The sequence below is a fragment of the Prionailurus bengalensis genome, chromosome X (assembly GCF_016509475.1).
Source record: "Prionailurus bengalensis isolate Pbe53 chromosome X, Fcat_Pben_1.1_paternal_pri, whole genome shotgun sequence".
In the NCBI taxonomy this organism is placed as follows: Eukaryota; Metazoa; Chordata; class Mammalia; order Carnivora; family Felidae; genus Prionailurus; species Prionailurus bengalensis.
The window spans coordinates 54,819,756-55,108,113 of record NC_057361.1 but is presented as its reverse complement, the minus strand read 5'-3'; the positions used below and the strand labels follow the sequence as shown (position 1 = coordinate 55,108,113).

Below are 288,358 nucleotides of genomic sequence, written 5' to 3'. Positions count from 1 at the left end.
TCCTCTTTCAGTTTTGGTAGTTCTTATGTTTCTATGAATTTGTCCATTAACTCCAGATTACCCAGTTTCTTAGCATATAATTTTTCATAATATTTTTTTATATTTTTTTGTATTTCTGTGCCATTGATTGTGATCTCTCCTATTTCGTTTGTGATTTTATTAATTTGGGTCCTTTCTCATTTCTTTTTGATAAGTCTAGCTAGGGGATTATCAATTGATTAATTCTTTAAAAAAAACAGATCTTCATTTTGTTGAAGATTTTGTTTTCTTTTTTTCTGTATCATTTATTTATGCTCTAAACTTTATTATTTCCCTTCTGCTAGCTTTAGGCTTTACTTGCTGTTCGTTTTCTATCTCCTGTAGGTGTAAAGTTAAGTTGTGTATTTGAGACTGTATTGTTTCTTCATGTATGCCTTTATTGCAAAATAGTTCCCTCTTAGAACTGCCTTTGCTGAATCCCAAGGGTTTTGAACTGTCGTGTTTTCATTTTCATTTGCTTCCGTGTACTTTTTAACGTCTTATTTAATTTCCTGGTTTATCCATTCATTCTTTAGTAAGATGTTCTTTAACCTCCATGTATTTGGGGTCTTCCTATATTTTTTCTTGTGGTGGACTTCATGTTTCATAGCGTTGTAGTCTAAAAATATTCATGGTATGATCTCAATTTTTTGTACTTGTGGAAGACTGATTTGTGACTCAGTATATGATCTCTTTGGAGAATTTTCCATATGCACTTGAAAAGAATGTATATTCAACTGATTTAGGAGGAAATGTTCTGAATATATCTGTTAAGTCTATCTGGCCCATTGTGTCATTTAAAGCCATTGTTTCCTTGTTGATTTTCTGCTTAGTTGATCTGTTAGTGGGGTGTTTAAATCTCCTACTCTTATTGTAAGAGATTATCAATGTTATTATTATTACCAATGTTATTGTTAATTGATTTATATATTTGCGTTCTTCCAAGTTGGCAGCATAAATATTTAGAATTGTCAGATCTTCTTGATGGATCGACCCTTAATTATGATATAATGCTCTTCTTCATCTGTTGTTACAATATTTGGTTTAAAACCTAGTTAGTCAGACATAAGTGTGGCTACTCTGGCTTTCCTTTTGCATCAATTAACATGACATATTGTCCTCCATCCATCACTTTCAATCTGCAGGTGCCTTTAGTTATAAAATAAGTCTCTTGTAGACACCATATAGATTTGTCTTGTTTTTCCATCCATTCTCATACCCTATATCTTTTGATTAGAGCATTTAATCCATATACTTCAGAGTAATTATTGATATATATGAATTTAGTGCCTTCGTGTTACCTGTAAAGTTGTTGTTTCTTGTGAGGTTCTCTGTTCCTTTCTAGACTTTGTTGCTTTTAGTCTACTTTCCCCCAAAGAGTCCCCTTTAATATTTCTTGCACAGCTGGTGTATTGATCACGGACTCTTTCAGTTTTTGTTTGTCTGGAAAACTCTTTACCTCTCCTTCTATTCTGAATGACAGACTTGCTAGATAAAGTATTTTTTGTTGCATATTTTTCACACTCAGCATGTTGAATATATCATGCCACTTTCTTCTAGCCTGACAACTTTCTGTGAACAGATCTGTTGCAAACTTGATTTGTCTTCCCTTGTAGGTTAAGGACTTTTTTTGCCTTCATACCTTCAGGATTCTTTCCTTCTCTGAATTTTGTGAATTTCACTAATATTTGTCTTGGTGATTGCCAACTTTTGTTGAATTTAATGAGATTTATCTGTGCTTCTGGGTTTTGATATATATTTCCTTCCCCAGGTTAGGGAAGTTTTCAGGTATAGTTTGCTCAAATAAACCTTCTGTCCCTTTTTCCTCCCTCTTCATCTTCTGGGTCTACTATGATACAAATGTTATTATACCTTAAGGGTTGCTGAGTTTCCTAAGTCTATATTTGTGATCCAATACATTTCTTTTCAGCTTCATTATTTTCCATAATTTTATCTTTTATATCACTAATTCTCTTTGTCCATCCTCATTTTCACAGCATCCATTCAGGTTTTCATCTGGGTTATAGTATTTTTAAATTTATTCTGACTAGTTTTTATTTCTTTTATCTCTGCAATAAGGAATTCTCTGCTGTCTTGTATGCTTTTGTACAGCTCATGTAGTATTCTTACAATTATTGTTTTAAATTCTAGTTCAGACATATTGCTTATATCTGTATTGATTAAATCCCTGGTTGTGACTTCTTCCTGTTTTTATTTTGGGATGAATTCTTCCATCTTATCATATTGTAAAACTCAAAAAAAAGGTAGATCCTAGGTGTGTTTTGGTCTTCTGGTTAAAATATGCTAGACCCCCAAAAAATAAAAATAAAAAAATAAATTAAAATTAAAAATAATAAAATTAAAAAAAATTATTTTTCTGTATCACAAGAAAGAAAAACAACAACAACAACAACAACAAGAAAGCTAAATCATATTTTCCCAAGAGCTGAAGCTTTGTAGCACTCTATGATCAGTAGACTTGATTCATGTAAGCAGTTTATATTGGTCATCTGGAAGTGGGCCTGCTGCACTGATTCTCAGGGGGACTTGCCCCAGTGGATATGCACCTACAGGCTGCAGGTTGCCGGGGTTTGGTCTGTGCACCTCTGCCCACCACTTGGTGACACTGTTTTGCTCACTAAAGTCAGTCAGTGCTAATGGGCAGGGTGCTAATGGTGTGGCCCTGCTCTCCTTCCCTGGAGCAAGAAGCCCATGCCCATACACAAAAATTAATCCAAGCTGGATTAAAGACCTAAATGTAAGACAAGAAACCATTATGATACTAGAGGACAACATAGGTAGTAATCACTTTGACATCAGCTATAGCCTGTTTTTTCTAGATATGTCTCCTGAGGCAAGGGGAAAAAAAACAAAAACATACCATTGGGACTTCCTCAAAATGAAAAGTTTCTGCGTAGCAAAGGAAACAATCAACAAAACTAAAAGGTAACCAATGGAAAGGTAGAAAATATTTGCAAATGACAGATCTGATAAAGGGTTAGTATCCAAATTTTATAAAGAACTTATAAAATGCAACATGCAAAAAATGAATAATCCAATTGAAAATGGTAGAAGACATGAATAGACATTTTCCCAAAGAAGACATGTAGAAGGTCAACAGACACATAAAAAGATGCTCACCATCACTGATGACCAGGGAAATGCAAATCAAAACTGCAATGAGATATCACCTACCCCTGTCAGAATGCCTAAAATTAACAACACAGGAAACAACAGATGTTGTTGAGAATGTGGAGCAAAAGGAACCCTCTTACACTGTTGGTGGGAATGCAAATTGGTGAAGCCCCTCTGGAAAACAGTATGGAAGTTCCTCAAAAGGTGAAAAATAGAACTACCCTACAATTCAGCAATTGCACTACTAAGTATTTACCCAAAGAATACAAAAATACGAATTCAAAGGGATACATGTACCCTGATGTTTATAGCAGCATTATCTGCAATAGCTGAACTATGGAAACAGCCCAGGTATCTATTTACTGATTAATGGATATATAGCTATATCTATCTATCTATCTATCTATAAATTACTCAGCTACAAAAAAGAATTAAATCTTCCCATTTACAATGACATGGAAGGAGCTAGAGAGTATTATGCTAAGCAAAATAAGCCAGTCAGAGAAAGATAAATACCATATGATTTCACTACATGTGGAAATTAAGAACCAAAACAAATGAACAAAAGGAAAAGAGAGAGAGAGAGTCAAACAAGAAACAGAACTCTTAACTATAGAGAACAAAATGATCATTATGAGAGGGGATATGGGTTGGGGGATGGGTGAAATAGGGGATGGGGATTAAGGAGTGCACTTGTGATGAGCATCGAGTCACTGTATTGTGATGAGCATCGAATCACTGTATTGTAAACCTGAAACTAATATTACACACCATGTTAAGTAACTGAAATTTAAATAAAAGCTTTAAAAATTTAAAAATGAGATAAAAAATAAAAAGTAGAAAATATCAATGAAATCAAGAGCTGATTCTTAGGAAAGATAAACAAAATTCTTAAACATTTAGACAGACTCATGAAGTAAAAAGGAGAAAGGATCCAAATAAATAAAATCATAAATTAAAAAGAAGTAAACATAATACCACAAAAAATGGGAACAATCATAATAGAGTACTAAATATTTTATATGCAACAAATTGAACAGCATAGAGGAAATGGATAAATTCCTAGAAACATACAATCTTCCAAAACTGAAGCAGGAATAAGTGGAAAATCTTAACAGACTGATTACAGGTAACAATATTGAAATGGTAATCAAAAAAACTATTAAAAAATAAATGTCCAGAACCAGATGGATTCACAGGTGAATTCTACCAAAAATTTTGAAGAAGAGTTAATACCTATTCTACTCAAACTTTTCCAAAAAAAGATAAAAGAAAGGAAGACTTCCAAATACATTATCTTAGACCAGAATTTACCCTGATTCTGACTTCTAAAGAATAAAGTCATATGATGCAATTCTTACGGATGACATGTGAGGAGAAGTCGGCTGTGGAGTTCCTAGGAAATATTTTGCTTCTAAAAAAGATCAAGGGGAAGGATTATCCTGTCTTTAAGTCTATGGACATCATTATACAAACACTTGATGTGTGGCACAGCTGTAGCCATCTTTTGACCATAAAATGGTCAGCTGACACGCTGAGGACAATAGAGTAGACAGATGGAAAGGACCTGAATCCTTGATATTATTGAACCACTGAATCAACGAACATCATAACTGACTATCTTCAGAGTATTTGTTAAAGACAATAAATTTTCATACATTATACCATAATTTAATCTATTTTTCTTAAGTTTCCATAACTTGCACTTCAAAGCCTCCTAAGTGATACAAATAGTTTAGGAAAAGAAAGTGATGAGGTAAGTTAGGATATAGTGATTTGGGGAAAATATCTGTGGCACATGTAGGTTTGTGATACCCAACAGGCAGTTGACTATATAGGTTTGAGCCCATAAGAAGATATGAGATTATTCTTGATACTTGGGAAGGAGACCTGATCTTCATTTGTAGTTAGAGCCTTGGCTATTTGTTGACCACTCCCTCCTTTCTCATGCCTAATATATTGGCAGAGTCATAAGAGGGGAACTCTCTTTCAGGGTCCCAAGGAAAGAATAGCAAGGATCTGTAAAAGAAGGGACTCATTAGAGTCAGTAATGATGTTTCCAAGTTCAAAAGTCGTTACTTGTTCAGGCTAAACTCAGAATATGCTGGTAGTACCGCCCCCACCTCTCCCTGCCCACAGACCACATTCTGAGATTGACTTATAGCAGTAACTCTGGAAAACAAATACAGGCATCTTGTGGGAGTCCCCTTGGGTTTGCTATCAGCTGGTCATTGTTCTTTTACTGCCATTAAAGCTTATGGCCTCCAGCAAAGGTTATATACATGTTCACAGCCACCAGAGGACAGCAGATTCTGGACAAGCCTTCCAAGGCAGCAATGCAAGCCAGTGTTCCTGGAGTCAATTACTGCCTGGACTAGAGGCTCACCTCTTACTGCCTTTAATTTTATGCTGGGACCCTAGTGGCCTAGGAAGGGATCTCAAAGGCACTGTTTTGTGTGTGTGTGTGTGTCTTTTTAAAAATATTTATTTATTTATTTTTGGAAAGAGAGTGAGCACATAAGCAGGGTAGAGGGGCAGAGAGAGAGAGAGAGAGAGGGAGAGAGAAAATCCAAAGCAGGATACATGCTGTCAGCACAGAACCTGATGCAGTGTTCAAACTCACAAACCCTGAGATCATGGCCTGAGCCAAAGTAAAAATCAAGAGTTGGATGCTTAACTTATTGAGCCACCCAGGCCCCCTAGGGAAACTGGGTTTTAAACAGAGTTCTAACACCTTGCCTTTGTCTTTGTGACTCAGTTTCAGGCCTTGTGGGGAAGCAAGAACTCCCCATAGCCACAGAAAGTGTCATGGTTTAATGCCAAAAGCAACTGGAAGTTTAGGCCAAGGGATATATTTGGAAGGTGGGATTCTTCCTCTGCTTTCTCTGGAAGGGGCAGGCAGACCTTGGCCTTTATGTTCAGATCACAGAAGCACAGACTGAGAGCTGAAAGAGCCCTTAGGTATCAGGCAAGAATTCTTAGCCTAAGGGTATAAGTCATCTGAAATTATATGCAAAATTATGTCATTTGCATTAGAGATTTCATCAGATTCTTTGAAGTCTGTGATCCCACAGAAAGTTAAGAAGCATTACCAAACCTTTAAGTTACAGATGAGTTCCTGAGAAGAAGGTGGGGTGACTTGGCCAAAGCCACAGAGTAAGTCAGGAGCAAAGCTGGAACTAGATTTCAGGGCTTCTACACAAAAGCAGACACTCCTTGTACTATGCAATAATTAAAACTTTCTTTTCAAACTTTGGTTTCCTGGGCACATCAAGGAAGAGGGACAGAAGATGATGAGAGTGGTAAACTAGAGCTGGGCAGCTAGTGAAGCCCATACTATATTTGTAGGTAGTATGATGAGCTGGAGAGGAGAATGTGAGGAGAATATTATCAGGGAATCTAAGAACCTGCTGGGGAAGTTTCCATAGTACCCATGTCTGGCTGAGGACTCCTCTTCCTCTTCTTCTGGCTCCAGGATTGTATCTGCTTACTTCTCTTTTCATTCACTGACTCAATTTCCTTTGGCTTTACCCCCATGTAACCAGTTGGAATTTAACTGTGGATTTAAACACAGTCTCCTTAACTTCTTCCTTGTTTGCCTTCTTCAAAAGTGATCATCAAGGAACTTGAGTTATTGGTGCTACTCACTTCTAGGACATTGGAGAGCCACAATAAGTAAGTAGGTAAGTTTATAGAATTTTCTGAGTAACTGGCTGCATATTGTTACTAAGCTAAATGACCCACAGAACATCAAAGGAGGAAGGGTATTTAAAATCTTCCTTAACTCCAACTCTTTGATTACACAAATAGGATTCTGTGGCTCAGAGAGAAAAAGTATGTACTGTCATCATAAAAACTTAGGGAGCTAGAACTGTATAGCATGTGTATATGAATCCTATCTCTTTAGCAAGCTACATTTCTCCTGATTGTCTTTTTGGCATCTCTGGTGTGCTGATAGAATTTTCATTTTGAAGGTCTGGTCAGCAAGCAAAACTGTTAGCCTGGTGTTTCTTAGGCCCCACCAGAGTCTTCTTCCCAATCTTGTGCTTAGAGTACAGGACACCTCCCACCCTGGCCACCAGGTCAACCTTCTGGGTATTAACTCCTTATTTAGGTGTCTTTGGATGCAGTATGGCAAAATAGAAAAATTCCTACACACTGGGTTTCAATACCAGATGCAACACTTACCAGCTTGGTGACCTTAGACAAATCACCTCTCTTCTCAAAGTTCAGACATTTTGTCTGTGAAATGGGGACAGTACCTCAACTCTTAATTCCCTTTATTCCCCAGCTTTACATTTTAATATCTTTTATCACTTTTTTACATACTTTATAATTCCTTTGCTTATTGTTTTCCCAACTTCCCTTTGGAATGTCAGCTCCATCAAAAGCAGGGGTGATCTTTGGCTGCTTCATTAACTTCTTTATGCCACCACCTAAAACAGTGTTTGACCAATAGTGTGTTTTCAATGAAAATCTGTCAAATGAGTAAATGAGAATTATACAAGAGAATAAGTGGGAGTTCTCAGTTTACAGAAAATTCTTATCTTTAGAATTCTCTTGATCTTTTTATGGGCTGAGCTTGAAAATGTGTGGGGTAGCTGAGTACCTGTTCCTCTCACTGACTTGCCTTCAAAACCGCTGACTTTCCCCCGTCCCGACCCCATGCCAAAGAGAGGTAGTGGTATTTCCAGTTGCAAGGTTGGTAGCCATGTCCAAAGTGCAGGCTGTGAGCTGGTGCAGGAGGTCAGGAGGCTAGACAGGTATCTGCCTCCCCTGTATAATGAGATCCCTGCATGGGTGGAGGTGGTGTAGCTGTGTTCTTTTCCTTGTTAAAAAAAATTAATCACCAAGAAGAATTATGGCAGATTTGTTGGCAATTGAGCCCCCTTTGGTGGAATGAATTTAGAGGTAATCGGTATGAAGCTCTTAGAAAATAAGAGGTTGGAAACCAATTTGACAACAAATTTCATATTTAAAAAAAGAAATTAAGACATTAACTATTAAGTACACAATGGTGACAGCTTTGTCATTGTAATGAAAATCAATTAATGCACAATTTCAGCAGGCTGGCCTCTTCAGTTCACTCTCCACCTCTCTTCTCATCTGTCTCACCCACTTCATGTTGTATGTGTCTTGTCTGTCTGTCTGTCTTCCAGCTCACCACATGTGTTTCCTCTCAACCTGCCCTTTCTGGGTGACCTGATCATAACATTTGTCTAATTCTTTTTTTTTCCTCTGGTTTTCAGTCCCCATCCTCAGAAACAGTTTGTAGATTTTATTTTGGTAATGAGGAATGGAAAAGCGGGTTCAACAGTAGATATGTCAGTACATAAGCTTCTTAACTCCCAGAGAAAAGGCTGTGGAGTATGCCACAGAATTTCCTCAGGGAGAAGTTGGTATCCAAATCTCTATCAGATACTAGACACCACCACAGAGGCTATGGATGGGCCTGTTCAGAGAGAATTCCCAGCATAACAGAGCCCAGAAAACTAGACATACATGGCCAGGAGAAGGCTAAAAGGCCACTTAGACTACTTCCATGCCTGCTAGCTGACACATACTTCTCTGCAACATCTTGGAAAAGCACTTGTCTAGGCCTTTCCTGAAAATCTCCCAGATAAGGAGCTCATTCCATATGATGACAATTATATCCCTTCAGTTAGAAAGTTCTTCCTCCTGTTGAGCTAAAATCTATCTCCTAGTGGTTTGTACCTATAGGGGTATGAGCTCTGCTCTCTGAAGTTTCCTGACCCCATCTGCTCCCTCTGACCATGACAGCTCCTTAGAGGTATGAATGCAGAGACCACTTCCCTTAAGTATTATCTTCTCCAGTATGAACAACCACAGTCCTGTTTCAGCTCTCTCTCCTGACCACTCACTTGCTTCTGGACTCATTTCACATATGACCTATTAATGTATGATACTCAGAGCTTGATACAGCCATTCAATAGGAGTCAGTCTAACCAGGGCAGAGTGAAAAGGGATTACTTCTCAAGATCCAGACACTATACTTGTATTAATGCAGCGTAAGTCCTGATTAAATTTTTTGGCTGTAGCATCCTAAAAGTGATGCCTGTTAGGCAAAGTCTCAAATCCCTTTCCTGTTAACTAGGTACACGGCAGTCTCTTCCATACTGTGTATAGCCAGTTGGTTTTCTGCATCAAGTGCATGACTTTCCACTTGTAACTGTCAATAATATAGTCAGGTTCAACCACTTGTTTCAGGGTGTTGACATCTTTTTGAAGCCACTGTGGCTTGAAATATACTGCCTCTTCCTTTCAGCTTTCAAATTTCAGCAGTAATCTCTCCCCTCTCTATGTAAGCCCATTTAGATATTTTGTTGGAACATCCAGTCCCTCATTAATTCCTTTAGGACGGTGATGCCGCTTTCTCCAGGTGTTCTAGGGGACAGTTCTCAAGGACTATAGTATGGGAATGGCCTTGATCAGTGAGTACCAGTACAGCATTAGCTGAAAAAGCAACTGTAATGATGACTTTTCCCCTGTATAACTGGGTCTCTGTCAGGGAGAACCCCATGCATTAGCTGGTTCATTCAGCAATGGAGAGAATAATATTTCCAGTTGGCTGCCAGGGAGTAGGTTCTGGAATTTCAGGCCAAGCAAGGGCAGACCAACACATCAACAGGACTCTTTTGATGGCTCAAAAGCTGTCAGGTCTAATGGGCTTCCAATCAGCTAAGTTTACAACCCCTTCTCTCTCCCAGAAGGCTTGGCCTAACTCTAGTCTTGGCGCTGAGCACACAGCTTAGTTTTATCCCCTCTTTAAAAATGGGCCTATTTATGACCTCTTGGACAAAAACTGACTACAGCAAGGGATGTGGTATCCTACACCACTCTCTTATTAGCCCCTTAAATAGTTTATTTCCTTTCATGTTAATATATTAATTAATTTTAACTTTTGTGAGACATTTGAAATGTAACATTGTATAGATTTAAGGTATACAGCATGTTAATTAAATACATTTATTTATTGTAATATAATTATATTTCCATAAGTTACATAATTATCATTTCTTTTTAGTGGTTGGAGTGGTTAAGTACTAGTTTCTACCATGTTTGATGATTATAATACAATATTATTGTCTGTATTAAATATACTATGCATTAGATCTCTGGGACTTATTTATTATTTTTTGTAAGTTTGTACACTTAAACAACATTTGTTATATCCTCCCACCCCACTCCCATCCTCTGATAACCACCATTTTACTCCCTATTTTCATGAGTTTGGATTTATTATTATTATTATTGTTTTATTATGTTTAAGTAGGCTCCATGACCAATGTAGGGCTTGAGCTAACAACCCCAAGACCCCAAGGGCAAGAGTCACATGTTCAACTGACTGAGCCAGCCAGGTGCCCCTGAGTTTGGGTTTTTTAGATTTTACATGTAAATGATATACAGGATGTGTCTTCTTCTGTCTGACTTATCTCACTTAGCATAATGTGTTCAAGGTCCATCCATGTTGTTGCAAATAACAGGATGTGCTTTTTCTCACGGCTGAATAACATTCTAGTGTGTGTGTGTGTGTGTGTGTGTGTGTGTGTGTGTGTATCATGTTTTCTTTATTGATTTATCCACTTATGGGCACTTAGGCTGTTTCCCTATCTTGGCTATAGTGAATAATGCTGTAAAAAATTTGAGAGTGCTAATATCTCTTCAATATACTGTTTTCATTTAATTTGGGTATATACTCAGAAGTGGGATTGCTGGATCATAGGGTAGAACATTTTTTTGGTAGAATAATTTTGTTTGAGAGAGAGAGAGAGATGGGGCCCAGGAAGGGAGAAAGAGAGAATTCCAAGAATGCTCTGCAAAGTGAGTTTAGAGCCCCACGTGGGGCTCAATCCCACCAACCGTGAGATCATGACTGGAGCCAAAATCAACAGACTGAGCCACCCAGACACCCCAAGGTAGAATAATTGTTAATGTTTTGAAGAATATCCATAATGTTTTCCATAGTGGATGCACCAATATACATTCTCACTAGCAGTATATGAGGGTTCATTTTTCTCTACATCCTCACCCACACCTGCTATCTCGTGTCTTCTTGATGAAAGCACTATAACAGGTGTGAAGTCATATAATATAGTGGTTTTGCTTTGAATTTTCTTGATGATTAGTGATATTAAGGACCTTTTAATATACTTGTTGGCACGTTGGGTGTCTTATTTTAAAAACCGTCTATTAGGGGCGCCTGGGTGACTCAGTCAGTTAAGCGTCCAACTCTGGCTCAGGTTATCATCTCGTGTTTCATGAGTTTGAGCCCTGTGTGACAGCTCAGAGTCTGGAGTCTACTTCAGATTCTGTCTCCCTCTGTCTCTGTCCCTCCCCCACTTGTGCTCAGTCTCTCTCTCTCTCTCAAAAATAAAAACAGTATAAATAGATAAATAAATAATAAAAATGTGTATTTGGTTCCTCTGTCCATTTTTTTATGAAATTTATTGACAAATTGGTTTCCATACAACACCCAGTGCTCATCCCAAAAGGTGCCCTCCTCAATACCCATCACCCACCCTCTCCTCCCTCCCACCCCCCATCAACCCTCAGTTTGTTCTCAGTTTTTAACAGTCTCTTATGCTTTGGCTCTCTCCCATTCTAACCTCTTTTTTTTTTCCTTCCCCTCCCCCATGGGTTCCTGTTCAGTTTCTCAGGATCCACATAAGAGTGAAACCATATGGTATCTGTCTTTCTCTGTATGGCTTATTTCACTTAGCATCACACTCTCCAGTTCCATCCACGTGGCTACAAAAGGCCATATTTCATTTTTTCTCATTGCCACGTAATATTCCATTGTGTATATAAACCACAATTTCTTCATCCATTCATCAGTTGATGGACATTTAGGCTCTTTCCATAATTTGGCTATTGTTGAGAGTGCTGCTATGAACATTGGGGTACAAGTGGCCCTATGCATCAGTACTCCTGTATCCCTTGGATAAATTCCTAGCAGTGCTATTGCTGGGTCATAGGGTAAGTCTATTTTTAATTTTCTGAGGAACCTCCACACTGCTTTCCAGAGAAGCTGCACCAATTTGCATTCCCACCAACAGTGCCAGAGGGTTCCCGTTTCTCCACATCCTCTCCAGCATCTATAGTCTCCTGATTTGTTCATTTTGGCCACTCTGACTGGCGTGAGGTGATACCTGAGTGTGGTTTTGATTTGTATTTCCCTGATAAGGAGCGACGCTGAACATCTTTTCATGTGCCTGTTGGCCATCCGGATGTCTTCTTTAGAGAAGTGTCTATTCATGTTTTCTGCCCATTTCTTCACTGGGTTATTTGTTTTTCGGGTGTGGAGTTTGGTGAGCTCTTTATAGATTTTGGATACTAGCCCTTTGTCCGATATGTCATTTGCGAATATCTTTTCCCATTCCGTTGGTTGCCTTTTAGTTTTCTTGGTTGTTTCCTTTGCTGTGCAGAAGCTTTTTATCTTCATAAGGTCCCAGTAATTCACTTTTGCTTTTAATTCCCTTGCCTTTGGGGATGTGTCCAGTAAGAGATTGCTACGGCTGAGGTCAGAGAGGTCTTTTCCTGCTTTCTCCTCTAAGGTTTTGATGGTTTCTTGTCTCACATTTAGGTCCTTTATCCATTTTGAGTTTATTTTTGTGAATGGTGTGAGAAAGTGGTCTAGTTTCAACCTTCTGCATGTTGCTGTCCAGTTCTCCCAGCACCATTTGTTAAAGAGGCTGTCTTTTTTCCATTGGATGTTCTTTCCTGCTTTGTCAAAGATGAGTTGGCCATACGTTTGTGGGTCTAGTTCTGGGGTTTCTATTCTATTCCATTGGTCTATGTGTCTGTTTTGGTGCCAATACCATGCTGTCTTGATGATGACAGCTTTGTAGTAGAGGCTAAAGTCTGGGATTGTGATGCCTCCTGCTTTGGTCTTCTTCAAAATTCCTTTGGCTATTCGGGGCCTTTTGTGGTTCCATATGAATTTTAGGATTGCTTGTTCTAGTTTCGAGAAGAATGCTGGTGCAATTTTGATTGGGATTGCATTGAATGTGTAGATAGCTTTGGGTAGTATTGACATTTTGACAATATTTATTTTTCCAATCCATGAGCAGGGAATGTCTTTCCATTTCTTTAAATCTTCTTCAATTTCCTTCATAAGCTTTCTATAATTTTCAGCATACAGATCCTTTACATCTTTGGTTAGATTTATTCCTAGGTATTTTATGCTTCTTGGTGCAATTGTGAATGGGATCAGTTTCTTTATTTGTCTTTCTGTTGCTTCATTGTTAGTGTATAAGAATGCAACTGATTTCTGTACATTGATTTTGTATCCTGCAACTTTGCTGAATTCATGTATCAGTTCTAGCAGACTTTTGGTGGAGTCTATCGGATTTTCCATGTATAATATCATGTCATCTGCAAAAAGCGAAAGCTTGACTTCATCTTTGCCAATTTTGATGCCTTTGATTTCCTTTTGTTGTCTGATTGCTGATGCTAGAACTTCCAGCACTATGTTAAACAGCAGCGGTGAGAGTGGGCATCCCTGTCGTGTTCCTGATCTCAGGGAAAAAGCTCTCAGTTTTTCCCCGTTGAGGATGATGTTAGCTGTGGGCTTTTCATAAATGGCTTTTATGATCTTTAAGTATGTTCCTTCTATCCCGACTTTCTCAAGGGTTTTTATTAAGAAAGGGTGCTGGATTTTGTCGAAGGCCTTTTCTGCATCGATTGACAGGATCATATGGTTCTTCTCTTTTTTTTTTTTTGTTAATGTGATGTATCACGTTGATTGATTTGCGAATGTTGAACCAGCCCTGCATCCCAGGAATGAATCCCACTTGATCATGGTGAATAATTCTTTTTATATGCCGTTGAATTTGATTTGCTAGTATCTTATTGAGAATTTTTGCATCCATATTCATCAGGGATAGGGGCCTGTAGTTCTCTTTTTTTACTGGGTTTAGGAATCAAAGTAATACTGGCTTCATAGAATGAGTCTGGAAGTTTTCCTTCCCTTTTTATTTTTTGGAATAGCTTGAGAAGGATAGGTATTATCTCTGCTTTAAACGTCTGGTAGAACTCCCCTGGGAAGCCATCTGGTCCTGGACTCTTATTTGTTGGGAGATTTTTGATAACCGATTCAATTTCTTCGCTGGTTATGGGTGTGTTCAAGCTTTCTATTTCCTCCTGATTGAGTTTTGGAAGAGTGTGGGTGTTCAGGAATTTGTCCATTTCTTCCAGGTTGTCCAATTTGTTGGCATATAAGTTTTCATAGTATTCCCTGATAATTGTTTGTATCTCTGAGGGATTGGTTGTAATAATTCCATTTTCATTCATGATTTTATCTATTTGGGTCATCTCCCTTTTCTTTTTGAGAAGCCTGGCTAGAGGTTTGTCAATTTTGTTTATTTTTTCAAAAAACCAACTCTTGGTTTCGTTGATCTGCTCTACAGTTTTTTTAGATTCTATATTGTTTATTTCTGCTCTGATCTTTATTATTTCTCTTCTTCTGCTAGGTTTAGGCTGCCTTTGCTGTTCTGCTTCTAGTTCCTTTAGGTGTGCTGTTAGAGTTTGTATTTGGGATTTTTCTTGTTTCTTGAGATAGGCCTGGATGGCAATGTATTTTCCTCTCAGGACTGCCTTCGCTGCGTCCCAAAGCGTTTGGATTGTTGTATTTTCATTTTCGTTTGTTTCCATATATTTTTTAATTTCTTCTCTAATTGTCTGGCTGAACCACTCATTCGTTAGTAGGGTGTTCTTTAACCTCCATGCTTTTGGAGGTTTTCCAGACTTTTTTCTGTGGTTGATTTCAAGCTTCATAGCATTGTGGTCTGAAAGTAAGCATGGTATAATTTCAATTCTTGTAAACTTATGAAGGGCTGTTTTGTGACCCAGTATATGATCTATCTTGGAGAATCTTCCATGTGCACTCGAGAAGAAAGTATATTCTGTTGCTTTGGGATGCAGAGTTCTAAATATATCTGTCAAGTCCATCTGATCCAATGTGTCATTCAGGGCCCTTGTTTCTTTATTGACCGTGTGTCTAGATGATCTATCCATTTCTGTAAGTGGGGTGTTAAAGTCCCCTGCAATGACCACATTCTTATCAATAAGGTTGCTTATGTTTATGAGTAATTGTTTTATATACTTGGGGGCTCCGGTGTTCGGCGCATAGACATTTATAATTGTTACCTCTTCCTGATGGATAGACCCTGTAACTATTATATAATGTCCTTCTTCATCTCTTGTTACAGCCTTTAATTTAAAGTCTAGTTTGTCTGATATAAGTATGGCTACTCCAGCTTTCTTTTAGCTTCCAGTCGCATGATAAATAGTTCTCCATCCCCTCACTCTCAATCTAAAGGTGTCCTCAGGTCTAAAATGAGTCTCTTGTAGACAGCAAATAGATGGGTCTTGTTTTTTTATCCATTCTGATACCCTATGTCTTTTGGTTGGCGCATTTAATCCATTTACATTCAGTGTTATTATAGAAAGATACGGGTTTAGAGTCATTGTGATGTCTGTATGTTTTATGCTTGTAGTGATGTCTCTGGGACTTTGTCTCACAGGGTCCCCCTTAGGATCTCTTGTAGGGCTGGTTTAGTGGTGACAAATTCCTTCAGTTTTTGTTTGTTTGGGAAGACCTTTATCTCTCCTTCTATTCTAAATGACAGACTTGCTGGATAAAGGATTCTTGGCTGCATATTTTTTCTGTCTAGCACCCTGAAAATATCGTGCCAATTCTTTCTGGCCTGCCAAGTTTCAAAAGAGAGATCAGTCACGAGTCTTATAGGTCTCCCTTTATATGTGAGGGCACGTTTACCCCTTGCTGCTTTCAGAATTTTCTCTTTATCCTTGTATTTTGCCAGTTTCACTATGATATGTCGTGCAGAAGATCGATTCAAGTTATGTCTGAAGGGAGTTCTCTGTGCCTCTTGGATTTCAATGCCTTTTTCCTTCCCCAGTTCAGGGAAGTTCTCAGCTATTATTTCTTCAAGTACCCCTTCAGCACCTTTCCCTCTCTCTTCCTCCTCTGGGATACCAATTATGCGTATATTATTTCTTTTTAGTGTATCACTTAGTTCTCTAATTTTCCCCTCATACTCCTGGATTTTTTTATCTCTCTTTTTCTCAGCTTCCTCTTTTTCCATAACTTTATCTTCTAGTTGACCTATTCTCTCCTCTGCCTCTTCAAGCCGAGCTGTGGTGGTTTCCATTTTGTTATGCATTTCGTTTAAAGCGTTTTTCAGCTCCTCGTGACTGTTCCTTAGTCCCTTGATCTCTGTAGCAAGAGATTCTCTGCTGTCCTGTATACTGTTTTCAATCCCAGAGATTAATTTTATGACTATTATTCTAAATTCACTTTCTGTTATATTATTTAAATCCTTTTTGATCAGCTCATTAGCTGTTGTTATTTCCTGGAGTTTCTTCTGAGGGGAATTCTTCCGCTTGGTCATTTTGGATAGTCCCTGGCATGGTGAGCACCTGCAGGGCACTTCCCCTGTGCTGTGGTATAACTGGAGTTGGTGGGCGGGGCCGCAGTCAGTCCTGATGTCTGCCCCCAGCCCACCGCTGGGGCCACAGTCAGACTGGTGTGTGCCTTCTCTTCCCCTCTCCTAGGGGCGGGATTCACTGTGGGGTGGCGTGGCCCGTCTGGGCTACTTGCACACTGCCAGGCTTGTGATGCTGGGGATCTGGGGTATTAGCTGGGGTGGGTAGGCAAGTTGCACGGGGGCAGGAGGGGCAGGCTTAGATTGCTTCTCCTTAGGTGATCCACTTCAGGAGGGGCCCTGTGGCAGCGGGAGGGAGTCAGATCTGCTGCCGGAGGTTTGGCTCCGCAGAAGCGCAGAGTTGGGTGTTTGCACGGAGCGAGCAAGTTCCCTGGCAGGAACTGGTTCTCTTTGGGATTTTGGCTGGGGGGATGGGCGGGGGAGATGGCGCTGGCGAGCGCCTTTGTTCCCCACCAAACTGAGCTCTGTCGTCAGGGGGCTCAGCAGCTCTCCCTCCCTTTGTCCTCCAGCCTTCCCGCTTTCCGAGCAGAGCTGTTAACTTATGACCTCCCAGACGCTAAGTCGCGCTTGTTGTGGGAACACAGTCCGTCAGGCTCCTCCGCTTTTGCCAGCCAGACTCGGGGGCTCTGCTTGGCCGGCAAGCCGCCCCTCCGCCGCAGCTCCCTTCCACCAGTCCGTGGAGCGCGCACCGCCTCGCCGCCCTTCCTACCCTCTTCCGTGGGCCTCTCGTCTGCGTTTGGCTCCGGCGACTCTGTTCTGCTAATCCTCTGTTGTTTTCTGGGTTATTTAGGCAGGTGTAGATGGAATCTAAGTGATCAGCAGGACGTGCGGTGAGCCCAGCGTCCTCCTAAGCCGCCATCTTGCCGAAAGTTGACCATGTTTTCTTAAAGTTAAAAAAAAAGTAAAATTAATTTTAATACTATATTTACAATGATGTGAATGGAGCTAGAAAGTAGCTAAGTGAATGGAGCTAAGTGAAATAAGTCAGTCAGTGAAAGACAAATACCATATGATTTCACTCAGCTGTTAAATTTAAGAAACAAAATAAATGAACATAGTTAGGGGGAAAAGAGAGGAAAACCGAGAAACAGACTCTTAACTATAGAGAACAAACTGATGGTTACCATAGGGGAGGTGGGTGGGGGGAATGGGGAAATAGGTGATGGGGATTAAGGAGTGCACTTGTTATGGTGATTACCAGGTCTTGTATGGAAGTGTTGAATCACTGAATTGTAACCTGAAACTAATATAACACTGTATGTTAACTAACCAGAATTTAAATAAAAACTTAAAAAAAAAGTTATACTGGAAGAGAAAGGAATGAGTTTTAGAGTCACAATGACATGCTACTTATCATCTGTGTGACCTTGATCAAATTACTTAGCATCTCTAAACCTCAGTTTTCTCATAAATAAAACTTAATGGCTTAAGGTTGTTGAAGGCCTTGCACATAATCTATTGCCATATTTAATCAAATCTAAGATGTCATTGGTTGAAATCACACGATTATTTTATGTAACACAGAGGGAAAAGACATATTGTCAATTAAACCACAACACACTACTAAGACACCGTCAATCTCAAGGTACCTTACAATCTCAAACATGTCAAAATTTGAAATATTTACCACATAGTTCTTGTCATTATTGATTTACAGATAACTGTTTGTTGTAGGTCTGCAAGTTCATTTTCTTCATTTGACTGTGAGCTACTCAATGACAAAACCTGGGGCTAAATCACTTCGTTAATCCTCAAACAAGGCCTGGCACAGAGTAGTCACTTAATCTGATTTATATACATTGATTTGACTTCTCTTACTTCCAACTTTCTCTGGGTCAGGTACTTGAGAGGCAGAAATATAGCAGATCAGGCCCCAGCCCTCTAGGAGCTACAAATTTGGTGACAACAATAGCAGCAACAGCAACAAAATAACCATAGCTACCATTCATTGAGCTCTTACTACATGAAAGCATTATATGATTATATTCACATATAGGCATATCTTTTTTTGTTGCATTTCATTTTATTGCACTTCACACATATTGCATTTTTACAAACTGAAGGTTTGGGGCAACCCTGTGGCAACCAAGTCAATCACGTCCATTTTTCCCAACAGGATTTACTCATTTTGTGTCTCTGCATCACATTTTGATAATTCTTTTAAAAAAGTTCCAGTTTTATTGAAGTATGATTGACAAATAAAAATTTTATGTATTTGAGTTGTACAACATGATGTTTTAATGCATGCAACAATGGCCACAATCAAGCTAATTAACATTTTACATACTTCACATAGTTACCACTGTTTTTGTGGTGATAAATTTTTTTAGCTACTTTCTAAATAAATTTCAAATATACATTATTAGTAATTATAGACATGATGTTTTACCTTAAGTCTCCACAAATTTTTCATTTTATAAATGAAAGTTTGTACCTTTGACCAATATCTTCCCCTTCTCTATAAACCCCCAAGCTCCTGATCAGTCTGCAGCCATCGACATGGAGGCAAGACCCTCCTCCATCATAAAGATGGTGACTCGCTGAAAGCTCAGATAATGGTTAGCATTTTAAGCAATAAATTATGTATGTATGTATGTACGTATGTATGTATGTATGTATGTTTTTAGAGCAAGAACCACAGAGGAAGAGAGAGAAACTTAAGCAGGCTCCATGCTCAGTGCATAGCCTGACATGGGGCTTGATCCCATGACCCTGTAATCATGACCTGAGCCAAAATCAAAAGTTGGACACTCAACAGACTGAATCACCCAGGCGCCCTAGTAGAGTATTTTTAAATTAAGGTATGTACCTTGCATTTATAGACATAATGCTATTGAACACTTAATAGACTACAATATAGTGTAAGCATAACTTTTATATGCACTGGGAAACCAAAAATTTTATTCAACTGCTTTATTTTGATATTCACTTTATTGTTGTCATCTAGAGCTGAACCCACAACATCTCCAAGGTATACCTGTGCCTGTATTCTTACTCCATCATTTACTTTTTACACCATCCCTTTAATTTAATTTAATTTTTATTTTTTTGCATACATTATTTTTATTTAAATTTTAATTAGTTAATATATGGTGCAATATTGGTTTCAGGAGTAGAATTCAGTGATTCATCACTTATATACGAAACCCAGTGTTCATCAAACAAGTGCCCTCCTTAATACCCATCACCCATATAGCCCATCTCCCACCACTTCCCTCCATCAACCTTCAATTTATTCTCTATCATTAAGAGCCTTTGTGGTGGAGCACCTGGGTGGCTCAGTCAGTTAAGTGTCCAACTCTTGATTTTGGCTCAGGTCATAATGAGATCGAGCCCGAGTTGTGCTGTGGGCTAACAGTGTGGAGCCTGCTTGGGATTTTCTCACTCCCTCTCTCTCTGCCCCTCCTCTGCTCATGTGCACGTGTGCTCTCCCTCTTTCTCCTTCTCTCTCTCTCTCTCAAAAATAAATAAATAAAAATTTTGTTTTTTTAATGTTTATTTTTGAGAGAGACAGAGACAGAGTGTGAGTGGGGAGGGGCAGAGAGAAAGGGAGACAGAATCTGGAGCAGCCTCCAGGCTCTGAGCAAGCTGTCAGCACAGAGCCTGATGCAGGGTTTGAACGCACAAAGTGCGAGATCATGACCTGAGCCAAAGTCGGACACTTAATCAACTGAGCCACCCAAGCACCCCTATAAATAAACATTTTAAAAAGTCTCTTGTGGTTTCCTTCTCTCTCTCCTCTTACACCTCATATGTTCATCTGTTCTGTTTCTTAAATTCCATATATGAGTGAAATCATATGGTATTTGTCTCTCTCTGATTGACTTATTTCCCTTAGTAGAATACATTCTAGGTCTATTCACCTCCTTGTAAATGGCAAGTTTTCATTCTTTTTGATGGATGAGTAATATTCCATTGTATATGTATATCACATCTTTATCTGTTATCAGTCAATGGACATTTGGGATCTCCCCATAGTTTCATTATTGTTGATAATGCTGCTATAAACACTGGGGTGCATGTACCCCTTTGAATTTGTATTTTTGTATCCTTTGGGTAAATACCTAATAGTGCGATTGCTGGATCATAGAGAAGTTCTATTTTTAGTTTTTTGAGGAAACTTCATACTGTTCTCCAGAATTGCTGTACCAGTTTGCATTCCCATTAACAATGCAAGAGGGTTGCCCTTTCTCCCAATAATAACCTATACCTGATGTTTCTTGTGTTGTTAATTTCAGCCATTCTGACAGGTATGAGGTTATCTCATTGTGGTTTTGATTTGTATTTCCATGATGATGAGTGATGTTGAGAATATTTTCATGTGCCTGTTAGGCATCTGGATTTTTTTTATTATTAAATATAATTTATTGTCAAATTGGTTTCCATACAACACCCAGTGCTCGTCCCATCAACCCTCAGTTTGTTCTCAGTATAAGAGTCTCTTATAGTTTGCCTCCCTCCCTCTCTGTAAATTTTTTTCCCCTTCCCCTCCCCATGGTCTTCTTAAAAAGTGTCTATTCATGTATTCTGTCCATTTCTTAATGGGTTATTACTTTTTTGGGTGTTGAATTTGGTAGGTTCTTTATAAATTTTGGTTACTAACCCTTTATCAGATATGTGGTTTGCAAATATCCTCTCTCATTCTGTTGGTTGCCTTTTAGTTTTGTTGATTGTTTCTTTCACTGTGCAGAAGCTTTTTATCTTGATGAAGTCCCAATAGTTCATGTTTGCTTTCATTTCCCTTCAGCAACAGGTCTAGTAAGAAGTTGCCGCCACCAAGGCCAAAGAGGTTGCTGCCTGTGTTCTGTAGGATTTTGATGGTTTCCTGTTTCACATTTAGTTCTTTCATCCATTTTGAAATTATTTTTGTGTATGGGGTAAGAAAGTGGTCTGGTTTCATTCTTTTGCATGTTGGCATCTGGTGTTCCCAACACCATTTGTTGAAGAGACTGTCTTTTTTCCATTGGATATTCTTTCCTGCTTTGTTGAAGATTAGTTGAGCATATAGTGCTGGGTCCATCCCTTTAATTTTAATTTGAGTCATTATATTTAAGGTGGGCTTATTTATTTTTATCCATTCTGACTACCTTTGTCTTTTATTTGGTGTATTTGGACCACCTTTAAAGTAATTATTGATATTAGTTTCAGGTGTGCAACTTAAGATTCAAAAAGTCTATACAGTACTCAATGCTCATCACAACAAGTGCACTCCTTAATCCCCATCACCTATTTCACCCATCTTCCCACCTACCTCCCCTTTGGTAACCATCAGTTTGTTCTCTGTAGTTAAGAGACTTTTTTTTTTTTTTGGTTTTGTTTGTCTCCTTTATGTTAACTATACTGGAATTAAAATTAAATTTATTTTTCCAAAAAAATGATACAATAAAAAATTAAAGTGATTATTGATATAGTTGAATTAGTATCTATAATGTTTGTAACTGTTTTCTATTTGTTTCACTTGTTCTTTATTTCCTTTTATTTATTTTGTTTTATTTCCCTCTTTTTCTGCCTTCTATGGTTGTATTTCAACATTTTACATTAAGCATTTTATATGATTAAAATTTATCTCCTCTCTTAAAACATTAATTACACTTTTTTAACATAGTGTTTTAGACTGTACAACTAAGTCCACTTTCAATTAATCTAAGTTTAATTAACTTAGAATTAATATAAGTCCACTTTCAAATAGCACTATATGACTTTCATGTGAAGCTGGTGTATTTTAGAGTATTCCCAATTCCTCCCTCCCATCCCTTATAACACTGTTGTCATTCATTTCATCTATCCATATGCTAAAATTACACAGTATGCAGTTACTAATATCACTCTAAACAGCTTTAGATTAATAATAATATTTTATTTTACTTTTATTTATTTTTTCTACAATACTCTTTATTTCTTTATGCGCATCCAAATTTCTGTTCTACATGGTTTTACTTCTTGAGTAACTTCTTCAAAATTTCCTGCAGGGAAGGTCTGCTGGCAATAAATTCCCTCAGTTATTGTGTGTCTAAAAAGAGTCTTTATTTCTCCTTTACTTTTGAAAGATAATTTTATGGGATATAAAATTCTATGTTCATGAATTTTTTTTCTTTTGACCCCCTAAATTGTTCACTTTCTTCTTGCTTGTATGGCTTCTGATGAGAAGTCTGTTGTAATTCTGACCCGTGTTCCTCTATAGATAAGTTATCTTCCATATCACACCATCATTACTCATGGCTTCCTTCAAGATTTTCTCTTGATAAGGGAATACTTACCCTGGTTGTATAAGGCATTTGTATCTCTGAGGTCTGTGGTTCAGTGTTTGTTAATCATTTTGGAAAGTTCTCACCCTTTAATATTTCAAATATTACTTTTCTGTCCCATTCTTTCTTTCTTCTTCTAGTATTCCAGGTAACCATATCTTCCACCTTTTGGAAATACCTCATAGTTTTTGGATATTCTGTTTTTCTTTTTCTCTTTGTGTTTCACTGTGGGAAGTTTCTATTGACATATTTTTTATCTCATTATATCTTTCCTTGGCTGTGTCCATTCTACTGATTCTTAATTTCTGTTGCAGTATTTTTATTTATAGCATTTATTTTTGCTTCTTTATTAAAATTTCCATCTCTATACGTCCAATACTATCTTTTTGAATGTTGTCTACTTTTTTCATTAGAATTTGTTACATATCATTCACAGTTATCTTAAATATCCTGCCTAATAATTAAAAATCTGTTATATCTGACCCTAGTCTGATGCTTTCTTTGTCTCTTTAGATCATGTTTTTTTCCCTGTCTTTTATTAATGTACCTTGTAATATTTTGATGAAAGCAGGAAATGATGTATCAGGTAACAGCAATGGAGATAAAGAGCTTTGGTGTGAGGTTTTATATTTATCTGGCCAGGAGTTGGGCTATATTTAATATTTTCTGTAGTAGTAGGTGCCAGTGGCTTCAAAGTCCTCGTTTTCTTGTGTTTCCATCCCGTTTTTAGGTTTCCCAAAGACCTACTCCTTAAATAGGCTCTGTGTCTAGCAACTTTTTTTTACTGTAATCCACTGTTATTATACTGAAGCCCTGTTGGTGTAGTTCTAAGGTACGGAGAAGGGAAAGTGTTCTATAGTCGTTTGATTACATTTCAATCTTTTATTGGTCCTGTGTTACTGGGCTATGCCCTTCACAAGTGTTTTCTGTTTTGTTTTGTTTTGTTTTGTTTAGCTTAAAAAAACCTTATGCAAAACAAAAAGACTTGAAGGGACTGGAGTTGAGTAAGTGCCCTTCCCTATAAGTAGGATAAGGCTCTAGTAAAATCTTTTCCCATGGAGAACAGTTTTTTGTTGTGAAAATGCTCTAGGTGCATCTTAAAATGTTTATTTTTGCCATACCCTTCCAGAGCTACAAAGGGGATTTTTATTGACTTTATGCCCTGAGAAAATGATGGAATTCTTGGAGATAAACTATAAAATTATGAGTTTCTTCACTAACATTGAAGTTCCAACTCATACTAATCCACATTCAAATTCCAGCAATTTGTCAAAGTTACCATTTAAGTGTTCTTACAAGTTTATGGCTCCAATGACTGCTGCTCTAGATCTGATCAGTGATTCTGTAGAATCACGTGTTTTTCCAGATTTTGGTATAGTGGTTTGTGTTGAAATATCAATTCTCTGATGGGTCCAAGAAAAATCACTGATATTCAGTTTGTTCAGCTTTTTCTATTGTTAGGGTGAGATCAATGTAACATCTGAAACAAGAAGTCTGGGAAAACATTTTAAGTGTGTATTTTGGCCCATACAACAGCCTTCTGTGGTAAATATTATTATTGTCATGCCAATGTTCTTTTTTTTAAAATTTTTCTAATGTTTATTTATTTTTGAGAATGAGAGAGACAGAGCACAAGTGGGGGAGGGCCAGAGAGAGAGAGGGAGACACAGAATCCAAAGCACGCTCCAGGCTCTGAGCTGTCATCACAGAGCCCGACGTGGGGCTAGAATTCAGGAACTGAAAGATCATGACCTGAGATAAAGTCAGATGCTCAACTGCCTCATTGCCATGCCAATTTTCTAGATGAGGATATTGAGCCTCAGAAATGTTAAAGAATTTGTTCAAGATCATTCGATAAGTAGTGGAATTTCGATTTGAACTCAGCGCTGACTCTGTTGGTTAGGACTTGGCAAACCCAGCTAATAAATGAGTGAGATAATGATGAGAATAATAAGGGGACGGAGAAAGTATTATGACACTATGTAGAATGGTGATGTCACTTCAGGATGGGGGAAGGAAATTTTATTAGATGAGATAGAAATTAGGTGGGTCTTGAGATATTTGAACCAAGGGGAGAACAGAACAGAAGCCTTGAACTATGGAGGCAGGGAAGTATGATATCAAGACATTAAGATTACCTTACCTGAATGTCCCATAATTTCTAGCCTAGCCATTGCATATACTTTTCCTCTGTGGTAAGAAATAAATAATGTCATTCAGAGCCTGACAGAAGTGAAAGCTTATTGGTCATCCCCCTTCACTGGGCTAATATGATATGTCAGGTGTCTGGGATTTGATTAGTTTTATTTTCTTCAGAGGCTTCATCTTGGAGAATTGTTAGGGAGAGTAGCAGACTCAATTCCAGAAAGGCCCTATCCTCCTAAGAGTCACCAGTGTCCTCTCCACATGGTAAGGCCAAGAAGAGAAAATGACTTCCAGTGAATCAAGTCTTGTGAGGATTAGGAACTGCAATAACTAGATGGCCACTTCTACTCACTCCCCTCAGGATAGCTTTTCATGCCAGAACATTATTTTTTTTCTTTATAACCATGTTCTTGGCATGCTCTCACCTGCAGAGATGCTGATGACAATCCCACTTCTTATAATACAGGATACAGAGTTGATTCTTTATTCATTCTTGGGATTGAAAGATTCCCTCTTCTTGTCCAAAAAGGAATCCATGAAAGACTTGTACACTGAAAACTGTAAGACACTGATAACAGAAATTGAAGAAAGAAGAAAGAAAGAAGAAAGAAAGAAAGAAAGAAAGAAAGAAAAAATAAATGGAAACATACTCCATGCTCATGACTTGGAAAAATTAATATTAAAGTGCCCATACTTCCCAAAGCTATCTATAGATTTAATGCAATTCCTATAAAAATTACAATGGCATTTTTCACAGAAATAGAAAAAAAGAATCCTAAATTCTGTATGGAGCCACAAAAGTCCCCAAATAGCCAAAGCAAACTTGATAAAGAGCAAAGTAAAAGGCACCATTCTCCATAATTTTATTTTTATTATTATTTTTTTAATTTTCAAATTTTCATTTAAATTCTAGTTAGTTAACATATAGTGTAATAGTGGTTTCAGGAGTAAAATTTAGTGATTCATCACTTACATATAACAGTGCTCATCACAAGTGCCCCCCTTAGTACCCATCACAAATTTAGCCCATCCCCCACCCACCTACCACCATCAACCCTCAGTTTCTTCTCTATCCTTAAGAGTTTTTTGGGGCACCTGGGTGGTTCAGCCAGTCGGGCATCAGCTCAGGTCATGATCTCATGGTTCATGGGTTTGAATCCTTCATCGGACTGTCTGTTGTCAGCACTGAGTCCACTTTGGATCCTCTATCTCCCTCTCTCTCTGCCCCTCCTCCCACTCATGCTCTCACTCTCTCTCTCCCTCAAAAATAAACGTTAAAAAAAATTTTTTTAGGGGCGCCTGGGTGGCTCAGTCGGTTAAGCCTCCAACTTCGGCTCAGGTCATGATCTTGCGGTCCGTGAGTTCGAGCCCCGCGTCGGGCTCTGTGCTGACAGCTCAGAGCCTGGAGCCTGCTTCCGATTCTGTGTCTCCCTCTCTCTCTGACCCTCCCCCATTCATGCTCTGTCTCAAAAATAAATAAACATTAAAAAAAATGTTTTTTTTAAAAAGACTCTCTTATCGTTTGATTCCCTCTCTTTCTTTCCTTCCCATATGTTCATCTGTTTTGTTTCTTAAATTCCACATTTGAGTAAAATCATATGGTATTTATCTTTCTCTGCCCAACTTATTTCATTTAGCATAATACACTCTAGCTCCATCCACTTCATTGCAAATGACAAGATTTCATTCTTTTTGATGGCTGAGTAATATTCCACTGTATATACATATGTACACCATATCTTCTTTATCCATTCATCATTCAATGTACATTTGGACTCTTTCCATAGTTTGGATATTATTGGTAATGTTGCTATAAACATTGGGGTGCGTGTACCTCTTCAAACCTGTATATTTGTATCCTTTTGGTAAATACTTGGTAGTGCAATTACTCACATTCCCTGATTTTAAACTATATTACAAAGCTATAATAATAAAAACAGTATACTATTGGCATAAAAACATACATATATCAATGGAGCAGAAGGGAAAGTTCAGTAATAAGTCCACACATATATGGCCAATTAATTTGTGACAAAGGAACCAAGAATATACAAGGTAGAAAGGATAGTCTTTTAGATAAATGATGTTGAGAAAACTGGGCAACTACATGAAAAAGAATGAAACTGCACCACTATCTTTCATAATTCATAAAAATTCAAAGACTTGAATGTAAGTTGTAAAACTATAAAGCTCCTTGAAGAAAACATAGGCAGTAAGTTCCTTGACATTAGTCGTGGTAATGTGTTTTTTTTTATTTTTATATTTTGGATCTGACTCCAAAAGCAAAGACAACAAAAGAGAACATAACAAGCAAGTGGGACTACCTCAAACTTAAAATATTCTGCACAACAAAGAAAATCATCAACAAAATGAAAAGGCAACCTACAGAATGGGAGAAAATATTTATAACTCATATATCTGATAAGGGGTTAATACCCAAAATATATAAAGAACTCATACAACTCAATAACAAAAAAATCCAGTTTGCATTCCCACCCAGCAATAGCACTGCTAGGAATTTACCCAAGGGACACAGGAGTGTTGACGCATAGGGGCAATTGTACCCCAATGTTTATAGCAGCACTCTCAACAATAGCCAAATTATGGAAAGAGCCTAAATGTCCATCAACTGATGAATGGATAAAGAAATTGTGGTTTATATACATAATGGAATACTACGTGGCAATGAGAAAGAATGAAATATGGCCTTTTGTAGCAACATGGCTGGAACTGGAGAGTGTTATGCTAAGTGAAATAAGTTATACAGAGAAAGACAGATACCATATGTTTTCATTCTTATGTGGATCCTGAGAAACTTAACAGAAACCCATGGGGGAGGGGACGGGAAAAAAAAAGAAAGGTTAGAGTGGGGGAGAGCCAAAACATAAGAGACTGTTAAAAACTGAGAACAAACTGAGGGTTGATGGGGGGTGGGAGGGAGGGGAGGGTGGGTGATGGGTATTGAGGAGGGCACCTTTTGGGATGAGCACTGGGTGTTGTATGGAAACCAATTTGACAATAAATTTCATATTAAAAAATAAAATAAACAAACAAACATTAAAAAAACCCAAAAAGTCAATCTAATTAAAAATGAGCAGACTATCTGGACAGACATTTTTCCAAAGAAGACATATGGATGTCAAGAGGTACATGATAAGATGCTCAACATCAGTAACCAGCAGGCAGATGCAAATCAAAACCACAATGAGCTATCACTTCATACCTATTAAAATGACAATTATAAAAAAGACAGAGAGTGAAGGAAAGAAGGAAGGTAGGAAGGAAAGAATGAGGAATGGAGGGAGGGAGGAAGGAAAGAAAAGATAAAGGAAAGAAAAAAAAGAAAAGAGAAGACAAAGAAAAAAAAGAAAAAGTGTTGAGGATATGGAGAAAGGAAACCCCTATGAACGTAAAAATTCCCTTGTGTCGGTGCTGATGTAAACTGGTGAAGCCACTATGTAAAACAGTATGAAGATTCCTTGAAAAATTAAAAATAGAACTACCATATGATCAGAAATTCGTCTTCTGGGTATTTATCCAAAGAAAAATGAAATATCTAACTCAAAAATATATGTTCAGCCCATGTTTGTTACAGCATTATTTACAATAGCCAAGATATGGAAACAACCTACATGTTCATCAACTGATGAATGGATAAAGAATACAATGGAATATCATTCAGTCATATAAAGAATGAAATTTTGTTCTTTGCAATAACATGGATGGACTTTGAGAGCATTAGGCTAAGTAAAATAAGTCAGACAAAGAAAGATAAACACGGTATGATCTCACTTATATATTCAATCTGAAAAATAAAAACAAACTCATAGATACAGAGAACAGGTTGGTAATTGACAGAGGTCATGGGGGGTTGTCATGAAATGCTTGAAGGTAGTCAAAAGTTACAAACTCCCAGTTGTGAAATAAGTAAGTCATAGGGATCTAACAGAAAGCATGATGAATATAATTAATATATTGTATATTTGAAAATTGCTAAGAGAGTAGATCTTAAAAGTCCTCATAATAAGAGAAAATTTTTGTAATCTATGTTTGGTGAGGAATGTTAACTAGATTTATTGTGATTATTTCATAATACATACAATTATTGAATCATTATGAGGTACACCTGAAACTAATATAATGTCACATATCAATTATACCTCATTAAAAAAAAAAGAATTTATGTTCTGGGAACTAGGCAGACACAGGAAGTGTTAGAAGGCCCTGTCTGGTTTATTCAAACTTGTTGGCACACCAGGGTGAGTGGATCCTGGAAGCAACCACTGAGGACCAAAGATGAAAGCCCCTGTTTACCAATCCCAGACGGCCTAATTGCTCTTTTCTCCTCCTAGGTATGTTTCTGCAGAAAAAGACTCTCTGAAGACACTCATTGTCTTGGTGGGGAGGCTAGGACTACCTAAAATGCACCAGAAATAACGTAAAAATAAAATCGGAAGATTCTACAGTAAACAAAGAAGGTTGCTACCTTTATTTGAGAAGTGCTGAATCCCAAAAGACCTCTGCCCAAAGTTATTTCCCCCAGAGATCTGCCTATATCTTATCTCTGGCCATCTCCTCTGTTTAAGGCCATGGCTTTAAACATTTTTTACCCATTGGTGCATAGTAAGGAAGACATTTTAATATATGAACCAGCAAATGCGTTCACTTATGTGTGGATTTGTGTGTATATTCACATATATTTTCATGTATATATGAATTGTAGTTCTTATATGTCAAAAATTGGTAAACATTGGCAATTTCATATTGTTCAAAAATAAAAACAAGTTTCACTAAACAATGAGGATCTTAGGTGTATGTAATCACTGTGATATTTTCTATTTTGTTCTATTTAATTTTCAAGACATATCAGTTGTTACCCACTAAATCGATTTCATAATTTACTAGTTTGTTGTGAATCATAGTTTGAAAAACACTGGTTTAATATGTTATCTCTTAAAGGCTTTTCTTAAAATACACAGGAATTTTCCTTGGGATAGATAATGCCACAAGTTAAGGCCAGAGGTTCCTCCAGAGGATGTGCAGATCAGAGACGAGAGAGAGGGAGAAAAGAGTGGGAAAGGCAGAGCTAGGGGTAGAATCTGAGGCTTTTGACCTAAAGCCTGGGGCTTCTTCCTGCCAAGAGGAATCATGGCAATACAGGGCTTATTCCCACAGGCATAGCTATCTCCATAGGCCAGAGCTGGCACTAAGTATTCACAAGCATTTGTGTCCTAGCACATGAGCCAATGGTCAAGATTTAATCATTCTCCTGTTGGATTCTGTACGTGAGGATCAGCCCTAGCCTGTTTGACATGCCTTGTCATCAGCAACCTATTCTGCTGCTGACAGCTCCTGTCAGCAGAGCCAGTGTCCGGTTACATGCTCATCCTCGCTAAGGCAAGGACAGGGAAGATGAAGGCAGCCCACATGCATAATTGTCCCTCAATCCAGCTCTCTGGTTTGGGCAAGGAAGAGGTGGCTCATGGACTAATGGGAGTAGCTATAGAAAACTGGCTGTCAGGAGTTTTCTTATTAAACCCTACTTGGATTCCAGCCCCTGCCTCCATTCTCCAAGAGTAGTTAGGACTCTTTGACCCGACCTGTAAGCTCAGACTGTTTTGAACTGAAACTTTAGTACCAGCCCCAAATAAGTGCTACTCGCCTTCCTTTTTCTACTGCTATCTTACTATCTTGGGATTCCTAATCTGGCATTTAATTTCCTGCCTGGGTCACCTATCTTGTGACTCCAACCTAGGAGTGGCATCATTCGGTGATTATGAGCCGGATTAGGCAGCATGTTTATGACTGGATCCAGGGGGTCTGAATTTGTCTCTGAGTATTTGGGCTCCTGGGCTGCTATAAAGTTCCTTCACCCAGCCACAAATGGTTCAGTGAAACACATAAGTATCTGTGCTGGAGGCTTAGTATTTGGATCTTCAAAGAAGAGCAACATATCAAGCAGGGCTCTTCTGATGGGTAGTTCTTAGATCAATACCCAAAACCCAACCATTTTTGTTTAATTATTCTACAGTTGCCTCCAGAAAGCTTCCCCCTGATGAAATACCTCAAATGCTAAAGGCTGTGGCCTTTAGAGAAGAACCATGAGATTCTGAGGAAATCTTCCATTTTTCTTCCAGCCAAAGCAAAGGACTTGAACCTGTTCCTTCTATGAGAATCTAGGTAGCTCTCTTCCAGGAAAGGCTAGACTGGTACCCAATGAATTTCATTTATAACCATCCTTCTGGTGGTGGTACTCAGTGCCACATTGTATGGTTGTACTATTTATGCCTTACACTTGTCCTGTTTATCAAACTCTGCTCATAATGCTACACGCACCCAGAAGGAACACCATTGTGTACTGGGTCTGCCCAAAGAAGATTTTTCTTTCTAATTCATACTGTATAGTCCAGGGCAACACTGATGAGACCCTAGATATCCTCTTGAAAGAAATATTTAAAACATTCCTCTGGGATGATCAGAGTTCCAAAAAGAGAGGCCTCTGTGAAATAGGCCTTCCCTTCCAACTCACTGTAACCATCTGGCATCCTCTACTTCAAGGCACAAAGTCTTACCTATATGTCGATCTGTCCTTAATTTAGTTCATCAGCCATAACTTCACTCCTGAGCTTCAGACAGGTATGATCCAACTGTCTACCTACCATCTCCACCTAGAGAATACACAGACATCTCAGAGTACTTTTCAAACCACCTACCTGTCAATATTCCTTAATTTCACTGGTCATTTTCTACTTACTCAGGTGTAATCTCCAATCTTCTCTCACACTGCACTGTTTCCTGCAACTCTGACATATACCTCCTTATTTCCTTCCCTGATTCTCCTTTATTCCAACATGCAGGTCAGAATCCATGATCCTTTTTTCTCAGCTTCCATAAAATTCTGGATGTGAGATAAAAAGGTTGTGTACATGAATGTCTCCTCTGCTAGTAAGTGATCCTTTTGACATAGAGACCATGACATGTTCATCCAGTACCTATCAGAAGGTCTCCCACATAGTAAGTACCCAAATAATTGATTAAAGTTTTTTCCCTATTATTTTTATTTCTTTTTTGATATGTATATATGAATGCACATGTGCTAATAAAGGTGGAGGAGTGGGGAATCAGTGTACTGAAGATCACAACAAGTGAGGAGAAAGAGTTTAAAGCTAAGGGTACAGAATGGAAGAGAGTGCTAAAGAAAGAATGAAAGGGCAGGAAGGAATCGAGATTTAAGGAGTACCTATTGTATGACAGGCTTCTTAGTCTCTGAAACATTGAGTTAACTTTCTCAAAATCACAGGATGAATAAGCCCCTGAGAGAAAATTAAAGGGAAGAGTAAAGGACATCAACAGGTTAGGGACAATTATGAAAATACAGAAAGGAAGGAGTCAGTGATTGGAATGGAAAGTGGTATAGATTTGGGGTTACAAATAAGCCCAACAAGTAGGTAGGAGCAAGCTGGAGTAGCCAGGTAACTTATTAAACATTCAAATTCCTGGTGACTATTTTCTAACAATCATGATTCAGTAGAATAGGGTGGAGCTTGGAACATAATGTTTAACAGGTGTCTCACATTATGTAATGGAGAGGATTCATAAACCACACTTTGAGAGACACTGAGTTAGGCAGCAGTGTCCACTGAAGATTGAGTTAAAATTTTTTAATGTTTATTTTTTAGAGAGAGAGACACAGAATGTGAGTGGAGGAGGGCCAGAAAGAGAGGGAGACAAAAAATATGAAGCAGGCTCCAGGCTCTGAGCTGTCAGCACAGAGCCTGACATGGGGCTTAAACCCAGGAGCCATGAGATCCTGGAGACCTGAACCAAAGTTGGATACCCAACCGGCCGAGCCATCCAGCCACCCCAAGTTTTTTAAACTTACCAAATAAATCTCAGAGATGAAAGGAGCAAGAATCACTTTTCCAATATCTCTGCCAAAGGGCCTTCCTGTCTCTGTTCCTACACCATAATGTGAGACCATCGCCACATTACAAGGCAGTCTACCCCATAAGTCTATTGCTAGACTGACAACCCAAAAATTCTGTGTATAAGTTTCCATCCCAAAAGCGGAACTGTCTCAAGAGAGCCCGACCATTCTGCAGATTTCATGTGGTAGAAAGAGTTCAGCAGATTTCACATGGTGGAAAAAGTTCAGAGGTCATGGATATATATGTCTGATCCAGTACTATATGGAAGATAGTCTTCTAGGACAAGGGTGTGGTTTTCTGCCCCCACCTCTAATACCCTGCGTACACCTGAAGGATCTGGTTTACAGGGTTTCCTGGGGATTTGGATGGGCAGAGGTGCTTGAAAAGGAATATGGGAAGTAGTTTCTCAGAAGGAACTCTTTTCTTTTTAAGTTGTTATTTAAATTCCAGTTACTTAACGTAGTGCAATATTAGTTTCAGGTGTAGATTTAGTGATTCATCACTTGCATACAACACTTGGTGTTTGTTTGTCACAAGTGCCCTACTTAATTCCCATCATCTATTTAACCAACCCCCTGCCCCATTCCCATCCACCTCCCCTTTGGTAACTATCAATTTAACTATCAGTTAAAAATAAGTAAGTTTCTTGGTTTGCCTCCCCCCTGCCACTGCTATGTTCATTTGTTTTGCTTCTTAAATTACACATAGGAGTCTCAGAAGGAACTCTTGAGCAGAGCTCCGTCCTGACTTTTGACCTTTCAATGTCTCCCAATTTCCCCAAAGAGATGCTTTCATCAGCTGTGACCACAGCATATTGAATTAAGGCAGTTCTAGTAAGATTAATTTTAGCAATATAATAATATGTGTTATATACAATGAAAGCAATTTAATAATAGCCAACATTTATTAAGAATTTATCTGTTAGCCAAGAGTATTCTACATGCTAAACATGTATGAGCTTATTTAATTTTCACATTTGTACAGTGAGTTAAGTACTATTGTAGCCTTCATTTACATATGAAGAAACAAGGATAGAGAAAGGCCCAAATTACCACAGTTAGGAAGCAGTAGAACCAAGGGTTAAATTCCTGATGTCTGTTTCTCTTTTGCAGAACGAGGTCTCGTCTGAGAATTTTTAAGAATTAGAATTAAGCCCTAGTTCTTCTGTTAAGTCACTGAGTAATCTTCCCTTTTCTTACTTTCAGGTTCCATATTCATAATACAATATGTAATGAGATATGGACCAGGGGTTTCAACTATATTGACTCCAAGTTTCTTCCACTTTATTCATTCAGTGAATCCAAATATGGTCACTCAATGCCAGGCCCCACATAATCAAGACACCATCTCTCCTTCACAGAGCTCCCACTTTGTCAAGGTCAGGAATACCACACTAACCTTCCCTGGGTCTCAAACAGTTGGAGAACAATCACTTGGCATCTGCAAACCATAAGAGCTACTGAATCAAGGCTTTTAAAAGGACCCAGGGTGGGGAGGGTGGACTGGAGACATAACCTGATGCCACAAAAGAGATATAGCTGGGAGTTTTGGTAGGAAACAGCATAAAAGAGGTCAGAGACACAACTGGATACAGGAGGGAAGAGATGAGAAAGGTGGATAGTAGGAAAGAAAGGAAGGAGGGAAAGGAAGAATAGGGGAGAGAGGGAGGGAAGTCTTCTTAGCTAGTATGTAGAAACTGAGTTGTCTATATATTCTCCACAGTCATTTTGTTTTTGATACTCATAGGCATCAGGTGACTTACCTGAGAACATAAGATGATTTAAAGGACCAAGGTGAGAGTTAACTCCAAATATACCACCTCTCTGTAAGTGACTTATAAAGAGTATGTGGACCCAAGAAGGCCCAGAGGAGCAATGAACATGGCCTGCAGAATGGAAGCCTCACTTCTCTTCTATTCCCTGGACTTTCAGCAACCAGTGTTATCCTATGTGCCACTACCATAGAGTTCCAGCTGTCTGTCAATCATTTACTGCTATCAGTCTAGGCCTGCTAACAAGCCTCAGGTTGTTCCCTTGGCCCCTCCCAGAGGTATAAAACAACAATACTGGAGTTCTGGGCTTTGGGTCAGGTGGTGGGAAGATATATTACAAGATATGGAATAATAATCATGGAGTAAAAATACCACCATTCCTCCATTCTGTGCTTGAGCACAAATCAGTAATTTATCATACCATTTTCTTCTGCATAAATTAGATACTGCTTCAGGACCATCTTCTGTCAATGGATAAGCATTGGAAGAAAAAGTTATATCTATTTGCAACCCTGCTTAGCCTTATCAGATCATAATAAATAGGCAACCAACTGTTTCATGCATGCAAAAGCCTTTAATTGAAAGCTGCAAGCAGTCTATAGGTGTTCATTCAGTGTATGCTCTTCTATCTATACCAAACACTATCATGGAAAGAACCAGAAAAGACAACCCTGAAAGAGTCCTTAAATATCATCTAGTGTAACTGAGGCATGTATACTGCTTGCACTGAGAAGTGTAGTGCTTGAGTTTCCTCCAGGCTAGAGGGAAAAAAAGGGAAATATTATGGGCTATATAATTTCTATATTTGAGAAAATAAAGTGAGTTGTTTTGGATAAACAAAGGTTCTCCTGGATTAAATAGGAAAAGAATTTATGCAGGAAAAGTTTTGCTGCATGCTTCATCTGTTTTTACATTATGGTACAAATCTTGATATTAATTATTTCCTTTTGACTTTGTGACAATCCTATAGTAATTATTAGTTCTATATTCAAGATGGTAAAAATAAATATTAGGTAAAAATTCTGCCTGAGGTCAATAGCTAGTAAGTGATAGAGTTAAGATTTGATGAGGATTTGGTCAATTTGATTCTAAGGAACCTTTCCAACATACTCTGTTGCCTCCAAAAATAACATAGAATGACACAATGGAATTTTATTCCATTTATTCAACAAATATGTTGTGTTCTATGTGCCAGGCCCTGTTCTGGCACTGAAAGAAGTAAGGTAGATGGGGTTCTTGTACTCATGGAATTTATGGTCTGGAGGCCAAGCAGTTAAGGAGGACACTGGCAGTACTCAAATTATTACTTAAAATATGTTATTGTAAATTATGGAAGTATTGATAAAGGAAAATACAGAGAGCTTGGAAAGCATATCAGTGGGGGCTTTGATGTAGTCTGATAGGTTTGAGTTGAATCTGTACTTGAAGAATGGTAGGGAGAGTGCTAAATCATCCCAAGCCAAGGGAAGAGTTTGTGCAAAAATCCTATGATGGTAAGACCTCATAAAAATCCATTATGTCAGGAGCACAGAACAGGATGAAGGGAACAATTGATGAAGACCCTGTAGTCCTCAATGAGGAGTTTAGATTTTATCTTATGAACAAAGGAAGCCAGCCATTGGAGAATTTAAACAAGGAAGTAAAATGATCTAATGTATATTTTGAAAATATATTTTTCCATTATGATATATGGAATATATGCAGAAAACTTCATAAAACTAACTTATACAATTCAATGAATATTTATGAAGTGAAATGCTTATAACCATCACACAAATCAATAAATTACACATTGACAAAACCACAAAAATATTTCCATGTAACCTTCCTTGTTTATAATCCTCTCCCTTCCCCCAGAGGTAATTTACTATCCTGACTTTTGTGATACCATGTCTTTTTTTTGTAAAATTAAACTTTCTATTTTATGGTAATTGTAGATTCAGAAGCAGTTATAAGAAATGATATAGCGATAAACCTGTACCAAATTTCCCTCAAAAATAGCAATTTATAAAACACAGTGTCACACCCAGATATTCATATTTATACAGTCAAGATACAGAATAGTTCTGTGACTACAAGGATCCCCTTTTATAACCACACTTACCACCTTGCCCTCTGATCTACCCATTCCTGTACCCTGGAAACCACTAATCTGTTCTCTATGTTCTCAATTTTTATATATTTTTTCCATTTAAAGAATGTTATATAAATGGAATCATACAGTATGTGACCTTTTTCAGTAGCTATTTTCACTCAGCATAATTCCCTGGAGACGTTCAAATTGTTGAGTGTATCAATAGCTTGTTCCTTTTTATTAGATTCCATGGTATGGATATAGCACAGTTTGCTTAACCATTCACTCGTTGAAACACATGTAAGTTGTTTCTAGTTTGGGGTTATTAAGAATATACACAGTAGTATACAGGTTTTTGTGTAAACATAGTTTTCTTTGTTTATTATTTAATGTTTATTTTTTAATTTTATATTTAATTTTTTTAAAAATTTACATCCAAATTAGCATAGTTTTAATTTCTTTGGGATAAATGCCCACAATTTCTAGGATGTATGGTAAGTACATGTTTATTTATTTATTTATTTATTTATTTATTTATTTATTTTCAATATATTAAATTTATTGTCAAGTTGGTTTCCATAAAACACCCAGTGCTCATCCCAAAAGGTGCCCTCCTCAATAGCCATCACCCATCCTCCCCTCCCTCCCACCCCCCATCAACCCTCAGTTTGTTCTCAGTTTTTAACAGTCTCTTATGCTTTGGCTCTCTCCCAATCTAACCTCCTCTTTTTTTCCTTCCCCTCCCCCATGGGTTTCTGTTAAGTTTCTCAGGATCTACATAAGAGTGAAAACATATGGTATCTGTCTTTCTCTGTATGGCTTATTTCACTTAGCATCACACTCTCCAGTTCCATCCACATTGCTACAAAAAGCCATATTTCATTCTTTCTCATTGCCACGTAGTACTCCATTGTGTATATAAACCACAATTTCTTTATACATTCATCAGTTGATGGACATTTAGGCTCTTTCCATAATTTGGCTATTGTTGAGAGTGCTGCCATAAACACTGGGATACAAGTTCCCCTATGCATCAGCACTCCTGTATACCTTGGGTAAATTCCTAGCAGTGCTATTGCTGTGTCTTAGGGTAGGTCTATTTTTTAATATTTTGAGGAACCTCCACACTGTTTTCCAGAGCGGCTGCACCAGTTTGCATTCCCACCAACAATGCAAAATGGTTCCCGTTTCTCCACATCCTCGCCAGCATCTATAGTCTCCTGAATTGTTCATTTTGGCCACTCTGACCGGCGTGAGTTGATATCTGAGTGTGGTTTTGATTTATATTTCCCTGATGAGGAGCTACGTTGAGCATCTTTTCATGTGCATGTTGGCCATCCAGATGTCTTCTTTAGAGAAGTGTCTATTCATGTTTTCTGCCCATTTCTTCACTGGGTTATTTGTTTTTTGGGTGTGGAGTTTGGTGAGCTCTTTATAGATTTTGGATACTGGCCTTTGTCCGATATGTCATTTGCAAATATCTTTTCCTATTCTGTTGGTTGCCTTTTAGTTTTGTTGGTTGTTTCCTTTGCTGTTCAGAAGCTTTTTATCTTCATAAGGTCCCAGTAGTTCATTTTTGCTTTTAATTCCCTTGCCTTTGGGGATGTGTAGAGTAAGAGATTGCTACAGCTGAGGTCAGAAAGGTCTTTTCCTGCTTTCTCCTCTAGGGTTTTGATGGTTTCCTGTCTCACATTTAGGTCCTTTATCCATTTTGAGTTTATTTTTGTGAATGGTGTGAGAAAGTGGTCTAGTTTCAACCTTCTGCATGTTGCTGTCCAGTTCTCCCAGCACTATTTGTTAAAGAGACTGTCTTTTTTCCATTGGATGTTCTTTCCTGCTTTGTCAAAGATGAATTGGCCATACGTTTGTGGGTCTAGTTCTGGGGTTTCCATTCTATTCCATTGGTCTCTGTGTCTGTTTTTGTGCCAAAACCATGCTGTCTTGATGGTTACAGCTTTGTAGTAGAGGCTAAAGTCTGGGATTGTGATGCCTCCTGCTTTGGTCCTCTTCTCCAAAATTAGTTTGGCTATTCGGGGTCTTTTGTGGTTCCACACAAATTTTAGGATTGCTTGTTCTAGTTTCGAGAAGAATGCTGGTGCAATTTTGATTGGGATTGTATTGAATGTGTAGATAGCTTTGGTTAGTATTGACATTTTGACAATAGTTATTCTTCCAATCCATGAGCATGGAATGTTTTTTCCATTTCTTTATATCTTCCTCAATTACCTTCATAAGCTTTCTATAGTTTTCAGCATACAGATCTTTTATATCTTTGGTTAGATTTATCCCTAGGTATTTTATGCTTCTTGGTGCAATTGTGAATGGGATCAGTTTCTTTATTTGTCTTTCTCTTGCTTCAATATTAGCAGATAAGAATGCGACTGATTTCTGTACATTGATTTTGTATCGTGCAACTTTGCTGAATTCATGTATCAGTTCTCGCAGACTTTTGGTGGAGTCTATCGCATTTTCCATGTATAATATCATGTCATCTGCAGAAAGTGAAAGCTTAACTTCATCTTTGCCAATTTTGATGCCTTTGATTTCCTTTTGTTGTCTGATTGCTGATGCTAGAACTTCCAACACCATGTGAAACAACAGTGGTGAGAGTGGACATCCCTGTCATGTTCCTGATCTCAGGGAAAAAGCTCTCAGTTTTTCCTCATTGAGGATGATGTTAGCTGTGGGCTTTTCATAATTGGCTTTTATGATCTTTAAGTATGTTCCTTCTATCCCGACTTTCTCAAGGGTTTTTATTAAGAAAGGGTGCTGGATTTTGTCAAAGGCCTTTTCTGCATCGATTGACAGGATCATATGGTTCTTATCTTTTCTTTTATTAATGTGATGTATCACATTGATTGATTTGTGATGTTGAACCAGCCCTGCATCCCAGGAATGAATCCCACTTGATCATGGTGAATAATTCTTTTTATATGCTGTTGAATTTGATTTGCTAGTATCTTGTTCAGAATTTTTGCATCCATATTCATCAGGGATATTGACCTATAGTTCTCTTTTTTTACTGGGTCTCTGCTTTAGGAATCAAAGTAATACTGGCTTCATAGAATGAGTCTGGAAGTTTTCCTTCCCTTTCTATTTTTTGGAATAGCTTGAGAAGGATAGGTATTATCTCTGCTTTAAACGTCTGGTAGAACTCCCCTGGGAAGCCATCTGGTCCTGGACTCTTATTTGTTGGGAGATTTTTGATGGCTGATTCAATTTCTTCGGTGGTTATGGGTCTGTTCAAGCTTTCTATTAACTCCTGTTTGAGTTTTGGAAGCGTGCAGGTGTTTGGAATTTGTCCATTTCTTCCAGGTTGTCCAGTTTGTTGGCATATAATTTTTCATTGTATTCCCTGATAATTGCTTGTATCCCTGAGGGACTGGTTGTAATAATTCCATTTTCATGCATGATTTTATCTATTTGGGTCATCTCCCTTTTCTTTTTGAGAAGCCTGGCTAGAGGTTTATCAATTTTGTTTATTTTTTCAAAAAAACAACTCTTGGTTTCATTGATCTGCTCTACCTTTTTTTAAGATTCTATATTGTTTATTTCTTCTCTGATCTTTATTATTTCTCTTCTTCTCGTTTTAGGTTGTCTTTTCTGTTCTGTTTCTATTTCCTTTGGGTGTGCTGTTAAATTTTGTTTTTGGGATTTTTCTTGTTTCTTGAGATAGGCCTGGATTGCAATGTATTTTCCTCTCAGGACTGCCTTTGCTGCGTCCCAAAGCGTTTGGATTGTTGTATTTTCATTTTCGTTTGTTTCCATATATCTTTTAATTTCTTCTCTAATTGCCTCCTTGACCCATTCACTCTTTAGTAGGGTATTCTTTTACCTCCATGCTTTTAGAGGTTTTCCAGACTTTTTCCTGTGGTTGATTTCAAGCTTCGTAGTATTGCGGTATGAAAGTATGTATGGTATGATTTTAATTCTTGTATACTTATGAAGGGCTGTTTTGTGACCCAGTATGTGACCTATCTTGGAGAATGTTCCATGTGCACTCGAGAAGAAAGTATATTCTGTTGCTTTGGGATGCAGAGTTCTCAATAGATCTGTCAAGTTCATCTTATCCATTGTATCACTCAGGGTCTTGTGTCTTTATTGACCGTGTGTCTAGATGATCTATCCATTTCTGTAAGTGGAGTGTTAAAGTCCCCTGCAATTACCACATTCTTATCAATAAGGTTGCTTATGTTTGTGAGTAATTGTTTTAAATATTTAGGTGCCCCAGTATTCGGCGTACAGACATTTATAGTTGTTAGCTCTTCCTGGTGGATAGGCCCTGTAATTATTATATAATGTCCTTCTTCATCTCTTGTTACAGCCTTTAATTTAAAGTCTAGTTTGTCTGATATAAGTCTGGCTACTCCAGCTTTCTTTTGGCTTCCAGTGGCATAATAAATAGTTCTCCATCCCCTCACTCTCAATCTAAAGGTGTCCTCAGTTCTAAAATGAGTCTCTTGTAGACAGCAAATAGATGGGTCTTGTTTTTTATCCATTCTGATACCCTATGTCTTTTGGTTGGTGCATTTAGTCCATTTACATTCATTGTTATTATGGAAAGATATGGGTTTAGAGTCATTGTGATGTCTGTATGTTTTATGCTTGTAGCGATGTCTCTGGTACTTTGTGTCACAGGATCCCCTTTAGGGTCTCTTGTAGGGCTGGTTTAGTGGTGACGAATTCCTTCAGTTTTTGTTTGTTTTGGAAGACCTTTATCTCTCCTTCTATTCTAAATGACAGACTTGCTGGATAAAGGATTCTTGGCTGCATATTTTTTCTGTCTAGCACCCTGAAAATATCGTGCCAATTCTTTCTGGCCTGCCAAGTTTCAAAAGAGAGATCAGTCACAAGTCTTATAGGTCTCCCTTTATATGTGAGGGCACGTTTACCCCTTGCTGCTTTCAGAATTTTCTCTTTATCCTTGTATTTTGCCAGTTTCACTATGATATGTCGTGCAGAAGATCGATTCAAGTTACGTCTGAAGGGAGTTCTCTGTGCCTTTTGGATTTCAATGCCTTTTTCCTTCCCCAGTGCAGGGAAGTTCTCAGCTATTATTTCTTCAAGTACCCCTTCAGCACCTTTCCCTCTCTCTTCCTCCTCTGGAATACCAATTATGCGTATATTATTTGTCTAGTGCATCACTTAATTCTCTAAATTCCCCTCATACTCCTGGAATTTTTTATCTCTCTTTTTCTCAGCTTCTTCTTTTTCCATAATTTTATCTTCTAGTTCACCTATTCTCTCCTCTGCCTCTTCATTCGAGCCATGGTTGTCTCCATTTTATTTTGCAGCTCATTGATGGCATTTTTTAGCTCCTCCTGGCTGTTCCTTAGTCCCTTGATGTCTGTAACAATAGATTTTCTGCTGTCCTCTATACTGTTTTCAAGCCCAGAGATTAATTTTATGACCATTCTTCTAAATTCACTTTCTGTTACATTGTTTAGATCATTTTTGATCAGTTCGTTAGCTGTTGTTATTTCCTGGATGCTTTTCTGAGGGTATTTTTTCCGTTTGGTCATTTTGGATAGTCCCTGGAGTGGTGAGGAACTGCAAGGGAATTCCCCTGTGCTGTCTTGAATAACTTGCATTGGTGGGCAGGGCCACAGTCAGACCTGATGTCTGCCCCCAGCCCACTGCTGGGGCCACAGTCAGACTGGTGTGTGCCTTCTCTTCCCCTCTCCTAGGGGTGGGATTCACTGTGGGGTGGTGTGGCCCTTCTGGCTACTTGCACACTGCCAAGCTTGTCGTGCTGTGGATCTGGCATATTAGCTGGGGTGGATCGGCAAGGTGCACAGGGGTGGGAGGGGCAAGCTCAGCTCGCTTTTCCTTTGGAGATCCGCTTTGGGAGGGGCCCTGTGGCACCGGGAGGGAGTCAGACCCGCCGCCCGAAGGATGGATCCGCAGAAGCACAGCGTTTGGTGTTTGCGTGGTGCAAGCAAGTTCCCTGGCAGGAACTGGTTCCCTTTGGGATTTTGGCTGGGGGATGGGCGAGGAAGATGGCACTGGCAAGCGCCTTTGTTCCCTGCCAAACTGAGCTCTGTTGTCAGGGGCTCAACAGGTCTCCCTCCCGTTGTCCTCCAGCCCTCCTGTTCTCCTAGCAGAGCTGTTAGCTTATAACCTTCTAGATGTCAAGTCCTTCTTGCTGTCCAAACACACTCTGTCCACCCCCTCTGCTTATACAAGCCAGACTTGGGGGCTCTGTTTGGCCGGTGGGCTGCCCCTCCGCCCCGGCTCCCTCCCGCCATTCCGTTTATTGCGCACCGCCTTGCTGCCCTTCTTACCCTCTTCTGTGGGCCTCTTGTCTGTGCTTGGCTCTGGAGACTCCGTTCTGCTAGTCTTCTGGCGGTTTTCTGGGTTATTTAGGCAGGTGTAGGTGGAATCTAAGTGACCAGCAAGACGCTGTGAGCCCAGCGTCCTCCTAAGCCACCATCTTCCCTGATCAGTATATGTTTAAGTTTTTAAGATATTGCCAAACTTTTTCTCAAAGTAGTTGTATCATTTTCATTATCACCAGAAATGCATGAATTATCCAGTTTGTTCATATCCTCATTAACATTTGATGCCATTTTTTAGTATAACCATTCTGATACATTTGCAGTGGTTTCATTGTGGTTTTAGTTTGCATTTTCCAAATGTCTAATTATATTGAACATCCTTTCATGTGCTTATTTGCCATCTGTATATGCTCTTCAGTGAAATGCCACCTCATGTATTTTCCCCATTTTCTAGTTGGATTGTTTACTGTCAAGCTTTGAGAGTTCTTTAGAGATATTATTCTCTGTAATATGTATATATATAATCATTTGGGTTGATTGTATTGTTCATTTTCTTTTCTCTTTGGTGGTTCTATAAAGCTCTGAGAGTAGGGTGTTGAAGTTATCTACTACAGTAGTAATTTTGTGCATTCTTTTAGCTCTTTCATTTTTTTGCAAATTATGCTCTGATGCACAGTTGTTTGATACATACACATTTAGGAGTATGTCTTTCTAGTGGACTGAACCTTTTATCATTATGTAATGAAATTTTTTGTCTCTAGTCATTTTTTTTACTCTGCAGTATATTTTGTACTAATATAAATATTCCTGCTCTCTAAACTAATGTTTGCATGACATATCCTACTCTCCTTTGTCTTTCACCTTAGCAATGTCATTGTATTAAAATGAATGTCTTATAGAAAGCATTTTGTTGAATCAGTCATTTTTTTCCTACTCTGTGAATCTCTGTCTTTTAAATATATTGGGGACATTTATATTTAAAAGGTAATTATTGATATGATAGTTTGCCATTTTTTTCCTGTTTGATTTTTCTGTTTCCTATTCTTCTATACTTTTATTAAATTCTTCTGGGTGATTTGAACATTTTTAAGGATTCTATTTTGATCTATTTGTAGTGTTTTTTTTAGTATGTTGCTTTGTATCATTTTTCTTAGGGTTTTGCTCTAGATATTACAGTATACCTAAATAAATTATCACAATTTTCTGGTGTTGCCATTTAACTATTTTGGTTTAAGTAAAGAAACCTTACTTTCTTTATGTCCCCTCACCCTCCTCACTTTTTTTTTTTTAATTTTTTTTTTCAACGTTTTTATTTATTTTTGGGACAGAGACAGAGCATGAACGGGGGAGGGGCAGAGAGAGAGGGAGACACAAAATCGGAAACAGGCTCCAGGCTCTGAGCCATCAGCCTAGAGCCCGACGCGGGGCTCGAACTCACGGACCGTGAGATCGTGACCTGGCTGAAGTCGGACGCTTAACCGACTGCGCCACCCAGGCGCCCCACCCTCCTCACTTTTAAAATATAATTTGTTAAGTATTTCTTCTACATACATTGGGCACGATCAGATTTTATAGTTTTTAGTTCACTTATCAAATATTGATTTAAGAAACTAATTACAGGTAAGATAGTCTATTATGCTCATCCATATTTCCCCCATTCTAATGTTCTTCTTTCTTTCTATGGTTTCAACATTTCTTCCATTAGCATTTACTCTCTATTAAGAGAACTTCTTTTAGGTCTTCTTTTAGGGTAGGTGTGCTGATGACAAATTCTCTCAATTTTCTTTATTTGAGAATATCTTTATTTTTCTTGCATTATAAAGTATAATTTAGGTGGATACAGAAATCTACATTGATAGTTCTTTTCTTTCAGTATGAAAAAAATACCAGTTTCTTTTATTCTTTATTTCATAGACTCCAGTGATAGAAATGTTGGATCTTTTATTATTGTTCCACAGGTTCCCAATGCTCTGTTAATTTTTATTTTGGTCTATTTTCTCTCTGTTATTTATGTGGTGTGAATTGTATTGTTTTGTTCTCACTTTTACTGATTCCATTCTCTGTAACTTTAATATTTTTATAGCTTATTTTTCTTTGTTGAGATTTTCTGTGTGTTTTTTTAATTTGATCCATGGGAAACTTTGATTGATTATTGAAATATTTTTGATGGCCACTTTAAAATCCTTGTTAGATAATTCCAACATCTGAGTCATCTCCATGTAGGTGTCATCTGCTTGTTTTTCTCATTCAATTGTGATTGTTCTTGGTTGATATGATATGTGACTTTTTATTGGATTCTGGATGTTTTGGGCATTATATGATGATATTCTGAGTCTTTTTAAAATATTTTCTTTCATTTCATCTGTTTTTTCAAGTGGACAACTCCTCTCCCCTTTGAGGTATAGTGCAAGGGCCAGGAGGGTGTGTATGTTCAGCATCTTCCTGGGCCCTGCTGACACTACCTCTGCAAAAGTAGTGCACTGACTCATACTGCTTCATTGCTTATGGGTGGAGGAGAGACTTACCTCTCTGATATCTTCCTGGTGAAAGCAGGGCACACATTTGTTGCTTCTAAATGAGGTGTAAGATCAACTCCTGATTCACTAACCTCATGGAGGGCTGATCAAAATTTCTCTATTGCTGCAGGATGGAGGTGGAAGCTCAGTTCCCAGTAGAACCTATTGACACAAAAGGAAATGCAGGAATGGGGCAGAAGTGCAACCTAACTGCTTTGCATTGCTTCTTTAAGAGTCATTATTGGGGCACCTGAGTGGCTCACTTGGTTGAGTGTCCAACTCTTGATTTTGTCTCAGGTCATGATCTCACGATTCATGAGTTCAAGGATTCTCTCTCTCTCCCTTTCTGTCCCTCCCCACTCACACACTCTCTCTCAAAATAAATAAACGTTTTTTTTTAAAGAGTCATTATTGCTAGGTGTGTGTGGAGGCTCAGTCTCAGCCCGAGTGAGTCTACTCTATTTTGGAAGAACCATAATTATGTCTTTTTAAATATAGTTTTACCACCTGCATATACATCCATTAAAATATCTCTATATTTGCCTTTTGACAAACTATATTAATGGAATCATATGGTGTATATTCATTCTTCTTTGGTTTCTTTTTTTTCCATTTTTAAAAATTATTTTTTATTTAAATTCAAGTTAGTTAACATATAATGTAGTATTGGTTTCAGGAGTAAAATTTAATGACTCATAACTTACAGGTAACACCATGTTCTCATCCTAACAAGTACCTTCCTTAATGCCTATCACTCATTTAGTCCATCTCCCACCCACCTCCCCTTAAGCAACCCTCAGTTTGTTCTCTGTTTTTAAGTCTCTTATGGGGGCACCTGGTTGGCTCAGTCAATTAAGCGTCCAACTTCAGCTCAGGTAATGATCTCATAGTTCATGAGTTCGAGCCCTACATTGGGTTCTCTGCTGTCAGTGCAGAGCCTTCTTTGGATCCTCTGTCCTCTTCTCTCTCTGCCCCTCCCCAACTCATGCTCTCTTTCTCAAAAATAAATAAACATTAAAATATTTTTTAAAAAGAGTTACTTATAGTTTTCCTCTTCTCTCTTTTATCTTATTTTATTTTTACTTCCCTTCCCCTATGTTCATCTGTTTTCTCAAATTCCACATGAGTGAAATAATATATTTGTCTTTCTCTGAATGACTTATTTTGCTTAGGGTAATATCCTCTAATTTCATCCATGCTGTTGCAAATGGCAATATTTCATTATTTTTGATCCCTGAGTAATATTTTTTGGTTTCTTTCATTCAATGTTATGCTTGTGAGATCAATACATGTTGTTGCATATAACAATAGTTTCTTTGTTTCCATTACCATATAATATTCCATCATACAAACACAGTACAATCTATCCATTCTACTCTACATTAATGTTTAGATTGATTCAAGATTGGTTATTGGTTATTATGAACAATATTATCATGACCATTCTGGTATATGTATCGTGTTGCACAGAAACATTAGTTTTCAAGTCATACCAGTTGTGGAATATCCGGGACATGGGAGTATGCATATATCTGTCCTTAGTAAATAAAAAAGCATGTTCACAAAGTGATTGTACCGATTCACACTACCACCAGCAATGTAAGAGAGCTCCCATCACTACCATTTGCTATTGTGAGGCTTCTAAATGTTTTCCAACCTGATGGGAATATTACATATACACTTCTTTAAAAAGATTTCCCCATATTGTTTTGATTACTACTATTACCAAGAATGAGATGGAAAAGGAAAAAAAGCCTTGGTTCTTTTCATTACCTCAGTAAAGAATTACAGGACAATGAAATTAAATTAAAGCAGAGCAAAGTGGGGCGCCGGGGTAGCTCAGTTGGTTGAGTGTCTGACTTTTGATTTTGGCTCAGGTCGTGTTCCCAGGGTGTTGAGATCAAGCCCTGCATGGGGCTCTGTGCTGAGCGTGGAACTTGCTTAAGTATCTCTCTCTCTCTCTCTCTCTCTCCTTTTCTCTAAAATTAAATAAAGGCAGAGGAAAGTTTTATTGAAATACATTCCAAGGGAAGATATGGCCAATCAAGAGAGACAAAGGTCCCAGAAATTACAGGGTGTGGGATTATATCAATTTTTCCTTTTGGGTGAGTCCTAGGGTTGCAACATTTCAGTGACAGGTCTGTGTTTTAAAATAATTAGCCAACTACCCATGTCCTTTCCCAAAATGTACTCAAAATACCTGCAAAGGGTAGGAAACCAACATTATTTCTAGTCTAGAGATACAAGTCAAGTAAGGAAAAGTGGCTGCTTTCTACATGACTGCAAGCACAGCAAACTTAACTCTTCCTCTGTCAGGATGTTGTCACCACAGACCAACTGCTAGATGGATGGAATGGGGTGATTCCTGGGTGGTCCTCGGTTGGGGCTCTCCATCAGGACACCTAAGGACACCTCATATTTCTCATGCCTAGTTTCCTGCCTAGCACTACTACTTTGTAGTATACCTTGAAATCTGGGATTGTGATACTTCTAGGTTTGTTCTTCTTTCTCAAGATTACTTTGGCTATTTGAGATCTTTTGTTGTTCTATACAAATTTTAATATTGTTTGTTCTGTCTCTGTGAAAAAGATGTTGTTGGTATTTTTGTAAACATTGCACTAATTCTGTAGGTTGCTTTGGGTGCTATGTACATTTTTATCAATATTGGTTCTTCCAATCAAGAGAATGGAGTATCTTTCCATTTGTTTATTTCTTCTTCAATTTCATCTTCATCTTTCATCAATGTCTCAGTTTTCAGAGTACAGTTTTTTCACCTCCTTGTTTATTTCTAGGTATTTTATTATTTTGGTACAATTGTAAATGACATTTTTTTCTTATTTTCTCTTTCTGCTACTTCATTATTAGTGTAAAGAAATGCAGCCAATTTTTGTATATTAATTTTGTATCCTGTGACTTTAATGAATTTATTTATCAAAGAACCCTCATGCACTGTTAGTGGGAATGCAAATTGGAGCAGCCACTGTGGAAAACAGGATGGAGTTTTCTCAAAAAATTAAAAATAGAATTACCATATGATCCAGTAATTCCATTGCTGGATATTTACCCAAAGAAAGCAAAAACACTAATGCAAAAAAAAAATTATGTACACCTTTATGTTTATTGCAGCATTATTTATAATAGCCAAAATACGGAAGCAATGAAATAATGAAATATTGAAATAATGAAAGCAACTAATGAAATATTAGCATTAAAAACAATGAGTTCTTTTTTGGCAACAACATGGATGGACCTAGAGGGTATAAGTTAGTCAGAGAAAGACAAATAACATATGATTTTACTCTTATTTTTAATTTAAAAAAAACAAAGCAAATGAAGAAACAAAGAAAAAAGAGACAGACAAAAAAAATCCAGACCCTTAAAATCCAGACTCTTATGACTAAGAATGTCCATGAATTTGTGACCTAAATAATGAGCTGAGGTTCTTTAGCATGCCACGGGGGCTTTATGGCATATTTTAATTTTTTTGTGTGAAACACTGTAGTACTTAATATCTGTCAGACATCCTGCAAGCTACTGGCTTCATGTAGTTTACAGTTTCAGCATTAGATTGGGCCATATTTGTTTTGATGGTTGCCACGATAAAAAGCAAGTACTGTGTGAAAATCCATATGGAACAGGAAATGAGGATAGTGATGTTTAATCTGATTCAGAGATATGAGAAATTGGCACTGCCTGAAATGTGACTAAGATAAATTAAAATAATATTCTACTGTATATTGATATGTTTATTAATATTTTCTTTCTATTTATATGTATTATTTTGTAAGCAGCTACTAAATCAAGGTATAAATATTTATTGAGTTGTCTGAACTTAAAAATTTAGTAAATGGAACTGTTAGATACTGATTTTGCCTCAGAGATGCTGTGACAACTCTAACAACTTTTTTTTCACCAAGCTAAGGGCATTGGTAACCAAGAACATTTGACAACTTTTGATATAACCTTATAAACCAAAATAAATAGATGGGAAGATGACCTAAATGCTTACTCTCTTGCCCTTCTCTGTGTTCTATGATATAGGCCCCAAGACAGCCTAGAGCTTAGTTCCACTTTTCCTTCCCTGTATTAAACTCTTTACTGCCTGGGAGTCCAGGAGGGAGCTTTAACAAGCATTATTTATTTTGAGAGAGAGAGAGAATGAGAGAGCGGAAGAGGGCAGAGAGAGAGAGAGAGAGAGAGAGAGACAGTCCTAAGCAGGCTCCACCCTTTCAGCACACAGCCTGATGTGGGGTTCAAACTCATGAACTGTGAGATCATGAGCTGAGCTGAAATCAAGAATCGGCCGGTTAACTGACTGAGCCACCCAGGTGCCTCTTGAGCAAGCATTTCTATACCTGGCCTATCTGTGGAAGAAATATTGCTTTTGATTGGATCTCCAAGAATCTATTATAGTTTCTCAACTGGGGGTGAATTTTTCATGGACCATAGTAAATTAGCTTTATCTACTCTATATTCATCATAGTTTCTCATTTGAAGGAAATGCTATTTATGTGTTCCTATTACCAATGGACAAAATGAACTCATTAACTTACATTTTCAGCTCATTTCATAAAAAAAAAAGGCCCATAAAAAAGATTACAATCAGAAGAGGAATTGCCATGTAGTTAATCGATCTTATTCTTCACTGGCATAAAGAACTTATATTCTAAATACTATGCTTAGGGGCGCCTGGGTGGCTCAATCAGTTCAATGTCTGACTTCTGATTTTGGCTCAGGTCATGATTTCATGGTTCATCAGTTCGAGCCCCACATTGAGCTCTGCGCTGACAACACCGAGCCTACTCAGGATTCTCTCCCTTTCTCTTTGCCTCTGCCTCTCTTGTGCATTCTCTCTTTTCTCTCTCTCTTTCAATAAACAAACTTAAAAAAATAAATGCTATGCTTAACACAGATAGGTAGGTAGGTAGATAGATACATAGGCAGGTACACAGAGATAGAGATAAAGATAGAGGTTTTATAAACACATATTCATAATTTTCCACATATGAAAATATTAAACTTTTAAATATTCTCATTATGAAGGGCAGAGAAAAAACTCAGAAGCTAGTTAATAGAATGTTAGGGTGGTAGGGCACCTAGTGTCCCTCTAACCACATTATGGATGAGAATACCAAAAAGTCAGATTCTATCAGAGTGGGAAACAGCATCAGGGCCCAACTCCTTGTTTGCTAAGGGAGAAAGTATATAACAAAAATTTTAGAATTACCTTTCCTTTGTCACATGGTCTTGCTTTACATTGCTATCTTTAAGATCTCTTTATCAAAGTCTTAGAAAACAAAATGTTAACATATTATCTATTTTAAAAAATTAGAAAGCTTCCACTTAAGGAGAATATGTTCAGGAGGGGGTTGCTATACTTCTGGGAGATTCTGAGACCAAGAGAGGAAAAAGACTGTTCAAGGACACACACTTCTGACTGAAAGGACAAGGCTCTGTCTAGTCAATCCTAGAGTCCTGTCCTTATTCCCAGCACTATGGGTCAGGAAAGCTATGATCTGAACTTGTTTTCTGAATTTCTGTGGGCTGGGGAACTCCTTCTGTTCAGGCAGTTTGACTCCTGCATCTGGTTTCAGGCTCAATGCCAAGCTTGCTGTGCTGGGAAACTTCCCAGATCTGTCTGAAGCTCTTGGCTTCCCTACCTAAGAGCTCAAGGGAAGGGATGGGTGAAACCCTTGGGGTGGCTCAGGTTTGCAGCCCATCTGGGAGGCCTATTGGAATGCTTGCTCCTAGCTGGTCCTGGAAGGAAATAAGAAAGGAAAGAGGAAGGAGGTAAGGAGGCAGAGAGACAGGGAGGTGGTTTATCCAACTGTCCCTCCCAGCAGTACTGGCCAGAACCATTAGGCCCAGCAGTTGTGACCTCAAAGATGTAGGGGTTTGAAGATTGTTTGTTGGCTGGGTTTTCTTCCTCCCTCCCCCCCCACCACTTCTCCTCCTTGGGTTATGGTGACCTGAAATGTGTCTCACAGTGATTTTTGAGGCGGCAGTGTCTGAGAATAGCTTACAGAGCAGCAGCAGTCTTTCCCCACCTTCTGGAAAGACAAACAGGAGGAAAACTGTAGCACATTCTGCCTGTCCCGCCCCTAAGTGATTTGGGGGGCTGGACACTGGAGGTTTGGGCAATCATGACCTTGTGTTCCGTGATGTTATTTGATGTTGGTTTTGGCTTCATTCAGAGAGTTAAAAAGCACATAAAATGAAGCTAATAAAACTGCAGGGCTAGGGAAAGGGCCAGGCACAGGTTGTGGGTTCCTAGAGCAGCTGTGGCCAAGCTTTCAGGCCTGGCTGGCTCATCATCCTTTCAAGGTGCATATTTGGGCCAAGCCATAGCTAGATAGCAAAAATTAGTCGACTTTGGTGGCCTGACTAGCTTTGTACAAGGAAAATAATGAGGGGCATGAGATGTGCATCTTTAGGCTCTATTTCTGGCATCCATGGGTACAGGACTAAGGTTGCTTTCCTTCCAAGAATCATTTACTCTATCCAGGCTGGAACAATCAGGGTGCTTCTGCCAGTCTGCCTACCAGAATGCTCTCAGCTAAGAATAAGGGTGCAAGCTGATTCTACCAGGGAGTAGTGGCATCAGGATGGGAAAAGGGAAGAGGGGGTGCTGGTCTAGGCCAAGAAGGTACCACATTCATGAAGATGCTGAGAGGCTGAGCAATCCATAGTGTGGCAATGAAAACAGGAGTCATCAATACCTACTCCCTGATTACCTGGGATGAGGAATGATAACTAAAAGAATACCTAGTATGAGCATGAGTGGAAGTCACTTATAGATGTCTCCTCATCTCTACCACACATGGCGGCCTACATATACAAGAAGGGGAGACCTGATTGAGATAGAGCCAGCGGGTTAGGCTTTCCTAAGAGGTGCTTATGGTGGGAAGGGCATTGGATTGGATTTGGAGACATAAAGTCAAAGTCCTAACTCTGTTACTTCTTAACTGTGATTTTGCATCAGTATATAACTTTCCTCTCAGCCTTAAGTTTCTTATCTATAAAGTGATTATAGGACCTTTGCACTGATTACATGAGATAACAAATGTAATGTATTTGGTAGTGTATCTAGCATATGCTTAGCACTCAACAAATCTGTCCCTGATGACCCCCTTCATTTACTAAAGTCTAGGATAAAAAGACAAGTGCAGAGGTTTGAAACCATGTATCCACCCTAACATAGCCATAAATGTTGGTACAGAGAATGGAAATCTGGAGGCCTGGAAGAGCCCCACAGGGGATTGTTCCCATAGCTATTCTAGTGAGTGGGAGTAAAAGCAGAGGAAAGGAAGGGAGGGAGAAAAGAACAGTGGAGAGATTTGAGCCAAGTGTTAGACCTAGACAATTCAGAGAGGGACAGTTCCCACCTAATAATAGAGATCAAGGACACTTTCTACTTCAGTGTAGGAAGTTGTAAATATGGGGAGCTGATAATAGGTAATCTCTCAGCTGCATTGGGCATTCTTTTAGCTGCCATCTTCTCTCCACTTCCACTTGAGAATAGTCTAACTCTGGTAATTTTCCATTACCCTCTCATCCATCCTATCCTCAACCTGGCAGGGGTCACCAGACCCTTGTTCCACTTGTCTAATGGAAGAGCCAGCTGGCCCATGGCCCAGACCACCCAGTAGCAAAGGGTAATTGGTACTATAATCTTGAGATTTACTGTGTCTGCCCTTTCATGGCCAGAAGGAGAGAGTCAGGACTTCATTAATTCACTTAACACTTAAATTGAGAAACCTCAATGGCAATATTGTGAAATTATGCTCAGTTGCAGAAGGGGAAACTGAGGGTCATAGAGATAAAGTGACTCATCAATAGTCATCTGGTGATAACTAAGGTATGTCTGATTATGATGAAAACTTATAGGGGAGTCTTAAAACAGAAGGCTCCATATAGAAATAAAAGGTGAGAAAATCTTCCCCATCATTTTTATCTTCAACACCTGAGTCCTTGAGCCCAACTCCCCTTTGACTAGAGTCCTGGTAGGCAAAGCCAGGGTCTCTTGTGCCAAGAAAGACAAATTCTCTCCTTGTGGTGACCCACATGTATTCACTCTGGAAGAGAATTCAAACCAAATTTGTGGCTATAAAAACACTAAAGTCTTCTTTCTCGTTTCCTCTATATTGAGTTCATAGTTGAGGTCCGTTCACTCTCCCCCTTTTATCTTCAAAGAAACATGGCTCCTTCTGGTATGTTTGGATGCCAGAGCCAAAGTTCTGGCTACAACTGTCCCCCAACCCCAGGCAGCTCTTCCACCTCTGATTTGTACACTATTCTCTCTTTTCTCTCTATTCTCCATGTCCAGTGTTTCTCCCAACTCATGTGTTTCCCAGACATCTGCCCCATTCTATTCACATTCTGTTCTAATCTCACTCCTGCTTTAACCAACATAGTCTTTTCCCTTAAGTTTCAGCCTTTCTGACTAGAGCTGTCTGTTTAGTTTCCCTCTTGGGATCCCCAGTTGTCTACCCTTAGCTCTATTGACACCAAAATGTTTGTGTTCCTCTGCTTGTTGGTTTCTTTTCCTTCTAGGCAGCATTTACTCCTTATAGGCTGGTATGATCACGGTGCTTCTGCCCGCCAGCCAGAGGGGTACTCTTGGCTAGAAATAAGGCTCAGTGGTGACATTATATTTGTAAGACACTTTTGTCTTTACACTGAATATACTGAAATACTAAACTTGCATTGAAAGGGGCTCATTATGTAAACCATCATGGGGGAAGAGGAAATCTACTTCTGCTGTCCTGGGACACTGAAAACAGACATAGCAGGGAGCTGGGTCCTCCTGTGACTGACTCTCAGATCATGGTGCAAGTGGGTGGGTGGCAATTATTGCAGTAAGAGGTGTGTGTTGGAATCATTATGCTTCAAAATGAAATATTTGTATGACATTTTCCTCTCATTTCCAATAAAATTAAGAGCTTTGGGGTCTAAATGCTATAACCTTCAAAAGATACAGTCTGAGTACTGCAGTGTTTGTCTATGCACCAGAATAAAGCTTATAAATTAGAATCTGTCAGTCAGAGTTCCTCATGGAAAGGTTATGCTGTACCTGAAAAATGTGTACTACCTAATTAATTCCAGTCTGGATTATGGCTGTGGAAGCAAGATAATGTGATGGGGGAGGAGACCAGGCTCAGGCCTTTATTTTAAGGCTAAACTCAAATTTCTTCATGACTCAGTTACAAGAATTATAGGTTCCCTAAACTTTGTAACATGGGCCTGGTGGGGAGAAAGCCTGGGGAAGACTATCCTGACTGTAGTGTTAAGGTCCAGTAAATGTAGTTAGTCTAGGCAGTGCAAAGCAGGGAATAACTGCAGGCTACTTTACCACTCAGTTGGTTGGTGATGTGAGATCTGGTTATGGGTAACGGGAGGAGTGGGAAGCACAGGAGTGGACCCTGTTCCTAGAGGAGGAAGGCTGAAATAGGAGGTGGCTATGAGCCCCAGGACTAGAGCTACATGAAAAAGGATAACCAGGCAGGAAACCAAGCTTATGCACTGGACAAACATAAGGTGAGGGAACAGAATACAGAAACTTAAAGGTACATAAATGCTTATGTCTCACTCCTAACTCACCAAGTGTCATCCAATTAGAAGCAAAGAAGACAGGGGAAAACAGTAGACACAATATAGTAACCAAATGTCAGGTTCCAGGTATGAGGAGTATAACTTCTTTCCAGACTGCATTGACTAAAATGTACAAAAATTTTAAGATTCTTTCCACCTTGAACAAGACAAGCTTAGCATCTATGGCAGGAAAAGGTCTGAGAAAGAGGTCAAATTTGGGTTGGAAAATTGAGCCAGGGGAAAGCTAAGACTTACAACTACCAGGATATTTTTCTTCTTTCCAACCTATTCTCACACCTACTCTCCACTTCTACACTGATTTCAAGATCTAGGGGTAGATGTTAATCATTCCCAGCCTGATATGGTTCCAAAGCATGGATTTTGGAACCAGAAACAAATATTAATTCTACATCTCCCTTGTAAGCCATTTTAGTCATGCCTCCTTTTTTTCCCTGAACCTCAATTTTCCGTTCAATTTCCTCATCTGTAAAATGGGAATACTAGCCCCTTTTTTCTTTGCAAAGCTGTTGTGAAGAGTCAAAAAAATAATGCATAATGAAATCAAGCATAATGTGTATACATGTTCTTGCTCTATAAATATTTTTTGAATTGGAATATTTGAGGCAAATTCTGAGATTTATTTGATGTAAAGATTGGCCTTAATATAATTCAAAACTGACTGCATTCTTTGACTGACTTCTTTTACTTAGCATTATTATCTCTAGCTCCATCAGTGTTGGTGTAAATGACAAAATTTCATTCTTATGGCTGAATAATATTCCATAGTGTATATGGACCCCATCTTTATTCATGCATCAGTCGATGGACACGGGCAGCTTCCATATTTTGGCTATTGTAAATAATACTTCTATATTATGAAAGTATGGAATGACTAAATTGTACACCTGAAAATAATATTACACTATATGTTTACTAACTGGAATTTAAGTAATGTTGTTATAACCATATGGGTGCATGTATCCCTTTAAATTAGTGTTTTTGTAGTTTTGGGGTAAATACCCAGTAGTGGGATTACTGTATTGTAATCCAGGGTAATTCTATTTTTCACCTTTTTTCCATAGTTCACTCACATGTGGAATTTGAGAGACAACAAACAAAAAGAAAATGAGCAAAGGGGAAAAAAGGAGAGAGAGAGAGAAAAAACAAAACCAACAAAAAGACTCTTAGCCATAAAGAGCAAACTGATGCTTACCAGAAGGGAGGTGGGGGGATGGGTAAACTAGGCAATGGGGATTAAGGAGTGCACTTGTCATGATGAGTACTTGGTGTTGTAAGTGTTGAATCACTAATTTCTACACCTGAAACTAGTATCATATTGTATGTTAACTATACTGGAATTTAAAATAGAAAATATAAAGTAAAATAATTTTTAAAAACTAACTGCATCTTTTGGATTGTTTTGCACTGGCACTGAGCAGCAATTGGTCAGAGCTTAAAAGACAAGACCTAGGAGAGCTCAGAGCTGAAGAGTAGGGGAAGGGAAAGAGAGAGAGTCTGAGATTGGAGAGAGTGAAAGAGACTGAAAATGGAGAAAAGAATGGGGAAGTAGAAACAAGAAATAACAAAAGCATCAAGAGAAGAGGGAAGGGAAAGCAGTAGAGAGAGAAAGAAAAGATGGATAGAAAGATTAAAAAAAGAAACAGGAGTGAAAGAGGCCAAAAGATCAAGAGACAGGACAGAGATAAGGAGAGACAAAAAAAGAGAGAAAAAGAATGAGAGAGAAAGATAAAGAAAATGAACAAGGGCTTGGAATAAACCGAATTAAGTTACCATTTGGGTACAGTTGCCACGTGACTCAGAAATTTCACTCTTGGGTATTCACCTAAGATAAATGAAAACAGATGTCCAGGCAAAATCTAGTGCATGGATATTGATAGCAATTCTATTCATAATAGGTAAAATGTATAAACAACCCAATTTTTCATTAAATGATGAATGGATAAACAAAATGCAGTGTGTTCATGCAATGGAATATTATTTAGCAATAAAAATGACTAGTGGGGGCACCTGAGTGGCTCAGTCGGTTAAGCATCCGACTTCAGCTCAGGTCATGATTTTCCTATCTGTGAGTTCCAGCCCCACGTCAGGCTCTGTACTGACAGCTGAGAGACTGGAGCCTGCTTCAGATTCTGTGTCTCCCTCTCCTTCTGCCCCTCCCCCACTCACACTCTGTTTATCCCTCTAAAAAATAAACATTAAAAAAAATAATGACTTGCTGACACAGGCTACAACGTGGATGAACCTTGAAGACATTTGGCTAAGTGAAAGAGCCAGTCACATGGGAAAAATACTTTATAATTCCATTTATATGGAATGTCCAGAATAGGCAAATCTGTGGAAACAAGTAGATTAACGGTTGCTTAGGGCTGGAAGAAGTGGATATGGAGAGATCGGGAGGGTGATAGCTAAGAGGTGCGGGCTTTCCTTTTGGAGTAATTAAAGTGTTTTATAATTGGCTATTAATGGATGTGCAACTCAGTAAATATACTAAAAGCTACTGATTTATACTCTTTAAATGGGTGAAATGTGTGGTATGTGAATTATATCTTAATAAAATTATTTAAAATGGAGAACCAAACTCAGGCAACAGGCTGGATTTTGCCCAAGGGCTATAATTTTTCTGGCTCCTGGCCTAGCACATGGAACATTTTCAAAAATGTTAAATATGTGCTTGAAAAAAATATGCACTCTCCAATGTTGGGTCTAAAGTTCCACACATGAAGAAGAAAAAAAAAAAAACTTGCTTAAGTTTTCTGTTCAAATCTAGACCCTTACTATTATTTTGGTCTCAATAAATTCCTGAGTGAAATATGTTAAAATTTCCTTCTATAATGTTAAGTCTGTTAACTCTTTCCTTAAACAACATGGGTTCGAACAGCACAGCTCCATTTATATGTGGATTATCGGTGTGTAACTATATTTTCCTTTCCTTATGATTTTCTTAGCATTTTCTTTTCTCTAGCTTACTTTACTATAAGAATGCAGTATATAATACATATAATATAAAATATATGTGTTAATCAACTGTTTATTTTTATCAGTAAGTCTTCTGGCCAATAATAGGCTATTAATAGCTAATTTTGGGGGAGTCAAAAGTTATATGTGGATTTTCAATAGTATGGAGGGTAGGTACCCCTAACCTCTGCATTGTTCAGGAGTCAGCTGTAGTTTCATATTTTGCATTATATATTTTGATACTTTGTTATGAGAGGCATACAAATTTGAAATAATGTTATCTTCCCAGTAAACTGGATATTTTATCATCACAAATGTATTATCTATTTACAGTAATGCTTCTATCATAAGTTTATTTTGTCCGTTATTAATATAAACAAACAAGCTTTCTTTAGTTGGTATTTTCCTAGTATATATTTTTCCATTGTTTGACCTTCTGGTTATTTTAAAAATATTATGTAGATACTTAGTTAATGAGAAAAATTCAACATTCATTCATGACAAAAACTTCTAACAAATTATATAAAAGTATATGGAAGGTATAGAAGGAATGAAGCTGAACATAGTAAAAGGACTGTATGATAAGTCCACAGCTAACATCATAATGCTGAAAGGTTAAAAGTCTTTCCTATAAGATCAGAAACAAGACAAGGGTACTCACTGCCACCACTCTTATTCAACATAGTACTAGAAGTCCTAGCCAGAGCAATCAGGCAAGAAAAAGAAATAAAAGCATCTGAATTAGAAACAAAGAAGTAAAATTATACCTATTTGCAGGTGATACAATTTTATATAAAGAAATTCTTAAAGATTCCACCAAAAAACTGTTACATCTAATCAATGAATTTATTAAAGTTGCAGGGTATAAAATTAACATACAAAAATGTGTGTGTCTAAATGCTAACAATGAATTATGTGGAAAATAAATAAAGAAAATTATCCCATTTATAATAGTATCAAAACAATAAAATACTTAGCAATAAATATAACCAAGGAGGTGAAATATTTGTACATTAAAAACTATAAGACATTAGTGAAAGAAATTTAAGAAGACACAAATAAATTGAAAGCCATCTCATGTTCATTGGGTTGGAAGAATTAATATTGTTTACATGTCCATACCCAAAGCCTTCTATAGATTCAATTCAGTGCAATCCCTATCAAGATTTCAAGATTTTTTTAAACATAAGTAGAAAAACAATCCTCAAACTTAAATGAAGTCACAAAAGACCAAAAAATAGCCAAAGAAATCCTGAGAAGGAAGAACAATGAAGGAGGCATCACACTTCTTGATTTCAAGCTATATTATAAAGCTACCCTAATCAAAACTGGAACTATTGTATTGGCATAAAAACAGACACATAGACCAATGGACAGGAATTGAGAGTGCAGAAATAAACCTGCATATATAGTCAACTGACATGTGATGAAGACTGTCTCTTCAATAAATGGTTCTGTAATAATTGGATAGTCACATGTAAAAGAATGAAATTAGATCACTGTGTTAAACCATTCACAAAAATTAACTAGAAATGGATTAAAAACTTAAACATAAGATTAAAAACCATAAAAATACTAGAGGAAAACATAAAAGAAAAACTCCTTGATGTTGGCTTTGGTCAATGATATTTTAGATATGACACCGCAAGCAACAAAATAAAAAATAAAGAAGTGGGCCTACATCAAACTAAAACACTTTCTGCACAGCAGAAGAAATGAGGAACAAAATGAAAAGGCAACCTGTGGAATGAAAAAAATATTTTCAAACCATATATCTGATATCTGATACCCAAATGCGTATTCATACAACTCCATATCAACAAATAAACAAACAAAAAACAACAACCCCACCCCTAAATAATCCATTACAAAATGGTAAAATGACCTGAATAAACATTTTTTTTTCCAAAGAAAATACACAGAGGTCCAACAGGTACATGAAAAGGTGTTGAACTACATTAATCCTTAGGGAAATGCAAGTCAAAACCACAATGAGGTATCATCTCATACCTTTTAGAATATCTGTCATCAAAGACAAGAGAAAACAAATGCTGACAAGGATGCAGAGATAAGGGAACCCTTATGTATTGTTGGTGGGGTTGTACGTTGGTGCAGTCATTACAGAAAGCAGTATGGGGGTTCTTCAAAAAATTCAAAATAGAACTGGGCTGCGTGGGTGGCTCAGTCGGTTGAGCATCTGACTTCAGCTCAGGATATGATTTTGCAGTTTGTGAGTTCGAGCCCCACATCGGTCTCACTGCTGTCAGTGCAGAGCCCAATTCAGATCCCCTGTCCCCTCTCTCTGCCCCTCCCCAACATGCTCTCTCTCTCTCTCCCAAAAATAAATAAACATTAAAAAAAATCAAAATGGAACTACAACATGATCCAGCAATTGCACTTCTGGAACTACATCTGAAGAAACAAAAACTCCATGTTGGAGAGATATTATCACCCCCACATTCATAGCAACATTATTTATAATAGTCAAGACATGGAAACAAGTGTCCACTGATAGATTAATGGATAAAATGATGTTATAGACTATGTGTGTGTTAGAATATTACTCAAACATAAAAAAAAGAAAGAGATCCTGCCATTTGTGACAAATGAATGGACCTCGGGGGCATTATGCTAAGTGAAAAATGTCAGACAAAGACAAATATTGTATGACCTCACTTATATGTGGAAACTCAAAACAAAACAAAACCCAAATAATAGAAAATGAGATCAGATTTGTATTTACCAGAAGTGGTGGGCAAGAGATGGGGGAATAGGATGGAGGCATTCAAATAGTACAAAATTCCAATTATAAGATAAATAAGTACTGGAAATGTAATGTAAAACATAATTCTAGTTAACATTGTGGTATGGTATATTTGAAAGTAGTTAAGAGAGTAGACCTTAAGAGTTATCATCACAAAGAAGAAACCATTTTTTCCTTTCTTTTTGTGATCTATATGAGATGATGAGTGCTAACTAAACTTACTGCAGTAATCATTTCACATTATTTGAAAGTTGAGTCATTATGCTGCACATTGTAAACTTACAATGCTGTATGTTGATTGCATCTCAATAAAACTGGGGAAAATAAAACAACTGGGTAAAAAAGTTAATGAGTACCTTCATCTTCTTCCTCAACAGCTGAAGGACTTTTGTAACTCCAATGACACTTTCTCAATATAAAAGCTGTTGTCAAATTCTTTAATACTTTCTTATATTCTTACATATTAAATATTACTTTTTTAGTCAACATAGTCAATGCATTTTTACATTTATTCGCATGTTTATCAATATCTTTGCTTATTACTACCTCTTGCATCTCAGACCTTCCATCCAAGATCCATTACAATCTATCTGAATTATATTACTTAGAATTTCTTTCATTGAGAATATGGTTAAAAATATCTTTATTTTGTTGATAGTGTTGCTATAAACATTGGGGTGCATATGTCCCTTTGAAACAGCACACCTGTATCCCTTGGATAAATACCTAGTAGTGCAATTGCTGGGTCATAGGGTAGTTCTATTTTTAATTTTTTTGAGGAACCTCCATACCGTTTTCCAGAGTGGCTGTTAGAAGGAAGACAAATATCATATGACTTCACTTATATGAGGACTTTAAGAGACAAAACAGATGAACATAAGGGAAGGGAAACAAAAATAATATAAAAACAGGGAGGGGGACAAAACAGAAGAGACTTTTAAATATGGAGAACAGAGGGTTCCTGGAGGGATTGTGGGAGGGGGGATGGGCTAAATGGGTAAGGGACATTAAGGAATCTACTCCTGAAATCATTGTTGCACTATATGCTAACTAATTTGGATGTAAATTAAAAAAAATAAAATTAAAAAAAATATATATATATATTTTAACTTGAAATATAGTTCTGCCAAGTAGGAAATTCTCTTAATACATCAGTTTTTTTGCTGTCTTCTATTGCCATTATTATTATCGACAAGTTAATCTTTTTTATTATTTTTTTTAAATGTTTATTTAAAAATTTAAGAGAGAGAGAGAGACAGAGAGACAGAGCATGAGGAAAGGCAGAGAAGGAGAGAGACACAAAATGTGAAGCAGGCTCCAGGCTCTGAGCTGTCAGCACGGAGTCTAACACAGGGGTTCAAACTCACGAATCATGACATCATGACCTGAGCTGAATTCAGAAGCTTAACTGAGCCACCCAGGTTCCCTCAACAAGTTAATCTTAAGTGTAACTGGATATTTTCATAGATGATCTGTTTTGTTCCTGTTTTCCCCTCCTCACTGACTGCTTTTATTGTATATTCTTTTCTTTAGTGTTCTGTAAAATCACTATGATGTGTCTAGTGTGGGTTTGACTACCTTTGGACTTGTCAGGATTCTAGGTCTTAAAAACGTTTTTCAACAATGTTGAAAAAATTCTCAGCTATTGTGGTTTTGAGTAATGCCTCTTTCCTGCTCCATGACTGTGCTCTGGAAGTTAGGTATATATTAGATCTGTTCTAACTTCATATCTCTTAATCTCTCATAATTTCCATTTTATTGTCTTTCTGTTTTACATTATGGATAATTTGTTTACATATATTTTATTTTCCTAATTCTCTTTTCATTTATATTTAATCCTATCATCTATGTTTTAGTTTTATTTTATTCCTTTTCTTTTTCTCATTTTGAAAATTTTGGTTTGGTTGTCCAGTATAGTCTCTTGTTCTTTGCTTATATTTCAAACATTTTATAGATATCTTTAATCACTTTAAAGTTAACTTTAGGGGCGCCTGGGTGACTTAGTCAGTTAAGTGTCTTGACTTAGGCCTCAGGTCATGATGTCATGGCTCTGGTCATGATCTCTGGGTTTGTGGGTTCAAGCCCACCATCAGGCTCTGTGATGACAGCTTGGAGCTTGGAACCTGCTTCAGATTCTGTGTCTCCCTCTCTCTCTGCCCCTCCCCTGCTCATTCTCTATCTCTCTCAAAAATAAATAAACATTAAAAAAAATGAAGTTAATTTTATATTCTATGTGTGATAGTTCTACATTCTTTAGTTTGTGGGTCTGATTCTGATGTTTGTTGTTTCTGTGGGCTGAGTATCTTATTTTGTGTGTATTTTGCAACTTTTGACTGTGAGATGCTCATTTTCTTTGGACCTCTCTATATAGGAATTTTTGAGGCCTGCATGCATTCGTACCTGAAGCATTTGCCTTTGTCATCACATGTGGGGACTGCTGATCTGAGATCTCATATTTTATTTTTTCAGACCTCATAAGTATGTTGAATTAGGACTACAAAATTCTATGAAGACCATCTATGATTATAAATTTCATGAGATATTTGTTTTTCTTCTCCACCCAGTGCCAAGTTTGAGGCAGATGTCCTTGCTATCTCCTGTGTGACAAATTAATTCTTCCTTACTCTTACATTAAAGGGTATAGAACTTTACCAGCCTTATGTGGAAGTTTCCCATAAGATTTCTCATCTTGTGCAAGCCCTAGTATTTATCTTCTTTTTTCTCTCACCTCTTACAGTCATCAATGTAGAAATTCAGTCTCTCAGGGCATTTGGCTTTGACAATCATTTACCTCCAGAGTTTCTGTTTTCATTTACTTTCTGGTTGTGGATTATTTCCTATCATACTAGTTCAGCAAAAAATTTTAAAATATTATTATTTCTTAAAGTTTTTAATTCAAATTTGATAATTCAAATATATATATAGTGTGTGTATATATATATATATATATAGCACTATATAGAGTGTTAACATATAGTTTAGTATTAGTTTCAGGTGTACAATGTAGTGATTCAACACTGTATTTCACCTTATATCTTGTTTTCATTAGGTGAGTCATACAGGGTAGCTAGTAGACATACTGCTAGAAATAGAAATCTCCAGCTAACTTTTATTTATTTAATTAATTAGTGTATATATATATATATATATACTGTGTATATACTATATATACTATATAGTATACATATATACATATATATACATATATACTAGTATATATACTATATATATACATATGTGTGTGTATATATATATACATAAAGAGAGAGAGACAGGAAGAGAGGCAGAGGGAGAGGGAGAAAGAGAATCCCAATCAGGCTCCATGCTCAGTGTGGAGCCCTATGCGGAGCTCAAGCCCCCTGGAACCATGACCTGAACTGGGATATTAATAATTCCTGCCCTGCTTTACTTATAGGTTTCCTGTGGGTTCCCAATGAGATAGTGGATATCAAAGTGCTGTAAGGTATAAAGCACAACTTAAGTGGCAGTGGGTTGTGATTATAACTAACTGCAAGCCAAACTAGTGGTTTGGGCTTAGGAGAGGGGATTCAAAGTTAAATAGAGAGAGTTCATTTCTAGTTGAGGAAATCAGAGAGAAAATTCTGGAGTTGTCTTCTAAGTTGAACCTTAATTGTTAAAAAAGATTTGATTAGGCTTAAATGGAGGAGAGCATTTTATATGAAGGACACCACATGAACAAAAGCTAGTAGAATGTGCCCTATTCTCAAAGGAAGACTTTATGTCTGGTCTCTTGTCTATTAGTGCTTATGTAAGGGTACTGCCTATATAGTGGTCCCTGATTTAGACCATTAATGGAATCCATATGCCCTGACTTCAGAGACTCCCCAAGCAGCCACAGTTGCCCACATTCATTCTGGATAGAAGATATGTCTTTGGCCTATATCAAAATTGTCTAGGTACAGAATAACTCAAGAAGCATTAAAAGTATACTCCCACCAAGACTGACAGGTGTGTGTGAATGATAGGCAAGACAGCATGCTGTAGGAGTGGAGGCTGTTGTGGAATGACAAGGCAATACTGGGTGTGTTGTCAAGGAGGCTGGTGAGTAGAAATATGCAGATATAGCAAACTCTATCATTGGATTTTTGTATGATACAGATCTTAAAATGTACAAGTAAGATTATAGGCATTGGAGTGAGATAAAGGTGGAATTTTTGAGATTGACAAAATTCTGGTTTCAGCCAAAAGTTTCACAGAATCTACGAAAGCATATTAGAACAGAAGAAAACTAGACCAGTCCTTATTTCCCTTCCTCTATAGGTAGGGATACTGAGGCTGCTAGAGTTTACCTGCCGATTAGTGGCAAAGGTTGGTATTCTGCTTCCTTATCCCATGATCTTTTCCTTTACTGGACAAATATGTTCATAAATTCTCTGAACACTCAGTAAACTTCTGTAGCCCAGGTACGTCTAAGTAGAGATAGGAAAGGAAAGCAAGAGACTTGGCAAGACACTTGGGAGATAGTGGGGCTGGAGAAGACCATTTTTTTTCTCCAAAAGGACTCATCTAAAGTTTCGGGAAGAGGTAGTTGCTTTGTGGAAATCATGGGTTTGTGTACACCAGACATCACTGTCACTCGGAGTGGGTGGTTGTAAACACAGTTTCATTGTGATATAGTACCTTCTTTATTCCTATGTATAATGCTGCATGGTTTTGAGTTCCCTGACTCTTTGTAAAGATGTAAAGAATAAATCAACCTTTCAAAAAAGAAAATATAGTACAGTGGTCAAAATTTTAGGCTTTGGCAACAAACACTCTAGCTTGAGTTCAAGTTTTACTACTTAGAAATAACCTTGGGTCTGACCCAGAAATAATGGGTCAGAGCCTCAGGTTCTTTTTATAATGAGAGTAACTATGCTCAACTCATAGGTTTGATGTAAGGATTATCTAAGACACAGCATAAGAGGTTTAGCCTTAGCATTTCTTGGCACATGGTAAGTACATTCTATTATTAGTGTTATTCCCTTGAATCAATATCCTTTTACCATTTATTATATTCTTATACAATATGTTTTAGCATGGCTTTCATCTCCCAAAACTAATTATGTTACATTTTTGTTAAAAAATCCTTATCTCAAGTGATGTTCTGTAATCAGCTGTGAGATGTGGCAGAAAAAAAAATTGATAAGACCTTAAACATTGAAGTTGGTGGATAATTTTCCTAAAAATATACTATAGGATGTTCACATTTTTCCTTTTAATACTGTCAGTCTTAACTGTATTTGCCTTCTAAACTGGGAGGGAGGGGCTAAGCAATAGCTGTGTGTGAGGAGTGACATAGAACACTGGAGGCTTCCTTGAGAGTATGCCACATGTGGCCATTATCTTTCACCCATGGCAACTGAGAATGACTGACCTACGGAAGAAGTTCCACTTCTTGACAGGACACATAGGCTTTACACAATGGCATCTAGCCCAGACTCATCTCTAGCACTTATTCCCCACTAGTTCTTTTTTTAATGTTTATTTCTTTTTAGAGAGAGAGTGTGTGCCAGTGTGGGGGAGGGGCAGAAAAAGGGGAAGAGAGGCTCTCCCTCCAGGGATGCTCCAGGCTGTCAGTGAAGAGGGAGACACTGGGCTCAATCTCGTGAACGGTGAGATCATGACCTGAGCCAAAATTGAGTCAGGACTCAACAGACTAACCCACACAGGTGCCCCTCCCTGCAATTTCTTATTTGCTTTGTCTCAAAGCAGAAGCCATACTCTTCCCTGCCTCTTTGATATTTACCTATGCGGTTCCCTCTGCTTGTCTGCTCAGCTACCTTTCCCTCCTGTAAAATTTCCTTTCATTGTTCAAGTCGTGTGGACATGCTATCTCCTCTAGGAAGGTGGAATGTTGTATCTTCTTCAGAATTTTTTTCTGAAATCCTTTTTGGATGAATTAATGACACCCCATGCCCATAGAGCACCAATTTGGCTGGCTTCCCACAGCCTGCATTACCCTTTACAATGCTGCTACCAATCCTCTCAGGGATGCCCTGTCTGCTATCTAGGAATCCTGTGCCAATGAGTGTCACCTGAGGACGACAATGGTAGGTACAGGTGAGATAGTATCACATACTGTCACCACAGAGACCATTAAACACATTAAGGATTGTATCAGTTCCTGAAGATTGGTCTAATGTGAAAAGCCTGAGACTGGAAATCAGAAGATTCAGTTCTTTCAGTTCATACTTAGGGCCCTTAATTATTTAGGAGCAGCCTTGCCAACTATTTACCATGTAGAGGCTCTGTTTCCTTATCTGCAAAATGAGTTTGATCTCTGACATGCCTGCCTCTACAGAACGTTGTGAGGTTCAGATGAGATCATATGTTCTGGGAATTGAAATGCTGGCAAGAATTTCTATGGCTCCCTTTTAACCTTGGGATAAAGGCAAAAACTCTTTTGTGACACAAAGACCCTCATTGGCTTTGCTTGTGCCTCCTCTATACCCTCTTCTCCCACAGCCACACCCTTCTTCCAACTTTTCCCTCAGGCTAAACTATTTGTTGTATCTTCCTGGAGGAAGAATTCCTTTTCCTCTGCCCTCACTCCCATCTTCTTTAAACTTAGGTCATAGCCTAGACTGTTCTAAGAAGGTTTCCCACTAGTCTATGTGAGGCATTATTCTTCTGTACTCCAACAGAACCTTGAACTTTCCTCACCATAGTACCTGTTGCATTATATTACAATTGTCTGTGTCTTAGTTTGTCTCTCTTACTATACTGAAAGCTCCATGTGGACAGAGACCATGTCTGTCTTTGGGGTACATAATGGTTACACAGTTTGTGAATAAATAAAAGAACAAATGAATGAGGGAATAATTGGATACTGTGCTCCTGTGAAGAGTCTTTTGAGATGGTGGGATTCTTTCCCAAATTTCATCCTGACATTATCCACTCTTAGAACTATATAGGGGCGCCTGGGTGGTGCAGTCGGTTAAGCGTCCGACTTCAGCCAGGTCACGATCTCGCGGTCTGTGAGTTCGAGCCCTGCGTCGGGCTCTGGGCTGATGGCTCAGAGCCTGGAGCCTGTTTCCGATTCTGTGTCTCCCTCTCTCTCTGCCCCTCCCCCGTTCATGCTCTGTCTCTCTCTGTCCCAAGGATAAATAAACGTTGAAAAAAAAATTAAAAAAAAAAAGAACTATATATAAGCATCAAAAGGGCTTATTTCCTTTGGGGACAAGTGTCCCAGGTGGCAGGTGATGTGCTTTTCACAGTATCTGCTGCTCTGTTGGCCTATTTTCTGATCTGAGATTTGAAGTGCCCAATGGGCCTGGGGGTGGTGCTATTTGCATAGAGTCTGGCTTAAGTCTGCTTTTTTGGTAGTCTTCCTGGTTGGCAGCCAGTCCAAGTTCTCCAAGTGGCCTTCTCCTTGTTTGAAGTACCCTGGAAAGTAGTTGAGAGAAGCAGGGAAGTTGTGGCCTGAAAAAAAAAATGGTGACAGGAGAATCTGAGAATTTGAATCATCTGCATCTGTCTGTTAACTCAGAAACCTATGTTCTCATATTTCAGTGTGTTTAAATGTTTCTCATTGCTTCTGCAGTTACTGCTCCAATAATTCTCTTTTTCTCTCATATCACCTCCTGCAGTGGCATGAAGAAAACCTCTTGGAGTGGATGGTAGGTGAAGTATGTGCTGTGGTTGGAATAGAGATCCTTGAACTGTATACATGAGAAACACAAATGAGAAGTGGAAGCTCTCACCACGGGTCTGAACCAGTGTGCAAAGGGATGGTGAAAGTTTTCAGGTGCCACACTGGTATGCTGCCTGCAGGCATATGAAGGGACCATAAACTGGGTGATCTAGGGCCAGTCCTTTGCCCATAAGTCCTAACTTACAATAACATCTATAAAGTTTTTTGCCTGGCTTCCTCATGTGAAGAATGGGTTAGATTCTAAGATCCCTTGTAGCTCAAAAATTATCAAAGATTAACCTAATCTTGTCTGAAAGATGGTTGTGACAAGGTTGAGGGTGGATATGATAAGTTAAAGTCCCAGACTGTCCTGGCCGAAGGCATTTAATAGGCTGTAAATTCGCTGAAAACATGCACCATGGCTTACTTAACTCCTAATTATCTCTGCTATTTATGAGATCATCTAAATGGTAAACAAATTATTTCACTTTTGAGCCCTTTCCCCACCAATCAAGGGGTCAATAGCATCCACAACACAGGACTCAATTGTTGCTTTGATCCCCTGGTCTCCCAAGTGTTCAGTAAATTTTTGTTGAGTACAAATAGGATTTTAGTTCCAAAACTATGTGTTCTAGGGATAATAAAAAGCCCATTCCTTTCCCCTTTATGTCATGATTAAGAAAGGTGTAACAGTAATTTGCAATAACCATAGTTTCCATATTGGAAGGTGCTTCCCATTTCATCTAGGCTTACTGCACATCTTCACATATAATCATGTCATAGATGAGAAAACTAGATCCAGAAAAGGGCATAGGGTTACCCAGTACCATATAGTGAATCAGCAGGTCAGAATTCTAGCTATACCGTGGCTATATGACTATGAGCAAGTCACATATTGGGATCTGGCCTCCAGGTTCCTTTTAATCCACTAGATGTCCTTGTCCCTCTGACCTCTGTGCTTTGCTACTCCTTGGAAAATTTATGATGGATGCTAACTACCTTGTCACTTTAGGCAAGGGCTGAGTAGTAAATAAAATCAAGTAGGGTGGATGTTAGACCAGTCTCTGTAGGTACAAGAGAACCAAGCAATGGTGACCAGAAGGGTCTTCTGGAGGCAGGTTCTGACACACATAACCCACAAACATGCATATTCTCTATTACTTAGACACACAGATCTCCAAAATGTCTTGTTTTCTTTTCTCCAAAAAGTACTGTGTTCAAGAAAAATTTGAGAAATCTGTCCACTCTGAGGCGGTCAATGACAAATACAGCTCAATGTGGGATCCTTCTCAGGGTTTCTTGCATTTTAACAGGGAACAAAGCAAGAGCAATAGCCTCATTGGCTGGGTCACATACATTGTTATTGAGTCCTCAGCCTGGCCCAGTAGAGAGACATTGTGCAACCCCTATTACAGGTGAGGACACTGAGGCAAAGAAAGCTTCTGCATACTTCATCTGTCACCTCACCTGCATTTGTCACACCTCATTGATGGTCTGTATCTTAGGCTTATATATTCAACTTTGGATCTCATTTAAATATCCAAACTAGGAGGAAACAGGAGGCTACTCTGTCTAAACCTTTAAAAATCCCAAAGAAGGTGGGTTCAGATTTTACCTGGGTGGTCAAGGGTGATAAGGCTTTTGAAAAACAGTGAGAATGTGAACATGCCCATTCCTTATGTGAAGCTTGGCAAGAACTGGGCAGTGAAGCTCCTAATAATTTTATGCTCCCCTAAGGATGAGGATGAGGTGAACAGCTGGGTTTTGTGTGACTTTCTCCTGGTTGACAAGCTCAGGGTTTTTGATGGGAGGTTGTAATGGGTCATCAAGGTCCATCTGTATTTTCTAGCCCAGGCTCTTTGATATTTTGGTGGTCCCAGCTCAACCTATGCTAGGGCCAACACAAGGTAAATTTATAGCCCCTGTGCAAATATTTTTTTTACATATGTGAAAATCAACATAGCATAAAAGGTCACTGGGCATGATACCAACTCTTGACTTCAATAAAGAAAGCCAATAAAAAAGAGCTAATTAAAAAACTCTAATGACATTCTCCTAAAATTTTAGATGGTTTTATGTTTTAACAAATTAACAATGGTGATAAGAGAACATTAGCAGCTTTTCTCGAGTCTTTTTGTTAACAATAACTTGAGCCTGCAGCCACAACAGGGGCTGTGGCCAAGTTTTAGCTGGAAGACCAGCAAGCCAGTATTTTACACAATGGATAACATTTCTGAAAGCAGAGACAGAGACAAACTCAGAGTCACACATGGATTCCAACAAACAAGTTTCTGCCATTTTTAATTATATTTAGAGCAACAAAAGATTCCAAGATTACAAAAAAAAAAAAAAAAAAAGAACAGAGCACTAGCGCTTGGGGCTGGTCCTGCTGCCCAGTGGAGGCCAAGTGTCGTTTTAAGTAATGAAGCCCCATCAAAAGAACTTTCAAGCAAAATTAATGTTTCTTTTTTAAAAAAATCTTTATATGATGTTCTTTCTTCTTTACTTTTCCCCTCAACATTGAAAATTAATTCTTACATTTGGTTACATTGTGTGCTCCCTCCTGCTGCCAAATTAATCTCAAGGACAGCACAAGAATGTCATGTCTGAGGCACTCCCTAATCAATGTTCCAGTCTAGGGAAAAGCAGAAAGATGTCACTGAGTGGTTAGGGGACTCTTTTTTTTAGCTTGGGTTATCCCAGTGGTGGCTACTCTCAGCACCTGAGTAGCTTATGGGATAGGACAATCCCACAGGCACTTCACTGCAGGACAGTTAGCACCAAGGGCTAAGGTTGGGAAAGACTGCAGGCCTAGCCTGACTGTGGTGCAGGAAACAGAGTCCCAAAATGTAAAGCATCAGCCAGGGTGGGCACCACCAGAGAAGCAGCAACATTTTAGGATTTTCTTTCCTTTGGGGTATGTGTATGTTTCAATTTTCAGTGGCCAGTGTAATCTGCAGCCATATGATAGACAGCCTCATTAATTAGTGTGGCTGTTAATGGGGATATGGGGACTGTTTTGGGCTACAAGGGCTACTCAATCCATAGCCTCTCATTTAATTCTATAAAAGGCTAAGAGACAAGTGAGATAAGGAACAGGATCAGTACCCCTGCTATATTGAATTGGGGTTGCTGAGCAATCAATGCACATTACCTACTTTCTGGTCAAATCAAATGGGGATGAATCAAAACTGCATCAAAGGCTGTTTTTCCTTTTAAAAGTCTACATGCTAAATCTAAATACTTAACACTCATTTCTCGGGGAAGAAACAGTCAAAATGGTTTGTTACCTCAGCCTAATAATCTGAAGAGAAAGAGTGACTAAAGTGGATTTTTCTGCCTTCTTCTAGAAATGGTTGAAGGTTGGGAGGCTCTGGGCAGCAGACCCCAGTGTCAATTTCTTAACTGAAGAAAAACATCCCTACCCATGGGCAGAGATGAACCTGCATTTACAGATATACAACTTCTAGTACACTGACAATTTTTTAACAGATAAAAACACATTTTCATTGTCAAAATCTTTACAGAACATACCCAAAACCAAAATTAGAGCACACAGACACCCAGTAGCAAGAGCACCTCAATCATAGGTGAGTGAATTGTGTGAAATATGGAGCACTTGCTCCAGGTTCCCAAGTGCAGGAAACTGCCTTTTTCTCTCAAGGATGGTGAAGAACAAAGAATGCCCCTCCTTCCAAAGCTCAAGTCCTATTAGGAGGCCACTGGTTAATCATTTGGGTGGGCCTTTGGCCCCAAGTCTGGGCCTCCCTTGTGGTAAATCCCAGTTGATTCCAATGAGTCTTCACCACCCTTTACACATTCATCTGTCTTGGGCTAGTAAAGTGCAATACATCATGTACCCTATCCTTTTCCCCCTCTGCTTCTTTGTTCGGCCTATGGGTAAGGCCCCAGTAGAGGCAGAGATCTCTTAGTTATGTGATTAACCCAGGTATCTTTTCCATTCTGAGGAGAGCTTCCAAAATGTAACTGTGGCCTCTCTCATAAGTACATGGTATCAATTATGACCTGGAACCAAATATAAAGGTGCAGAGAAAGATAAAGCTATCAGAACACATTATATCTATACATATACAATTCAATCTGAAACATGGATACAAATACTCATTTACAATATATTTCGACCTTCTGCCGTAAACCCAGGAGAACTTTTTGTGCTGTCCAAAGTGAGCAGAAATGAGGAATTCTTCCTCCTGTCCCTTTAGTGCAAAATCTAGTCCTTTAAATGCTCCCCTTCTCAGCAAGGGATTCACATCTTCAGATAACATGGGCACTAGCAAACACAGTGGCCAAGAGAGCTCCATTTCCATCCATGCAATAATGGAGCTTTAAGAATTTGCTCAACAACTACTAGAGAAAAAGAAAGCTAGTTCTGCTTATAAAATCACTTAGTGAAGGACTTATAATACTTTTTATTTTTTGAAATTATTTTCACTTTTATAAACATGTATATTGTTGGGGGAAACCCACAAAACTCTTATATAGGTCAGTCAACAACAAAAGTCCTTTAGTCTGTCTTTGGATAGTTTTTCAAAGAGGCACTAATGCTTGCTCCCTCCCTGCTCTTAAAATTTTGGTCTCTTAGCAGATACAGTGTAATCTTTGGTTACATAATGTGATGCTTTCATTTCTTTGTATTTTTTAAAAAACTACTTTCAAAGATTTTCAAAGAGATTATTGGTAAGAAACAGACCTGCCTATAAAAGGCAGCAGGGGTAGAAACTTCCTTTTATAAGAAAATGCACATGCTAAATGGCTTATTGACTTCAAGTTTGGGATTTGAGCCTGTGCTTTAGCATTCCTGGTTCCCATGACCCTTTACAGGGGTTGAGCACAAAGGTCACTCCTTTGGCCCAGTGCCCACTCACCTGGGAAAATGGCACAAGATGATTAGTAGTCAGTTTCTTGTTTTCCCAGGGCCATGCAGGGATAGTTACAGGGATGTCTTGAGAGAGTCTCATGAAGTACAACCCTGGAACAGGGCTGGAAAGGGGTAAAAGGGAGTGGCTTGGGCTTTTGAACCCTGCCAAATATCAAGGGAGAAAAGAGGGCAAGGCAATATCTGTGCTGTGGCTAATGAAACAAACAGAAAGTACTTGAAGCTCAAAGTTAGGTCATTTGTGTAGTGTATCATGTGGATGATGAAACTATTTCTCTTAAAGTGCAAATAGAATACTTCTTGATATATATGAATATATGTATTTAGAAGTAGAGTATGGACAGAGAGGGACTCTAGCATCAGCACGTTATTTCTCAACCTGGAATCACCTCAGCAACTACCCAAAGGACAGAGTGAAGCTTTTTTTCTTCTTTTTTAGTTACAGTGAACATATATAAAAATATATGTGATATGGAATTTCTTTTTCAAAGATATGTTACAGAATCCTTCAAAAACTTCCATTCTCATTAAAAAAATAATGAAGTCTCCAAGAACAATGATACTGTCTGTGGCACAGAAAAGTTGTGAAACAAAGAATTCAACCCACATTTCAACTCAGAGGCCAGGCTTGGGATCACTACACAATGAACAAAAGCTGAAACTGCCACATGACTCTTTGACCACAGAGTTTGTGACCATGGCAGCTGTCTGCTACCTAGCACAGATGGGGCCTTCTCCCTGATGTTCTTTTTCTCTTCCTCACTCCATCCTCATTGTGCACTGCAAACCTCTTTGGAGACAGCTACCATGACTTGTCTGGTGAGTTATTCTCATCTTTCAGCTTACCAGGTGAGTGGATCTGGATGGCCCATCCTTCATGGGTGAGCAGAGTGTGCCAACCACATCAAGTCTGTATAGCAGAGTACATGCAAAATGAGACTTTTGTCAATTACGCTGGCTGGAACATCAATGGCCAAAAGAAAAAAAAATCCCCCTTTTATCTGTGGGAGAACAAAGCTAAGCTAAAATCTCCATCACTCACTGAAACCTCAGTGCAAAAACACTAGGCCTAAGGCCTTGTTTAGGCCATTTTCCCTAGTCTTGCCATTCAGAAATTCAGAGTAATTCAGTTGTTGCTGCTTTTAATTACACTGCTGTTTCACTGATTTTTGGCTTTCACAAATGCAAAACATAAATATTCATAAAGACAAGAGTCACAATTGGGAAATCCATAAAGATGAAAAATTTTGTAGTCAGAGAAATAAAAAGGAGAGCATCTAGTATTTACAAGTAAAGGTATTATAATGATATAATCAAATCCATGTACCACAAAAGGTGAAAATCATTTCAAAACAGATGTAAAGGAACTATTAATCTATAACCTAGTTTAACTGAAAAGAGTGGATTTTTTTTTCTTTAAAACAGCTAGAAGTAATCTTGTGAGCCTATACAAGCCAAATGATGTCATAACAAAGAAAACCATAATTTGTCTATCCCACCTCAGAAAGAGAACCTGTCAGCTTTAATTTAGTCCAGCAGTCTTAGACTGGTATATCACCCATCTTAGGTTCCCCTTTCCCTTGTTATTTAAAAAAGCTGTTTTGCAAGTTCATTTGGCTATTAATATCAACACAGAAATCAGAGGAGGAAACCCATGTAGATAATAACATGTCACTCAGATACTATCTTCTCAACAAGTAGAGTGAACCAACTGAAATGGGTAGCTTGGTAACATGCCCCTCATTTCTTGAGTTTAACAGATGACTTTAAGAGCTAAGCGAGGAGGCAGTTGCCAAGATGAGAAAGTAGGTGGACATTCCTCCTGAACTCAGGATTGGGGGACAAAGTCAACAAAATAGAGGTGTGCCAAAGGACTATATGAAACCAGTGTCCCGGGAGCACACCCTGAGTTCATGGATGGCAGCCCATTGGAGCCACACCAACCAGAACTTTCCAAAAGAGGTGATGGTTCTATAGTATAAATGTTTCAGTCTTCCTCTGACTGAGAGGCAGCAACAAAGGTGGGGAGTCTGAGTGAGTAGGGCCGATATCAGAGCCCAGAATCAGCAGCAGAGGATGATGATGAGTAAACTGACCAGATGGTGCTCATCTGGATTTAGATTTTGCCTCTGAAGACTTTAATTTAGTAGTCAGTCTCCTCTTAGTTTCTTCTCTCTTCTTCCCATGACTTCTGTAGGTGGATATGCTGGGTGGCAAGGAGAGCATTTACAGGGTTTGTGGTTCTAGTGCCTTCATTCTTCTCATTCTGGTAATTCAGTTTTCTCTTTAACCCTGACCTTCATAGCCCCTTTAGCTGCTCTGGAGGAAGAAGTAGGTATTTTTCCACTTGGTGGGAAGGTATCATCTCTAAGGGACAAGGGCAAAATGCCCAGCTTGTCCAATCCCATTGATGCCTTCTTTCCAGTTTGTCTAAGGGCTCCAGAGATCGGATAGTTGATGAAAGACATTTGGTAAGAAGTTTTTGAGTCTACAGGTGTCTAGAGACAGATGTCAAGACTCTTGGCTTGCTGGCCTTCTGGGTGGTAGGAGCTCTTAGCAGAGAGTCTGTGAACATGCCCAAATAATGGACAAACATCACCACCATGGCTATAACACAGTCTAGTGAAGTCTAGGCATACAAAACACTGAAGGGAGGGTAAGAGGGAGCTTTCAGCTGCATGGCATCAGGCAGAAAACATTCAGATCTTTTAAAGGTAAGGGCAAAGAGTGCCCTAAGCAGGAAAACCACCAAGCCATCAATTCCTTTTCCTCTGACTCCAGCCCCAACCTCTTCCCTGATGCATAAATGGGAAAGCAGACCTCAATCTGTATAGGGTCTTCCAAAGGGTCAGATCTCTCCCTTCTTTCTTACTGGTTTGAGTCTTTAGTGGAAGTGACAAAGTTTTGGCTAAAGAGAACATTCAGTTCAAAGCTCTTAGAAAGGCTTACTGAAAGTCAATTCGAGGGTGGAGGCAGACAGTGAGAGAGAAAAAGTATTGGTTGTAGGGAAGGTATTCACATGCAGACACATTTTCAAACAAGAAGCACATTTTCAGTACCATGAATTGCACTGCAGTTAATGCAGTCTAGCCATCAGGGGCCAAGGTTGTGGGCAGGTACTGGTGATCCATCTGTCTTCTTCTTCCCATCATCTCTTAAATCTGTCTCCTCCCCTCATCCCACTTCTAACTAATCTTTGTGGTCATTCTGTCCTCTAATGGCAATATCCATTGGCATAAAACAAAGTTTCCCAGGGAGGCTGAGTTTGGAAAAAAACAAAATCAGTGACTCCCCATGCGCTTGCAATTTTCACCTTACTGTAGTCACTGTTGGTCTCTTTGAGGAATTGTGCTTGTTTTTATATTTTTTAAGAGGGAAAAAAACCCTACAAGGATTTTTGGTTTTAGGGGCATTGTTTGTTTTTGTTTTTGTTTTCCCAGATACTCTTAGCTCTCTAAACTTCCCGTGGCATTAAGTGAGTAAACGTTTGCATGGCTGGCACACAGTGCAGTGCTATAAACAAGCACAACTTTACACTGGGCCACATGAGGATCATCACAGATTTAAAGAAATACAACACCATTCAAAACACAGATAAGAGCCATGGCAGGGAGCAGAGTCTGAAAGAGCCATGGGAGGGTCAGATAGGAAGGGAAAAAAAGAGGAAAAGAGGGGGAAAAAAGTTTAGCAAATAGAACTCAGGAACATCTTCATGACAGATTGTACATCAAAAGAGGAAATTCCCCAAGGCACTGCAAAGAAGTAGTGCAGAATTGTAACAGGCAAAAGATATGTGAAAAGGGGAGTAGGGTAGGGTGAGAAAATGGGGGTCTCCAAAGCTTCACTGTGTGTGGAAATAGATGGGCTTGACTTTCCCAGAAAGAATCTTGGGCACTTGCACAGAGATGATTTCTGCCATCATTTCTGGAAAGTCCACGCTTACCATGTGGGACTTGATTAGCAGGTCAAAAGTGAACTGATGCAGCTCTCGTGCAATCTGTAGGGGGAACAATAAGAGGGAGAAAACAGGCTTGACAAGGAGTTGGTTTGTATCAGGCTCTTCACCCCATCCTCCTTCACTGTCCTTGGCCCTCCTTGTGTGTGTGTGTGTGTTCACACACATGTACACTAAATGGTCTCCATGGAGTTACTGAGGGCTTTCAAGAGATCTCCTACACCATTGCAAGCTCTCCAACTTAGGACTGCATGTTCCTTTTCCTCAGCACATGCACTCAAATGCACACACACAATCTGTCTGTCTGTCTCTCTCTCTCTCTCTCTCTCTCTCTCTCTCACACACACACACACACACACACACACACACACAAACACACAAACATGATTCAAGGAAGAGGGGAAAAACATTCAGGCCTGTTTTGTCTGACTAGAGAACTTATCTTCTCTAAGCCCTTTCCCTGAGTCCCAACTGCTCTGTTCTCAACTCCTCCACCTCTTTCACAATTTCCAGGGGCACTGTGACCCGTGTTCCTTTCCTCTCCATTGCATTTTCTTCCTGGACTAAACTCAAAGCCAGAGGAGAATGGAAGCACCTCCTAACAGGTGGTGCCAGATCCTAGAAGAGCATATTATCACTTGGCTCTATCAAGTTATTTCTCCCTGACAAAGCACCCTCCATTGTTTGCTTACAGGTTGCACAGAGTCCAGGAGCTTGGTGAGCTGGTAGAAGCGCCTTGAGCAGGATGTGGGATTTTTTCTCTTGCAAGCAATGATACGATCAAGTTCCTTGATGTAATTCATTCGAAGTTCATCAAAGAATTTTTGATTTTTCAGCCCATCCACTGGAACTGATGTGGGATGAAAACAGAATGGGGAGGGAAGGCATGCCCACAAAGGAGCATTAGACAAAGCGCCAAGTTTTCTGACAACAAACTTGACCCCCACCCGCACAGGGAAGGAACCATCTACTTGGTTTCCTGTCAGTTGAAGTCTGTATGCCTGGGTCCTTCAGGCTGCCAGCAAGTTCACAGAGAAAAAGCTAGCTGGACCCAATCTGAAAGGCATCAAGTAAATACAATTTACTAAGCCTTTCATTTTTCTGGTCTTCTCATCTACACATTTCTTATGACCTGTGGTTTTTATGTTGTCACAGTCCAGCCCTGACTTAGACAATTAAAATATATAGCTTTTAATATCAAAATTTGCCTCCTTTTCCTCTCACAGGTGCCAAGACAGCATTCTGAAGAGACATTAAAGAAAGATTACTTGGCTGCCTAATAAATCCTATCTGAGTTGCTTACATAGATCTCCTACTATTGCTCTGCAATAAATATTAGGTGGTTCTTGCCTGTTTATATGGTAGAAGCTATGGCAAAGTTCAGAGACCTGCTACAGCCAGCTCCAAAAGCCTTGTTCCAGAGAAAGACTGGAGATAGGTGGGGATATAATAGAGGTTGAGTTCTAGCAAAGATGACTTTCTTTGCTAAGGGAGAGTGGAAGAGGGAGGGTGAATAAAGAAGGAAAATGCCTAGGAGCTGGCTTCTCTCTGATAAATCTTTAGTGGAAAAAGTAGCTCCCTTCTTAGTCCCTATGGCACCAGGAGCCATAGGGACTTTTTTTGTCTCTCTGGGCACTTACTAATGCTGAATAGCAGCAGTGCCTTCATGCACAAAAATTCCTGGGGGGTGATTTGGAGCCATCCAAATTCTTGAGAGAGGTGCCTCATTCGTACACACTGGCTGTACATCCGGGACTTGTGCATGCGGTACCTGGGGAGAAGACATACAGAGAAAGGAAGGGACTAAGGGAGGGCTTAACAATAAGCTTTGGTTGCCCTCCCCAACCCAGGTTCTCTAAAAAGAGCTCACTGTTTCTCTTGCTGGTGCTTTATTGATAAGGAACAAGCTTGTTCTTTTTTTCTTCCAAAATCCTGACATCCTGATAACTACTCATCTTCCCTGCCCAGGATATGGGTTAGCACATGGAATTTCCAGGTCTCTGTGCCCCTCCTGTTTCCTGGGACAGAGACAGGAAAGCCTAACCAAATGAACACAATGGGCCAAGCACATGGTCTCCCTGACTACAGTTCTAATATTCCAGCTACAGCCAGAGCCAGAACTTGCCTCCCAGGCATCCCAACTTGGAGAACTTCTAGGAGATAAGCTTTAAGAATCAACTCCTAACATAAGGACACCAGGATTCCCAAGTGACCATAGTAGTTTATCCTGTCAATTCCCCTGTCTCTTGGTGTAAATGACATTTCCCTTTATAGAAATTTTATCACTTAAAATAAAACAGGAAAGACTCCCCATATCCCTTCACAATGAGTTCCAATGCTTATCAAATCAGCAATGAAGTGTTTCTGAATGTCCAATCTAAATGTCCCCTGAAGGGGAGCCTATTCCCTCATATAATGGTTATTCCTTATCACAGTTTGGGAGTTATAAACACATGTGAGCTGCCTTTATTATAGTGGCTTGTCAACAGATCATCACATTATCACTTATGAATTATATAGGGAAGTGGCCAAGGCTTGAACAGTTTCTCGGGGCAGGGGGGCAGGCAACCTCTCTGTTTTATGACTGGCCATGGCAAGCCTCTAAGAAGATACAGCATCTTTCAGCTAGTTGGTCTTCCTGATTTTCAACATTTCAGAAATCATGTGTGTGTGTGTGTGTTTGTGTGTGTGTGTGTGTGTGTGTGTGTGTGTGTGTGTGTGTCTGCATGGGAGACAGAGAGAGAGAGAGAGAGAGAGAGAGAGAGAGAGAGAGAAACTGATTTTGTATCTTGTAAAGAAAGGAAATGGAAGTCCAACACCCACTTAAGTAGTGAGGAAAAGACCCTGGATTGGGCTTGAAGGCTGTGGTTTGACATTTTGGTCCCCAAGACACTAGCCTTGTCCACAGGATAAACAGCCCTAGAACTGTTTAGGTAAAAGCCCAACACCCTATCTCAGAGAGATCTGAGCTGGCCTAGAGAAAAAGGGAAGGGGGAAGATGGTGTATTCATTTCAGGATGGATACCAGCTACAAAGAGGAAATGTTTAGATAGTATTTCAAGTAAACTGACCAAAGCAGTGTTGCTCCAAGGCCTTTCACACCCTAGAGAATTTTTTAAGGAGATCTGTTGACACTGGGACCTAACCTTGCTCCAGTCTCTACTGTACTTCCAAGCCTCTGTTGACGATAACACTACAGTCTTTTTACCACTAAAATTATGGTCCTAATGTGGAGGATTGATGCAACACTGCTGCAAACCCCAAGGACAGAGAAATGTGGGGAAAAGAGAGAAGAAAAGGGGAAAGACAAGGGAAGGAATTCAGAGGGGAAGGTGGCAAGAAGGATAAAGGACAAAATGAGTAGGGAAAGAGTTAATGGGAAGGAAAGGGAGAAGAGCGTGGAAGGCAGAAAAGGGGCAGGAATGGAATATTCAGGAAGAGGGCAGAGGTAGAGGAGAATAAACAATAGTGAATAAAAGAAGAGATGAAAATGGGAAAACACTGAGGACAGTGCTTGGCAAATAGTGTTCAATAAATGACATGTAAGAAGGTGCCATTATCATAGTATTCACCATTCTACAGATGAGAAGACTAAGGTTTAGAGAAGTTAAGTAATTTATTCAAGATCACACAGCTATGGTTCAAGCCCATCACCCTCACAACATGTGTTCTCCACAAAAAGGAGAGGAAGAAAGAAGAAAGCAGGGCTTATGACAGGTTTTGGTGTCAGAGAGATCAGGAAATGGGTTGGCTCAGAGTTCCTGTCTTTCTTTATGGACTTCATTCTCCATATTAGTTTCTTGAAGAGGCTAGCAATAATTAGTGGCTTTAAACTGGAGGGTACTGTCTCCCTACTGGGTGCTAGATGTATATGTGGTAAATTTGGGTTGTTACTGACATCTTCTTTGGTATTTGGTAGGCAGGTATGAGGGATGTTAAACATAAACATATTCAAACATGCAAGAACATCCTACACAACGAAAAATTATTCCTCTGAAAATGTCAACAGTATCCCTGTTGAGAAACATTGGTTTAGATGTTTAAAGAGACTCTAAGAGCTCTAACATAGGGCTTCTTACATGAGGAATGGGGGCCCTGTTGTTTCAGGAGCCCTGGGTCTTGATGGGCCTAGGACTCTGCCCCTGTGGTGCCTTCTGAAAAAATACATGGGAGTGGGCCAGCGAGCTGAGAAGGGGTGCCGCATTACTTACACAGAGGCAGAAAAGGAAATGAGGACTTAGAAAACAACAATTATCACCTTGCAAAGGTTTAAGGGCTCTAGATGAGGTGGGTGGTGCAGGAGCCCAGGGTATTAATTCAATCACTAGAGGGCAGCAGGAGGGTAGGGGTTAGAGTTAAACAGGAAGAGAGCTTTTAAAGGTCTGCCCCTGAAGATGGCATCATAGGTAACTCTTTCGAGATCTGGAAACCTCTAAACAGGTTGTGCCAAAAGCCCAATGGTTATTCTTAGCTTCTGGCTACCAGGGTTCGCTGGGTTGGAAGAGGGCAGCTGGGGATACTCATTTTGCCCCATAAGGCCTTGCTGTACTGGAAGGAACCAGTAGCCTGTACATTTTATTTTAAGGCTCTTCTGGGTTAGAGGGCTGGAGAGGAAGGAAGGTCAACTCCTACCCTGGCCAAAAGGATTCTCTGTGGTGAAACTAGCTCAAGGTACTTGGGAAGGCTTTTTTTTTTTTTTTTTTTTTTTTGGTCAGCTCCATGCACAATGCTATCAAGGGACTTCAAACAGCAGACATGGAGAAGATTATCACAATTAGGGGAAGAGTATCTGAAAGGTATTTCTCTTATTTCTTGCCTATTATTGGACAGGCATTTTACATCCAATTTTAGTCATCATAACAAGCCACTTAAGAAGGTTATATTTTGTTAACAGACAAGGAAACTGAAGATCAGAGAAGTTACATCTTACCCAAAGACTGTGATGCAGGATGTTATAGAGCAGAGATTTTAGCTGAGAAAAGTATAATTCCAAAATTTGAGCCCTTGGCCTAATTCATGAAAGATAAGTAGAGCTAGTGGCAGGGCAAGTATTAATTCAACCTGTTTTAAAGAGAAGGGAAGTAGCTAAGCCAATGTTGCATATCTAGAGAAAGGTGGAGCTGTTCCTCCTTGTCATCTACCACCATGAGGCAGTATAGGAGCTGTGAGTTATACAGACATACTTTGAATTCTGCCACCAACATGCCTTCGGTGAGTCAGTTTATTTTGTTGAGCCTAATTTTCCCCATCCATTAAAAAAAAATACTATCTGTAAAAAGGGGAAATCAGGTTATCATGAGGACTTAATGGGGAAGGATTTTGAAAGTGCGTAGTATAGTTCTGGCACAGAGGAGTTGCTCAACAAATGGTGACTGGCCCTCAGTGGTAGGAAAGGGACCACAGGAACTTCAGCGTTCACAGATAGAGTCCTTTGTCCATTTCCTAGTTGTTTTACAGTGAAGGAGAGGGGCCTTCACATGAGGTTGAGATAATCTACAAAGCAGGTCATAACCATGGCCAAGATACTTGGTTTTGGATAGGAAAGGAATGGCTCAGCACCAGCACCCCCCCCCCCCCATTGCTTCCTACTAGGTGGCTTTTCAGCAAGGCAAAGCCACCTCAGATTGGGCAGGTTGGCTGGAGCCTCTACTGCCTCACCTATAGGACAAATGAGCCACCCCCACCATTATCCCCATTACCATCATCACCACCAAAAGATCTGGCCAGGATGTTATATTTATGTGAGTTCTGGGCCCATGAGCACTTACTCATTGAAAACCAGGTCAGGGGCAAAGTAGAGCATCCTGGAGTTGACATTGGTGAAGGACCGCCAGCCCATGGCAAACACCATAAGCCCCATCCAGGAGTACTGAATGACTGCCATCTGGTCATCCACGTGCAAGTTGCGGAAGCCTGAAGATGGGGCAGAGGCAGTGGTCAGACTGGGCAATGATGGGCTGAGTGAAGTCCCAGCCATCTGCTGGGCTGAGAATTGCTGAAACTCTAGCAGCTCCTGAGGAGTCCCAGGGACAATCAATACTGAGGAACAGGGGGAGAATAAACTATATGGTGGGGATAATACTCCTTGCTCTCTCTACCTCACTAGGCTACTCAAATGAGATGATAATGGAGGCAAAATATGGTACTGTCAGTTGGCAGAGAATAATAATCTAACACTGCTTACAATGAGTGAACTCTTTTATAAGTATATTACTTATATTAGCTCATTTATTCTTCAAAATAGTACAATAAATTAGGTTCTATGAGTAGCCCCATCTTGTGAATTAGTAAAAGTGAATCACAGAAAGGTTAAGAAACTTGTCCAAGATTGTAAGGCTAGTGACTGGCAGACTACATTTCAAAGCCAAGCAGTCTGACTCCAAAGCCTGTGCTCTTGATTACTATGCCTTTCTGAAGATGCAGTATAATAATCATTTCTCCTATATGAACAGCATTTTTCAATTTACAAAGATCTTTTCCAGATATATACTTATTTTTCCCTTCTAACAATCCTGGGAAATGAATATTATTACATATCAGCATATGTTGGAATGCATTTGACAGCCACTGCCTTCTCTATACCACCTTCAGGCTCTTTATCTTTTCTCTGATCCTCTTTAGGACTCACTTCCTGTCCATTATTTTGTACTCAACAAGTAATCTGACTTTGCTAGTTCCCTACTCTACCATTTCTGCCCTGCTACCATTATTATACACAAATAAGTTCTTTATGACCTGCCTCCTTAGACTAATTTCTTGCCACTTATCTTTTCATAATTTAGCTTCTAATTATTCTGAAAAACTTAGTTTGCTGAACACATCATACTTTCTCATGCCTCCGTATCTCTGCTATCTCTGCATAGTCAGTTGCCTTTGTCTAGAATGTATTCCTCCCTCCCTAGGCTTTCCATATGATAAATACCTACTCATCTTTAAAATTTTCACTGAAAATCTACTTCCTCTGTGAAGCCTTTTCCAATTCATCTAAGCAGACAATGATTCTTGTTTCACCTTCTTACTGAGCTTTGTGTAGCCCCACCCAATTACAACACTTATTACACAGTATTGGAATTTACTTAAGTACTCATCTATCTCCTCCACAAGACTTGTAGATTCCTGAAAACAAGAACCATCCTTATTTCATGTTTTCTCCTTAGTACATAGCACAGTTCAGATAGTTGAGTACACATTTTTGAAATATTAATTTAACATTTATTATTTAATTTAATAGTAATTAAGAGGACTAAGGATTCCCATTTTTTTTCATTTTATAAAATGGGAATCCAATGATCTCCAAATTATCTACCTTAGTCTCAGAGAGCAGAAGCTCCTAGATGCTACTTCCACAATACCACACAGATCAGATGTAGCTATATTCTTCTGGAGGTTTCCAGACAGTTAGATGCTTAGAGAATCACCTCAGAGCTTGTCTTCTACCAGTATCTCAATTCTCTTTTCCCCCAAATATCCAGAATTATCAGAAATTTTGTTTTGCTATACCTCATTAGGAATGCTTCCATTAATTTAGATAAAGTTTCTAAGTTTCCTGTTGATGACCTCATTTAACTCTCACAATAACCCTAGAGAGAAGAAAATATGACACTCATTTTTCTAACAAAGAATTTGAGGGCTAGAGAAGTTAATGGACTTACCCAAGGTCATATAGTCTATGTGTGGCTGAATTGGGACTAAAACCTAGGTGTTCTAATTCTCTTCAGGGCCTTTTCCACTATACTGCTGAAGGGCACAACTCAAGAACTACCAAGTTCATGAGCTTTTGGTAGCCATAGACCAAGGTCTGAAGTGTACACTATGTAGACATGTCGTTCTGCTTAGTTGGTCCTTGTCCGCCCCAAAACCCCATTTCCCTTTTTCTCTCCTCTCCTCTCCTCTCCTCTCCTCTCCTCTCCTCTCCTCTCCTCTCTCTCCTCTCTTTCTTCTCTTCTGTCTTCTCTCTTCTCTTCTCTTCTTCTCTCTTCTCTGTTCCAACCCTACCAGACATCAGGGATTCTAGAGTCCTCATATCACCACCATTGCAGTTCAATTGATTGACTGCAATCTTAGCTCCCAGGCCTTAGCATCCTATCTTCACTGTAGTGATATGCTGACAGACTAGCTGAAACCTGAGACCCCAGAGTGTTTCTCGACAGAAGTCATTCTGTAGCACAGAACTCTTGATACTGACTCTTCCTAGTAGGACACAAAAAGCAGGGATCGAGCATGGAACATACCTTGGGGAAAGGGCCCAGGAGCTTGAAACCTGAGCCTCTGGAGTGGAAGCAAGCAAAGACTTGGCTGCTGAGTGTGTGAATAAGAGGATGTGTAGGGAAAATGAGGATTAAACTGTACAAGTACTAAGGAAGCTGTCAATACTGATGCTTTTTTCACTCCTTGAAATGCCAGAGAGCTAACAAAGAGGAGAAAAAAGGGAAAGCTTAGTTTGACTGTAATACTAACTAACTAATAATACTAATGGTTCTAGTGAGACCTGCTTAGAACTCAATCCTAATTACTGTGTATACATAAGCAGCATAGCAGGCTAATTTTCCTATAGGTCTAATATGATTACAATACCTAACTCTGTTTTCTAATGCTTAGGCTTTGAAGTTGTCTGCTCAGATAGCATGATTATTAAGTAAGGGGTGACTTGAGGAAACAGTAGCTCCAGCCTATAGGTTTCCTTCAGTACACCTTCACTTAACACCTATTTGGTATTGTATTAGGCTATTCTGGATAAATGAAGAGGAGTTATTCTCAAGTTTTGAAACATACCAAACAGGTTAGGGAGCAGAAGTAGTTTCACTGAGATTCTGTTTTCTTGATAAAATTTAGTCAACTATAATTTCTTAGCAATCTGTAGTGGAAACCTATAGTCCCACATCTACTCTGGGAGAACATGTCCAAAGAAAAGCCAGCTAGGAAATCTTTGGTGTGCTAATGCATTCAATAACTAAGGTCTTCAAATAAGATAATTCATTCCTGGGACCCATGCAGGAGCTTCTAAGCAAGGCTGGTGGCAGCTTAAATTGATTTTAGTTAAAGCAGTATCTTTAGTATTCAAGCCTCATAATAATGACCTATCATTTACACAGCATCTACTATGGTTTCAGCTACTGTACTAGGTCCTCTTTATACTTAATCTGAATGTTGCTAACAATTTGCAAGTTAGTGATTGTTCTACTATCTCTACAAATGAAAAAACAAAAGCACATGTCAACATGTGATTAGCTCAGGGTCACACAACTAGTATATAGTGAAGATTCCAAATCAGAAGCATCTGATCACAAATGTACTGAAAACCATCTACTCACCCCCCCTCAATTGATAGTTATTATTTATTAAAGTCCAGGTACTATCCTAGGCAATTTACTTATATGATCACCATCACAGAAAACTTAAAAGAAGAAAATTTATTCAAGTAGATGCCTAGCATGGTGGCTCGCACAGGACAGTAATGCAATCTGTTGAATGAGCAAATAACTAGAACTAGTAGGTAATTATCAATCATATAGATAATAACAGTTCTTATAAATGTGGTAATTGGCTTCTTTTGGAACTACTATTTTAAAAAACCCAGGGTCATAGATCATTTCCTTGGATGAGCTATGGTGAACTGATACTGACTTGCAGACTTGTTAATGTTAAAGAGAGGGCTTCTGATTCTGGGGGTTGGGCTGAGGAAAGCCAATGACTCCGAATCATACAAATTCTGCAATAATGATTTGCACTAGTTTATTGTAAACACCATCAAATTAGAAATCAGGGAATGTGAGCCCAAATTCTGGTTCTAATTTGTTAAGTAACAAAATGGAATAAGTTAGTTAACCTCTTTGAGCCTTGTCATTTGAAATGGAAATAGTAGCTTCTATGATTAACAGGACTGCTCTGAGGATTAAGTGGAATCACATCTGTGAAAAGTTTCTCTCTCCTATATAATAGGGTAATTTAGGTGGTTGGCGAGAGCTAGGAAAGACAAAAATGATTCTCTGTTACACATGTGATATTAAGACATCCAGCTGAATAAGTAATAAGAATTAAAGAAATTTTCTATTTTATTCATTTTTGTATTTTTTCCTTCCTTTGTGAACTCTGTTTTGGCACAGTGCATACACAACCAGAGTCCTTGGGTCTTCTTCCCAGTGATCGTATTGGCTAGTCGACCTCAGCTTCTCAAGCAGGGAAGGTGTATGACTGGGCCTTGTGAGTTAAAAATAGAGGTTTGATAGCCAACATGCAAGGTCTTCAAAGGCGGCTTTGAAGTGGGCATCCAAGTGGGCTTGGATAAGGCTTTGACCCCTCACTATAAATCCCAGGGCTTCAGAACTATAGGGGCACTACATAGACTATGGGTAGAGTGGGATGAGGAGAAGATTTGGAATTAGGAGGGGACCTGGGCTCAAGTTCTGGTCCTACTACTTTCTGACCATGTAGCTGTAGGCCAAGCATGCCACTTCTTAGAGCTTTAATGCTTTTATGTATAAAATAGGGAAAAAGAATCCCTACTTTATAGGATTGTTATGAAGATCAAATCAGGTAATACAAATGAAGCTGCTCTGTTCACCATAAATTTCCATATGAGTGGCAGTTTTTCTTAGAACACATGTTAATCTTTGACTCCATAACAAGTTTAGGTTGTCCATATTTCAAACGAATCTTTGAGTTATAGAATTTTGGGATGAAGACAACCATCAAAGTATTTATTCTTCATTGGTTTCCAAACTATGTTCCTTGGAGCCCTAAGATTCTGTAAGATTGACCTGAGGCTTATTTCATGGTAGTGAGTGAGAGGCACTGGCTTTAAATCAACCAGCTCTACTTGGATCTGTATACAATGTTTTTAACAAATAAAGAGTTTGGCTGCTAAAGGAAAGTTTATCCTTGGATAGAGGAACTCTGAGGTTTCTTCAAGCTCTAATATTCTAATAAACAGAACAGTTCAAACCTCAGATGGCCTAGGTAGAAAGTGAGTTCCCCACCACTGGAGGTAACCAAGCAGAAGGTAGACAGACATTTTGTATTTCTTTCACTATCACCTAATATTTCCTCCCACTATAATTCCCAAGGCAGTTTAAAGAGCACTAAGAGTTCCTTGAAGCAAAATTTGAAAACCATCAATTTAGTCCAAACTACTCCTCTCACAATATAGATGAAGAAATTGAGACCCAGAAAGGGAAGGGGTCACACTATGAGTTAGTAGAACCTAACTGTTCTGAACCTAGAACTAGAACCTAAGTGTTCTCTCAATCCCTTCTTTCTACCATATTATATTAGAAGAGTTCCTAAAGGTAATATTGATGACAGAGTATCAGTCAGGCTCAAAACTATCTTTGCAGGTGAGCCTGTATGTGCACATGTAGAAGAATATCTTAAGGTATATAAGGTTATGGTGTCCACACGGTCTGTGATTATGGGGACATTCGCTGACTATATATGTGGGTTGAACATGCAAACGTGATTGCTGTATGCTGATGTGAGGAATATGGAATATTCCATAATGCTGCTCTTCTTGATTTATTAATTTTCCTTATTTTTAAAATGGAAATTATACCATTCACTTCCCTCCATAGGGTTATAGTGAGTACTGCATGAGTTAATTGGCAGGGAAGGATCAGACATGGCGCTGGCCCATAGGAGCAATTCACTAAATATGATCTACCTTATCCCATGCCCCTAGTTTCCATTTCCTTACCAGGCAAGGCCTTGGCCCACTTGACCACATGTACAAGTTGTCTTTCGCCCAATTCATTAAGGCTAGAGAGCAAGGCTGCAAAGGAGTCGGGCTGGTTGTTGTCGTGTCCAGCACATACCACGCCTGGCTCAATGGCTTCCAGGACATTCAGAAAGATGGGCTGACACTCATAGCCTTCAATGTGTGACACTGTCAGCTTCTGGGTTGGCTCCTCAGTGGGGCTGGTGGCATTGGAAGCCTCCCCTTCCTCCTGTAGTTTCAGATTACCAAGTTTCTTCAGCTTCCGGGCTATTGGGAAGGAAAGGAAACTTGGATTTATTATCAATGGCCAAACACACAACTCAACTACCCTGTTAGAAGAGTTGACTAAGCTAAGAAAATAAGTATGCTCATTCTCCCTGGTTACAGAATCTAAACTCCATAAGGACAAGTGCTCAGTTTAAACACTGGTTGAATGAACTGAATGAATGAATGAATGATTCATCATTCCAAATCCCTACTAAATCCAAAGTTTCATATCTTGCTTTCTCCTCAGGCCCACTCTGGATTTAATAAATGGGAATTTTCTCGTGTTACAGCATTTCCTATTGAACACTATAACAGCCTCAGATATTGTCAAATGTTTACACCCATAGTTGAACATACACTGTAACACACATATTGATTTTCATCTTTACCAAAGGGGAAATTAAGAAGCTAAAGGGCTGAAATCCCCAATATTATCAAAGAACTAACAGAATGTCCCTGACTCTATACTCTGTAAAATAGGAGCCATACTAAGAGGCAGACATCAGAAAGAATGATAGAAATAGCATTATTTAAAACAACAATAATCTCAAACTCAAATCTGAAGAGCCAACCTCCCCCTGTGCCTGCACACACACAATTTAGATAGAGGTTTTTGGGCGTCCTGATGTTTATTTTGTTTTATTTTCCCTGGCATTTATATTGGAAGAAAAATAAGTAATTGAAAAGGTTATAACTTTGAGGCCTAGCATAGGCAGTTGTACTGGGGAGAACCATAAGCTACTTTATGTTTAATCCCTTTAAAATAGCAATAATAATAAGTAAAAAATAAAAGAGAGAATTTGATTGCTCAATTTAAATGGATAAATAGAACAAAACCTGTTGTTCATGTTTCTGGATCCTATAGAAAAAGATCTGGAACTGACTTCTGGAACTGACTTTCAGTTATAATTAGAAAAATAAGTCTTGGAAACTCCAATCATAGTGCAACTCAGTAAGTCAATGCAAGGATGGTTCAAACATTTGGATCAACAACTAGGATACAGGAGGAGAAAATGGTAGGGTTGGTGGTGTAAGAGGAACACAGAGAACTCAGGGTAAAATAACAGGTGAGACTAGAAAATCAACCCAAAGTACAAGATGACATTGTCCAGAAATCATTTCTGCAGGGCTTGCACAGTCAGTATTAAGGAGATATGCACACACACTGTCAACTCCCATGCCCCACCTCCACCAAGGGCACAGGATAGAAGGTATGGGCCCATCTTCTCCCAGATCTAGAGGCCTGGAACCCAAAATATCTTGTCATGTGGTGAACCAATTGCTGACATGGATTCTTGTAGGCGTCTGCACAGTTTGGTAGTGCCTCCTGGATCTGTTCCCTTGGTACAGTTTCTAAAGGTAGACCCCATCTTTCCCATCACTAGCAGTTCCTGGCTTTGAGCTCAGGAGCTGTCAGACCATGTCTTCCCCATTCCAATCTGAAAGAGGACAGAGATGTTATTAGCTCTATGCCTGAGGTAACTAACAAAAATGAAGATAACGATTTTTTTTAATTTTTTAAGTTTTTATTCATTTATTTTTAATATTAAATATAATTTATTGTAAGATTGGTTTCCATACAACACCCAGTGCTTATCCTAACAGATGCCCTCCTCAATGCCTATCACCCACTTTCACCTCTCCCCCATGCCCCGTCAACCCTCAGTTTGTTCTCGGTATTTAAGAGTCTCTTATGGTTTGCCTCCTTCCCTCTCTGTAACTTTTTCCCCCTCCCCCTCCCCTATGGTCTTCTGCTAAGTTTAAAGATAACTATTTTTTCAGGGTCTTCTATGTGCCTCACTTCATGAACACATTGTATAATTTATTTACACATGATCCTAGGAAGTTAGGAGTATTTTCTATCCCTGTTTTATAAGTGAGTAAACTTAGGAAACACAGATATCAAGAAAGGGAACCCAATAATCTGAACCTGGTTTGCTGACTACGAAGCTTATGCTCTTTCTACTGTATCATGATGCTTCCTCAAGGTCTCTGAAGCCTGAACACTACTTCTAGCCAAACAGCAGAGTTGAGGAGCGGGGCTGGGCTTATATTCCCTCTGACTTCCATCTTCACCCTTGACTTCAAACTTCAGTAACTAGTATCAAATCCAGAAGGGAAGAGGCAGAAAACTATGAAAATATTCCAGCCATGTGCCCAAAGTAGAAACAGGTTTGGGACACTATAATGGCTTTAAAATTCACATACAATGACAAAGTAGGAAAGGTCTACAGAAATTTTCTCACCCAGGAGCCACAGCTTCAAAATACCTTCAGGGTCTACATAGGCAATAGAGTGGTGTGTGCTTGTCTGTGTGTGTGTGTGTGTGTGTGTGTGTGTGCACAGGAGAATGGTAGGAACTTTGGTGAACAAGAGTAAATGGCTACTGGCCTTCCTGCCCCTGCCATGCACATGCACGTGCACACATATACACAACCCTAGAAGGCATTAGTGTAACATTGAAAAATCTTCCTGGAGCTCCTCTGTATTCTAAAGGTAAATTAGTACTTAACTACCATTTTGAGACTTCTGACATTAATCCAAACTTTCAAGTCAAAGATGGGGAGGCTGAGTCCAGAAAGAGTGATCACCTACTGGCAAAGCTAAGACTAAAACCAGGGCTTTTATTCCTGATCCAGAGTTCTATGTGCCACATCAGCTCTCTTTTTGACTAACTTGTTTCTACTTTGTCACAGTTCTTGCCTCTCTGAGTCTCTTCTAGATATGCACTGTCCAACACAGTAACTATCCACAGGTGGTGATTTACATTTAAATTAATTAGAATTAAAGAAAATTAAAAATATAACTCCTTATTCTCACTAGCTACATTTCAAGTGCTCAACAATACAGACATAGAATATTTCCATCATCCCAGAAAGTTCTATGGAATAATGCTGTGAATCTAGACTGTTTTCTGGGTCAGCTGTCTCATTTGTCATGCCCTATTCATGCTATTGATAAAGAAGAAAAGAATATAAATACATTTTATACCGATGAATCTATGAGCTTTTCTGAAAGGTACAGGGACAAAGCAATTGGTGCTGATGCAATCAGTGAAGTATGCTCTGTCACCTCAACTCTCTCACCAGAGATGTCAGTGGGGTGATGACTCGTGGACCTAAGTAAACTGATTACAAACAAGAGCAGTATGTGCAGATACTTTGGGGAGAATCCATAAACATGAAATAATTCCCCTTCTCTACATAGTGCTAATGAGAACTTGGCTGGTATTTTCACATCCTCCTCCTCTAGATCTATATGGCATCTGCTTGAGGAAAAGAAGCTGCATTCCCACTGGCCTCTAAGACCTGGGTAATGTGCTGTCCTTGCATCCACACTGGCCCAAGCTGCACCAGGTGTTCTGGCCTCTCTGCCTGAAGAGGGTGACTGTACTGAACGTAATTGAAATCAGATTCCATTCATTCTGCCAGGGGATCCTCTGTTCTCTTTCTGCAGCAGAGACCAGCATGTTGCTAGACGACTTGGAATGCTGGACAATGAGGCTTGATAGTCTCAGCTGTTACCCAATGCTCAAGGCCTTGTTTTCTTCCATGAAGGCCACCCCCACACCCCTCCTTCCTCCTGCACCTGAGCCCCAGCATCAGATCTAACTCTTTCATGTGAGGTACAGGCCTGCCAACTCCTATTATGACAGAGACCTACTGGTTTACTTAAATTGAGGGTGAATTCAGGAGAAAAGGGATAGTAAAGGTGGATAGTCTTAATGGTGTTTGCTGTTTTGCATCTCTTCCCTGTCTTTCAGTCTCAGGTCAGATCAGTGACAACAAAGGGCCACTGGCAAGTCACTTCCCTGTCCCAACTTGCTCTGTAGGGGATTGGAGCACCTGACATGATGTCTGGATCCTGCTGTCTGGATCCTATGGAGAACTCACTTTTCATACTGGTGGTATTAGACCCCTATGAGGGCTGTCTCTAATAGCACCAGAAAAAGATTTTTCAATTCAGGTTCCACAGTGTATCCCCAAGGGGAGGTAAATGTTATTAGTGTGTAGCTTCCATAGCCACTGTGACCATTAGGTGCTGTTCCAGCCTAATTCCTTGCCATCTCAAGATAGAGGCTTTCTTATCCATGGGCAGGGACAAGGCAAGTGAAGTTAAGTTCCCAAAGGTTTAGAAAACTGGAATCACTCTCCCTAAGGTCAAGGATGTTTCTCTTCTTCATATCTCACCATAAAATCTGGAGCATAAAAAATCACTTTCTGTGGTAGATGGACTTCTGAGATGGCACCCAACAGTCTCAATACCTGGTTGTATACACATCTTTTTCCAGTTATTTAGTTAAACAATAATCTACTTGTTGTTGTAAAGGGTTTAGGTAGATGTAATTAAGCTCAAAATTGAACTGAATTTGAAGTTTGGTTATCTTTGATGGCTTGAACTACTCAGATTAACTCTTAAAAGAGACTGGGTTCTTCATGGAGTCAGGGGGATTCAACATAAGGAAGAGTCTCTGTTGCTGGCTTTTAAGGTGGAGGGATCAACATGCCAAGGAATAAGATCAGATTCTAGGAGCTCAGAGCAGCCTCTCTCTGTATGATGGCCAGAAAGGAAAGGGGAACCTTAATTCTACAACTGCAAGGAACTGAATCTTGCCATAATCAAATGAACTTGGTCAAGAGCCCTGAGTTCCAGAATACAGTGCAGGCTGGACAATACTTTGATTTCATATTTGTGAAACAGTGAGCTGAGAAACCGGTGTCAGACTTCTGGCTTACAGAACTGTGAACTGATAAATAGTTACTGTTTGAAGTTGTTAAATTTGTGATGATTTTTTTATGAAGCAATAGAAAGCTAATACACTTTGCTTATAGGAGTGTGGTATATGGCAAGATAAGAGGCTTCAGAGTCAGACAATTTTGAGTTCAAATCCCAGCTCTGTAAATTACTAGCTTAATAACTTTGAACTGTTTGCTCTTTCAGATTTTCTGAGATTCAGTTTCCTCATTCTTAGGACACTTATGAGAACCAAATGAGAGAGACTGTTTGGCACATAATGAGTGAGCCCTCCTTTACTCTCCATCCATTTCTAAAGAGTAGGGAGTGAATGGCTTGCAGGTGACCTAACTCGGGCATGGGGAAGAAGGAACAGAAGGATTAAGATAACCAAATACAGCAGAGAAGGGAAGAGTATGACACATTTATTAGATGAAAAAAAGTAACTGAGTTTTTTCTGCATATAACTGGCTATAACACTGAATTCAGATCTTACGTGTAATTCTAAGTGCTAAGTAAACATAAAGATATGTTTGGTGCAGGGCTGCAAATTATTTGTGAAACCAGACTAGGCTATACTTATATGAATGTATTTGAGTATGTGTGTGTGCAGGTGCTTGTATATTACAGTGCTTAAATACAGGGGTCACGATCTCAAATATCTTCACTAGTCAGGCAGATATGTAAATGAGGAAAATAGTCTAGTGAACATAAACAGGGCTGGGGACAGTGAAAAGTAATTGATGCCTGCCTAGGGGCAATCTATGTTAATTTTCTAAACAAAGACTGTGCTTGGCAAACACAATTTTGTAAGTGAATATTGGCCTTGGGAAAGCCAGTTTGTGGCCTCTGACTTAAATCATGCCAGCCATCTTTTCATCTACTGGGACTGTAGTCAGGGGATCTCACTGTATGACCTTGGGGACATCTTTTTCCTTCTTTTGTACTTAGTTTTATCATATATGTACAAAAAGCAATAGTTATGAGCAAAGAATTTGGAGCCAAACTATCCATTGTAAGCCTGGCTGTACTGCTTACTAGCTGTGTGACTTTGGAAAAGACCTAGCCTTTCTGTACTTCAATTTCCTCATCTGTAAGGTGGAGTATTAATACCTAATTAATAAGGTTTTTAATTAAGAATATACAGACACTGTGGTGGTGCCTGTGAGTAGAGGGATGATTCTACAACACCAGAAGGACTGCTTCAAGACTGAAACATGATGAAAAAAATGCATTCACCTTAAGGAGGCACAATGCAATGATGATATCAAAGTTCTAAAATGTTATTTACAATAAAGGTTTTTTTTTTTTTATTATTGTGGTGGTATTCAGAGTCTAATGGCATGTATGACCTTGAACATATCCCTTGACTCTGAGAAGAGGCAAAGTGGGTCTGAACACATGCTTCCTTCTTTCAAACCAGAATAGCAGTGCTTTAGTTTGTAACTACATTTGGGACTCTTCGTCAGATTTTGTTTGAAGAAAAGGTTTCATTGCCAAGAAAATGTTTGAAGGCCTCAGATCTTGTCTATCCCTTCCTCTCCCAACCAAACCTATCCCTATTTAAAATATGAGAAGAATGAAGGCCAAGTTTTGCCTCAGGTCACACAGCTAGATAGTAGCAGATCACTAAAGACTCAGGTACCCAGACTTCTAGGGTGGTACACTTTCCATTTTTTTAGGCTGAATAGCATGTGAATAGGGAGAAGAGGCAGTTGGGAGATGAGTGGTGAGTGGGGAATAAGTAGGACAGGGACAAGAGACAGGGAACAGAGCCAGTCCTTGGCAGGCATGGAATGAAAGATTAGTAAGGGGTGCATCCAACTATAAGTGTACACTAATAATTGCAGACCAAATTTTCTAAGGCAAGAAGCCTCCTTGGCCCTATCCCCCATGCCTCCATTCTCCTCCAAGTCCCAATTTTGAGTCAGAGAAATAGCTTGCAAAAAGAATATCAAATTTTATCTTTCAAGGTTTATGTTGGATTATTTAGTCTAATGGTTTTTAGTTCATGGAGGAGTAAACGTAATTAATAATAGAATGATATGCAATGCTGCATATCCTTGCCAAAGCACACAATCTGGCAGAAACTATTTCCAAGTCTCTCTCTGACTAGTGAGCCAGAATAAAGGGGGTCACTTTCCAGATGCTATCCTGGGTGAGGGGCACAAAGTCATTATCAAAAATCTGCTCATGTGAAATTGCAAAGCCTGGAAATGCTTTCACATACCAGGCTTTTCCACTGGAAAAAGTAACTACGTGAATTTAGAGCATACATGCTTTTACAATTACATTTAAACTGACATTAAAAACAAATGTGAAACAGCCCAAGCTGAACAGGTCAGCATGACCTGGAAAGCAAAGGAGAGAAAAAAAAGAGAGAGAGAAAAGTAAAAAAAAAAGGCTCAAAGTTAACAGCATTAATTCTGTCAGTCTGTTGTAAATAAGAAAATACCATTGCTGTATTAATGGCTTTATTAAGGAAATTTGCTAGCAAAAATATGCAACGTTCAAACAAACAGAAAGCAGTTAAAAATAAACTACATTAGTCTTTCAATCCACATTAGGGAACCTCTTGTTGGCTTAGAGATTCAAATTCTGTCCAAGGAGTGGCAAACTCCCCTCCCTCCAGAAATCTTTCCTTGGCTTTTTTCCAGAATGTTGCTGACTCAGGGGAGGGAGCGAGGGGAGAGAGAGAGAGAGAGAGAGAGAGAGAGAGAGAGAGAGAGATAAGAGATTGAGAGAGAGAGAGAAGGTGGAGAGAGACTGGAGAAGGAGGAGAGTGGGAAATGCAGGCCCCAGGCAAGGCAGAAAGAGTTCTGACTCTCATATTTGTCTGCCCTTGGTCTCACAGACTCCACATCCACAAGAAGGAAACTGGTTTCAATATGGAGTCTTTGGGGCAGAGACAGAGAATATTAAGATATTACAAACTCTAAGTGTCTCTCCACTTAGAATAATGCAAAGTTGGAGGCTGGCTTGAGAGAAGAATAAGAACTCACACCTGATGGAGAGGCAAGTGAATGATGTGAATGAGTAGTGGGGGATTATGGGGTACTAAGGCTAGAAGTAAAAGGTACAGTCTGATCCACTTTCCTCCTTCATCATAACTTCAATAGGAAATAAGAGAAGTAGACACCAGTTTTTAGATTTTGCCTTCCTCCCTCTTTATGAAAGGATTAAGAGTATGTGCTTCTGAAAACAGAATCGCCTTGACTTTGGGAATAAGGAGAAAATAACTGACTCTAGTCTCCTGGTCTGTTTGGAGAGAGGGGCCAGCTGGCTTCTTAGAGCTGCTCCTTCAGGAGAAGCAGAAATCTGGTCCTTGTTTACTGAGCTTATATGGATCAGCTTCTGCCTTCATCTCAGTGACAGAGACTGAGGTTAAAAGCTAAGTCCTTGGCAGTGGTCCAGCAGAATGTAAGGGGAAACTCATGAGCTGAATAATGACCAAGTAAAAATGGCCATAGGAGCCTCAGCTAGGAAGCACCTTGAGTCCCATCAGCAAAGCTTCTTCCTGGCAGCACACTGTGGAAAGTGAGCAACCAAGCCAGAGCTTCACAGCATCCATGCACCTGAGTGCCATCACATATAAGCCAAAATAACTAAAAAGCACTATGCTAATGCCAAGTCATATTATAGAAATCAACAATCATGATACTACTACATGAAAGATAATTGATATTACTTCTAGAGCTAGTCCTCACAACATCCCTGTGAAGTAGGGAAATGATGAGTTCCATTGAAGGGAGTCATTAACCAAGAGAGTAGCACCTAGCCCCAATGGTGGAGTCTGTTTCGAGGAGCAAGGGTAAGAGGCCCTAAGCTTCAGATTCCAGGTACTTCCAAGGTATCCATTAGAACCTTCTAGAGCCCTCATTTCTGAATGAAGTTGGTCAGCCTTTCTTCGGTGTCTGGTTGTTCTGAGACACTTGCAATTGCCAACCGGGAATTTTTCTAATATGAAATAGAGACACCGTTGAATGTAGCAACTTAAAGGATGGGCTTGCATCTAGCAGTCCCCATAATCAGATGCTTGAGTGAGGTCCTCTGATGTAAGAGGCAGCATGCAAAATTTTTAGAGAGGGGGTGGCTGCAATTTTAGATTGGGTTTTTTTTTTTTCTTTTCCTACCTACCTGTAAGATAGGCAAGATGGAAAAAATGGAAAATTCCTACTTAAAGTTGTTTTCCCCCCTCTCTTTTATGCTTTATTGACAAATATACTAAAGTGTGTGTGTGTGTGTGTGTGTATATATATATATATATATATATATATATATATGTTTGTGTGTGCCTCTTTGTACACAGCAGGCAAGAATCAGTTGGTGAGGGTGGAGGATATGGAGGAAGATAAGGGAGGTAGAATTTAACAGCCTCATTACAGCTACTCAGAGCCCAACAAAGACTCCCTATTTGGTCTTCTGAATTTCTTGCAGCAGCAAACAATCCCATAATATTAAAAGCATTATTATTCAGCCTGGAGATGGGAATGCTTCGAAATTATTGTCTCTGTGCCTAACAGCTCACTAATCAAAGCTTTCATGCCTCATTTTGCACCCTGGGGAGAGTCTTCAGTCTCTTTTAGTTTCATCGTGGCCAGCATGACACACCACCCCGTGCAAGCCTGGGGTGACCTTTTATCTTGGTCAAGATCCAGATTTTCTTCTTAGCTCCAAATGCCCGTCCAAATTTTCTGCAGGTGATTTCCTCAGGATTTGTGCTTATGTTTTTTAGATTGCTGACTGCTAGAAGGCTGAAATGTCAATTTTCACTTCTGCCACAGAACCATTGGTCCAATGGGGTTTTAAGCAGGGGAAAGAAACACATTTCTTAAGATATCTAAAAAGGGCAGCCAGGATTAACTAGACTGAGGAAAATGGAACCTGATTCTAGAAAATGTGTGATCCAGGGTAGTGATGCTGTTTCTGGTTTACTTCCTAGATACCTGTTGTCATGGCAATATTATCAATAATAGACAATCTGAAGGCTCTACTGATTTCGGAGTGGCTGTGTACTTTTTTTCCCTTAGTTCTACATCATATAAACATGATCCCAAAGGATGTGCAAAATTCTCTAAAAAAGCATCTTGCTCAAGTAAATTGCCTATGTATAAGTTCGGTTCAATAAGAAAATATCTTAAATGCTTTTGTGATCTTACGGACCACATTATACAATTTGTGAAAACAGTTGTCTATCTTTTAAAATTTTTTAATGTTTATTTTTGAGAGATGAAAAGAGAGAGGGAGAAAAAGCATGAGCTGGGGAGGGGCAGAGAGAGAGAGAGGGTGACAGAGGATCTGAAGCAGGCTCTGTTCTGACAACAGAGAGCCCAACGCAGGGCTCAAAGTCACAAACTGTGAGATCATGATCTGAGCCGAAGTCAGATGCTCAACCAACTGAGCAGTTGGCTATCTTTTTAAATCAAAAGTAAAATGTTTTTAAACAAGCAGTTATTTTATTTCAAATAATTTTTTTCTGAATTGTTTTATTTAGAAAATACTTGCCTTTGTATATATGACCTATTGTGTGCTGTGTACTCTTAGCTTTCTGCCTACTGCCTTCAGAAAATAATTCTTATGACATCATTTTACTCTCTCAAGAGCAACTGATGGATTTTAGAGAAGTTACAGCAAAAGTAAACAACAATAAAATCTTTCTGCTCCTACTACACTTTAAAAACTCAGGGATTTTAAATGGAAAATTTACAAGTAAGATACTCATTGAAGTACCAGATATGGGTAATCATCAATTTTGATGACTAGAAAAAAATTCTTTACCAAGACAGACTACAACATGTATGTGCTGTCCCAGATAATTCAGTTGGAAGGAATTATGAGATACAGTTTCTGGTTTCTCCACATACAAGTTTGCTTGAGAGCTATAATTAGAGAGAAGTATAACATTTTCCCTCCAATGTGTCACCAAGTATTTATGTAATCAACCAGAGGATGGCAATCTAGACCATGGAGAACAGATTTCAAGAGTTGATTCAAAGGTAATACAGAGACCAGAGAACCAAGGAACCAGTACCAAAGGCTACATTGTAATAGTAAAGAGTAGGCCCCAGTGGTGACTGGGAGCACACAGGCCAATTATCATCCAAAATAGGGGTGGAAGGTACAGTGATATATGTTGTGTGCCTACAATGTTTCTTTATAAACTTACAACATTTATGTAAGGAAGATTGTATTACTCCAATACTATAGCTGGGGAACTTAGGCTCAGATATCTAATGATTTGCCAAAGGTCATTAAGATAGTAGGTGGAAGAGCCAGGACTAGAAATGAGGCCTGTCTGTAATTAGTGCATTACACTATTTCCACTATACCACAGGACTTCTTAAATCCAAAAATATAAAAGAAAGAAAAACAGAGGTTGTAAGTGCTGAGTCACATGTGCACACTGATATCAAAGTTCATGGGGCAATTCTGCTCCTCAGTTATGCAGATCTGTAGGAGCACTCAGGTATCTGAGAATCGTGTGTAGGAATAGCATCGAGACTTACCACTTGCATCTCCAAGCTGAAGATTTTTAGGGCTTTAATTAGAGTCAAAGGAGAAGGGAGAAAATCCCAGTAACTGAGTTACAAATTATTGATTTTTTATGATACTCTGCTGCCTGATGAACAAGAGGTAGAGGGCATTCAATCACTGGGTGAGAAGTGGGACCCAAATTCTACAAATCTGTGATTTATAGGCTTCTTACTTTAGCAAAAAGGTTATATGGTAGCACCTCAATGAGGTTCTGGATAGATGTTGAAAGGTTGGTTAAAAAGTGCACAAAAGGATTAGTAATATTTTTAGGGAAGAATATTTGGATATCCAAAATATTTAGTGATTATTCTGTATGATGTTGGAAGTAATTATATTTCTCAGAAATAACTGGTCTAGCATGTTTCTTGAGTCAGGAAGCTGTACTTGTGGCCATTAGATGAATTCGACAATAATGCTGTATGTATGTATATGTATAATAATGTATAATAATGTATGCTTTATGTATGTATGCTTTATGTATAATAATGCTTTATGCATGAAAAGAATATTGCAGACCCAACATGGTTTACTTTAGTGGTTTTAGTGGCCTCTGGTACATACTCTTGAGATGTGGTGAGGATGGTCTACTCTTGGTCATGAAGCCATTCTTGATTGATTCTCCTGGTGAACAATGGCATACACATCTACAAAATAGAAGACTTGGGCTAAGGGTGTTGTCTGACTATAGGATAAATTATTTATCTATACCCAAGTTTTCCAAAGTGTATTACATTAAACAGTGGTTTTGTAGGATATTAACAGGTGTTATATGAAAAAAAAAGTGTTTCTGTGGTTGAATTAAACTAGGAATCCTGACTTACCAAGCTCCTCAGGTTACTTTATTGCAGTACTTGCCAAGGTCTGTGTTACGCTAAAATATACTATAAATTTTCTTGAGCAGGACCATAATATGTAGGTTTGTATAAATTATTTGACCTTAAAAATCATTTTTCATGGACCATGTCATTGAACTAGTTTTCTCAGAACCCATGCCAGGAAACACTTGCCTAGACCAAGGCAAGAAGTTTGCATAAGGGAAGGACTTATGTACGTGGTCAGTACTTGCAGGTATCAAACCAAATGGAGGCAACTAACCCAGGAACCAAGGCTGCAATCCTAGCTGTTTAGCAAAATTTGCTGCTAGACTTTTTTTTTTCTTTCTCTACCTGGTCTACTGTGTATTTCTATAAAGTTTAAGTCATGACCTATATATCACACTTGCAATCCACTAATTGTCTTTAAAAAGCAAACATACAAAGTCAGTCAGAGAAAGACAAATGCCATATGATTTCACTCATATGTGGAATTTAAGAAACAAAGCAGATGAACATAGGGGAAGGGAAGGAAAAATAAAATAAATTAAAAACAGAGAAGGAGGCAAACCATAAGAGAATCCTAACTACAGAAAACAAATGAGGGTTGCTGGAGGGGAGGTGGGTGGGGGATGAGCTAAATGGCTGATGGGCATTAAGGAGGGCACGTGTTGGGATGAGCACTGGGTGTTATATGTAAGTGATGAATCACTAAATTCTACTCCTGAAACCAATACTACACTATGTTAACTAACTTCAATTTAAATAAAATCTTGGAAGGAAAAAAAAAACCCATACAGACACACAAAATGATACATGAATAGGTCTATCCCATGTCATAGATCTTCAGCTTCCTAAACTCCAAATCTTTTAGCATAATAATGGAGTCCATTTTCAATGTGGTTTTAGCTTACCATCCCCATTTCCCCAGATCTGGCCATTTTAAACTACTTACTATTCCTCAAACTCTCAATGTGCTTTTCTTATGTCTCTGTGCATTTATTCAAACTGTGTCCTTTGCCTTGAATTCCCCTTCCCTTCTGTCTCATCCAACTTCTTCCTAGTAATTTCTTCTTATCCTTTAGGATGTATTATCACTGTCTGTCTCCCTTTGTTTAAATTTTTGAGGTCAGAGATTTGCTCCTCAAAATATCTACCATAGTGTCTGGCACAGAGTGGGCACTCAATAAGCATTTGCCAAATGGGGGCACGTGGGTGGCACAGTCGGTTAAGCATCTGACTCTTGATTTTGGCTCAGGTAATGATCTCTCGGTTCGTGAGATCAAGCCCCATGTCTGGCTCTGCACTGTGAGGAACCTGCTTGGAATTCTCTCTCTCCCTCTCTCTGTCCCTCTCCCCCACTCATGCATGCTCATGCACATGGTCACTCTCACTCTTTCTCTCTCTCTCAACAATAAATAAATAATCTTAAAAAATATTTTCCAAATGGATAAATAGATGAGTGAATTGATGGAAAGATGAAAGGACTAGCTAGTTGGCTATTTGGAAGGATGAACAGATAAATAGATGGATGAATAAATGCTGTGAAACTTGTCTTCCAAAGACCCATGCCATGAATAGTGTTTCATCACTGGAATCACTCTCTTGCATCCAGAAGCAGAAACAGCAATCCAGAAGAAGCAATTCAGAAACAGCAATCCAGAAGCAGCAATTCAGGGCTGCTCTTGAGCATAGAGAATGACAAAAGAGCTGTCATCAAGACTGTCTTCAACACTGGAAAACACAAAGATGCTCATAGTGTACATGATGACATCAAATCATAGCCATGGGCTCCCTGAGCCATTTTCTCAACTAGAGAATCCTGGAGGTTGTTTAAAACCTGCAGAAATGCTAACAGTTTTGAGTCTCAGACGTAAAGTTCAGTCTTCTAGTAGGAAAGAGACTTCTCAAATATGCTAAAGTAACCTCTGAGGAAAATGTTGAACACTTTAGATTCTCACATGTTCCAGGTTTATTTTCCTCTTCTGGGTTTGGCTGCTACATGATATTCCTGAAAGGCCCACCATCTTCCATGGTCCAGGAAAAGAGGGAGTAAGCAGGTGCCAATGTCATTTATTAAAAACTGAGGACTCAAGAGTTGCAAAATGCAAAAAGAAAAATGTTTGGGGAGGAATAGGAGGTTTCAGTGAGGAGGGGAGGGTTAGGAGATAAGATGGCAAGTCAGGGCAATTATTTCTTTCTCATTACACCTTGGAAACTCTAAGTATATCCTTGGGAAGTGTAGACAAAAGTGAGAGATGGATGTGCACTTACTCTGATTATGGGCTGTGAAAAACCCACAGCTAATTCATCAGAGAGAAGGTCCTTTTCTGGAAAGTTATATTTATAAATATTTTCTTAGGCTAAAAGTAGGCAAGAGGTTTAGATTCTTGAAGAAGTTAGCAATGTGCACTTTTCCAAAAGCAGCAATAAATGAACCAGGTTCAAAGAAAGGCCTATTCTAGTTGTTAATGGGCAGTTAGTTAATAGCCTGAAAGCAGTCTTTAAGAGATCCACCCTGAGAATCCAACCACCCCTGGAAACACCAAGAAATACCAAGAGCTCCTAAAAAAAAAAAAAGGAGCAGTGAACATGTAGATAGGCCTAGAAGCAAAAAGGAAAAAGCTATGTGCTTTAAGTATCTCTGAGTTATGGAGATCCCATCACCAAACAGTAGATGAACACTACAGAGAAAGTCAGTTAGAGATCTTGAGGTCTCAAGACCAAGCAAGCTTCAGCTGTAGTGTGCCAGTTTCTCTAAGATACAAGGATAACCCTTATGCCCTCCACTCCTTCAATAATCTGTACATCCAGTATATTTTTGGACACATAATATACCTTACTTAGGTGTAATCTGAGGTAGCTAAAATTACTATTCAAGTCAAAATACTCAAGTTTAGACTATCTATACTTCTAAGGGCAATGGATACATAATCCACAAAAAGGCTAATAAGCTTTCTCTATGACTTTAGACATAGAATCACAAAATGGTAGTGCCATACAGGTCTTTGGTAAATCTCATTATCTCAATTTTATGATAGGAAAATTGAGTCTCAGAGGGGAGAAGGGACTGCCCAAGGCCATACTCCTAGTTCCCATTTCTGGCTACCATTTTGAGTTTACTGATGGGAAGAATAAAACAAAGTTATATGAATTTTCCTTCAATGTGATAAGAATGTCTATGCCAAAACCAAATCTTATGAGAAGGGAAGTCTATTGCTAAAGTATTTAAAGAGCCACTCTGCATTTATGCTTTCTATAGTTTTTCTATTGTTTTGAGTAAAGATGTACTGTACACTGAATTTGCAAGTTAACCATAAACTTGAGAAGGGTTTGCAGCAGAGAATCAGGGAACATGGAAATAACTTTAGCAAAATGGAAAGGTTTGTTTTTCAAACAATGGTGTTTAAGTGGGTAAACACTTGGGATGTTACTGGCATGGTATTTGAATATATGATTCCTTAATTACTAGGATTGGCTTCCAAACAGGATTTTGATGGTACTTTTAGTTTGAGGTGATAAGAAGTGATTTCTGGTGATGTTCTGCCTGTTGTAATTGTTACATATTATAGGGCATGACAAGTAATTCAGGGTAAAAGCCAACTGGTAATTGCTTTAAACAGCTTACCATCTAAATTACTAGTGACCTCACTATCATAGTAAGCCCTCACATTTGTCTAGCATGTTGTCATTTACCAAAGATGTTCACATTCATCATGAATCTGTGAGTGATATCTCTAAATTACAGATGAAGAAACTGAGGCCTAAAGGAAGCACTGTAAATAATGGAGCTGGGCCTTTAATTTAGTTCTGCCTGACTCCAAAGGTAAGACCATTTACACAATATCAAGAATCCTTGTATCTTGTAGACATTTCTTCAAGTTTGCCAGCCTGCACTCTGTTGCTTAGGATGGTGCTTCTAAATATCATAGAAATTGAACTGAAATGAAAGTCATTCACAGTACCTCTCATCTTCTTTTCATTGTGCTGACCAAGCCCATACAAATTTGAGCACACTATCCAATAAATCAATTTGAAAACTTACTGTACCACTCTCTCCATGAACTTTACAGATTTATGCCTGACTGATATATGGAGAAGTGAAATTATCTGGTATACAAAAACTCCTTTTCTTTTTCTTTTTTTTTGTACATGTATGTCCATAGCATTTTTATTTGTAATGGGGAGAAAAACAATGGAAACAAGTAACATATCCATCAATATGTGAACGAATAATTTACAGTATATCCATACTATGGATATACTACTCAGCAGTATCAAGGAATAAATTATTGATACATACAACAATGTGAATTTATCTCAAAATAGTTATGCTGATTAAATAAACTAGACAGCAGAGGTCATACTGTGTGTTTGTATTTATATAAAATTGTAGAAAAAAAAAACAAACAGAACTCCAGTGACAGAAATCAGATCAGTTGTCTAGAGGTGGGGTTGGGAAGCAGGGAAGGAAGAGAGAGAAAGGAGTTACAAAGAGGCGTAAAACCATTTTGGAGGGTGATAGATATGTTAATTATCTTGGTTGGAAGGTGTACAGATATGTCAAACTTCTCAAATTGTACACTTTATTTTTTTATGAAATTTATTGACAAATTGGTTTCCATACAACACCTCAAATTGTACACTTTAAATATAGGAGTTTATCAGATGCACAGAGACTCCTTTTCAAAAAGGGTTCACTATAATCATGTCACAGACTGCTTTATAATGGAGGATGTTGGCTGAAACATGAAACTAATTTTAAGATTTGGACCCAAATTTTATGAGAACTTTTGTTATCATTAACTTCACCTGCATCAAAGCAGGCTTGCAATTCATATTATCAGATTTAAAAACAAGAGGTTCTCTACCTGGGAGCCCCTATCTCTTACACACAATGGACAGAGGGCTAAATACTGAGAGATGACTGCATTAGGGGTTGTAACATTCATATGAAGAAAAATTCCTCTTATCCCTTTTATTCCCTTTATTTATATCCCTCTTATTCCTTTGTCATCTTTCCTGGCTTTCCTTCTGCATTTCTCCACCCCAGTCCTGCCTCTTCTTCCCCACCATAGACACAATTGTAGGATTTCTCTGGAGTATAATAAGCAAACAAGAACAAGGTTGGTCTTTCTCAGATATTTGAGTCTCATTTGATGTGGCTGCCTGGAAGATTACTCACAGAGCATCTGCTTGCCATGTCTGGGAGCACTAGCCACTATTTGAGATGGTTCTGTTACAACTATTTCAAATGGAACCTGAGTTATTTGTAGGACTTTGGTCTGTGTAAAGACTATTATTGGCCTGTAAAGGAGGGGAGGATACAGCTATCAACATGAAGACCCACACATAGAGAACAAGTTGGTTTACATAAAAATGTACATGGATAGAAGTATTGAGCACCTCACAGAAAGCCAGTGATGGACAAGTGCACTAAATTAGCTTTGAGAGGGGGAGGGGAAATGGCAGGATTCTAGGATCTTGGGTTTTCCAAGCTGATAATGAGTAATCAGGTAGGAGGCTACAGTTTCAGGCATTCAGAAATGAGCTTGCTTTTCTTCAAGTCCCATTTCCAAATCAAAGTAGACTAATGAGCTTGCTTTTCTCATGAAAGGTGCTTCATTTTGGAAGCATCAGGCAGCAGAGAGTACCATGCCACTGTGCGGGCATATACATGAAGAAATGATGAATTTGGAGGGGGAAATATAAGTGTAAGCCAAGACTTTCTGGAATGGTGACAGTGTTCACAGTAGACACAGACTAGGGGACAGAGAGCCTTATGATGAAGGGCTGCCCTTGAAAAAGCTGCATCTTCCTTCTGTAAAGCTACAGTGCTACTGAAGAAATTATTTTGGAAATTGTCAATAGATTTGCAAAGAAAAGGAAATGATTAAAAGGCCTGCTCAACCCTGGGACATATGGGATAGAAAACTGGCTCTGCTTGGCAGTCTAGTCATAGGCTCCAAAGAGAAGCAGCTTCTCATTCCAGATGGCCAGCCCTACAATATAGGAGTAGTTAGTTGAGGATATTCCTGTTTGTTCAGGGCCAGCCTGTGCCTAGGTCATCCTGCACCTGTGACTATTCTCAATTCCATAATTCTCTCATCCTAGCCATCATTCAATAACATAAGGCCAGTATCACTGTGTCTTCTGACTCCACACTCACTCGTCCCCTGATGGGACTTGATCCCTGCTTCACATCTTCTGCTCCTATGCTAAGCCCTAGAGTGGGGTGTGACATCATTAAGGATAAAGAAAGGCACCAGCTGGCTGATAGCCACATTGGATATGAAGGGGTCAGCCTGTATCTAGAGTATGGCTGGCCACCTAGGAAGCACCAAAGAGGAAAATCTGGTTCAAAGCAAGAACAAGAGAATGAGGTAAGGAAAGGGAGAAAAGTATCATACCTCCCAGAGTCATTCCTGCCTCATAGCATTTCCGTAGGCGACAAGATGGACAATTTTTCCTTCGGAATTTATCGATGGTGCAATCATTTCTGCTGGCACACAGGTACTTCTGTTTCCCTAGGAGAACAAACAGAAGAGTAGACACCCTATTAATGCATTTCCAGAGTCTCTCTCCTTTGGTATTTCTAGGCAGAAAAGACATAAAGGTAACCCTGCCAGATAAGAGAAGTGGACAGAGAATGGCCCTAAAGAATTTGATCACACAGAATTACACAGGCTAGTTTAATTCTATGCTATATTGTTTGGTTTTCATAGGAGTTTTTAATCAATATGAACAATTGAGGTCCTGTTGATACTTCCCTTCATGATAAGAACTACGTAACGTTTTTTTAAAATAAGACATTCTACCTTTACTGAAAGCCACGAACACCCATGGGAAAATGATCAATGGCAGAAATCACCACTCCTTTAGCATGGCACAGCAGAGACTTGGGTTTAGGCAATGTTTCTTCCTCCTGACCCCTGTATTCATGCAAAGGATCATACTCAAGCTAACAGAATGCTTATTTTTCATAATAAAAAAAAACAGGTAAAACTTCTATGAGAAAGAACTCCATGATATTTCTAGTTGTTTTTAAATTGCTAGCTATCATATCCCCAATCCTGCAAGTTATAAAAACGAAACAGAGATAAAGCTCAATGCCTGTGAAGTGAATCACACCAGGCAAAGGGAAGTCTTCTGAAGCCAGTGTGTGTGTGTGGGGGGGGGGGATTGCTGTCGTGTACACTTGGAGCTGTCACAGATACACAGAAACATATACATGTGTTCAGACTCAGAGATCTTCAGGATCACAGCTGCTCAGATAAAGACATGAAGGTCCATTAAAAAATACATATTTTACTCAATATTTTGCCTCCTTGCTCCTAACATAGGCCTGGCATACAGTAGGCCCTCAAATACTGACTGAATGAATACACAAATGGTGATCCACAGGTATACAGAGTAGCCAGCATAAACAGACAGACATACATATCCTGCTGCTCTGAAACATGCAAGACTTCTTTATGCAAGTCCTTCTCATTTACTGCTGTGCTTTAGTTTATGTGAGAGACTGTGATGTTAGGGAGGCTTCTTTTAGCAGAGGAAGCATATTTGTGGTAGGGAAAAGGAAGAAAAATTTAAGAGCAATTGCTATTTGATAGCGGGAGAAAAACACATAAATTTAGCTACAGCTTGGCTTTTCCCTCCCTTTTCAGCATAAAATGTACATATCAGGCACAGAAAACACTGTATTATAGTAGGTTATTTTATGTAGGAGACTCACTAGTAGCCAGGTCAGCAAAATCTGCCTGTTCCTTCCTTCCTTCCTTCTTTCCTTCCTTCCTCTCCACCCTGTTACTCTCTCATTCCCTTCCCCTTGTTAAAGGACTCCGAATGCTGGGCTTGAAGGAACTGTTAAAAACTACTCCAGTATAACCCTTTCATTCCAAGGATGAGTTCTGGGAATGTGACTTGCCTGAAGAATACTCAACTGGAGACCTATCAAGGAAGAATGTTACTACTTAATAGGCACCTGCTATGAACCAAGCCTATGCTGGCAAGTTTGCATATGTCATTTATTTTTTAAAATGTTTATTTTTGAGAGAGAGAAAGGCAGAGTGTGAACAGGAGAGGGGCAGAGAGAGAGAGAGAGAGAGAGAGAGACATAGAATCCAAAGCAGGCTCCAGGCTCTGAGCTGTCAGCAGAGAGCCCAACGCAGGCCTTGAACCCACAAACTGCAAGATCATGACCTGAGCCGAAGTCAGGCGCTTAACCCACTGAGCTACCCAGGTGACCCTACATATCCCATTTAAATGAATAATCTCAGCAGTTCTTTGACATAGGTACTATCATTACTTTTACTTAACAGATGAGAAAACTAAGGCTTCTAAACAAGTACTCTTTCTACCATTTGTATTAACAGAACACATAATTTACTAACAGCCTTTTTCTGCTGCAAACTGCAGATTCTTATTTGTGCACAGAAAGGATGTTGCTGTGAGTGCCATTCAGTCATTGAGTATCAACTCCTAGAGGGGAGGCCCTGTATCCAATTCCAGTGGGTTCACTTCCAGTGCCATGGATGTTCTAGAATGGGGACATCCCCAGTTTTTGGTGCAGCTGCAATCCTCAGGACTAGTTTGTCACATTAATTAGTAAAAATAGGGTCAAGTTATGAATACTTCTTTGAGGAATCTCTTCTTCCACAGGAAAATACTAGCTCCTGAACCCAAGTTTGCAAAGGAATGGTTACAGAGCCAAAGGATTAGGGCTCCCAGAGGAGTTCTAGATTCCACTGCTAAAAGTAAACCATCCTGTGAATGAAGAAGATTACAGTGGAAAAAGTATGAATTTGTTTTTTCAATTTGAAACTCAGATAATCTCCCTAGCTATGGTTCATATTTTGTCCCAGAATGTCTCCTGGCTTAAAACACAGATATCCTTTATAATTTACCTGGGAATAAGTGTAAAGCCCAGTACAACCAATGCCATTGTGTATTAATTTAACATTTATTGAGCATTTATTATGGGCCAGACACTGTACTCACTTTTGAGGTTACAGAGGAAAATCTCTGCTGAACAAAAATGTTTAAGTCCCAGATAACAGAGAAAGCACTAGGCTGGAAGTCATGAGATTTGAATCCTTGTTCAGTTTTATTACTAACTCACCATATGACCTTGCACAAGTCCTTTAGCCTCTCAGCTCCATTCATAATGTGATAGGTTGAACTGGAAAACCACTAAAATCTCTTCCAGCTCAAGGAGTCTTTTTATTTTATTTTATTTTATTTTATTTTATTTTATTTCTTTATTTTATTTTAATTCAAGTATAGTTCACATACAGTGCTACATTAGTTTCAGGTGTACACTAATACAGTAATTCAAGAATTCCATATCCAGCTCAAGGAGTCTTAAAAGATATCTGGATTTTATCCATAACATATTTGTAGAGTCTTTTATATAAACGTTACAAGTATTAACAATAAGCAAGAAATTAACCAAAATAATTATCTCTTCACCCTCAACTCCCTCCTTTTAGGATAGTAACTTGCTGTAACATTACCTTTTATATCTACAGTCATTTGATCTTTTCTCTTTGTTTTCTACAGCCCTTCAAAAAATAAAGGCAATTAACACAGTATTAGGCACTGCTATTGCAAGCCATATGCAACATATGTATAAACAACATTCTTACACATATGTGTGTACTCATGCATATGTGAATGAATGTGTGTGTGTACACCCACAATAGGGTGTAATCTTTGTGTATATGTGTGTGAACATATAAAGTATACAACATATTAAATCATACAAATGCATAAATATGAAATATGTGTTTCTTTGAAGCAGAATAGTGACTCTAAAGTTTTAAATGATACTTAATGGTAACACAAGTGGTGAAGGTTCCCAAATATGGATATGGAAGGAATCTCCTAAACATGGAACTGTAACTCATCTGTACAGTTTGGATTAGGAACAAAAATGGGATGGAAAAAACCTCTCAAGGTTGTTTCCAATCTACTTATCCTGCCTGAATTACCAACTTCCTCAAATGATAGCAGAACCAATGTATAATCACTGGGTTGCTATTACTTCTTTCCTATTTATCCTACTTTTCCAATATGGCTGAATTTTTCAGGGTTCTTAATAATAACAGTGAATTAAAATACAGTATGCAATAACATGTGTATTTTACATATTTATTTATATATAATAAATATAAAACATACAATAACATAAAGTGACAATAAATTAAAGCATAATATAAAATATAGTAACATAAGATTAAAAATGTCTACCATTCGATTAGCTTACAAAAGTTAGTAACAATCTTGTACAAAGGAGTATAATAGGGATTATTGTATACATCATTCTATAGCTGAATAAAATGATGCTCACTAAGATGAAACTGACCTGCCTGCCATCACAGTTAGTTTGCTCTAAATCACAGACCATGAGGCTATGAATCTTACAGATTGGAGACAATTTTAAATAGTATCTGGTCACAACACACACACTCCTCTGTACAAGGCTTGAATTCCCTCTGTAATATCCCCGTAAAGATTGCCCCAATGTTTCTTGAATTGAAGCCCATTCCATTTCTGGACTCTTATAACAAAGACTCTTCCTTCCAGGACACTCATGATTTATCTCCTTGTAGTTCTGACCCATTGGGTCTAATTGGAACGAACTCATCTTTGGGCTGTAAAGAATATTGGAAGCCTTATAACAAAATGTCCCTATGTGATGCCTGACTCTTCAGTTATGAAAATGGACACAAAGTATTGAAATCTCATGCCCCAAGCCACAGGAAATTGGTGGTAGAGCCAGAGAAAAATCTGGCAACTGCATCCAATGGAGATGTAGTGTGGGTGGGTGTAGCCTCAAGACAGAGCACCTGGGTTTTAGGTATCCTTGTTCATTGTTTAGTAAGTGTATGGCCCTATGAATGCCTTCTTGGTATTCAGTTGACAGAAGTGTAAGTGTGACCTGGGTATGCTCCAAGGTGGTCCTAGAAAGTCCTCTATTACCATGCAGTAGCCTAGATGACTGAATAATAAACACAGACAACACAAACTCCTATCCATCTCCTCCTCCTCAGATTCTACAAATATTACACCTAGTTCTCTGAACACCAAGGCTATATCAACAACTAATAATGAGTCTCACAAAAAAATGCCATTGTGAAATTTTTGGCAAAATACAAAAAATCCTCTCTCGTTGAAGGAGGTTAAGTTCACACTCTGGAATTGCAAACCAGTTGCATATTTAAGTACTTGATAAATCTCCTATTAGAACAGCTGCAAACACTTGACTACTATGAATGGTCACACAATGGGATAGCATGAGGTCCTCTGCTTGCCAGCTGGCTCTGAAATCCTTGACTGGCTGATGATGTTCTACATGTTTCTTCATGGTCCTTTTGTTCCATCATAAAGCTTAAGTATGATCCAAAACTCCACCAAGAACAGAAGTCATGAGACCGCCTTCAGATATTGTCTCCACAGAATTCCCATTTCTATTGTTTTTTTGTCATCCTCATTGGTGTTGCCATGCAGTGTGAGTTGAGGTCAATGTTTGATTAGGCTTCTTTCAATTTGTTCATTCTGAAAAATCCTACTTAAATCATATCAGTTAAAGCAGGGGAGTTATCCATCACCTGAGGTATCATGCAAATGAGAGGACTGAATTGTCATGTTTATTATGAAGCTACAGAAAAGACTTAAGAACACAGGACTACTTATCCTTTATTTATTTGTTTACTGTTTTATTTATTTTTGACAGGAGAGAGAGAGAGAGAGAATGAGCAGGGGAGAGTCAGAGATAGGGAGACAGAATCTGTAGCAGGCTCCAGGCTCTGAGCTGTCAGCACAGAGCCCGATGCAAGACTCAAACCCATGAACCATGAGATCATGACCTGAGCCAAAGTTAGACACTTAACCGACTGAGCCACCCAGGCACCTCAGGACTACTTATCCTTTATAACTAGAGTGTGAATAAAGGACCTATATGAACAAAACTAAAAAAATATATATTGAGGTATGTAAAAGACCTGAATTAAGTGGAAAGATGTACAGTATTCCTGGATGAGATGATGCAATATTGTAAAGTTATTGATTGGTCCCCTTCCCCCAGTGAAATCTATACATTTAAAACAATCCCAACAAAATCTTGACAAAATAATGTCAAAGCTCACCTGAAGTAGTAAAATTTATGATATTGCCAAGATATTTTTGAAAAAAAAAGAGTAATAAGACTTTTCCTATCAGACATTTAAAGTATTATAATGCCGTAATAATTAGAGCCATTTGATAGTGACTCCACTATGGATTGATCAGTTGAAGAGATCAGAAAAGCCAAAAACAGACTCCATATATGTAATATGTAATTCTAAATCTGTGGAAAAAGGATGATTTATTCACGAACTGGTGTCATAACTGGCTAAATATTTGAAAAAAAGAATAAAGTTAAATTACTAGTTGAAACCAAAGTAAACTCCATAATGACCAAAGATGTCAATGAAAAAAAAACAAAAACAAAAATAAAAGGAAATCATTAAAGTATTATTAGAAAGTATAGGTGATATATTTTTTAAAGTAGAAAGGGCTTTTTAAAGAATGACAATAAAGAAAAATAAGTGAACATTTTGATAGACTTAGTTGACTAGAAAACATTTAAACTTTTTAATCAAACTCAAAGACAACCATAAACTAATGAAAACATATTGGCATCAACTATGGAAAAACAGTGGTCGATTTCCTTGATATACAGAGATGAACAGTGCAGTAGAAAAATGGACAACAAACATGAAAAGTCAATTAAAAGAAGAAATATAAATGATCAATAAAAAATGAAAATTGTTGAATTCAACTTCACTAGAAATCATAGAAATACAAATTAAAGAAGATATCATTTTCATAAGTCAGATTGATAATGATTAAATACTAGTATTGGCAAAGAGGTATTGCTGGTAGGAATATAAACTTTTTGAGAGCATTTTATAAAATATCCAAAAAATTTAAGTACACATAAGCTTTAACCAGTAATTCCACTTCTTGGAATGCTTAATAAGAAAACAATTATGTAAGTACAGAAAAAGAAGTACAATATAGCATTATGTAAACAGAGAATATTGGAAAAATTTAAATATCTAACATTAGGGAGATGACAAAATTATTCCATATTTATGCAGGAGAATGCTGTACAGTCCTCTTTTTCTTTTACTTGGAACTATGTTCACAATATTGTGTTTTGTTAAAACAACAAAAATGAAGTTACCAAACAACATATTTCATTGAATCCTGCCTTTAATACCTGAGGCTTTATAGCACATCTATTCAAGTTTTTTTTTATATATTGCAATGAAACTTTTTTACAAGTGAAATAGCACATGGAGGCCCAGATATAGAAAACAAAATTAAACCAAATCTGCCTGAAGTGGGCATAGGAAACTTAGAACTCATCCTGCTACACCTCTCCTTTTCTCCCGTTCTCTGCAGCCTTAGCATTGTAGTACACTTTAGAGAAACTCTAGAAGTCCCCAAGGCTATGTGGAAAAGTTGAGACCTACTGATTTAGTCCAACCCCCATGCTCCTATTTTACAGATTAAGAAATTGAAACTTGGAGAATGGGGGAAAAACTTAAGGTTATAGCATGAGTCAACGTCAAAATAGGGACAAGGATCCAGGACTTCCTATTCTTAGTCCAGCAGTTTAGTGCTACTTTCATATGAGACAATAAATGTGAAAACAACATAAATACATAAAGATATACAGATCTTATCTATTATTATTATTTAAATAATAAACTCCTTGAATGTCATAAGAGGCAAGGACCTCTGCAGAGATCATCTAGTCCAACACTCTCATTTTATAGACATCCAGAAAGCAGAATGGATAAGACCAAGATTAAACAGTCAATTAGTGATGAGATTAAAACTGAAGTCTTGCCTATTATGTTCTCTGCACATTTGCTTTATTATTTCAAAATAATTTTCATATTCATTATCTTGCTGAGCCTTTTGTCAATGGAGGGAGGGTTTAGAACACTATCCTCAATTTATATATGAGGAAATCTGAAATACAGAGTGATTACTGATACCAAAAAAATATAGCTCAGTTTCAATAGAGAGAGCATATGCTTTCTATTTAACCACTATAACCAAGAAAATATCTTATTTGCCTCTATCCTGACTTATGTGCCCTGAATGTTCTACATCTTCCCATACTGCCTCTTCCAAGTGTGAAAGAGGAGTAACACTTGACTTCCTGAGGGAGAGCAAAGGAAAAAAAGGGGGAGGGGAATCCCACTGTACTTTGGGTACTATTCAAGGTGCCTTCAAAGATGTTACTTATTTTAATTCTTGTCAAAACCCTTTCAGGTAGCTACTATTCCTAATTTAGAATTGAGGAAAATAAGGCTCATAGGCACTGAATGACTCATCTGCAGTCACCAGCTAGTAAGTGGCAGAAGCAGGATCAGAAACCAAGTCTATGACCTTCGATGTTGATGCTTGACTTTGTCAATGTGATATCTCTTCTCAAATGGGCCCTAACACTATGCTTCAAAGACAGAGGCAGTGTAGAACAGTAAAAAAGCACAGAGGAGGAAAGAAGACTGAAGGACCAGCCCTTCTGTTCCACTGAATCATTATGTGACCTGGTGTGTTATCTCTATTTCTTTCTTGACCTTGGTTCTCCTATCTTAGGAGGGAATGTGGCAGACACTAAGAAAATAGGAACAACCTAAGGAAGGTGGATTCAGAAGTCTTCAATCCTAAAATTTGTAAGGAACCATAAAAGACCCCGAATAGCCAAAGCAATCCTGAAAAACAAACAAACAAACAAACAACAACAACAAAAAACTTGAGGCATCACAACCCCGGATTTCAAGCTATATTATAAAGCTTTAGTCAGCAAGATGGTATGGTACTGGCACAAAAACAGACACATAGATCAATGGAACAGAATAGAAAACCCAGAAATGGACCCACAACTATATGGTCAACTCATCTTTGACAAAGCAGGAAAGAATATCCTATGGAAAAAAAAGTCTCTTCAACAAATGATGTTGGGAAAACTGGACTAATTTCTTATACCATACACAAAAATAAATTCCAAATGGATGAAAAACCTAAATGTGAGGCAGGAAACTATCAAAATCCTAGAGAAGAACACAGGCACAGCAACTTCTTGTTAGACACGTAACTGAAGGCAAGGGAAACAAAAAGCAAACATGAACTATTGGGTCTTCATCAAGATGAAAAGCTTCTCCACAGAAAAATAAACCATCAAGAAAACTAAAAGGAAGTATATGGAATGGAATAAGATCTTTTCAAACGACATATCTGATAAAGGGTTAGTATCCAAATCTATAAAGAACTTAACAAACTCAACACCCAAAAAAAGGAATAACCCAGTTAAGAAATGGGAAGACATGAATAGGCACTTTTCCAAAGAAGACATCCAGACTAAAAGACATATGAAAAGATGCTCAACACCACTCATCACCAGGGAAATACAAATCAAAACCATAATGAGATACCACCTCACACCTATGAGAATGGCTAAACTTAACAACACAAGAAACTACAGGTGTTGGCAAGGATGCAGAGAAAAGGGAGGCCTCTTGCACTGTTGGTGGGAATGCAAACTGGTGTAGCCACTCTGGAGAACAGTATGCAGGTTCCTCAAAGAACTAAAAATATAACTACCTTAGAATCAAGCAATTACACTATTAGGTATTTACCCAAAGGATACAAAAATATTTGTATTTGAAAGGGTACATGCACCCCAATGTTTATAGCAGCATTATCAACAATAGTGAAACTATGGAGAGAGCCCAAATATCCATCAACTGATGAGTGGATAAAGAAGGTGTTGTATATACATATATACAATGGAATATTACTCATCCATCAAAAAGAATGAAATCTTGCCATTTACAATGACATGGATGGAGCCAGAATGTAATAAGTGGCATGGACCAATCAGAGAAAGACAAATATCATGATTTCACTCACATGTGTAAATTAGGAATAAAAGCAGATGAACATATGAGAAGGAGGGGAAGATACAAGAGGGAAACAAACCACAAGGGACTCTTAATGATAGTGAACAAACTGATGGTTGTGGAGGGAGATTGGTGGGAGATAGATTAGATGGGTGATGAGTATAAAGTTGGGCAGGCACTGGGGTCTGTTTATAAGTGACGAATCACTGAATTCTACTCCTAAAACCAATATTGCACTGTATGTTAACCAACTAAAATTAAAAAAAAAAAAAAGAATTCTTCTATTCATATTGGAATTTCTGATGGGAGTCTCAGAGTTCTCCTGAGTGTGACTCAAGGAGGACTGAAGCCAGTCTGCATTATTATCTTGTTTTTCCAACTTCAACTCTCTTTACTGTAAGGGCTTTCCCTGAAAAATTAAAACGCTACAGAAAAAAGGAGCTAAGTGCCTCTCCTTTGAGTGACCTACATAGACTGGAACAAACCCAAGGCCTGTTTAGCGTCATGCATCCTAAAGATAAAACTTTTTCTGGAGCTAAGACAGCCTAGAACCTCAGGGCTAATCACCCAAGGAGTGATTCTATGAAAAGAATTCCAAGCACTGTTGATTCCTAGAAAATTTTCCCCAAGATACTGCTTTTGGGCCTGTGGAAAAGGCTAGATGATACCAGGCACATAGTTTGTTCCCTGCCAAAAAGAAAGTCTTCTGTGAAAACGACTTAAAAAGTAGCAGAGTCCCTGTGATTCCAAGAATGTGACCATTTCCCCCACCTGTCCTACCCACCCAGAAACACAGGTGTCAGTTAACCCAGTACCATGGATGGGACCTCAGCTAATGCTTTACAGGGAACCTCCTTAGGAGTGTTTATAAAGCTATGATAATTCTTATTTCTTTTGACCTAATGGTTAACTTTAGTGAGAAGGGACAGGAATTGAGCCCATATTCCTCTTCTTTGCTTTCAGTACCTTCCACAATCTGGCTCAAGTTCCATAAAATGGAAGTGTAAAGACCACTGGCTGGACTGGCAGTCAGAAAAGCAGGTGTCAAGTCCCAGCTCCAATTGCCCTCAGCATCTCTGGACTTTGATTCCTCATCTAAAAAATGAGGATAAACATAATGGCATTGTCTACTTCATAAAGTTATACAAAACAAATGGTACAGAATGCATGTGTGATTTGTGAAAGGGATAATGTTAGACACGTTAGAAGAGTTATAGGTAATATTACTGAGCTTATTTTGTCTTCTATTTCCCTCCATCAATGACCATCTTCTGACCATGCTGCTCTCCTCAATAAACATTCCATCTTCTTCCTGCTCTTAATAAACACACACACACACACACACACACACACACACTTCTCTGCTAAAGCAGAAACTTCAGTGTTCAGTTCCAATCCATCTTCCCCAGCCACTGCCATTCACATGGGCCTCCTGCTTCAAGAGGACAGGAAGTAGAAGAAGGTAGAACTGACAAGTTAGATGGTGGCTAAATCATTAATAGCCTGAATTCCATGCTATGCAGTTTAAATTTTAACATACAGAATTATTTGAATCTATCCACTGAGTTCTTCCATAGAAGGTGTTTAATAACTATCTTCTGATGAATAATGAATAATCTTTGAGTATACACCTACTATGTTCCAGGCACTATTCTAGGTAGCCAGGGAAACAACAGTGCACAATACAGTCAAAGGCTTTGCCTGCAAGTTGGATGATCTTTTGGTGAAAACTGGCAAGTAATATATAAGTGGTAAATAATAAATATTTTCATATGGTGATACATACAATGAAGGAAATACAACAAGGTACTATGATAGAATGGGGAAATTAATTGAGGTAGAGTAGGGAAAAATCTATGAGGATATGGCATTTGAGCTGACACCTGAATGATTGAAGGAGCCAGACACGCAAAGAGCCAAAGGAGGAACATTCCCAGCAGAAGGAATAGCAAATTCAAAGTCTTAATGTCACAAATGAATTTGGTGCCTTCTTGGAATAGCAAGTTGGCTAGTGGGGCTAACATATGATAAAGGGAGAGGATATGGTAGGGAAAGTTGACTGGGTGGCAAAAGCAGGTTGTACATGGCAGTAATTCTCAACTGTGGCTACAAGTCAGAAACACCTGCAGAGATTTTACAAAGTATTGATGTCTGGTTTTACTCCCAGTAGTTCTGATTCCATTTATTGGGGGGGGGTAAGGGTGGCTTCTGTGATTGTTTAGTATATTTCTCACCCCCCATTGCTTCTAACGTTCAGCTAGGGGAGGGAACTGCTGATATTGGACATTGCAAGTGAGTTAATGGCTTATGGACTTTTTACAGCTGACACCATATTAATAACAGGACAGATGCTTGACACTGGAATAACATTTGACAGTTTACAAAGTTCCTTGCTGTTTTTGCTCCTCTGGAGACTAGTGAGGTTCAGGCCACTCAGATAAGTAGTTCAGGGAGCACCAAAGAGATGATGTTCTTCAGATGAGGTTTGGAAAGACCATCTGGGAGAAGTACAGGCTCCAAACTCACCAAGGAAAACACCACAAGAAATAGCCAGCTCACTTCTGCCAAGGTCATTTGACATTTGGTCAGACCCAAGTTTTATGTTTTCAAGCTGTCTTCCCTTGAGCTCTGTCCTGTGTTGTGCTAGAGTTGGCTTATAGTGACTCATAAAAAAACAATTCTGAGCATCTCTTCCCAATTTCACATTCAGTCCTATAATATTGGTAGCTTTATTATCAGTCCTGATAGCAGTGTCTACATCATGGAAATTAGCAAACACTACAGTATCAGGGCTCCTCATTCACCCTTGCCCCATTCTAGGCAGAAATCCAGTTTACTGACACACCACTGGTTCTGCCCTAGTGGTAGCTTTACTTTATCCTAGTTGGGTCTGACTCTCTTGTTCTTTTCTCCCTATACTTTCACCCAACCACACCTATGAGGTTTGGTAATATAATTGGAATCACAGCTTGTGTAGATTCAATTGCATTTCAGAGGAATTTTGCTGTCTTCACATGCATTACCCAACAGATGTTTTACTGAGCAGTAGTGTATAAATAACATTTCTTTAAACTGAATTCACATATGAATGTAAATATGGAACATTTAAAGAAACTCTGTACTGAACACTTCTATAAGGTCAATGCAATAACTCTTGTAAAATTAACAGTCACTATTTCATTTATAAATTTTATCAGATCCAAATTTTAAATAATAACGATCTTACAATATTTGTGAAGGACAATTTGGCAAAAGCCTTCAAAATTAAAATATACATATGCTTTGACCCAACACATGTGTGACATGGCATTTATACATGAACATTCACTGCAACATTATTTGTAATATCAGAAGACTGGAAAAAACATAAGAGGCCATCAATACAGTCATACAATACAGCCATTAATGGAACAATCTCCAAGATATATTGTAAAGTGAAAAAAATGAAGATGCAAAAACAATAAAGAACACTAGTTCTGTGAGGAATATTGATATATTAATATGTTTAACATATATATTATATGTTTATAAATACTCATACTATGTCTACAAGGGTATACAAGAAACTAATAAATAGTGGCTACTCCTGAGAAAGAGAACTGCATGCCTGAGGGATGGGGATTCAGAATTATCTTTCACTCTTTAACCTTTTGTAATTTTAAAATTTTGTATCATGTACATGTATTTCCCATTCCAAATACACATTTAAAATACGCAAAGCTCTGTTATAAATTTCCCTATGACTTTGATACAAATCCTATTCCCTATTTGGGCTTCAGTATCCCTATCTACACAAGGGGATTATATTCCATAAGACTTCAGACAGGAAGCCAAAAAGGGTTCGCAGCACATTCTAATTCCCAATTTTAGAGTCACTATTCATAACAGGTGTGTTGTCTATTCACCATACTGTGTAATTAGGGAAGCTGATCCTCTAACAGAGTCAAAGAAATGTCTGTTATTAACAACAACAACAAAATGCCTACTGAAAACTCAATTGTTCAACCCTGTGCTGAAAATTCAAAAGCTACATATCAAGATGATTATAGTGTAGACTTTACCAAAATACATGTTTCTTGACAAGATTAAAGATTAGAGAGGAGGAGGAGGAGGAGAGGAAAGGAGAGGAAGAGGAAGTTGAGAGGAAAATAAAACAGAAAGAAAAACGAAAAAGGAAACGAAAAGGTATGTGGAAAGAAAAACCCAAACCTGGGCCCCATTAAAGATCCATTGAACTGTGTGACAGCTTCAAGAAAAGCTGGAGATGGGGCGCCTGGGTGGCGCAGTCGGTTAAGCGTCCGACTTCAGCCAGGTCACGATCTCGCGGTCCGTGAGTTCGAGCCCCGCGTCGGGCTCTGGGCTGATGGCTCAGAGCCTGGAGCCTGTTTCAGATTCTGTGTCTTCCTCTCTCTCTGACCCTCCCCCATTCATGCTCTGTCTCTCTCTGTCCCAAAAATAAATAAACTTTCAAAAAAAAAGTTTAAAAAAAAGAAAAGCTGGAGAAGCTTTTAGTGCCTCCCCTAAATGCTGCCTCACTGAGGTCAACATTGCCTGTGGTGTCACTGCCATACCTACTGAGGGCTGAAGCATTACTGATTGGAGGAGGGGAAATGTGAGCCTGCATCCCAATTATTTCATAGCCATCTTCTTCAAGTCTCTCCCAAGGACTATTTTGAATGACTTCCCCTTAGGCAGTCACATTGTGATGGATTTATAGAACTAAGAAGCCAAAATTTCTTCCTGACTCTAGGAAAGCCCCACAAAGGTTCTGATAGTTTGGGATGGGGCACTCATGGAGTAATTAGTGGAAACTATAAAGAAAGGAGCCATTTTTACAGTAGTAAAAAATGGGGCATTGTAGTTCCACAGATTGCATTAAAATATTTGCTCTGCCTCTTACTAACTGGAACTTGGAGCAAGTCACTTTGACTTCTCTGGACCTCAATTTAGTTTACTGTAAAATAGAAATAATAACTCATAGGCCTGCTAGGACATGTAAATGAAATAATGTGTGTAAAACAACTAACACAAGGTCTGGCCCTCGTAGACAGTCACTAAATATTGAAAAAGAAAGAGAAATAGAAACAGAGAGGAGTAAATGAGTGGGTTTTTAAATATAGGACCCAGGAAAAGATATACAAAGAATTTAGCAAAAGATAATGTCATCAGAAGACAAAATAATAGGATGATAATAATTTGTATAGTAATAGAAATGCTATCACCCTGTAAATGTTAAATCAACTCCAAAGGTAAAAGAAGTCAGGAAAGTTGCATTTTACAAAAGGAGTAATCTTGATGGACAACATGAAATTTTACTAAGTGAACAAAGCACAGGTAGAGCATTCCAGAGGATGTGATATATTTGAAAAGGCACAGAGGTTGGAAAGAGCCAAGACTGATGAATTTAACAGACTGTAAAACTGATGATTTGTTGGTCATCAAAAACTTTGTAACGTCACAAACACATTGACTCCATCCATTTTTCTCTCCCTTTGTACCAAAAACAAACGCTTTTCTTTTTACCACTACCTTAAGACGACCAAACATGTTTGACTGTTCCTTCCTCCAACCTCTGCTCAGGACTGCATTTGGTGATTACTATCTGAGAGACCAGTAACTGACCATCAAGCATGACTGGGAAAATGACATCTGGAGGCTAGTGGGATGGTAGAATAAACTGCTGGCATGCTGACTGCTCAGTTAAAGCACTTTGGAATGATTTACCTTCCAACCATCAGAGAATGAGGCAGGGAAACTGGATCCATTGAAAAAAAGGTCCACCCATACCATCCATCCATTTTCCATAAATATAATGTATTTTCCTATTATACATTTGAGTTCCCCAAAAGAATTCTCACCAAAAATATTTAAATCAACTGAATTATGAACTAAAATAATGGTCACTGACAAAAATGAGAAGTCTCTCATTAATCTTAAAATTCCTTTATAATGTAGAACCCCCAAAATATGTTTAATAAATTACTCCTTTCCACTGGTGATTAGGAAAGTCAGGAGAACTCAAAAGCACACGTTTGTACGCTTTCTTTAATGAAAAACAAACAAAACCAGTAAAACACCCAGGCCAAGTGGAGGAACATCAGCTGACAAACAGGTCTAACTTCATCTGCTGGTTTTTCACTGTCCCAAAGGTCCCTCGGTATTTGAGTGTCTATGCATTTTGGAGTACATTTTTCAGTCCTAAGGGCACAAGAAAGTTTTCTCAAAAAGCAAGAGTCATGCTTAGTAATCCAGGACAAGGAGACCTGCAAAATTCCAGCTTTGAAAGAGACCTACTCTTAAACATTAGGAATGTAAAATTATCTTCAACTAATGACAGGCAATGCTGATGTTATTCAGGCTTAGACATTCTCACATTGAGTGTACCCCTTCTTTGTTCCCTAATAAACACCAACCAGTAGGAATCAGTTCATATATACTCAGCATCTTCCCAAATCATAAACACCTCCACCTTGCATTTGTAGGTAGCTTTACAATTTACAGATAGTGTTCCCGTGCACTGTCTTCTCTGAACCTCACACAACAATACATGAGGTATTCAGGGAAGTTATTATCATTTTAAAAATGATGAATCTGAGGTTCAGAATGGTTAACAGAATTGTCCAAGCTCATGCAGTTAAGAGATGAAATCATTGCCACAACCAGGTATTTTATCTCTTACTCCTATTCTTTTTCCCACAGTTTTCCTAACAGCAACAAAAAAGTCACTCTGCTATGTTTTGAAAGGCATGAAAACCATTTTGCCTATTACATTAAGAGATATATAAAAATTTTAAAACCTAGACTTTCTGGAAATCAGTTATCTGAGAAAGTTTATTTAGGTGGAACATTTCATTTACCTATCAATAAGGGCTGGAAATGGGGATAATATTCATTATGTAACTCAATGAAAAATTATTAAACACCTATTAAGTGCCAGAATCTATACTAGGCACATGGTTTCTATTCCATAAAACAGAAAATATTAAGAGAAATTTTGGCAGAATTAAGAAATTAATTAATTAATTCAATAAGTATATATTAAATATCTACTCTCTGCCAGGCAGTGTTCTGGGTGCATACAATATGTAAGTGAACAAATATTAAAAAAATCATTACCATGACTAATATTATTTTAACGTGCATGAGGAGGTGCAGAGGGAAGAAAATAGCCAATAAGCAATAGACTTGATTAATTAAAATATTAAGTAATATGTTAGAAAGCAACAAGTGTGATGGACAAAAAGCATGGTAAGGGGGATGGGGAGTGCTGGGACAGATTGATTTTAAATTGAGTGACAGAAGCAAACGTCATTGAAATGCCACCTAGGAAAAAACTTGAACAAAGTGAGGGAGTGAGCTGCACAGATATCTCAGGGAAAAGCATACAAGGCAGAGGGAATAGTTGATGTAAAGGCCCTGATGTGGGAGAATGCCTAACATGTTCTGGGACTGACAAGCCAGTGCAGCTACAGGAGGAGAAAAAGTGGTAGAATATGAGGTCTGAGGTAAAACAGCAGTACAGATCATTTGTGATCCTATAAGTCGTTAACTTTTAGGTCAAAGACTTTATTCTGAGTGAGGGGGAGAACTAGAGGACTCTGAATAGAGGGGGAGAATATGGCCTGGAGTACATTTTTATATGAATCACATGTGAAGAACAACATCTTTCTTCTTGCTTGCCAAACAAAAAACAACATTGGGGATCCTGAAAATTCAATTAACTTTCAGAGTCATTTTTCCTTGACACTTTAGATGTGCACTTTTTAAAGGTTGGGAACTGCTTAATCAAAACATCTTAGACTGGAGTAACGTCAGAGGAAATGATGGAGGGATGAATACTTCAAATTCTCTACTCCATAAAGGAAATTAGAAAATTGGGGGGGAAAAAGGGTAAAAATTAACCAAACAGTTGTAGCCAGGGAGCATTTATTCAAAACTCTGTGGTGTTTAAAGTTACACTATTCCCAATCACTCCTTCTCCAGTCCCATAATATGCATGAAAAACAGCCTGTATTGATGGTGAAAAACAATAGCCTGTTAACCACTGGAGGAAACAGAATGGTGTTGGGACTTCTTCAAAGACTCTTTCTTAGAGAATTGTCATTATTTAACCTGTCTGGGGGTTCCCTGAAAGATTCTACCCTAAAGACTATGTTTATTTAACCTGACTTATAGCCTGCCTAGTGTAAACAGCTTTTTCCCTGTGGAAGTTTCTAGAAAATAATAAGAGACATCAGCTTGGCTAAATTGGTAGATAACAATTGTGGCAAACAAGGAGCTAACCAAAAAGCTTTAAAAAAGTGGGGAAATGATGGGGCACCTGGATGGCTTAGTCAGAGGAGCATGTGACTAGTGATCTCGGGGTTGTGGGTTCAAGCCCCACCTTGACTGTAGATTACTTAAAAATAAAATCTTTAGCTATTTCCAAGACCTACAGCTGTCTCACCCCTGACCTTTGGAAAGAGTCTGTGTTCATCAAGTCTCCCCATCAGGAATTCACTGACCATCTTGTAAAGACCCACATGAGTCTCTGTGTAGAGGACCCAGGCTCTAGCTATGGCCACCACATAGTTTTATACAAGAAAAATAAAGTGCATTAAAGCTTGTTAAAAATAAAATAAAATAAAATAAAATAATAAAATAAAATAACATAAAATAAAACTTTTTTAAAGGTGGGGAAATAAGATGTTCATAGGAGGCTTTGAAAACCTTCACTATATTCCCAGGCATCTAGAATCAGTTCCAAAAAGTTACTAAACAAGCAAACAACAACAACAACAAAAAACAAACAAACAAACAACAAATAGCAACAACAAACAGCCATGAGGTTTGACAGGTATAAATTCTACCTTATAAGTTAATTATGTTAAATGTAATTGGAGTTAACACTGGTATTAAAGACAGAGATTTGCAGAATGGATTGAAAAAACAAACTGCAACTATGCTGTTTATAGGAGGAAATTTTATTTTTTTTTTAATTTTTTTTTCAACGTTTATTTATTTTTGGGACAGAGAGAGACAGAGCATGAACGGGGGAGGGGCAGAGAGAGAGGGAGACACAAAATCGGAAACAGGCTCCAGGCTCTGAGCCATCAGCCCAGAGCCCGACGCGGGGCTCGGACTCATGGACCGCGAGATCGTGACCTGGTTGAAGTTGGACGCTTAACCGACTGCGCCACCCAGGCGCCCCTATAGGAGGAAATTTTAAATTCAGAGACAAAAATAGATTGAAAGCAAAGGGATTGAAAAAGATATTCCATGCAAACAGTAACCAAGGGAGAGCTGGAGGGCTATACTAATATTAGATGAAGAAATTAAGACAAAAAAATATGACTAGAAACAAAGATGGAGATATTATAATGGTAACATGTTCAATCTACTGGGAAGACATACAATTGTGAACATACATATCTAATAACAGAGCTTCCCCCACAACATAAAAACTGTCAGAACTGAATGGAAAAATAGAATATTCAATCATAAAATCTGGAGACTTAAATACCACACTTTCAATAAAGAATAGAATAAGTAAGAAGAAGATAAGAAATGGAAAGTCATGAACAACATAACCAAATTAGACCTAACAGGCATGTACACAATACTCCACCCCAAAACACCACATACGTATTCTTCTTAAGTGCACAAGAAATATCCTCCAGAAAAAAGAGCACATTTAAGGCCATAAAACAAGTCTTAATAAATTTAAATTTATTAAGTCATACCAAGAATGTTTTCTGATAAAAAATAAAATAAAATTATAAACCAATAACAAAAGAGAGTTTCAGAAATTCACAAATATATGAAAATTAAACAATGCAGTGTAAATAATGGGCCAAAGAAGAAAACATAAGGGAAATGACAATATATAAAATGAATTGAAATGAAAAGATAACATGCCAAAATTTATGAAATTCAATGAAAGCAGTGCTTAGAGGGAAGTTTACTACTGTAAGTGCTATGTTAAAAACAAGATTTCAAATAAATAGTGTAACATCTTAAAATGCAGAAAAAGAGAGAGCAAACTAAAAACAAAGAAAGCAGAAAAAAAATGATAAAGATTAGAACAGAAATGAATGAAGTAGGGGCACCTGGCTGGCTCAGTCAAAGGAACATGCAACTCTTGATCTCAGGGTTATGAGTTCGAGCCCCACACTGGGTATAGAGATTACTTAAATAAATGAAGTAGAAAATAGAAAACAAAACAAAACAAAATGAACAAAACCAAATCTTGGTCCCCTGGAAAGATCAACAAATCAATAAACCCTTTAATAAACTAACCAAGATAAAAAAGAAAGAGGGCTAAAATTATGAAAATCAAGAATGAAAGGAGAGACAATTCTATTGAAATAAAGACAATGTATTGAATCATCTTAACTGAAATTAATTTTATTGAAATAACGATTATTAGAGAATACTACAAAAAATTGTATGCCAACAAATTGACTAACACAGATGAAATGAAGATATTACTAGAAAGATACAAACCTCCAGAACTAATTCAGAAAGTAAGTAGAAAATCTGAATAGACCTATAACAAGTAAAGAGATTGAATCAGTAGAATAATAATAATAATAATAATAATAATAATAATAATAATTTCCTACAAAGAAAGTTCCAGGAACACATGGCTTTACTAGGGAATTTTACTAAATGTTTAAAGAAGAACTAATGCCAATTATTTACAAACACCTCCAAAAAAAAAAAGATAAGCGAATACTTTCGAATTCATTTTATGAAAATATTATTACCCTCATAATAAAAGAAGAATAAGATAGTACAAAAAGAAAACTAAATATCAATATCTCTTATGAATATAAAGGTAAAATCTGAACAAAATACTAGCAAATCAAATCCAGCAATATATAAAAAGGATTATACCCCATAATGAAGTGAGATTTATCCCAGGAATGTAAGGTTGGTTCAACAAACAAGAATCAATCAATGTAATATAGCAGTTTAATGAATAAAAGAAAAAAAAAACAGATGGTGATCTGCATTTGACAAAATCCAACAAGCTTCCATGATAAAAATACCAGGACTAAATAGAAACTTCCTCAACCTGATAATAGATGTTTATGAAAAACCCACAGCTGGTGGTGAGAGACTGAAAGCTTCCTCCCTAAGATCAGGAACAACGTCAGCTGTCACCACTACTAGTCAACATTGTAGTGGATGTTCTAGTTGGGGCAATTAGACAAGAAAAAGAGATAAAAGGCATTCAGATTGAAAGGAAGATGTTTGCTTTTCTCAGATAATATTATCTTGTATAAAGAAAATTACAAAAAACACACAAAATAACTATTAGAGCTAATAAATGAATTCATCAAGAATGTAGTAAATAGATCAACATATAAATATTAATTATATTTCTATAATAATAGCAATGAATACTTCAAAATGAATTTAAGAAAAAAAACTCAATCTGCAAAAGCATCAAAAAGAATCAAATATTTAGGGGGTAAATTTAACAAAAGAACTGTATGCCTTATATGTTGAAAACTATAAAACAGAACTGAAAGAAATTAAAGGACAACTAAATAAATGTAGAGACATCTTGTGTTGATGAATTTAAAGACTTAATATTGTTAACATACAACAGTACCCACATTGATCTACAGATTCAACATATCAAAATACCCAGCTAGCACTCTTCCTGAAATTGACAAAGTGATTCAAAAATTTATATGGAACTGCAAATGCCATAGAATAGCCAAAACTATCTTGAAAATGAAGGACACATTTGGAGGACTCATACTTCCCAATTTCTAACCTTACTACAAAGATATATTAATCAAGATACTGTGGTAGTTGCATAAGGATAGACATATAGTTCAGTAGAATGTAACTAAGAGTCCAGATAGAAATTCATATAAGGATATATAAGGATAATAAGACAACTCTATGGAGAAAGACATTCTTTCACAAATGGTGCTAGGACAGCAGGATATCTGCATGTAAAAGAATGAAATTGGGACCCCGCCTCACATCATACACAAAAATCAATTCAAAATGGATTACAGACCCAAATATAGCAGCTATACCTACAAAATTCTTAGAAGAAACCATAGGTGCAAATCTTTGTAACCTAGGATTAGGATTTTTAGATAGGACACCAGAGCTAGCAATAAGAGGGGAAGAAAAGATAACAATGGACTTCATCAAAATTAAAGATTTTGTTCTTTAATGGACACCACCAAAAAATAAAAAGATATATAATGGGTTAAGATGTTTGCAAATCATATATCTGATAAGAGACTTGTATCCAGAAGTCATAAAGAACACATACAAGTCAAAAATAAAAACAGGAATAATCCAATTAAAACATGGACAAATATTATGAATAGTCATTTATCTATAGAAGATGTACATGTATAGAAGATGTACCACATGAAAAAATGCACGACATTGTCAGCCATTAGCAAAATGCTAAGTAAAACCACAATGAAATACAATTTCATACCAACTAGGATGAGGCTAACAATAATAATAATAATAATAACAATAATTGATAATAAAGTAACAGATAATGTGTTGGCAAGGATGTGGAGAAATTTGAGCTCTCATATACTTCTGATGAGAATGTAAAACAATGCAGTATCTATAGAAACACTTTATCATTCCCACAGGAAGTTAAACATGGACTTACCATATAATCCAGCAATTATGATTTATCTAGAAAATTGAATGAAGTACTGATACATACTAAAACATGGATTTAACCTTGAACACATGATGCTAAGTGAGAAAGGATCCAGATAAAAAGGCCACATAAAGTTGTTCCATTTATATAAAATGTTCAGAATTGATAAATCCATAGAGACAGAAAGTATTTTAGTGGTTGCCTGGGTCTGAGAAGAGGGGGAATTGGGAATAAGTGTTAATGGGTACAAGGTATCTTTTCAAGATGATGAAAATTCTCTGGAATTAGTGATGTTTGCATGACTTTTTAAATAAAGATACTAAAATCAATTGAATTGCACGATTACAAAGGATGAATATTATGGTACATGAAATTTATATAGACAGAGATATACAGATATATCTATATCTATGGAAGGAAGGAAGGAAGGAAGGAAGGAAGGAAGGAAGGAAGGAAGAGAAGAAAAAAAAAAGTCTTAGCTTGCCTTTCGTTGCCAATAATTCTTAGTCTATGGGAGAGGAGTCAGAAAAGGAAATCAAGAGTGTGCTGTAAGTTGTAGCACAAATGATTTAATTTAAAAGCATGGAAAGGTCTTTAGGGGTGCCTGGGTGGCTCAGTTGGTTAAGCATTTGACTTCAGCTCAGGCCATGATCTTCTGGTTCCTGGGTTTGAGCCCTGCGTCGGGCTCTGTTCTGACAGCTTGGAGCCTGAAGCCTGCTTTGGATTCTGTGTTTCCCTCTATCTTCTCTCCTTCCCCTGCTTGTGCTGTCTCTCTCTCTCTCAAAAATAAATAAACATTAAAAAAAATTAGAAAAAAAAAGAAAAGGTCTTTAAAGACTCCAAGTCACTGATGAAGGCAGGTCTACCTACATTACGTCCTAATAACAATCTCATACATTTGTAAGGTATGTTAACATTAGTAAATCCCTTCCCATATGTGGTCTCACAACATACCCATGAAGTAGCAAGGACAAATAACATTAACATCTTTGCAGAAGCAGAATTCTAGAGAGCTTCAGTGACGTCTCTGGGGTCACATGCTAGCTTTCTTTTTTTCAGTGGTGGTTTTACTTTGCCATGATGTATGTAGAAAGTAGACTCTTTTCTAAAAGGAAATGAACTCTAACTCTTCCCAAGTTCTAATCTTATTCATTGTATTCTGTCACCCATTTTGTTTCACATGTGACAGCAAGATTCTATTATCTGCAGTGCCATGGAGTGAGATTGCAAAATAGTCCTTTGAAACTGCATTCCCAGTATTTCAAAATGGAACCTTGAGAGTAGGCAGATCCACACTCAGTTCTTCCCCCCCCCTTCACTTTTCTATCACTCCATTGTGTCATTACCATATTAAAACATCCAGCAGTGCATAAAATGTAATAGATCATTATAAAGTGAAAGAATAGGGGGCACCTGGGTGGCTCAGTCAGTTAAGCGTCAGACTCTTGATCTTGGCTCAGGTCATGATCTCACAGTTCATGAGATCAAGCCTGGCATAGGGCTCTGCACTGACAGCATGGAGCCTGCTTGGGATTCTTTCCCTCTCTCTGCCCTTCCCCCTCTCATGCTCTCTCTCCTTCTCTCTCAAAATAAGTAAATAAACTTTAAAAAAATTAATAGATAGGGGCGCCTGAGTGGCTCAGCCGGTTGAGTGACCGACTTCGGCTCAGGTCATGATCTCACGGTTTGTGAGTTGGAGCCCTGCATTGGGCTCTGTGCTGACAGCTCAGAGCCTGGAGCCTGCTTCTGATTCTGTGTCTCCCTCTTTCTCTGCCCCTCCCCCACTCATGCTCTGTCTCTCTGTCTCAGAAATAAACATCAAAAAAAATTTAAAAAATAATAGATATCTTCCTCATTACATTGTGAAAAAGACACGGATGAAGCTTATTCATTTTTGTCATTCCAGACTGGAATGAATGGAAAAAAATCTCAATATACATTAGTTGAATGCATAAATGAATAAATTATTAATTTTTAAATTTTTTTGTTGGCCAAGAGAGCTCCCTGTAATGTGCTTCTTAAAGAACCAGCCCAGGTCCTAGACAATCATAAGGTTTTGATAGTTTCCTAATGAAGAGTAATATCTTTCAGGAATGAAAAGAATCAACAAAGACAGCACCATCATTTTACAAACTTTAAGTCTCATTCCTTCCCTCCATAATGGCTGTTTGAAATCTTGGTTCCCCTTCAGTCTCAATGAGTTTGGTGAGGCTGCTCTGTGGAATACTGGCTTAGAGCCCCAAGATAATGTATAGAATGGGTCACGGGAGGTCAGAGGACAAAGCTTACCTTACTGCCACCTCATTGCCAGCCCACCACAGCCACTACTGACCCTGGCAGTTTGGGCATAAAGAGAAAAAAGAAAAGAAAAGGACCTTGGAATCAGTTTCACAAGGTTCATTTGTTAGGCAAGAATGCTCAGCACAAAGCAAATATATTAAAGGCAGAGAAACTGCTCTATTGGGGAAAACATAAAATTTTGAGGGTGATGGAATTGAAAAAGCCCATGTATTTATAAATTACAACAAATAAATTCATTCCAATAATATCACTTCTACAATGTGCATACAGCTTAGGAAACTACCCTGTTGCCAAATGCCAGATAAAATCTATGTCTGCTAGGAATTAAAAACACTAGGCAAAGAATCAAGAGATTTGTCTTAGAGCAAGTTTTGTTTTTTCTATAAACCATGCAACGTATCTGCACAGGATTTTAGCAACCTTGCAACTGAGGCTGAAAGCTGAACTCTAATGGGAAGGCACTCTTCATGGCCTTTCTTGGGCATTTTGTAGCTACTGCTCACTTGCTGGGAGACAGTATATCCATAAATAAAATTATATATCTGCTTATCCCTGTATCATGCAAAAGTGGTTGGACATATTGTCAATTTGTAGGCTATCTTTGTAATAAACTCTTGGAGGGTGGTAATTTCACTTTGAGAAACCCTGAACCAGAGGTAATCATTGTGATGTAACTGCACATTGGTGGAGATATGATTGATGATCTTGTACATAGAAAACATGCAAGTGAAGAAGAATAAGAAGAAAGAAGAAGGAAGGAAGGAAGGAAGGAAGGAAGGAAGGAAGGAAGGAAGGAAGGAAGGGGAGATGCAAGCCATGAAGTGATTTTCAAATAAGGCTGTTTCCCATATAGGCAACTCTTTACAAAAGGTTCCAGGGTGGTCAGAGGCAAGTATTTATTTAACAACAGCCATGATTTTCCAGAACAATGGTAATGAGATCCCCTAGAAAATAGAAACTAATACTCATTTGATGCTTTGAAATTTATACAGTGATATTATAAGCAGTAGTTCCTTTGGTTTTTCAGCCACTGTATTATCTCCAATTTATAGATGAAGAAAGTTAAGGCTTAGAGAAATCAAATTAATTTCCTAAGGCCTTCTCAACCACATCCTAGCTGCTTTAAAATCTCTGAACCTAATCAGAGGAAGGCTTATCTGCAGGACCTATGGTCTGTACATATTCCCTGATGTGAGTCACCAAACTCTGGATTATATTTCCTAGAATAGTTAGAGTCTCTTTGAGGCAATACATCAATCACATTCTGCTCCAAAAAGGGATCAGATTAGTCACTAGTGTTCCTAGCATCATAGGTGTCAAATGCTCACAGCATCACATAAGGGCTTGCTGTAGAAAGTGACTTTCCTCTTATTGGATATGTGTGTTAAGTTTTTGGCATTACCCTAGGACCCCTTGGGAGCATAGTGAGTGGGTTAATAAACATGAAGAATGGTTATAAGTAAAGATTTGGCCAAGTTGACATGGCTAAAGGAGAATCACCTTATGGGAAGATCTAATGCCCAAAGAAAGCTCTTTATTGTTTGATCTCTGGTTCCAAGGAACAGATTCTTTATTTTGTATAGTGTACATCCAGTTTGTTCTTCTTCAGTATTTACTAATATGCATTTTGATGAATAATAACTCATCTCTTTTGTTTTTGTGGGAACCCAAAGAATGTGATCTAAACTTACACTCCGGGTGAAGAGGGCAAGAACAGTGGGTGGTAGCACTAGGTAGCACTCAGTAAGAGAAAATGAGTCTCAATGTGGACGAAAAAAAAAAAAACCTGGGGGATAGAACTAGAAAATGCAGTTTGAATTCTTACAGAGCCCCTCTATCCTCAAAATACAGAGGGTTCCATGTTCTACTGTAACTTGGGGAGCCTTTTTTCCATGTGGAATTTACAGCTCTTCAATAGATTTTGCAGTCTCCACCTAAACAAGAAAACTGGAGTATCTGGAAGCCGCAACCCCCAAAGCATGTCAGTGAAGTCAACCAATAAGTTAATACAGCCACCTGCCTCACTCTAATTCCTCAAATGTACCAAGATGGCCTCTATCACACATAAGTAGTTGTAATCCTGTGTGATGGCTGGTGTGAACTTACTTCTATGTGCTGAGTCTGCCATGCTGTCCTGAGTTCTCCTGCCCTGCTGGTTTTCTCATGTCCAAAGTCCTCATGATTTTCTAATGTGCATTGACACTAATTTTGACTTGGATGTCCCCTCATGCCATCACCCCTACAATTTTATATGATGTCAGCTGTTGGGTTTTCTCAGAACTCACTCATTTCTCCCTCATATAAAGTGATCTCATTGCTACTGTTTTACACACAAACCTAACACAATTCCAAGTCCTGTTAGGTGAAGCATGTTTATCTCTCTCTACAACTCTTCTTCTGCTTCCCTCTTCCCATTCTGCTCTTTTATCCTGCCAAATGCTCAATGCCTTCATTTGACTCTTGGCTTCTCAGAGCTTGCTACTTTGATGCTTAATCTAAGCCTTCTTATTTCGGGTAACAGATAACAGAACCTGTTCTGAATCCCCTATGCCTTTCAAAATTTATGAGACTGGTGTTTTGTGCCCTCAGAGTCCTGCCAATGGATATACTGACAACCTAATTCCCAATAGTATTTTCTGAGAATGGTTGAATGTGTCCCAGAAAGTCAAGTCTTCCAAAACAATTCCACATATGGTGGGGGGTATCAGACACTGTGACAGATCATGCATGGCAAGATACTTTCAAACAGAGGAGACTTTAATAAATTCCTAATACATAACACATGATTTTGGTTGTATATATAGCCACCTGCCTCCTTCCAATTCCTTCAATGTGTCTACCATTCCTAAAGATCTTCCCATTATATGCTCCCACCCCCAATGCCGGCTTTTGACTCAGATAAATGTGTCTACCACACCACTGGTACAAATGGATCCTAAGGAGATTTTAAAAAGAAAAAAAAATAATGTGCATGAATACAACCTAAGTACATGTAAGCAATCTAAATATCTAACAATAGATGCATAAGAAAAAAAAACTACCAATTATGCAAGCATGAAGGCAAGACGTAAAATAATGACATATATTTTGGTCAGTTGTTGTGTGAAGGTGGTGGTCATTTAAAAAGCCATTAGTAGAAAATATAAATCTCCAGACAGATGATGTAATTTCACATGTTTAACATTGTAGGGTGACACCCATGAGGCACAATTTAATCCAAAAGAGGTTTCCAATGCATCTACAATAAAATCATGGTTTCATCAAAGTGAACCTTCCACTAAGGAAATCAGTTTAGCAGAGGGAAAAATATGGGTAAGTACATTGCTGAAGTAAAGCAAGAAATGGAAAGAACCACAAGAGAGGGAGTCATGAAGTGCTGTGGGAACACAGAAGGGTGGGATGTCTTTTGATGGAGTGGAAGCCTCATGGAGGAGGGATTTGAACGAGACCTTGAAGGATACCGAGATGTGGAGAAAAATCACTTGTAGCAGAGGGAGTAGCCTGAGTAAAGGTGAGGAAGAAGAAAGTGTGGGCATGAAATAGGATAACAGAATAGTTTAACTATATTGCAAGCACAGCCTCCTGCAGTGTTTTAATATCTTTGGGTGCAAAACAAATACTGATCATCCATTTTAGGAATAGAATGAAAAACTGAACATAAATCACCAAGCTGAAATAAAATTACATAACATTTTTTGGGGGAGGCTTTGATTTAAATCAATTAGTTTCTCCATAATTCTTAATAACATTGTTTCTTCTGGCCTTTGATTTAAACCAATCAGTTGCTGCATAATCTGTTCCATGTTTTACTTACCTCTTTCAGGACACTTACTAGAGCAGTATTTAATGCTTGTTTCTGCATTGTTATCCCCCACTAAACTTCAAGATCTTTGAAAAGGACTGTGTCTCATTCATCACTGAGTTTCCAGTATCAAGCAGAATGCCTGGAATATGCTTGCCTCACTGTGTGCTGATTTGCTGCTTCTGCTGGACTCAGATGTTTTACTCATCTCTCTCTCCCCAGCTCTTAGCACAAGGCCTGACATATAATAGAAACTGAATGTATGTTGAACCTAGATGAATTAGTTACCTTACTTCTTTCTTAGTCCTCTGTGCCTCAGTTTCTTTATTTGCAAGTATCTACTACCTCATAGGGATATTGTAAAGATTACGTAAGCACTTAGTGGTGTAGTGCTTAACACAGAGAAAATGTTCAGTAAATATGAACTGCTATGATTATCATCATTATTATTGTTTTCTGTTGTTGATAAGGCTTCCAGAACTGCTTATGGGGGTAGGCCCCTCAAACTGTGCTGGCCTTGATCAGGGTTGTCTTTGGGCACAGAGCAGGGGTGCTATCCCTGTAGACTTTTTTCTCACCTGTCCATCACACTGCTTCTGCTGTACTTAGATATTCTGTGCAGTATTAAAACCATAGCTGACTTCAGAGGGCACGTCCACCAGGCTACAAGCTCCCTGACAACAGGGTCAACTCACACTCATCTCTGGGCCTACACAGGGCCTGAAATAATACTTGTTGAAAAAAATGAATGAATAAAAGCTATTCACCTCCATACCTTCTTCCTTGCCACTAGACTATGAGAATACAAATGCTAAAATCTAGTTCCCTGTAACTAGGAGACAGGGTCCAGGGAGCTCTGTGCTGCTTACCATTGCTCTAGCTAATTCCTTTTGGGTTTTTGGTACTGAGGAGTTTACACATCTACAAAACTGTCATATTTTGTTTTTTTATTTTTTTAAAAAAAATTTTTTTTCAACATTTATTTATTTTTGGGACAGAGAGAGACAGAGCATGAACGGGGAAGGGGCAGAGAGAGAGGGAGACACAGAATCGGAAACAGGCTCCAGGCTCCGAGCCATCAGCCCAGAGCCTGACGCGGGGCTCGAACTCACCGACCGCGAGATCGTGACCTGGCTGAAGTCGGACGCCTAACCGACTGCGCCACCCAGGCGCCCCAAAACTGTCATATTTTGAATCATGTGTGAAATATGCCATCTGTATGAAAATAATTACTATCAAATTATATATGTAAATAGCAACAGGTGAATTATTTAATTCACACTAGCATTTCTAACAGTGAAATCATGGGACCCCTGGAAATATTCTATAATTTGATATGGGGCTGATTTCTCATTCATGCAACAGGAGGCACTGTCCACATTGTTTAGTTCACTTTATTTTTGAAAGTCTGGCACTATGCAAGGAAACTTCCAGTTGCCTTATGTCATGTAATTCTTACAACTTCTCTGGGAGTGGTCATCATTATCTCCATTTTATAGGTGAGAAAATTAAATTTCAGGGAGGAGATGTCATTTTCCCATGGGTACACAGTTAACCAATGTATGTAAATCAAGTATTTTACCCCTATATCAATAGGGATTCTAGGTAGAGAGCATTCTAGTATCTTTGTAGGGCTCTTAGGTAGATGAGAAATCATCCCATATATTTTTTGTTTTCTACATCTATTTCTGCTCCAATGTAACCATAATATGAACCTAAATTTGCTGGCTAGTCCTCATCAAGTTGCAAAAACAACAAAGAACAATGTTTTCTAAGTAACATGGGCTACAGAGGAGTTTCTGGAGAGTCATGGAGGCTACACAGATAGTGTGGACGAAGAGGCCATTGTAGGACAGTGGGAAGCAGGAGGCCTGTCAAATGCAGATAAAGGACCAACCCTGTCTGTATTCAGAAGCCTAGCAGAACTAAGGTACCTAAATAACTGGATACCCACCTACTAATGGGTCCTAGGGGCCCTCGGCAGGGTATTAACCATCTCCCCCACACATAGAATTTTGGACAAGATATGAAGGTGATTCAAGTAGGAGTTAGAGATAAGCAGTATGCTACACATTAGATTTGGCTGGCTCATTTTTAAAAGGATCAACATTGGAGAGTGAATGGGGGTAGAGGGATGTACAGCCAATGTATGGGAAGCAGAATGAATTCCAGTATATCACTAGTGTTCTATTTTAAACACAGTGGAGTCATAGCTCATACTAAGACATTATCCTGTTTTTGAAAGAAATGCCTCTTACCCCCCAAAACAAATGAACAAACAAACAGTAACACTACAACCAAACCACACTCCTACAAGAAGTCCAAAACATCAATGATATACAAAGCAAAACTCTATATAAAAGACAACCTGGTTTGGTTTCAAAAAAACATCCATCTGTATTCTGGAAAAGAAGGCTTAAAATGTATTTACACAGGTGCTGGCTCAGATTTATGACCTTTTCCCTCCCTGGCCTGTGGCTATGGACCTGAATTTACCAGGGAGGTCAGACAAGTCTTGAGGATGAAGACACACAGATAGCTCTAACACCTTCAAGTCCAAAGCCTGGAATCCAGGAGAAGCAATAAAACATGTGCTTGTTGTGCTGTCTGGGGAGTGTTACACACAGTGCCCAGAGAGGCAAAGAATGAAAAGGAAGAGGCTGACTTTTGACATATTCTTATACAAATACTACTGACCCTTAATTAACACTGAAAAGATGTGTGTGTGCGTGTGTGTGTGTGTGTGTGTGTGTGTGTGTGTGTGTCTGAGAACCTTACATTAATCAGGGACTAACACAAATACCATTTCCCATCTTCCCTTTCTGCTGACCCTGGGGACACCATAAATATATGTGTGCCAATGATTAAGGCTTCACTCCAGAAGGAACCAAAACTTACTGGGCACCAGGAGCTGTGTTACACATCATTTAGTTCTTACAATAGCCATTTGAGCTATTACTCTCCTCACAGAAGCACAGAGAAGACTTGGAACTGAACTTGGGTCTGCCTATTTCCCATGGCTGATGCATATAAAGTGAACCACTGGCAAATAGATACATCTGGAGTATCCATAAAATTTCAGAGATTTATTGTTAAATATTTAGACTGTTACAGATTTACTGCTGAATTCTTCAAAACCATATAGTCCAACCACTTTATTATTCAGATGGAAGTTTCTAGGGGCAAAGACAGAATGAGACATGCCTAAGGCCACATGGTGAGACAATGACAGGACCAGAACCCTTTTGGTGCTCTTGTTTCACCACCTAGACAACAGCCTGCTTCCAAAAAGCCAAGAGATTAGAGTAGGACAGGAATGCACAGTTCGGCATGGGGTGGGGCAGGCACAAAAGGCTGACTGACCTGCTGTCAAGGGACCTGCTGCATGTGATAAGGGGAACTCACCCCCCTCTGCACTCCATAATATTCCTCAAACAAGCCTCTAGCTTTCATGCAGACTTGCCTTTTGTTTCTCTTTTCCCTCTTCCTGAAGTTCCCTTCCTACCTTTTTTGCATCTAGCAAATTATTATGCATCCCTCAAGACCTAAATCAACCCTTAACTTTTCTGTGAAGCTTTCTCAAACTTTCCAGGTAAAATAACTCATTCTCTTATTCTGTATGCACAGAGGATTGAGTACTTACTTCTAGTACAGCACTTACCTCACTCTGTTATGTTGAGAACACTGTCATATTCACTCCACAGCCACTAACTAGTTGCAAGACTTTGGGCAAGTCACTTTAACTCTTCTGTGCCTTGGTTCCTCTTGCAAAGTGGGAGCAATAATAATACCTATATCATAGGGTTGTTGTGAGGATTGAATGAGAAAATGTCTATAAAGCAATATTGGGTATACTGAGTGCCCAATAAATAACTTTTTTTACTATCTCTCATCCAAGTCCCTGGTAGAGGTCTGGCGTACACATTAAGTAAGTACCTATGAATAAATGGACACCATGTGGGGAAAGTGTCAGTTGTCAGCCATTTTGGATATCTCTGTAGTTAGGATACTCCTCTGAGGGTCCATAAATTCCTTATCAAACACTAGACTAGACTAGTGGTCTATAGTCTTTTCTGTGTTATATGACCTCTCAAAATCACATGAAAGTTATGAAACACTCCCTAAAAAATCCATACACATTTATACACACAAAACCTTGCAAGAGTTTTCATACCATAAAATGTCTCATAGAGCCCTTCTATCATAGACTAACATTAATCATTCCCCTGCTAAAGGGAAAAACATAAAGTTACAGAAGTAGAAGAGACTCACAAAAGCTGAGTACTTTCTGGAAGCCAAGGGCTGTTCTAAATGTTTATTATTCTGCCTCACATAATTCTTGAGTGTTTCAAGGTAACAATCTCTGTGGCTCTGCTAGTTGGCTTTGAGGCTAGAGGATCCCTCAGGCAAGAAACAAGAAATCTCTAGGAAGCCCTAATATCTGCCAGTTATAGGTTCTGTGAACCTGGAAGAGTCATTTCCTCTCTCTGAGCCTCAGTTTCCTTATCCATAATATATCTTGGCCAGGTTTTTAGGTTTCTAAGTTTCCTTTCTTCAAGGTTCAACAGATTAGCATTTTCAGAACCTGTGATTCCAAGCACTGCAAATCTTTTAAGTCTTTTTATTAAACAGCTCATGGCTGAGTTAGCTGTCCAGAAAGTGAAAGAGCTTGTACCATGGAGCTGTAGGAATGTATTTATATCTAACTTATAGAACTGTGAGAGGCCCATTCTCCAGGGCAAACAAGCAGATACCACAATGAAATCAAGGTCCATCCATGTTATGATGCATCCCAGGAGGAAAAGGAAGATCAAAATTTTAAAACACTGATAGAGGACAAGACTTTGTGGCTTTTAACCTCTGTCCTAAAATACAGTATTTTCTGTTTTTGACATCAAAGAGGAGGAAAATAAATTTCTATTACTCCTGGCCCCATGGAAAACATTCTGTGGTACACTTTGAGAAGTCTCAAAGCCAAGGGTCAAGGAACCAGGGATCTACCATTTGTATGTATATGCTTTGTCTCTGAGCATTTCCGTTAGCTTGGTAATGACAAAAATTCTCTTGATAAAAGGTGTTAAACTATGCTTTCTGTACTGTGCATGTGTGATGAGAGTGAATGAAGAGCTACTAATGCTGATTTTATCAGAATCAATATTTTCCCTATGAAGAGTAGGAGATGGTGGAAGGACTATGGCTCACATGTCCCCAGCTCTACCTAATGAAGAAACTGCTCTTTTCACCACCAACTCTTTTAAATATTTGGGGCTTTCTTAGGAAGACAAGCTCCCTCAAATTAGTGCTACTCAGTGTCTCCTTGGTTTCTCCCCACAGTACTTATGTCTTTCTTAACTTCTGTCATCTCTTCACTGTTGGCTTTCTTATTTGCCTAGACATAACAACCCTTTCTTTCTACTTTGGGTTAGTATGTTTATATATGTGAGGGGAAGCTATACTATAGCAGAGTGACTGTTACCTTTGAACTCAGAACACCTGGGTTCAAATTCCAGCTATTCCATTTACTACATGTTGATTAACTGTCAAAGCCTCAGTTTGCTTATGTGGAAAATGAGAAGGATAACTTTGCCTTCTGTCTCAGATGGCTTTGAAGTTCAAATGGGCAGTGGATATAGTGGCCCTGCATTCACTGAAGAGCTTTAAAGATGCCCAGGATTATGATCACCAAGCTCCTTGAGGCAAGCTCTGTACCTTGAGTATGTGATCCCAACACCCCACATGTAGTAAGCACCCTGTAAATGTTTACTGGCTAAATGAATGAGCAGATTACTACCAGGTCTGTTCTAGGCACTTGTCTGTCAGGAGGCTATGGTGATTCCACTGGGGTGCCTCAGGAATAGCAACAAAGACTGGAAGCAAAGGGACTGAGAATTCTAATCTTTATTCCCTTTATAAAGAGACATTCACCTCTAAATATCAGTTTCTTCTTTTTTAAATTCATTTTTGAGAGAGAGTGCAAACAGGGGAGAAGCAGAGAGAGAGGAGGACAGAGCATCCAATGTGAGCTCTGCGCTGACAGAAGAGAGCCTAATCTGGGGTGCAAATTCAGGAACCATGAGATCATGACCTGAGCCAAAGTCAGAAGCTCAGCTGACTGAGCCACCCAGGTGCCCCTCAGTTTTCTCTTTTGTATAGGAGGAAGTTTCCTCTTCTGTACCCTCTTCTGCACACCTGCCTACTTAGAATGCTGAAAGCAGCTGCCTAGCCATGAAAAGTAGCATAAAAACACCTGAGCGATAGGTTCCAGAAGTATGCACACATAGCTGTTATAACTGAAGAGACTGTTTTCTGAAATAATGGCTCATCACAGATTTTGGTCATTTTGAAGCATAGTGTGTTTCTTCCTATGGGACTAGAGCCCATAGAAGTAAGAAATAACTCCTACCTTTGAAGAAAAAGTGGTTCTAATGTTTGCCTTTGCAATAGCAGCCAAATGCAAAAATCTACTACACATAGTTTCACAATTACCAAGAGATTCTGTGGAGGACTGAAAAAATGTTCTAGCTTCAATACATGGGCTTTAAAAATGTAACAGATTGGGAAACAGTAACACAAAGTGGAAGCATGCAATGGACTAGGAAGATTTTGGAAGTGACATAACTTCCTGTTAATCATTGCTTTCATAAAATGTGCATGCTATAAATAAGCAGGCACAGGGCACTGTATAGCAACAATGGCAAATTCTTGACCTGGCTCCCAAATTGGGCACTAATGAGAGATGCAAGTGGGTATCAACTGCAATGGGTTATAGAGCTAAATTATTTATTCTGAAGGCCTGTGATCTAGTCTTGTGGGGACAGCAAGAATTATGCCAGCAAATGTGTAAAGACAAAGAATCATGGGGAAATATATGGCAGATCCATAACTCAGCTGACCACCTTGGCCCTGTTTTCTATCAGACAGAAAGTTTTTCCATAACACTTAGTACCAGAGAGTCTCCAAAGTCCTTGCTCTTTACCATCTGTGGTATATGTGGCATCCAGCAAAACTCATTCATGTAGATTTCATAGTCATCCACATATTTATGGTGCCAAAGTCTAGAGAACATATGAAATATTTTCAATTTCTATGGGTATTGCAAAGGAGAGTGATCTACTAGATCATTAGAAAAAAAATGTATTCTCTTCTAGCATTCCTAGATTAACTTACTTTTTTCCTGTTTAGTAAAAATGCTCAATACCTAGAGGCCACCAGATCCTGTATTTTGGAAAACCAAGATGTGCAAACTCTGGCCACTCAGAAGAATGTTTAAAATTAGATGAACTAGAGAGTTAATAAAATACTAGAACATTGGAAAGAGTTAAATTTAGTCTGCAGACTTGTAAGCACATAAGTGACCATCTAAAGCAAGAGTCAAAAATTACAGTCCACAAGCCAAATCCACTGTGCCACTTGTTTCTGTGTGGCTTAAGAGCTGAGGATGATTTTTAGATTTTAAATGGCTGAACAAAATCAAAACAAAAATAGTACTGAATGGCATGTGAAAATTAAATGAATTTCAATTTCAGTGCCCATAAAATTTTATTGTAATACAGCCACACCCATTAGCTTACAAATTGTCTAGGACTGCTTTCAGGCTACAAATGCAGAATTGAATAGTCGAGTCACAGGCCATATGGCCTACAAAGCCCAAAATATTTACTACCTGGTCCTTTATAGAAAAAGTTTGCTGACCTCAGATCTAAAGCCTGGCTTTGACATTTAGAAAAACCAGAGACAGATAAAAGATAAGAGGAACTTTGTGAGAAGATATCCAGGATCAGTGCAATCAGGATCAGTCAACTCTTTGGCCAAAGATACCTGATCAAGGCTCTGGTGACACTGCAAGCAGATCCTTCTAACATAGCTAATTTGCCCCCGGGAAATGTTACTGAAAAAGCGAGGGAGTCAAGAGGACACTGAAAAGCACAAAAAAACTCTCTGCAAGTCTCCAAACAAGAAGTTAACATTCAATTCCACATGAGTTGAGGTGGGAAAGAGTGGATTTAAAGGACAGAAAGAGTTCAATGAGGGTTCACTTCCATTTCTTCCCTCACAAAAACCTGGGGTGAGAGACGGAATCAAAGCCATACTTATATAAAATTTGCCAGGAATACTAAATTGGGACATATTGTAAACATCACCGAGGATGGTGTAATTCTTTGAGTCCAGAATGTAAACTACAGTTTCAATTTTATGATGTGTACCAAACAGCACTCCATGTGTACAAAACAAATGGATGTACAATCTCCAATGTTTTACTAGAAAATGTCTGAAAAATAGTAAATTCTTGAGCACACAGTGTACATAATGAACTAATTAACCCTCTTTGAAACATGATGTGGTAAATATGGGGATTTATATCCTGATTTTCCAGATGAGAAAATGGAAAAGAAAGGAAGTTAACCAACTATGGTCACAATGCTGGGGAAAGGAGGAATCTCAGAGTCCTGAATTTTAACCTAGCCCATCCATAGTACACTTTCCCAGATGGCTATATCATCTGAAAATTGATTTTTAAAAGAATGGGAGATAGGGTTCACTATCTGTTAAGAAGGCAAAACCAAAAGTGCATATAGGTATAAATGCATGTTTGTTTGGTCCAATAATAGTTTTGATAGTGACGATGCTTTGAATTTGTAGAATCGTCATAAACATCTACACTGGAAGGGTATATTAAAAATATCTAGTTTAAGTCCCTTATTTTACAGAGAAAATTGAAGTCCAAAGAGGAAAATTAATTATCCAAAAACAGACAACTAAAACTCCTTTGAGCTTCTACTCCTGTGTATGGGCATCACCTTCCTTTGACTTCCTTGCCTTTTAGATAGCATTCAGTATGCCTTCCCCTGTAACCTCGCTGTTCATCCCACCACCCCACTCCTCATACCTGTTTCTAGCCCACAGATCTTCCCCCAACTGCATGTGTGTGTATATATGCACATGTGCACATACACACACACACACACACACACACACACACACACACACACACACTTTCACTGAGCTTTCAACAACCAAAAATCTTTTAGTGATTTTAGCCCCATGGACTACCACCATTATTTTTTTTAATCTCAAAATATGAAGATGCTTCCCTGACTAGTCTAATCCTCACCCCAAACTCCCAGAATTACTGACAATGAGAAAATATGAGGCTCTCTCTTCCTCCTCAATAGGAAAATCTGGCTAGATTACAACTGACCCTGTGCTGAGCCTTGCACCAACGACAGCATTAAAGCCTCATGCTTTATGATATACCAAAGCTAGAAATGGATTTCTGTCTGACGTTCCAGGCTTTTAAGTCTTGTACCTGTGCCCAGTCCAGAGATTTCCGAAACCATGAATAAAGTGGTAATCAACACTGAATACTCAGTCTGACTTAACTGACAACAACAAACAAATGAGGAAAAGAAAAATTTGTGCTCCACTTTCTCCAAGACAGGTGGAATTCCAAGTTTTAATAAAGCAGATTCAGAATCACTTTCATAAAGGCCATTTGGGCAATAAGGACACATTGTAAAAGTGGGGAAAAATCGGAATCAATAAATGTTTCCTGTGGATAATAAGACAGCCCCCCGCCTTCAAACAGAGATAATGACAGTAGTAAACTCAAGTCACCAAGTTTTTCAGATGGGAGGAAGAAAGAAAATGCCATTTTTTGCTTTCTTTTCTGTGTGTGTGTGTGTTTATACCATCTTCTCCTATCCCTCAAAGGGCTCAGGACTGGAACCTGGGGTTCATATTCCAAAGGAACCAAGGGGATCCACAGCTTTGTAAGAAATCCATTTGTGATTTTTTTGTATGTCAAAGAGTCAAGAGTATTTGGCCCCATGAGCCCATGGAGGCTCATTTTCTCAAAGAAAATATTACCAAGTTTCCATAACTTAAATTATTCTAAGGTCTAGAGCATTTTAAGACCTTGCTGGATTTACAAGTGTTCTGCAAGTTGAGTGATTACCCCTCTCTGCTTCCTTGCTCTCAAATAGTCCAAGATACACACCATAGCACAGCTCCTCCCAGGAATCCCTGCCAGCTGCCATTCTGCCTTCCTTCCTCCTTCACCTCTAACTTCTGAACAAAGCTTCCATGTGGAATACGTTATGACAGCAAAATATTCCCTTTTACAATGTTTGATTACTTTCCCTGTTTTCCAAAAATAACAGTATTGTGACCCAGATCTATAAAACCAGAGGCAGCATCAAACACAATCTACTTTATTTGACTTGTATTTGCTCGTTCAGTTGCTTATTTGAACTCTTTCCCCATCTGATATGACTGCTATTACTGTGCTGTCTGGGCTTTCTGACACAAAGTCTCTAGATAGGTGCCCTGGTTTATTCTCTGCTCTACAGACAAGGCCTAATGGATGATGGGGTACAGGGAGGAAGCAGAATCCACTGGGGAAGTTGGGGTGAGATGATCTGAAGTCATTAGGGGCTATTCCTTGCTTTCTTATCTGAAAGCTATCCTTGTGTAAGTACTCTTAAGAAAAGCAGGTACTGCTCTCTGTGTTTCTTTCCAAACTGCCTAGGTCTAAGTACTGGGGCCCTGCACATCAAACTATCCCAGTACAAGCAGTAGCAATAGGCCACTTGGGGAACTATGCAGCATATTTTCAGTAATACTAAATTCTAGCTGTCTCTTTGTTGCTTTGGGGACTGGAAGAAAACAAAATAATGACTTTCTGTTTTATAAGTATTCCTGCCACCTGGCTAAAATGATGAGAAGGCAATAATCATTCCAAATGTCTACCAATGCAAAAACTAGTAAAGGGCACCTGCTTTGCACCTTTCGTCTAGATGCCAAAAGCTCTCTGATGCTTCTGTTCTCCTCTGGTGGGTGCTATAACATTTCTGGTGAAAGGTGTGGCTTATATACCTGCCACTTTTAAGAGTGTCCTCAGGGTTTATAGCCCTTACATAAGGAAAGGCTGCCTGTTTGGGTTCTGACTTGGAACTCAATACTTCTAGGCTAAAGAAAGAGAAGGATAGGTCTTGGAAGGAAGTATTTCCTTTGTGGAAAGTGAAGGCAGGAGTAGATACTGGTGTTTGGCAACTGGGTGTGCCCCCAGAGCAGAGTATGTCTGTCTATGGGCTGTTTATCAGTGTCCCTTTGTGAAAACAAGCTCTTAGGACAGGATGGGGAAGGCAGTGGATGAATAGGAGGTTTGAGCCCAGGTTGATTGTGAAGGAAGGAGTCACTAGCATATATAGGAGGTCTGGAAATGGGAGTTCTTGCTGTAGGATGTAGGCTGAGCACCTCTGGTAGCGGATCAGACATGAACTGTTCTAAGCTAAATAGGACTAAGAAGTCAGGGGCTTGAGCCAAATATAAGATGAAACTTAGCTTGGGGTGCTGGACCAATGGACAGATCCTGAAGGCAAGTCTATGGAAAAAACAAAAGTGTTTCATCACTCTGGATCCCTACTTATATAGGGGCTATTAATTCAAAGAGGTCTCAAAAAGGCAGCAGCAGAAGGGAGCAGGTGCACAGACTGATGGTCTGCTTTGTTTCTGGGGCTGAGGCCAGGGAGACTTTGTGAAGGAACATTCCCATATTCACTACAGAGAATGGGTTAGGGACTCAGTTGGGGTTTCTCCACTTCTGACTTCTCTAATAAAGACAATTTTTCCATCACTATGCAACAAAGTGGAACACAAACAGGGAAGAAATTAAATCTTTTCAAATAATTAATTTTCTTTTATTTGTAGGACCCTTCCAAGCTGTAAGCACCAGATGGGACCACCTTCACTGAATACATTGCCTGTACTACCAAGGCTGCTGAAGCCAGGGGACCAGCAAGTATGAAAACTTGTTTCTTTAGGCTCTTAGGTTCTTTGAGAGTGTCTCACCAGCGACTCTAACTTTGAAATGATAAAATCCTGGGCTCTGGAAGATTGGTGTATCTCTATATAAGATAAAGAAGAAAGGGAGGTAGAAGTGAGTGTGCAAGACCCCTTACCTTCAGCGGCTCTTTTAAAGAACACTTTGCAGCTTCCACAAGTGAGAGCTCCATAGTGACAGCCAGAAGCTTCATCACCGCAGATCAGGCAGGTCTTCTGGGGCGGAAAGTAATAGTCAATGGGTAAGACATGGTCCCTGGAAGTCTCCAAACTGGAAAGACACAGGAGAAACAATGCAACACATGTCAGTGCCTAGCAGAAATAAGAGGATAGAAGTCTGAGGTCTTTAGGAGCAAATTTACATGTGTAAATTATTATTATTTAGAAAACAAGATTATTTCTTGCTTCACTGAGTCAGTGTGAAGCTGATTTTTCTGCTACTTCTAGTGATGACGTCTGTGGGGTTTCCTGTCATGTGGACAAGACTTTTTAGATCCTGCTAAGGAATTCAAGAAGTTCTCTGGGGTCAGCCAGTCTCATGGGCTATGTTTACATGAGGGATAGATGAAGACAGAAACCTGAGTGCTGAGGTTAAGGTATCTAACTTAAAATGGTGGTCAGGAAACAATTTTAGAGCAATTAAATGGTATCAACCCAGCTATATGGCCTTACCTTATCCAAAGGGAGATCTATGGCCAAAAGAGACTAAGCAACAAAGCAGTTTGGTATCCTTTGCTCTAGTTCTCTAAGCCTCACTTTCACCTGTAAATAGGAATAGTATTGCCCATCCTACTGAGCTCTATTGTGAGTGGCAGTATAAATTATATAAAAAGATAAAAAGCCTTTAAAATGAATACACAAGTGAGGGATCATGATTAGTGTTATCATACCAGCCTTCTTTGGTCTTCTCCCCCGCCATTCCCTCACTTTCCTTAGTCATCTCTCTAGATCATGTAGACATCCCCTCACCTCCATTCTGCAATATAAAATAGCAAAATCCTTACACCTGAGGTTCTTGTTGGGAAATGACACACAGTGATGCTGGAAATTTCTCAGGCTACCATCTCAACACTTGGCCATTAAAATACCCATAGGGTCTTTAGGATAGGATGGAGCTTCAGGAGTCATCTAGTCTAAACTTCTTATCTCTAAGAAGATCTGTATCTGAGTCCTTTCAGATGGATATGAAGGAGAGGGTCAGAAAGCCAATCCTAAAACCTTAATAGAAGTAAAATTCTGAGTCTCCTGTAGTAATTAATTCAAGTTTAAACAAATAAAATATGGTTCTTACTAATCAAAAGTCAAATTATTTTTCTCTCCTATACCCTATGTCTAAGCATTAAAAAAAATGATGTCCTGGGTTAATCTGCTTTAGGTAGATGATAATTCCCCATATTTTCATCCACAGGAATGTAGCCATATTTTTTTTTTCTGAGCACTTCTCCCTTACTAAGGAAGGAAGGAAAATAAGTCTTAATGGCAGCCTGTTTGTTGTGTTGGGTGATTTCTACACGTCAAAACAACTCTGAGAAACATTTTTTTTTTTGGTCATTATTACATCAAATGAAGAAACTCACATTCAGAGAGGTAAAGTCCAAAGTGATTTGACAACAAGCCCAGGACTAACTGGCTCCAAATCCAACATAGTTTCCATTACACTATTATCTTTCTGCTACTCTCTTACTTTCTACACACACGGCTCTATCAAGCTCAGCATAGTTATCAGAATCCAAAAAAGCATGAAATGTTATCTTCCCATCAATAACCAGGGATCAGCCCTGGCAAGGGCAAGAGCAAAGAATATTTTTGCTTAGGCTATACTTGACAAGCACTTTACCTCTAAGACACAAATATTAGCCTTTATTCATGTCCCAAGTACTGCAGAAATCACTAAAAAAATTCGGCTTATATGTAAACCCAGCAGCTGGCTATCTTTTCCCCCCCAAAAGATCTCACTTTCCTACCTTGACTGGAAAGCCAGCAGGAGTCTGCCTATCAAACCAGAATTAGCAGGACCACCAGTTCCACAGGAAAATAGCTCACTTCCCATATATAAATGGGCGAAATGCTAAGAACATCATCCCTTTGGCTAAAATTTTCATTTCCTTGGGTAAAGAATGTGTCCCTATCCTCATTCATAAAATAAGGAGAAGCAGCAGAAGTTTTTTTTGTTTGTTTTTACAAGTGTCTTCATCCTTTTCTCTCTTTTTTTGACTTCTGAAACTAATGCAAGCCATTCAAATAAAATCAAAAGGACATGTATTTAGGCACTTCATGTGCAAGGCCATTTCATGTATATCATCTCATTTAATCTTCCTCCAAACCATGCCAAATAGCTCTGTATCATCTGTATATCATAGTAGAGGAAACTGATGTTCAGGAAAATTAAACTTGTTCAAGACCACTCATGTCATAAATGGGAATGCCAGATTCCATCCTAGGTAAGTCTGCCTCCAAAGTGCTGGTTCATAATCCATGACTAATCATGTTATAAAATTGAAGGTTGAGATTAGATAGATGTATTCAACTCAATTCCTAGCACTTGGCCTTACAAACCTCGCAAAGGATTAGGTTCTGGGGACATTGTGATAATCAATATATTATTCTTGCCTCTAAGAAATTTACTATCTAGTACAGAAGAAATACAGGAATCAAGGAACTGTAACACAACATAGTAGATGATATAGTAAGGCAGAGTGCAGATTGCTACAGATAAGGAAGCACCTCAAAGACAGGAATGATTTTTGAAAGGCATAAAGGTATATTTGGATAAACAAGATGACAATTATAATTATAGTAATTTTATCATATAATTGGAAAATAAATATTAGATATACAACATGAAAACCTGAATAAATAAGAGGTATTCTTGAAAAGAGACTTTATGAAACAGAAATTTTCATCCATATTACAATTTAAAATGCAGTTCAAAATAATCTAATTAATAAAATTTATAATCAATGTTTAAGACTGAAGAAAGTCATCAATATTTTGTTCATTAGATATGAGTTCAATAAAACACACCACTTATAAAAATAACAGTAAAAGAAGAGGAAGAAGAAGAGAAATAATAAAGGCAATTTTAGAATTTGAACTTTCCTAATTATAGCCCACTTTGACTAAAGGCCTGAGATATCTGCTAACCTCACCAGGCTGGTCTCTGCTTACCTACATACCCTTCCTCTTTCTGGAAAAATATTTTGGACAGCACTTCCACTGACCCTGGTGTAGTGTAGACAAAAGGAACATTTCAGTTCTGCCTTATGGGCTGACCATTGGACATTGTAAATGAAAACTGTAATAAGAGTTCCAATCTCAGGTTTATATCCTACAGAAACTCATGCACATTTGTACCAGCAAGCAAGTCAGGAATGGTGTCATAGCAGCTATATTTATAAAAACAGAAATGATAAACATCCACTGAAAGGAGAAAGGATAAATAAATTACAGCACATTCATTCAATAAAATACAATTCAGCAATAATGAGGAACAGAATACAGGTACACATAGGTAAATCTTACAATCTAATATTACATAAAAGACATAAATCACAATAGCCTATATATTATGATTCCATTACATACATATCCCAAAAAAGGCAAAAGTAAACAAAATATAATTTGGTAATATATATTTGAAAAATCATAAACATTCAAGTGAATAATAAACCCCAAATATAGGATTATGGTTACTTCTAAGGAGAGACTGTGGTTAATGATATAAGGAAGGAGGATACAAGTTTATGTATTTATGTATTCATTTAAAAATATTTATTAAGTGTCTACTACATACCAAGCACCATTGTAAGTCCTGCAGTTACAGCAGTAAACAAAAAAAAAATGGTGTAAATGTTCTTATTCTTTAACCAGGGCTCATGAGTGTTCATTTTATTACTATGCTGCATAACTAACTGATATGTTACATGAAAGCTTTGTATCGCTACAACAGCACATAGTGAAAGAAAAAAAAAACTGAGAGTTTCTAACATTCTCCTAAATAACATCCTAAGTGCAAATGTAGCAAAGGTTTGCTTTGAGAACAAGCAAGTTCAGAATTTGCATGGAACGTTTATATTTCTTCCTGCTTCCCCCGGGGTACATGCTCACTTATTATCCCAATGCAGTGCACTCAGTTTTATGGGTCTGAAGGAAAAATGCTGCCATATAAAATGGAAGTTTCTTAAACCAGAATACTACTTCAACAGTTTCACAATTAATTAAATAAAAGTAGATTACTAGAAGCTACAGGTCTACAAATGCCAGCTCAACTATGGAGAAGTTGGGCTCAGAAATCTTCAGCACCTACCTATAATCTCAGTCTGTCTGTCTGTCTGTCTGTCTGAGTTGAAAATACTTTAAAGGGTCTGACTACTTTAAGCAAATTCTCCAAGAACTGTGGAACCAATGTGAAATACAGAAGTCACAGACTAGTGTTCCTTGTTTGAAGGATGAATGTCAACTCAGCAGGGCTTTGGAGCCAGGCAGAGGTGGGCTGGAATCCTGCATCCACCACTGAACCCTGATCCCAGTCATTAAGGCTCTCTGAACTCCATTTGTCTCATGTGGAGAGTGGGGATACTTTCTATCTAGAGGGCTTTTCCGAGAATTACATTAAATAGTACATGTTAAGCCCTTCCCCCTGTGCCTGCCACATAATAGCTGCATTGTAAGTTTAGGTTACCTGCACCTTCTGCTTTGCCATAAAAATAGGGGAGATGTCTAATATCCTTAAAATAAAAAAGACCATCCTTCTTGGCTATCCAGCGCATTTAGGGAAAGGTAAATACAAGTGTATAGATAAGGGGAAAAAAGGATAGATGTGTTAAAAGTGTAGCTTTTTGATAAATATCACTGCACTTTTCAAACAAGAAGAAATTTAGAAAACCACCAAACATCTTTATAAAAGCATCATATTTTTCCTGATGTTTAGTAACCTAAAATATATTGTTTGTTAACCACATTGTGGGATATAATGACAACTCTACATGAATTTTTATAATAAAATTCAAGAGTTCAAAGTTAATTTCTCCTCATAGGTCTCTTGTGCCTACTTCTTTATGGGCACAAGGGTTATTTCAGTGGAGAAATTGACAAAGTAACAAGGTAAGTCTGGTAGCTTTCTTTTCCCATCTAAGTCTGAGATTTGAAATTTGATGGCTGTCCAAGAGAATAGTCATGTTTTATTTTTAAAAGTACTACCTGACTTTACATCACAGCTCTCCACTTCTCCAATTTAGTAAGGTCTTGTTGAAGTGGAAAGATATAATAGGTAGAAGATCTGGTTTTCATGCCCAACTTTACCACTTTCTAACAGAAAAACCTTGAACAAGTCATTTTATTCACATGTAAAATGGGCATAAAAATATAGAGTTCACAAAATTGCTATAAAGATTCAATGAGATTTTGGGAAGTTAAACATTCCACTCTGTTGCTGGCACACTTTTTCACAGATGGCCATTACTATAATAATCTCACGAGAAAGTGGAAGGAAGGAGAGATTGGAGAACTAGGTTCTAAAAACCCAGCTCTGAGGTAGATATGATTACCATTCCTTTGAAAATAATGCAAACTGGGACTTAGATAAGGTAAATTACCTGTTTCAGTTCATATGGCTACTAAGTGGCAAAGCCAGGATTCAAACTGGGCATCATTTCCCCCCAAATCCATATTCTCCTGCTATTCTAAATTGCCAAGGACATATAATACTTGTGTTATAACCTAGGTTTAATTTAATTTGGTTTTTAACAAATTTATTGATATATGATTCACATACCATAAAATTCACCCATTTTGGCATATTCACAAACTAATTTTACTACAAACTATTACCATAAACTAATTTTGTAATATTTTCATGACTCCAAAAATAAATCCAGTACCCATTAGCAGTCACTCCCCATTTCTTCCTTCTCTCAGATCTTAATTCAATTTCTGTGTCTAAAGATTTGCCCTTTATGGACATTTAATATAAGTGGAATTATACAACACAATCTTTTGTGACTTGCTTCTTTCATTTAGCATACTGTTTTTAAGATTCATCCACATTGTAGCATGTATCATTGCTTCATTTGTTATTTCTGTGTAATATTGCATTACATGGATATACCACATTTGTTTATCCATTCATCAGCTGGACATTTGAGTTGCTTTCACTCTGGCTTTTATGGATACTGCTGCAATGAATATATATATATATATATATATATATATATATATATATAATATGTGAAATTACTATTTCAAAAGTCAAATGGTGACACTTTCAGAAACCTCCAGGCTAGTTTCCAAAGTGGCTGCACCATTTTATATTTTTACCAGTAATGTATACTGGCTCTAATTTTTCCACATCCAAGCTATTTGTCTTTTTTACTATAGTCACCTTAGTGAGTGTGAAGTGATGTCATATTTTGGTCTTGATTTGCATTTCTCTATTGAGTAATGGTGTTGAACATTTTTCATTTGTACATGTTCTTTGGAGAAAGGTCTATTCAAAGTCTTTGCACATTTTATTTTTTTAATTTTTAAATGTTTTATTTATTTGAGAGAGAGAGAGAGAGCGCACGCAAGCGAGAGAGTGAGTGTGCGCCAGAGTATGAGCAGGGGAGGGGCAGAGAAAGAGGGAGAAACTGAATCTGAAACAGGCTCTAGGCTCTAGTCTTTGCACATTTTAAAACTGGGCTGGCTATTAGCCTTTTAATCATGGAATGGTAAGAGTTCTTTGTATATTCTAGATTCAGTACTCTTATATCCATGACTTGCAAATGTTTTCTCTCACTCCATGGGTTAGAGTTTTACTTTTTTGATGGTATTGATTGCAGTATAAATGTTTTAAAATTTGATGAAGTCCAATGTATCGTTTTTTTTCTGTTGTTTCTATGCATTTGGTGTTATAAGCTAAAAAAAAACATTGCTTAACACAAGGTCACAAGGATTTACTCCTACATTTTCTTTGAGTTTTAATGACTTAGCTCCAGCATTTAGGTCCATGATACATTTTGAGATAATTTTTGGTATAAAAAAGTGGGGGCGCCTGGGTGGCTCAGTCAGTTAAACATCCAACTTCAGCTCAGGTCATGAGCTCAGTTTGTGAGTTCGAGCCCCACATGGGGCTCTGTGCTGACGGCTTGGAGCTTGCTTCAGATTCTATGTCTCCTTCTCACTCTGACCCTTCCCACTTGTGCTCTCTCTTTCTCTCTCTCTCTCAAAAATAAATAAATAAACATTAAAAAAAGACATTCCTATTTAAAAAAAAAAGAACTTCATTTGTTCGCATGTGAATATACCATTGTCCTATTTGTTGACAATACTATTCTTTCTCCCATTGAATGGGCATGCTATCATTGTTGAAAATCATTTAACCATAATGTAAGGGTTTATTTGGGGGGAGGTCTCAATTGTATTTCATTGGTCTCTATGTGTCATACTTATGCCAGGACCACACAGTCTTGATTGCTGTAGCTTTTAGTAAGTTTTGGAATCAGGAAGTGTGAATCCTCCAACTTTGTTCTTCTATCTCAAGATTGTTTTGGGTTTTTTTTGTTTGTTGATTATTTGTGTTTTAAATTCCAGTATAATTAACATACAGTGTCATATTAGTTTCAGGTGTACAATACAGCAATTCAATAATTGCATACATTACTCTGTACTCATCACAATAAGTGTGCTCTTAATCCCCATCACCTATTTCACCATCCCCCCCCCACCTCCTCTCTGGTAATCTTTGTTCTCTACAGTTAAGAGTCTGTTTTGTTTGTTTGTTTGTCTCTTCTTTTTTTCTTTGACCATTTGTTTTGTTTCTTAAATTCCACATATGAGTAAAATCATATGGTATTTGTTCTTCTCTGACTGACTTATTTTACTTAGCATTATACCTTCTAGGTCCATCCATGTTGTTGCAAATGGCAAGATTTCAATCTTTTTTATGGCTGAGTAGTATATATACCACATTCTTCTTTACCTATTTATCTGTGGATGGACAGTTGGGCTACTTGTTAATTGGAATATCTTGACTATTGTAAATAATACTTCAATAAGCATGGGGGTGCATGTATCCCTTTGAATTAGTGCTTTTGTATTCTTTGGGTTAATACTCAGTAGTGCAATTGCTGGATTGTAGGGTAGTTCTATTTTTAACTTTTTGAGGAACCTCCATACTATCTTCTACATTATTTTTTGTTTCTTGTGTTGTTGATTTTAGCCATTCTGACAAGGGTAAAGTGATATCTCATTGTGGTTTTCACTTGAATTTCCCTGATGATGAGTGATGTTGAACATCTTTTGATTTATTTTGGCTATTCTAGGTTTTTTGTATTTCAATACGAATTTTACAACTGATATTTCCATTTCTGCTAAGAATCCAGCTGGATTTTCAGAGGGATTGCCTTGAATCTATGAGGAATACTGTCATCTTAACAATATTAAAGTTTATGATCAATGAAAATGGAATGCTTTTCCATTTGTTTACATCTTATCTTTCCACAGTGTTTCATAGTTTTAACTGTAGAAGTCTTGCATCTTTCACTAAATTTATTTGTAAATATTCTATTTGATAATATTATGAACTGTGTTCTATCACTTTTAAATTATTCTTTGCTAACATACAGAAATACAATTGATTTATGCACACCAATCTTGTATTCAGCAACTTTGCTGAACTACATTATTAGTTCTAATAGTTTATTATGGATTCTTTAGGAATTTCTATATACAAGATTATATCATCTGTGAATAAAGATACTTTTACTTTTTCCTTTCCAATACAGATGCCTTTTAGATCTTTGTTTGTTTGTTTGTTTTTGCTGTTTGGTCCAATTGGCCTGGATAAAACCTCCAGTACAATGGTGAACAGAAATGGTGAGAGCAGATATCCTTGTCTTGTTCCCAATCTTACTGGGAAAGTTTTCAGTCACTTAAGTATGATATTAGTTGTGGGGTCTTCATAGATATCTATTTTCAGTTTGAATATGCTCCCTCCTATTCCTGTTGAATTTTTTTTTAATTTTTTTTAATGTTTATTTATTTTTGAGAGAGAGAGACAGAGTGTGAGCAGGGGAGGGGCAGAGAGAGAGGGAGACACAGAATCGGGAGCAGGCTCCAGGCTCTGAGCTGTCAGCCCGGAGCCCGACGCAGGGCTCGAACTCACAGACTGTGAGGTCATGACCTGAGCTGAAGTTGGACACTTAACCAACTGAGCCACCCAGGCGCCCCGCCTGTTGAATGTTTTAATTGTGAGCTAATGTTAGATTTTTTTGCCAATATTTTCTGCATCTATTAAGATGATCATGGGGCCTTTATTCTCTTAAATATGGTACATTATATTAATTAACTGATTTTCAGAAGTTAAACCAATCTTACCTTCCTGAGATAAATCCCAATTTTAAGTTATTGACATAAATCCATCTTGTGATCATAATCTTTTTTATTTGTTGCTGGATTTGGTTTGCTATTTCATTGGGAATTTTTTTATTTATTAATATTCAAAAGTTATATTGGTCTGTAGTTTTCTTTTTGGTTTTGTTATTGGGTAACATTGGTCAACAGAATTAGTTGGGAAGTGTTTCCACCTGTTTTATTTTTTGGAACAATTTGTAAAGGATTGATACTAATTCTTCTGTAAATGTTTGATGGAATTCACCAGTGAAGACATCTAGATTTGGGATTCCCAAAATGGTGAGTTTCTTTTTACTTTCTTTCTTTCTTCTTCTTCTTTTTGTTTAATTGAAAAGCAATGTTTGTTAGTGTGTATAAGTTCTGGTGCCCGGATAGAAGTAGGTACTTATAATTATTTCCATTCAATAGATGAAGGTGGAGGTACATAGTGTCCTGGTATTCCCCCTCCAGAGGCTGAATTCTTCATACTGTACTGGCTATGTCCCTGTGGTTTTGTTTTTTTTCTTTGGCTTAAAAAATTTTTTTTGAGTATAGCTGACACAATGTCACATTCACTTTAAATGTACAATATAGTGATTCTGCAAGTTTATACATTATGCTATGTTCACCACAAGTGTAGCTACCCACAGGCTTTCAATTATGGAATGAATAAGTCATGGGAATAAAAGGGATAGCATAAGGATATAGTCAATTATATTGTAATGGGTTATATGGTGGCAGATGGTATGGGAAGTTTATTATATTGCTAATACAATGAAGTAATATTATATTTATTCTCTTTACTTTTTATAGACCAATTCAGATTTTCTATTTCTGCTTGAGTCAGTTTATGCAGTTTGTGTCTTCTTGACTATTTCCCATTTCATCTAGGTTATGTAATTTGTTGGCATATGGTTGTTCATAGTGTTCCCCTTTAATCCTGTTTTATTGTTTTAAGGTAGGTAGTGATGTCCTCACTTGCATTGTTGATTTTGTGATTTGAGTCTTCTATCGTTTCCTCTTAGTAAATCTAATGGTTTGTCAATTTTGTTGATCTTTTCAAAGTAACTTTTGACTTCAATGATTCTATTGATTATTCTTATTCTCTATTTAATTTATTTCCACTTTAATCTTTATTAATATTTTGCTTTTCTTCTAGTTTCCTAAACTGGAAAGTTAAGTTATTGATGTGAGCATTTTCTTCTTTGTTAATATAGGAGTTTAATCTGTTCTGGCTAGTATAACAAAATACTATAGACTGGATGGCTTATAAACAACAGAAATTTATCTATCACGGCTCTAGAGGCAGAAAGTCTTAAATCAAGGTGCCAGAATTGTTGTGTGAGGGCCCTCTTCCAATTGCAGACTTCTTGTAACCTCACATGGTAGGAAGGTAAGCAAGCTCTAATTGCATTCTTTTATAAAAGCACTAATTACATTCATGAACATGTCACTTCATATCTAACTACTTCCCAAAGGCCTCATTTGCCCATTATATTGGGCACTAGGATTTCAACATATGAATTTTCAAGGGGAACACAGACATTCAAACTACAGCAATAAGCATTTATAGTTCTAAATTTTCTTTCAAAGACTGCTTTAGCTTATCTGTATCCCACAGGTTCTGGTATGTTACATTTTTTCTATTATTCATGTCAAGGATTTTCTCATTTCTCTTTTTGATTTCTTCTTTGATCCACTGTTTATTTAGGCATGTGTTATTTAATTCTCCACATTTGTGAGTTTCACATATTTCCTTCTGCTATTGATTTCTAATTACTTCCATGTGATCAGAGAACATACATCCATTTTTCTTGAATAAGTGCACCTCAGATTTTTGCTAGTTTTCTTTCCTTTCCAGAGTTCTGGAGAAGTTGATTTTCACAATTTTTGCTAGTGTGTTTGTTGCTTTTATGAAAGGGTAGCTTTATGGTAGTCTTCACTCTACCATAGTGGAAGCCTTCCTTATATTCCAAGCCAGGTTATATTTCACATGCTACAAAAATCACTCCCTCCCCCAACACACACACACACACACACACACACACACACACACACAGAGTAATCCTTATCATGGGTCATAAATGGAGGAAGAAGAGATATCACTCATACCATTCACTTATTAATTCAAAAATTCATCATTCATACATTATAAAGGAAAAGCTCTGCCAAATGATGGGAACATAAAGATGAGAAAGACAGCCTCTGTTTGCAGAGGAGTTTTCATGGGCTTGTTTTGAGCTATGACAACTGTGCAAATGGTTAATGCAATGTATAGCAAGAAAAATACTATTAAATGGTCCAAGATCAGTGGTTACTAAAGGAAGAGAAACTTATGTGTTTTGTCTGGAGGTACTAGAAAATAATGGCCACCATGTACTAAAATCCTATTACTAACCTAGCAAGGTGTTTTACATAACTTGTCAAGTATTTACTCTGTGATAGATCAGATGAGGATGCCTGCAGTTCTAATGTATACTCAACCTGCAAACCTGACATGTTGAGACAAGTAGTTATAGGCCTACTGGTGATTTACATTTTCCTGTAGTTTATACCAACTAACAAACATGCCAAGACAGCTGGAAGTGTGGCAGCAAGACTGTTTTTATCAGTGTGTCCCACCAAATGACCAAGCTGTCCTTTTCTTCTGGAATCACTTTCAGAAATCGGGCTCAACTGATGAATCCTTATTATAGTCATGTCCTTACATCTCCCAAGCCACATCTGCTGTATTCTGTGAGCCAAAATCTTTCCAATGGTTTCTTAGTCATCTCAGCCAATCATCCATGGAAGAACTAGTCAGATTCCTTTCTGAATTGTCATCAAATCTGAGGGCTGAGAGAGGTTTCCACATTATGTGTTTCCAGAATCCATTACAAAAAAAAAAAAAAACAGGAAATGAGAAAACAACTTGTTTTTGATTTACATGTTAAATCTTATTGGACCAATATTTTCTTCACATCCTCCATTTGAACTTCTGATACTAAAGAGACTGAGGGCTTAGTATGTGTTAAGCTCCGTCAAAGGTGATTTATCCTTAAAACGACTACTGCAGGATACACAGATTATCTCCATTTTACAACAAAGTGCCAGAGGTTCAGAGTCACTGAATATTTTTTTCAAGATCACAGAGCTAGTTAAACTATAAGAGCAAGGGTTTGAATGCATGTCTGGCTAACTCCAAAACCTATGCTTTGTCTACCATGCTATATGGCATTGCTTCTCATTGACTGTCAGGGCTAGATGACTCTCAGAGATCATATGGCTGAATGTTTTTCACCCTTGGGTGCATGGTAAAATCACTAGGGGAACTTCCCACCTCCCATTGTGATTTATTAAATTAAGATGGGGTCCAGGCATTAAATTTCTTAAAAGTTTGATGTTAGTGATAATGTCCAATCAGGGATTAAATCCACTGACTTACAGTCTTATTGTCCAGGGGAAATTGGGGGGCCAATAAAATGAGAGAAAATTGACCAGAAGAAATAGTTTTCTAGAGACAGTCCTGAGGCTAGAAGCCAGGTGTTATAATTCCTATGCCAGAGTTCTGTTGTAGAGCAATATTTTTAGTCACATTGAGTATACTAACTTTTCCTAGGGTCTAGAATATGCAATAGTCAACCTCTGGAGAATCTATATAATGACCAACATCAAACAGGCATTCATCTATAGCCCAGTTACCTTTGAAAAGACAGTAATAGCATTAAGTAGGAACTATAAAAATGGATATCATCCATTACAGAACTACCCCCTTGCTGGAAAGAAATTTACTGAGTGCCTTACTATGTGGTAGGCACTGTGAGAGGCACGTAGAATACATTAAGAATCTAAAGACACAAATATCATTGTCCTCTATCCAAAGTCTTGTCTGAGATTTATTTCCATACAGAGCAAAGGTTACAGAGCCCCATTTTACAGATGAAACAAACGAATCTCAGAGTTAAAGGTATTTTCTAGTAAGTTGCAGCATCACTATTGTAAAAAGCAAAGGCTTTGGGGGAAGAGATACTCAGGTTTGAACCCCTCTACTACTGATCACCAGTTATGTAATGTTGGGCACAAGATGAACCTAACTTCCCTACGATCAGTTTTCTTATCTACAACATGAAGAAAATAATGTGCCAGCCTCAAAGGGGTTTTGTGACAAATGCATCAGAAAATACATGAAAAAGAGTCTAACACACTCAAAACAAATGGTCATTTCTCCCCATTTTCCTCATTCCACTCCAACTTCCCATTAGGAGTAAAGTCCAGGGCATCTGACTCCCAATCCAGTGAGCTCTGCAATATACAATACTGCTTCCTCCTCTTTCCTTTTTTATAAAGTATTTTCTAAGTTTGTTTATTTTGAGAGAAAGAGAGAAAGAGAGCAGGGGAGGAGCAATGAGAGAGGGAGACAGAGAATCCACAGCAGGTTCCATGCTAACAGTATGGAGCCTAACGTGGGGTTCCTTACATCTCACAACTGTGAGCCAATGACCTGAGCTGAAATCAAGAGTTAGATGCTTAACCAACTAAGCCACACAGGGGACCCTGCTTCCTTCTCTTTCAAGTACTGCAAATTAAGGCAGAAAAGCAGCAGCCACTACCATCCCTTATGCAAAACTTGTGAAAGCACTGAAAAAAAAAACCTCACAATTCTAACTTTAAAGTCTCTTTGTGACTTTGAGGCAAGGAAAACACAATTTAGTTTAAGAAATGTTACAAGTGTTTTGCCAAGTGTCTAAGGGCTTCAGAAACCAAGAGAGGAAAGATAGCACCATATGAGCAGATATAACTCAGGTAGCAATGAAATGCTGATGAGATTCCAAGTTCAGTTCACAATCTGGAAATCCAAAATTAGACATTTTATGTTGGCCCGAAGAACCTACAAAAGCTAGGAAAACAGTCTCACTGATACCAGCAATAAGGCTTACCCTGCTTTCTTTTTTTTAATTTTAATTTTTGTTTTTTTTAAATTTACATCCAAATTAGTTAGAATATAGTGCAACAATGATTTCAGGAGTAGATTCCTTAGTGTTCCTTACCCATTTATCCCATCCCCCCTTCCCACAACCCCTCCAGCAACCCTCAGTTTGTTCTCCATATTTATGAGTCTCTTATGTTTTGTCCCCCTCCCTGTTTTTATATTATTTTTTGTTTCCCTTCCCTTATGTTCATTTTTTTTGTCTCAAAGTCCTCATATGAGTGAAGTCATATGATTTTTGTCTTTCTCTGACTAATTTCACTTAGCATAATACCCTCCAGTTCCATCCATGTGGTTGCAAATGGCAAGATTTCATTATTTTTGATTTCTGAGTAATATTCCATTGTATATATATATACCACATCTTCTTTATCCATTCATCTATCGATGGACATCTGGGCTCTTTCCATACTTTGGCTGTTGTTGATAGTGCTGCTATAAACATGGGGGTGCATGTGTCCCTTTGAAACAGCACACCTGTATCCCTTGGATAAATGCCTAGTAGTGCAATTGCTGGGTTGTAGGGCAGTTCTATTTTTAGTGTTTTGAGGAACCTCCATACTGTTTTCCAGAGTGCTGCACCAGCTTGCATTCCCATACCCTGCTTTCTTAAACACACAAACAGCAAAGCCTGACCCAAGATCAGCTACTAGCTTGATACTTGGAAAACTGTCCTGCTCCCCAAAATAAGATATGGATTTTGATTGTGGGGATAGAGGTAATTGGAAGATAATACAAATCCCCTACCCCATGTCACTGCAATTCACATCATAACATATGGGCCAATAATAACTGATATTTACTGGGCACGTATATGTCTCAGCTGCTACATTACATTCTACATACCTTAACCTCATTTAGTCTTTACGACAAATTAATGAAGTGTGAACCATTATTTTCATTTTGTAGAAGAGAGCACTTAAGTCCAGAAACCTTAAGCATTCTGTCCAAGATCCATAGACAGTAAATGATGGCTGCAAGATTTGAACTCAAGTCTCTCTGACTCCACAATCAACTTTTTGATAAGTTTCTCACTGTGGATAGCAGTCCCAAGTGACTCAATCCAGAAAGCCATGAGTCATTCTGGGTATACTGTAATACATTTTGTCAATGTGTTTCACCTACCATCACTTTTCAGTCAATCAGTGACTATTATGTGTTAATGTACTGCCTAACTTGCATCCTCCTGCCCAAACACACTCATGCAACCTCACCTTCAGAATAACTGCAGCTCTCTTATTGAAGTCTTTATGCTTTGTGTCATATCCTCTCCAACCCAGAAATTACACAGGACCTCACATAAATTCTATCTAAAACATCTGCTTCTGTAACTCTTCCTCTTAATACCATTTAGTAACTCCCTATGGTCTACAGCAGTGTCCTAATTCACTGATATATCAGAATCACCTGAGGAGCTACAGAGCTCTGATCCCATTCTAACCTCCAAATCTTCTGAATCTGAAGTTACAGGTGGGACCTGAAGATCTGTAATTTTATTAAATGTCTAAGTGATCTTAGGCAGGCATTGAAAACCACTTGGCCTACAGTATACAAATTCAAAGCATTAGCTTGGCATTCAAGGCCTAACTCTAGCTCTTTATTTCTTCCAAAACCTTTCCCATATGACCTTCCAGTAGTACCATTCTGTTTCAGTTCTTCAGTCTTAACCCTATTTCACCCCTCTGTCTCTTTGCTTACATGGCCATTCCTCAAACTGGAATACCTTTCACTGCTCCCAACCATTTGTCTCCTTTGCCACATTATCTCATAATTCAAGACTCAGCACAAGAGGCCATCACCTACTCCATGAAGCCCTTCTTGACTCTGTACCCCTTAGGTATAATATGATCACTTCGCCAACTTGTATAGTCTGCTTTCAGAGCACATATAATGTTTCATATCACAAATAATCTATGTATGTGTCTGCTTCCCATCCATCATGTGGCCTTCAGTGATGAATTCCCAGTGTTCAGTCCAGATACTGCTTAAGTACTTCCCACTCAACTCATTTGCCTCTTTCTTTCCTCCTTGCCTTTCGCCAAACAAAAAAGTTTGAAAACAGTCATGTTGCCTTTTAAATAACATCTCAATCTGAAGGCCAAGATAGATCCTGAACAACTTATGAGTCCTAATTAGGACACTGCTAAACTATATCATATAAATGAAAACTTTTCTTAAAAAATACCTTGCCAATTTGTATGCCTTTTATTTTTGTTGTCTAATTGCTGAGGCTAGGACTTTCAGTGCTATGTTCAACAACAGTGGTGAGAGTGGACATCCTTGTCTTGTCCCTGACCTTAGGAGGAAAGCTCTGTTTTCCCCATTGAGAATGATAATAGCTGTGGGCCTTTCAAATATGGCTTTTATGATGTTAAGTTATGTTCCTTCTATCGCTACATTCTTGAGGGTTTTTATCAAGAATGGATGCTGTGGGGCGCCTGGGTGGCTCAGTCGGTTAAGCATCCGACTTCGGCTCAGGTCTCAAAAATAAATAAACATTAAATAAAAAAAAAATTAAAAAAAAAGAATGGATGCTGTATTTTGTCAAATGTTTTTTTCTACATCTATTGAAAGGATCATATGGTTCTTATCCTTTCTTTTATTAATGTGATGTATCATATTGATTGATTTGTGAGTATTGAACCAGCCCTGCAGCCGTGGAATGAATCCCACTTGATCATGGTGGATTTTATGTACGTTTATAGTACTGTTTAATTTGGTTTGCTAGTATGTTGCTGAGAATTTCTGCATAGAGATTCATCAGGGATACTGACCTGTAATTCTCCTTTTTAGTGGGGTCTTTGTCTGGTTAAGAATCAATGTAATTCTGGCTTTGTAGAATGAGTTTGGAACGTTTCCTTCCATTTCTATTTTTTGGAACAGTTTGAGAATAGGTATTAACTCTTTATTTTATTAATTTTTCTATTTTTTTTAAGTTTATTTATTTTTGAGACAGAGAGAGACAAAGCATGAACGGGGGAGGGGCAGAGAGAGAGGGAGACACAGAATCGGAAGCAGGCTCCAGGCTCTGAGCCATCAGCCCAGAGCCCGACACGGGGCTCGAACTCACGGAACGCGAGATTGTGACCTGAGCTGAAGTTGGACGCTTAACCACTGAGCCACCCAGGCGCCCCAGGCATTAACTCTTTAAATGTCTGGTAGAATTCCCCTGGGAAGTCTTCTGGCCCAGGACTCTTATTTTTTGGGACATTTTTGATAACAGATTCAGTTTCTTTGCTGGTTATGTGCCTGTTCAAATTTTCTATTTCCTCCCTTTTGAGTTTTGGTAGTGTGTGGGTGTCTAGGAATTTGTCCATTTCTTCCAGATAGTCCAGTTTGATGGCATATAATATTTTATAGTATTCTTTTATTATCATTTGTTTTCTGTGGTGTTGGTTGTGATATCTCCTCCTTCATTCATGATTTTATTTACTTGGGTCTTCTTTTCTTGTTAAGAAGTCTGGCAAGGGTGTTATAAATTTTGCTTATTTGTTCAAAAAACTAGCTCTTAGATTCAATGATATGTTCTAATTTTTTTTGGATTACACATCATTTATTTCTTCTCTAATCTTTATTATTTCCCTTCTTCTGCTGGCTTTGGGCTTTGTTTGCTGCTCCTTATCTAGCTCCTTTAGGTGTAAGGTTAGGTGTTAGTTGCAAGGTATGTTGTGTATTTGGGACCTTTCTAGCTTCTTCAGATAGGCCTGAATTGTAATGTGTTTTCCTCTTGGGACTGTCTCCCAAAGGGTTTAAACTGTCATGTTCTCATTTTCATTTGCTTCCATGTATTTTTTTAATTTCTTCTTTAATTTCCTGGTTAACCCATCATTCCTTGGTAGGATGTTCTTTAACCTTCATGTATTTGAGGGATTTCCAAATTTTTTCTTGTGGCTGATTTGAAGTTTCATAGCGTTGTGACTGGAAAATATGCATGGTATGATTTCAATCTTTTTGTGCCTGTTGAGGGTTCTTTTGTGACCCAATATGTGATATATTCTGGAAAATGTTCCACCAAAAAACTGCTAGAGCTGATACACAAATTCAGCAAAGTCACAGAATACAATTCAATGTACAGAAATCAGTTGCATTTCTACACACCAATAATGAAGAAGCAGAAAGAGATATCAAAGAATCGATCCCATTTACAATTGCACCAAAACCCATAACATACCTAGGAATAAACCTAACCAAAGAGGTAAAAGAACTGTATGCTGAAAACTATAGAAAGCTTATGAAAGAAATCGAAGACATGAAGAAATGGAAAAATATTCGATGCTCATGGATTGGAAGAACAAATACTGTTAAAATGGCGATACTACCCAAAGCAGTCTACACATTCAATGAAATCCCTATCAAAATAACATCAGGATTCTTCACATAGCTAGAACAAACAATCCTAAAATTTGTATGGAACCACAAAAGACCCCGAATAGCCAGAGTAATGTTGAAAAAGAAAACCAAAGCTGGAGGCATCACAATTCTGGAGTTTAAGCTGTATTACAAAGCTGTACTCATCAGGACAGGATGGTACTGGAACAAACACACACACATAGATTAATGGAATAGAATACAGCATCCAGAAATAAACCCACAAATATATGGCCAATTAATCTTTGAAAGAGCAGGAAGGAGTATCCAATGGAAAAAAGACTGTCTCTTTAGCAAATGGTGCTGGGAGAACTGGACAGTGACCTGCAGAAGAATGAACCTACACCACTTTCTTACACCATACACAAAAATAAATTCAAAATGGATTAAAGACCTAAATATGAGACAGGAAACCATCAAAATCCTACAGGAGACAACAGAGAGCAACCTCTTTGAAACAGGCCACAGCAAATTTTTACTTGACATGTCTCCAGAGGCAAGGGAAATAAAATAAAAAATGAACTATTGAGAAATCATCAAGATAAAATGCTTCTGCAAGGCAAAGGAAACAATCAATAAAACTAAAAGGCAACTGATGAAATGGAAGAAGATATCTGCAAATGACTTATCAGATAAAGGGTTAGTATCTAAACTCTATGAAGAACTTACCAAACTCAACACCCAAAAAACAAATAATCCAGTGAAGAAATGGGCAGAAGGCATGAATAGATACTTTTTCAAAGAAGACATCCAGATGGCTAACAGACACATAAAAATATGCTCAACATCACTCATCATCAGGGAAATACAAATCAAAACCCAAATGAGATACTGCCTCATAACTGTCAAATGGCTACAATTAACAACTCAGGAAACAACAGATATTGGCGAGGATAAGGAGAAAGGGGAACCCTTTTGCATTGTTGGTGGGAATTCAAACTGGCACAGTCACTCTGGAAAACAGTATGGAGGTTCCTCAAAAAATGACAAATAGAACTACCTATGATCCAGCAATTGCACTACTAGGAATTTATCTAAAAGATACAAAAATGGTGATTCGAAGGGGCACATACACTCCAATGTTTATAGCACTCCAATCAACAATGGCCAAATTACAGAAAAATCCCAAATGTCCACCTACTGATGAATGGGTAAAGAAGATGTGGTATATACATACAATGGAATACTACTTGGCAATGCAAAAGAATGAAATCTTGCCATTTGCAATAACATGGATGGAGCTAGAGAGTATTATGCTAAGCGAAATAAGTCAGAGAAAACAGATATTACACGATTTCACTCATTTGTGGAATTTGAAGAACTCAACAGATGAACATAGGGGAAGGGAAGGAAAAATAAGATAAAAACAGAGAGGGAGGCAAACGATAAGACTCTTAAATACAGAAAACAAACTGAGAGTTGCTAGAGAGGAGGTATGTAGGGGGGTGGATTAAATGGGTGATAGGCATTAAGGAGGGCAGTTTTCAGGATGAGCACTGGGTGTCATACAGAAGAGATGAATCACTGGGTTCTAATCCTAAAGCCAAGACTACCCTGTATGTTAACTAACTTGAATTTAAATGAAAAAAATTAAAAATCAAATATTTAACAATATCTCTTTGATAATAATAATTCTCACTTCCTGACTATACATTCTTCCTCATATCTAACTCAAATCCCTGATATTATTTTTCCTTCTGTCCTCAACAGAAATAGGGAACAACTCCTTTACATACTCTTACTTTGCCTTACTTTGTTTCTATATTACAGTTAAACACAGAGTTGAACAAAATGTAATCTAGGATATAACCTGAGAAGAAAAATGTGTCATAATTGGCAACTTTTTAAACTAGGTGAAAGTGAAGTGGTAAAGAGCTGGTGGAACTGTCATTGTTAGATAAACATAGATAAATTGTTCAACTTGAACAAGTTCTTTCCATTCCATAAAGGGATCATGTGGTCTCTGACACAGCACCTTCCTAGTTACTGTATGGCATTATTATGAACAAATTAGTTGCAGTCAGACAGAACCTGCTTTCCCTTATCCATGGCTATTTCTTACCTTCCTCCACAGTTTCTGTTCTTGAATCTGCTTTGGTATACCAGACTAGGAGCTGGAAGCCTGAGATTCCATTCTAAATTGTGATACTAACTTGCTGCTGTGACTTTGGACCAGTCACCATTTTTCCTGACCCTCAGTTTTCTCATCTTACAAAACTTGTATTTGCAGAGCACTTCAAGTACATAAAGCATACTGGTATATATTTATCTCATAAGGTCTGCATAACCACTCTATGAGGCAAACAGATGAGACAAGGGAAGTTTGGGGAGGTTAAGTAACTTGTCTAAAGTGGAACAGCTAGAAAGTAGCAGGGTTGTAATTTGAACTCTGGTTTTAATTCCTAATCTAGAACTCATTATAATATACCAAAATTGCCTTCTTATATCTATAAAACAAAGGTGCTGGATTATAAATATTTAATTTAACAATAATTGTATATATAGCATTTCATAAATTTAAAAGTACCTTCATGCTCATTATCATCTATTCTGTCAATAAAAATGTATCCAGTACCTACAATAACCCAGGCAACATTACATTAGGGATACAGTGATGAACAAATCAGACAAAGTCACTGCCTTTAGGAGACTTCCACTTTGGGGAAGGTGCATGAAACAAGCATATAAAGACTCAATACATAATTTCAGCTATTGAGAAGTACAGCAGGGTAAAGAGTTACACAGTTGGCTGAAAAGTATCTTATTTAATCTCCCCAACAACCCTGCCATATAGAGATTTTCACTGAGCAAAATGCGGCAAAGAAGCTAAGTGTTTAAGCCAGTGAGCAACAGAGCTGAGCCTCGACTAACTGCTGACTGTATGTTCCGTGTTCCTTCCATTCTGCTGCCTTGCTCCTGGTACTAGTTTTCTAGGATTCCATGCATTAGTCTCCAAATGACTGACTATTGAGTATTTGGTTCCATAATGCCCTATCCCTGAAGGAGGGTGTGACTTAGGGTAAGTGCTCTGTGATCATGAGATCAGGAACACTAGAGCTTTCAAAGCAGAATCGGGTTGTTTGTTGGTTCACTTGTTTATCTGTATCAATTCCTTGAGAATAGCAGATTTTTTAAAATTGCTCTACCCCCAGTGCCTAGCACATGGCTTGGTTCCTAAGTGTTTGTTAAGTATTTACTGAACCTGTGGATGAATGAATGAATGAATGGGAAAGCAAATTAACACAGATTACAGAAAACTAGGTTGGTGTGTTCCTGGCAAGGGGAATTAAACTACCCTCAACTTTCTCCCAAAAGCAAGCTTCAGCTGCTTTCTTCCAGGAGCAAACAAAAAGACAAAAAGGTGGGAGCTAGCAACTGAGGGTCAGAAAAAGGGAACATCATACTACAAGAAGCACAATCAGGTAAGTTGAAAATGAAATGTCCCTTTCTAGGAAGTAGTTAGGGAAGGACACTGATATAACTTTATTCCTCTATCAGCTCTGGAAAGCTATACTTTGTTCTCCATACTTCTTAGACAATGAGGAAATAGAGGATCTGAAATGTGGGTCTTGCTTTCTGCACAGTTTGGAAGCTGAAAAGGGCAGTATTATATCTAATGTGGATTAGAGTGGTCTAGGGCCCTTTCACTGGGCCAAGTAATACTGGGCAGCCTTGGGTCCTGTGCTCCACTTAAATATCCTAAACAATTTGCCTAAATACTTGTGCTACCCACATATGAAAACAGAATGGTCTCATGCTCACTTCAGCAGCAAATACACTAAAATTGGAATGTTACAGGATGCAAGGATGATATGCAAATTCATGAAGTGTTCCACATTAACAAAACAAAACAAAACAAAACAAAACAAAACAAAACAAAACAAAACAATGGTCTCTGTGGACATTTACATCTGACTTGGATGGAGACAAGAAAAAATTCCATGTAAAGGAAGAAAGCTAGTATTTACTTAACCGCACATGCCAGCACTGTGATACCTATAGTCACACTTACCTAGCAATTACAGTTCCCTTCTATGAAGTGGAGTTAGTCACAGTATCTACCCATCTGTTTGTTATCTGGATTAAGTGAGCTAATTCATGTTAGGTGTTCTGCAAGTTTGTGGTATATAATATGCATTGAGTAACAGAATAAGCTGCTGCAGCACGCCATCACCATCATAATCATTATCATTGTCATCATCACCATCATCTATGTGCAATATATATTTTAGGTGCTTTCATACCAATTACCATAATGTATTCTCTCCACAACCTTGCATGGTAGAAATGATAGATGAGGAAATGAAAGCACAGTGACACATAGTAACTTGTCTAAGGTTCTGCAACTGGGAGGAAACACATCAAGAACTAACAGCTACAACAATTTGACCATTCCTCCAAGGCCAAAGTAAACCTTTCTGACAACTAAAAATTAGTCACAGATGTTCAGAAATCCTTAGGGGCACCTGGGTGGGTGAGTTGGCTAATTGTCTGACAACTGAATTGGAGCCCCACATCAGGTTCTGCCCTTACAGTGCAGAGTTTGCTTGGGATTCTCTCTCTCCCTCTCTTTCTCTGCCCCTCCCCCCAATAAATCAATAAAGTTAAAAAAAAAGAGATCCTGAGTGATTTACACTAATTCCATTTGCATGCCAGTGTTGGAAGCAAATGTAATTATATGTTAAAACCCCATTTTTATTCCTAGATAAGCAAATGGTTGTGGAGAAAGCTGAAAACAACCTATCAAGTATATTGTTTGGGATTTGGAAGATAAAAACATACTTTTATAAAAGTATAAATAAAACTTGGAAGTTGTAATAAAAGATATGCTAAAAGAAGAAGCACATTTTCTATAATAGCACCTCTAACCATGGAACTAGTCTCTTAAAGATTTGCATATAGGTAAAAAATTGCCACATTCTGTATTTGCTACAGCTCATTATATTTACCAAAGCCTTCACACTCATTCAAAAGGTGGCAACTGAATCCTTCTATAGACTAAGGACACAGAAAGAAACAGGCCACAGACCCAGTTTCTTGAAGCCATCACAGGCAAACTGCTATTAAAATATAATTTGAAAAAAATTCATAAGTGTGAATAATACAGAGAGATGTAAAGACGTGGTACTGGGGAAAACCACAGAATTTTAAAAGCTTCATTGAGATATAATTTATATACCATGAAGTTTGAAGAACTCACAGTGTTTTCCAAACCAGCTGCAACAGTTTACACTCCCATCAGCATTATATGAGTGTTCCAGTTTACCTACGTTATGCCAATACTTGTTTATTATTATTATTATTATTACTGTTGTTGTTATTATTAACCATTATAGTGGGTGTCAAATTTTATCTCATTGGTTTTTATTTCCTTAATGGATAGTGATATCAATCATCTTTTCATTCATTCATATATATATATATTAATTTTTTTAATATTTATTTTTGAGAGAGAGGAGAGACAGAATGTGAGAAGAGGAGGAACAGAGACAGAGGGAGACACAGAATCCAAAACAGACTTCAGGCTCCAAGCTGTCAGCACAGAGCCCAACGTGGGGCTCAAACTCACAAACTGAGATCATGCCCTGAGCCAAAGTCAGATACTCAACTGACTGGGTCACTCAAGTGCCCCACATTTAGAGAAATGTCCATTAAAACGATTAGTCCATTTTTATATTGGGTTGTCTTTTTATTATTTGTGTGTAAGAGCTCTTTATATATTCTGCATACAAGGTCCTTATTAGATATGATTTTCAAACATACTCTCACTTTCTTGATCGTAAACTCTGCATACAAAAAGCTTATTTTGTGTCCTATTATATGGTCTACTCTGGAAAATATTTAATATTCACTTGAGAAGACTGTGTTTTGCTATGGTTGAGTGGAGTGCTCAACAGGTATCTATTAGGTGTACTGTAATACTCTCTAGCTCCATCCACGTTGTTGCAAATGGCAAGATTTCATTCTTTTCATTGGCTGAGTAATATCCCATTGTATATATGTACAACCTCCTCTTCATCCATTTATCAGTCCATGAACATTTGGACTTTTTCCATAATTTGGCTCTTGTAGATAATGCTGCTATAAAAATAAGGGTGCATGTATCCCTTTGAATTAGTACTTTTGTATTCTTTGGATAAATACCTAGTAGTGCAATTGCTGGATCATAGGGTAGTTCCATTTTTAACTTTTTCAGGAACATCCATACTGTTTTCCAGAGTTGCTGCACCAGTTTGCATTCCCACCAACAGGGCAAAAGGGTTTTCCTTTCTCCACATCCTCACCAACACCTATTGTTTCTTGTCTTGTTCATTTCAGTCATTCTGAGTGGTTATCTCATTGTAGTTTTGATTTGTATTTCCCTAATGATCAGCAATATTGAGCATCTTTTCATATGTCTGTTAGTCATCTGTATGCCTTTTTTTTTTAATTTTTTTTCAACGTTTATTTATTTTTGGGACAGAGAGAGACAGAGCATGAATGGAGGAGGGGCAGAGAGAGAGGGAGACACAGAATCGGAAACAGGCTCCAGGCTCTGAGCCATCAGCCCAGAGCCCGACGCGGGGCTCGAACTCATGGACCGCGAGATCGTGACCTGGCTGAAGTCGGACGCTTAACCGACTGCGCCACCCAGGCGCCCCCATCTGTATGCCTTCTTAAGAAAAGTGTCTATTCATGTCTTCTGCCCATTTTTAACTGGATTATGTGTTTTTTGGGTGTGGAGTTTGATAAGTTATTTCTATGTTTTGGATACTAACCCTTTATTTCATATGTCATTTGCAAATATCCTCTCCCATTCCACAGGCTGCTTTTAGTTGTTTTTTTTTTTTTTATTGTTTCCTTCACTGTGCAGAAGCTTTTTCTTTTGATAAAGTCACAACAGTTTATTTTTGTTTTTGTTCCCCTTGCCACAGGAGACATATCTAGAAAGTTGCTATGGCTGATGTCAAAGAGGTTACTGCCTGTGTTCTCCTATAGGACTTTTATGGTTTCAAGTCTCTCATTTAAGTCTTTAATCCATTTTGAATTCATTTTTGTGGTTAGTGTAAGAAATTGGTACAGTTTTCCAACACCATTTGTTGAAGAGATGCTATTTTTCCCATGAGATATTCTTTCCTGCTTTGTTGAAGATTAATTGACCATATAGTTGTGGGTTCATTTCTGGGTTTTCTATCCTGTTCTAATGTTCTATGGGTCCATTTTTGTGCCAGTACCAGACTGTTTTGATCACTACAGCTTTGTAATATAACTTGAAGTCTGGAATTGTGTTGCCTCCACCTTTGCTTTTCTTTATCAAGGTTGCTTTGTCTATTCAGAGTCTTTTGTGGAACTATCCAAATTTTAGGATTGCTTATTCTAGTTCTGTGAAAAATGCTGATATAGTGATCGGGATTGCTTTACATGTGAAGACCACTCTAGGAAGTACAGACATTTTAATAATATTTGTTTTGCCAATCCACGAGCATTTAATGTCTATTTCTTTGTGTCATCTTCAATTTCTTTCATCTGTGTTTAATAGTTTTCAGAGTACAGGCAGGTCTTTCACCTCTTTGGCTAAGTTTATCCCTAGGTATCTTATACTTTTTGGTACAATTGTAAATTGGATAGTTTTCTTAATTTCTCTTTCTGCTGCTTCATTATTGGTGTATAAAATGCAACAAATATATATGTATATATCCTGTTTTATTTATCTGACAATGTCACTTTTAGATTTAATTTATTCTCATTTAATGTTATTGTTGCTGTAGTTAAATGACCTCTTCTATTTTGCTTTTTTGTTTTCTATATTTCTCATTACCACTTTGTTCCTCCATTACTCCTTTGCCACTTCTTTTGCTAAAATAGGTATTTTCTAGTGAATAATTTCAACTATGTTTTTAATTTTTGTAGAGTATAATTTTTTTCTCATGGTTACTCTGGGGTTTCTAACATGCATCTTACATGATCAGAATCTACATCAGGTTTATACTAAATTCCAAGAGATAAAAACTTTATTCTTCTACAGATCCATATTCTCCTCTTGCTATAGTAACTGATAGACAATGTGTGACCAACCAAACAATGCTTGTTTATACTTTTTGCCTTATATAAGCATAGGTTTATTAAATAGGCTAATAAAGAAGAGCACAGTTTATAGAGATTTTTATTTTAATCATCATATTTGCCACATTTTTCATTTGTTTCTGTGGAGTTTGTTTACTACCTGATACCAGTTCTGTACTCTAGTTTAGCTTGATTCCCACTCTTCTCCTTTGCATTTTATTATATTTACATATATTTTTACAAACATATTTCTATATGTCACAGACCCAACAATACAATTTTACTGATATTGTTTCATGCAATTAATTTTTATTGAGAAAAAATGAAAAGAAATATGTACATCTACTTTAAAAAATTTTTAAAGTTTATTTATTTTTGAGAGACAGAGAGAGACAGAGCATGAGTGGGAGGGCAGAAAGAGGGAGACACAGAATCTGAAGCAGGCTTCAGGCTCTGAGCTGTCAGCACAGAGCCCAATGCAGGGCTCGAACTCACAAACAAGATCATGACCTGAGCTGAAGTTGGGTGCTTAACTGACTGAGCCACCCAGGTGCCCCTGTAATTCCACTTTTTATCATTATCTACATAATTCCCATTACTGTGGCTCTTTGATTCTTCATGTGGATTGAAATTATTGTCCTGTGTCATTTCCTTTCAGTATTTCTCACAAGGCAGGTCAGCTACCAACAAGTTCTCCCAGTTTCTAATTATCTGGAAATGTTTTATTTCACTTCCACTGTTAAAAGAGAGTTTTACTGGGGTGCCTGGGTGGCTTGGTCGGTTAAGCGCCCGACTTCGGCTCAGGTCACGATCTCATGGTCCGTGAGTTCGAGCCCCATGTCGGGCTCTCTGCTGATGGCTCTGAGCCTGGAGCCTGTTTTAGATTCTGTGTCTCTCTCTCTCTCTGCCCCTCCCCTATTCATGCTCTCTCTCTGTCTCAAAAATAAACGTTAAAAAAATTAAAAAAAAGAGAGTTTTACTGAATATTAGATTATGGGTTCACAGGTTTTTCTTTAAGCATTTTGCATGTGCCATAACACCATCTTCTGCCCTCCATTATTTTTGATGAGAAGGCAGATGTTAATCTTATTGTGGTTTCCTTGTCATTTCTCTCTTGCTAATTTCAAGATTTTTTCTTTATATTTAGCCTCAACGTTATGATTATGATATCTGGGTGTCAATCTCTTTGCAATTTTCCTGCTTGGTGGTTTTTGAACTTCTTTGATATGTAGATTAATGTTTTGGATCAAATTTGGGAATGTATTATCCATTATTTCTTGAAACATTATTTCTTCTCTTTCTTTCTCTTCTTTGGATATCCCCATTACATGTATGTTGGTGCACCACTAAGGTGTCTCACTCTTAGGTTATTCATTTTTCTTCATTCCTTTTTTATCCTTTCTGTTCATCAGACTTCATACTTTCTATTGATCTACGTTCAGATTTTCTGATTCTTAGGTCTGCCAACTCAAATTTATTCTTGAGACACTCTAGGGAATTTTTCATTTCAATGACTACACTTTTCAACTCCAGGTTTTCCATATGGTTTTTCTCTAAAATTTCTATCACTTGACTGATATTCTTTATTTGATAAAAAATTGTTCTCATGCTTTCTTTTAGTATTTTAGAAATTACTTCCTCTAGTTCACTGAATATATTTAAAGTACCTATAAATATATTACTTTGTCTAGTAAGACCAACATCTGGGCTTCCTCATGGACAATTTTTATTGACTATTTTTTTCCTATGTATAGGTCATAATTTCTCTTTTGTTTGCACATCTCATATTTTTTATGTTTTTATATTTATTTTTTTTAAATTTTTATTTAAATTTCATTTAGTTAATGTACATCATAATATTAGTTTCAGGTGTATAATTCATAATATTAGTTTCAGGTGTATAATTCAGCACTTCCACAGAGGCAAAACAAAAAGCAGATGTCATAACTTTTAGTTGAAAACTGGATATTTCAGATACTATATTATAACAACTCTGGATGCTGACCTGCCTTTTTCTGGAGCTTGTTCTTATTTTTTTTAATTTTTTAAAATTATATATTTATTTTGAGAGTATAGGTCGGGGAGGGACAGAGAGAGGGAGAGAGAGAGAGAGAGAGAGAGAGAGAGAGAGAATGAGAATGAGAGAGACAGAGAGAATCCCAAGCAGTGCAGTGACTGCCCAGAGCCTGACACAGGGCTTGAACTCATGAAACCATCAGACCAGGACCTGAGATGAAGTCAGATGCTTAACCAACTGAGCCACATAGGTGCCCCTGGAGCTTGTTCTTAATTTGTTTGGTCTTGTGTTTATTTAGTGACTGCTGAATTCATTCTGAGAAGTCTGTTTCCCCCACATTGAGAAGCTTCTGATGTCTCTGCTCAGATATGTTTCCTTGTCTTTAATCTTTTAGACTGGCTTCCCATAGGTCATAGGTTTTTCTATACGTCATTTCCATAGGTCAACCCCAGATTTACATAAACCACTTTTTGATTAAAGGTTGCACTTTAAACCCCCTTAGCCAGTTAGATTGTTACCCTTTACCACTGGATGTGCATGTGGTTTGAAGGCTACTTCATGGTTCTGGGAGTTTAGAATTTTGCCCCACATTCAGCCAGGGACAAGTCTCCCAGAGGTTCTCTCTCTGGTTACTCTTCAAGGGGTGTGGCTCTGGGCATAGTCTTACATTCTGCTAGAGACAAGTAGGATTTTATTATTGAGCCTGGCATAATATGAGTTGCCCTGGGATCAGAGTAGCATATTGTTCAGGCAATGTTTGATCAGAGATTGTGCTCAAATATATTCAGTCTTAAGGCTTCTACATTTTATTGATGCATCTTTGTGTGGCTTGAGGAATGCTTTAGAGTCTGCCCCTCATCTTAATCTCATTTCTCCTTAGTGGGTACAGCCTTACACATGTGCATAGCACTCCACAGACTCAGAAATGAGTGAAATCCCACAAGTCCAGATATTCTTGGCCATCTATTTTCCTTGTTCTCCTTGTTAACCTTCCAGCTGGTCTGGTAGTTAGCTTGTTGCTGCTAGTATGATGGAGCTACCAATCCCCTCTTAATTGCTAACCTCTTGAGATCTCCACTGTTTTTGACAATGTCTATAGGTATGAACTTTAGCTTGCTCTGTTCCAAATAAAATCAGTTAGACCTGAAGAGCTCTCCATCCTAATTGCCTTCTTGCCACTCTTGTCAGAACCTCTGTGTCGCTGCAGTAGAGTTGGGGGTCAGGGATAGTGATCTACTTGTCCCAAAGTGTCTTCTCGGCTCAGGGAGTGGACCCTGGGGATTGATGGTAGCCCCTAGATCTCTTGGCTTTCATTTCCTGGTATGGAACCTTCACCCTATATATGAGTTAGGTCAGCAGAATCAGTTCCCCAATATTCTTGGCTTATAGAATAAGCCCTGAGACAGAGCCTTCATGAGTAGAAACTAGGTAACAGAAGGGATCGCCAGTCCTCTCAGTGTCTTCCTAGAATACTGCTTCTGCAATATAGGGCCAAGGGGCATAAGAGATGCTGATGTTCTGTCCCTGTGGAAGTGAAGCCATAGCCCTAGAGTAAGAGTTGGGAGGAAAAGGAGCACTTCTTGGCCTCACTTGACTGGGGAACAGTTTCCATCACATAGAGCAAGGGGTGAGGATGAGAGAAGATTATGGTTCAAATTCCATAGAGTACTGCTATTCTTACTGAGATTTAATTTTAGGTTTTCTTGAACAAATGTTTCCCTATTTACTGTATGCCTTTAGGACAATTCCCAGAGAATTTAAATGGTTGTTTTTATAATTTTTACCAGTTAAGTGGCTGTTTTGTTGGGATGAGGATCCACCTTGATCCTTGAATTTCCACTCCAGAGGTCCTTCCCATGGGAACACTTAGTTTGGATTGGAAAGATTGGCAACGGCTTCATAGAAGTAGCAGAAATAATGTTTATTTAAATTGGTTTTGTCAGGCAGGCAAATGGGCAAGAAGACAGTTGCCCCAAACAGAGAAACAGCATGTACAAATGGAAGTATAAATAAGGCTGGAAGACTGAAGAGCTAGAGGTCAAGTGATGGCAGTGAGTAAGCTAGACTAAGGAGCTTGGACCTTATCCTACAGGCAATGAGGAGCCATGAGAGAGCTTTAAAATTGGGGAATGATCTGGGCAGATCTACATTCAGAAAAGTCATGCTGGCGAAGGTTCCAAACAATTTAAAAGGAATTAGATTTAATCCCAGGATTTGCAAAAGCAAATAAAGTTAGCATCCAAACCAATGCTTGTCAGTTCTCATATTATCAAACCAAAAGTCTACTTAATTTCCATTAAAATAAATCAACATTTCACACTTGCAACTAAAATAATTAAGAAATTAAAAGAACAGTTATGCTTATTTGGTTAGAATATTTGCACATTTATTCCACTAAATGCTTAAACACATAAATGAACATATGCTGATATTTCTCTATGTAAAAATTAACCTGAAAAATAAAAATAAATATTTGTTTTAAAATGTGTTTTGTACTTCCTCAGAAATACACTATCTCTGATTTGTTTAAATATGTATTTTTTTAAAGAAAGCTCTTTTTATAACACAATCTGTTAAACTGGATGATCACTGGAATAGGCATCAGGAGCACAGAGTTCCAGTCTAAATTTTTGCCACTAGCTTGCAGTGGAACTTTTATAGTCCATTCCCTTCACAGGGACTAAATTTCTTTTCCTCTGCAAGAAAACAATTAAAAAGATATGAGGAGAAGAAAGTTGAGTTATGCAATACCTAAGATCCCTTTTAGCTCTTACATCCATAATTGAGTCTTTCTGGCAACAAGACTTCTAGTATATAATTTAAATCAAACCCATCTAGAAAAACCTTTGAAGCATGGACCTCCAAACTCAAAAGCCATAAAGGAAAAGAATGATTACTTTAACTATATAATTTAAGACTCCTGGACAGAAAACATATAAACACAGTTGAAAGTTAAATTGGGAAAATTATTTGTAACACATATGACAAGGAGCCAAATTCCTTTATATACAAAGAGCTCCATAAATCAATAAGAAAGAGATGAAAAGCCAAACAAAAACAAAAACATATGGGTCCAAGCCAAGAACAGCCAGTTCACATGGAAAGAAATATAAATGGCCAATAAAAATGTGAAAAGATGCTCATGCTCACTCATAATTAAAGAGAAAAAAACTTAAAATAATAAGTTTTATTTTAACCTGTAAGATTTACAAAGATTTAAAAGTTTGATAGTATCTAATGTTTACAGGTTTTTTTTTTTGGCAAGGTAAGAAATATCTACCAGATTTAAAATGCATGCACTGTTTTATCCAACTATTTATCTAAGAACTTACATTTTCTTTTTTTTTTTAGAATTTACATTTTGAAAAGTATGCTAATGAATGTATATAACCATATTAACTAGCAATTGTTTTATTTTCTGTGTCTGCCACTTAATGTATAAATACTTAAGTTCTTTATTTTATTTATTTATTTTGAGAGAGAGATAGAGTGTGAGCAGGACAGGGACAGAGAGAGAGGGGGAGAGAGAGAATCCCAAGCAGGCTCTACACTGTTAGTGCTGATGCGGGGCTTGAAGTCACGAACTATGAGATCATGACCTGAGCTGTAGTTGTACTCTTAATTGAATGAGCCACCCAGGAGCCCCTAAATACTTAAGTTTTAATATGTAGTAAATCCTCATAATGGTCTTATGGGGTAAAGAATGCTATTATCTCAATTTCTTTATAAGAAAACATTGAAGCACAGAGAAATTAAATACCTTGCCCTAAGCCATACGGTAAGAAGATAGAGGCACAAATAGATCAAAATAGTCTGGCTTTAGAGCTATTTCCCTTAAACACCCTATATACTGCTTCTTGAGGATGTTAATTGCAGCACTACTTTTAATTCCAAAGGTAAGTCAGAGAGAATAACAAAATATCCATTAATATTGGGAGATTACAAAATAAATTATAACATATCTATGCAGTTAAATACTGTGAAGCTTTTAAGAAAAAGAATACATAATACCAATACAGAAAAGTGTATGGAAAAATATATAAGACCTATTAATAAAGTGAAGAAATAAATTTGTAGAATAGTAATTGTAGTGTGATAGATAGCATTTGTGAAAAATAATATGCATGTATTTAACTATATAACATGTTTCATATGCACAGAAAATTTACAAAATATTATACAAAAAGTGGTTACCATGCTTATTTCTGATGAGTGAAAAGGGTGGGGGGGAGTGCGGAGAATGGGCAAGGTGAAGAGCAGGACTTTTATCATTTCATACTCTTTGTATGGTTTGATTATTTTACCATGAGAATGTATTACTTTTATTTAGTTAAAAAAAAGCTAATAAAAAACATCAAGCCAACTTTAAGCACTCTACCAGAAGTTCTTATTTGCCGTTTTTCCCTCCTATTTAGGAGAGAGATCTTTGATAAACTAGATAGTGTGATGTATGAAATGCTCTAATACTTAGCTACAATTCCACTGAATTCCCCTTTGGGTCTCAGAGACACCAGGTCCATGACCTCAGAGAATTTAGGATGCTCTCAGAACTGGCCTCTGTAAATTAACACAAACACGTTTTTTAGGTGGGTGCCTCAGTGTTTTCAGATAGGCCTTAGATGGAAGGAGCAACCAGATAAGCGTAAAAATATTTAAAAACCCAAAGCTGCTAAGTCTCATTACAGGTTAGGTATTTGGGGGAACACACAAAATGATAAATTCCTCTTTCCTTTCTGGTCTATAGAAATTTACCTATCTTCTGTATGTCCCATAAGTTAAAATGCTCCTTTACTGGAAATAATTTAATTACCATTGTCTCTTTTTATAGCCCTTAAATTAACATTTAAAAGTGGTCCGAATAGATTTTTTTCCAAAGAAGACAGCCAGATGGCCAATAGCCACATGTAAAGATGCACATCATCACTAATCATCAAGAAAATGCAAATCAAACTACAATGAGATGTTACTTCACACCTGTCAGAATAGCTACTATCAAAAAGACAAATAAGCATTGATGAAGATGTGAAGAAAAGGGAACCCTCATGCAATGTTGGTGGGAATGTGTACTGGTGAAGCCACCATAGAAAATAGTATGGAGGTTCCTAAGAAAATTAAAAATAGAAATACCATACAATCCAGTAATTTCATTGCTGGGTATTTATCCAAAGAAAATAAAAATACTAATTCAAAAAGATATATGCACCCTTATATTTATTGTAGCATTATTTACAATAGCCAAGCTATGAAGCAACTCAAGTATCCATTAATAGATGAATGTATAAAGAAGATGTGGCGTGTGTGCGTACACACACACACACACACACACACACACACACACAGGAATACTACTTGGCCATAAAAAATGAAACCTTGCCATTTATGACAACATGGATGGACATCAAGGATATTATGCTAAGTGAAATAAGTCAGAGAAAGACAAGAACCATATGATTTCACTCATAGGTAGAATCTAAAAAATAAAACACATGAACAAACAGAAGAAACAAACAAACAAAAAACCAGACTCATAAATAAAGGGAACAAACTGATGGTTGTTTGTTGTAGGGGGACAAGGATGGACAAATTGGTAAAGGTAATTGAAATGCACAAACCTGAAATCATAAAATAAATTACATCATAGGGATAAAAAGTACAGCATAGGAAATATAGTCAATAATATTGTAATAACATTGTATGATGATATATAGTAACTATAATTACCATGGTAAGCACTGCATAATGTATAGAATTGTGAAATCACTATGTTGTATACCTGAAACTAATAGAACACTGCATGTTAACTAAACTTCAATTTTAAAAAATCATGAGAAAAAGTGATATAAAAGCAGTCTTAAAAAAACTTCAAACACTTTGGTGCGTATTTAAATTTTTGTTAGCATTTTGTAGGATACATTAGGATATATTGTATAAAAAACAAACTTTTGTTCTTGTGATGAGAAATTTTAAGATTTATTTCTTGGCATTTTCAAGAATGCACTACAATATTATTGACTATAGTTACCATGCTATATATTATGTACCCATGACTTTATTTCTTTTATAACTGGAAGTTTGTTCCTCTTGATTCCTTTCATCCATTTCACCCACTCCCCAACCCCGCTTTCCCTTGGCAGCCACCATTCTGTTCTCTGTATCTATGAGTTTTATTTTGTTGTGTTTCTTCATTTGTTTTGTTTAGATTCCATATAAGTGAGATCATATGGTACTTTCTCTGTGTATTATTTCACTTAGCATAATACCTCCAAGTCTTAAAAGTTTTCATCACAGGGAAAAAAAAAACCTGTAACTTTGTATGGTTACAAATGCTATAGACTTGTTGTGGTGATCATTTACCAACGTATAGAAAATGTAAATCATTACATTGTACACTTAAAACAAATATAATATGTCAATTAAATCTCAATAAAAATGTTAAAGTAATGGACCATGTATTGGCCACATACCAAAATATTATATGTCACCACTAAAGGCAGAAATATAATACTTTAATTGGGATTGCACTGAATGTGTAGATAGCTTTGAGTAGTATTGACATTTTGACAATATTTATTCTTCCAATCCATGAGCACGGAATGTTTTTCCATTTCTTTATATCTTCTTCAATTTCCTTCATAAGCTTTCTATAGTTTTTAGCATACAGATCTTTTACATCTTTGGTTAGATTTATTCCTAGGTATTTTATGCTTCTTGGTGCAATTGTGAATGGGATCAGTTTCTTTATTTGTCTTTCTGTTGCTTCATTATTAGTGTATAAGAATGCAACTGGTTTCTGTACATTGATTTTTGTATCCTGCAACTTTGCTAAATTCATGTATCAGTTCTAGCAGACTTCTGGTGGAGTCTATCGGATTTTCCATGTGGATGGAACTGGAGAGTGTGATGCTAAGTGAAATAAGCCATACAGAGAAAGACAGATACCATATGGTTTCACTCTTTTGTGGATCCTGAGAAACTTAACAGAAACCCATGGAGGAGGGGAAGGAAAAAAAAGAGGTTAGAGTGGGAGAGAGCCAAAGCATAAGAGACTCTTAAAAACTGAGAACAAACTGAGGGTTTATGGGGGGTGGGAGGGAGGAGAGGGTGGGTGATGGGTATTGAAGAGGGCACCTTTTGGGATGAGCACTGGGTGTTGTATGGAAACCAATTTGACAATAAACTTCATATATTGAAAAAAAATAAAATAAAAAAATAAAAAATAAATATAATACTTTAAACTCTGGAGGGAACATTAAGTTTTATAAAAAATAATTTGGTAAGTTATTTTCTTCTTCAACATCACTCAATGATTTGGGGAAAATATAAATTCTAAATACTAATGTTCAAGAAATAGTAGTTAGCATTTTCTTATATATTGAGGTGCCTTCTCAAAAATAATCTTGTATACTAATATAGTACTACTTATGTTTCTTGAGATGTAAAGGAATATATGACATGTCATACATTATGTTACTCCTTTAAATTTAAAACCAGTTAAAATTAAATTTATCCTAAAATTCTTAAAGATTATGTTGGTGGAAAGTTTGATATACGTTACTTATAAATATCTTTTTCATACTGATAAGGAAAACATTATGAATCAAAATAGAATTGAGTAAAAATGTAAATATACAGTTCTATGCAAGAAAAACTAAAACTAGGTAGGAAACCACATCATCACCAATAATAAAAGGAAATGCAAACTCAAACATGACCTGTTTTTAATTTTTAAAAATTTTTTAACATTTATTTATTTTTGAGACAGACAGAGAGAGAGAGCATGAACAGGGGAGGATCAGAGGAAGAGGGAGGCATAGAATCTGAAACAGGCTCCAGGCTCTGAGCTGTCAGCACAGAGCCCGACGCGGGGCTCGAACCCACCGACCGCGAGATCATGACCTAAGCCGAAGTTGGATGCTTAACCAACTGAGCCACCCAGGCGTCCCGACCTGGTTTTAACATAAACTATCTTTTAATGAAAACCAGAGTATAATAAAAAAACTAAAATTGATAAGGTAAATGTTGTTGAGAATGCAGTAAAACTAGTATATTTATATGCTGCTCAAAACACTTAAAGTTGATATAAACCTTTTTGAAATGACTATGACAATACACTACAGGGATTTTATTGTTTGCATTTTAATTCCATTTACTTAACATACATTGTTATATTAGTTTCAGGTGTACAATATAGTGATTCAACACTTCCATACATCACCTGGTGTTCATCAAAACAAGTGCACTCCTTAATCCCCATCACCTATTTAACCCATCCCCCCACTTCCTCCCCTCTGGTAACTATCATTTTGTTCTCTGTAGTTAAGTTTCTTTCTTTGTCTGCCTCTCTCTTTCTCTTTCTCTCTTTTCCTTCTTTGATTATTTGTTTTGTTTCTTAGCTTCCACAAATGAGTGAAATCATATGGCAATTGTCTTTCTCTGACTTATTTCACTTAGCATTATACTCTGTAACTCCATTCATGCCCTTGCAAATGGCAAGATTTCATTCTTTTTATGGCTGAATTATATACGTGTGTGTGTGTGTGTGTACACACACTATCTAATTTATCCAGTCACTTATCAGTGAACACTTGGGCTATTTCCGTAATTTTGTTATTGTAGGTAATGCTTCTATGAACATCAGGGTGCATGTATCTCTTTGAATTAGTACTTTTGTATTTGGGGAGTAAATACCCAGTAGTCAAATTACTGGGTCATAGGGTAGTTTTATTTTTAACTTTCTGAGAAATGTCCATACTGTTTTCCAGAGTGTCTGTACCAGTTTGCATTCCCACCAACAGTGCAAGAGGGCCCCCCTGTCTCTACATCCTCGCCAACACCTGTTGTTTCTTGTGTTTGTTATTTTTAGCCATTCTGCCAAGTGTGAAGTGATATCTTACTGTAGTTTTGATTTTCATTCCCTGATGATGAATGATGTTGAGCATCTTTTCAATGTGTCTGTTGCCCATGTGGATATCTTCTTTGGAGAAATGTTTGTTCATGTCTTCTGCCAATTTTTAATTGGATTATTTGTTTCCTGGGTGTTGAGTTGTGTAAATTCTTTATATATTTTGGATACTAACCCTTTATCATTTATTATTTACAAATATTATTTACAAATATTTCTCTCCCATTCTGTAGGTTGCCTTTTAGTGTTATTGTTTCCTTCACTGTGCAGAAGGTTTTTATTTCAATGTACTCCCAATGGTTTATTTTTGCTTTTGTTTCCCTTGCCTCAGCTGACATAATCTAGAAAAAAAATGTTACTACAGTTAATATCAGAGACATTATTGCCTGAGTTCTCTTCTAGAATTTTTATGTCTTCAGGTCTCAGGTCTTTAGGTCTTTAATCTACTTGGAGTTTATTTTTGTGTATGATGTAAGAAATGGTCCATTGCCATTTTTTTGTATGTAGCTTATTAGTTTTCCCAACATCATTTTTGAATAAACTTTTTCCCACTGGATATTCTTGCATACTCTGTTGAGGATTAATTCACCATATAATTGTGCATTTATTTGTGGGTTTTCTGTTCTATTGATCTATGTGTCTAGTTTTGCACCAGTACCATAATGTTTTGATTACTACAGCTTTGTAGTATAACTTATGTCTGGAATTGTGATGCTTCCAGATTTGCTTTTTATTTCAAGGTTGCTTTGGCTACTCAGGGTCTTTTGTGGTTCCATATAAATTTAAGGATTGTTTGTTATGCTTCTGTGAAAAATGCTGTTGGTATTTTGATAGGGATTGCATTAAATGTGTAGATTGCTTTGGTTGGTATAGACATTTTAACAATATTTGTTCTTAAAATCCATGAGCATGGAAAGTCTTCCATTTCTTTGTGTCATCTTCATTTTCTTTCATCAGTGTTTCTTTCACCTCTTTGGTTAATTTTATTCCTAAGTACCTAATTATTCTTGGTGTAATTGCAGTTAGGATTGTTCTCCTAATTTCTATTTCTGCTGCTTCATTATTAGTATATAGAAATGCAACGGGTTTCTGTACATTGATTTTGTATTTAAGACTAGTTTTTTGGTGGAGTCTTCAGGGTTTTCTATATATAGTATTATATCATCTACAAATAGTGAAAGTTTTATTTCTTCCTTACAAATTTATTTCTATTTGTTGTCTGACTTCTGTGGCTAGGACCTCCAGTACGATGTTGAATAAAAGTAAGAATGGACCTCCTTGCTTTTTTCCTGATCTTAGGGGAAAAGCTCTCAGTTTTCCCTATAGAGGATGATGTTTTCATATGACCTTTATATTGTTGAGGTATGTTTTTCCAAACCTACCTGTTGAGGGATTTTATCATGAATGGATCCTGTATTTTGTCAAATGCTCTTTCTGTGTCTACCAAAATGGTCACATGGTTTTTATCCTATCTTTTATTGATATGATGTATCACATTGATTGATTTGCAAACCACCCTGGCAACCTGTGAATAAATCCTACTTACAATGGTGGATGATTTGTTTAATGCACTGTTGCATTTGGTTTGCTAGTATTTTGTTGAGGATTTTTGCATCTATGTTCATCAGAGATATTGGCTTGTAGTTATCTTTTTTGAATATGCTACAGGTTTAAAAAAATATGTTCATACTCTTTGACCCAATAACTCAGCTTTTGAAATGGATCCCAAAAAATAATTCAACCAAATCAATTAGCTACATACACAGGTATATTCACTGTCAAGTTATCCATAATATTTAAAAATGAAAAACAATTTGATGCCCAACAACAACAAAATGGTATAGCACATTAGGGCACACTTACTCTATGGCTGTGTTCTTCAAAATAGAACTTTCTGTGTGGATGGAAATGCTCTAGATCTGCACTGTACAAAACAGTAGCCACTAGATACATGTGGCTATTGAATCCTTGACTTGTGACTAATGAGATTGAGAAATTAAATTATTGCTTACTTTAATTTTAGTTAATTTACCTTAAATACCCACATACATAAGCACAGATCTATGATATGTCATGAAGCAATTAAAATGAAAAATAATGTGTGCCAAGGGAAAAAGACTAAATATAAAAGAAATAAACCATGACATATAACCAAATGTAAAAAAGCAGGAATATAGATAAATATAAAAAATAAAAATGGTTAAATATACAAACCTGAAAATGAATTTTGATAGTAACTAACTGTACTTTTTACTTGTGTTTAATATTTTTTTTAATTCTTTGTTCAATATTAAGCCTTTTTAAAAGATTACATTACAGGTTTGAATTTAATCTTTTATGGTACAAGTTTCTCAAATATCCATTAGATTCACTAATACCAATTCACCAACTCAATCAATAAAGCATTTCTTTAAATGATTTTAATCTTCTTTGCCAAGAGCAAAGAGATAAAGAACCAGGCTCCTTATAATCATCTTGTCCGCAAAAACAACACTTTAAAAACATGACAAGGGGGGCGCCTGGGTGGCTCCGTCGGTTAAGCCTCCGACTTTGGCTCAGGTCACGATCTCTCGGTCCGTGAGTTCCAGCCCCGCGTCGGGATCTGTGCTGACTGCGCAGAGCCTGGAGCCTGCTTCCGATCCTGTGTCTCCTGCTCTCTCTGACCCTCCCCCGTTCATGCTCTGTCTCAAAAATAAATAAACGTTAAAAAATTTAAAAATAAATAAATAAAAATAAAAACATGACAAGGTCCATGAAAACTGAAAGCCAGAGCATCTTAAACTGGCTCCACTGAAATTAAAAGAGAGTGGAGAGAGAATGACCATGTAGCTCAGAACATACTTCTGTTGATAAAACAAACAGGATAGAAGGGCCTGAAGGCCTCTTAATCTTAGAATTTTGAGGGTAAGGGTAAGAGCTGCTCTAATTTCTCACCTCTAACCTCCATTTCTTAGACACCAAAAGCAAAATTTTTGTATGACTGCTAACTCCACTGGAAGAAGCAAACTGTGTGTAGTGGAGTCTGCTTGCTAGGTTATTTCCACTGACCACAATCAATATGAAACTAGATTTACATATCATACCCAGTTGCATGATGATAGCTGACCTTTGAAAAAGCTGTGGCCCTGCTGGGCATAGAACATAAAGACTGGCCAATTTCATTAAGGGGAAACTTGTGGTTCCTGTTGGGTATGGAGGCCTGTGCCCAAACTCAGCATGCATATGGGTAAAATAACTGGATGTGAGCATAAGTCTGGTGGACAGCTCACGTAAAATGGGTGTTCTGTCAGTCCTACAGTCTTCTAAGACTGTCCACAGGATAAAGTTCAAAACCTTCAGGATGACATTTAAGGTTCTTCATAACCTAACACCTATATTACCAACTACTTGCATTCTGCCTAAGCAACACTGGACTATTTGCCATTCCCTCAAACTCAATGTACTATCATGCTTCTGTGCTAGTCCCTTTGTCTAGAGTGCATTTCTTCCCTCAACTTGACCTCCTCTGAGAACATTCCATTGACACTCTTTTTCCTCAGAATGAATCACACTTTCAGAACTTTATATTGACTATACTATGGCATTTTTTAAAATAGCAATTTGCTTTTATGTTTGTGTTCCCTGTTAGACTACAAACACTGAGAGCACAGAAATTTGTGTCTCCCCTGTTAACAGAATGCCTAGCACAATGTCTGGCACATAGCAAACATTAATACATGCTTATTAGATTAATTCACTTCAATGAAGGGGTACCCATGATCTATTATGTTACCTGAAAAACAGAATTATCACATGTCCAATTTGGGGCAAATACAAATCAGTAAACCTTAGATTTGATGTTCTTGTACAGTTCCTGAACATACAGATGGAAGGAAATCGTATAGTTTCCCTGAGTTACCCCTCTGCTGATTGGCAGCCATGAAGATATGAAGGGAAAAATGCTTTTCTCAAACAAGTAAAAAGTCCAGATAACCATTTCATAGGCTGTAGAGTGGCTATAAAACAAAATGGAAAACCACTGAACAAATGCTTTCTCATAAAGAACCTCCAGGATGGAGTGAACACATGTGCACGCCAAGCTGGCCCTCCAGAGAAACTGTCCATAACGAAAGTGGGACCATCCAAGCAAAAAGGGTGAGTCATCCCACAACCATGCACATACCTCCTCTTAAAACTACCAGGCAATTCCAACAGTGTCCTCTGTGATACAGGCCACTGGGAGAATCTTTGGGAATGTCTGAGGCTGCGACTTTGGTGCTTTCCGATGTACTGAGATTCCTACTGAACGCATTCCCAGAAAAGGAAGTGCTATCCTAATTATTTTTGGATTTCACTTAACCAGCTCCAGACCATAAAATTTCCTTTCTCACATTGGCCACTTAAAGATCAAAGTGAAGGGGACTGTTCCAAGGAAGCCATGACAACCAACCAACTTTGCAAAGGTTCAATAAACATTCTAAGGTCACCATCACCAGGTCAAGCCCCCTCCTCTGGGGGCACACAATGGTGGCTTGTAGTGAAAACTACTCTACTACCAGAATAAAAGATTCAAAGAAGAAAAAGAAATACAATTTTTTTTTCAGTTTCCTTTATGAGTAACAAATTTCTTTAGGCAGTGGTTGAATATGCTAGTATTAAAGTTGACTTAGTGTGATCTTGTCAGAGTCACGCACAAGTTGTTAAGAGTCAGGAGATAATTTTTAACAACAGTAGGGAACTCTAGTTTCATTCTTGAGGTAAGACTGGTAAATATGAAACAGGCGGGATGTGGGGATACATCAGAATTTCTGGGAGAGGGTGTCATTTAGAGAAACATATTTTTTTGATTATTACCATAATTTTTTTTATTATTCTGGCATAACTAATCTACTTGAGGATTTCAAACACCACATACAAAAAAATAAAACAAATACTTTTTTATGTTTATTGAAAAAGGACCCATGCTTATTAGGAATATCAATTCCTGAGACTCAATAAATCTGAAGTGGCCAATGAATCTGCATTTGCAACAGGCACCCAAAAGGACTCTATATAGGTGGTCCTGGGATCACACGTTGCAAATCTGCCACAGACTATCTGGGAAGCCTCCCAAATCCCTGCTCTGTAAGTGCTACATTTTCCCCAGTGGATCATGTTATACACACCAAGGACCAGAAAGAGGGACCTACAGATAGCCAGGCTATCTAGGTACTAATCCTGACTCTGATACATCCTACCTGTGTGACTTCTATTGATTTCAGCACCTTACAAACATCATGAGTCTTGCCTCCTTGCCATACTATGTCCATTTTTCTGTGACTCCCCTAAAACATCTTGTCCTTTCCCAAAATCACTCTCCTAAAGTCATGGCTTTGACATCTTTCACTTTCTTTCCTTCCTAAATGATCTCCCTGTCTCCAGTCTCTTCCTCATCACTCTTCACACTTCACCATCAACCCTTATCCATATTGCTGCCAGAATTTTCTTTCTAAATTACAAACCTGATAAGTTCACCCTTCTGTTAAAAAACAAATGAGGGGCGCCTGGGTGGCTCAGTCGGTTAAGCATCTGACTTCAGCTCAGGTCATGATCTTGCAGTTTGTGAATTCGAGCCCTGCATCGGGCTCTGTGCTGACAGCTCAGAGCCTGGAGCCTGCTTCGAATTCTGTGTCTCCTCCTCTCTCTGCCCCTCCCATGATAATGCTCTGTCTCTGTCTGTCTCTTAATAATAAGTAAACGTTAAAAAAATTAAAAAAAATGATAATGTCCAAACTCCTTAACCTAGAACTCAAAGTCTCCTATTATATGGCCCCAATCTATTATTTCAAACTCATTTCCTATTACACTTATGCATCCTACACTTCAGATATACTGAACTACTTCTTATTTTCCATGTGACCTTCTATATCATTAACACCTGTTTGTGCTCTTCCTTCTAACTGGAATGTTTTTCCTTCTCTGTCTCCTTTTATTGAAATCCTAACTATTTGTCAAGGCCCACTTCACAGGAAACCTCCTCTGATCTCTTCCAAGCTTTATTTATTCATCTCAAGACATCAAGCACTTCCTATGTTGGAGTACAGTGAGTGTAACCCCATATTTTCTCTCTTTTACTACATTATGTGTAACAGTTACTTGAAGCCAAAGATCATGTGTGATTTTTTTCCCTTTGTACAATCTACAAAGATACCATAGCAGTAGGTACAGTGATTTCTCAATAAGTATGTAATACAAATGGACAGCTTACCAACCTCCATATTTTTCATGCTATAGTAGAATAGCAGGCATATGGCCTTGGTATTCTAAGATCACATGGTGGGAAAGTCTACCTAGGGCCAAATTATATTCCTTTACTTTCTTATTTCATTGTGAAAATGATTTTTATAGGTTTCGGAGAATCAAAATAATAATTAGTAATACCACCCAAATTAGTAATATATGTGTCCTATTACTGTGGAAGCCACATTTTACAACTATAATTTCACATCAGTGTAGGTTACTTCCATTATTCCATGCAAAAGGAAAGTCAGTCGTAAGAGAGAGATTTGATAAAGTGCTTATCTTAGAGCACATGGTAAGTGTATTAGTATGTTTACTGCTACATAACAAAGTATCACAAACTTAGTAGCTTAAAATAACACTCATTTATTATCTCACAGTTCTGTAATTCAGAAGTCCTTGTGGGTTCAGTTAGGTTCTCTGCTAAATGTCACACAAGGCCAAAATCAAGGTGTCAACCAGATTAATCGCTTACATGGAGGTACTGGGTGGAAGTATCCACTTCCAGGTTCATGGTTCTTAACAGAATTCATTTCTTTGTAGCTCTAGGCCTGAGGTCCCCATTTTCTTGCTGACTGTCAGGTGGGGATCACACTCATAAAGATGACTCTCTATGTGGCTCTCTCCATCTTCAAGTCAGTATTGACACATCAAATCTCTCTTAAGCTTCAAATTTTCTATTCTGTTACCAGGTGATAAAATGTCTGCTTTTAACAAGCTTTGTGTGATTAAACACATTTTAAAGTTAACCATGTCATATAATATAACATAATCATGGGAATGATATCATATTCACAGGTCTACCCATATTCAAAGATAGGTTATCATACAAAGAAAAGGGTCACTGGGGTAATTTTAGAATTATACCTACTACAGTAAGTTATTACTGAAGCTAGGATTTTAACTATGTGGGAAAGACTTTAAACATTCTGGAAAAATGTAAAACTTCAATCTGGGTAGTATACTGTTATAGTAAAATGGACTGGGTATATGGGGCGCCTGGGTGATTAAGCACCTGACTCTTGATTTCAGCTCAGGTCATGATCTCGCAGTTCATGAGTTCAGGCCCTGTGTCAGGCTCTGTGCTGACAGTGCGGAACTTGCATGGGATACTCTGTCTTCCTCTCTCTCTGCCCCTCCCTTGCTCACTCTCTCTCTTCCAAAAATAAATAAATAGACAAAAAAATTAAAATGGACTGGATATAGATAGTTTAGCTCATTTTCTAAAACTGAAAGATAAATATGAAATAAGGATAATCCTTTCTAATTATATATTATTTATGGTCATGTAGAAGGTCTAGAATAAATTTTAAAGAGATCATGGCCCTGTCTCCAAATTAACATACTGCCCTATTTTTCAAGACACAGTATTATGGTCAAGCCATAACTGCAAAAGGGGATTTGACTCTGGTATGAATATTAGCACAGCTAGCTCACTAAAATGGAAGGCAAGAGATGGTATTTGGTCTTCCACTGACTTGCTGTGTTACTCAGAGCAATTTTCTTCCACTCTGTGGGTCTCTGTTCACCTATCTATAAAATGAGAGGGTTTGACTGAATTATCTACAAGCTCCCATTCATTTGAAACAGTCTATGGTTCTACTTCTCATTCATCTCTCTATACTAGACTGGTGGGTTAAAGATAAATCTTTCAACAATCTACATTTGCTGACAGGAGCTGAAAAAGTGAAAACAACATAGGACTCAATCCCATCAAATCTGAATCTGAAAGGGACTTTTGTTTCTATAGTTTTCTCCAGGCCTATAAATAATAAAATAATAAATCTAAAAGTGTCTACTACATAGTGAGACTCAAGAATGCATCCTTTCTGAACTATTATATAACTACATTGTTCAGTGCCTACCGTGTACTTAGTATTTCCCATTGCAAGAGAATTTCTTTCTTTTTTTTTAAATATGAAATTTATTGTCAAATTGATTTCCTTATAACACCCAATGCTCATCCCAACAGGTGCCCTCCTCAATGCCCATCACCCACTTTCCCCTCCCTCCCAACCCCATCAAACCTCAGTTTATTCTCAGTTTTTAAGAGTCTCTTATGCTTTGGCTCCCTCTCTCTCTAACTTTTCTTTTTCCTTCCCCTCCCCCATGGTCTTCTGTTAAGTTTCTCAGGATCCACATAAGAGTGAAACCATATGGTATCTGTCTTTCATATAATGTATCATATAATGTCTTTCATAATGTCTTTCATATCTGTCTTTCAATAATGTATCACTTATTTCACTTAGCATAACACTCTCCAGTTCCATCCACGTTGCTACAAAAGGCCATAGTTCATTCTTTCTCATTGCCACGTAGTATTCCATTGTGTATATAAACCACACTTTCTTTATCCATTCATCAGTTGATGGACATTTAGGCTCTTTCCATAATTTGGCTATTGTTGAAAGTGCTGCTATAAACATTGGGGTACAAGTGCCCCTATGCATCAGCACTCCTGTATCACTTGGGTAAATTCCTAGCAGTGCTATTGCTGGGTCATAGGGTAGATCTATTCTTAATGTTTTGAGGAACGTCCACACCATTTTCCAGAGTGGCTGCACCAATTTGCATTCCCATCAACAGTGCAAGAGGGTTCCCATTTCTCCACATCCTCACCAGCATCTATAGTCTCCTGATTTGTTCATTTTAGCCACTCTGACTGGCGTGAGGTGGTATCTAAATTTGTTTTTTATTTGTATTTCTCTGATGAGGAGTGAGGTTGAGCATCTTTTCATGTGCCTGTTGGCCATTTGGATGTCTTCTTTAGAGAAGTGTCTATTCATGTCTTCTGCCCATTTCTTCACTGGAATCCAGTTTTCTAAACAATCATTTAAATCAAACCCATTCGCAGGGTTATTTTCCAGTCATGAGCTCATTATGCCCTCAATCTATTCACTGAGAATCTTATACTTTTTATGTAGCAAAAGAAGCAAATTATCCCCCACTATCCTATACGCTTATGGATGAGTACATAGTCTACATTGCCAAAATACAGTATGTACATAGCAACATTACCTATTCCAGTTTAACCATAGAACATTAGTTTATTATTTTAGTAATATGAAATTATTTGGCTGTAACCACCCTGTTCTTAGCCTCCCCCTCTCACCTCAATCACCCCCCCCCTTTTTTCCCAGGGCAGTTTGCAGCAAAGAATGTCTTCTAGTTATCGTAACTCAAGCATGGTGGTAATTTACTTACCAACCATTTCCTGAGTGTCTCACTGTGTAATGAACAGAGCAGAATCCTTAGAACTTGGGCTATATCCACCAATGCCACAAATAGGTAAAAAGTAGAGAATATAGGATGAAGTAATGCCACACACACTACTTTCCTGTTTAACTATAAGTAGTCCTCTTCTCCCTTTTCTCTAATGAAAACCCATTTCTGGTCTATTTGAGTACCTTTCTTTGGATAATTTCCTCCACTTCTCACTTCCTCTCTCACATTTATATTTGAACTACAGACATTTCATGTGTTCCACAGTCACATGTGGTTAGTGTCTACAATATTGGACAGCATGGATCTAGACTGAGCTCTCTGAGACCAAGGATTCTACTTCATTCATTCCAAAGTGAGACACTCAGGAAATGGTTGGTAAGTAAATTACCATCATGCTTGTCTTAGGATCATGAGAGAACATTCTTTGCTTCAAACTATGCCTTGAGCAAAAGAAGTGGAAAAAACTGAGGTGAAAGAAGGGATAGGGGGCAGCTAAGAACAGGGTGGTGGTTCCATTAAAGCCAAATAATTCCATATTACTAAAATAATATTGAACTAATATTCTATCGTAAACTGGTACCCTTATTATAGGTAAACTCAGGGAAGAGCTAAAGATTACTTTTCTAATCAGAATAAAAACTAATTGCTACAAAGTGTTGCAAAAAAGCAGTAAGAGGTGCATCTTTCAGCTGTGGATTTTCAGCACTGCTCCCTCAGTGGCCCACTTATATCAGTTCTTTCCTCATTTTTACATGTGGCACAACAGGGCACTTTCACATCCATTATCTCTTTTAGTTCTCAAAACTGTGAGAGATAATTACGATTATTATCCTTATCTTAAACGTGAATAACCTAAGCCTCACAGAGGGTAACTGACTTGCCCAAGGGCACAAACACTATGGTAGTAAAGGCCACTACGACTTCAAAATCTTGTCTAAGCTTTCTGTGCCTTCAGTAATGTATGTACCAAAAGTGTATTTGGTCTACAATATTTTTATCCAGAAGGAATTCATGTCCAATTACAAAATGGTAGGTGGATAGCTCTATTTCTCCTCTTCCAGCCAGCCCTTCTGAAATACATCTATCTTTAAAGCGAGGGATACCTCCAATGTCTATGCCATAACTTCCAAAAAAAAAAAAAAAACCTCTGTAGAAAGGATAGGGCACCCACTCACCTGGAAAACATTTACCAGGACAGTGAGCAGATAGTTGTATTCAGTATCAAATAGGAAATCTGGAAAGCCTGAGTGTCAGCTTGTGTGAAGGTGCTAAAGGTGGAGATAGAATAGAATAAATTAGAGCAGTATCTAGGCTGTTGTAGAAGAGTTCAGGAGGTTAGTGTCTGGTGATCTAAGGATTTCAGTGCGCTCTTACTACAAGTATATAATGCAATTTTTCATTTAGTTATGCTCCCAAAGGATGAAAAGGAGGGCTAATGGATATACCAAGCAGGGACACGGGACTTTAAGGAATGTTCAAGGGCAGGGATGGGCAAACTATTGCCTGCATGCCACATCCAGCCTGCTACCTTCTTATATAAAGTTGTTTTGGGACATAGCCATACCCACTTATTTATGTACTGTCTATAGCTGCTTTTGTGGTACAACAGCAAAGTTGGGCAGTTGTGACAGACCACATGGCTCACAAAGCCTAAAATATTTACTATTTGGGCTACTACAGAAAAAGTTGCTGATCCCTGCTCAAGAGAGGTTACAGAGATTTTTCCTGCACTTCAATGAAATGACTTTTTGAAGAAGTTTCTACACTAAGCAAACTACTTCCTAGCTATGTAATTTAGGGCCAGTCACTTACCTCTCTGTTTCTCTCCCTGCAAGATGGGTATGATGGGGCTGTATGGCATAGTGTAAAGCCTAGCTATCGTTTCAGTTCATAGAACAAGGCTTGGCATATGGTACGAGAGAGAGAGATAGAGAGAGACAGAGAGAGACAGAGAGAGACAGAGACAGAGGGAGAGGGAGAGAGAGACAGAGAGAGAGACAGAGAGAAGAGAGACAGAACCAGAACTACTCCTTTTAAAGTAATCATTACTTTTCAGTACAAATTAAGGACCAGTTTATTGTTTGAACTGCTTGAAAAACCATCTTAACATAAGGCTTTTCAAGTGAGATTACTGCAGGGATGACACAACCAGTTCCTCTAAAACAACAGCATATAATGTGTGGTGCTCACTAATCTATGTATGTTTAAAATAAGTGTGTGAGGATTACGTGTCATGATAATCCAATCATCCATCTGACTAGCTTCTTACAAGGTTGTATGGAAGAACTGAATACACATAGTGTAAACAGAATGTTCAAAGTAAACAACATGCATAAAGTGTGTTTTTTTGCTTAAAATTACATATGGAGGCCAAGGTAGATTTTTAAACCGTTTTTTAAAAATCTGATATTCAAGCTCTTTTTTCCAGGCTGTCAACAGGCCATCCAGACTGAAGAAAACCCAAATACTTCTGGGGCACATAAGCCACAGCAAGAGCCCCATGGGCAAGCACCCGGGCTGCTAAGGTAATGTTGGCGGCTTGCATCACCACAGGATCAACTTCAACAAATATCACCCAGGTAACTTTGGAAAAGTTCTTGTGAGGCATTACCACTCAAAGAGGAACCAGAGCTTCTGCCCAACTGTCAACCTTGATAAACTGTGGACTTCGGTCAGTAAGTAGACACTGGTAAATGCTGCCAAAAACAAGACTGGAGTTGCATCCCATCATTGATGTGGTGCGATCAGGCTACCACAAAGTTTTCAGAAAGGGAAAGCTCCCAAAATGGCCTATTATTGTGAAAGCCAAATTCTTGAGGACAAAAGCTGAGGAGAAGATTAAGGATGTATGTGTGGGGGTGGGGGGCATGTCCTGGTAGCTTGAAGTCATGTGGAGAGTGGTTCATTAAATACTAACAAGTGCTTTTCAAAAAATAAATAAATAAAGAGAAAAAAATCAGATATTCAAAATAATCTAAAATAAAACTTTTAATTTCAACTGCTTTCTGTAAAATAGATTTTTAAATGTTTTTAAAATAGATATACACATACACACATGTATACATATGTATATATTTTTTTTAATTCAAAAAAATTGACAAACTAATAGAATACTGTGTTACTGGAACTAACAGTAGAAAACTTAATTTAAAAAATTTTTTAAAAATTAATTGAAACAAAAGGAAAGTAAATAAATACATTATCTAGAATGCCACACAGACACACACACACACACACACACACACACACACACACAAGTAGAGTCACCAAGGGCACTATCTCTCTCTGATAGGAAAGAGACCATCATTAGGTTACATAGGTCTGTAAGCTTTTGGTGATGTGGTAGGGTCCCCTGTCTAAGGAATGAAAAAAAAACCCTCAAGGCAACCTGGCTATACACATATTCATATGTGACAACATCCCTCATGACCTTGTAACATGAGACCACTTAATTAGACTGCATGTTTGCGTGTTACCATATATGGCAGACGAAGAAATAGAAAAAAAAAAAAACTACTCCACGTGGTGTTCGGGACTCAGTTTTTTGGGTATGAACCCAACTGAGCCTTGGAGGCATGAATAAAGTTGCTTCCTGGAAAGAAAAGCCTCAATGTCATGACTCTGTGAGAATCCTGCTACAATGATGCATGGTTCTTTAAAAATTATGCAATTCAATCTCTCATTTTTCAATAAGGAGACTGAGACCCAAAGAAATGTTAAATGACTTTGTGGTTAGTGGTAACATTAAGACTAGATTCCAAGTTTCCTGGATTCCATTATCCCAGGGTTTCTCAATCTTCACACTACTTTGTTGTGGGTGCCTATTTTTTTGTATTATAAAATGTTTATTAGCAGCATCTTTGACTTCTATCCTAGATGTTAGAAGCACTTTCCCTACCTCAAGTTGTTAACAAAAACGTCTCTAGACATACCCAAAAGTCCAGAGAGGAGGGGGTGCAAAATTGACCTCAATGAGAACCATTGAGCTACATCATGCTAGTAGTAATTTTTCTGCAGGTTTATTTAGATATAACTGACATATAACATCCCATATGCTTAAAGTCTACAACTGATTGTTTTGATACACTGCACATATTGTGAAATGATTACTACAATAGGATGAGTTAACACCTCTGTCACCTAACTATATACATATATATTTTGTGGTGACATTTAGGATATACTCTCTTAGCAACTTTCAAGTATATAATACAGTATTGTTAACTATAGTCATCATGCTGTACATTAGATCCCCAGAACTTATTTAACTTATAACTAAAAGTTTGTACCCTCTGTGCAACATCTACCCATTGCTCCCACCCACTGGTAATCACCATTCTACTCTCTATCTATGAATTCAGCCCTTTTAGATTCCACATATAGTTGAGATCATACAGTATTTGTCTTTCTCTGTGTGACTTATTTCACTTATGCTGGTAGTAACGTAACATGTTTTATTCCTCACTTTTATATTTTGAAGAAAAAGAAGAGACATTTAAAAAAGAGTACTCAGAGAAAAACAAGGTAAAATGTGAAGGTTCTCCAGATCCCTAGGATTAGTAAAGCACAAGAAAATACAAGATTTTTAATACAGTAATTAAAAAAACAAAATCTTTCACTGTTTGAATTCAAATGAATGATGAAACAATCACCAAATTCTCTCTGAAATCCATCACCAAATCAGAAATTTCATGACTTAATGAAGTCAAGAGCCCTTGTGAATTTTGTGAATTCCATGAGAAACATATAATAAAATGAAAAAGAAAAAATATGATTTAGATGTAAAATAATCTTCATTTGATTTAGAATGAAGTATGAAGATAGCTTTCCAAAACTAAGTTTATACCTTCCATCATATATTATTTACAGATACTATGACCCCATAACTCATCTATAATTTTTTAAAAGCTGGCTACGGCATACCATGATTCTTTTTTTCAAGATTATTTTATTGCTAAATTTTTCAATATTCAGTACGAGTGGATTCTAAATCTTTAATTATTAAAGAAAAGCTAGCTGTGACACAGCATTGATTAACAATCCTTTCACAATACTTTCTTAAATGTTCAAGCTAAGACCTTTTAGGTAATCTGTTTGCTCAGAATGTTTTGAGGTAGGCTAATTTAAGCACTGGTAAGGCTCACTTTAATTTAGCAGATATTGTAATCTAAATCAAACCACAACTTGTAAAGATTTGAAATGGTAACTGTTTTCTTTTGGAATCTACTGCATTCTATATTGGGAAACTATGTAGGAGTTGAAAAAGTAGGGAAGATTTTCATCTCCTAATCATTAGGAGGTAATAGGAAGAGGAAGCTGGAGACTGAAATCAGGTCATAAGCCAACATTCTCAGGTTTTCACATTGATTTAGATGAAAGTTTATGTAGTGATTTCTTGTTGTTGTTTAAAAAAAAAAACACTACGGTACAGGGCGGCTGGGTGGCTCAGACTTGATTTTGGCTTATGTAATGATCTCACTCTTGGTGAGGTCCAGCCCCACATGGGGCTGTGTGCTGACAGCATGGAGCCTGTTTGGGATTCTGTCTCCTTTCTCTGCCCCTCCCCCACTTCCTCTTGCTCTTTCTCTCCCTCTCTCTCAAAAAAAAACCAAACACTACTGTAAAAAAGTAAATAAAACTTAAAAAACACTACTGTACACTTTTTGTTTAGTTTGATTTGTTAATGTTAAGCTACAGATCTTTACCTGGTTAAAACAGTTATATTTGTTCAAGATAATTTTTTTTCATTTTCATTAAATAAAAGTATTATAATGACCTGCTTATTGGGGGGAGCTGTTGTTTATCACATATATTATGGCAAAACAGCTCCAATTATCTGTATTTTGTCCATTACATTGGAAATAGTTGTCTTCCAAAAACTTAACAAAGATCTAAAATAAATCATTCCTCAGTTCTCTCTGATTAAAGGCTTTAAATGCCTGGAGTTAAGTGAATAGGCAGAAACAATCACCATTCCAAGAAGTTTATATGAAAAAATCAACTACTGCTTTAAATGTATCATGTGCCTCCTAAAATTAAAATCACATACCTATGAGTTCCAAAAATATGTTCAATGTTATGAAGACATTAGTTCATGTTTTGAGGAAAAAACATTTATAACTAAGGAAAAATCCATGTGAATATGCCATGGCTTTATGAAATAGCTCAACATTCTGTTGCATAACCAAATAGTCTGGATCTTTAAAAAAAAAGTCAGATTACTAAAAAATCACTTAAAGAAAAGTTATTACCAGAACCATTTATGGAAGACCCAAAGCTACCAGTATCAGAAGTTTAGAAGTTCAGAAATTCAGGTAAGGTAAAGAATCTAGAGAATAAGGTAAAGATAAAGGTCTATTTCAGAAAGATGATTTGGGCTTCAAAAACAGATGCACAGTTCAAAATAAATCATATATGAAGTTTACTGTTTAGGGGAATTTAAGGTACTCTGCCTTTTAAGATCTAAAGTGAGAAGTAAGACAATAGTCTTAACAGTGATGAAACATTAGAACTTTGATTCCTAAATCAGCTGGGAATGGACTGAAGCAGATGGAGTTAGAAGAGCATTTTCAAAGTAAGAGTTATATTGTAGACTTTTTTGGTAGTTACATTATTTTTCTTTAGCACTACTTTGTTGTTGATGATGTTGTTGTTGTTTAATAGAAATGCTGGGGTGGCATTTCATTGGGTTTTCTTAGTTTTCTACTTCTTCACATTTCTATGCTATCAAGACAAGAAGCATCAGTTGTTAGTATTGACTCAATGCAACACAGTTTGTACAGGTAACTATTCTCTTTAGGATATGCTGAAAGCTCTACTGTGATAAAAAAATATCACAAAAATATTTATAAGTACTTGATACGGACATCATTTAAATATATTCATCTTCAGCCTTACCCATTATACCTAGTAGATTAAAAAAAAAGTTTTCCCTAAGAATATTGCTAAAACAAGAAGTCAATAGAAACCATGACGTGATATGCAATCAATGTATTTTATAATCACTAAAGAATGCCAACTGTATGAAGGGCAGCACATTTCTTCAATTAGAATTGTGGGTTTTTTATACAGTTGCTAGAAATTACGTGTATATAATTCCCACTGTATTTGAAATGTATCCGGGAAGCTTCCTATCTAAAATAAATCTTACTCAAAATATTTTAAGGAAATGAAAATGAGAATAATGTCCCCCTAATTAATCTTTGTGTATGTCTAGATTTTCCTATATTGTGTTTGCTTAGTGTGAGAAATATTTGTAAAGTTTACATCTTACCTATTGTTTACCCATGTCTCTGCCAGCTCCAACCTGCACTTATAGCTGCAGTTAGTGGACAAAGATCCTCAGAGCTCCACATAAGCCTAAAGTGGCTGATTTCAATGAACACCCAAACCACAAATTCTTTATTAATAAACCTATCCGTAGCCTGACAAACGAACAGTAGGGTTTCTAGTGGGCCTTATATCAGCAAAGAATCACTCTTGAATCCATCACCTTAGCTTCATATTTAGATATAATATTGTGTTTTAAGTCAGCATATATAGCATAGCTTAATTATACCTCTTCCCAAATATTCTACCCTACCTCTGTAAAAAAGAATCACCACTTAAATGAAAAAAATACTCCCACTGAGAGTTCTTCTAGACAGATTTTTTTTTGTCATTTACAGGATTCTATGTCTTACTTATTTAAAAGAAGAAATTATTTTTCAAGTGATGTCAACAGTGGAAACATAGGAGGGGGCAATGAAAACTCAGGGGAAAATTGGGGAGTGGCATTGCTGTGAAGTTCCCTTTTCAGCCTGGGGTTTCATCTCATGGTTCTTCCAGACGTATTCTGTCAGGCCACTTGGAGGATTTTATGTTTAGTTACTCAATTCCAAGACATGATTTTCCTTACTCATCTTCATGTAATAGACATGTATCCTCAGGAACTCACCTCCTGAGAGAGCCCTGTTAAGCCTTACTAGGGTTGCAGAGAGGCACAGTGTTCACCAAGGAGCACAAACTACCCAGCCAATCCCACCCTAAGGATTAACTTTCATCTGCCATGGGAGCTGGAGAAGGGAACTAAGCCTGTTGCATTTGGCATCAAAAAGGAGTACTTATTCAAAATATGTTCAGGACAAATCAAATTCTCCAATTTATGTCTCACATTCTAGCATGTGATAATCCTGTTACCTCTAAACTCATTTCTATGTGTTTTCTTTTACTTTACTTTCTTTTCTTTTTCTCAGCTTTACAGAGACATGTACTCTGATCTTATTCTCTCTATTCTCTTCCACCCAGCCAAGCAGCAAAAATTTCCACCAAACCATCCCACGCTTATTGGTGTCAACTGTGACAAGCTGATAGGTCACTTTTTCAGGCCCAGAGCTGTGGTCCCAAATTGTGTTTTTAGTAGCATACTTGCCTCTTGCCCACAGCTCTGACTTTTTTTCCTTCGAGGATTAATCTCCTTTGGGCCCACTGCCCATGCAGATACACATGGCTGACCTAAATTTAATCTGATATCTGGAAGGTACTCCAACATAAAATGCAGAAGCAGAAAAATTCTGGGATAAGTGCAAGGTTGCAGAAACAGAAAATCAAAGGTAACTATGACCATTACAGGGTTATTGTTACCCCAAGCAAAAATAACATTCAGAATCCAGCCAGTTTCCTGTCATTTGCATTTTACTATTTATTTGAACAATGGTCAGATACCAGAACTTAATGGAGGAACACTATCTCCAATTATACTTTAAAAGACATTATCAAGACTGATGAGTTCCAGATTTCTACTCTGCCTTAAAAGACAATTTTCCTACTTGGGATAATCTGGAAGGGTGAGAAGAAACATAGTTCACAACCTCCTAAACTGGAAGAGAGCTTAAGAAGTATGTATATTCCTCTGTACAGAATCACATCTAAATCATCCATGCTACACAAAAGGCAAGAACATGGAAGCGTTGGGAGAACAGAGTATGAAAGGAAACTAAGAATAGCTTTTTATGTCATAGCTTCATTGTACCGTTTACAAAATGCTTCCCCATTCTTTATCTGAATTTTCTTCCTATTGAGGTAGATATTATCATCAAACCCTGTGAGGGAATTATTACTGTCATCATTTCCATGTCACACAATAAGAAAATCGAAACTCAAAAGAGGTTAAATCGCATGTCTGATATCATTAAATCGTGTATCCAAGCCTTGAACCCAGATCTTCGGATGATGAGATATGAGCAATTGCTATTATTGCAAAATTATTCTTTGCCAATGATATATGTGACAATTCAAGGCTTTTGCTCTGAGTTCTAAGTTCTCTTTTCTGTTTAATCCTGAAAGGAAAAAGAAAGCTTTCACCTCCCCCACCTGAACCTAGTCCTTCAATTTCCATATTTTTTATGACCTAAACCAAACACCTGGCTCCATACCTGGTGAAGGGGAGCAATTATATGGCTCTTGCTGATCATCAAATACTGGGAAGAGGAAGGAAACAAACAAGAAAAGCATCAGAGTTTTGGCAGTTCAGCAGCTGTAGTATGTATGTATGTATGTATGTATGTATGTATGTATGTATTTATTTTAATATGAAATTTCTTGTCAAATTGGTTTCCATACAACACCCAGTGCTCATCCCAACAGGTGCCCTCCTCAATGCCCATCACCCACCCTCCCCTCCCTCCCACCCCCCCCATCAACCCCCAGTTTTTTCTCAGTTTTTAAGAGTCTCTTATGGTTTGTCTCCCTCCCTCTCTAACTTTTTTTCCTTTCCCACCCCCCATGGTCTTCTGTTAAGTTTCTCAGGATCCACATAAGAGTGAAAACATATGGTATCTGTCTTTCTCTGTATGACTTATTTCACTTAGCATCAGCAGCTGTAGTTTTAAAAAGCTCAAAAATAAACTTAAGGGGGGAACAAAGGTTCCTCTTTTTAAAATATGAAACTGCAAATGAGGGTGCCAACTCCAATGTATTTTAAACTTCTCTATGGGACTATCATAGTTAATGATCCCAGGCAAGGAACCACAAGCTCCAGGATCAAGTTCCTCCCCCAGAATCTCAGCTCCACCACTCAGCTGTGTAAGCAAGAAAGTAAAAAGAGGAAAAACTGGCTGCTTGTATCCCACCACCTGAATACCAAAAACACAACTGCCATGTCTAATTTTAGGCTTCTCTACCTTGAGAGCACTCCTATAATTCTCTTTTTAGAAAGGCACAGGCAGTGAACTCTAGGAGGCAGAGGGGAAGGGTGCAGTGTACTCAGATTGAGTCTGCCCTCAAAATGTTATCAGTGACAAACTTCCCCCTGTGGGACTCCCAAGGAACACAGAAGTGACTACAAGAGGAAAAGAGGGATCTATGGGCAGTCAGAACAAAAGCCACTCAAGTCTAGTCTCAAATTGAAACCATATTAGAAGGCCTAGGCGAGAAGAATTCATTTAATTTTAACACACACAGTGTTTACAAGGCCTTGAGCTAAATTTTGTCCTGGGGGGGTGGATAAAGAAATGAACAAGGCAACCTACAAATGGGGGGGGGTGCTTACAACCAAGCCAGGAGATAAGACACTAGCAATGGAGTTTTCAAATACTTATTAACTTATAGTTAAACATTTTTTGAGGGTTTACTGTGTGTGCCTGCCAAGCAAAGATAGAGAGGTGAGCAAGACAGACACAGTCCTTGCCTTCATGAGCCTTGGTGGAATAAGAAAATTTGAACAAGTAGTTACAAGTGTATTGAGTGTTACTAAAGGGAAAGAAGCCCAGGGTGCTATTGCAGTTTCATTTCTAAAATTTTCCTTGCTGTAAAAGAAATGGTGTGATGGTGAAGAATGAGAAAGGTGGACATAATAAGGACGGCCCTGAATTTACACATTATCCACACTTTGGCTGACCTCTTCCTGAGAATAGGCTGGGGATAAGAAAGGTGAAGAAAAAGAAAGAAAAGGGGAAAAATAACAGAAGGGGGGAAAAGAGGTGGAAGACAAAAACCAATTGTGAGGCTATGCCAATTTGGTCAATGTCCTGAGGCATCACCCTGGCATGGCACCATCTCATTCTGCTTTTTTGATAGAGGAAAATTTGCCTGAGCTGGTTATTCAGGTGAAATTTGAAGAGCCAAAGGCACTTTCATTAAAGGTACATAGGGAAACTGCCAACTAACATTCCCTCCCTCTTGGCTTTTCCAATAAAAACAGGCTTGATGATTCCAGGCTGGGCATGACTAATTGTGAAGTGTTGGGTGGTGGCTGCTGCACTGGCCTGTGTGGCATCAGTGCTTGTCACATTGCCTTGCAAAGTGCTTTGGGATATCTTGAGGACAGAAGACACTACCACTCAGTCCAATTATAGTCTATATAAATAAAGCCCATAAGCTTAAAGTGTCCCCCCCTTTTAATAAAATGGTGTGGTGACAAGGGCAGCTTGGGCAATTTATTCCCTGGACAAGTCTGAGCACAGTCTTTTCACCCTTGAGATGGATTTAGGTACAAGAGGCAGTGCAATGCATGATGCATATGTAGGCTTCAAGACCTGGAATGTGCCTTTTATGAAGCATGCAAAGAGCAATTGGGAGTTCTGGCCAGGAGATTGAGTAACAGCCTCTGATACCCTACAGAACATCCCATACCTGTCCACTTTGGAAGCCCCCAGAATTAGGGGGGAACAAAACATAGTGGTGCTTGGAAGAAAGAAAAAAGGATAACTAGTTCTTGCAAGAGCTGTGGATTTCAGCATGGAGAAGTAGGAAGACTTCTAAATTCATGCCTGTGGGTAACTAATGGCTTGGAGGACAGGGCTGGGGTTCGAGGATGGAGAGAAGGAATATTTACTGAGGGGTTTCTATGTGCCTGGTGCTAGATCTCATTTTTATTATCACACCAATCAGGCAAGATGGGATTTTCAAATTCCATTTCAAAGGATAGGAAAACTGAAGTTCAGAGAAGTTAAATAATTTGTCTAGGGTCACACTGTGAGTGACTATAACCCAAATCTAAACAGTTCCAAAGTCCATTCTTTTTTATTATTGTACCAGGCAGCCTTCCCAGAAGCATTCTATTAGAATTCCCTATTATGCCAAATGTAATGATGTTCAGGAGTGTGTCTAAATCAGAAAATATTCTGGGACCTACAAATATTTTCAAAGACATTTTGGAAACTATCCACCCATGTAGATGTAGTCATGGAGAGAATCTATACTAGAGCCACCTTCTGTCACCAAGAGGTGTGTTTTTCAAATAAGTAGCCCCATTTTGAAGGAATCATCCAAACTTTATGGCTGTTTGTCTGCACTTGCCCTGGCTTGCCTTCCCCCTGGGAAGCATATGGGTAGCCAACTAAATGAAACAAACATTACTGAATAAATCATGACTGCCTTCTGGCAATAATTTATGCCAACATCACACATGGCACTCCATTCCACACCTGATTTTACTGCCTACTGGCTGATTCAATGTGGCCCAGTACAAAGAGCAATGGACTAGGAGCTAGGAAGACCTGGGTTAAACTCCTACATCCTCCACTTCCAACTTGCATTATCTGAAACAAGTAACTTCACCTAGCTGAGCCTCGGTTTACTCATCTATAAAATTCAAATATCTATTTTGTAGGGTCGTTCTCAGTATTAAATATTATAATGGGTAAGGAAGGATCTTGTAAGTGACAGAGCTACAGAGAAGTGCAGGGAGTGGGGTGGGGGTGTGTGTTAATATTCTCACTAGGCAAGCCGAGAAAATCAACAAAGGAACTGAAATTGACAGTAGTGAATTCCCATCCTTTTAACAAGGCATAAAATAGGGCAGTGTCATTTCTTAGACCAGCCTTAAAGAGAAGGAATACAGCTGGGGTCAACTCTATAACAACTGGGTCTGGAGTGGGCTTTACTATGTCTGGGATTAGTTTTACTCCACACTCAACAACACAAAAATTATGTAACTCCATAATGTCTTAATAAAATATGGTTTCTGCAAGCACATAATAATCATCTAACTTCATCCTCCAAAAGTAGGAGTTTTCATTTGGCTCTCCTTTTCAGAGGGAAAATTGGGAGCCTGAGAGAGTGAAGGTCATTTATTAATTTATTCACTCAACTTTCAAACATTTACAGAGTGCCTGCTAAAGGTATAAAAGGTAAGTGAATATACTCAACACAAAAGAAGGTATGATGAAGGGTATGATGAAGTATGGACAAAAGTGGTGTACATAAACAGTTACATTGAACTGGGATTTTGCCAGGTGAAAGAATAGAAAGAGCCATCTAGGAGAAGAAACATAACATACAAAGTCACACAGAAGGGAAAGGAAAAAGCAGTTCTGTGTGGCTACAGCATAGAGTATGTTATGTTTGTGTTTGTGGGGAGGGAGGAGTAATTGGCAGGAAATGAAATGCTCTTATATGAAAGTGGGAAAGGCTGTCACCTCCAGCCACAATTTGAGAGATATATGGAAGATTCTCATCTCCCAAAATATCTACCCTCACATACATGATGTACTGTAGGCTAATCACTGTCCATGGGGTGCCTTGATCCATTCACACCCTCTCCTCATCTCTAAACACTTGGGACCAGTACTGGAATGTAATTTCCAAAGCTTCTTACTGGTGGGAGGAGCAGGCTGTGGTCATGGAGCAAAAGAGGAGTGATGTGTCTCAAGCAGGGCTTAAAGCTTTGAATGACCCTTGCCTGATTAACCATTGTACTGTAACATCAGTGTTAAGTAACCCCAGTCTTCTCATTTCAGGGATATGCCTTTCTGTGGATAATGAACAGACCAGGGCAGTCATTTGAGTTATATTAATGTATACCATGGATTGCCAAGTGATTATTAGAGTTAAGGGAATTGATAAAGGTAATTGATAATATTTATAAAAGAAGCCAAATGTCTAGTTATATCACACCATGATCCATTTTGCTGTTCCACTCAACAGGAACTCAAGTCATACTGCTTATTGCTGTTGCTAATAATGCTGATATTAAATAATAAAGAATTTAAAAGCTGTGATATGAAGAAGTATTTTTATCTCAACTCCTGGTCTTTTTCATAGGGGAGAAAATTTCTCACTCTTAAGGTTACCCCAGTGAGACTACTTTGAGTTCATGCCCTCAAAAGGTGGCTGGGAACTAAAAAAAATAATAGCTGCTCACAATCTAACTCAGAAATGGGTATGACAAAGAAAGAAGAACTTACTCTATCCAAAAAGACTTACATAAGCCAGTGTTAAAAACACAGAATCCTGAGAGAATTGGAAGATAATGTGAGAAAATAGGAATATCCATTCCTTTTTGTTTCTTACATTTTCCCCATCCTCTCTACAACCTGATTCCTGAGAAAAAATTATCAACAGTTTCCAAGTTATTCCATGAGGGGTGACCATCTGACAACAGACAAGTAGAGCAGTTATTTTTCCTACATTCAATCATTTATTGAATGTTTGCCCCATAAATGATCTGATTTTTTAAAATATCCTTACCCAAGTTTTTTTTTTTTTTTTATTGTGTTGTTTGACTATAGTTGACACACAATGTTACGTTAGTTTCGGGTATAGGACATGTTGATTCAACTTCTTCATACATTATGATATGCTCACCACAAGCATAGCTACCATCTGTTACCATACAGTGATATTACAATATCATTGACTATATTTCCTATTCTGTGCCTTTTATTCCCTTATTCATTCCATAACTGGAAACCTGTATCTCCTAGTCCCCTTCACTCATTTTGCCCACCCGTCCATTCCCTCCTCTCTGGAAACCATCACTTTGTTCTCTGTATTTATAGGTCTGATTCTGCTTTTCGTTTATTCATTTTTTTTTAGATTCCACATGAGTAAAGTCATATGGTATTTGTATTTCTCAGTATGACTTCTTTCACTTAGCCTAATACCCTCTAGGTCCATCCATGTTGTCATAAATGTCAGATTCTCACCTTTTTATGGATGCATAATATTCTATTGCATGTATATACCACATATTCTTATTCATAAAGAACTTCTAGAACTCAACACCAAAAAATAAAATAAAATAAAATAAAATAAAATAAAATAAAATAAAATAAACGGTCATATATAAATGAGCAGAGGACCTGGAAAGATATTTTTCCAAAGAAGATATACGAATGGCCAACGGGTACATGGAAAGATGCTCAACGTCACTAATCATGAGGGAAATGCAATTTGAAACCATAATGAGATAGCGTCTTATGCTTGTCAGAATGATTAATAAAAAAGACAAGAAACAACAATGTTGGTGACGATGTGGAGAAAGAAGAAACCTCATACAGTGTTGGGGGGAACGTAAGCTGGTGCAACCACTGTGGAAAACAGTATGGAGACTCCTCCAAATTCTATGCATCTTACCCAAGATCTGTTAAGTAGCAAAGCCAGGAGTCAATGCGACCCGTCTGAATTCAAGTCAGACATTCTTTTAACAGAGTCAACAGGAGGCCCCTGTGGTTCAAGATTCCAACCTACTTTTCTAAAATGTTACCTCCAGAAGTCCTTAAAGTCTCCTCCAGAGCATACCTAATTCATTTTCCTCTATAAAGACCATAGCCAGTCTTGCCCCAAAATCCAACTCCATCCTTTAAGATCTAGCTCAAGCTCTGTCTCATCCATGAATTGTTCCCTGGGTCTATGACTGTGGAGATTGATACAGATAGGAGTTTTTGAGGGGGGATGAGGTCTGCATGAACAGTGGATACAGACACTATGTATTATTTTCCAGGATCCCCAATAAGTAGCATCTGCTATAGAATTATTGAACACCCAGGTAATATTCACGGAGTGAATAGACAAGAGAACTGGCTCCTTTTCCATTTGTGTTGTATCTATTAATTTACTCTTCCTTGATCATGGAGACATACTAATCCTATGCCTTTTGGTTTCTATACAAATAGGCAGAAATTAGCAATAAACTGAAGGTATATTCTAAACTTTAAAACAAAACTAATGCCAGAAAAATTCCACCAGTATTGCCTAGTGGTCAGTAAATACCACAAAATGTACAGGTCACATGTGCATTCCTAAATTCCACCTGCCAGATATAGGATGCAGGTGCTGAACAATGTACTGTTCCCCCATTCTTCCTTGATACTGCAGAGTGATATACCACAAATGATTACAATTTGACATACTACTTGAGCTTTAATTGTTTTCTTTGTGGTCATTCAATATATCTCGTGCAGATGATGATCATGCCACAAATTTCATAAACACTTGAATCTAAGTAGATATCTGTATAAAGTAGAACCAGATAGGTTAGCAGAGCGACCACTGGCAAACATTCAAAACCAAACTCTCAGACTCATCAACAAGCAAAAGACCAAGGACCCACACAGTCTTGGATTCCCATGGCAATGTAATGGCTGTACAAATACTGAAGAGTTTTTAGAGCTCATTGTTGTAGAAAATGTACAATTTTCATTCTATGACTCCTGACTACAACAGAACTGGAGATCACTGCCTTATAAAGGAACACCACTTGAGAAATTTGGGTATTTTTATATAAATCATACTTAAATGGATCATTTAAAAAGAATATGTTTCTTCTGGAGGTATCTATAATAGAAAAAATAGTAAGTGTCTCTATTGAATAATAGAAAAAAAATAATAAGTGTCTCTATTGAAAAATGAGTAATTCTCTTACTCTTCAAGGCCTCCAGCTGAGGACAGATATTCCACAGTGGTCTATGGCTCATAATTAACTCACCTTTATAGTTATGACATTCTTTATCAGCAGAGAGGTATCAAAATGTCAATACAAAGGAATTCAAAGTTGATGAGCACCATCTCTTTTCCTTTATCCATAAAGAGACACTGCTATTTGCTATGTTTCTAAGATAAAGCTTCCATTTATATCCTTGGAGAAAAAATCTAAATTCTAGCTGATCTTACCATTTTTGCAAATTTTTCTCCCAAAATGTGGAAGTCTATGTGGAAAGTCTTCACTTTCTACTCATCTTTGCATATTCAAATCTTTATCTATTCCTCAAGGTCAAACTTAAATTCCACATTGAGGAAGTATAACAGGAAGTAGGGGAGTGGACAAGTTCAACTACAGGTATTCAACTACAGCTATATATCAAAATCTCTGAGTAAATTTAAAAGATATAGATCCTGGCCTTCATGTCAGACCAAAAGAATCAGAATTTCCAGGGACAGAAACCAGTATAATTACTTTTGATTCCCTAGGAGATTTTGAATCAGTCATGACTGAGAACCAGCACCTTCAGTTTTGTGTAACTGACCACAGAGTAAATGGAAAGGCCTAAAGTGTCCATTCCTTCAGGAGGACCTAGGCATGAACAATAATAGAAACAGACAAGGTCTAATATTACTCTGTCTACTTAGAGTTGAGCCCACAAGTTTTCGTTTGTCAAAGTCCACATATCATCAAGCGCTTTTTTCCTATGTAGAAAATATCATCTACTACTTCCTGATAACCAGGAGAAAGTCCTCATCCCAGGGCTCTGGAGATACCAGGTTTCATGATCAATGCAATGCAGAGATAATATTAGAGACAAAAGCTCTGGTCATCAGCTAAGAGTCAGGGACAAAAATGAGGAAACAGCCCTTGGATTGGTAAGCATATTGTACCTTTACTTCAAAGAGCACCTCACATTTGCACAACCAATACATTATAATCAGAATAAGAAGAGATCCCACATATGTAAATGTACACACATTTATCACTACACTTTTACAAAACAGATGTGAAATTAAAAAGTTAAAAGGAAAGTAAATTTTAACTGAATCTGATATTGACTTAAATTTAAAAATTGTAAATACATTCCCATGTTAAGATATCAAACAAATGATATCAACATTTAGGGTAGCAAAAGGGTTAAGATGCATAGGTTAACCTCCAAGGCAAACCTAGTACTGCTACTCTGGCCTTCACTTCAGTAGCTGGAAACTGTAACCTTCACATTTTCCTTTCCAGGAGTCTTGGAAAAATGGATTATGTCTTTACCAAATCATTTCCATTACCTCTAGTGCACAGGGTAGGAAAAGGGAAAACTTCATGGAGGGTGCTTTTTTATTTACACACTTTCACTTTGACCCTGCCGTTAATCTAGGCTTAGTTACTTACTGGCTACATAAACTAACCTCTCTGAGATCAGTCTCCTCATTTACAAAATAGGGATAATATTAACTACCTTGAAGATTGACTGACTGTGAGAAGAGGATTTTCATTGTTTGACACTAATAGCAAATACCTGCTATGTGCCAAATAAAAACAACACTGTGAGCTATTATCATTTCCATTTTACAGATGAGAAAACTGGAGGCAAAGATAAAGTGATTTGTCTAAAGTCATCCAGCCAGTAAGTTGATTTTGCACTGTTTAACAAGTGATTCTTTGCCTTTATACACGAAAATCATTTATGATCCTTTTTTAAGGTTTATTTATTTTTTTTTACTTAAGTACAATTAACATACAGTGTTGCATTAGTTTCAGGTGTATAATATAATGATTCAACAATTATACACATTTCTCAGTGCTCATCCAGATGATCCTTTTTAAAAATATACATGCTCAAATTTAGAGCTGGAGGTTATAAATGGTAGATTGGGGTGGCCTTGGCATTGTCTTTAAAGTTCCCTTAATGATTCTCACATGCAACCAAGGGAGAGAATTCCTGGCTTAGACATACTAAGAATTAGAATATGAACTCTTCCTGGGGCACCTGGGTGGCTCAGTCGGTTGAGCATCTGACTTCAGCTCAGCTCATGATCTCACCTTTTTGTGAGTTTGAGCCCCGCATTTGGCTCTGTGCTGATAGCTCAGAACCTGGAGCCTGCTTCAGATTCTGTCTCCCTCTTTCTGCCCCCTCCCCCACTAGGGCTCTGTCTCTGTCTCTCAAAACTAAATAAATAAACATTTAAAACTTAAAAAAATATGAACTCTTCCTTATGATTTACTCATTTAACAAATATTTACTGAGCATCTCCTATGTGTCAAGCACTCTGATAGTACTGGGAATGTATATAGCAGTGAACAAAAGGTCATTGTCTCTGCCCTCATAGAACTAACAGTCTAGTGAAGAAGATAGATAATGAGCCATTGAACAAACAAATTTATAACAAGAAATTGTAATAGATGCTCCAAAGGAAAAAAAAACAGGATGTTATGACAGGCATTAATGAGATAGCCCACTTATAATAGAGTGGTCAGGGAAGGCCCCTCTGAAGAGTAGGCTTTTAAGCTGAGACTAGAGTCAAAAAGATAAACCAAGGGAATAGCTAGGCAAATATGCTATCTTTAGATTCAGCAAAAAAATACACTGAACATTCAGGTTATAGATTAGTAATTAGGAAACAATCTTCCATCCCTTGGCCAGAATAATAGTAACACGTAAAGGAAATTTAGTAAGTTTAAAAATTATAGGGAAAAATTTATTATAAAGTCAATCTCCTTAGCTTTCTTAAACCATAGTTGAGAGGTTTATAATAAAGAAATCCAAAGATCCGTAGATTTTGACAAAAAATATAACTACTTGTTAAAGTTTTTATTGTATGCAATATAATAACTATAAACACAATGAATGGCAAATGGAAGGAAATGTTTTTTTGGTTAGCATTTGGGGAAAAATTTCTGTCAGGACTGTGTGGCACTAAATTTTCCCTGAAGATGTCTTTTGTTTTCCTTTGGGGATCTTTAGGAAAAACATAGATAGCTATTTGCTTAAGATGAATTAAGAATTCCTGTGGAATTATGGAAGCAGACTCTGACAATATGTGTGAGAACTGCTAAGTGGTAGCTGAGGAAAGTCGAAAATTACCAAAAACAAACAAACAAACAAACAAACAAAAAATGGCCATGCTGCCTTTAGTGTCAGAGTCATGTGCCAACTGGAAAAAAGAAGAGAAAACTGATGCATATGGCGCCACTCACAATAGGCACTAATCTAACATTTTCAATCTCCTGGGTGCTGCCATTTTGTTTTGCAAGGGGCTAAATTGACAAGAAAAGTTACAAATATTTGCACTGATGACATCTGAAGGAAAACAAGTCTATTTATTGCTTTAACCAAAAATAAAGAGAGCGAGAGAGAGAGAGAGAGAGCACTAGCACAAAAACAAGAGCAAGTGCGAGCTCTAGCCAGATTAAATATGTTTTGTTTAATAGCTATGTAAAAGCCTGAAGCCCATAAATTTTCCTTCATGTGCCTAGGAAGACAGAGAATTGCAGATTTATGAGCTTTGTGTTGGAAATCTGTAACAGTATCTTCTACATTACACAAGGTTTGTTGAAATAACATTCCAAAGACTGCTTGCTGAACATTAAAGAACCACCGACCGGGGCGCCTGGGTGGCGCAGTCGGTTAAGCGTCCGACTTCAGCCAGGTCACGATCTCGCGGTCCGGGAGATAGAGCCCCGCGTCAGGCTCTGGGCTGATGGCTCAGAGCCTGGAGGCTCAGAGCCTGGAGCCTGTTTCCGATTCTGTGTCTCCCTCTCTCTCTGCCCCTCCCCCATTCATGCTCTGTCTCTCTCTGTCCCAAAAATAAATAAACGTTGAAAAAAAATTTAAAAAAAAGAACCATCTACCACATGTTTTATGCATAATCAAAGTCCTTCATTCAAAGTTATCTTTTCTGATCTCACAACACTCTTCTGACATAGTACTTTTAGATAATACAAAGTAGCCATGCAAATAGCTTCGGTAGAAAGTCTACCAGCCTAAAAGTTATCTGTGCACCCCATCTTCTGCAGTCCCTTCCATAATTTTCAACGTCCTTCTAAAGGCAAAGCTATTCACCAAGACCACCTGGAGCAGCAAGATATTCAATGACAATGCTATAGGCACACTGACAGACATAGAACCCTGAAAAATTATGCCCAAGATAAGCTACTGAATGGACCTTCAAAATAACTAACAAAAGAATACATTTCCACCATGCATGACATAATGGGAAGAAAAAGAGCTACCTTGGGTAATAAGAACTGGGCTGTGACTCAGGCTCTGTCATTGAACTGCTGTGTAAGTCTAGACAATGCACTAAATATCTCTGGGCCTCAGGTATCTCACCTAAAAAACTGAAGTTGATACTGACTGGCATACCTGCTCCAAAGGTTATGAGTAGACCGTGAAATCAGTGAAATAAAGGGCATTAAGTACTTCTAAAGAAACAAAACAGTTTATAAGAGATTATTACAAGAAGTTTCTGTTGGGTAACAGTCTCTTCAAAAAATTCAGATAACAAGGAGAAGAAACTATGAATAGCTACCAAGCACTATGCCTAGATAAAGAAGAAAATAAAAAGTCAAAGTCCTTTCATTATCCCAGCCAATTCTGTGTACTTTCTGATACCAACCCAGATTAAACTGTACCATTAGTATACAGTTTCCCATTAATAAACCCACTTGTCTCTCTCCTCAAATTCAAAAATAGTAGTTCACTTATTGAGCAATTATGTGCCAGACACTTTATGTACATCATCTTATTTAGTCCTCACAACAATTTGAGAAGGTAGATTTTTATATACCTCACCAATAAAGAAAAAGATTCAGAGAAGCAAAGACACACAACTAAGAAACAGAAAAAATATATATTTGAAACTCAGGCCTCAAGTGGGATTTTAAAACTTGTTCTTCTTACATTGAGTTCCATGACTTTCCACTTTGTGTTATTTTATTTTTAAATCATTAATGTAAATTGTTAAAACAAAGTGGGGGCATTGTTCATATCCACTGTTTCATACATAGTTCATACAGCCCATAAATAAAGCAAATACACTTTTGAGTAAGTCTTATAAATACTTCTAAGAATCCCAGAGCTTTTATTCAGCCAAGTGACCCATCACAGGCCAACAAGTACAGGGTGATTTGAATAAAACTTACTAACTTTTCTATCACAGTTTCATGTGCTCATCCTCTCCTGTCCCTACTGAAATCTGCATAAGGCAGAACAAAAAGAAAATGTCCTAAACCCAAAACATCTAAAGTAGAAACAACAACAACAACAACAATGACAACAATACAGACCTTTAAATGTAGATTCTCCTTGTCCCAGATAAGAGTGGGGGTGGGGGGGCTTAAATAGTAAATTTCTGATACATTTCTGATAAATTTTTGTTCCTGGGCTACATTCTCAGAAGAGAAGCCAAGGTCACTCAGATTCTGTTGGCATTCTTACCCAGCAAAGCTGCGAATGCAGCTGAGATATGTAATGCTAGTAGAACTAAACAAATCCTCGCTCGAAAACATCATATAACTATCAAGTGTCATCCTTAAAAGACAAACCTATCCAAAATATATTTAACAATCTGACAACTCAATAATAAAAATACAAATAATCCAATTAAAACTTAGCATAGGATCTGAATATACATTTCTTCAAATGACATGTTTCTTGTTTTTTTTTAATGTTTTAATTTTTTTAATGTTTATTTTTGAGAGAGAGAAAGACAGAACATGAGCGGGGGAGGGGCAGAGAAAGGAGGAGACACAGAAACTGAAGCAGGCTCCAGGCTCTGAGCTTCCAGCACAGAGCCCAACATGGGGCTCGAACCCATGAACCCTGAGATCATGACCTGAGCTGAAGCTGGAAGCTTAACCAACTGAGCCACCCAGGCACCCCTAAATGACATGTTTCTTCAACAGACATTTCAATAAATGAAAAGATGCTCAAATCATTAGCCAAGGGAAATGCAGATCAAAAGCACAATGAAGTACTACTTCAAACCCACTAGGATAGTTATTATTAAATAAATAAATAAGTAAATAAATAAGTAAGTAAGTAAGACAGTTACAAGTGATGCCTAGAATGTGGAGAAACTGAAATGCTCATATACTGCTGGTGAGAATATAAAATGGTGCAGTTGCTTTGGAAAGGTCTGGCAGTTCTTCAAACCATTAGACACAGAGTTACCATATGACCCAGCAATTCGGTTCTTAGGTATGTAACTAAGAAAAATGAAAACATATGTCTACACAAATACTGGTACATTAATGCTCCTAACAGCATTATTTATAAGAGCAAAAAAGTGGGAACAACTCAGATGTCCATCAATTGATGAACAGATTAACAAATGTGAATTCATACATAAAAACATTATTCAGTCATAAGAAGCTATAATGCTACAATGTGAATAAATATTAAAAAAATGCTATGTGAAAGAAGCCAGATGCAAATGGCCACATATTGCGTGATTCAATTTATACATGAAATGTCCAGAATAGACAAATCTATAGAGGCTGCTTAGGGGTGGAAGGGATGGGGGGAAATGGGAAATGACTTCTAGTGGATAAAGAGTTTCTTTTTAGGGTGATGAAAATATTCTAAAATTTATTAGAAGAATTATGCAGCTAGGTGTCAAGAGTGAATTACAGAAGGAGGACTCTGCCATCTCCACCAGCAAGGATTCCCTTTAACATATCTACCTGAGAAGAGCACTCTCTACTGGTTGTTAGCACACCAGCTCCAAAAGCCAAACCCTGTAAAATAAAATCTTTCACTGCATGAAGCCATTTTGCTGAAAACATGACCTCTGAGACTAAAACCTGAGTATCCCAACTTGGATATGTATAGAGAGGGAGGTGCTTGCCAGCCTGGTTTCCTACCTTTATATCTTTTTCTTTTCAAAGAGAAATTTCATTAAGTGAGGGAAATAGCAAATATTTATTTAAATGGTAGCTCCTGAGGCACCAGCTCATTAATATAAGAACACAATTCCCTGGACTTGCTGTACACATACACATTCAATATGGTAACTCATCCATAGGCACAGCAGAAGATGGGTATAATGCCAAGGAAGTTAGTGCAGAGTTAAACTAACAGGGAACTCTATCAACTATACAATGGAAATAAACAGGGGCATGGCTGTCACTGCTCTTAGCACCAATAATTAAAAAGAAAATTTAGAGGAGTACTATTGACAGCCTGAATTAAAAATCTGTTGTAACCAGTGATTACAAGATGCCCATATTCCAACTTGCCGGCCATGAGGACTTCATGGTCTGCCGCCATACTGCTAACATGGGAACACAATCATTTTTTATGAAGAAAGAGCACTTTTTTTATATGTATTCTAAGTCTCCTGGCCTCTATGGTTTAGCAACTAGATGACAAAATCTTTCCTGTACAACATGCATAAAACCCCACAGTTTCTTGGACATTTCAAATATATTTCTTTGGTTATATTTTTTAATGCTGTTTCTGACACGGTGGTTTTCCTTTCTTTTGTCTCTTCATATGAAACTTAAATAAAGTTTTAGTTGAAAAATGACCTGATATTTACCAAAATAAAATGTACCAGTGTCCTATGCAAAACAAAACCATAATAAACAGAATAATTAGTACCACAGTCCACCCCAAGTAGAGACCCAAAATGCAATGGCCAAAGGAGAAAATATTTGAAGTTACTAACAAGCTAAGATATTAGAAATTACTTTTCTGAGATGTTAATTGTAATTTCTGTATTATTTTTAGTCTGACTTACAGGGAGGGGAGAGACGGTGACTCTTCCAATAAGCCCTTCTCAATATATCAGTATAGCACTTAAAGTTTGAGTTTCTGAAAGTCCTTAATGCCTTCTTTAGGTACCTGATTTTGGTACCCCCACAAGTATTTTATTTCTTCTTTTAAACAAAAGCAATATTACTTATGAAGCTGTTCTATTTTGATAACCCATGGACAATTTGGTGTAGTTACATATTATAACTTCAAACAGATCCTAAAGGCACAGTGCAAAAGTTCTGACCACAGCCAGAGCTAAGATACTGACAATTATTTCTATAACCTCTCAACGTTTTGCAATAGAAAAGAGAAATCTCTGACCTCTACAATTGTCAGGGGGGAAAATCCAAACAAACACATCACTTTTAAGAAGTCAAGGATTTCTAAGGATTTTGGGATCTCTTTCAAGGTTTCTTTTCAGTGGATGGATAGCCCAGTTTTTCCTTTTCTCGCTCCCTCCCCTTTTAAAAAATAATTGCAAACATTTCCTCACTATCCTTACCCTGCCCCCTCCACTGTCCAGTACATTACTTTATGGAGTTTTGAAAATGTGTTAACTCTTGGCCCAATTCTCATACCCTCAGCAGACCTGTATTTCTCTTTTACATACATCCAATACACTGGAAGATAGACTCAAACCTCATTAGGACCCTGTGAGTACAAGCAGCAGAGATTACATGTGCTGTTCACACTTTTTAGATTAAAAAATGTATTTCCTTTACCATTCCTAATGTCATTAGCCAGAAATCATCCCCAAAGAAAGAAAATTGGCTCTACTATTTGGAGTTATCTTTATGGTTTCCTTACTCTGCTTAATATTGTTTGGTGCCATCAGAAAGTCAGAAACGTAAGCTTGTAGTCTTTACATAGTATTGAGAAGCAAAAAAAAAAAAAAATCAGCTGTGAGTTTTTCTTGTAATCAAATGGTTTCAGGCTAATTATTTCCATCCCAGCAGTTGCCACACCTCTACAAGAAGGAAAGTCCTATTGATGTCTCTTCTTCTACCTGAATTATAGAACTTCTTCTCTAAGACAGTTTATCTTATAAGTCTGAGAAGCGTTTGAGAGATATCCAGAAATACTACATTTGATTGAGCTTTTTAAACTCAGCAGTACTGTCAAAGTTCTGGAGAGGTGAGCCTCTGCTGCAAAGCCAGTGAAGGAAAGCTGAGAGGCAATAGAGTGAACTATGACGACAATCATTCCTCAGGTTTCAGGGCTGGGTGACATAAAAGTCCCCAGCAGGTTATGGATTGGGCCTAAGGAAAAACTGAGAGCCCAGAGCACATACATGTCCAAACTAGCCCAATGGGTCATTAGGGCACTGGAATATATTTCCATTTTGACAAGAGGTGTTTTCAGAAGCACAGTCTTACGTGAAAGCATACAAATGGGTGCTGCCTCTGTTGTTTGAGAGGGTGGGTGGGAAAGGAGAATAAAAGCCAAATCCAACCCTGAGAAAAAGCTGGAACTCATTACCTTCTAGAGGACATGACAGGAAGGAACACACTTAGTCACTGGTAATTTTTCCAAACTACTTTCTAAGGTGGTGTCCAATACCTTCCATAGCTAAAGTGAAGCAAATCATGACTTAGAAGAATCATGTGTCTTAATACATTGGCAAGAGCCTTAGAGATCATCTACTCTTATCTTTCCTATACTTCTATTCTTTCCTTACAGATAAAGAAAATAGGATTCAGAGAATGGAAAGGAGTGTTATCCTTTTCAATAGCTATAAGACTCAAAGCAATGTCTCCCTTACTGTGAAATGTATATGGTCAGTGAGATAATGAATTAAGGCAACACTGTAGTAAATTTTTTAACAGTTATGCATTTATTTTAGTCAACATGCTAAAAGTACACGTTCTCATAGAGTGTCAGATAACATTTGGAGATTATTTTGGTGGGGTGTAATGGTGATTTATGATTATGTTAAAAAGAGAAAATCCTTACTTGTTAGAGACATACACTAAAGTATTTACAGGTGAAATATGTCTGCAATTGCTTTAAAACACTGCAGCAAGAAAAAAATGAGTAGAGAACAGATAAAGAATTACAAAATGTTGATAATTTTTGAAGCTAGAAATGGGCACATGGTTGTTCTAATTTTGTGCATTTCTGGAATTTTCCATAATCATTTTTTAAATAGGAAAAGAAATCTTGGTTTCTTATGTATAATACTGATGTTAAAGTTTCTTTTTAAAATAAATTTATTAAGTGTAAAAGGAATATCAATATAAAGACAAATATTAAGTACAAGGCAGTAGAGGTGGTATGTAAGAGTAAAATATTGTGAAGGTGAAATTCATTGGGAATGAGTAGAAATTCAGGAAACACTGCCCTAAATCAATAGTCCTAAGAGAATTATGAGGCAGGAAAGTATTACTGACAAGTACTATGGAAATACTTGACAAGTATTCCTCAAAGTGCTCCTAGATGACAATAACTGACTTTAACTAGATCTTCAGTCACTAATTAGAGCAATTACATTTTAAGTGCTACTTCTTTTTTAAAATGTATATTTTAATTCCGTATAGTTAATATACAGTGTTTCACGCATATAGTACAGTTATTCAACAATTTCATATATCACCCAGTGCTCATCAGGACAAGTGCATTCCATAATCCCTATCACCTATTTTACCCATCCCCCCTCCCCACTCACTTCCCTGGTAATTATCCATTTGTTCTCTATAGTTAAGAGTCTATTTTTTGGTTTGTCTCTCTTATTTTAGTGTTATTTCTAGTTGTCCATTCCAAAACTTTCACAATAAACTAAAATGCCAGGTATAGAATCACCCATTCTACAAATTCCAAATTGATATTTATTCAGACAATAACTAGATGTTTGACCCTTGAAAAGTCCTTTTGCCACTCCCAGCTTCAATGTTACTTGTATACAATGAGAGGGTGTTAATAACATCTTGGAACTGTAGGTGAAAGCATGGTGGGGCAGGAGCCTAAATCACACAAAAAGTAGGTCAGGTTGCAGCCTTGTGCTGTTAGTTACAATGACAATAGAGATGGTATCACAAAGGAAGTCTTGGGATCAAATGATCCTGAGAAAATGTCACAGATTTGAACAGTGGGGAGGGAATTTTTTAAGTCAGCCAGTAGAGCCCTCTATGTGATACTTCAGTGACCCAATCCACTCTTGCCAAATCTGCTGTCCTCAAATGGAGAAACATTATGGAGCTATTCAGAACAAATAGAACTGTTGGCCAAGACTTTAGAGGAGCAAGATAAATAAATACTGATCCAAGGGAGAATGGTTTCCTCATCCTGTTCCACCTTTGTTAATCAAAGTCAAATTATCTATGGCTAAATGTTTCATAAGTACTTTCTGAAGGATTCAGTATTTCAGTTGCCTCTATTTGTTTTCCTAAACTTAAGCATTGTTAATGGCCTTCTGAAAGTGTAGATAGTTCACTGAATGGCCTTCCAGTCTCTTCTTTGTAGAATGGTTAATCTCAGATAGCAGAGGCCATGGTTGGTGAGCAGACTCCCTATAATTCTTAGGGAATAAAAAGCAATTATTTTCTCATTAACCCAGTTAATTTATGTCACTGAGTCTGAATTTATTATTCTATAAAATAGGCATTAATATTCCTATTCACCTCACTGGGCTGTTTTGAGTTTTAAAATGTCAGAGCATTTAACATATACATAATAACTTTGCAATAAATAAGGTAGGTTGGTCCGGGAAAACATTTAAGCACAATGGAACAAATTTTAGAATGTTGATTTGGGTATTTAAACTATTTTTGAGTACCCATGATATATTAAACTAGCCAACTACTTGTCAGAGTTTGCCACTTGAAAAGTGATTGAATAGACTGGTTTGATCACTTTTGTTCCTCAAAACTCAAGGCTTACCTTGCAGCCTCATGATCTACCTACAACTTGAAATCCAGGTTCCATCAAACTACTAAAACAGAGAAAATAAATTTGAGTTGGTGTTTCATAGAAAAAAAATCACAATAAACTCCAAAAAGCAGTCCTTTTTCTCTTACATACTAGATAGAATATTTTAATCTAATACTCTATCCATAAATAGGCCAACATCTAGGATGTCCTTTCTTTTAGAGGATATAAAAAGTATCTTTATAATAATACTTGTTTTAATGAGATTTTACCCAATATTCTGGTTTGGATTTCTTTTTTTAAAATAAAATATTAAAAAGAAAATAACAAAGTCTCTACATACTTAAGGTCATAATTGTGGCACTCAAATATTTCTTCACTAACACAATTGGACATTTTATGCTACACATATAAAACATTATTTTTACCATAGAAGTATCACCTCAGAAAAGTCATGACTCCCCCTCAACCCAATAATCACTCTCCCTCCCCAGAAAAGGCAGAATCAAACCTAATCACTAATTTTCCAAACAAAACAGAATGGTGAGTGTTTGCTGCAAAAGACAATCTCAGAATATTTCCCTAAATTAATAAACTTTGTTTTATAAAAATTCTACTCTGTTGTTCTTATTTTTTTAAATTTTCCCTAAATAAGTGAAAAGCTTGTCATATCCAATCATTTGGCAGCTGAGATAGACTTTATTATGACCATTATACAGATAAGGAAATCAAAGTTTGAAGTTACCAAGGGTGGCTAGAATGTGAAACCCACATAGAAACTTCCATCTTCTAACTGAAATCCAGCACTACAGACTCCTCTGTATTCAAATCAATGTAACAAAAGAAAATCTCAGCTCAACTGTATGAATTACAAAATATGATAGATTTTACCCATTACTTTTGTTATTTGTAGTATTTTACATTCAGTAATTTAAATTAAGAGAGTCTATTTCTTAAATTTCACACATGAGTGAAATCATATGGTATTTGTCTTTCTCTAACATTTCTTTTTTAAATTTTTTTAATGTTTAGGGGTAGGGGAGCCTGAGTGGCCCAGTCAGTTAAGTGTTCGACTTCGGCTCTGGTCATGATCTCACGGTTTGTGAGTTTGGGCCCCGCATCGCGCTCTGTGCTGACAGCTCAGAGCCTGGAGCCCATTTTCAGATTCTGTGTCTCTCTCTGTCTGCCCCTCCCCAGCTTGCACTCTGTTTCTCACATTGTCTCAAAAATAAATAACCACTTAAAAAATTTAAAATTTTTAAATGTTTATTTATATTTGAGAGAGAGAGAGAGAGAGAGAGAGCTAGCACAAGTGGGGGAAGGGCAGAGGGAGAAGAGGGAGACACAGAATCCAAAGCAGGTTCCAGGCTCTGAGCTGTCAGCACAGAGGCCCATGTGGGGCTCGAACTCACAAGTTGTGAGATCATGACTTGAGCCGAAGTCAGATGTTTAACTGACTGAGCCACTCAGGCACCCCTCTGACTAACTCATTTCACTTAGCATTATATTCTAGCTCCATCCAAGTCATTGCAAATGGCAAGATTTCATTCATTATTATGGCTGAGCAATATTCCAATGTGTGTGTGTGTGTGTGTGTGTGTGTGTGTGTGTATCACATCTTTATCCATTCATCTATCAATGGACATACACAACTATCTTGTTAATAAAGACACAACATGTGACTCTTTTGACGTCACACACAAACAGTCGGGCAACACCTAAGTATCAACACACACCTAAGTACCAGAAAATAAGCAGGAAGCTCAAGACATCTGAGGGTTTTTATAAAAGAATCCAATGGATCCTTCAGAAAGCAGGTTCTTGTTAGATCCATGGGCACATATGCACAGACATACAGCCAACAACACAAAAACAGACAGAAGCTGACACAGAGATACCTACCTGGAAATATCTTGTTACAGAGAAATAGAAAGATACATGGACCAGTATACATACAGTCAGATACACACATACACACACAGACAACCAACACAACTGATTACAAATACAGACCATTCTTCTCAAACCTGATGCACACAAATTAAAAGGAAGACATATGCACAATAAAGATGAAGAGGCCAATTCCAGTGGATGTATACAGAAACATAAATAAGCTAAAAATTACAAGGCACAGAAAAGCAACACACAAGGATACACAATCAGAGAAATACAAACTGAGGTAAGTAGGTAGATGCATCCAAATATATACCCAGAGAAACACATAGAAACAGAGACACTAGGGGCAAAGAAAAAGAGACAGAGAAGAAGACACAAAAAGAGTGATTAATGCACAAACAACAATAGTCATCCCAAAACAGGTTTGCATAGGAACACAAATAAAGACCCAACCAGACATAGAAATTCATACACCAACAGAAACAAAGAGCTGTATACATAGACACAGGGACACGTGGGCTTGGAGTGAGAAATGTTCACAAACATAGAAACATGCCCAAACCCAAAGGAAAAAATACATGAAAGCACAAAGACACAAAGACAGAAAAATGGATAAAATGAAATGAGCACGGTGACTTGGTAGGACACATGATTATATACAAACACAGGTACAAAAGAAGGGCCATGATCCCTTTAGCAAAGCACACAGAGTTAGACACTGTTCAGAAATGGATTCATATAAACTGACACACATATTCTAGTATACAATTACATGGAAACATCAAGCCAAGACATATGTAAAGAAACACACAGCTGTGTTGAAAACCGGAAGACAGCAGTTATGTTGCTTAACCTTACCAGAGGTATTGCAGGCAGGCTAATGTGCTTGAGAAAAGCAACCTTGGTTTAGTGGATTAAGTGCTTTGTTCATTAATAGTAACGAGTTGCTCAAGCCCCCCAACACAATCTCCCACTCCACTACAGTCTGCCCCAAAGCACTGAACACTAAAACAGCTTAACAAGCAGCTAGTGCTGCGGCTACATCCTATACACCACAGTCCAAACCTTACAACACTCACCACTGAGTTCTAAGTTTTAAACCAAAGAACCTGCCCCTTGTGAGGCCAGAGTATCATGGGGAAAAGACAAAGAATGTGAGGAGAACTATGTATTCATTTCCCTGGTAGGCAGTACAAAGTCCTGTTCAAAACAGGCCTCCAGCATCTGGGGACAGGCTTTCCCATAGGCAGAAGGTGAAGCAATGACTTCAAGGAATTCCTCTCTGCTCTCCGCACCTATAGTAGAAGAGAGCAGCTTGGGAAATCAGAGCTGATAAACCTTATCACTGTATACAACAAGGGCGAGAAGGGGCAGTCAGATCAGCAAACATGCTCTCCCCATTCTAATCATTTCTTTGTTAATTAGCAGAATTCACAAGTGACTTTAACGAGAACAGTAATATGAAACTATTATAAGTGATAATCACACTCCCTTCATCCACCAGGCCCCTAAAAAATAAAGGAGGGGAGGGTACATATTCCCACTTTAGCCAGAGCTGGGCTCTCATATCCCATTGTCCCCGTGTATAGTAAAAAGGGTCAAAATCATGGCTATCACAGAACATCTGAGGTGGAAGGGCCCTTAAAGAGCATCTAGTACTGACCTTGGAGTAGAAGCCCTTGATGTTCAATCTGAATGTGCCATGACAGCTTTTTGAACTTGGTCTAATCCCTTTTCCTTCCTGTATTTCAATTGTGCAATCTATACAAAAGAGGACTGACCTCCAGGGTCCCTTCTAAATTCTGACCATCTCAGATTCTTTGGTATAAGCTTGTTTCCTTTCAACTTGCTGTTTGGAATTCATATCTAGAGAATTACAATCAGTGCTTGGAAATGGAAAGGAGAGTAGTGTTTTTCATCAAGTCAACAAATATACAAAGAAGGGAAAAAGCCCAGATATAGACATGCTACTTGAAATAAGCCTCAAATGTTATGTCTGAATAAATAAGAGGGGCTTTGAGAGAGTGAGAGTCTAACTTGGGACTTTGAGGGTCTGCTCTGTCTGCCATCTGCTGACCCCTGAATATGTAACCTTCTATTCACACTTGCTCAATGCATAAGCAGTCCATTGCCCTCAGCCCATAGTTGCTACCATTGTAATGAGGCCAATACAGGGGCAAAACCCTACCCTTTATGCTACACACGTTCAGGTTTTTGAAAAAAGAAGACAAGGTTTCATCCCTGAATCATAGAATTTACTCTGTGATCATAAAAAAGCAATACTTTTAATCTATAAGCCCTGTCTGAGTTCACAAAACACTTTTAGACTTATCCTTTCATCTGTAAATTAGAATTTATGTTCTAATTTACAAATGAGGAAATTCTGACTCACAAATGTTAACCTGTTCAAGGTTCACAGATAGTAGCTAAAAGAGTCTGGACACAACTGGTATTTTAAGCATACGTTCACTGCTCCTTCCTATACCCCAGTCTTCTTCACTCATGGTAGTGAAGTGACTCCTGGTAGTCATTCAACTTGTCCTCCCACTTTAGTCCAGCCAGAGGAAAAGAAAACCCTGGCATGAACTCAGGGCCAAAAAGAACTCCTGTCTAACTCCCACCTCCATGTCTGCAGAGAAAATAGGGATGCAGGAGGGGGTGTGGCACTTGGCTGAAGGGCTCTTGGAAAGGAAGGAAAGGAAGACTTTCCTCATTACTCCTAGTTCTCAGAGAATATTGTGGGTAAGTTTATGAAGTGAAGGAAGTAAAATAAAGATGACAAGTTGCCCAGGAAATTCACATCCCAAACTCATTTTTCCTAAATTAGCTATGACTTTGATTTTCCATTTTTACAGTTAACCAAGGCACTTAAGGGCCTGGATTAAGGCTCTGGGCCACAGTACCCATGAAAGTTGTAAAACGTTTTCCGAGGATTACTTAAGAACATGCTAGAGAAGAACAATGTTGAAGTGAGGCAACAGGCTTTGGCTAATGGAGGGCAGATTTAATGGCCTGTATGAAAAACAAAGCTCAAGTGGCATAGAATAGTGAAAATAGCAGTGAAGCCAGAGAACAAAAAGTCAAAAATAAAAATTAAATCCCAAATCCACCAAATTACTCACTGTGTGACTGTGAACAAATCATTATCCTCTCTTAAGTTTAGTTCCTCATCTATAAAGTGAAACTAGTAAGAACTACCTAAGATTAGGGGCGCCTGGGTGGCTCAGTCAAGTGTCTCTTGATTTCAGCTCAGCTCATGATCTCATGGTTCAAGAGGATGAGCCCCATGTCAAGGTCTGCACTGATGGCACCGGGCCTGCTTGGGATTCTCTCCCCCTCTCTCTGCCTCTCCTCCACTCATGCACATACTGTCTCTTTCTACCAAAACAAATAAATTAATAAATTTTTAAAAACTGCCTAGGATTAAATTAAACAAGAAAATACCTTGACAGCATCTAACACAGCATGTATCATTGAAGGGTGGATGCTCAAAAAATATAATATTTGATCAGAATTAGTTTACCCATGAAAGAGGCTTGGGTGTAAGGGTTTCAAAGCAAGTAGAATAGTAATGCTCTAGATCTGCTGACCATTTATTTGGAAAAATCTAACATCGGCTCTTATATAATAATCCTTGTCATCCTGATCCTCTATACAATACATATATACAGGGTTGAACCTTACAAGGACCACCTAAGTCTCCCATAGCTCCAACTTAGCAATCCCTCTGCTCCCACCTATCATACAGCCAACCCTACCCACACACACATACACACACACACACACACACACACACACACACACAGAGGCTGAAACATTTCACTTCTGTTCTTAGGAACACAGGGTTAGGATGAAGGGCAGTTATTCATAAAGCTTCACAATCATTTACTCAAAATAAAAGACATCCCCATTTTTAGGAGGGGGGCATACTCACTGTGCTAGAGGGATATGACTTAAGATTTTGGTAACGGCATTTCATAAGCAGCTGCTTTTATGTATACTATTGAGATGGTTAGTCCGCAGTCTGTGAGATCTTTGAGACCTGAGATGATGTCTTATTTCTCTTTGTATCCTCAGAATCCAGTACAAAGTATGGTATAAAGTTGGCACTCAGGAAATGTATCAGTGAATAAAAGAATGAATTAGTCAATTAATGAATGATGCATTTACAACCTAACCAGACTGATATTGCTGAGAATTAAAATGTTCCACAAAAAGCAGATCAAATTCTTAATTTGAAGTTGAAAATGTTCCGAAATCAAATAGGTACTCATTCATTCGTTCATTTATTCAATAGCAAATCGTGCAGTGAGCTTGAAAAAAATTAGACATACAATCAAAAATTTATGGTTCAAGTCCTGGTTCCCCCATTTGCTGTCTAAATTACTATGGAATGTCCCTTAATAGCCTCCAGTCTAAGTTTCCTCATCTGTGAAATGGGGATGTTGATGTATGCTGAGCCTAACTCCAAATTGGTTTTAGAAGCAAAGTAGACAATGTGCCTGAAAGTACTTGGTGAACTTTCAAGCACCTTATACTTCCTAGGAATTTGAATCATTTAGTCTTAAACAGGTCCAATGGCTCTACTCCCATTGTCCAATGCTCTACCATTTTTTATATCAATTGGCTATAACAAAGCCAGCCACCATACCTTCTGAAAACCACCTAAAACAGAATGCAAAATGGAAAGGATACACAAATATCAAATCATTATGTTGTACAATGAAACTAATATAATGTTATATGTCAATTATACCTCAATAAAAAAAATGGGAGGATGAAGGAAGGCAGAGGACTAGATCTCTTGTCAGCTTTAAGCAACTTTTTGCTTACCTGACTTCTTCTACATCCTGGATATGGTTGCCCAAACAAGTCACTGCTGCCACTGATAAAAAAGATTTTATAATACCTTTAAAGTCATCCAAGAAGTATCCTTTTTGGATTCAGTCTGGCCTTTTTTGGTTTCAGCCAAGTGAGGGGCTGTGAGGAAGATTTTCAGGGGAGGGAGATGGCATGGTAAGAAGTGGAGTGGGAGATTGTGCCAGTCATGTGAGACAGGCTGAGGAACTAGAAATGGCAAACTGTAGATGAAGGAAGGCAGCAACAGACAGACAAAGAAAATAGCAGTTGCCTTGAAAAAGAAATGGGCTTGGAGTCTGTGGAAGAGCGTTCAAAGAGGCTGGGATGAAGGAGAAGGTCAAGGCTTTGTCAAATTTGGGGACTACAGATTTACAGGATGAAAATGAGAGGACAACTGTCTCTAAGGAAGCCCCATCCTGTACTTACAATGAATACATAATAACTGCTAATCTCTCCACTAATAAATTCAGAATTGCAATGGAGAATAAAGTAGAAAAATATGTATCACTTTCCAGCAACTGGCATGTGCCATGGTAACAATGCATGTGACCAGAAACTAAAAAGGACAGAGGGAAATGAATATATCAAACTGACACTTTCATGCTACTCTCAGCTACCAATAGCAGAAGCATTACAATTCTAGACAGCTGACCCACTGGTGCCAGAGTTCCTTCCCTTTCTCTCTTACTCTTTTATAAACTGAGAAGTAAACCAAAAGTGATAGAACAAGAAGTCTTAATAGATGCTCTCTAGAATCGTGGGGACCAGAAGTGGGTCACCTTGTCCTTCCCCATGGGAGGAAGCCAAACAGACTTCACCTATCAACTTACTCCACCATAGACTGGGGTATAGTCCTTGTCTCTTGTGATTGGCCAGTTTGCTCTTCAATGACTCAGCAGATCTTTAAATATACCCAGGCAAGGAGCTGCTCTGAGACATAGTTTTAAAAAAAGTTTTAAACTGTTTGGGGTATTGAGAGTAGGTGAGGAAGGTCCTTTGTAAACATGAGGTTCCCAAGCAAATTTCACACTGCTATGAAGCTCTCTCTCTCTGGCTCTCTCTCTCTTTCTCTGGGTGTGTGTGATAAGAGGCTTGTTTTTATTCTGTTGACTCCCATTTGCCAGATGTGTGGAGCTCAAGGATGAGAAGGGGGGATGTTCCAGGCCATGGAAGAAGTCAAGAATATTCCTGCCCAGTGATTTTGTGGGGGAAGGGGAGCAATGTATGCGATGGAGTGACTGGTTTAAATGTAAGGGCCTCAAACTCACCAAAGGCCCAGACACTGCACTGAGTCATTTTGTTCCCGGTGGAGGACCATGACCTCTGGCTGAGAGGAAAGGTCTTCTCACTCTCCTCTTCTCAGACAAGCTCAGTCTTGCACTTTGAAACAAGCATCAACTAGTGAAAGGTTTCAGCTGAACTGAGGGAAGTAACTTAATAACTTGCATTACCAAAGCAAATCACACTCTGTTATCTGCAATGACCTCATGCTTACATTCCAGCCAAAGCATTTTGGAGACTTGGACCTTTAGTTGAGGGGAGGAGTGGGCAGCAGTGGACTGGGAAGAGGCTTATGTACTTCAGTTAGAGTCTAGGTGTGCATTTTCTCAAGCTCTGCTTGTCTGGTATAATAATCCTAACAAAAACAACAACAATAATAATAGGTATTATTTATCAAGATTTTATTCTGGGCCATGCACTGGTCAAAATGTTTTACCTTCATTATGTCACTCATCCTCACAAGAACCCAACAAAGGAAGTATTAGTATCTTCATTTTAGAAATGAGGAAACTGAAACTAGGAAAGATTAAGTGGCCCAGAACACACAGTTAATAATTGTCAGACAGGATTTAAACCAAAGTGTGTCAGATCCCAAAGCCTATGCCTGAACCCCAACATATTACACTTTAGCCCTGACTCCAAACTCTCTTCCAAGAGGCCTCAGTCTTTCTGTTGTTTATTAAAAATCCCTAACTCTACAAGATGTCTAAAATCATCAAGATGAGAATTTTGGATTCATTCATAGACTTTAAATTATTAAGAACCAGCTGTGTAAATCACTTATAGTGAGTCCAAACCTGTGCCCTATATACGTAGTTCCCAACAAGTCTACCTTATGTTTGAATGCATTAAATGAGGGTTAATTTACTACTTGTGTCATACTATCAGTGGACAGAAAGGGTGTGATGAGTAAGGAGGGAACTAATACTTCACCATCTACTAAGTGGCATGCCCTTTATATAACCTGGCTTTTTTAATTTTTTAACATTTATTTAGTTTTGAGAGAGATAGAGAGACAGAGCACAAGCAGGGGAGGGGCAGAGAGAGAGGGAGTCACAGAATCCCAAACAGGCTTCTAGCTCTGAGCTGTCAGCACAGAGCTTGATGCTGGGCTTGAACTCACGAACCGCAAGTTCATGACCTGAGCCGAAGTCGGAGGCTGAACCGCTGAGCCATCCAGTTGCCCCTAAGTTGTTTTATTTAATAAACACAATAACACCATGAGGAGAGCATTCTATAGATAAAGAAGTTGAGACTCAGAGAGTTTAAGTTACTTACCCAAGGTCATACAGTTGGTAAATGGCTGTGCCAGAACTGAAAGCCAGTTTTAATTCTGATTGAAATGTTCTTTGTGTTTTTCCTTAGTCTGTCCTCTCTGAGGAACAAAAGCCTTTGGAGGTAAGGAAGGCTCTCATGATTTGCATAAGTCCCTGATCTGACAGGGATAACAAATTCAGATGCTTAGAAGAGTTGAGCAAGTAACTTAAGTGAATAAAGCAGATTGTTGGTGTGTGGGCAAACTGGAAAGTGCACACCTATCTGGAGGAGCAGTTGCTCCTTGCTTCTGCCTGGTTATCGCCATGCAGGAATATAGGCCCATTAATGCCAGATATTCATTCCTAAACCTGGAAATATAATTTTTTATGTGAAATGTCATCAACTAATTTGATAAACACATACACACACACACACACACACACACACACAGAGGCACAAAGAAAACTCATCTGGCCCATCTTTGCAACTTCTGAGGCAGGATGAAACTGTTCTGAGAAATGTTTTCTTTTTTTAGTGTAGTTTTTTGTGTTTAATTTTTTTAACTGTTTATATATTTTTGACAGAGAGAGAGAGAGAGAGAGAGAGAGAGACAGAGCATGAGCGGGGGAGGGGCAGAGAGCGAGGGCGCCATATAATCCGAAGCAGGCTCTAGGCTCTGAGCTATCAGCACAGAGCCAGATGCAGGGCTCGAACTCACAGACCACAAGATCATGACCTGAGCCGAAGTTGACGCTCAACTGACTGAGCCACCCAGGCGCCCCTGTGTTTAATTTTTTTAATGTTTATTTTTGAGAGAGTCAGAGAGGCAGAGCGCAAGCAAAGGAGGGGCAGGGAGAGAGGGAGACACAGAATTCTAAGCAGGCTCCAGGCTCTGAGCTGTCAGCACAGAGCCCAAAGAGGGGCGTGAACTCACAACTGTGAGATCATGACCTGAGCGGAAGTTGGAAACTTAACCGACTGAGCCACCCAAGCTCCCCAAAGAATGTTTTCTTTATACTAATTTTCAATCTATCCTCATTGGCTTTGTCCTTTGGGGTACTACAGAAGAATGTCTACCTTATTTATTTCATAACAGTCCTTCATATACATTGAGGCAATATTTATATTTACTGCTCCCTGCCTCCCTTCCCACATCCGACCAGCATCTCAGTTTCTTCATGCTTTATGAGAGATGCCCCATGAATACTGGGGTTTACTGCAAATATAGCCTAACCAGAATTTTAAGTGAGCAAGACTATCACTTCCTTTACTCTGAATCTCATATTTCTATTAATGGAACTTATGATCTATCAGTTGTTTCTGGCAGTCACTTAATACTACTGATCCAAAATCACTTAATAAAAAAAGTACTTATGGAATACTTACTATGTACTAAGTGCTAAGCTATGTGTTTTGTATATTTTACACAAAGATATCCATGAAATAATTTTTATTCTAAAAGTGGGTACAATTTAGGGTGTCTAGGTGGCTTAGTCAGTTAAGTGTCCAGCTTTTGATTTTGGCATTTGCTATGATCTCACCACTTGTGAGTTCGAACCCCCATTAGACTCCTTGCTGAACATGGGGCCTGCTTGGGATTCTCTCTCTCCTTCTCTCTCTGTCCCTCCCCCACTCACTTACACACACTCTCTCTCAAAATAAACAAACTTTAAAAATAAATAGATAAATACAGGGACAATTTAGGAAGATATATATATATATGTATATATATATATGTATATATGTGTGTGTGTGTCTATACATATATATGTACATATATATGTGTATACACATATATAATATATATGTACATGCACACAAATAATTATAATTTAAGGAACTAAGCACCATATCTATGGATAAGGAAAAAAGACATAAATATAAAAGATATAAGCACTGACTCTTGACTTGTACCTAACACCCATCATGTCATTTGATCCTTTCCTATCCCAAAACTTATAAACTAGAGATTTCTAGTGTGAGTTTACAGATGAGGAAAGTAAAGCCTACATTCTTTCAACCATATTATGTCATACAGATCAATTCTTAATGAGTTAGGGGATGATAAATTTTATCTTTTAGGAGACTGTATTTGAGCTAAGCTTAAAATAATGGATGATATTAAAATTGGGATAGCCTCAAGGCCAAAGGAATGATGGGAAAACATCAAGTTCAAAAAATAAAGGAATAAGGATGGTTTAAGAGGACAGTAACTAGATCCGTTTGGCTGGAGTTGAAGATTTTTATAAAGGAATTATAGAAATTGAGGCTGGAACAATAAGCCAGATCATGAAAAGCCTTAAACATCAGACTTAAAGAAGTTGGACTTTAACCTATAAGTAAATTACAAGGAGATACAATTTCAAACATGCATTACCTAACTGTGTAGCAAGGCTTCCTCTGTGCTAAGCATTGGGAATAAAGACATAAATTAAACTCCATAGAATTTCAACCCTCAAGGAGCTTACAGACTAATGGATAAAAGAATACTTATAATACTATAGCTGAACTTTGAGAAGGTTAACCTGATGGGATGAATACAATATGAATCAGAGAGTAGCAGGGAGGACTAGAAGGAGCAGGGAAGAGGTCACTGCACTAATCCAGGTAAGAGGTGGTGAGGATCTGAACTCAGATACAAGGAATGACTGAGAAGGCTTTGGGAAACAATATGCCATTTCAGTACACTAATTCCCAAAGACTCTAATGCAGATTTCCCTGGACACTGTGGGATCATCTCTGATGGGGAACTTTGTACTTGGAAGAGTAGAGATGTCCCCAGAGAAGAGCTCATGGTATTTAATTCCACATTTGACCAGGCATATTTTGAGTCAATCCAGCACCTCAGCAAGGTCCAGCAAGTGTTCAAAGCAAACTACATACCATCTGAAAATATGAGCCTAGTTATAATTTTTGGTCTAAAACTAGGTAGTTGATGACTGAAATGAATGAGTCTAATTTGGTCTTTTTTTTTTAAAGGCTGATCAAACAGATTTTTCAAATGAACAATTGGAAACTCCCACAGACTACACATTTGTTAACCTTTGTATTTTTAAACAAACATGAAACAGAGGAGTGGGCAGAGTAAACAGACCCAAAACATTTGGAGTTCTTTCTGCACCCAACATCAAATATCGTCTTTACTTCCAAATCTCAGTTTATGCAACCTCTTCATCCTATTAGAAATTAGGCAATGTGGGGCACCTGGGTGGCTCAGTTGGTTAGGCAGCCGACTTCGGCTCAGGTCACAATCTCATGGTTCATGGGTTCGAGCCCCATATCGGGCTCTGTGCTGACAGCTCAGAGCCTGGAGCCTGCTTCGGAATCTGTGACTCCCCCTCTTTCTCTGTCCCATTCCCAGCTCATGCTCTGTCTCTCAAAAAATAAACGTTAAAAAAATGACAAAAAAAAATAAATTAGGTAATGCTTTCAGAGAGGTGGCACAATGTGGAAGTCTTGGAAAATGCTTTCTCTCATGTACTGAAAACCTTAAAAAGAAATGCCTAGTTATCACTTATATGACTGGTAAGATTGTGTCTTCTTTAAAAAAAATCTGGAGAGAAGCAGATTTTTGTAGTAGCCTGCTTCTGTTTTCACAGTAACAAAAATGTTATCTAACAGTAACAAAAATGTTATCTGACAACAATATTCAAGACTTCCCAGGAATCCTGCACTACTCATTTGAGCCTAGAATGACAGAAGTAGCATCTTGTCGTACTGAAGTTCTTTTTATTTAGGGAAAATGCTATGGGTTGACATTTTTTCCTGACGTTTTTGTGTTCGTTTTGTCCAATGTGTGGAAAGAGATGGAGTCTGATCATTTTCCCCATTCTCTGTCCAAAGTTGCTGATGCATAAAGTTTTTTTTTTTTTTTAAGGTAAGGGGTAGGGTGATACAGAAAGAGAAATAGAAGGATACAAATGTCAGTGTGAGAAGACAGCCAGAGTGATACAATGCAAAGAAGTCTGGCAGTCTGGAGTCTCAAGCTCAAGCTCTGGTTCTGCTACTTACTCACCATATGACCTTTGGTAAGTACCTTTTCTCCTAAGAACCCTAAAAGAAGCTGGTGTTTTGTAAGGATAAAAGTTGCACAATGTTTGAAGTTCAGGCACTATGTTTTGTATTAAAAAATGCAGTATGACTAGTACCCTTTTCCCTAAATATATTGGAAAAGAATATAAGCTCTGTAGAGCTAAACTGCCTAGGTTCTAATATAGGCTCTTCCACTTAGTTGTTCTATAACCTTGGTCATATATGTTACTTAATTGTTCTGTGTCTATTTCCTTTTCAGTAACATTGGAATGATAAAAGTACCTACCCCAGGAAGTTACTTTGAGGATTAAATGAATTAACACATGCAGCACATGAAAAACAGTTCCTAACTCCAAAAATTCAGCTATTTTTTTTTCTTAACTTGGCAGCCCTCCTATTTAAGCAGGCATTGAATTGTCCAGGTTTGTACTGGGCTTTGAGATTTTCAACCACCTTAGTATCTCAAGGCCTTTTTCAATAATTTCAAATTCCTATTATAAATGATCAACTTCTTCCCCTGACCCCCTTTGCATCCCTCCACCTCCACTTTAATCCCCAGGCACTCAGCTATTTGGTGAGGATCAGTAGACTATAATAGAGGGAATACATAATTAGGTCATCGGTCTTTTGGGATGGTAGCAGTGAATGACTGCCTAATCCTAGAGGCTACTGGTATTACAAAGTGGTTAGAACCTTGTGGCTATAAGCCAGATTTCCTTGGTGTGCACATAAACTCTACTTCCTAGCTGTGTGACTTTGGGGCAAGTTACTTAACCTCTCTAGGACTATTTACCAAATTCGTTGTGAGAATTAAATGAGTTAATCTGTTTAAGGCATCAAACTTTGGCACACAATAAATGCTATCATTATTATTGCTATTATTATAATTCTTTGTTTTGAGTGGGGAATCACATTTCCAGTATAGACTTTTCCAATGAAGCAACAGTTAACCCTCAGAACAGACTATGACTGAAAGGCACCAGCTTTGTGTGTGACTATGATCAAGTTCCTTCCCATCTCTGTGCCTCAAACACTTCATCTACAGAATGATCTAGTTGGACAAGATGGGTTCCATGAACTCTAATATTTTATGATCTCAGGCCATTTCTGCTCATATTCTCTGTACGTTCCAGATGTGGCTCAGTAGTCTTTAAAAGTCTGCTTACTGTGTTTTTCACAGATAAAGTATTTTGTTATATAGTTCAGTGAAAACATAATTATAATATTTTGGTTTGATTGGAGGCAGCAGCCAATATATATGTTCTGGTTTTGTATTCACTACTTAGTTTAATTACCTGGTTTAAGGTTTGGGTAGGAAGAAGAGACACTCTCTGCCCCAAATGAGGCTCACAATAACACTGAGAATAGAAGCACCTCGTTGGAATACAGGAGAACTGAGTTTGTGCTCTAACTGTTGTCAGCTTGTTGTTTCACTCTAGATAAGACTCTACCCTTTTCTAGGCTTCCATAAAGTGAAAGGGGAGGGAGGTGGGGGCACCAAAGGCTTAGGTAATCTTTAAATTCCTAATTGATCTTGAAGAGCAGGAAATCTGAGGGCACTGTGTGAACACTGAAAAGAAGCCATCAGGATGCTTGCCATATAACTTAAACTTTATACATCCAAAATCAAGTTCTTAATTCCTACCCCCCTCACATAATACCTGCTCCACTTACATTCTTCATCATCTCAGTAAATGGTAATCATAGTTTTCAAATTGCTCAGCTCAAAAGTTTGTCAACCAGCCTTGATTCCTCTTTTTCTCACAATGAATATATAATCTGTCATTAAATGCTATTGTCCCTCCCATCAAGATACATCCAGAATCTAGCCACTTCTCATCTCCTCCACCAATACCACCTTGGTCTAAGTCACCATCACCTCTAACCTGGATAACGGCAGTGGACTCATCTCCCTGATGCTCCCTTGCTCCCACAGTCTCTTCTTCGTACAGACGATAAGTAAGCAACAAATGTACATTCTATCAAAAAGTGGTTGATGTTATGAAGGATTCTGTTAAAATAAAAGATCACATTATTTCTCTGCTCAAACCCCTCCAATGAATCCCCATATCAGAGTAAAAACCAAAGTCCTAATTAAGACCCATGATTCCCCTAATTAACTCTAATCTCATATGACCCTCAACTTACTTAAACCACCAATACAGGCTTCCCTGCTGTCTTCCATCACACCAAGTACATTCTTATTTCAGGCCCTTTGTATTTGTGGTTGCTTGTGCCTGGAATATTCTAACTCCAGATATCTCTGTGGGTTACTTTTTCCTTTCCTTAATGTCTCTGCTCAAATATCACCTGCTCAGGAAGGCCTTCTCTGACCAACAAATATAAAATGGTCTTTCCCACTATGAATCTCTATCTCCTGCAATCTGTTAAGTTATTCCTCATGACACTTATTATGTTTCCCCTCACTACAAAGTAAACTCCACAAAAGGAGGAATTTTTGTCTGCCTTGTTCATTGTTGTAACATCAGTGTCTAATATAGACTTTGGCATATAATAAATGTTCCATAGGTACATGCAGATGATAAAGTAGGATGGTGAGATTATTCTCACCCAAAACTCTTATACAAACCAATCCACCAAACTCAGTCTGGTGAGTGAATAAGAGACCCAAAAGCCTTATAAGCTTTACCAGTTTCTATTACTGATACCAATTAAGGTTATTTTGCCTCTCTAAATCTCTTATTTCCTATAGTGACATGAGAGAGACATATAATAAAAAAGGAACACTTGATTGAAAGAAGAAAGAGTAAGACTGAGATCCTAGCTCTGCCACTTTGAAGTTGTTTGACTTAAGACATATTACCTAATGTCTCCGAACATAATATTTACAGTGGGAGTAACAACAGAATAAGAGTATGAAGAGTATTACACCTAAAATCTGGTTACATGTACAGGGTAGAAAAGAGGATGAAATGCAAGAGTGAGATATGAAACTGATCTGTAAACTGTAAAGTGCTACTGGAATATATCCAATGTCGTTGCTCCCAGCTCCACATTCATAAATAGGTGTTAAGGAATCAGTGTTACTAAAAATGTTTTGCACTTTGAGAAGGGACATGCCAGATAAAATACTAAGTGCCACAGTAACTTCTTTATTATTTGGTAGTAGGTAACTCTGGCCCAAGTTATCCTGTAATGTGTTGAATCCACAAAAGGACGGCAACCATTCCCAGGGAAATTCTGCCACAGGACACTTGCAGTCACTCTAGCAGCCAGACAGTGGGACTACACTTCCACAAGCAAAGAATCTACTCAACCAGAGAAAACAGAATTCATTATTAAAAAGGTAGGCCATTTTAAAACACTACATCATATAATTCAACAAAGCCCTTATAGAAAAAATTTTCATGAACCTCTTACTCCCAGAATTGTTTGATTTGTACTTCACACTTCCCCCCCTTAACCAACACCCTGAAATCCCATTTATACAGAAACTCGAAGCAAGCCACCATGATAAATGGAAATCTTGAAAGTAGAATAATAATTCTTAATCTAACCACCACACTAGATATCTTCATTGGCTCTCACGCCAAAATTAGGCCCATAAATCACCCTCAATTTTAATTAATTCCTAACATTATTAAAACTTGTATAGTCAAAGATATAAAATGTGTTCCTAGCATGTTCAATAATATAACCAAAGGCACTAAGGAAGAAACTTGTAACTAACTTGACTGGGGTGGTACTGCTGAAAAAGCAGAAATATATTTCAACTCCTTACTTGAGTTCACTCATCATTATCTTTACAGAGGTACCACTTCCTGGTGTTTGAAATATCCATCAAGACCTATAATCTATTGCTAGTCCCCACCTAATTCATAAAGGATAAGAGGCAACCTACATTAATCTATTTCTTTTTATTTTTTATTTTTTTATTGTACAACCTAATATGTACACTTTTTTATTTGTCATCATACCTAAATACATTTGGGAAAAAGAAAAAAAATAAATCCCTGTCCACTAACTTTTTTATATTAAATATAATTTATTGTCAAATAGGTTTCCATACAACACCCAGTGCTTAAATTTTAAAAATCTGTACCATACAATCCAGCATCTCATCATACTGACATCACAGTGTTGCCATTCTGTTTTGTTTTTGTTGTTGTTTTTTAATGGGTATAAGCTCCTTGAGGGAAGTGACCTCAAGATTCTTCCTGAATTGTGTTCCATTTTCCCTGAAGCACACAGGTAAGCATATAGCAGATTCTTAATGAAAAGTGGTTGATTGATGCTTACTTTCAAAAAATCACTTTAGTAGCATCATCTCTAAAGACAGCTAGGTCATGATAGGACATTTTGTTCAGTGGACTGCAGTTTGCACACCATTATCAGAACACCACAGCTGTAGCTGACTAGATATGACCCTTAGCTTAGAGTGTTAGTGAGGCCAAAGTTCAGTCCCTTTATAGGTAAATTGTATCTCTGCTTCATGGTTATAGAGTACCTCCCTGAAAAGAAGTCCAAATTGTAGGAGAATAAATGAACCATTTCCTCATCTAGAAATACACACCAGAAGGTGGGGTGGCATTTATTTTATCCAAAGGACAACACATAAAAACATAAAATTATGACTCCAGGTGTTTACATAAACCTAAACATAAGTCAAATATAGCTATTTATTTCTTTGGCCTAGTTTGCATTTGTTACCTCTTCATGTTAGTTTTGTGTGTAGAAATTATTATTATTCTTCATATCCTTGCTAATAGTTTCCAAATCCAAATACTACAAAGAAGATTATTAACTGCATAAACCTTATTAGGTTCTCTAAAGACCTGATAGTTTTAGAGACATTCTTCTATTCATCTGGAAAAAAGGCTGGCATTACCAATTTCAATTTATAGCTGAGGAAAATTGAGAACAGTGTCCCTATGTGGCCTTCATATATAATGAGACAAAGTACGCTTTAACTTTAGTATGGCAACAGAAACCTTCTGCCTCTTAAGTCCCAGAGGTGTTCAGAACTCAGGTACTTTCAGCAAGGTTGCATGATACAAGGTCAATATACAAAAAATCAATTCTATTGCTATGCATTGGCAATGAACAATTTAAAAAGAATATAAAGAAAAGGATTTAATTTATAATAGCATTACAAATTAAATATTTAGGAATAAATCTAACAAAAGTGTAAAATTTGCACTCTTAAAAAACTACAAAACATTGTTGAAGAAGAGCTAAATAAGTGAAAAGACATTCCATGGTCATGTATCAGAAGATTCAATATTGTTAAGATAGCAACACTCCCCAAATTGATCTACAGATTCACTGCAATCTCTCTCAGAATCCCAACTGGCTTCTTTGTAGAAACTGAAAAACTAGAGAGGAGTTGCGGCAAGATGGAGGCTTAGGAGGACGCTGGGCTCACCGCACGTCCTGCTGATCACTTAGATTCCATCTACACCTGCCTAAATAACCCAGAAAACAACAGAGGATTAGCAGAACAGAGTCGCCGGAGCCAAACGCAGACGAGAGGCCCACGGAAGAGGGTAGGAAGGGCTGCGAGGCGGTGCGCGCTCCACGGACTGGCGGGAGGGAACCGGGGCGGAGGGGCGGCTCGCCGGCCAAGCAGAGCCCCCTAGTCGGGCTTGCAAAAGCGGAGGGGCCGGGCGGACTGTGTTCCGACAGCAAGCGCGACTTAGCGTCTGGGAGGTCAGAAATTAACAGCTCTGCTCGGAAAGCGGGAAGGCTGGAGGACAAAGGGAGGGAGAGCTGCTGAGCCCCCTGACAACAGAGCTCAGTTTGGTGGGGAACAAAGGCGCTCGCCAGCGCCATCTCCCCCGCCCATCCCCCAGCCGAAATCCCAAAGGGAACCGGTTCCTGCCAGGGAACTTGCTCGCTCCGCGCAAACACCCAACTCTGCGCTTCTGCGGAGCCAAACCTCCGGCAGCGGATCTGACTCCCTCCCGCTGCCACAGGGCCCCTCCTGAAGTGGATCACCTAAGGAGAAGCGATCTAAGCCTGCCCCTCCTGCCCCCTAGCACCTTGCCTACCCACCCCAGCTAATACTCCAGATCCCCAGCATCACAAGCCTGGCAGGGTGCAAGTAGCCCAGACGAGCCACACCACCCCACAGTGAATCCCGCCCCTAGGAGAGGGGAAGAGAAGGCACACACCAGTCTGACTGTGGCCCCAGTGGTGGGCTGGGGGCAGACATCAGGTCTGACTGCGGCCCCGCCCACCAACTCCAGGTATACACCACAGCACAGGGGAAGTGCCCTGCAGGTCCTCACCACGCCAGGGACTATCCAAAATGACCAAGCGGAAGAACTCCCCTCAGAAGAATCTCCAGGAAATAACAACAGCTAATGAGCTGATCAAAAAGGATTTAAATAATATAACAGAAAGTGAATTTAGAATAATAGTCATAAAATTAATCGCTGGGCTTGAAAACAGTATAGAGGACAGCAGAGAATCTCTTGCTACAGAGATCAAGGGACTAAGGAACAGTCACGAGGAGCTGAAAAACGCTTTAAACGAAATGCATAACAAAATGGAAACCACCACAGCTCGGCTTGAAGAGGCAGAGGAGAGAATAGGTGAACTAGAAGATAAAGTTATGGAAAAAGAGGAAGCTGAGAAAAAGAGAGATAAAAAAATCCAGGAGTATGAGGGGAAAATTAGAGAATTAAGTGATACACTAAAAAGAAATAATATACGCATAATTGGTATCCCAGAGGAGGAAGAGAGAGGGAAAGGTGCTGAAGGGGTACTTGAAGAAATCATAGCTGAGAACTTCCCTGAACTGGGGAAGGAAAAAGGCATTGAAATCCAAGAGGCACAGAGAACTCCCTTCAGACGTAACTTGAATCGATCTTCTGCACGACATATCATAGTGAAACTGGCAAAATACAAGGATAAAGAGAAAATTCTGAAAGCAGCAAGGGGTAAACGTGCCCTCACATATAAAGGGAGACCTATAAGACTCGTGACTGATCTCTCTTTTGAAACTTGGCAGGCCAGAAAGAATTGGCAAGAGATTTTCAGGGTGCTAGACAGAAAAAATATGCAGCCAAGAATCCTTTATCCAGCAAGTCTGTCATTTAGAATAGAAGGAGAGATAAAGGTCTTCCCAAACAAACAAAAACTGAAGGAATTTGTCACCACTAAACCAGCCCTACAAGAGATCCTAAGGGGGACCCTGTGAGACAAAGTCCCAGAGACATCACTATAAGCATAAAACATACAGACATCACAATGACTCTAAACCCGTATCTTTCTATAATAACACTGAATGTAAATGGATTAAATGCGCCAACCAAAAGACATAGGGTATCAGAATGGATAAAAAAACAAGACCCATCTATTTGCTGTCTACAAGAGACTCATTTTAGACCTGAGGACACCTTTAGATTGAGAGTGAGGGGATGGAGAACTATTTATCATGCGACTGGAAGCCAAAAGAAAGCTGGAGTAGCCATACTTATATCAGACAAACTAGACTTTAAATTAAAGGCTGTAACAAGAGATGAAGAAGGACATTATATAATAGTTACAGGGTCTATCCATCAGGAAGAGCTAACAATTATAAATGTCTATGCACCGAATACCGGAGCCCCCAAATATATAAAACAATTACTCATAAACATAAGCAACCTTATTGATAAGAATGTGGTAATTGCAGGGGACTTTAATACACCACTTACAGAAATGGATAGATCATCTAGACACACGGTCAATAAAGAAACAAGGGCCCTGAATGAGACATTGGATCAGATGGACTTGACAGATCTATTTAGAACTCTGCATCCCAAAGCAACAGAATATACTTTCTTCTCGAGTGCACATGGAACATTCTCCAAGATAGATCATATACTGGGTCACAAAACAGCCCTTCATAAGTTTACAAGAATTGAAATTATACCATGCTTACTTTCAGACCACAATGCTATGAAGCTTGAAATCAACCACAGAAAAAAGTCTGGAAAACCTCCAAAAGCATGGAGGTTAAAGAACACCCTACTAACGAATGAGTGGGTCAACCAGGCAATTAGAGAAGAAATTAAAAAATATATGGAAACAAACGAAAATGAAAATACAACAATCCAAACGCTTTGGGACGCAGCAAAGGCAGTCCTGAGAGGAAAATACATTGCAATCCAGGCCTATCTCAAGAAACAAGAAAAATCCCAAATACAAAATCTAACAGCACACCTAAAGGAACTAGAAGCAGAACAGCAAAGGCAGCCTAAGCCCAGCAGAAGAAGAGAAATAATAAAGATCAGAGCAGAAATAAACAATATAGAATCTAAAAAAACTGTAGAGCAGATCAACGAAACCAAGAGTTGGTTTTTTGAAAAAATAAACAAAATTGACAAACCTCTAGCCAGGCTTCTCAAAAAGAAAAGGGAGATGACCCAAATAGATAAAATCATGAATGAAAATGGAATTATTACAACCAATCCCTCAGAGATACAAACAATTATCAGGGAATACTATGAAAACTTATATGCCAACAAATTGGACAACCTGGAAGAAATGGACGAATTCCTGAACACCCACACGCTTCCAAAACTCAATCAGGAGGAAATAGAAAGCTTGAACAGACCCATAACCAGCGAAGAAATTGAATCGGTTATCAAAAATCTCCCAACAAATAAGAGTCCAGGACCAGATGGCTTCCCAGGGGAGTTCTACCAGACGTTTAAAGCAGACATAATACCTATCCTTCTCAAGCTATTCCAAGAAATAGAAAGGGAAGGAAAACTTCCAGACTCATTCTATGAAGCCAGTATTACTTTGATTCCTAAACCAGACAGAGACCCAGTAAAAAAAGAGAACTACAGGCCAATATCCCTGATGAATATGGATGCAAAAATTCTCAATAAGATACTAGCAAATCGAATTCAACGGCATATAAAAAGAATTATTCACCATGATCAAGTGGGATTCATTCCTGGGATGCAGGGCTGGTTCAACATTCGCAAATCAATCAACGTGATACATCACATTAACAAAAAAAGAGAGAAGAACCATATGATCCTGTCAATCGATGCAGAAAAGGCCTTCGACAAAATCCAGCACCCTTTCTTAATAAAAACCCTTGAGAAAGTCGGGATAGAAGGAACATACTTAAAGATCATAAAAGCCATTTATGAAAAGCCCACAGCTAACATCATCCTCAACGGGGAAAAACTGAAAGCTTTTTCCCTGAGATCAGGAACACGACAAGGATGCCCACTCTCACCGCTGCTGTTTAACATAGTGCTGGAAGTTCTAGCATCAGCAATCAGACAACAAAAGGAAATCAAAGGCATCAAAATTGGCAAAGATGAAGTCAAGCTTTCGCTTTTTGCAGATGACATGATATTATACATGGAAAATCCGATAGACTCTAGCAAAAGTCTGCTAGAACTGATACATGAATTCAGCAAAGTTGCAGGATACAAAATCAATGTACAGAAATCAGTTGCATTCTTATACAAAAAAGTTGCATTCTTATACAAAAAAAGTTGCATTCTTATAAAAAAAAAGAAACTGAAAAACTAGTACAGAAATTCATAAAAAGTTTAATTAAAATTAATTCACTAAAAAATTAATACAGAAATTCAAGAGACCCAGAGTAACCAAAAAAAAAAAAAATTAAAAAAGAGCAAAGTTGGAAGACTCACACTTCATTTCAAAAATTACTAAACACCTACAGTAATTAAGACAGTGTGGTACTGGTAAAAGATCAGTGCAATAAAGTTCAAAGACTAGATATGAAACCTCACATTTATAGTCAACCGATTTTACAAGAAGCGTTCCAAGACAGTTAAATGAGGAAAGATTCAACAAACATGCCATGATGACTATACCATTTGTTGATATCTACATGCAAAAGAATGTGGTTGAACCCCTAATCACATCTTACGAGTTATATAAAAATTAATTCAAAATTGATTAAAAACCTAAATTTAACCGTTAGGAAGGAAGCCTAGGTGCGAATCTTTGTGACCTTGGATTAGGCAAAGCTTTCTTGTATATGACACCAAAATCACAAGACACCTAAGAAAAAAATAGAGTAGACTTCATCCAAATTCAAAATGTTTGTGCTTCAGCAGATACCATCAAGGAAATGAAAAGACAACTCATGTTATGTGATAAAATATTCACAAATCATAATTTGTTACAGGTCTGTATCCAGAATACACAGAAAAAAAATCTTAAAACTCATAATAAAAAGACAAGTAACCAATCAAAACTAAGCAAAAGTTCTGTATAGATATTTTTTTTCAAAGACGATATACAAACAGCCAATAAGGACATGAAAATATGTTAATATTATTAGTTATTAAAGAAATGCAAATCAAAACCATTTTGAAATATCACTTCACATACACTAAGAACAGCTATAATTAAAAAGACAACACATATTTGCAGGATGTGGAAAAACTGGAACCCTCATATATTGCTGGTAAGATTGTAAAATGATGCAGCTAATTTTGAAAACAGTTTGGGAGTTCCTCAAAAAGTTAAACACAGAGTTACCATATGATCCTGAAACTGCATTCTGAGGTACGTACCTAAAAGAATTAAAAACATTATGTTCACACATCCACAAAAACATTTTGTATGGATTTTCATGAATGTTTATAGCAGTATTGGTCATAAGAGTCACAAAGTGAAAATAAACGTAATGTCCATCAACTAATGGATAGATAAAATATGATATATATACATTCAATGGAACATTATTTGGTTATAAAAAAAGAATGAAGTACTGATATGTGCTTTAACATGGATGAACACTGAAAATATTATTCTTTTTTATTATTTTGAGAGAAACAGAGACAGCACAAGCAGGGAAGGGGCAGAGAGACAGGGAGAGAGAATACCAAGCACGCTCCATGATGCCAGGGCAGAGCCTGATACAGTGTTCAAACTCATGAACCTGTGAGATAATGATCTGACCTGAAACCAAGAGTCAGATGCTTAACTGACTCAGCCACCCAGGTGCCCCGAAAATATTATTCTATATGAATAAAGCTAGTCATAAAATATCACATATTGCATGACTCCATTTTTATGAAATGTTAAAGTAAGCAAACCCATAGAGAACAAAAGTAAATTGGTTGATAGTTGTTCAGTGTTTGGGGGGTATGGTGAATACTAAGTGATTAAAATATTCTAAAATAGTGGTGATGGTTGCCCAACTCTGAATATCCTAAAAACCATCAACTGTAAACTTCTAATGGGTGATAATTACATATATATATATATATATATATATATATATATATATATATTTAATGGGTGAATATATATATATATATGCTTTAGTAAAGCTGCTATTAAAATGTAAAATAAAACTCAGGTACTACCTGATCTATATTGGCAGCATTCTCAAGTAACCAACACTTTAGAACTTTAAGCTTATTTGGATGAGCCACTCTCAACCTTAACATGGCCTGTAGGTTGGCAGCAGGAAATGGTTTAAGAGAGAAAGGGTAGCAGCACCCATAAGTGTGCAAGGAATTGTGCATAACTCACAGTCCTATCATTTCTGCGCAACAGCCACTGAAAGTAGCCGTTACAGAGCAACAATATAAGATATCCTCAATCAGTGGGGCACCTGGGTGGCTCAGTCAATTGAGCATCCAACTCTTGATTTTAGCTCAGGTCATGATCCCGGGGTGGTGAGGTCAAGCCTTGCATCAGGCTCTGTGCTAAGACTGAAGCTTGCTTGGGATTCTCTCTCTGTCTCCCTCTGCCTGCCTCTCTCTCTCTCTCTCTCTCTCTCTCTCTCTCTCTCTCTCTCTCCCTCTTTCTATCTAGAAGTAAATTAAAATCAAATCAAATCAAATCAAATCAAATCAAATCAAATCGGGGTGCCTGGGTGGCTCAGTTAAATGTCAGACTTCAGCTCAGGTCATGATCTCATGGTTTGTGAGTTTGAGCCCCGCGTCGGGCTCTGCTGACAGCTCAGAGCCTGGAGCCTGCTTCTGATTCTGTGTCTCCCTCTCTCTCTGCCCCTCCCCTGATCATACTCTGTCTCTCTCTCTCAAAAATAAATAAACATTAAAAAATTAACAAATAAAAAATAAAGTAAAATAAAATAACACATCATCTAACAGGTGGGAAGCTTGGAGAAATAAAGCTAAGAAGTGCTGCTTTACAGAGGTTTCTCCACATGGTAAACAAAGGTTATAAAAAAAACTATTTCTATACCCTCAACTAGCAAAGAGGTGTTCACTAAGCATCCTCCCAGCCTACTCAAACTTCTATGAGTGCTACTCAATAAACTATAAGACACCGGGTATTTTCTTTGAAAAGGGTGCTATGAATATGATATTTCATAATTCTCTTCAATATGACAAATGTCAACCAATACTGATAACTATAGAGAATTTTATGAACAATGAAAAAAAAAGTCAGTGTTTTGTTTAGGATGAGGATAACTTAACTCTGAATTCAACATTTCATAACTTGATGGGATGCTGGTAAAGGAAGTCTGAGGTAGAAGAGTTTCTTCAATATCTATTTTTGTTTTCAAATGATTAATTTACACACAGCATCACCATGTTTATTGGCCCAGCTAGCAAGCACCCTCACACACAGATTAGGTATTTCTTGTGAAAGGGTTGTCGATGTCTGACCCAGCACTGTCTCACAGGAGAGGGTCCAGTTATTTTCAGGCTTTGAGAAAAGGTTGCCAAAATGGCCAGTAAACAGAGACAGAGATCAAGAGAGAGGGACAGCAACTGGAAAAATACTTCATTAAATCACCAAGTCCTCAAGCCTTCTAGTTCAGCTCCCTCAGCAACTGTTGAATCAGACTCTAACCTCAAGCTAAAAAAGCCCAGCTATTAATTTTGCAATTCCCTCAAGTCATCTAGCCTTAAAAGAGAGGTGCTAGGGTTGATCTGATCGGTTACTCTCCAGATTAAAAAATAATCTGTAGGAGTATACCTCAGGTGTAATGAGGAAAATGTCCTCAAAAGTAGAAAGAAGTGTCTATGTTTCCATTTAGTTAAAAGCATGAAAGGAGAGAAAAGAAAGAAAATCCGGGACAGGAAGCACTTGAGGAAGCTGCAAACAAAGAGAAAATGGTGGAGGTAGGGGGGTGGGGAGAGGTTTCCTTTTCCCTCTCTGACCAACCTCACAAAACTTGATTTTTGTTTCCTTTTCATTTTTCAGAATAATAATTTCAGGTTTGGTTATAAAACAAGTCCCTTGCTTCTCACACTCAGCCTACATTCTGCTCCCTGTTTGAGCAGACTTCCAAATGAAACTGGTGGTCTTGATATCACTATGGAAAAAAAAAATAATAAAATTGTCCATGTCCCTAACTCCAACTCATAATCCCACCAAAAGTAGCTACAGTACAAGTAAGAGTCAGAGACCTAAGGATTCCTTGTTTTAAATGCATATATGCACACCAGATGAGAAAATTATTACAGGGAAGAAAAACACCTTAAAAAGAAAATTAAATGTGCCAGCAAATTCAATATATTATATCGAAGTTTACAACTCGAAAAATGGAAATCTGATGAGGTAAAATTAGCACTGGCAAGAAAGTGCCCCAAAGTGACCCTGCAATTGGAAGGCTACAAGCTTCTTGTAAAATATCTCTCATTGATGTTAACCTTTGGCTGAGTTAAAAGAGATACACTATGGACAACAAAGAGAAGACTTCCATCAGTACATCTTGCACATATTTCCAAATGGGGTACCACCCAGTGTGGCTATTTGGTCCTCTGGTTCTGATCACTGGTGCCCAGATAGAACTCACTAGTTATTTACTGACAATGAACTCTCAAGGCCTATGGACAGAAAGCCTCAGACTATTTTGGTCCCAAAACAAAATTCGGCTTTACAAAACAAACTGCTTCTTGAAATAGTCATAAAAGTCTGTTTGATAACTGAAGAAGGGAGAGGAGATGAAAAGGGGGATTAACAAATTGTCTCCTTTTTAAGTAGTTAATGGAGGAAAGCGAGATTTGCTGATATCAAAGCACTACTAAAACACTATTATACTCTTAAATACTGAGAACAAACTGAGGGTTGATGGGGGGTGGGACGGAGAGGTGGGTGGGTGATGGGTATTGAGGAGGGCACCTGTTGGGATGAGCACTGGGTATTGTATGGAAACCAATCTGACAATAAATTATATTTAATATAAAGAAAGAACAAATTACCAATAGAAAAATTAAAATGTTCTTTTTGCATCTGAATAATTAATTTAAATCCCAACTCTAATTCCAGCACATGCTTCCCTGGGCCTCAACTCCCAAGAATAAATGTTTTTCATATTGTGCTGCTTGCTGGAATAAAAAGGGTCCTACTTGTTTCAAGTGGGCAGGTGGTCAATTAACAAATTTGTACTCTTGTTTGATCTCTGAAAGAAGACAGCTCCTTTAAATATCATCAGGGTTGCACACTAGTCCCATTACTTTTTATTATTCCTTCTGTTCAAATCACATGCTAAATTAAGTTTGTTTTTTTTAAAGGACCACCTTCAAGCTTCTCTCCTTCCACCTCTCTCATTTCAGCAGAAACACTGTAGATGTATAAGAACATAGAGTTATTCCAAAAGTTACTAAAGTTATCCCCCAACTAACTAATGTGTATGAACGAACGCGCGCGTGCACACATGTACAGACACACACACACACACACACACACACACACACAATTTGAAAAGGGAGGAATCCAACAAATTGGAGCCTCTAGAATTTTTATATTTTTAACTCAAATTTGGCATATAATGCATGCAAAACAGTGTGGAAGTTCTGGCTTTGGCTTAAAACATCACTTGCCTTTCACCAAATTGTACCGCAACAAAGTGAGGGAAAGAAAGAAAAAGTAATAAAATGTCAACTTTTAGATTGGGATTGGTTGTATTCTGATTAAATTGATGCATTTTCAAAAAACTTACTCAACAATTTTCTATATCCTAGAGATGAAAATTCTTTGTCAAGTCAGTTTTCTCTTTCACTAGCTCTTATAACCAGTGCTGCAACCACAAACCAGGAAAAATTGATAGTCTTTTACTTTCTTTGGATACTGCTAAATTCTCACTAGTTAAGGCCATTAATATAAGCATGCCTTTCTAACAGAGAAGTGTTTCCACTAAGAGCTAGGATAAAATAACCTTACTGCACACATGATGGGAAGAACTTTTTGCTTTCTATACTTACTTACTGAAATCTCAGGCTATGTTTACAAAAAAATACATCCCTTAACAAATATGTTGAATGCTTCCTTTCCTCCCTATTAACTAAATTAGTTGTTAGGTGGGTTGGGGGGGGAAGCAGAAGAGAGAAGGTTTCAGTTTAGCATCATGGTATGTCAAGAAGCACCTTAGACATCCACATCCCTCAAAAAAAGTGCACAGTAGAACTAACTAGCAACAGCCCTAGGGAAAATAAATTAACCCTACCAAGTAAATCCGTTTTTATAAAATGAAGAAAACCTTTTATACCATGGTATAACTACATTGCAAAAATAACTTTAAAAAATCCAAACTAACTGGAAAAAGTTTTGATTATATAAATAATAACTTTGAAAATACTGTAAGCCAAACATCAAAAATCTAATAGTAGGATGTAAAGCCTGGTAAGAAGCTGTTTCTTCAATAGCCCAGAAAATAGTATATTGTTTGAAATCCTAACCTCTTCTTTCTTTCCTAATACTGTGCTATCAAACTTCCAAGAACAGAAGCATCAGTGAATGGAGGCAAATTGTTGGATTTAAGCTGTCAAAGATGCTAAAGCTAACAAATAATTTTGGAAAAGTCACAGATAAAAAAAACAGCTAAAGAAAAAGAAAAACAGAACAAGATACAAGTCCAAGGGGACATCAGCACCTAGCGTACCTGAGGAGTTAGTTCCTTAGTCAGTATTCCCTCCCTCATTGAGATAAACTAATATCTCTGTTTGCTGGGGAAAAAGTCTTCAACATGATCTCCAAGAAGCTCAATAAATGTGGGAAGAATTTTTAATAAACAAGGTGAGATTAATCACTTTTCTTATGTCCTAATTAAAACTCATGGGCAAGGTTATGGCCCATAGATCCCTCACAGTTCTCACCAAATTTGTTAGAGGTAACAGCTCATTTTTTAAAATGTAAGCATGTCTAATGTAACATTGTATGTCAACTATAATTTTAAAAATGCAACCATGTTCTTAAAATGAAGGAACATATTGAAGAGCCCCACTCTTCCCTCCCAAAAGCAATTTATATGCACACTGATATATCAAGAAATTCTTTAAAAAAATTTTCCAACACTTTATAAGTCAGACTCAAGTCTGGCTATATTATTCATTAAAAGAACGTTCTTTTTATGGATCTGATGCAAACTTGAAATAGGGGACTGTATATCTGCCATAGTCCATATAGAAAAATAAAAACTTTACAAGAGAAAATCGACCCAAGAAGCTACTTCCAACATGGTCAACCTGTGAGAGCAAATACTGCCCAGTGTTTACCAAGAAAGTTGTCCTTTGGTTTTCCTCTACTTTTCCCTGCTCTAATTGTGCCTGGTTGTATTCTCTCTGTTGATGTCTAGCTCTGGAGCAAGTCCTCAGTTATTGCCAGGGAAGGAACTGCACCCCATCTTCACACAGCAGCCCTGAGAACCCAGAGAACTGAGACCTTCTTCCCCTAATCTGGCACTTCCATTTTATCTCTTTTGAGAAGGCAGACTGAGAAAAGTTTGGGCCCGTCTTTTTGCCTTTAACCTGCCAAGACCTGTCACAAACTGGAGGGCAAACCCTAACACACTCTAAGAGGTGAAACTGCCCATATTTCCGGTCCAGGTTCTCAGATTTAGGAAGAGGGAGGAGAAAAAGTACTGGAGGACTTAAGAGCTTTATTTCTGAAGGTAGCCCTTGCTCTTGGATTTAATTTTGGAGCCTTTGGGACATGGAGCACCATGAGGTATAAAGGATTTTAAGAGACTGAGGGAGGGAGAGTGTTGTTATCTGAAAGGGCACACACCAGCACCCTGGGTTCTCAGGGGACTGGGGCACACAGTGGGGGTTCAGAGCACAAAGGTCATATCTTTGGCAGGCTAGGAGTACCCAGAAGGCTCCAGATTCAGGGCGGCCCTTTTTATGGAACACTGTTGAGCTCACAGGGGCAGAGTGTTCCCTTCAAGTAGGAGAGGATAGATACCCCCATATCCCGACTAACTATAGATTAAAAGACATTTCTAGGAGAAACTTACCGCATGTCCCCATAGGGTCCGGAGTAGCTTTCCATCCAGGGGCCCATCTCGTTTTTGACACAACTGGGACTTGGATAGGGCACTCTGCTCATCACACCACCAGGATACCACATATCAGGTGGAGGGAAGTCACCTTCTTGGCCCGTCAACCCCTGTGGTGGCCGAGTGTAGCCATAGGGGGTCACAGACCCTGACTCGCCAGTGCTGCCGCCTCCACTCCCGCCACAGGGCCCATACAGCTGGCCTTCTTCTGCTGTGAATAGAGTATGCCAGGAAGAAGAGGCGGTGGCTGAGGGTGAGCCTGAGCTGGGTCCCACTGCACCCCCGCCATGCAGGCTAGCCAGGTCCCCGTAGCGGCATTGTGCCGCTGCTGCCGCCCAGGCGCTCCCATAGTCCAGCGGGTTTTCCAGCTTGATGCGGGCATGAGGATGGGGAGGGGGAAGAGGGGGAGGCGGCCCAGCCAGGGCGAGCTGAAAGTTGTAGTAGTCGCGACTCTGATAAGCTGCCGCTTCATCTAGTGCTCCAGACTTGTAGACAGACAGGGTGGAGGGCATCTCAAGTGTTCCGGAGCCCCCTGCTTCACTGCTGCCAGAACAACCCAGGCTGTCGTCGTCCAACCCTTTGGCATAACCTGACTTGAAAGGGGAATACTCAGCAGTTTCTTGGGTGCCCTTACCAGGGCCATCATTCAGCACAGAACCTTTGCATTCGGCCAGTGGGGCGCAAGGGCACACAGCAGGTGGAACTCCCAGGAGCGGGGCATACATGCAATCCCCCCGAAGCTGCTCCCCAGGACTCAGATGTTCCAGTGCCTCCACACCCAAGCCCATTGACACTGACACTGCCTTACACAACTCCTTGGCGCTGTCCGAGATGGTTGAACTGCCCCCTAGGTAACTGTCCTTGGAGGAGGTGGGAGCACCAGTGGCCTCCCTTGTTCTCCCGCTGCTGCCGCCTTCGGATACCACCTCCTGCTGCTGCTGCTGCTGCTGCTGCTGCTGCTGCTGCTGCTGCTGAAGGAGTTGCATGGTGCCGGCCTCGCTCAGGATGTCTTTAAGATCGGCGGAACAGCTACTTAAGCACGGGAAACTGGGGCCCAGCAGGGACAACGTGGATGGGGCAGCTGAGTCATCCTCGTCCGGTGGTGCTGGTTGCTGCCGCTGCAGCCCCTTGCCGGTGGCTGAAGCAGCTCCAGGGTCTGGAACGCAGCCTCTCTCCAGATGACCCTTGGGGGCGGACTGCTGTTGGGAAGGCTGCTGTTCCTCGTCCAGGGCCAGGTAGCCTGTAGGGCCTCTGCTCTGGGCTTGGGGAGAGCCATCCTCAGACTGCTGCTGCTGCTGCTGCTGCTGCTGAGGACTGGTCTGCTCCTGCTGCTGTTGTTGCTGCTGCTGCTGCAAACGGGCGCCGGGAGGTGCTGCGCTCGTGGCCTCAGGGTGCCTGGGGCCCGGGTTCTGGATCACTTCGCGCACGCTCTGGAATAGGTTCTGGAAAGCTCCTCGATAGGTTTTGGACGGTGGCCTGGGGTAGACCCTCCCTAACCCTAACTGCACCTCCATCCTTGAGCTTGCCTGACTCTTCCACCTAATTCCTTTATCCTGTTTCCCCTTGTCCAGCTGAGAAGTTCAACAGGCTGCGATGCGGTAGTCGCTGCAGTTAGCTGCCCACCTGCGGGAAGCTCTTGGGAAGGAAACTTGCAGGAATAACCACGCAAAAGCACTCTGACAGCCTCAAAATCTCCTGCACAGGAAAACACGCGTTGTACACGATCTGCCCTGCTAGTCTCACAGTCTGTTACTGAAATCTTGGGACGGTAGATTCAAAAGATGCCCAACTCTTGAAGGAAACAAAACAAAAGCAAAAACAAGGAAAACCCTCTGCCTTCCAAATTCAGTATCCACTGAAGCAGGTGCAATTAAGAACCGGGTTATTTTCTTTTTGTTTTATTTTGGGTTTGGAGGATTTTCTTTTTCTTTTTAATGGTCTACTGAAGCCCTGACTGCCCTTTCATTGTTTGGTCTCAGGCCCTGCAAACTGGAGGGGGTGGGGGTGGCTGCTGCGTGCAGAAGGAGCTGGAAAGGGAATGAAGGGAACCTGGAGGCCCGCCCCGTGTACAGCCTAACTAGCCAGGTCCCAGCTGCAGTGCTTTGCTGAAGCGGTTCACCAGTCGCCTGGCTCCCCAGAGCCGTCTTTGTAACGTGCAGCTAGCTTGCCTGCTCGAAGCCAAAGGGAGTTACCTCTCTGCAAATTCGGGCTGGCCACGCAGGGCCAACTGGAGGGGGGGGGGGGTAGGGGGACGGGAAGAGAGGAGCGGGCCAAGCGGCAACAGGAGAGGAGACCCAGGAGGGGGTGGGGCGGGGTGGAGGGGTGGAGGACAAAGGCAACTGTCAGTCCTACCCGGCACTTTCCTTGCTTCCTCCGAGTCTCTAGCTGCTTTTAAAAACTTCACCGAAGAGTAAAGGGCAGCTCTGAGGCGGCGGCGTTAGCCGCCGCGCTGCAAAAAGCCTTGGCGGTCGCCGGAGCCCAGCTGGGGTTGACGCGGTATGTCCCTTCAGCTCCTGTCCCACATTGGAGCTGCTAGCTCGGTCTCTTTCCTCTTCTGCCTCTTCTGCCTTCCGGCTAGCTCGGGACCCTCCAGCTCTCCGGGCACGCTGGCTCCCTGGGATCTCGGAAGGGGCGCTGGGAGGTGGAGAGCAAATGCAACAGTTTGCTAGTCGGGTTCCGCCCCCGCCGGGCCGGCCTCCTTGCCTTCCCACCTCCTTTCTCCTCCCCTCCCCTTTCTTTTTTCCCCTCCCCTCTCCGCGCTGTAATGCCGGATGGCTTTGGAGAAATGAATGTTGGCTCAGTGTGGGTGAAGGCAGGAGAGGATTGTTCTAGCTCGGGAGGATCCTAGCTCTTTGAATACTCCTACTTTCAGTGACCAAGATTTAGGTGCCGGAGCTGAAGCTTTAACCCGGAGCTTTATCTTGCGGACAGGACTAACCCGATCTCCCGGAGGCCAGCACTTACAGATTTGGTTCCGAAGTCCAATCTCGAAACAGACTCTGTTTGTGTGGGAGGGGGAAGAGAGTAGGTAGGGGGCAATAGGAGTACCAAGGCTTCAGGCGAGGGACTTTGTTCAGAGCAGACAGAGAAGCACAGAGGGGCAGTAAGGTCTCCTAAAAACTGAAGGAGCTATGGACAAGCCAGCTGATAGTTGCTGAAACCTTTCAAATTTCTCCTTAGGGGTAGATTGCGCCTTGTGGAATGATGCCAGTTGCTCTAGGAACCTTCTGCCTAATAACCAGAAGTCATCTCTACCCTATTCTCTTCCTGTTTTCCTGCCTAATTATTTCTAAACATACATTTCTCATCTATCCAGACTTGCAAAGGTAAAATCACCCAGAGAAGCAGGCAAACACACAAACACCAGAAACCCTGGTCATGTACACAGGGATTTTGTCCAGGGTTTTGCAGACGTTTGCTTATATACAGACACTTGCTTTTCCAAGTTGCTTTTGCATATTTTAAGTTTGCACTTAATCAAGGAATGGAAATTACATAGGACCATTTTTCTTCCTCTTGGTAGACAGCCAGGAGTAGAGCTGAAGTGGGATATTGTAATTGCTCCTTTATGGAGGAGGTACCATAGTCTCTCTGTAAAGATGGAGCGGCAGATAGGGATGGAAGAGTAGAAATGAAAGGACAGATCTATGGGAAAGGAGGTTTCCCTTTCTGTTAGCAGGGGCCCTGGGCCTCCCTTGGGCAGGTTCTGTCTCTTCCAGAATGCTGGTGGAGATTTTTGCCTGGGTCTCTTCTACTTTTTACAGGCTTCTACAGAGTCTTATCTTGTTCACAGCCAAGCATCATGGACATTTACTTACCCTTACCAAAGGAAGTAATTTAATCCTAATGGCAGGGAACAGTGGACATGATAAGCTCTATTTTCCAGATGAAGACATTGAAGCAAGGATGTAATTGTTCTATGTTCCACCTTAGTAGAACCTAAACTAGTCTTCCATCTCATTGCTATTTTGGCTAGATTAATCAATGCCAAGGGTATTTGGGCAAGAGCCATAAATGAACCTTCCAGAACACAAAGGCCTAAGGAGCTTTTTACCTGAGGTGGTGAAAATTATCCCCTGGTATGTTAATGGCTTCAGCCCTGCCTCAATACATCCCAAATATACCCCCACCCTTTGTTAGTGAGGAATCTCACAAATCACCCATTATGGTAAGGAAACAGCCTTATTCTTAGAGATGTCAAATTGTAACAGGGCTAATTTTCAATTCTCTATTATAATAGGAAAGAGGAATATGCAATTGAAATGCACCGATACTTTGAAAATCTTATTTGAATAGTCATCACAACCTCTAGTTCCACCAAAGCTTTTAAGTAGAGTTGCTTAAAGGGAATTGAATCAGCGGGACAAATGAGAAAGTAGAATGGAAATAACATAGGTCTCAGAGCCAAGAGAACTGTCTACAGACTGGCAGTGAATCTCTTCCTATTTGTCAGGTTCAGTTTCTTGCTCTGTGAAATGGGGAAAGGAGAAGGTAGAGATGCTGGGCCAGGTGGTCTTTCTGACACTGACAATTTAAAGTGCTGTGACAGACTTGAGTTTCCTTCTTATTTATACCCAATAGAGGGTGAGTATGGAGGAGGTACTAATGATAGTGCAATGAACAATGGATAGGGGTAAAGAAGGTAGTTATAAGCAAAGAAGCCTTGAAAAATTAAGTTGTGAAATAATTCTCTGAAGTTGCCCATTAAATAAATGGCAGTCCAACAGACATTTAAACCCAGGTCTGAAGGATTCCAAAGTTCATGTTGCTTCCACAATGCCAAAATCGTCTTCACAGTTTTTTCATCAGAAAATTGTGGCCAATAATACCTACCCTTAGAAGACTGAAGTGGTAGTTGAAGATGATGATAGAACAACTTTGTAAACAGAAAAGTACTCTACAAATCTGAAGAATCACATCGTTATGTTTTATTTTTAAAGGGGTGCTATCAACACTTATATTATTGTCAGGAAAAGCTAACTACTGTGAACATAATACAGCATCCACTTTACTCTAAATTTTAAACTCTGATCTCCCATCTCGTTTTCCTTCCATCATTTAAAAAAGATCAAGAGACACTGTTGAATATTACACAAATAATGTGCTTGTACCATCTTTTTTCTTCTTTTCCTTTTCTCTTTCCTTTCCTTCTTCTTCCTCTTTTTCTTCCTCTTTTCCTCCTTCTCCTTCTCCTTCTTCTTTGCAATTTCTTAGCAACCAAATTAGCAACCTGTAGTGTCCTTTCAAGACACTGGAGGTGAGGTTGACTTTTTGCCATGGGCTTCCTCTGCAATTTCAAGGGAGTTTTGTTAATGTAATTTTTCCTACCTCCTTGCTTTGGAAAGCCAGGATGAAATGACCTTTGGAAATAGTGGACATTCTCCAACTCTTATTTTATTTCCTAAATATCTCACAAATCTCTTCACTTTTCTTCATCTCTGCTACTGCCAACCTAGTTCAAGGCACTTTCCTTTCCTACCTGGACCACTGTAAATGGTCTCTCTCTTTTCACTCTTACTTTCTTAGAAGTCAGTTCTGCTTTGAGCAGCCAGCGGGATGTTTAAAATTAAGACTTAAGTTTTTAGAGTAGGTTAAGGTTCCCTATATATACACCTCCTCCCACACATGATAGCCTTCCCCACAATTAACATCCTCAACCAGAGCAGTGCATTTGTAACAACTGATGAACTTACATTGATACGTCATAATCATCTGAAGTCCATAGTTTACATTAGGGTTCATTCTTGGTTTTGTACATTCTATGGGTTTGAACAATTGTACATTGGCATATATCCATTCTTATAGTATCATACAGAGTATTTTCATTGCCCTAAAACTATTTTCTACAAATATTTATCCCCTCTAACCCTCCCTGGCAACCACTGATCTTTATACGGTCTTCATAGTTTTACCTTTTCCAGAATGTCATGTAGCTGGAATCATGTAATATGTGACCTTTCTGATTGGCTTCTTTCACTTGGTAATATGCATTTACGTTTCCTCCATGTCTTTTCATAACTTGATAGCTCATTTCTTTTTAGTATTAAGTGATATTCCATTGTCTGGACACACTACAGTTTATCCAGTTCTCTACTACAATATGAATTGGTTACTTCCAAGTTTTGGCAATTATGAATAAAGTTGCTATAAGTATTGTATGTAGGCTTTTTATGGACATGTTTTCAACTCCCTTGGTAAATACCAAGGAGCATGATTGCTGGACCATATAGTAAAAGTATGTTTATTTTTGTAATAAACCCCCAACTAGCTTCCAAAGTAGCAGTACCATTTTATATCCCCACCAGCAATGAATGAGAGTTCCTGTTGCTCCACATCCTTGCCAGCATTTGGTGTTGTCAGTCCAGATTTTGTCCAGATTTTGGTCATTTTGGTAGTGGTATCTCATTGCTGTTTTACTTTGAATTTCCCTGATGACATATGCTGTGAAGTATATGCTTTCATATACTTATTTGCGATTGAGTATTAACATTGGTGAGGTGTCCATTAAACTCTTTGGCCCATTTTTTAATATGGTAAATTGTTGAGTTTTAAGGGTTCTTTTATATTTTGGATTACAGTCCTTTATTGCAAATGTATTATCCCAGTCTGTACTTGTTTTCTCATTCTCTTAACATTCATCGTATTTCACAGAGCAGACATTTTTAATTTTAGTGACGTAGTTTATCAATTCCTTTCTTCATGGACCTTGCCTTTGGTGTCATATCTAAAAAGTCATCACCACACCCAATGTTATCTATGCTTTCTCCTATGTTATCCTCTAGGGTAGTTTTTTTTTAACTTGTTTTATTTTTTTTTTATTTTTTTTTAAATTTTTTTTTCAACATTTATTTATTTTTGGGACAGAGAGAGACAGAGCATGAACGGGGGAGGGGCAGAGAGAGAGGGAGACACAGAATCGGAAACATGCTCCAGGCTCTGAGCCATCAGCCCAGAGCCCGACGCGGGGCTCGAACTCACCGGCCGCGAGATCGTGACCTGGCTGAAGTCGGACGCTTAACCGACTGCGCCACCCAGGCGCCCCTAACTTGTTTTATTTTTTATTTTTTAAAAATTTACATCCAAATTAGTTAGCATATAGTGTAACAATGATTTCAGGAGTAGATTCCTTAGTGCCCCTTACCCATTTAGCCCATCTCCCCTCCCACAACCCCTCCAATAACCCTCAGTGTGTTCTCCAATTTTGTATATTACATTTAGTCCTGTCATCCATTTGAGTCAGTTTTTGTGAAGGTGTAAGGTTTATCTAGATTTTTTTTTGCATGTGGATATCCAGTTGTTCCAGCACTATTTGTTGAAAAACCTATCTTTGCTCCATTATACTGACATTGCTCCCTTGTCAATAATCAGTTGATTATATTTATGTAGGTCTATTTCTGAAGTTTATATTACAGAGGGATTTTAAAAACAGCATAATTAAGACATTAATGACATACAGTAAAATACACATATTTAAAGTTTTACAAATTCATAATTTGGGGCATATGCATATACTCATGGAACCATCACCTAATCAAGATAATGAAAATATGCATCATCCCAAAAGTTTCTGTTGTGTCCTTTTTTACTTTCTCTCTCTACCCTTCCTCACACTCCTCTTCTGGCAACCAATGATCTGTTCTTTGTTACTATAAATTAGTCTTTATTTTTCAAAATTCATGTCAATAGAATCATCTTTTTTTTTGGCCCGACATCTTTCATTCAGCATAATACTCTTGATATCCATCCAAGCTCTTATATATATATATCAGTAATTTGTTCTACTTTATTGCTAAGTAGTATTTCATTGTACAAATGTACCACACTTTGTTCGTCCCTTTACTTGTTGATGGCATTTGGGCTTTTTATAATTTTTGGCTATTACAGAGAAAGTTTCTATGAACATTTATAGATGTCTTTGTATTGACATATGCTTTCATTTCTCTTGACTATGTATTTAATAGTGGATTGAGTGGGTCACAGAGTAGGTGTATAGTTAACCTTTTAAGAAACTACCTGTCTTCCAAAGTGATTGTACCATTTTACATTCTTACCAGCAGTTCCTCCATATCCTCACCAATACTTGGCATAGTCAGTACTTTTAATTCAATTTGTAGGTGTTTCTCATTTAGTTTACATTTATCCAATGAATAATGATGTAGAGAATTTTTATGTGTTTTTTTTGCCATTTGTATATTTTCTTTGATGAGGACTCTGCTCAATATTTTGCCTATTTTCAAAATTGAACTGCTTGTATTTCATTATGGAGTTTTTAGTTATTTATATATTCTGGATACAAGAATATATCAAGTTCTGATATTTATTTTTGAGAGAGAGAGACAGCGTGTGAGCGGGGGGAAGGCTAGAGAGAGGGGGAGACACAGAACCTGAAGCAGGATCCAGGCTCTGAGCTGTCAGCACAGAGCCCAACACAGGACTCGAACCCACCAATAGTGAGGTCATGACTTGAGCCAAAGTTGGACGCTTAACCAATTGAGCCAACCAGGTGCCCCAATAATAATTTCCTTCTTGACAATTTTTTTGTGAAAATCACAAAGCAAAAAATACAAAGAAAGTGTGTAATAAGGACTATGATAAAAATTTGTCCATTATGTTCCAAAATGTATATTACTTGTAATGCTTACAACAGTTCTCAAGGAAAATGTATTCTTGTTTGTCAGTATTTCCATTTTAAAAATGGCAATATTGAGATAGAACTAGAACTTGAAGTTTGCTCTGTTTGATACAAAACAGAATGCAATATTACCTCTCAGATGGTAGGTAACAGTTAATTACTGGTATCATTTGTATAGTGCTATTTACTTTTCAAAATGCCTAAGGATATTTGACCCCAAGTTCAGGTGCCAGGGATAACATTTGGAATTCAAAGTTTAAACTCCACATTTATTTTTTTTTTTTAACGTTTATTTATTTTTGAGACAGAGAGAGACAGAGCATGAACAGGGGAGGGGCAGAGAGAGAGGGAGACACAGAATCTGAAACAGGCTCCAGGCTCTGAGCTGTCAGCACAGAGCCCGACGCGGGGCTCGAATTCATGGACCGTGAGATCATGACCTGAGCTGAAGTCGGACACTTAACTGACCAAGCCACCCAGGCGCCCCTAAACTCCACATTTAAAAGGTTTCAAAATATATGAAGCAGAGGTCAATGGTTGGAATTCATTTCAGCAAGACCACTTTCTGTCCCCACCCACATCTTATGTTTCCCCAGTGGAAAGGCCCTATCCCATCCTACTCTAGAAATGTCCTTGGCAGCATTTTTTGCTGAAAAACACATTTGTAGATGGCAATGTACATGGAATCTTGGCTCATATTTGTTTCAGCTTTACTACATACTGAGGAGGGAATTAAGAGCTTCCAAAAGGGAAAATGACCATCAGAGTACATATGTCACTTATGGACCTTTAAGAATGCAATGTTCTGAGGAAATCAGAGTTAGACCAAAAGATGTACTTGAGATCACTGTTATCATCCATAGTAGCAGAGCCTCCCTGTAGAGTTCAAATCTAGAAGAAGCGAACCACTGAACAACTGTCATCATATCCGTGTATTTCTTTGGATTAACCAAAAGGGGGGATGCCTTCACCCTATCTCTGTGATGTCTTTACAGCTTCAGGCTGTGACAGCAGTGACTTTTGCATAGGACAATGTGGTTTAAAAGGAATATTTGCATACAATACCTCAGTCAGTTTTCATAGCCACTTTTGGAATTAAGCAGAGTGTGCATGATTAGCTCTGTTACACAGAAGAGGAACCTGCCTTCTGAACTTGATGTGACTTGCCCAAGGTCATTCAGCTATTAAGATGCAAAGAGATATGGGTCCAGCATTCTCCTTTGTTAGGGTTCTTTTTTCCATACCAGAATTTTCTTTTTTTTCATTTTTTTAATGTTTTTATTTATATTTGAGACAGAGAAAGACAGAGCATGAGCAGGGGAGGGGCAGAGAGAGAGGGAGACACAGAATCCAAAGCAGGCTCCAGGCTCTGAGCTGTCAGCACAGAGCCTGACACAGGGCTCGAACTCACAGGCTGAGATCATGATCTGAGTTGAAGTCAGATGCTTAACCAACTGAGCCACCCAGGTGCCCCATACCAGAATTTTCAGTGATTAGTCCCTCTCAACAAGAGACGCAGATTATGTGTAGCTAACTGAAAACTTTGGTTAAGTTTCGACTAGCTCTGTCTGAAAATTGGGATAAATTCTCTAGAGTCATTTCCTGACAGCTGCTTTTGGGCTTAGGTGACAGTGAAGTCACAAAGGGGTAGAACCGAGGATATGTTATAGATGGAGACATACACTCCCTTACTACTGCCTTCCTCTACATGACTTCCCTTCAGAGAAGAATATCACAAGTCTCTAGGAAAATGCCCCCACCCCTTATGTTCCACCCTGACCCAGGGAAGCTAACCCCTTAGAATATCATGAATCAATCTGTAAACATCAAAAATTTCTTTAATTTCTTGCTGAGTTAAAATGTAAATTAATGGAAGGATGAGGCATCACTGTCATACCTTAGAAACTGGAGTTATCAGTAGAAATTCTTATACTTTACCCAATGAATCACAAATAATGTTCTGGTATTTGTCAGTTGAAAATATGTTACTTTATTTAAGTAGGTGATTCAAGTTTATGTATACTGGAATTGTGAATTATGATCAAAGCCATAGAGAAAAGCAAACAGTATTTTCAAACAGATGAAAACTGATTACATTCTCAGAGAACTGTAAAGGATACTGATTCTGGTTGTTTTTATTCCTGAATCAGCTTAAACCTGACATTAAAGCAGACTCAAACACAATGATCAAATACTATAGCACCAATAACCCCTCTGTCTCCTATCTACCATAACCATTCCTTTGTCACCTGCCTTCCAGTTCTGGCCAAATTGCAATTACATGTGGTATGGCAGTGCCCAGAAAACTTGTTGCAAAGCTGTTAGAAGCAGCTCCCGTCACAGCAAACCAGGACAGGGACATGAACACAAAAGTAATAGAGTATTGCAAGAGCATTTGTATTGTATCATCAGATTGAAACGAAAAGGCCTCACATAGAAATAACTAGGTTCTGATTGTCTTATCACTGGAATTTATACAACAGACTATAATAACAGCTGGTATTTATTACAAACTTATTATGTACTTGCCATCCTTTTAAGAGCCACATGTAAGCCAACTTATTTATTTATTTATTTTTTCAATATATGAAATTTATTGTCAAATTGTTTCCATACAACACCCAGTGCTCATCCCAAAAGGTGCCCTCCTAAATACCCATCACCCACCCACACCTCCCTCCCACCCCCCATCAACCTTCAGTTTGTTCTCAGTTTTTAAGAGTCTCTTATGCTTTGGCTCTCTCCCACTCTAACCTCTTGGTTTTTTTTTTTTCCTTTCCCCTCCCCCATGGGTTTCTGTTAAGTTTCTCAGGATCCACATAAGAGTGAAAACATATGATATCTGTCTTTCTCGGTATGGTTTATTTCACTTAGCATCACACTCTCCAGTTCCATCCACGTTGCTACAAAGGGCCATATTTCATTCTTTCTCATTGCCTCGTAGTACTCCATTGTGTATATAAACCACAATTTCTTTATCCATTCCTCAGTTGATGGACATTTAGGCTCTTTCCATAATTTGGCTATTGTTGAGAGTGCTGCTATAAACATTGGGGAACAAGTGCCCCTATGCATCAGTACTCCTGTATCCTTTGGATAAATTCCTAGCAGTGCTATTGCTGTGTCTTAGGGTAGGTCTATTTTTAATTTTCTGAGGAACCTCCACACTGTTTTCCAGAGTGGCTGCACCAATTTGCATTCCCACCAACAGTGCAAGAGGGTTCCCGTTTCTCCACATCCTCTCCAGCATCTATAGTGTCCTGATTTGTTCATTTTGTCCACTCTGACTGGCGTGAGGTGATATCTGAGTGTGGTTTTGATTTGTATTTCCCTGATGAGGAGCGACGTTGAGCATCTTTTCATGTGCCTGTTGGCCATCCAGATGTCTTCTTTAGAGAAGTGTCTATTCATGTTTTCTGCCCATTTCTTCATTGGGTTATTTGTTTTTCGGGTGTGGAGTTTGGTGAGCTCTTTATAGATTTTGGATACTAGCCCTTTGTCTGCTATGTCATTTGCAAATATCCTTTCCCATTCCGTTGGTTGCCTTTTAGTTTTGTTGGTTGTTTCCTTTGCTGTGCAGAAGCTTTGATCTTCATAAGGTCCCAGTAGTTCATTTTTGCTTCTAATTCCCTTGCCTTTGGGGATGTGTCGAGTAAGAGATTGCTATGGCTGAGGTCAGAGAGGTCTTTTCCTGCTTTCTCCTCTAGGGTTTTGATGGTTTCCTGTCTCACATTCAGGTACTTTATCCATTTTGATATCATTTTTGTGAACGGTGTGAGAAAGTGGTCTAGTTTCAACCTTCTGCTTGTTGCTGTCCAGTTCTCCCAGCACCATTTGTTAAAGAGACTGTCTTTTTTCCATTGGATGTTCTTTCCTGCTTTGTCAAAGATGAGTTGGCCATACGTTTGTGGGTCTAGTTCTGGGGTTTCTATTCTATTCCATTGGTCTATGTGTCTGTTTTTGTGCCAATACCATGCTGTCTTGATGATTACAGCTTTAGAGTAGAGGCTAAAGTCTGGGATTGTGATGCCTCCTACTTTGGTCTTCTTCTTCAAAATTCCTTTGGCTATTCAGGGCCTTTTGTGGTTTCATATGAATTTTAGGATTGCTTGTTCTAGTTTTGAGAAGAATGCTGGTGCCATTTTGATTGGGATTGCATTGGATGTGTAGATAGCTTTGGGTAGTATTGATTTTGACAATATTTATTCTTCCAATCCATGAGCACGGAATGTCTTTCCATTTCTTCATATCTTCTTCAATTACCTTCATAAGCTTTCTATAGTTTTCAGTATACAGGTCTTTTACATCTTTGGTCAGGTTTATTCCTAGGTATTTTATGCTTCTTGGTGCAATTGTGAATGGGATCAGTTTCTTTATTTGTCTTTCTGTTGCTTCATTGTTAGTGTATAAGAATGTAACTGATTTCTGGACATTGATTTTGTATCCTGCAACTTTGCTGAATTCATGCATCAGTTCTAGCAGACTTTTGGTGGAGTCTATCGGATTTTCCATGTATAATATCATGTCATCTGCAAAAACTGAAAGCTTGACTTCATCTTTGCCAATTTTGATGCCTTTGATTTCCTTTTGTTGTCTGATTGCTGATGCTAGCACTTCCAACACTATGTTAAACACCAGCGGTGAGAGTGGGCATCCCTGTCGTGTTCCGGATCTCAGGGAAAAAGCTCTCAGTTTTTCCCCATTGAGGATGATGTTAGCCGTGGGATTTTCATAAATGGCTTTTATGATCTTTAAGTATGTTCCTTCTATCCCGACTTTCTTGAGGGTTTTTATTAAGAAAGGGTGCTGAATTTTGTCAAAGGCCTTTTCTGCATCGATTGACAGGATCATATGGTTCTTATCTTTTCTTTTATTAATGTGATATAACACGTTGATTTTTTTGCGAATGTTGAACCAGCCCTGCATCCCAGGAATGAATCCCACTTGATCATGGTGAATAATTATTTTTATATGCTGTTGAATTCGATTTGCTAGAATCTTATTGAGAATTTTTGCATCCATATTCATCAGGGATATTGGCCTGTAGTTCTCTTTTTTTACTGGGTCTCTGTCTGGTTTAGGAATCAAAGTAATACTGGCTTCATAGAATGAGTCTGGAAGTTTTCCTTCCCTTTCTATTTCTTGGAATAGCTTGAGAAGGATAGGTATTATCTCTGCTTTACATGTCTGGTAGAACTCCCCTGGGAAGCCATCTGGTCCTGGATTCTTATTTGTTGGGAGATTTTTGAAAACCAATTCAATTTCTTCGCTGGTTATGGGTCTGTTCAAGCTTTCTATTTCCTCCTGATTGAGTTTTGGAAGAGTGTGGGTGTTTAGGAATTTGTCCATTTCTTCCAGGTTGTCCAGTTTGTTGGCATATAATTTTTCATAGTATTCCCTGATAATTGTTTGTATCTCTGAGAGATTGGTTGTAATAATTCGATTTTCATTCATGATTTTATCTATTTGGGTCATCTCCCTTTTCTTTTTGAGAAGCCTGGCTACAGGTTTGTCAATTTTGTTTATTTTTCAAAGAACCGACTCTTGGTTTCATTGATCTGCTCTACAGTTTTTTTAGATTCTATATTGTTTATTTCTGCTCTGATTTTTATTATTTCTCTCCTTCTGCTGGATTGAGGCTGCCTTTGCTGTTCTGCCTCTATTTCCTTTAAATGTGCTGTTAGATTTTGTATTTGGGATTTTTCTTGTTTCTTGAGATAGGCCTGGATTGCAATGTATTTTCCTCTCAGGACTGCCTTCGCTGCATCCCAAAGCGTTTGGATTGTATTTTCATTTTCGTTTGTTTCCATATATTTTTTTTTTAAATTTTTTTTTTCAACGTTTTTTATTTATTTTTGGGACAGAGAGAGACAGAGCATGAACGGGGGAGGGGCAGAGAGAGCGGGAGACACAGAATCGGAAACAGCCTCCAGGCTCTGAGCCATCAGCCCAGAGCCCGACGCGGGGCTCGAACTCACGGACCGCGAGATCGTGACCTGGCTGAAGTCGGACGCTTAACCGACTGCGCCACCCAGGCGCCCCGTATTTTTTAATTTCTTCTCTAATTGCCTGGTTGACCCACTCATTCTTTAGTAGGGTGTTCTTTAACCTCCATGCTTTTGGAGGTTTTCCAGACTTTTTCCTGTGGTTGATTTCAAGCTTCATAGCATTGTGGTCTGAAAGTATGCATGGTATAATTTCAATTCTTGTATACTTATGAAGGGCTGTTTTGTGACCCAGTATATGATCTATCTTGGAGAATGTTCCATGTGCACTCGAGAAGAAAGTATATTCTGTTGCTTTGGGATGCAAAGTTCTAAATAGATCTGTCAAGTCCATCTGATCCAATGTCTCATTCAGGGCCTTTGTTTCTTTATTGACTGTGTGCCTAGATGATCTATCCATTTCTGTAAGTGGAGTGTTAAAGTCGCCTGCAATTGCCACATTCTTGTCAATAAGGTTGCTTACGTTTATGAGTAATTATTTTATATATTTGGGGCCTCCCGTATTTGGCGCATAGACATTTATAACTGTTAGCTCTTCCTTATGGATAGACCCTGTAATTATTATATAATGCCCTTCTTCATCTGTTGTTACAGCCTTTAATTTAAAGTCTAGTTTGTCTGATATAAGTATGGCTACTCCAGCTTTCTTTTAGCTTCCAGTCGCATGATAAATAGTTCTCCATCCCCTCACTCTCAATCTAAAGGTGTCCTCAGGTCTAAAATGAGTCTCTTGTAGACAGCAAATAGATGGGTCTTGTTTTTTTATCCATTCTGATACCCTATGTCTTTTGGTTGGCGCATTTAATCCATTTACATTCAGTGTTATTATAGAAAGATACAGGTTTAGAGTCATTGTGATGTCTGTATGATTTATGCTTGTAGCGATGTCTCTGATACTTTGTCTCACAGGATTCCCCTTAGTATCTCTTGTAGGGCTGGTTTAGTGGTGACGAATTCCTTCAGTTTTTGTTTGTTTGGGAAGACCTTTATCTCTCCTTCTATTATAAATGGCAGACTTGCTGGATAAAGGATTCTTGGCTGCATATTTTTTCTGTTCATCACATTGAAGATCTCCTGCCAATCCTTTCTGGCCTGCCAAGTTTCAAAAGAGAGATCAGTCGCGAGTCTTATAGGTCTCCGTTTATATGTGAGGGCACGTTTACCCCTTGCTGCTTTCAGAATTTTCTCTTTATCCTTGTATTTTGCCCATTTCACTATGATATGTCGTGCAGAAGATCGATTTAAGTTACTTCTGAAGGGAGTTCTCTGTGCCTCTTGGATTTCAATGCCTTTTTCCTTCCCCAGTTCAGGGAAGTTCTCAGCTATGATTTCTTCAAGTACCCCTTCAGCACCTTTCCCTCTCTCTTCCTCCTCTGGGATACCAATTATGCGTATATTATTTCTCTTTAGTGTATCACTTAGTTCTCTAATTTTCCCCTCATACTCCTGGATTTTTTTAATCTCTCTTTTTCTCAGCTTCCTCTTTTTCCATAATTTTACCTTCTAGTTCACCTATTCTCTCCTCTGCCTCTTCAATCGGAGCTGTGGTCGTTTCCATTTTATTTTGCATGTCGCTTAAATCATTTTTCACCTCCTCCTGACTGTTCCTTGTCCCCTGATCTCTGTAGCAAGAGATTCTCTGCTGTCCTCTATACTGTTTTCAAGCCCAGTGATTAATTTTATGACTATTATTCTAAATCCACTTTCTGTTATATTATTTAAATCCTTTTTGATCAGTTCATTAGCTGTTGTTATTTCTGGAGTTTCTTTTGAGGGGAATTCTTCCGTTTGGTTGTTTTGGATAGTCCCTGGAGTGGTGCGGACCTGCAGGGCACTTCCCCTGTGCTGGGGTTTATAACTGGAGTTGGTGGGCGGGGCCGCAGTCAGACCTGATGTCTGCCCCCAGCCCACTGCTGAGTCCACAGTCAGACGTGTGTGTCCCTCTGTTCCACTCTCCTAGGGGCGGGATTCACTGTGGGGTGGCGTGGCCCGTCTGGGCTACTTGCACACTCCCAGGCTTGTGGTTCTGGGGATCTGGTGTATTAGGTGGGGTGGGTAGGCAAGGTGCACAGGGGCAGGAGGGGCAGGCTTAGCTCACTTCTTCTTAGGTGATCCACTTCAGGAGGGGCCCTGTGGCAGTGGGAGGGAGTCTCACCGGCTGCTGTAGGGGTGGCTCTGCAGAAGCACAGCATTGGGTGTTTGTGAGGAGCAAGCATGTTCCCTGGCAGGAACTGGTTCCCTTTGGGATTTTGGCTGGGGGATGGGCGAGGGAGATGGCGCTGGCGAGTGCCTTTGTTCCCCGCCAAACTGAGCTCTGTAGTCCAGGGGCTCAGCAAGTCTCCCTCCCTTTGTCCTCCAGCCTTCCCGCTTTCTGTGCAGAGCTGTTCACTAATGACCTCCCAGATGCTAAGTCACGCTTGCTGTAGGAACACACTCCCTCAGGCCCCTCCGCTTTTGCAAGCCAGACTCGGAGGCTCTGCTTGGCCGGTGGGCCTCCCCTGTACCCCGGCTCCCTCCCACCAGTCAGTGGAGCATGCACCGCCTCACCGCCCTTCCTACCCTCTTCCGTGGGCCTCTCTTCTGTGCTTAGTTCCAGAGACTCCGTTCTGCTAATCCTCTGGCAGTGTTCTGGGTTATTTAGGCAGGTGTAGGTGGAATCTAAGTGATCAGCAGGATGCGTGGTGAGCCCAGTGTCCTCCTATGCTGCCATCTTCCAAGGATCCCCGCTGACCTAAGCCAATTTATTTAATACTAAGAGTGCTTACTCTGTGCTCAGCCATTCTTCTAACAGCGTTATGCAAATTAACTCATTTAACTTCACAAAAATCTTACGAGAAAAATACTATTATACTTATATTTTACAGATGAAGAAAGAGAAATTCATAGAAATACAGCAACTTGTCCAAGAATTTAGAAATAGTAAGTGATAGAGTCACATTTGGAACCCCTGAAACCCGGCTCTGTAATTTATGCTATCCTGACTACTAGATGATTCTTGCATATCATCTGAATGTTCTTTTTCTCATTGCCAAAGTGCCAGAAACTCTCAATGAGTAATTTGACTGTTTTTCAGCATCTACTATGTTCTAGGCATACCCTCAAAAACAGCACATTAGAAAAAAACAAAGTCCATTCTTTTGTTAAGAAATCAGAACAATTAGGACATGTTTATAACTTTAGAGTTTTCAAAGCCTTTTTTCTCATTTAACCCTAAAAACAACTCTGAGTTCAGCTAAGAAGGTATTTATATCTTCATTTTACAAATGTGAAAACTGAAGCTCAGAGAGATTAAATTACTTGCTCAAGACCACACAGTTTGAGATTATAGAAGCAAGATTCAACCATCTTCTGACACTAGAAACTGCTTTCTTAATGGTTATATGCCATACTTCATGAAGGGAACATATCAACCACCTTGGACTCAAAATCACTATAGTCAAATGCTATAACAGTGGCTTTAAGTTTATACGTGTTGCCACTCAAGTGATTAGAGGAAGTATTTTGGCTTTTTAAACCTGCCATCTCTATCATTGACAATCACTAGTATAAAGCCAAGGGACCCATCTTGGGCTGAGACAACAAAGTTTATGAATAATCCAAAATCATAATACCATGGTCTTTTTTTCTAGCTCTGATATTTACCCTTGATAAGTCTTTGCCTTGTTTTATTCCTGTTTCTTTTTTAAAAATTTTTTAATGTTTGTATTTATTTTTGAGAGAGACAGAACATGAGCAGGGAAGGAGCAGAGAGAGGGAGACACAGAATCTGAAGCAGGCTCTAGTCTCTGAGCTGTCAGCACAGAGCCCGACACAGGGCTTGAACCCAGGAATCGTGAGATTATGACCTGAGCGAAAGTCGGATGCTTAACTGACTGAACCACCCAGATGCCCCTGTGCCTCAGTTTCTATAGGTCTCTTAACCACGTTAATAGTGCATGGCCTACAAATTCTGTCATTAAAAAAATCATATGTGATCAAGTAATAATATAAATAAAAGCAAAAATACTCCCACAATGATAGGATTGTACGAATATAAAAGGTCACTAATGAATTGTCTTTGGTTTTGATAAGTATGGGGTTTTTACTAGATAGGAAGGAGTTATGGTTGCAAGTAATGGAATCCAGTCGAGATCACTCCACTAAAAAGAGAAATTGAATTATTTAACCTACACAGCTACTTATAATTAAGCTTATAGGGATGTCTCACAGAACCAGAATTCTGCTCAGGCTCAGAAAAAAATAGAACAAGGTACTCAATGCCATCAGGACTCTCTGTCCCTCCCTCTGTTGTCTCTGCTTCTTTGGAATGTCTCCTGCTTCTCTTTTTTTACAGACCACTTTCTCCATTCTGTCAGAAAATGGCCACTAATAACATCTATACAGTTCAAGTTAGAAGACAGAATGCGCTGGAATCTCTTAATTCAAAAGACCAGATAAGGACTCTGATGGTACAAGGTTGGGTCACATGCCCATCCTTTGGTTAATGGATTATTGCCAGGAAAAGATAACATTGTAGGAATATAGTAGTTCTCAGTAACCATGTTAATAAGGGGATTCCTCTGAAAAAATTGAAGGACAGTTATCTTCAAAGGGGATTTCTGTGAAGACAATGAAATAAATAGGTTTGTTCTACAGAGGCAAAGAATGCATATTATACGAGTGAGATTTGGAGATGAGTTTCCCTGCATGTACCAACATGTCTGTGCTCTTTCCCAACCCTAACAATGTTTCATAAAAGATCTGTGCTTTGAGGCTACTGGAAAAAATGTCCAGGGATATTGACCATCAATTCATACTCTTCCTTTCTAGAAGAGTAGATGAATGATTAATTTTCTAGTGCACATACTTTGAGAAGTATTTTAGCTCTGACATTTTATGGTTCTATTATTGTCAAATCTCCTATAGTTGGACCAGTCTTCATCCACTTGGTATAATTTCAGAGTAACCAGAGCTTTATTAATACTCCCCAGAATTCTATCATTAGTGCTCTATTTCTTTGTCTTAAGACAAAGCCCCCAATTCGATGCCCCTTTCCTTGGGAGTGGTCATTCATGAAGTTTTTTCAATCATTGACACATTAATATGAATGAGTTGACCAGATCATTTTCTTAGAGCAGATTTACTTAGAGGAGGAAGAAGGGAAAAAGTTAAAAAGGCAATGGGAATATGGGCTTCCTGTCAGGGAAGTGTAAAGTTGAGTACAAGACGGAATGACTAGAAGTCTAGAAGTCGAAAGATAAAGGCTTTCTCTCTCAGTATAGATAGCCAGATGTCCCTGGCTGTACAAAGTGCCTTGATACCTCCAGCAGTTGGACCTTGATGTTGACAATATTCTTATATTCACTCTAGTCTGGCAAGGCTCCTGACCAGAATTCTGTGATAATATGCTCTTTGTTATCTACAGCTCATTATTTTAACCCCACTTGCAATCAAATAAGAACACAGCTACTAATAATTTCATTGGTAAAGTAATTTGCAGTTCACAAGAATGCTTCTATGTGCATTACCTAATCTGATTCTTGCAACTGCCTAATAAGGTATTTTTGGGCAGTGACTATCATTCCATTGAGAAACAGAGGCTCAGTAGAATTAAGTATTACAAGCACACAGCTATCATATGTCAGAAAAGCCTTGGCCTGTACAGTCTACAAGAATAAAGTTATTGTTTGCTTTTTAAAAAAAAAACTTTTAAAGTTTATTTATTATTGAGAGACAGAGAGAGACAGAACATGAACAGGGGAGGGGCAGAGAGAGCAGAGACACAGAATCAGAAGCAGGCTCTGGGCTCTGAGCTGTCAGCACAGAACCCCATGCGGGGCTTGAACTCTCAACCTGTGAGATCATGACCTGAGCTGAAGTCGGATGCTTAGCCAACTGAGCCACCCAGGCACCCCAAGTTCTTGTTTGCTTTGTTCAGTGCTCTGTCCCTGGGCCCTAGCACTGAACCTGACACTTAAGAGAAACTCAATTATATTTTGTTGAGTAAGTTTACTTCACTTGGGTCCGTATCTTCTCTGACTCTTAAACCTGTGCTCTAAATAATGCCAGGAAACCAAACAAGAAGTGATATTTGAGGAATACATAGGGTCCTACATATACAAATTTTATTTAATCTTCATGAGAATTCTGAAAAGTAAGAGTTATCCTTTCTCTCTGAGACTCAGAGAAGTACACATTCTCACAGCTAGGAAGTGACAGAACTGAGATTTGAAACCAGTCATCTCGGCTCCACAGCCTTCAAAGTGTAATACCAATTCTCTTCATTTCCCAGAGTCAGAGTGAAAGGAAGGAGTCCACATAAGTCACTAAAGAGATAAAAGTCCTAGGAAAAGTGAGATATGATAATTAGTGTTGCTGGCACAAACTGCACTTATTTTTTTCTTAATAAAAAATCACTTTCCTCAAAACTCTTTTACTCCAAGAAGCTCACGTGGTGTGAGAAGGACTAACAGAGCCTGAAGCCATTCACTTGTTGACTCTGATCCTTCTGAACTTTGAATGAGTTCAATACAATGTACGAAAGAAAGCTTCCCATTTGTATATTATCTTCCCTGTCTTTCTTGGCAAAGTTTATGTCCTTTATTGGTTTATAGAAATGGCCACCACCTAATGAGAAAACTCAGTAATTATTAAATCAAGCCATTTAATGTGCAGCAGAGTAACAATAATAAAAACGACAATAATACTTTTAATTGTTTCTGTGTGCATTGTAATTTACAGTTTGAAAAGTTCTGTAGCTTCCAGTAACTCACTTTGGGGCTTTGGTCTCCTACTGTCATACTTTTTATCACTTTCATTCAATCTTCAAAATCAACTGGGTTTTCACTTACCACATTTTGCTCAAAAGTTTATTTCTTACTGTTTTTCATAAAACAGTGATGTCCAACCTGGTCCTGAAACATCCTGGTAAGCCTTTGCTCACATTATTTCCTCTCCTTGAATTTCCCTTCTTCCTCTCCCTTCTCTCTTTATCAAAAGCTTACTTATATTCTAATGCTCACCTCGAAGCTTACCTTTCCTTCAAAGTTGGGTCCACCCCAAGTCACAGTGCTCTTGTCTCTCTCAGAAGGCCTTGGATACTTCTTCCATTAACTTTGCATTTAACAGAGCATGTCTAATGTTATTTTGATGTATACATCCTACTTACCCAGGAAATAATTGATGTCCAATAAATGTTTCTTGATAATATTGCTAATGTTCCAATAACATACCAAGAATTCTCCTAAATATATAAAAATAAAATTAATTTTATTTCAGTTAAGAAATATTGAATGCTTACTCTAGGAAGATATAACATTCAATAGAAAGAAACTTGGATGTAGAATTATAAGCCTGAGTTGGAGCTCTAGTCATTTTTTCAGCTGTGTGAGTTTGAATAAGTCCCTATACATCTCAAAACTTTCAGTTTTCTCATATGCAAAAAGAGGTGAGAAATGCCTTCCTTGTACGGTACCTGCTAGCAGATAATAAATATTTTGTAAAATAGGGAATCAATATTTATTTCCTAGGGTGAGGGTGACTGTCAAATGAGATCATGTATTCAGGAGTGTTTTTCCAACTATCTCTGCAAAGAAAATAATCAGTAATCATAATCACACAAATGAAGAGGGTTTGGTCTGGGAGCCTGCCTACCAAGTTGCTGACAAACTCCTCTAGGGACATGAAATCAACACACAAAACATAACAACTAGAAAAATACTAAATGGATCAGAGTAGTATAAAAAGATTTCATGATGTTGTGAAACATGAGCAGAGTAGGGTGAAGAACAGACTCAATATAAAGAAATGTTTGAAGGAAAGCTGAAGATGGTATGGATGGGGTACAGAGTGTGAAGAGGATACCCTGGCTAAAGAAAAAAAAATATGTAAAGGAAGTCTGAGAGAAAAAATTGGCTGGATATGATAGGAACAGATTATAGAGCGTCTTGTAGTGTTTTGGAAAGAATTATGTGGAACTGATATGGGGAAAGACAGGAAGCTGTTATGTTTTTTGAACCATGGGGTGATATGTTACAGGTCATCTTTAGAAAGGTTAGAAAAAATTGGAAGATACAGGAAAACTGGAATCAACAAGACCATTTAGTCAGATCTTGACTTGGTCTATGGCTAAGGTCTTTGTATTTCTACAATATGACACTATATTACAACTGTTAGTTTTCTGGTCTCATGAAAAATTTGACAAAAATTTCAGGTATTGGATTTGGTCCTGAAACTGGAAACCTAAGACCCAGGAAAGGAGCGTTAACTTCTACCAACTCCTGCCAGTGGATTTCTGTTCCTTCATTTGTCACTAATAAAGTGTCAATAACCCCCAATAGCCAGGATCCTGAGGCCATCACAACCAAGTAATCGTCACCTATGAGGAATATTAAAGTGAGTGTTGGTGTTTCTGAAATCCTATGGTTTTCTCATCTGCAGAAGGGGGAATAGTAATATTACAGTGGGAAGAATAACCATTTTGTAATCTAGGAGACCTGCGCTCAAATTAAAACTGCTGCTTTCTATCTGTGCAGACTTGGGTAAATTATTTAACCACTTTGAACTTCCTCTGTAAGGTTGGGGAAGATAATAACTTCTTTAATAAATAGTAATTATATACTTAATATGTGCCCGAGTCTTGCCTAGGTGTTGAAAATAGAATGGGTAATATATTAGGGTAAAATAGCTGATATAATAAACCTCCCAAATTTCTGTGGCTTAATATAAGTTTATTTCTTGTTTGCGTGAGAGCCCAATACAGATATTTCTGCTCAACAGACATCATTTCTCCATAGTATTTCAGAGATCCAAAAGTCATCCCTAGGCAATGGTCTTTATCTTTGCCTATCCATTAGAATATTCTAAGAAGCTTTAAAAAAACTGATGCCTGGATGTCTACAAAGAGATTTAATTGACCTGTTATGCAGCAAAGGTATCAGAATTTTTTTTAAGTTCCTAGGAGTTTCTAACATGCAGTCAAGTTTGGGAACCACTGTCCTAGGGCCTCTGAAGCCTCTGATTCCAGGCAGGAGAAGTATAAAGACAAAGAAGGAACACCTGCCTTTTAAATGTGGTGGCCCAGAAATGACACACATTGCTTCTGTGTAAGAACTGGTTATATGTCACCTTTCCCCGACATATTAAGAGGGCTGAGAAATATAGCCTCTATCTTGGCAGTCATTTTTCAGCAATAACTTTATATTATAAACATATCATAATTAAATAGTCATGCCAACACATGTAAACTTACAATTATGATAAGAGAAAGAAAGGTATCCATGCCATGAGTATGTAACAGATAAACTTGACATGGGTACTGAAGTCAGGGAAGTGTACCTTGATTAAAGTGAACAGTGAGTGGAGATCTAAAGCATTAGTAGAACTAGGCAAAGATAGGTGGGAAGAACTTTCCAAAGAGAAAAGCACAAGTGAAGGCCCTGAGACTCACTAGACCATGGTTACTACAAGAATCAGTTAAGATGGTTTTTGCAAAAGAGGACTAATAAAAATACAGCACTATGTAGGGGTGCCTGTGTGGCCCATTTGAGTGTCAAACTCTTGATTTTGGCTAAGGTCATGATCCCAGGGTCTTGGGATAGAATCCTGCACTGGGTTCCACACTGAGTTTGGAGCTTCTTTTGGATTTTCTCTCTCTCTCTCTCTTTCTCTCTCTCTCTCTCCCCCTCTCTCCCTGCCCCTCTATCCCACTCACACACACTCTCTCTCTAAAATAAAATGAATAAATAAATAAAACACTATGCAAATGCTATCATTTTAAATTGTCACTATTATGTATTTTCACACACTGTCCTGGAACCCTGACACTTATTTCTCTGGGCTCAACCAACCCAACATCATTCAACCTTGGAAGAACAAATGAGCCAAGGTATATAACTTTGGAAATAGTGATAACGGTGTCAGAAAAGAACATGGGTTTTATTTTCATATTATATTAAAAACATGGAAATTAAATACTCACTGACTGACACATTCTATTAGCCATGATTTTGTAGATGTTGTAAAGTTTTTCCCCTTTGCTGCCCAGCAAAAGGAAAGCATCCTGTTAATATGTTTAATTACTTTATTTTTCTTACCTGGCTTGTGCTATTGTGGCTTTGGTTTTACAGCAAAATCCAGGGAAACATCTTTTTTTCCCTAAGTTTTTATTTAAATTCCAGTTAGTTAACATATAGTGTAATGTCACTTTAAGGTATAGAATCTACTGATTCATCACTTACATATAACACCCAGTGCTCATCACAACAAGGGTTGTCCTTAATACCCATCACCAATTTAATGTGACAACAGATCTCTTGGGATATAAAAGTGCAATGAGGGGCGCCTGGGTGGCTCAGTCGATTGAGCGTCCGACTTAGGCTCAGGTCATGATCTCACAGTTGGTGGGTTCCAGCCCTGCATTGGGCTCTGTGCTGATAGCTCACAGCCTGGAGCCTGCTTCAGATTCTCTCTCTCTCTCTCTCTCTCTCTCTCTCTCTCTCTCCCCTTCCCCTGCTCTTGCTCTCTCTCTCTCTGTCTCTCAAAAATAAATAAAAGTTAAAAAATTTTAAAAAGGCTAAAATGAATGAGTATGTACCCCATGGAATTTAACTCGAGAGGCTCACTTTGTGAAATATTTGTATGGGCTCTAATTGCCTACTAGGACTAGACAGAGTCAGGGCAATGCAACTTTAAATGCCACTATTCCCCATTCTTTAAATATGACAGAGGGGTTCCTGGGTGGTTCAAGTGGTTGAGTGGCCTACTTTGGCTCAGGCCATGATCTCTGAGTTCTAACCCTGAATTGGGCTCACTGCTGTCAGGGCTTACTACTGTCAAGGCTCACTGCTGTCAGCACAGAGCCCGCTTTGGATCCTCTGTCCCACTCTCTTTCTGCTGCTCCCCTGCTCGTGCTGTCTCTCTGAAAAATAAAACATTAAATAAAACATTAAATAAATAAATAAATAAGAATGAGAGAGAGAGAGAGAGAGAGAGAGATGGTGAGATATTTCAATTCTGAGTGAGGCATTCTGTCTGTTAAATGTCTCTTAGAGAACTTTTCCCGTATTCTATCACAGGGACTTGGCATTTTTTTTCTTCTAGACCCAAGTACTTTATCATCCCCTTGCCATATCATCTATACACCTTGAGGAGATATGAATGTGGTAAATATGAATAATATAATCCTAACAAATTGGATCTGGGATGAGAAAGAGATTGGTAACCTTTTAGGAGATCAGTTGGGCTAATATATCGCTTGAGACAGTAATGCACAGAGGTACTGCAGTACTGACTGCAGTAAATCAATGACAGGACATGAGCTAGAGTCTCAAGTCCTGTCTCACACCCAACTCTTCAGTCTGATTTGTGCTTTTTCTACTACACTCCACAATTAAACTCTTCCAGAGCCAAAATGACTAGAATGGTCTTTTTTTTTAACCTACTTAAATCAGTTGATTCTTAGATTATTTCAACCAACATTTGTTGAGTGCTGACTATGTGAAGTGTTGGTAATGTAGAAATAAATAAGATGTCTTCTTTGTTTCAAGCAGCTGATGACAAATGTGGAATACTCAGGAAATCAAAGATATTACAACACTGTGTGATAAAAGCTATAAGGCATGAACAGTGTTCTATGAGAAGACAGGAAGAATAGAGTAAAGGGGTAAAGGAAGGCTTCTCAGAAAAAATGATAATTGACCTTGTTCTCAAATAATTGTTATGAATTCACCAAAGAAGGGAAGGAGAAAGGGACTAATTAGGAATAAGGAATAGCATGAGCTTTAAATGAGTGGGGAATTATAAATTTTATGTGGTTAGAGAATATAGTGAGTTTAGAATATAAGTTTAGGTTAGAGCAGCTTAAATAGAATAAAACCAATGAATTCTTGTTTTATTTTGTTGGCTTCTGGAAAAATATTGCACATTTTTAAAAAGGTGTGACATAGATTTGTTTATTCATTCATATATTTACTGCATTCCAAGTGATCTTTCAAACTGATAAATCTTCTCTGCTTAAAACTCCTAACTGGCTCCTCATTGGCTTTAGGATATAAGATAAACTACTTTTTAAATATATATATATATATATATATATATATACATATATATATGAAATTTATTGTGAAATTGGTTTCCATACAACACCCAGTGCTCATCCCAACAGATGTCCTCCTCAATGCCCATCACCCACTTTCTCCTCACCCCCACCCCCATCAACCGTTAGTTTATTCTCAGTATTTAAGAGTCTCTTATGGTTTGCCCTCTCTGTAACTTCCCCCTCCCTTCTTCTCCCACCCTGGTCTTCTGTTGAGTTTCTCAGGATCCACATAAGAGTGAAAACATATGGCATCTGTATTTCTCTGCCTGACTTATTTCAACTAGCATAACACTCTCCAGTTCCATCCACGTTGCTACAAATGGCCAGATTTCATTCTTTTTCATTGCAAAGTATTCCATTGTATATGTAAACCACAATTTCTTTATCCATTCATCAGTTGATGGACATTGAGGCTCTTTCCATAATTTGGCTATTGTTTTTTTTTAATATGAAATTAACTGTCAAATTGGTCTCCATATAACACCCAGTGCCCATCCCAACAGTTGCCATCCTCAGTGCCCAACACCCACTTTCCCCTCCCTCCCACCCCCCATCAACCCTCAGTAAAAAGCTTCTGCACTGCAAAGGAAACAATCAACAAAACTAAAAGGCAACCAATGGAATGGGAAAAGATATTTACAAATGACATATCAGAAAAAGGGCTAGTATCCGAAATCTATAAAGAACTCACCAAACTCCACACCCAAAAAACAAATAATCCAGTGAAGAAATGGGCAGAAGACATGAATAGACACTTCTCTAAAGAAGACATACAGATGGCCAATACGCACATGAAAAGATGCTCAACATCACTCCTCATCAGGGAAAGACAAATCAAAACCACACTGAGATATCACCTCATGCCAGTCAGAGTGGCTAAAGTGAACAAATCAGGAGACTATAGATGCTGGAGAGGATACGGAGAAACAGGAATCCTCTTGCTCTGTTGGTGGGAATGCAAACTGGTGCAGCCGCTCTGGAAAACAGTGTGGAGATTCCTCAAAAAATTAAAAATAGATCTACTCTATGACCCAACAATAGCACTCCTAGGAATTTACCCAAGGGATTCAGGAGTGCTGATGCATAGGGGCACTTGTACCCCAAAGTTTATAGCAGCACTTTCAACAATAGCCAAATTATGGAAGGAGCCTAAATGTCCATCACCTGACAAATGGATAAAGAAATTGTGGATTATATACACAATGGAATACTACGTGGCAATGAGAAAGAATGAAATATGGCCCTTTGTAGCAACGTGGATAGAACTGGAGAGTGTTATGCTGAGTGAAATAAGTCATACAGAGAAAGACAGATACCATATGTTTTCACTTTTATGTGGATCCTGAGAAAGATAATCTTAATGTAACATCTAAGACTCCGATGACTACTACTCTATCTACCTCCCTCTCCACTCTCATTTATCACCATCACAATCCTTGTGCTTAAAATATTAATTGTCCTGACTCTTCATAGTTCCCTGAACAGGGAGTGCTGTTAGACACTCCTTTCCATTTGCTCTTTTTCATTCTTTGGCACTAATTTTTCATTGTTTTCCCCCTAACTCTTTTGAACACTACCTGTTGACTTCTCCTCCAGGAAGTTTTCCCTAAATGCCCCTAGGGTGGCTTGGGTGCTTCTCCGCAATGCTTTCAAGACATCAAGTTCTCATCCTTTGCCTATCATTAATCACATTATATTGAAATCATGTGTTTAATACTCTGGCTTTGTAAACAGGCTGTGAACTCCTGAAGGGCATGGACTTCAGTCCACTTTATTTCCCTATTTTTTAGTGCTGGCCTGGCACAGAGTTATTGGCTCTGTAAGTGCATGTTGAACTGAACTGAGAGTTGGCCAGTTAGAAGCTTTTGGTAGCCTACCTAGGTTCCCATGACTGTAAAATCAATTCAGGTTTCCTATGCCCCAGAGCCAAGGGCCAAAGTCAACATAGAACTTTAAGCCATGCCTGAGGGGCTTCTGAAATCAGATTATTTTAAGAGAGTCAACTGGTTTTGGTTAAGGTAAGAGTGAAAGCTAAATTTCAACAGTATGCAATCAGACACAGCTAAAGGCCAGGAGTTGAAGAAACATCCTCCCTCACCTTTGCTCTCTGACAAAAGTGTTGAGGTGGTGTGGTTTAGCCTGGCACACAGTCCACTCAGGAGGCAGGTCAGGGAGGTGGAACCAGCCAAAGGATTGACTGGAAATGTTCCCAGTCCCAGGCTTGGGCTAAGGCTAGAACGCCAGGCCAAACCCTAGCTGGGTTACACTGCTGCAGCTCCTCATTGTCATAATGCTACTGCAAAAAGGGACATTCTAAGTAGTCCACAGTTTTATGTGTAATTAAAAGAATATACCCCTTCCAACTCCCTTTTATGGGAGAGAGCAAAGTCCCCTCAGAAGCCCTGGGGAAAATAAGCTCAGAATGAACATATTTGTCCACAACTCCCATTTCCAGTTGAGGCCTCCACAGCACCAGAAAAAAACAGAATATATAATTCTAGAAAATTAGTTAAATTAGTTATTTAGCCCTAGAAACAAAATGTATATGTGAAACTACTGTGATTATTATTTTCCACCTGTGTTTGTTTATTTATTCCAGATTTCAGTCAAACCGGTTTCTGTGTACAAAGTCTAAATGCCAGCCCACAGACAAGGTATTGCTGAGCATGCTTTTCTTAATAATATGAAATGCTCCCCTGCTAAGCACCATCTTCAGAGTAAGGTGTGTGTATGAGGGCCAGAGATGAAACAGCCAATACTTCTCTCTTAGGGCATTCAGTATTGGATCTGGGCAAAATCCCACCAGATTTTATGGCCTCTTTATTTGGCTTTTGCTATTTTACCAAAAGGAAAGTACAGCCACTCAGGTACCACAGATATGTCAAAGATCACATTATGTGGTAGTGGCAGTTCTGAGAAAAGACCCAGACCCCACAACTACCTATTCTATCCAAGTCCAGTGTTTTCTTTACCTACCAAGGATTTCATCTTCAAAGTATATATTTTTATAAATATTAACCAGTGAAGGCTCTGTCCCAACTGTGTGGGATGTAAGCAGCAGTCATGCACTGGTCCAGTGAATAAATGTGAAGTGGCAAGAAGCCAAATATGGGTTGTTAATTTTCGTTAAGAGAGATCCTGGACTTTTTTAGGGAAGGTCAGTGAGAGTTACAGAAATAGTATCCTTTTAAAATATTGATAAAAGTCCATCTAGTCAATTCCTCTGTCTCTAGGAAGTTATCATGTAAACTAGTAAAGTCTCTGGTTCTTTAGCATTATTAGGAGACTTCTATTTTCTCTTTCTACAGCATTCCACAATGTGATCATCACATACGGGATTATAGTTTAATAACCATTAAATTTATCAGTTTTCTAACAAAGGACAGTTTGAATTTGAGAATCACTAGTGTGTTCTGGTCTCTGTGTAAACAGGGAACAGACATGGCTTCATGAGCATACAATCTATGCAGTCTCACAGATCCCCATAACTAGACAGAATTGGAGGTTTGGTTTAATGATTTTCCATCCCTCTCAAAATATTTTAACGATTTTAAATTGCAAATTACATAGCCAAACCTGACAGTTTCGCATCCTCCCTGACCCTATGCATGTCTGTATTTCTGAAACATACACTACCAATTCTGAGCCCATCTAGCATTGGAAATATAAGAGGTGGCATTATGAAATTTTAAAGACATGTATGAGGATGTTGCGAATCTGAAACTCCTCTCCCCGGGTGTATGCTTCAGAGAGAACAGGTGTTGGCAATTTCCATTTAGGCATAACTTATGGAAGCTATGTCCAGAAATGAGGATCATTTAAAACAAACAAACAAACAAACAAAACAATCAAAAAGTACTCTAGTGCCTCATATTTAACCTCTAGCCATTCTCATTTTTAATCTATTCAGGGTACATGTTGAAACAAGGAGAAGTACCTAAGTGCCAAGCTTCCAGGCTCTGCCAGGCCTGTGAAAAGCACACATGGCTCTTTCCCCTTTGTACTTTAATTGGTGGGAAAAGTTATAGAAAACTCGTGTTGGCAAAGCTTTGGAGTAGTGCAGGAGGCAGAACAAAATCCAACTCACTCTTTTCACAGCTGTCCTGGCTCTTTCCTGACAGCTTCAAAAGTTAGTTTTTGTGAAGTATGAAGCTCTGACTCCAAACAGGCCCCAGAAGAAACAGGGCCCTGTGGAGCCAATTGCATAGTGTTTAGTTCCTGACCACAAAGCTTCTTGAAGGTTCATAGTTCTTCATCAGAGAATGTTCATTCTAAACTTGACAATTAAACTAGTACTGCTTGGCTTGTTCCCTAGGGTAACAAAGTAGCAAACTGAGAGGCTAGGGGCAAGAAACAACTGACTGTTTTTTTTTTTTCACAATTGACTCTTGTGGAAGTGTGAAGTCATTTTTTACCCATAGAGTTTATATCTAGGCTTTAGTCCATATAGAAGAAAAGGGGAGGAGAGTCAGCCAGCACTTGCACAACTTGCATTTTTAAATCACTTTTAATTTACAACTTTTCTATTTGCAAACTTGTCCTAGATAACCTTGAGAGTCTTTTCTGGCCATGAAATCCTGATATAACTGTAAAAAATAATTCTGAGAAAACACAACCTGGCTTGAAAAGTTCCTGAGTCTACACCCATGGTTTTATGCTTGAGTTCGAAGCTATATCTCCAACATTTAAGGAGATCTATCAGTCGCCTGGGTGGCTCAGTCCATTAAATGTCCAACTCTTGATTTTGGCTCAGGTCATGATCTCATGGTTCACAGAATTAAGCCCTGGAACAGGCTCCTCACTGATAGCATGGAGCCTGCTAGAGATTCTCTCTCTCTCCCTCTCTCTCTGCTTCTACCCTGCTCACACTCTGTCTCTCTCTAAAAATAAATATTTTTAAAAATAACAAGATCTGGTGTATGTTCAGGGCTTTGGGATAATCTTGACAAAGGTTATCTTGAAGAGAGAAACCTTATTTCTGTTCATCTTCCAAATAGAGTAAAAAGGAAAAAAACAGGGGCACCTAACTGGCTCAGCTGGTTAAGCATCAAACTTGATTTTGGCTCAGGTCATGATCTCATGGTTAATGAGATCAAGCCCTGTGTCAGGTTCTATGCTGACAGTGCAGAGCCTGCTTGGGATACTCTCTCTCCCTCTCTCTTTCTCAAAATAAATAAACCTTAAAAATAAATAAAAGGGAAAAACAGATGACCAGGTTTCGGTCTGGTTTTTGTCCCATAGTGAACATGTGACCTTTTACCTCTCAAAACCTCAATTTTACTATCTGTCAAATGGGAATTATTATCCTTGTTCTATCTACCACATCAGTTGTAAGATCAAATACAATCATAAAATTGTCAATAAATATTTATACCTGGTAGTACAAGATACTATTTTACAAATAAAGGGGCAAAGGCTAAAGAATTATACAAGAAAGAACTATGAGGCTTCTCAAGAAGTAGAGCTTACTTCCACCTGCAGGAGTCTTGGAAGGTTTCATAAGCAGGGGCATGTAAGCTAACATTATGACATTGAAGAATGTTCAAATTTACCCATAAGGAGACTGGATCAAGTGGGGGTTGTGGGAAGAACAGGTCTAATATCAACAAAGGCAAAGACTTCAAGAAAACACAGATTGTGTGTGTGTGTGTGTGTGTGTGTGTGCACATGCATGGATGTGTGCGTGCATGTGACAGAGACGGGAGAGAGAGAGAGAGCATTTCATATTGAATAAAATACAAAGTAAAGACTCATACTTGTTCAAATTCCCAAGGCAAATATGTCAGAGTGCCCAGTTTTTTTCTGTCTTACTGTCTGGATCTCTCACTTTAGGGGAAAACGTGAAGCAAGAGTAGTTTGTACAATCCCATAATTAATATTTTCTTCAGGCTTTTCTCTTGTCTGTTTTACTCAGGCGTGGCAGAAGCAGCTGCCTGGCAACCACCTGTTCCTGGCTACAGAGTCCACAAGGAGACACAAAGCCAAGTTGGGTAGTAAGATCTATAGTTTCTTGGCATCAAGTGAAAAGTGGACATTTAATTGTGAACATGATGGGCCCCAGAGAGGCCCTGGTTTCCTCTCATAATTCTTGGGGAAAATGTCACCTTTTGCCATTCTCTACAGATGTTAGCACTGTGCTTTTGGTCCCAACTCTGCCTCTAATTCATCCTGATATCTTGTCCAGGAAACTTTTCCTTTCTTGGTCATTGTTTCTCATCTGGAAACCAAGTGTGTTACAAAAGTAATAGAATGGTTAAGCAAGGAATTCCATTGACATCCAAATGCAAAGAATTTGTCAGTATACAAGAATGTAAAACAAAACAGTTGAGGCAACAGCAGTAGAAACATGGAGGTCAGTTTAGTCTGTTACTGTTGGGCAAGTCCTTTCCCTACACTGAGGCTCACTATACCTTTTGTAACATTGAAGTGGGGGTGGCCTGTGGTTGAACTACAGAATCTATATGTACCTCTAAGCACTTACATACTGTAAATTTGTGCACTACTATTAAAAGAAGGAAGCAGGTCATAAAATTCAAGTACATGAATAATTCTGTAAAGGTGTATGTGTGGACACTGGCTAGGATCAGGAAATCCCAGACTGATTTAAATAACTGTGTTAAGGATCCTGGGAAGATGGCGGCATAGGAAGACGCTGGGCTCACCGCGGATCCTGCTGATCACTTAGATTCCACCTACACCTGCCTAAACAACCCAGAAAACCGCCAGAAGACTAACAGAACAGAGTCTGTGGAGCCAAGCGCAGAAGAGAGGCCCACGGAAGAGGATAGGAAGGGCGGTGAGGTGGTGCACGCTACACGGACTGGCGGGAGGGAGCGGGGGTGGAGGGGCGGCCCGCCAGCCAAGCAAAGGCCCCGAGTCTGGCTTGCAAAAGCGGAGGGACCAATGGAGTGTGTTCGACAGCAAGCGGGACTTGACATCTGGAAGGTTATAAGCTAACAGCTCTGCTCAGAGAACGGGAGGGCTGGAGGACAACGGGAGGGAGAGTTGTTGACCCCAGACTACAGAGCTCAGCTTGGTGGGGGGAAAAAAGGCGCTCGCCAGCTCCATCTCCCTCACCCATCCCCCAGCCAAAATCCAAAAGGGAACCAGTTCCTGCCAGGGAACTTGCTTGCACCGCGCAAACACCCAACACTGGACTTCTGCGGATCCATCCCTGTGGCGGGTCTGACTCCCTCCCGGTGCCACAGGGCATCTCCCGAAGCATATCTCTGAAGGAAAAGGGAGCTGAGCCTGCCCCTCCCACCCCTGTGCAACTTGCCAATCCACCCCAGCTAACACGCCACATCACCAGCACCACAAGCCTGGCAGTGTGCAAGTACCACAGACGGGCCACACCACCCCACAGTGAATCCCGCCCCTAGGAGAGGGGAAGAGAAGGCACACAGCAGTCTGACTGTGGCCCCAGTGGTGGGCTGGGGGCAGATCAGATCCGACTGCAGCCCCGCCTACCAACACAAGTTATTCAAGACAGCAAAGGGGAAGTGCCCCGCAGTCCCTCACCACTCCAGGGACTATCCAAAATGACAAAACAGAAGAAACCCCTCGGAAAAACGTCCAGGAAATAACAAAAGCTAACGAGCATATCAAAAAGGATTTAAACAATATAACAGAA

At 38.4% G+C, this 288,358-nt stretch overlaps 1 protein-coding gene across 1 annotated transcript; it reads right to left on the bottom strand.

The window, feature by feature from the left end:
• Nucleotides 1-74,586: 74,586 nt before the first annotated feature.
• Nucleotides 74,587-256,676, bottom strand: AR (androgen receptor). Its single transcript, XM_043571234.1, has 8 exons — nt 253,971-256,676; nt 148,142-148,293; nt 107,884-108,000; nt 89,106-89,393; nt 83,185-83,329; nt 79,057-79,187; nt 78,109-78,266; nt 74,587-77,458 (listed from the first exon to the last, which is right to left on the bottom strand). Exons 1-8 carry the CDS (start codon nt 255,524-255,526, stop codon nt 77,303-77,305), a joined length of 2,703 nt encoding a protein of 900 aa, XP_043427169.1. The 5' UTR covers nt 255,527-256,676; the 3' UTR covers nt 74,587-77,302.
• Between the last annotated feature and the right edge of the window lie 31,682 nt (nt 256,677-288,358).

Coding starts and splice junctions, on each gene's coding strand:
- AR (XM_043571234.1), bottom strand. CDS start 255,526: ATGGAGGTGCAGTTAGGGTTAGGGAGGGTCTACCCCAGGCCACCGTCC. Junction 108,001..148,141: donor CTTTAAAAGAGCCGCTGAAG/GTAAGGGGTCTT, acceptor TTGTTCTCCTAG/GGAAACAGAAGTACCTGTGT. Junction 78,267..79,056: donor ACTGCTGCTATTCAGCATTA/GTAAGTGCCCAG, acceptor ATCCCACATCAG/TTCCAGTGGATGGGCTGAAA.